The sequence below is a fragment of the Rhea pennata genome, chromosome 3, assembly GCF_028389875.1.
Source record: "Rhea pennata isolate bPtePen1 chromosome 3, bPtePen1.pri, whole genome shotgun sequence".
NCBI lineage: Eukaryota > Metazoa > Chordata > Aves > Rheiformes > Rheidae > Rhea > Rhea pennata.
In genome coordinates this window covers 49,850,543-50,094,335 of record NC_084665.1, presented here as the reverse complement: position 1 = coordinate 50,094,335, position 243,793 = coordinate 49,850,543, and the positions used below count along the sequence as shown (strand labels likewise).

General features: G+C 41.0%; 4 protein-coding genes and 1 non-coding gene across 17 annotated transcripts; 4 read left to right on the top strand and 1 right to left on the bottom strand.

Moving 5' to 3' along the window:
• Positions 1-850: 850 nt before the first annotated feature.
• Positions 851-22,162, bottom strand: GGPS1 (geranylgeranyl diphosphate synthase 1). 7 transcript variants are annotated; one of them, XM_062572287.1, is made up of 5 exons: positions 21,644-21,694; positions 18,442-18,733; positions 17,616-17,711; positions 6,397-6,467; positions 851-2,755 (listed from the first exon to the last, which is right to left on the bottom strand). In XM_062572287.1, the coding sequence occupies exons 3-5, from the start codon at positions 17,683-17,685 to the stop codon at positions 1,994-1,996; spliced, it is 903 nt and encodes a 300-aa protein (XP_062428271.1). In that variant the 5' UTR covers positions 17,686-17,711; positions 18,442-18,733; positions 21,644-21,694; the 3' UTR covers positions 851-1,993. The 7 variants fall into 7 exon arrangements, with proteins under 7 accessions (XP_062428271.1, XP_062428272.1, XP_062428270.1 ...); XM_062572288.1 differs by lacking the exon at positions 21,644-21,694 and adding an exon at positions 21,437-21,451; XM_062572286.1 differs by lacking the exons at positions 18,442-18,733; positions 21,644-21,694 and adding an exon at positions 22,025-22,109.
• A 394-nt stretch (positions 22,163-22,556) lies between these two features.
• On the top strand, positions 22,557-119,535 carry ARID4B (AT-rich interaction domain 4B). Of its 7 annotated transcripts, none has more exons than XM_062572278.1 (24): positions 22,557-22,824; positions 23,924-23,985; positions 54,955-55,065; positions 59,812-59,877; positions 60,475-60,565; positions 64,481-64,560; positions 66,930-67,021; positions 69,712-69,820; positions 73,335-73,414; positions 74,739-74,812; positions 75,630-75,775; positions 81,586-81,658; positions 82,718-82,812; positions 83,909-84,006; positions 85,346-85,613; positions 86,630-86,802; positions 96,867-97,118; positions 104,751-104,835; positions 105,669-105,861; positions 108,288-109,499; positions 111,679-111,792; positions 114,630-114,845; positions 116,634-116,780; positions 117,753-119,535. In XM_062572278.1, the coding sequence occupies exons 2-24, from the start codon at positions 23,980-23,982 to the stop codon at positions 117,881-117,883; spliced, it is 3,912 nt and encodes a 1,303-aa protein (XP_062428262.1). In that variant the 5' UTR covers positions 22,557-22,824; positions 23,924-23,979; the 3' UTR covers positions 117,884-119,535. The 7 variants fall into 7 exon arrangements, with proteins under 7 accessions (XP_062428262.1, XP_062428261.1, XP_062428263.1 ...); XM_062572277.1 differs by having other exon boundaries at positions 69,682-69,820; XM_062572279.1 differs by lacking the exon at positions 59,812-59,877 and having other exon boundaries at positions 69,682-69,820.
• Positions 119,536-123,542: 4,007 nt separating this feature from the next.
• On the top strand, positions 123,543-131,944 carry RBM34 (RNA binding motif protein 34). The gene is made up of 11 exons (XM_062573689.1): positions 123,543-123,626; positions 123,758-123,887; positions 125,399-125,541; positions 126,583-126,805; positions 127,462-127,521; positions 128,118-128,161; positions 128,679-128,762; positions 128,987-129,050; positions 129,143-129,185; positions 130,767-130,885; positions 131,607-131,944. Exons 1-11 carry the CDS (start codon positions 123,580-123,582, stop codon positions 131,874-131,876), a joined length of 1,227 nt encoding a protein of 408 aa, XP_062429673.1. The 5' UTR covers positions 123,543-123,579; the 3' UTR covers positions 131,877-131,944.
• Positions 131,945-133,996: 2,052 nt separating this feature from the next.
• On the top strand, positions 133,997-141,793 carry TOMM20 (translocase of outer mitochondrial membrane 20). Its single transcript, XM_062572276.1, has 5 exons — positions 133,997-134,248; positions 138,960-139,006; positions 139,723-139,804; positions 140,092-140,234; positions 141,287-141,793. Exons 1-5 carry the CDS (start codon positions 134,125-134,127, stop codon positions 141,329-141,331), a joined length of 441 nt encoding a protein of 146 aa, XP_062428260.1. The 5' UTR covers positions 133,997-134,124; the 3' UTR covers positions 141,332-141,793.
• On the top strand, positions 134,737-134,872 carry LOC134139359 (small nucleolar RNA SNORA14). The gene has a single exon (XR_009958137.1). It is a non-coding gene; the product is annotated as a small nucleolar RNA SNORA14 (small nucleolar RNA).
• Positions 141,794-243,793: the final 102,000 nt, after the last annotated feature.

Below are 243,793 nucleotides of genomic sequence, written 5' to 3'. Positions count from 1 at the left end.
AATAGGTGATTCCTGCAACAATACAGTTTATGCACTACTTTCCTCAATTCAACATCAGTTGCAACAGTGGTTAGAAACCCCCAAGACAGGTTATCAAATTGCACTTTGCTGCAGAGAGTTTTTCCAGACAAGCTTAAGAGCATATAGTGCTTAGTAATGAGCCTGTAAGTTGAGAAAAAGAAGATATAACTCGCTATCATTAACATTAAAGAAAATACAACTTCTGCCAACTGTAAGCCATTCAATACCAGCAACCAGGTACGTTCAGTGAAAAGGCTATTATTCTGTGCCTAATAAGAGTATTTCATTTTAGAGACAAAGATCCCTCTCATGCATGCATGCAGATAAAAGGGATAGTCTATCACCTATAACTATATAACATCTCTGACTAAAAGCAGTCATCCTGAATCCATGGTTGTTCAGTGCTTTCTGAAGAATGCTGAGGCTGCCCAGAGACAAACCTTTTCCAATTAGTCTCCCCACTGGGCTGCAAAAGTGACTATCCCCATTTTTTAGGTGAAGTAACTGAACACATGTAAAACTATCCTTCAACTGGCAGAAGCCAAGCACCTCTGGACAGTTTTTTGTAAGTGAGTATACTTCAGCAAAAACCATCACAAATAGCACCAATCCTACCTCTGTTCTAAACCATTACCTTTCTACACCAGAGCAAGATTTCAAGTGGCTAGGAAGATTAAGGGAACTGAACCTCATTAAAGCCAGCACAGCCAAGATGACAAATACCCTTTTGGCTTATGTTTTGTTCAGCTTCATATATAGACATCCACAGATAAGCAGAGATTTTTAATCAGGCCCACTCCAAAACCAGAAATCCAATCCTCAGTTTCAGTTCTATTTAAGAGTACTTCATTATTAACCAATAAGCAACAATACCAAAGTAGTAGTACTGCTTGTAAAACAAGGTACAATATCTTGTTTTAGACAAAAGTTAGAAAACTTCCCTCTGTAGAGAAACCAGAGCGCAGTTCAGAACAGGAACATAATATAAATTATGAATCAACTCCTGGAGAAAGATGCTCTCAATTGTAAGCTCAATTGTAAGCAGAGAGGGAAGAGACTTGCCTCAGTTACAGTACCCTAAAGTTACATAGCACAAATTCCAACTCATCCCTAGTGGCAGCTTACTGTATTATTAGGTGCAGTTATGTATACTGCATCATCTAATTTGTAGATTTAAATCCTATGCTATGTAAGTGATAACAACATATTTGACAGTTTAAAAATATAAAACCATAAAATCTAAGAGCAGAGCTAGAATCAGCAGCAAGTTTATGCTTTGTTGATGAAATAGATTCTTTTCCCTCAGGTACCTAGAAGTCTTTCAAAGAGTAGCTAGATAAACTAAAATTTAGTTTCATTTGGATATAAGTATTACTTTTTAAAATTTGTATTCCCTGAAAATAGCCTCAGAAGCTGGATGTGATATTCCCACTAGAACTTAGCAAGGCTGACCCATCTGCTCTTTACAATTCTAATTTATAACTATTAGGCAACATTTGTGCAGGCATTAAGATTACAAGTATCTCCTTTTGTTATTTAGTCCTGTAAATTACCTATATCTCATTGTTTAAAAACACACAAGCCACTCAGGTCAGACTTAATTTAATACTAAATTTCAGCCAGAAATCTGCAACAGCCTGACTAAAAAAAAATGCTATATAACCTGTGGGAGTTAAGACTGAAATAATGCCATTGAATCTAAATGTGGTCTCCGTTACACAATCAACACTTGATTCAGTGTGAGTAGATGTTTTAAAGCTATCTGCAAGCAGTTACAGTTAAGGCAGTACAGATAATAAGTTATATTTTAGCACTCAGTGAGCACACAAAGCATTTCCAAAAGCATTTCCAAAGGTAATTTCTGCAATCTAGCAATGAGAGAAATAAGATTTCATCCTTCCATCATCTAAGAACAATCTGATTAATTTTCTCATTTAAAAGAGTTTATTTGTTCCCAGGAGTTAAATAAATGCTAATTTTCATTTTCTTTGAACATTTTACTCAAGTGTTCAACTAGTGCTACAAGCTCAGGGTTTCCCCCAAGTGATTCAATTTGTTTATAGGCTTCAGATTCAAGCTCTTTCAGTGTATTCCGAGTGTATTCAAAGGAACCCACATTTTCAAGATAATGTACACAGTATTTTTTTATATCTATGTTTTCCGTCCTTTGACGTAAGATGTTTTGCACCTGAGTACTTTCAGGTCTTGACCAAATTGCATGAATAGTTGGGAATGAGAACTTGCCCTCAGTTAAGTCTTCACAAAAACTCTTGTTTTCGCTATATTCTTTGGAGTGCAAGTTGGCATAGTCATCCCTTATTTGGAAGAAGAGACCAAGGGTGTTAAGAAGTGGTTTTAAGTCTTTTTTATAGTTTGAAAAGAGCTGCATGAGGCCTACAGCTAATCCAAAGAGACCACCTGTCTTTTGCAGTACCATAGCTTTATATTCAGCTTCTGTAGGACATGTGTAGGTATCCCTCCAGTAAATATCCAAGCCTTGACCTTTATGGAGTTCCAGTAGCTGACGGGTAAAAACTTTAACAGCATCTGGGTGATCAAGGGTTAAAACCTTCTCTAAGCCAAGGAAATACACATAATTAGCACAGTTGATTACTGACGGAATTCCATAGATACTGTGTGCCACTGGAAAGCCTCGTCGTAGCTTTGAGTTATCTTCAATATCGTCCACAAGTAGGCTTGCATTGTGCAACATCTCTGTCACTTCAATGATAACCTATTACAAGAAGAGAAAATAATTAAGTCTCACACTAACTTAACCTCCAATTTTGCAAGACCGTATTTAAAAGGTGTAAGGTTTTGAAGTGCGGTATTCCCTGTCACTGGAGCTCCCATTTAGATCCATAGGTCTTCTTACTGTCAGTACAGATTTATGATTCTCTTCACCAGCCAACTTGCTGCAAGTCCTGGATAACTTTGCCTGTCTTTTGTAATGTTTTCTGATTCAAAGTGAACTTTCTCTTGTTTCTACTTATCTGTTCCTTTCCACTGCTGCTACAATTCTAAAAATGGGGCACTGTCTAGGAACTATGCAATAATTCTTGATATTAGAAACAAATTAGACAAGCAAAGAAAGGCAATATAATGTTGCAATGATAACCTTATCTTTAACACTGAGCTCTTAAGACACTGACTGTTCTCTGAAACACCTGGAAAATTCTTGGCAGAAAGGCAACAACTACAATTTCTTTTGGAAAGGTTCTTAAGTCCTTCCACTTGTTACTGATAGGCCAGTATCAAAGACAGATACTCAAAAAGGTCATCAGCCCTGGAACTGATGACATTTGACTAGAAGCAGTGAGCTTTTCTGAAGCAGTACATTTTAAGAAATGATTTTAACATATGGTTTAATTGCACAGTTCCTATCCAAGGAGCAGATACAGTCAACACCTGTTTAAATGGAAATAAAGTTACAGATGTAGAGCTGTATACTGCATTAGCTCTTTGCAAAACACATTTGATTAAGATACAACTTTGAAGCTAACATGCAATTATACTTGGTAGCTACAAGCTTTGCACTTAAATGAGTCATTCATCAAAACAACAGCTTCTGAAAAAAAATGCATCACGACTACTGTTTTAAGTAGTGGCAAGTAACTGGAATGGCCCATATTTGCTTGATGCTGTAGAAAGTGGTAGGGGGACTTGGTTGCTACAAGCATTCATTCTGAGCAGCAAGCCACAGTGTTAGGTGACCACTGCCTCAAAGGTTAAAAATCAAAATCTGACAATTGAATTGTCTGCTGGAGACGCACATGACTGCATAAAGAACAAACTAAAATGCACTAATGACTTTCTACCACTTAGAAATGATGCCTACTTTGACATGTAAAGAAATACTGTTGACTATTGACTTTATCATAGAGTACTTAAAAGCAGCTTCATATTATTTATCTGAATACTCATTAGTCTATTATCAGTACTATGATGAAAATTCCCATATTTTGCTTTTATTCATTCCACAAATTCCTTGTACAAATTTTGTTAACCTATTTCACTTTACTCTTGCAGTTTCACGAACTTTCACAGCTTAGACACTTAAGGCTTTGTTAAAGCAAGCAGTACTTCATGACTATGTTTAAATTACCCTCTGAATTTCCATTCAAAAGAAGACAGTGTCAAAAATACTTCAAAGATGAAAGCAAGAGAAGAGGTTCAGAAAGCAGAAAGAAAGTTTAGTCTCCAAAGGATATCAAGAAATAGTCTAAGGAAGTAGGAAAATTGGTCTTTATAACAAGAGCTGAAAAAACAGTGCAGTGTTATATTTATAACCCAACCCTATATAATCAGTGGTGGCTGCAGTCTCACCCCAAGACAGCTTTCTACCCTAACTGCAATAGCTATGAAATTTGCTTCACTGTACTGCTATCTCAGTGCATTAACTTGGTAGAAGAAAGTTAACCTGACAAATCTGATTTTCTCTAACTCAACAAGGTCTCAGTGCTGTCTCAGTGCAGCATAAGATGACCACTAGAGATGTTGCAAGTGGAAAAAAACACTTGGCTGGAAACAGTGAAGTGGTGGCAGCCAGTACTGAAACTGACTTGACTGCCAAGGCACAGTAGCCTCAATTATACTTCATCTAGGCAAGCTACATGAAGACAGTGATCAAAGGAAAAAAAAAACTCCCATGGAGGATTTAAGTATGCATCTTATTCTGACATAAATAAGGCATGGCAGAATTCAGAAGAATAGAAGAAAAGGTTTCCTAACCATGGAATCAAACAGTAAGAACATAGGGAAATCCTAAAGGTTAGGATATGACAAAGAGGGAACTAGAGGTAGTTTCCCAGATTCCAAAAACTTCAGGTTGTGGAAGTTAGCACAATTATGCACAAAAACAATAACAATAGTGGCAAGATTAGAAGATAGAGTTTTATTTTTGTCCTCTAATGACCTGAAGGATGAAAACACTGAGGTCCATCGCAAACACCATAAATGCTAAGGGAAACATTAAAGCAATTTGATTTGCAAAGATAACTAAAACAAGGTGTCTAAGTTCTCAAAAAAAAAATGTTACATGATCAGTTTAAAGAGACAGGCCAAACTGGTAAGCTTCCACTCAGGCAGAAGCACTGCAGTTTTAACTCTAGTGCATGACAAAATTGAGCTCAGTTCTCACAGGCACTCAGCAAAAGGGCTATAGACAATGGTCAGAAATTGCCATATAGAAAATTTCAGCTGGGCATAAGGAAGAAAAATTCTTCACCATGAAAAAGGTTTCAGCATTGGAAAAGGTGCCCAGAAAACCTGCAGAATCTCCAGATATTTTCAAAACAAAGCCCTGAGAAGCCTGATGCAGCTATGCAACAATTGCTGCTTGGAGTGGGAGGTTATCCTAGGAAACTTCCAAAGGCCCTGTGATATTACAATAAGCCCATACATAGAATTTTAAATACACAATTTAGCATATACTATCTGGGTATGTAACTAAGCAAAAAGGATAGCAGTGGCTAACAAGAAGCCAGATGAACACATCTGGCAAAAAATTTATACGGACTAGGTTAAAAAATACAAGTTATAAGGCAACAAATGCAACCTCTGTTTAAATAACTGGAACTCCTTTACTGCTTGAGAACTTGGAGTGCCACTCTTAAGTTACACGGGCTCCTTTATGACACACTGAAGGTACTTCTGCTTAACCATTAGTGAAATTAACACAAGATCAGCTGGATGAGACTGCCAAAAAATGTGGTTATTTTAATTCCTTACACTGTATTGGGTATGGAAAAATCTCCTGTACCCTAGTCACACAGTTTGAAAGAACTGTAGTCTGGATTAAGTGAGAATGTTTCATTTGACAAAGTCAATGATACACAAATACACTGCCACGTACCTTGCATAGGGACGTCCAAGAGTAAAGAGGAAAGGGGACATCTTGCTCTGAGATGCTTCTCATTAGGGAATAAGTTTAAACTGTATGATGGAATTCCAGTTTTAGGCTTAGAAGAATAATGGTCTATAAAGAATTTAACAGTTGGCTTTGACATTTTTGTATCAAGATGGTAAGAGATGATCTTCAACTACTGTATCTGGGCAGTTTATAAGAAAATATTTGGTTTATTTCATAAAGCATAACTCAGCATTAATAGTAGAAGTGGGTTACAATGGTAATTGCTTATCAACAGCTTAACAGGCTGAACACACTTTGAATGAAGTAACTATTCTGGATGAGAAATTATAGTAATCTTACTGTTACACTAGTCTAAGCTTTCAGGAAAAAAAATTTACTGGGAAGCTTTATGTATTCAACAATTAGTGCTTAAGATTTCTGATCATTTATGCTACATAAAAAGAATCCATTAGCTACAGTCTTTCAAGAAAGATAACAGCCCTTTAAAAATAATTGGTGAATACCTGTATTTTATCTTCTGGAACATTCAGCCAGTGATTAAAGGCCTGTGACAATTTCGTTCTCACTTGCTTACCTACAATAAAAATATTGTTATAGGCATTTATAAATATCAGATAAAGTGCATTATTAGAGACAGCAATTTCTCCATCTTAACACCTGCCACCAATCTGAGACCAATAAGCTGATCAGTATGATCTCTTCAACTGAGATTTCACTTGAAAAGAAAAATAAAGCATTATAGCAAGTACAGTTTGTTTCTTCATCATAAGCAAGCATTTCAGTTGTTAGCAGCTTCTATTTCAAACATTTCATGGCACTATGTAGAAACATTGCTAATGCATTTATTTTCATGTTACTGTATTTAGTTTTAGCATTTTCAGTAGAAATGTTTTCCAGCCTGTTGGTACCTGCACAAATAAGCTTATGTGCATTAAACTTTAGTTTGCCAGGCATGTTGACTTTATCTACTAACAGATAATGAAGTTTCAACATTATCCATTGTTAACTAAAGATATACTTGTTTGTTGAATAGTTCTCTTCATTTTTAGATCCTTCCCCCACCCATTGATATTTGTAAAACAGAAAAGTGATATTTGACATGCTTTTATTTTAGAGCTTTTTTTAAGAAAATCTTACTCTGAACAGCAAGAGAAAGCTTTCTAAGAATGCAGACATTTATCCTGCACCCCAGAAGTCTACCTATGAATAACAGGATTTGATCTATTTTGGCTTGATTCTCAGCCAAAGCAGGAATTATCCAATCACCTATTTTAGAAGCCCTCCCCCCCCCAAAAAAATCCAATTTTAGTGTTAGAATAACTGTTACTGTTCACTCCAGATTTGCTCTACCTGAAGGTGTTGATTTTAATACAAGTTAACCTATATGCCTATAAATTAATGACAACAATTTCTTTTAAGAAATTGCCATAGGCTACAGAGATTTTTTTCAGGACATCTTCACCCATGATCAATATGAAATCAAGTATTACACAATCAACCCCACCCACACTGAGATACTACACTGCCCAGAGCCTTAAGCAGCTCAGTTACCTTTAAGATCTGTGAATAACTGCAGGACAAGTTTAGACAAACACCCCCGCATATATAGCTCTCATCAACAAGGTCTGCAGAAACAGCCTTAAACCTTAAAGCAGTGCAACCTGGATAATGCGTTTTAAATTATTCCTCTCAAATTCTACAGAGAGATAACTTAAGAATGACTCTGCAAAAATAGTATTCACGCTAATGATAGCTTCCTGCCCCAAGCACTGAGGAATTTTCAATATTTGACCTTTTCCCTTTAGTTTCTCTATTGCTGGAGTGACCAGTATATGCAGGACTATGTAATAAACATAGGCAGATTCATTTGCAGTGCTATATCCCAGAGACACTAAACTGGATTTTTCCTTTTTTAATTAAACCATCACCAGGTGAGCTGCAGTTTTGTTGTTTAGGATTCTGTAGTAGGAACATTAACCTTTCTTCCTCCAAGTGCCTCAATGTTTCTTGTCTCAGTTCTCAGATTTCCACTGTTTCCTGTCATCACTACCTTTTTGTTAGTAAGACTGGTGAACTGTCTTCCTTTCCTAAGGTGTCTTGTGCTCTGGTTCTGTCCTGTCAGTCTTTTGCTTGAATTGTCAGCTACTTAGTTCTCATTTACTATACTCAGTTTTAAACACTAAGCAATAGCTTCTCACAGGAGGGAGGGATTGCTTTGTCTTCTTAACAGCACCATAGCTTCCTAGATTTCCCTGAGCAAGCTTGTGCTCTACTGGAACAGCACATACAGAGGTTAAAAAGAAGTTTCAAAATCAGATATTTAGGTGTTCGAGTTCCCACTTTAACACAGGTAGTCAGAGTTCAAAGTAGTTTTAAATACAAATTGGAGCACTACCTAAAAGTTAAAAAACTTCTTATGTTAATCAATTACCAATACTGATTCAAGTTTCAGACCTGTTTTTACAACAGCGGTTCCCCTAGATGCTAAGGATTTGAACCAACACTAACACTCAGGCTTTTCCTTCTTCCCACTCTGGTGTGGCAGGGTCAGATCAGGAAAGTGATCTGGCCCACAAACTTCTGACCACCAATACTGCACAAATGAGGGTTGAAATGCCCTGTTCAGCTGTATTAATGTTTTATTTAAAAAAAAAAAAAATATGAGCTATAACAGAATAAGAGACTGCTCCTGAGTACTGAATAGAGCTTTCAATTAGGAACATCTGCTAAACTGTATGGCTTACCAGGTTCAGTATTAACAATATATCAGTACCTCCATAAAGAAAGCTACTCCGATAATACCAGACTAAGGAAGTATACCTTATCTACAGTTTATTCCATTCTAAATTACATTGATACAGAGAACACCTACCTTTTAAATACACTAAGCAGCCACTTTTTTTGAATGCATTTCCTAGCAAGTAAGTTTGTGGAATGCTTGATATTTGTCAGCAAGCATTATTCCATTGTGAGGCAGGTAACTCTACTAGTACACAGTCTAAACGGACTACTAACATGCACAATAGATTTAGCATTTTAGTTCCTGAGTACAGACAGCATAGCAAGGCTGTCTAGACACTGACTACTCAAAGAAAAACCACCAACTGAATGGTGAAACATTCATCTTTCCTCTTGTAGGCACAAATTTTACTCCGTTTCTCCATTCATCACTATCACGTCACTACTCTGTTGGTCATTCTGAGCAGGCAATGATAGAACTGGAAAGGACAGCAGTCTAGCTTCCAAAGTTAGAAGTTCTACCTAGTCGCAGTGATATCTATCACTAGCTTTGTCCACAAGCTTTTATCAAAGACAAGCTAAACGCATGCCATTTTATCTGCTGAAAACTGCCCCTATTGTCTAAATCTAGCTATAGAAAGCTTATTTTCTCTTCAGTAAAGCTAAGCGGAAAAGAAAGTTAAGAAAAAAATATTCAAAACAAAGTATATTCTTATTCTTATAAGAAATTTGGTCAGAGTAGACCCTTTCCATTCAAAGATCCACTTAGCTTACAGCTGTTATACTGAGGACAATCCCTCCCACTTCTTCAGACAGATGAGACACGTTTCTCTAAAACTAGTCAAAATACGTAAGTGTTCTTCTGAAAGGGTACAGACCCAGAATCCAAAGATGTCTACTTTGGACAGGGAGAACAATAACTTTTCATTCATGCTGCATTAAATTGACTTCAAACTGCATCCTTAGGGCAGCACTCCACTTTGTAGGGATGCATAAAAGGGATAGCCCTTTCGCCCTTTGCCATGAGGGCTGGGTTAATGGAAAAGCATTAGAACTTCATTAAGCTAACTCAACTTACTATCCAGCAATAAACTGTCCACTTTCTTCTGGGTTAGTTCCTTGCCAACTTAATGCGTTGAGTCTGCTTATGAAATGAGTCTGCCAGAGTTAATATAGAGTAAGCAGCACGTGCTGAGAGCCAGAGGAAAGGGAACAGCCTCCTTTCAGCAAGGCAAACCACTGGAGTACCTCAGCTATGCTGTATACTTTCACATTTAGTTCTGTCCTCTGATGAGCTAGAGCTAAGTGGAACAATTCCCTGATCCAGTGTCTCCGCAAAGCTGCAGGAACACCACAGCCAGCATTTGTTAACTGTTGGAACATATATAAACCTGCTCTTTGCTTCTTCAAACCGGGCTGCTGCTTGCAACAGTTTAAGGTCACAGTAGGAAAATAACTCAACTTTCTTATTTCCTCAAACTCCTTTTAAAAATCTCAATTGAGTTATTGAACCCTTGGAGAAGGGTTAGACTGTAAGGACAAGAGATTTGGTAAAATTGTACCACTTAAATAGTTTAGAGAAAGCTGTTTGAAGCAGTATGCAAGATATCTATTCTGAAAGATTTCTTCCCAACACTCTGGCAATTCACAGAATTGCCAAGTTTGGAAGGAAATCTCTAGAAATTGTCAGTTCAACCCCTCTGTTCAGCTTAGGGCCAAGTAGAGCAGGTTGCTCAGAGCCATACCCACTCATGTTTTGTAGATCTTCAAGAATGTAAACTCTACAACCTCCCTGGGCAACTTGTGTTAAATCATCCTTACAGTGAGCGTTTTATGTTAAGTAGAACCTGACGTATTTCGGTTTGTGCCCATTGCCTTTCTTCCTGTGACTGGGCACCACTGACAAAGTTTGGCATATATATACACAGTAGGTGTGTGTATATGTACATATATATATATATATATATACACATACACACACACGGTAGGTATATATATATACACACACCTATCAGGTATTTATATGCTTTGATAAGATTCTCCTAGAGTCTTTTCTTCAAGGCTGTAAAGCCCCAGCTCTCTCAGCCTCTACTTGTAGAAGAAAGGCTCCAGTCACTTGATCTTCTTTGTGGTCCCTCATTGAACCCACTCCAGTACATCTATGACCTTGAACTGGGGAGTCCAGCACTGGACCCAGTACTCTAGCTGTGGCCTCACCACTGCTGAATGGTAAGTAAGGATCACCTCCCTTGACCTGCTGGCAAAGCTCTGCCTAATGTAGCCCAGGGTGCTGTTGGCCTCCTTCACCACAATTGCATATTGCTGGCTCATGTTTACCTTGTCTACCAGGACTCCCAGGGTCCTCTCTGAAAAACTGCTTTCCAGATGGTCAGCTGCCAGCCTGTACTGGTACATGGGGTTATTTCTCCCTGTAGGTGCAGGACTCTGCACTTTCTTTTGTTGCATTTCCTGAGGTTCCTGTTGGCCCATTTATCTAGCCTGTCGAAGTCTCTCTGAATGGCAGCACAACCATCTGGTGTATCAGCCACTCCTCACAGTTTTGCATTGTCTGCTGACTTCCTGAGGGTGCACTGTCCCTTCAGGCAACCCATTAATGAAAATGTTTAACAGCATTGGCTCTGTATTGACTCCTGAGGGACAACACTTATGACTAGCCTCCAGCTGGACTTCATGCTGCTAATCACAATGCTTTAAGCCCAGTAGTTCAGCCAGCTTTCAGTCCACCTCACTGCCCACTTACCTAGTCTGGGGCCTGGGACTCCTGTAAGCACATCTTACCAGTAAAGACTGAGGTAAAGATGACACTGAGTAACTTGTTCTTTTCTGTGTCCTCTATCACCAGGTCCCCTGCACAGCAGCAGGCCCTTATTTTCCTCTAGTTTTCCTTTTGCTGCCAATATACTTGTAGAAACCCTTCTTATTGTACTTCATGTCCCTCACCAGATTCAACTCTTTCTGCACGTCAGTATAGGCTGTTCTGAGCTTGGAGGTAAGCCTTGGGAAAAAAGTCACACAGGTCTCCTGATACTGTTCCCTCCATGACCATCTTCCACTGGATTCTTCAAGCAAGTGCCCAAACAGGCTGAAGTCTGCTCTTCTGAAGTCCAGGCTTTGTTTTTTCCCTCCTCACATGATCCTGACCACCTGACCCAAAGGATCTCATGGTCACTGCAGCCAAGGTTGTTCCCAGCCTTCATATGCCCAACCAGTTCTTCTCTAAGTATGAGGTCCAGCAGAGCACCTCCTCACATTGGTTTCTCAATCACCTGTATTACAAAGCCATCATCACTGCCTTCCAGAAATCTCCTGGATTCCAGGAATCTACCTGCTGAGTTACTTCCAGTGGTTGAAGTCTTCCATTAGGACCAGGGCCTGTGAAATTAAGGCTTCATCCTGTTTTCTGAAGGAGGCTTTATCTACTTCTTGATCAGGTTGTCTGTAGCAGAGACACTATTGTGTCAGCCACATTTATCTACCCTCTAATCCTAACCTATAAGCTTTTGTTATCTGACTCAAGGTAGAGCTCCATGTAGTCTAGCTGCCCCTCTGCTCAGCCCTGGGGAGGCCTCATCTCAAGTCCTGTGTCCAGTTCTGGGCTCCCCAGTATGAGAGAGACATGGAGCTACTGCAGAGAGCCCAGCGTAGGGCTACGAAGATCAGAGGGCTGGAGCACCTGCCCTATGAGGAACATCTCCAAGAGCTGGGCCTCTTCAGCCTGGAGAAGAGAAGACAGGTGGGGGGCAGCAAATCTTATCAATGTATGTAAGTACCTGAAGGGAGGGTGTCAAGGGGATTGGGCCAAACTCTTTCCAGTTGTCCCATGTGACAGGACAAGAGGCAGTGGGCAAAAACTGAAGCACAGGAAGTTCTGCCTGACCACGAGGGGGAATTTCTTCCCTGTGAGAGTGACGGAGCACTGGCACAGGTTGCACAGAGAGGTTGTGGAGTCTCCTTCTCTGGAGATCTTCAAGGCCCGCCTGGATGCAACCCTGCCTAACATGCTTTAGGTGACCCTGCTGAGTGGGGAGGTTGGACTAGACGATCTCCAGAGGTCTCTTCCAACCTTACTGATTTTACATAATGATTCTACATAAAGGAGAACTACCCTTCTTTGCTGTCCCAGCCTGCCTTCCAAAAGAGTCTCCATCCATCCATGCAGCACTCTATTCACATGAACTAACCCATATCTGATATCCCAATGAGATCATAGCCCCACAACTGCACAGACTTCTAAATCCCCGTTTGCTCCCCATGGTGCACACATTTTGTACAGGTACTTCAGAGAGTCACCTAGTCCTGTGGATTCTTCAGAAAAAGTGAGACAGCTTCCCCCATAACACCACCCTCCCTGGACCTTCCTTTGGGTGTACATATTGGGATGAGCTCCCTTCTCAGCCCTGTTTTGATGGTCTCTTGTCTACATCCACCTGCACCCTTTGCTTTCAAGCCCACCATTTCCTTAAGAGTGGGTAGTCATCTCCCTCCTGTCATTCCTACTTTAAAGCTCTCCTCACCAGGTTAGCCAGCTTGTTAGCAAAGATCCTTCTGTCCCACTTTGGCAAGTGGATTCCCATCTTCTTCCTAGTAGTCTTGGAAGGCAGGATCCAGCTACTTCACCTCAAGCCCTTTCCCCTCACTGGTAAGATCTGGAGAAAAACCAGCTGGTCTCCCATGCCCTTGGCCCTTGCTCCAAGAGGCATGTAGTCATGTTTGATAAGCTTCAGATCTCCCCAGCAGTATCCATCAGAACTTATGTGGAAGAACAGCAGGGTTAAGAAGACCAAGGACCAGACAACCCTCAGTGTAATACTCTAGATCCAATCTACAAGCAGCAGACCTCTGTGGATAGCAGGTCAGGTCAGTAGATGGGACTGTGTCCCCTGCAGAAGGGAGTACTCCACTACTTTTCACTTGCTGCTTTTTCCTGGTGCTCCTGTAGTGACACCAATCCAGGTACTTTGTCAGACAGAGCTTCCAGCAGCTTGCCTGCTTCCAGAGCACTGAATCCATTAGCATAGTTGCAGATCTGCAGGAAGAACACAACCCTTTCTCCTGGTGCCAGAAGGCATAAGCTTCCAGTCTCTCTGGTGAACCAGTATGGGAATCTGTTTTCCAGCCTATTAAGAACAGACTGTCTGCTCTTTCTTCACTACAGCAGTGGTTCAGACTCTTGTACCTGCAGGAGATCCTGTCAATCTCCTTTGTTATCTCTAACACTGTGCAGAGGGATCCGTAACACCCTCTTGCAGTTCCTTTGCTTAGTGACACTGATATCGCACGAGCAAACACTTCCTGCAGGCAGGGACCACCATTTCCCTCCAACCCAGTAAAGGGGCCAGGCATCCTAAGACCTGTGGAGCTGCAGCCTCCCTCTCAGGAGCTCTGCTTGAGTCAAGGCCTCTGATGTTCCAGGGGTAATTACTCCATTTGTAGTGATCATGCCCTGTGGTACATCACCAGCACTGCTAAGTAAACATACACTGTCCTGAGCAGTTGTGGCCTCCTTCGGTGCAAAACACACAGAAGTTGCTGGTTGTGCTCCCTTCTAGAAGATGCATCAGAAGGGTGAGCAAAAGAAAAAAGAAAAAAAAGGGAGTTACTGAAATAGTGTATTTTAGTAGGTTTAAGGGAGGCTACTGTTACTCAAAGAAGCATCAACTCGCTCTTGCTACTACTCTCAACTCCTTCAGTGAGCTTGTTCAGTTCAACATAGCAGGAAGAGCTGAAAAAAACCCAGTCTCTTCACTGTTTAGCAAGCTAAACAGGCCCAGCAAAGGGTGTAACCAAGATCAGAGCAGTGAATGGGGAAGGGCAGAGGCGGATTTGGATCAGGAACTACCCCCTTCAATAGCAAGCTGTTGATCACCTCAGTTTCACTGCAACTCTTCAAACTCCAGTACTGCTTAACCAGCTGCCATTGCTAATTCAACCACTCCAAGAGAAAAGATTCTTCATTCATTGTCTATATGAACGAGAAAGGCCAAAGTGGACCAAATTACTAGTGTTTGTGAAAGTTAGTCCTCTTTATTGAACTTTGATTAGTCCAAGGGATAATGCTGGACAAAACAGAACATTGTCATACTAGCTTATAGCAATGTTCCACCACAAATAGATTTTACAAGAAAATCTACTGTTTTGAAATCTATGTTCTCCTAAGCACTACACTGTTAGTTAAGGCATAAACAGCTACCCTACTAGTAGCTAACGTAGCAACATAATACAAAAACTTAAGCTATCAACCTATTCTATCCTAGTGTTACAGAAGTCAAAGAAAAACACAAGTTTAGAGTTTAAGTATCAGCATGAACTGTTACTGTTAAGTCTCATCCCATTTAATGAGAAGCAAAATAACTAGCTTCCTCTTGTACTAAGGCTTAAAGTTTTAATATTTTTATATTAAAGTTTGCGTTCTTACACTACAGAGCATTAGCAGACACTTGCTTTCCAGCTATGCTTATCAACTAACTAGTACACAGGCCCTTTTTTAAAATAAGGGAATTTGACATGCATCTCAATTCCTTCAAGTTCTTACAGGCTGCTGAGCCACTTGGAGAGTATGTTTCTAAAAAGCCTTACAAGACAAGCTACTGGACTATCCTTGGGCCACACATACACATATTTTTGACTCCCAGCCAAGCTTTCTCCAGAAGCCCCTCACAGCTTTGTTGTGTAGTAAGGGTGTAGAGAGACAAGATAGAAAGCTAATCTTAACAGAGAAACACCTCTGTCCCCACCCTTGTGCCAGCTAACTAACAGGACAGATTAACCTTTCAACTGCACTTAAAAAAAAAAAAGAAAAAACCAGGTTAGGTGATTGATACTACCTAATCATTTGGTTAGTGAGCTGAAAACTGGCACCTGTTAAGCAGGAGAATATTGCCAGGAACACAAGGAGGGAAGTGAAACTGCTTCTTTCAGCAAGACCTTGTTAGATTAGCTCAGGCATCTCATCTGGGCCCCACCCTAATTACAAATAGTTAGTATAATCCCTACTTTTTCCTTCAAACACTGGTGTACATACTGATGGTCAAGTCTGCATAAACAATTGACTCCTAACTCTGTAGCTGACACAGCTGATTTTTGGGCAAAGCCACAGTGTTTCAAAAACATCCAGCTATATGATTTCATAAACGCTCAGTGCAAGCTTCCTGCAAGCACACAACTTACATGATGAGCTTAGAAGTTCTCCCTTTTAGATTGTGCCATGAGTTTTCACACAAAGAAATCTATAGTCTCTTTCACCCCTTTCCAAAGCATTAACACATTGATCTTCACTGTTGATTTGATTAGAGTGGACAGTCAGTCTTACGACACTTCAGTAGAATAGGATAAAATGCTTTCATTGCCACTGAGAAAAGCACTGCATTGTATAATCATAAAAACATGCAGGCACTAGCCCAGCACAGATACAAGTTCTGATGGAAGTTAGTAAAACTATCAGATTGGGGTAATGAGGATTGAATCCACAAGTTATACAAATTTAGTACAGGAGTCAAGGTAGAAAGGCTAGACAAATATCCTAGATACATCATCTGAAATGAAGGCTATTTCAAGAGCTTTTAGTCAAGCACTTATGTCAGTCAAAGTTTTTTTGTCAGAATACTATTGCCTATTTTCTACGAGGAAGCTGAGCTTTTTCTCTCCTCCAATACCTTAAAAAAATAGGAGATAAATAATCAGAATGATATACTGTTATTATACAAAAACAAACAAACAAAAAACACTCAAAGATGGTATTGGAGAGAGGTATTAGCTTTTTTTTCAGGTCTCACTCTTCCAAAGCCATCTAGAACAGCTCAGATTCATTCTCAGGCAGTTATCCTAGCAAAATCACTATGCAGTTTAAAACACCAGTTTTAAATGGAAAATACTGCAAGGAAACAGGAAGCAAACTTCCTGGCATTCAAAAGCAGCATTACTACCAAACTCAGTGTGGACAAGCTCCTGCTGGGTTTGTAGGTGCAAATAATGAAATTCATTGTGAGCAAGTTAGACATCTGCCCTGCTAATATATATGTCTTGTAACAAGAGCCTCTTACTACTGTGACTGTTTCTTTATGCTACTTGTCCAGACAGAAGTGCTGGAAATTATTAGGGAAAGTAATTCTGACCAAAACACTATTTACCATATTTTCTACCTTCCTGAACTCCACCATTATAAGACAGAAATCAATAATGCAACAGCCTCAATGATGCAAGGTGATTCCACCATTATTTCTACAAAACTAGTCACTTTGATAGCTTGTGTAGTCTTTCCTGTTCAAGGGTACAAGTAAAAACCACAGCATACAATACGGTTGTTTGCTCAAAGAGACTTCCAAGATATGTACCTATGCAATAGCTCTCTATCAACCTGGCTCCTGAATTCTACCAAAATTGCTACTGTCCTTAGAGGGAAAGCTTCATTTGAATGTGTTGCTAATTGCCTGATTCCACACAAGGACTGGCTAATCCTCTCAAGTGAAGCAATCCAAGGAGAGTTGAAATTGGCCATAAGAAAACCTGACTCTACACATATCAGTGACAAGTTGCAGAAAAGAAGCAGGTTCTTAAAAAAAGAAAAAAAAACACATTCTTACACACACTATGAAGCACAGCAAGTAGATAATCTTGTGCTGACTGAAATCAGTGCTGACTGTTTCATTCTTCAAGAATGAAACACAAGTCTTCAGTACTCGCTCTTATTAGTTTTAAGAAGTAGCATGTCAGCTCCTCTAAATGAAGAGTTGAATAACTGAAGGAGGACCATCTGCTCTGGAATGGGCAGACCTGAGAGCCACTGTGTCAACCTCATTAGAAAGGCTAGTTTTCCAAGAGGAACAGAGAACAGAAAATGGAAAATGTTACTTTTATTTTTAAATCCACAAATTGAGAAAGGTTAAACTTTTTGGCTTATATTTAAGACAAAGATGCTATAAAACCAATTTTGATATTAAAGCCAATTCAGTAACAGAAAACTTGCCTGGAAGTTGAAGTAAATACCGGTATGGCTCTAGAAGGATTCTTTTAGATGTTTCATCCATTTCATCCATTTCTTTATTTCATAAGAGGTAGTTCACTGTCAAAAAAAGTGTTAATAACATCGTTGAGATCAAAGAATCAGAGGAGTAATAGAATAAATCAGCATAGAACTCAAACTAAGCTGACTTCCCTTCCAAATGCTATCCATAACCAGAAAGTTTAGGTTGCCTTAGGATGCCTGGTCTTAGGCATCCACATAGGCTGAATATTGGCTTGAGTTTTTTCAAATAATTTTTTGATCTTACTTTAAAATGCAGAACAGGAATATACTACTTCCTTGCCTTTAATAAGCATTCAGACATCTTTATACACCTTCCCATATTACATACATCATATACTCTTATGAGTCTTTAGGATTCATGCCCTTCATACTTCATCAATTATCTATTGTTTTTCAGTTCACACACTCTTTAGTCATTTATATTTGCATTTTTTCCAGGCTTTTTTCTATAATAGATTCTCTCCTTTCACCTCCAGCCTTCCTTGCTGCACTGCAGATGCAGCAGCTCAAAACAATTCTTCTAATGTCATTTTAAGACAGGAACTGCAGCAGTAGCATAAAGTCTCATGCTACTTCAGCATCATTTCTCAGCTGTTTAGTAAGCATCTTGGAATCCATGTACTTTTCCCCTGGAGCAACTGAATAGTATAAGTTATCAATAGAAGGACTGCTTTAAAGTGACATTTTAAACTATGGATGAATGCATTCTTAATATAGAACATAAAAGGGAATGGTTAGCATCAGTGAAATGAACTATATTCCATACCTGCTCAAGGTTATCCAGTAATGTAGCTTCCCCTCAACAATTACAAGAGATTAAGATCACTGCTTCTTCTTAAGTTACCTGGACCAGTTGGCATTCCTCAACATTTCATCAGCTTCACTTTTCAGTAGCAGCTTACTCAGTCCCTGCGTACTCCCATTCCCACTTTCCTACCTCATAGGTATTGGTAGCAGCCCAAACTGGGGAAGCAATCCACATGAATAATTTTCCAAGTTTAAGTCTAGATCAATTCCTTCATTTGGTTCACTACACACATTTGCATCACCTATCACAGCTTCAGAGAAAGAAAGAGATGCTATTTAAGCGAGCACAATTGCCAGAGAAACATTCAGAAGACTGCACCTTTTGGAAAAACTATGCAAAGCTTTTCCATCAGTAATGCCACAATAAGCAGTCCAGTCCTTCCATCTTATCTCATGGTGTGTCAACACAACTGGCCATCAGGCCAAACTAATCTAAGTCAGATTTATTTAACATAACTCCCCCCCTTCTTTTTTTGGTCAGCTTATAACTCAATGGATAGGAACTGCTTTTGAGCCAGCACTGCTACTAGGAGTCAGCTGTGAAACTGCACCTTCATACATCCAGGGTAAGTCTCAAAGGACTTTAGCGAGGAAGCACAGTCAACAAGATTATCGCAATTTATGGTCAGATGTTTTGAACAGAAAGAAAAACTTATAAAGAAAGATAAAGAGACACTACCAAGTTAACAACTCTCCTTTGACTCTCATCTGCCAAAAAGCTGCACTGCTGGTTTAGAAATGAAAGTGTTAGCTATCCACAGAGCTAGAGAACACGATGTTAGGGTTGCAATTTCTCTTCTGTAAAGGCTTCCCATACCTAGACAAGCAGTCTACAACGAGCTTGCATGGCAGTATCACCAAATATAGCACTCAAGATTGAAGTCTTTCTCAAGAAACTGCTTAAAAGTAAACCTTAATTCTTCCTCTCTAATCAGGGACTGAGAAGGTTTCTCTTGTCTGAAGGAAGAAAACAACATTCAGGATCCTGCAGTAACTGGAAATAGGCTGGTATTACACCACATTGCCAAACTAAATCCTCAATCTTTTAGTGCTAAACTGACAGGAATCTCCTGTGTTAGTCTCTGAAACACTTTTTTTCTTTTCAAAAAAGAGAAGCAGGAAGACTAACAGATAACTAATAGTTAGCGACTTAGCATAGCAGCCTAGAAAAGCTTAGCTATGGTGATTTAAGCTATCTCTATATGAAATGGTAGGTAACCTCTGCTAAGAAAGAGAGAAACAGTCTAATCATTCATAAGAAAGCTACATGTCTAACACAACAGAAAGAGAACAGTGACCAGAACCCCCCAAAATTATATAAGGGACACTTGTTAATTATGTAAATAAAGGTGCTTAAAGGTCAATCAGTAAAAATACCATGAAGTATGAGACAAAACCTGTAATATTACTACACTTTGCAGAAAATTCCTACACTGAACACACTGCAGGAAATTCTTGATATTAAGGGTTTCCTGCGTAGGCAGCTGATCAAGTTACTGCAAAAGTTATACTGTTAAAAAAAAAAAAAAAAGTCTTTCATTCAGGAAATTGAGACAAGATCTCAGTTAACACCTCTTGAAGTAAAACTGCAAAAACTTGAACAATAAATGAAAGGGAATGTAAAGGCTTTCATTAGTGGAAGTGCAATCCTGCATGTATGTTTACTCAGAAGATAAAGGCAGTAAAGGTGATTTTGCTTAGTTCAGTTTCTTTTCAAACTGTACACTTCCTGCATGTCAATTAGCACAAGGCTTAAATTTTTCAGCTGTTTCTCAGTAGCTCCATACAAGCATACTCTAGAACAACTGTTATTCACATAGTCCTCGCAATGACAATAGACAGCCCACAGAACTGACTTTTGAATTGCAACACACTAATGATCTCACTGAAAACACAAGATGCTAGAAGAGGACAGTAGTATGGGCCTCCAGAAGTTGGAACTAAGACAACTGAAGTAGTGATCCATAAACAGCTTTCCAAAGAGACAAGTAACATTAGATCTAGGTTACACTTCAACAAAAATCTTCGCTTTTCAACTTTATAAACAGCTTCTCACTCCACCCTTTCCATCCTGTAGATCTTTTTCTATAGATCTGTATCCTCTACCTCCAACTGAGGAAATAAGATTACCAAAGTGTTCCAGGTTACACATACACCTAACAGGGAAAAAAAGTACTTTAAAAATTGGCACCATCGCAATAGCTCCATTCACAGCACAACTACACAGAAAATAAAACAGTCATCAAAGGAGCAGTGAACTGCATTGTAAAGCCAACCACCCACAAAGCTCTTAAATCAGTCTCATCACAGAATGTAGTTCACAGAAACACTGGTTTCATTGTAACCAGGGAAAAAAAGAGCCCCAACACAGGGGGAAGCAGGAGTGAGAAGGTCTGTTTCAGAAGGAATACAGATATTGTTGTGAGCTCGTACTGTACCAAAGAGGCTATCGAGACTCTTAATCCAACTGGAATTTGGATAGGATGCTTGTCATCCTAGTTCACATTCTCATTGTAATTAGAAGAGTTCTTTTTATAGCCCATCCTAGACTGATAACACACAAAACCATATTGCACTTTAAGTAGGCAACATCCCACAGGTGGAACGATAGCAGTTAAGTCATCCCCAAAGAAGCAGCTAAATAACTCTTTCCACAGTTGCATTTCAACGGCTCAGCCCTGCAACACCAGGGCAGCGAGACACGTTACTGAAATTGTGCTTCCATTTCGACAAGATTTCTAAGTACAGCTAGGCAACAACGCTACAGAAAAGAGAGCAAAAGAAGCAGGCTCCCGAAGTCCCCACACTAAGTTGAGGCAGCATGCAGAGAGAGTCTAAGTTATTGGGCTGATCTGAACACAGAAAACGAACCAGCACAGACCACTGCCGTGCCCACTTCAGAATCGCTTCTCAGATTAAAATTCAAATTTCGCAAAGTACGCGAAGTTGTTAACCTGCTAACAGACACCTGGACTCCTTCTCCTCAAACCAGTGGGGATACGGTTCATTTTTCAGAGTTTGATGTGAGAGCTGCAAACGCAAAGGAGGCTGCGGAACCTCTCTTAAGTGCTCCCACAACCCCAAAAGGAGCAGCCCAGCCCCACCAGCGCCATTTTAGAGAAAACAAGCCCGCCAAGCACATCCCGCTCCCCCCGCCCGACCTCGGCCGCCGCAGAAGGGAAGCGCCGCCCGCCCCGGCCCCGCAGCCGCTCAGGCAGCCCGCGCCGCCGCCGCCGCCCAGCGCTAACGGCGGCCGCAACCGCCGGCTCCGGGCCCCCTCCCTGCTCTCGGCCCCTTCCAGGCAAGCCGCCAGCCCCTCCTGGGCGGGGCGGCCGCGGGGCCCGCCGCCCTCCCCGCGCCGAGCCCCGCTCGAGGGGAGGCGAGGGGAGGAGGGAGCACCGGCTCCTCTGACGAGCACTGCCCCTCCCCCCCGCACCCGCCGGCGGGCGCCTCCCACCACCAACGGTCGGCGAACGGGCAGGCGGCGCGAGACAGCCCCAGTCAGCCGCTCGCACCCGGCCTCACCAGCAACTGCCGCTCACCTCGTCTTCGCCTCCAGCCAGAGCCGCGCGCGCTCCGCTTCGCTCCCCCGAGCAGCCTCCACCAGGACTGGCGGCAGCGCCGCTCGAGAGCAGAAGCGCCGCCCCCTTCCGCTCCGCCGGGCGCCACCTTCCCCCCTCTTGGGGGAAAATGCGCCACCAGAGCCTCACTGCGCAGGCGCCAGCCCCGCCCCCCGCTCATTAGCATTCCGCTTGGGCGCCGTCCCCTCGCGGCGCCTGCCCGCGGGGCACCCTGGGATATGTAGTCCGCCTCGCGTGCCAAGCCGCTTCTCGAGCGCGGGCCAGCGGCGAGGGAAGGACAGCAGCGCCCATGAGCCTGCTCGGCGCCGAGCCTCAGTTTCCATAGAACTGGAGAAAAATGACGTCAGTATTTCCGACGCGGCAGCCAATGGGGGAGGGCGAAGGGTGGGCTTTGCGGGCCGGGGCCCAATAGAGGAGGCGGGGAGAGGGGCGTGCCCTCCTCCCCTCCTCCCTCCCTCCGCCCGTCAGTCAGTCAGTCAGTGCGGGAGGGGGAGGGGGACCGAGAGGCTCCGAGCCGAGCCGAGCCGAGCAGTCACCGCTGCCGCCGCCGGGTCCGGATCCGGGCCGCACGGATCGGCCCCGCCGCACGCAGCGCCGAGCAGCCGCCGCCAGAGCCGTTACCGGAGCGTTGAGCGGGGGCTGAGGCCGGGCGAGGGGGTCCGGAGCTGAGAGGAGGCTTCGCCCCGTCCCCCCCGTCCCCCACCCCCCCAGCGCGGGTCAGGGGGAGCAGCGGGCGGGCGGGCGGGCGCCGCGGAACAAAGGTAACAGCGGCGAGCCGCGGCGGGAGCCGCCGGGCCGCGGCGGGGGGCGGCGGCGGCGGCGGCGGCGGGGCGTGCGTGCGGGGGGGAGGGGGGCGGTTGTTTTTCTCCTCGGAGCGAGACTGCGGCGGGACTCGCCGATCCTCCTTCGCGCCCCCCTCCCCCCCGCCCCCTCCGCCCCGGCGGCGGGAGGGCGATCGGGAGCCGCCTGCGTGCGGGAGGCACCGGCGCCGCCGCCAGCCCGCTTCGCCCGCCGGCGGGGGCCGGAGCCCCCCTGCTGCACGCACCCGCTCCGTGTCCCCGCTGAGCAGGTCGGGCCCCTTTCTCCCCGCCCCCTCCCGCCCGCCCTCCCCGTTCCCACTCCCTTCTTTTCTTCTTCTTCTTCTTCCTTTTCTTCCCCTCCGTCGCCTCCCTCCCCCTCCCAGGCCCGCTGCGCCGAGCTGGGGAGTTGCGGCTGTTGCTGCTGAAACTCCTTGCCGCGGAGTCAGCGCTTTCCTTTATTTGGGGAGGGGGATGAGGCGGTGGGGGGGGAGGAGCCGCCGCCATCCGGAGCCGCAGCCCCTAAAAAGCGTGAGAGTGTCGGGGTGTGGGGGGGAGGCTGCCCTGGCCCCCCCCCCCCCCCTCCGGTGCCCCAGGGCGCACGCAGCCGCTCCTCTTCGTCGTACAATGGAGGAAGAGCCTCCCCCGGCGCCTGCCGCCCTCCCCGGCGCCCCGCCGCACGGCGGCGGGGGCCGCCCGGCGCCCGCGGAGGGGGCGCAGCGCCCCGGGGCGCCGCCGGCCGCCCCGGCGCCGGCCCTGGCGGCGGCGGCAGCCGGGGAGGCCGGCGGTGGGTTGTTGTTGTGGCAAGTTTCTCCTCCTCTGACAGAAATGGCGTCAATGGCAGCGAGCGCAGGGGAAGCGGCGGCGTGCGGCAGCCGGAGGGGAAGCGGCGGCGGCGGCCGGCGAGGGCGGGCGGGCGGGAGGGGAGCGGGCTCAGCGGGGGGCTCTGGGGGAGGCAGGGGGAGTTTCGGCAGGAGCCCGCCCCGATGCTGGCCTCCCCTCCCCTCCCCCGCCCAGTGCGAGCGGCTGGTGCGGTGCCTCAGTGCTTTGTTTTAAATTCCAGGTCCGGCCTCGGCCGCTCAGCCCCGACCGAGGCTTTTACCGCAGCCTGAGCTCATCATGAAGGTAAAATACTCGCTTGTGTGCCTGGCAGGGGAGGGGAGGGAGGCTGGCGCGAGGAAACGCTGTCCTGTCTGTCAGTCCATCCGTCCCGACCACCGGCGCTGGAGCAGGCCCAGACTGCGGGCTGCTTGGCCCCCGTGCTGCGTTAGTGCCGCGGCTCCTTGGCTGCTCGTGGAGCAGGTTTTGCTCCACCGCGTTTTGCTGGGGAAAGTGCAAGTTCGCTGTTCTCCTTCAGAAACATTGTTTGTAGGAGAATAAGGACATGGCTGCCTGGGCTGAGCTTGCTTCATGGAGGAACAGGGGACAGTCACCCTGCTCGAGAAAGTAATGTTGCAGGGGAAATGCTGGCCGCATAGCTGTGCCTCTCTGAATAGAGAGTAAATAGTAGATTTACTTTGTATGTGTTAGGAGGAGTTTTGCGGAATGAATAATCTTGGTCTGATCAGGAAGGGAGCATGTAAGAGATTCTGTTCTCTGCAGTGAAATGATTGCTGTAAGGTGCAAAAAGATTTTCAAACAGGTTTTAATTTCCTCAGTGCTGCATATTAGTCACGTACATGATTGTCACAAAGTGAGCGCGCTTTTCTTCTTTTAGGCCTTTTAAGACCATTGTTTTTTGATACATTGGGCAAGTTTTATAGAAAATAAAATCTCAGTGGAATAGAATGAATTCTTCTATGTGTGATGAAGAACTGTGCATCTCAAAGTAGTTTTAAAGAACTGGAATTAGAAGTTCTTTAATCCTTTTGCTGCTGATTTCTTGCTTGAGCTGCTTTTTTTGTTACCCTGACTCCTAGACTGTGTAATCCAATCCTAGATATGCTGGGCTGCAGGAAATCCTGTTTCAGAATGTTATAAACTTTATCAAAAATAATAGTTATAAACCTGTGATACATCAGTTCATTGATATTGATCAGTAAGAAGAGTAGTATGTATATGGGGTCTTGCACTATTACAGTTGTGCTACTGTGTATCTCTGTGTGTATTATGTAAAATATGTACCCAGTACTGTATTCACTGCTGGAAATGGTAGATGTGGACTGTTTTAACTTCTAGATTGTTTTGATATTACTAAAGCAACAAAATGAGTCTTTTTGTATAGCTGTGAAAGGTTCAGCATGTTTTGTGTACTTTGGTGACTTAAATGACATTATCTTAAAAACAATCCTGCTTTAATTGTCCTTCCTCTGCTTTTTCTAAGTGTTAAAGATCTAAAATGCTGCACACATCTTTCCCATTAGAAGTAAACTATTTATGAATTTACAAACAACAGACTGTCAGCGTAGTATGATACGGAGCTTCCCAGATGTGGCCCATTGCCTAGTAGGGATGCAGGAGATGGAAGCAAGGGAAATAAGAGCTTTTTTCCCCACAAGCAAAACCACTTATTTAAATGACAGCTAAATTTACATACATTTCTAATATTCTTTTTCCATGTAAACAAATCCTACGGTTACCATAGAGATTAGGTTCAGATACTCTGATTATAGAGATGTATAAATATGTAGATAGACAGTTGGGAGGATGAGGAGGTCGGATCACAAGTGGGAATACGAAGTGTTGTGTGAAATAGTGATAGAGTCCCTCTTCAGGCTGAACCGAATGTATAATAACTGCTTAAATTTTAAAGTAACAAAGGAAGAAGCCTATTAATACAGTCATACTTTAATGAAAGCTCCCAGCTTTATTTATTCTTTGGTAGGATTTGTGATACTGTTGCATTTCTATTTATTTATTTTTTAAAATCTAGATAAATTCTGTCAGTCTGTTATTTTTCCAGCATGTTTGTGTTGAGCATTAAGCTTGTATATGGTTAAGGTAGCTCCATGTAGTTTATTTGCCTTGCCTTCCAATGTTATGCGAGGTTAATCTGTGAGTCATTACGTTGAAAGTTTGTTTAGTTATTACAATGAAACTTTTAACAGAATTGTAACTCAACAGAAATTTCTGAGAATTAACTGTTTTAAAGATTTTAGGAGTAATACAGTGCATCATGTCTTTCTGCTTGGCTTAAATTTTGTAGTTTATTTTCTAAGCTTGCAAGGATACAAGTTAGTCTGATCGGAAAGAATGAAGGAGAGTGTTCAGGATAATTAATATCACTGCAAAGTAACATTGAATACAGCAGATCAAGATACTGTTTAAATATGACTGTATTTGTGCACATTTGTTGTGTAAGTTATTGGAAGAATATGCTCAAGGACATTTCAGCATTCAGAGAACTGAATGCTTTAAGGCCTGGTCTTACTTTGAGTCTGCTGACTGCTGACTTGGTGCTGACTGCAGGATTGAGGCTTCTGTCTCAATTTATGCCTTGATCGTGCTTTCAGAAGCAAGAGGGTTGCATATTCAAGTGCATATAGCATTAGAACTGGATTCCTTGCCTGTATCTTTGTCTCGCTGGGTGAACTTGAACTTGAACAACTCATTTAGCTTTACTGACTCATTTTCCCCATCTATGTAGTATGGATAGAATATTTTATCATCCTTTGTAAAACATTCTCAGATATATTTGGGAAAAGTGCCAAGTTTTACTGATAGACAGCTAAAAGTCACTCATGGTCTCATTTGCATTTTGGAACCCTCTGAGACTACAGGAGTGTGCTGTCCTCTAAAGTTCACTGCCTCCATAGCTGGTGGCATCATTGTTCTCCCAACCATAACCCAACTTAATTCAAGTAAATCAAGTCCCCCTTATGAACGAGTAATTTTAGCTTACTAAGTGGTCTCGCACGAAGAGCAAAGACTACAGTCTTGAAATATGTCTTAAAAGAAGTACGCAAGACTTGGAATAAATATAATTGTTACACTAAATCAGGCTTTTCCCCCCTGTTGAACTACCTCTGATAGTGGTCTGTACTGGAGAACTTCATATGCTGCAGTTAAGATATGTGTATATATATGTATGAATATATATATATATATATATATATATATTTAACTTAAGCATCTTCTGCATAAGGTCTTTCCATATTAAGTATAAGTTGGAAGCTTGTATAATCTGATATTTAGAAAGCAATTGTGTGTCATCAGATGAGTCTAGGTAATTAAATATATATGCACAAATACTATTACAATTTATTTTTTTCTAAGTCAGTGAATAAGCTCTGGAAAGAACAGAGTTTCTCCTTTTAAAGAAAGAAAGAAACCCAAACTCAGTTTCGCTGAGGATTTACTCTGTAAACTTATTGTAAATACTCCTTTTTTTAACATCTATCATGGTATTTGCTTGATATTTAAATATGTGAATGAGGGTAGTATATTCCCTGTAGTTTAAAAATTCACTTGCTGCCAAAGGAAGGTAAGAACAATGAATGACTCAGAAGCTAGAGCATTGCTCTACGAAGTAAGTGATTTGAGATGACTGTTTAAATGTTTTTATGCTTATTTACATGTTAATGCTTTTAGTTTATTAAGTACAAAATATTTAATGGTGTGTATATTTGAATTTGGTAGCTCTAGTTGTTGCTATGTCCTTACACAAAACTGCCATACTAACAAAGCAGTGTGTACAGTGTGGGGGGATTTTGTTTTTAATTCATCCTAAATTTACATTATGGTTTCAGTAGCTTTTCCTAGTGACCTTCCTAGCTCTTTACAGAGATCACTGGTACGCACTAATATTGTAACTGCTTTCCCTTGAAGCCAGACCAGTCTGCTGCTCTTGTTCTCTGCCAGTGTTCAGAGGACAAAAGTGAAATGTCTAGTAAATTCTTCAGTTGCTAATTTCCAACTTCCAGCGCAAGTCAGCTGAAAGTCCTATTGCTCTTATGCAGGCTGGAAACTAGTCGTGGAATGTAGTGACCTTTCACTTTCTGGTTAACTATTTGAACTACAGCAGTATGGAGATTTGTAGAGGATTTCTCCCCCTAAGGTAGTTTTTGTGTTAGAGACAGAACAAGTAAGTCTTAAGAGGTGGTTTTCCCCTATCATTTGTTTCTGTATTATGAAAAATGATTTTCTTAAATTCTGTCCTGATGTTCCAGTTTGAACAAGTGATCAGAGGCAGTTATTGACTTCCTCATGCTTGCATAATTTATGTAGAAAGGAAAGCAAACACCGCTTGCACCAAGCAATTACAAGTCATGTTAGAATAATCTAAGCTATTTTGAGGTGAATTATTTGCACTTTTGAAATGCCAATCTTAGTATATTTTAGAGAGCTAAACAATATGGAAGTATTGAACTCAAACTGCATTTTTAGTGTGAGACTATTCAGTAGGTGGGTGCATTGATAGGGACTCAAAGTTCATTTAGTTAAGTTAGATCACTTAGAGGAAAAAGCCACCTTAGGCTAAGAAGCGTAAAGTTGTAATAAACTATGAGAATTACAAAAGTGAATTGACTTGTGTAACTTCCAACTTGGTGAAGGATTTTTGATCAACATTCTCACAACAGTATAAATACTGTATTGGAATACTGTCTAAGAAAAATACTAGCAGAGTAATGAATATGAATATCTTCGTTAAAACACTTCAAGCTGGTTATTCAGTTACGTTTGTAATGTGACGCTGCAAATATTATATACATGCAGTGCAGAAGTATGCTGAGTGATACACACTGTATTTTTTTAAGAAACTTCTGCATTGTAGTTGAGAAGTCTTTTAAAGGAAAATGTAGGTTTTTGAGGTGTTGAGCTTTATAATGACTCTCAAATACACAGACTGACTGTTTCACTGGTATGTGAATTAAAAAACTTTGAGAAAGGCAGAAATGATACTCTGTTCACAACTAGCTGTAATTTTTTTTTGTTTAAATCTTACAGATACACACTATTCCATTAAAAATACATGCTTTTATAGTAGGCTGCAGAATGAAAGTACATAGAGTTTGAGATCTCCTCATTTGGAAAAGATAACAATTAAATTTTATAGGAAAATATAGAGCTTAAATTTACTTGGCACAGTTATGGGATACAGAACCTTCGAACTGTTAGATTATTTATCAGTTCAGTACTTACCTGAAAGTAGTTAACCTCTTGTGAAATGTAATATTAGGTGCTATACAGTTGTACTTACTATAATAAGCACTTCAGCTATTTTTACAGAAATGTGCAAGTCTGAATAAACATGGACTTTGAACTGTTCTTACCTTAAATATGATACAGGTCAGAGTTGAGAAATGTTGGTAAGTCAGGACTTGTTGTGCTGCTTGCTTTTTAATTGGTGTGCTTTGGTAATAAACACTTCTCTTCTGCCTTTCCCATTAGTACTTTCAGCATTGTCCAGTTACTGTGCATACAATTACTTACTGGATATTTGTTTCTGTATGTGTGGAATGGATTTTTAAAGACTTGTGGATAATTTATAAAGGCTTTCTGGGAACTAGGGAAGATTGTTAAGCCCTATCCATAAAGTAAATCTTAGTGATCTAATAAGTTTTAGAATCATTATTTTAAAAGGGTTTGTTGGAAAGTCATATATTTCCTCTTCTCAGTATTCGTTAACATGGGGTGACTAGATGAGAGGATATTTCAGGAGATTAAAGTATGGAAAAGGCTTCAAGCCACTATGATATTCTTTACGTGATGAGACTTACATTTTCCTTCCAAAGGAGAGTTTGAACCAGGAAAGAAATTCAATAAAGTACTTTTTTTTTTTTTTTTTTTTTTTTTTTTTTTTTTATATATATATATATATATCTTGGAGACTAGCATGTAAAGCAGTCATGACCTGTTTAGCAAGAAACGTTTGTATGTAAGCTCTGGAAAAGCAGCTGTGAGACTGCCAGAGCAGCGTGGTGGGGAGTGTTGCAGAGTTACCTGTAGAAAATTAGAACCGAGGTGATGACCAGTCTACCTTGTGTGGCTCCTCTATGCCAGAGACTTCCTGAGTGGTATGTGTTAACTGTACGTGTACATGGAGTTCTATTTTGGGGTTCCCCAGATCTGTGGGGGAGCATGCTTGAGGAGGTTTTTTCTTAAGAGCTGAGCAGAAGCACTGTAGTGCCCACCTGTGAGGATGCATTTTCCTTACTGTGAATGAAAGGAGTAGTCATCTCGAATTGACCTGCAGTTTACTCCCACTGCTTTTGTCTTTGAGGCAGTATTTGCTGTGTGGTATGAAGAGGCCAGTATGCCAAAGAGAAGAGAGAGACTGACATCCCCAAATTATGCAGAGTCTTTATGGAGACCTCTCCAGACCACTTTAAAGAGTACTCTGTTTAGAGAAGAGTGTTCATCACCTGTGATTCAAGCTACATGGGAATGCAAACATGTTAGTACTCTAGACCTCTCTGTTGTAGAGCAGATCACAGAGGTTAGACTAACCAGTGAATAAACCTGTTTTTGTCATTGTTTAATTTGTTAGCTTGTCCCCTAACAACCAAAAGGATTTGATTTCTTAAGTTGTTTGCCAAACTAAGCTTGTACAGTCATGGAATAAGGCAGTCTTATCTTCCTCTTCCACTCCTGGCGGTTTATTCCAGTAGCCTTCTATACTACCTGTCCATTTGTGTGGTCCCAGGATGGACTGATTAAAACTGAAAATAAACTCCACAACAGTTAAATAATATATACACTTTTCAATTACAGCAGATCCCAGATCTAGCTGGTCCCTAGCATGGGATCAGAGGAAGGAGATGAAAAGAAAAATGCACCTAGACTTATGTAGATTGGCTTAAACTGCTTCTGAACACTCCCTTGCTTCCATCCTCCCCTCAAGTTAGCAGTTGGCAGTCATTAGACAAAACCTTTTGTAAACTGTCTACACATGAAATGGCTATAGAAAATTTCCTAGGCTTACTTATTAGCTAGAACACTGCATTTTTATATAGGTTTGAAGACCATGTTTTCTAGAAGCTGTTGAGTGAAAGGACAATCGGTAATGTGCCTTGAAGGTAGGAATAAGACTGAGTTTTTGGTATGATAAACATTGACTTCAAGCTCAAAGATGGAGAGGTTTTGAAAGAATAGATATTTAAAGCATAGGTATGTAAATTTAAAGAATAGCTAGTTATTAGGCACAGAAAATGAAAGTACATTAAGTATTTTTTTGAGGAAGGGCACCTAAGTTTATTATATTTTTTTACTTAATTAAAAGTTCTTTTCCATGCTTGAAAAAAGATACTCCATTAATATTTTTTTCTTCAAACTAGAGGAAGAGTTGGTAGTATTTTTGCAGATCAAAAGATCTGTAGACACTAAATTCCTCTTCTGTAAAGGTAACAGTCTTCATGTAACTAATATTTATGTTAAAGCATTGTAACAGTAGGTATTTTTACCCATGAGTGGAAGAGTTAAGTGAATGTGCTAACCTTATTCCAAATGAAAACAGAGTGGTAAACTATAAATCGATGAGAAATTGTCATTCTTTCTTTGATGAGAAAAATCAAAGCAAATAGCAGCTAAGCTTTTGATTTTTTGTGTATTAAGGGGGCCCTTATTTATAGATATTATTTATATGTAGATTAGTGGGGATCCATTGACAGGCCAGTTGGAGAGCATAAAAGAAAAAGGTATATGACACTTCCTTTAATTACCAGAAACCTGATGCAAAAGTTTGGATGACATTTAGTATTCTTAATGAGCTTTTGCCCTGGATCCTTCCCCTTTGCCTTCTTAGACACCCTTCCAGCTTCCTATAGTTCATTGTTTACACCGGTCCTCCTAAGGGCAATGAAATGGAATTTGACCTCAGCAAAATTGACAACTAAACATATCAGTGTAAGTTTTCAGCTGATAATAAATAACACAGTAAGGAGTCATTTTTTTTCAGATGAGAAGAAAATGTATAAAAGTGGAAAAAGAAAAGTGTTTCAGTTTGTAGCTGGGCAATTTGATCCATGGTGATTTTTTTTCCCTTCAGATTTTCAGCTCTTGCTGAAAGGACTGAATCTCTCGTATGTGCATTTAAAATAGTCCATTTCCTATTTTTCTAAGGATAATTGTACAATGCATTCTTCTAAGATCACAAAGAATTCTTTGAATTAATTTATAATGGTGGAGGATAGGCCTTACAGTATATGAGTGTATCAGTGAAAGAGTGTTAGGTTAATCTTTTTGTTAATGTTGTGACACTTAGGTTAGTATAAACTTCTTATCTTGGAAGCAAAAATAAAGGGTTGAGACATGTTGGAAATTAGTGCATGTTACACTAGCATTTCAGAATTCAGGAATTTTCTAATGGGATATATGTCTTTACTTTGCAACTTACTTTGTTGCACTACTTATTCTAATATAGACAGATGTTGCTATAATATTAAGCTAATATTACCTCAAATCACTAAACTTAGAAATAATACATAATTGTTAATCTCTATGTTTGTAAAAATGTGAAAGTCTTTTTAAAAACATAGCTATATCTTTCTAAATCTCCACTTTAGTTTCTGTGAAATTTTGTCACAATAGGTGTGCATCAGTGGAGATTGTGGTGTACTTTAATGTCGCTAGGACTAATTTTATGGTTTAAAATTTTGGTGTGGTATGCACCAGTACATTGCTGCTTGGAACAGGAAAGAAAGAGAGTAAATAATTAAACTTTAGGCCATTCCCGTTTTGTGAATGCAGACTCAACATGGGGTATTCTTACAGAATTTTAAAATGACCATCCACATACATTTTGTGTCAGGAGAGGATCTGAGTAACTGGGCACTGATTTTGTATCCTTTGTGGAAATTTTGTGCCTATTTTCTTGCTGTTAGACAGATTAAGAGACATTTAAAATTGGATTAATTCATCACAGATTACTAATGCAGCTTTTATGTTTCCAAAAAAGAAGCAGTATGAAAGGTGATGTACCAATGATAGCCAGTATTGTATAGATGGGCTAGAACCTGAAAAGAGTCATACTGTTCAAATATATTCTACTATTCTTGGTCCATTTTGGGAATAAGGTTTCTGGGACTGGAATTCTAACTGTGTTCCCCAGAATAATTTAAGTTTCAGAAAGTATTAGTACATATATCAGATCTCTGTCTGCAGTAATTCATTTTTTCTTTGTTGATGATTGTTTGGCTGTGCAGCTGATACTCTTTATTTCAATTTACTTTGCCTAATGGTAGCTAAAATGTGTGGACTGACTAGTTAAAAGTATTTCACTGTATTAAAATAAAGCTCTTCTATACACTGATCTTGTCTAATAATACAGGGTATATATTTATACATAAACGTATTAATATAGGCTGATTTGGGTTTCACAGAGACAAGCAAACTGAATGACTTACATTCCATATAGCAAGAAAAGTTCTCTTTCGATGACAGCATAATAATAGTCTATTGATGATAGAGAAATATATGTATATTCCCCTGTTGACAGACTCTTTTTTTTCATTAGTGATGTATGCAGCCTTAGTAACATCTTGGTAACAACTCAAGTGGTAGCAGGTCAGGTTTAAACGAGATGAAGGATATTTTGGCTAGGGAATAATGTTTTCTGCATCTCTGTAGTACTACTGATTTCAGTTCAGCAAAATTATACTTATGCAATTTTGCTTTAAAATAGAGAACAGTCCTACCCATTTCTGACTGGAATAGTTTGTTGTGTAACAGCACTTAATTGAATATTTGAAATGGTATAATAAAATTTTAATTACGGTCTGACAATAAGTATATCAAACATAGCATCTATTTTGTGGTATAAAAATCATTCATGATACTTAAACTAGCCTAATTAAGTTTCTGTAGATAGGTATAGTATATTTAGTTATTTGGAATTCTGAGGAAACAAATTAGTTTATCTTCATAGAAATATCTTAAGGAGATGAACTTCAGATGCCTTATTCCATACCTATCCAGGTACACTTCCAGAACCTTGCTCTCTTATTGTTGTAGCCAAGTATCTTTACTATGCCTGCTCAAGAAAAAAATATGTTGAAATACTTCCGCAAGTGGGACTTCTCTGTGCTTTTAAGAAAACCCCTTAGTCCCAGAGAAATCGCAACATCTTTTCTTCTGCGTGGAAGTTTCTCTTGCAGCTTCTGTGCCTCCTAAGGTAGCATTCTAGCTGAGTACGAGAACCAGTTACGTGGGCATGTGTCAATTGGTTAAAAAGGCTGATGTGGATTGTTCAGCCAGATACTCTGCTTCAAGTAGTGATGATAAACAGTATTTCTAGGAAAGACGGTATTAGAGTGGGCTGATTAGTCATACAGCAGTCTTAGAAGATTAAGTTTATTCTCTGAGCTGTCCCTTTGAGAAGATAATGTCATCAATTACCTCCTTAGGCTTGAGAAAACTGATGTTGATTGTGAAAATAAGTAATTAAAATTCCAATGGCAAATGTAGTCGATACTGTAACCTGCCTCTGTGGTGGGAATATACTGGTATTTTAGTGATATGTGTTGTAAGAATGGCGTACTGTCTTGCTGTGGGAGGCCCCCTCCGGGAGGCCTCTTGCCAAACTCCACAGGACAGGATGAGATTTTATGTGAGAATAACAGTAGAACAGATGAGGTACAGACTAGCAGTAAAACTTAAACAGACTTTTTTTCTTTTGCTTTAATAATTCTCAGTGTTACTTTTTGAAAAGAGGCTAAAAATGAAGGCTTTAATATAGGAGGCTTAAAGATTTTTAGGAAGTAACTAGCCTTTACAGAATAGCTTCAGCACATTTGAAAGCAGTGTATAAAGTGTAATATCACCTGTGCAACTTCAAAAATTTTACTGTCTGTCCTTCAGTATCACAAAGAGTTTTACAGAATCATAGTAAGGATCCTTCCTTAAATAGCCCCTCCCTGGAAATGGCTGCCATTAGTCACAGGCTAAGCCAGCTGAAGATGTTTTGAAAACAGGTGCAGTGATCAGTAGCCAAAGAAACTAAAGCATTCTGGGTAGTTAAATTGGATAAAAGGTAGGAAACAATTAGTTTAAGTTATTTAATTCATTTAGTTTGGTTGGTTGGTTAGTTTTTTTTTTTTTTTTTTTTTTTTTTTTTTTTTTTTTTTTTGGAAAGGTAACCTAGCTGAATGCTAGCTGCTTGTTTATACAGTTTGTATTTTCTGTAATTGTAAGGTGAGACTTTTGTTTTTCCTGTAGCACTTCCACATTTAAAGTATGTTAAAGTATTCAGAGCTATGCAGTACTTGACAGTGCTCTTTTTCAACATCTTCAATTGATTATTTTTTTTTTACTATCCATATTGCTTCTAATGTATGCATTTTTTCAAATGAGTTTTTTTTTCTTGAGAATGAGAAAACTTTGAGAATTTTCAAAGATAGAGCTCAGTTGAACAGGAAAAGCTTATAGCTCTAACTTTGATGTTGGTATATTGGTTACGTTTAGTGTCTTTTTAAAAACCCAAACTTTTTTTCACAAACCTAAAACTTGAATACTGAACTCTTACATTTAGATGGAAAAGAACTTTTTCTAGTAGATGAATGTTTTTGTGGAGATAGATGAAAAGAGAAGTGCTCAACTATCGTGTAATATTCTTCTAAATACTAAGCAGGAATGCTTGTTCAGTGGTATTTCCAGAAATGTGTTGATGGGGAGAAGTTTGTGCATGTGCTTGCTTTGTTAGAGTCCTACAAATTGGGAATTATGGAAAGCTGGGAATAGTTTTCTATCTCATAATTTCACAAGGGATCATTAAAGCTTTTACAAAGGGGAAAAGAAAGACAAAATTTATGGACTTGAGATTTCAGTCAGTTCTTTCTTACCCATCTGAAATTGTAGCATCTACTGAGCTATATACATTTTCTTTCAGAAGATGTTGCCAGTGTAATCAAAAGAAATGCCTGCACTAAGTGGGATATGCAGATAACTTGCATGGCCTTTCACTTCCAGAAGTCTCATTGCAGAGCTTGGTAATCTGATTAGAAAGAACATCTTGTTTTTCTAAGTATGGATTCTACCAGCCTATATGCCAGTTTCCTTTGCAAGGAGAATAACAGCAGCTCTGATGCTGGTCAGAGCCGTGGTATATTATTAGGTGTTTACGGAAGAATTTAAGCTGATTTGGTTTTTGTCCAGAGCATCTGTGTTTTTATTCATTGGATTCCATTCATAAGGTGAAATACACATAGGACAGATTCAGTTTATTTAGCAACCTTGCCTAGATTTGAAGATGACTTTTACTTCACTGCATGCTCTCAACTGATGTAGATGCAGAAATAGACGCTGATTCCATTTTGGCATACTTGAGTAGCTGTAGAAAGTGTTAGTGCTGTATGCTAATCCACAAATTGTTTCCTGTGCTTTTGTTTTAACTTACAGCATTTGTACAATTGACCAATAGTAAAGCAAACATTATTGAGGGGTGCAAGAGAAGTTTTGTTTTGTTTGTTTTTGTTTTTTTTTCTCCCTCCTGGCTTGTCTGACTGTTACGATTTGCTGTGTTGAGTAGACCTGTACCCCAAGAATGTGCCAGGTATGAGGCAGGTCATTGGGGGCTTAATTGTGAAGTGGTGAGGTTGTGAAAACCTAGTAAAAAGCACAGTCTACAGCAGCTATTAAGAAGATATAAATTGGGGAGAGGCATGTGAAAGTTAAATTTGAGATTTTCTTGATTCTTTCATGAAAGTCACACAGGATGTGAAGCTTGAAATAAACTCAATTCTTCTGGAGAAATTTAACTATTGGAAACTATTCTTTTTTTTCCCCCTCCTCTCTCCCTCTTCTCTTCTTATTTTCTCCAGCATGCCATGGGGAGATTTGTCTTTCCCAGCCCTATAAGAAAAATGATTTGAGTTAAGACTTACTTAACAGTTTGAAGAACTGCCCTTTAGAAAGAAGAGTATGCTGCACAAAATAAGTGTCTAGATTCTTGCTGTCAGAAGACTACAGTAGTTCAATACAGTATGATCCCAAAGCAAAGCTTTTAAAATCAGGCTTACCTATAGTAGCATAGCAAGAAGTTTATCTGAGGTACAGGTTGCTTTGTGCTACAGTAACTGGGGAAAGAGGCAGGAAACTGAGATTACTTCTTTAAATTCACTTACTTGCTTCCATTCTTGGTGTGTTTACAGTGAATGTTGTGCCAATATGGAAGTAGCCTAGGTGTTAGAGTGCAAAGCTCAGCATAGGTTAATTTACTTTTATAAGTGAATTACTTTCTGTACTAATTTTGGTGCTGCCCTAGCTAGGCTACCTCCTAGTGTCCAGTTTAGTTAAGGCATCTATATTTCACATGATTGTGGACATTCTGATACAAAACACCAGTAGACTTAACAGAATTTTCCTTTTTTCCTCCTCTCTTATAGCATCAAAATATTGGTTATGTGGGGTATATAGGTGTGCTGTTAACTGACCAACTCTCTGCTCTTGTTTGGGAGCTTTCTCTAGTAGCAGCAGACTAAAATTAATTTGAATCTGTTTCACTGCTGCTGGGATGCTTCTGTATAATGCAGGTGGACTTCCTGATATGTGTATAGTCGTGCTAGTATTTTACTTCTCTGACTCTGCTTTAGTCTGTCTCCAGAAGCGATCTTCTGGGCATCTTAATGCAGTGCTTTTCAGCCTGTGGCCTGCAGGTGCTTTAGGTTCTGTAGCCTGCTTCTAAGTAGGTCTTCGGAAACGTAGCTAAGCAAAGCAAGCCTGTCATTGCTAGGTCTGTTCATTATCCAGGGGGCCTATACCTCTGCTAGAATTTCTTGGGATGTCCATACACTGCAAAGGTTGAAAATACTTTGTTCTAACACAACTGTCCTTACATAATCATGCCCTCCCTCCCCCCAAACTACACCACTACTTTTCTTTGTTTAAAAAATAGTAGATACCTTTTTTTTCCCCTCTCCCCTCTTCCCCTGGAAGTAACTGACCATTTGAAAGATAGTATCTTACCTTACAGATAGAGATGTTAATTTGATACTGCAGTCATGCTCACAGGCAATTGCTGACGGGTGGTAGACCATACTTATGACATAAAAAGATGCTGCACTAAGATGTATACATTAGGTACTACTGATGTTCTCTATGTATAGTTAGTATATGGTATTGTGTGTTAGTTTTTTTTTTTTTTTTTTTTTTTTTTATGAAGAGATAGTTTATTAGAGAAATAGCCCTCTTTGTAGGAAGCTTCGGGAGAAAAGAAATGAGTATTTTACACTTAGCAAGTGAAAATCTGAAGAAGACATTGAAGAGGACAGAAAAATACATTTAAAATGTATTATGCCAAAAATTTGGAATCATTAGTTGAAATAGTGAAGGAAAATTTCTGTAGCATACATTGCATCACTCTGAGATTTGTGGAAGCCTTTCTACTGAAGAGCATTTGTGAAACCAAAAGTGTCTTGTAACAATGTACTGAACCTGAAATAGAAATAACTACAGCAGTGTGAGTTTGGACAGCAGGAATATGCTATAGGCATGCAATTGTCTAGTGATGTGAATGTTTTTCTCCCTCCAGCTAGAACTGGGGGAAGAAGAGATAGACACTTTGTTTCTTGTGCAGTCTCTAACATCCTGTATGTGACAGATCACGGTTCCTGGGTGTCCATGGAATATAAAAATATTTTGGGAAACGATGGTGAAGTGTTCATTTTGGAATAAGGGAGAAGGAGGTCTATCTTGAGCTTGTAAAGAGAGCAGTAAAGAATCTCCACATTCTAATAGTTGCACTGTTTTTTTTTTTAATCACCAGAAGTGATCATTATGATTTTTGTGTGTGTGTTTCTGTGTGTGTTATATATATACACACACAACCAACCATTATTGGCAGTTCTTTACAAAAATTCTGTCTGACTAATTTATCTTTGATTTATCATTCCAGCTTCTTATTCTGGTATATTAGTTGTTTCAAGCATGTAATGGTGGCATAGGGAATTCCAGGAAAGCCAAATATAAAGACTAACTATTTCTAAGCCAGTGTTTTGAAGTCTTAGTGTATTAATTGTTTTATCCAGATTCGATCTGCTTTTTAGTATACGACTTTTCTTTTTTTTTTTTTTTCTTTTTTCTTTTTTTTTTTCCCTTTTAACTCTCTGGAGACTAAAAGAATCGCAGGTCACTGACTAGGAATAAAAGGCTAGTTTAGACCAGGAGTGAAAACTTGCCCAAGAGTTCCAAAAAAAGAATTCAATTGCATTGAAACCTAAGGAAAAGTTTCATTTAATATTATAGCATATGTCTAGTTGAATTCAGAGGTGTTGTAAAACCAAAAACAAACAAACAAAAAAAAAAAAGCTTGAGTTTGGCTGGTTTGTAAATTGAGACTCTCAAAACTTATTGCTGGCACTGTGACAGAAAGGAAGAAAGACTCCTGGTTTGTGTATGCTAAATCTGCTGAAGCCAGTGAAGAAATCTGAGGGCTGTTCTGCAGAGCGAGTCACTGGAAAGCAAAGGAGAGATTGATTTGAGTGTTCAAGTGCAGTATCAGATACTGCAGTGTGTAGTGTGGCTGAAGGATCTTAGTTAATCTGAGCCTTATACTTCATCTGAGATTCACCTATTTGGAAAAGCAGGAAAAAAGGAAGCAAAAAGCAGATTGTTGGAGAGAATGGTTACTTTGTGTAAGCAATGTATCTTTGTGCTTTTGATTTAATGTTGTCTGAAATGTCCAGGGTGTCTCCACCAAGTCTGAACCTTGCAGAAGAGACTGGATGCAGGAGGTGCAGTTGACTGAAATTATATCTGTAGTGGTATTTAGTCTTCCTTTCTCTTAGTTAACTTTTATTATAGCAGGGCCAGACATGTGGCCCTGCCTTGTGAATGGGAGGGAGGGTGTCTGCATAGCCATATCCCTGCAACCCCTATGTCTCTGCATACATGTGGTGTGTCAAACAGTGCTAATGGGATTCCCAGGTTAGATCCACACAAGATTCAGAAGACTATTAAAAGAACATGTCTTTTCATATTCTGAACACTCTGCCTTTATGGATGTAATTTGAAAGTCTTGCTTTCTGAATCCAGTACACTTCAGTGTCTGCCATTGCTGTTAAACTCAATGGAGTTAAGGTTCATCCTTCTCTGCAAAGCAATGACTTGTTCTGAGGAATTTTCTTTGCTCACTTGTATGGCTCTGGAGAGCTCTACAGTCCTGCTGTATATTTCTGCTCCTTGAATGCCTTTTCAAGATTGTCCCAACTTTGTTCATCTTCTTGGTACCAGTTCTCTGTAGTCCAGTCACTAATTAGTCTGGAATGTGAGACCACATACTGCTTTTTTTAAAGCTCTTGATCCCACTTGTAAATCAAATTTTGTGGGGAATTTTGAAATTCATTCTCAACTTTAGATGAAAAGTCTTATCTTGGACCCCTTATTTTGCAAAACGGATTTTTTTTTTTTTTTAAGTGTTTTGTTTGGTTCTCCAATACAGTGATAATGGTGCTTTGATTTCCTATCAAAATCAACAATCAATGTATTCCCACAGAATACCTAGCTGGATCAATATTTTTCTATCTGAAGAGTATTGCATTGGAAAAGCTATTACCTACTTTGTTTGCAAATAGTGTTGAATGGATATAAAACTTAAACTGTTTTTGAGTGCTATCCAAGTAGATTAGACTTTGAATACAAACTTGCATTTCACCTTGCATGTACTCTAATACTGGAGTGCTTTCAGACAGTTTAAAGCCACTTCAGGGATTTAGTTGAGATGATGGACTGAGCGCTGTTTGTTAGATGCTGAAGTCTTTGCCTTGCACTCAGGACTGAAACTCAGTTTAGGAATCATTTGAAGAAGAGGTAGTTAGCTTGGTTATCTAGTTATTAACAAAAACAAAGTAATGTGGTAAATGTAATTTTTTTCCCTCTTCTAGCTGTTGCTTTACACATTTACCCTTCTACCCTTGTAGGAGACCCCTACATCTTATTACTCCTGTAACCCTTGTTTTTAAACTCATGAAAGAATATGAAAAGACATATTATCTCTTTAACTCTTGGTGGTGCTCTTGTAACCTCTCAAAATGAGTCTTAAATCAGTCATAAAGAAGTGGGAACTATTATTGGCAGTGTCTGTTGCCTGCTTTGCTTGTTTAAAGCTATCTTATTTAATTTTGATGCCTGCTTTATTTATACACACACACACACACACACACACACACACACACACACATTTATATATATATATATATATGTATGTATGTATGTATGTGTATGTATATATATCTTCCACGGGCAGGTAGGCAGAGATCTTAAAATTCTTACCCTAGCATTCTTGGCTTTATTATTGCAGGACTAACTTGATCTAACCCTTATTACTAGGCTATTTTTCTAACTCTTCATAATGATCAGAACTGTCTCATGATGAATGTTGAAAGTTTACTGGGAACAACATGAAAATAAATATGACTTTCATTCAGAACAGTTTTGATGCACAGATTTCTGGAAAAGCAAGCCTTTTGTTTGTTTTTTTTTTAATTATTATTATTAGGGCTTAAAACATTTATATTACGCTTCTAAAAGTTTCGTATCAGTTGTATAATATTCAGGACTATTGTGGTGCTTTACTTGCTACTTGTTTTTTCATCTCATACAGTTCTACACAAGGCAATGCATATTTTGGTTCTTATATAGGTAGTTGTATATTTTAGGTTGCAAACACAGTAGTGTGTGTTAATCACGTCTCGCTTGAAATCAGATTTTTTTTTTTTAATAGCCCCCATTCTTTCCCCTGCCCCCTGTTATCCAGTGGGTTCATTTTAACAGATTAAATATAAATGTATATTACCATTTCATAAGTCTAATAAGATACTGTATTAAGTATAAGCTATGTTACTTTTTTTTGTAAGTACTAAGAAAAATGCATTATGAAGTTTAAGCCTTTATAATAGGATGCTTTTAAGGCTAAAAATCACAGCTTTAATAGCCACAAGATTGCAGGATTTCAGAGCTATGAATATGAGGAAAATACAGCTACTTTTGGCCTGGATAATTTTTGCACATCTATGATGAGAGGAAGTGGAGACTGACTGCAACAGTTCAGCTTTTAAAACTAAAGCAGCGAACAGATTGTTGCTGAGCAAAGCTGCTGCTGAGCAAAGTTGTGTATAGTGTATTTTTAAAATTAGCATTACGATAAATAAGTTCAGTTCTAAACAGAGATGAAACCACGTGTACACTTCCTGCCTGTCTGAGACATTGCACAAAACCCTGGGGGTGGAAGAATTAATTCTGACACACATGAGCACATGTGAGAAGTGATAAAGCTGGTATTTCTTGGTGGAAAAGGATAGAATGTTTTTTTCTGATTGTTCTGGTTATCTAGTAAGTAATTCACAGAATCTTTAACAGATAATTCTTCTGAAGTATTTCCTGTTCTGTAGTTACCTTTATCACAGTACTTTGTTCTAATTACGGGGTTTTCTTGTTGATTCAGGACTTGAGTGTGAATACCTATAACCAGATTATCACAGAATCCACAAGGTTGGAAGGGACCTCTGGAGATCATCTAGTCCAACCTCCCTGCTCAGCAGGGTCACCCAGAGCATGTTAGACAGGGTTGCATCCAGGCAGGCCTTGAAGATCTCCAGAGAAGGAGACTCCACAACCTCTCTGGGCAACCTGTGCCAGTGCTCTGTCACTCTCACAGGGAAGAAATTCCCCCTCACGGTCAGGCAGAACTTCCTGTGCTTCAGTTTTTGCCCACTGCCTCTTGTCCTGTCACACGGGACAACTGAAAAGAGTTTGTCCCCGTCCCCTTGACACCCTCCCTTCAGGTACTTACAGACATCGATAAGATTTGCCGCGCCCCCTCCCCCCCAGTCTTCTCTTCTCCAGGCTGAAGAGGCCCAGCTCTTGGAGATGTTCCTCATAGGGCAGGTGCTCCAGCCCTCTGATCATCTTTGTAGCCCTATGCTGGACTCTCTCCAGCAGCTCCATGTCTCTCTTGTACTGGGGAGTTCAGAACTGGACACAGGACTCGAGATGAGGCCTCACCAGGGCTGAGCAGAGGGGCAGGATCACCTCCCTCGACCTGCTGGCAACACTCTTCCCAGTGCACCCCAGGAGACCATTGGCCTTCTTGGTCACAAGGGCACATTGCTGGCTCATGGTCAACTTGTCATCCAACAGCACTCCCAGGTCCTTCTCTGCAGAGCTGCTCTCCACAAGGTCAGCCCCCAGCTTGTACTGGTGCCTGGGGTTATTCCTCCCTAGGTGCAGGACCTTGTACTTGCCCTTGTTGAACCTCAGGAGGTTCCTCTCTGCCCAGCTCTCCAGTCTGTCCAGGTCTCTGAATGGCAGCACAGCCCTCAGCTGTATCAGCCACTCCTCCCAGCTTGGTATCATCAGCAAGCTTGCTGAGGAGGCACTCTGTCCCCTCATCCAGGTCACTGATGAAGAAATTGAACAGGATGTGACCCAGTACTGAGCTCTGGGGGACGCCACTACCCACAGGCCTCCAACTAGACTCCATGCCAGTGATGACGACCCTCTGGGCTCTGCCTTGCAGCCCGTTCTCAATCCACCTCACTGTCCACTCATCTAACCCACACTTCCTGAGCTTGCCTAGGGGGATGTTATGGGAGACAGTGATAGTGTTATGGGAGATGACATCCAGAATGAGCTGTTCAATTATGCTTAGTCTGAACTACTGGTTAGAACATTACTTGATCATTCCTTTATCTAATTCAGTAAAAGGTAAGTTAATATGTATTTTCGTAAGACTGTTGATTTAAAACCTCAAAGAGATAGAGTATTTACTTCATCCTTGGAAGATCTGTTCAAATAACTAGTTACACACAATATTAACATCCTTTTTACAGCTTAAGATCTCTATTTATTCAGGAGCCATGGGATTTCTTTATGCCCCACACAGTGAAATTGAACAACATCCAGTATTGCTTTTTTTCCTAGTCAGTGAAAAAGCAGCTGGGCACTGCAGGCCAAATCCAGTGAAGGGCTGTAGCTGATCAAACTTCAGGTGTTTGTGATACTTTGCCGGAAGAGTGAGGGTGCTCCAGAAGCCTCCTCTGTACTGTGAGCATGCAGGCGCACGGCACTGGCTGTGCTCTCTGCTGGGCACTGTCAGGTAAGAATGACTTCAGGGAAAAGAGCAGAAGCTACCTGGCAGTTAAAACAAGGCTGTTAAGCACCTGTGACTCTTTCAGACATTCCATTTCCTTGAACGCATTGCTGTCCGGGATTTGCTATAGTCCAAATACTGTGGAGGAATGAGTTGGATGATTTAGTTGATAAACCAGGATTCCCATGGCATGGCATCCAGAACTTGGCATCAGGTGCTGCATAATCCAAGCTGTCTGGGGCTGGATACAGCCAGCAGGCTAAGCTGGGGAGCCATCAGCAGTCAGCACACGTGCTAGAGTTTCATGGCATGGTATGTGCCACATTAACAGTTTGCTGTTATTGAAAACAGAACGTGCTGCATCCTATTTCCTCCTCCCCTAGAGGGCAGTTCTGGAAAAAAAAGTTCTGAAAAATAAACAGAGTATGAGTCAATGTCATAGTCTTGCCAAAAAAGTAAATGTCATGTAAAAATATTGTATGTAAATTGTGTGAAATAATCTGCTTGCTTCTGGTGGTTTCAATTAGGTCTTACGTGGAATACAGTCATTTTGGGGCACTGGACTTCAGGAAAGCTGTGAGCTAATTTAAAGAGACGCCAGAGGAAAGCAATTAGAAATATTTGGAGGTGGGAGAGCGAGCTAAAAAATACAGTTTAAGAGTAACAGTCAAAAGGTGTGTTTTTTCTTTTTCTTTTTTCCTTGTAGAAATGAGATTACTGATCTTTTTAAATATGAAAGCTGCAAAGAAAATAGAAGCATACTGGTACAGTGGAATACAGTGCCTAGAGTATGGAATATTCACTCCTGAGTTTAAGAACAGATCTGACAGACATCTGTTAGGAATTAAAGTTAAAATGATACTACCAAGAGGAATGGCCTTGATAACCTCTTAAGTTACTAATTTTTTTTTTTCTTCCTCCCCTCCCTGAGATTCTCATCCATCCTAATTTAATCTTCAATAAACTGGTTAGATTAAGTTAGTTCACTGTCATTGTAGGAAGTGTTTTTTTTAATCTCATTTTCATTGTAATTTTTCTGAATGTCCTGTCCTTGGCCGGCAAGTTTGCATCAACTGAATAGGCAGCATTTTAGGGAGTTGTGGTAGCTTTAAAATCCTTTCTCTCCTCCTAAAATTTCTTACAATTTTTGATGTATTTTATATTTGCCATATTTTTGGTATGTTCTTGTGTTCAGTTGGCTAACTGCTATGAACACAGTTGCCTTTAGAATCACGTAAGAGTGAATGCATGTTAGTTCCCGAATGCTTGAATTTATGTGTAGCTTTAATGTGTTGATCAGTTGTGCTAAACTTACTAGATAATCAGTCTTTAGTATGTTTTTTTTTCCTTATCAGTAGGAAAGAAAATGCTATGTTTTGTACTTTACTTTGTGTGTACTTTTTAGTTTCATGTTGGTTGACAGTTGCATGAAGCTTTGACTTTACTTTTGGTACTCTCCTGTTGTTCTCCTAGTTAGCAACAATGGCAACAACAAAATCCAAATACTACATGTGACTTTTTGTCTGAGTAATTATGTAATTTAGTATGTGTGTTTTTTTTCTATTCTACAACTTTAGATTTAAAAAAGACTTTTAGATAGTGATTTACAGATCAGTTGCAGTCATGATTTTGGTACAAATATGCAAAATAGGATATTTTACATAGTTTAGATATCTGAGAATTTCAGAATATAGTTTTATTGAAATACCTTTAAATGAGGAAAATAATAGCTATGGTTAATCAATTAACTTAGCAGGTTTCAGAAGTCATGTTCTGTTGGATTTTCAAATTGGTACATGTTATCTCTTCAACTTCGTCCTTCTGTGCTAGTCTATCAATAAAAATAAATCCTTAAACCATCTTCCCCCCCACACGGTAATTAGTTTAGGAAGTGTTATACTAAGGATAGACATAAACCAAGAAAAGAAAACTTTTGTATTTGCAGAAAAGTCTATAGTTGTGTATAGCCCCCCTTTTCAATTTTTTTTTAATTTGGTATGAATTTGCTTCTAAAATTTTAAACATTATTTTTAAAAATAGATTACAATAAATAGATGCTTAATAAAATACACTTTCAAAGAGGAAAAACAACGTTCTTATATGGAAAGTGAGTTCAGATCCTGATCTACCATTCCTATTCTTGCTATCACTTTTGCATCTGAAAATACTGTTTTCTTATTTTTTCTTTCTACCAAAATGGTAACATTTTAATTATATTGTACAGCAAATCTGTTCTAGATAAATAATTCTTTTTACATTTATAGATTTTAGTATTTTGTATGCTGTTGTACTGAATTTTTATAGAGCTAACTTTTTAAAAAGAAAACTATCATTAAATTACTTTGACTGGAATTAAATGTGTTGCCAAAGAATTATCAAATTGTTTCCAAAATGCTATTTTTCGTGTTGACTTTTTTTTTTTTCCCCCAGTCTTCACATAGTTCTCTATTAGTTACTTCATTATTTTGCTCACTAACTGCCTGGACCAATTTGTTTGACAAAAATTATGAAATCTTTTTTTTTTTTTCCTAATCCTATTTGCAAGACAAGTATATCATTAATTTCTTTAGTCCTTTGAACCTCCCCAAATTTTCCAAAACTTGAGCAGCATTTCTAGAAAGAATTCTGGCAACTTCTTAAAAGTGAGAAGTTATTCAAACCTAGTAATTCAAATAATGCCAATAAGCATCTCTTGTAGCTTTTTACTCATAGTTGGAAAAAGTGTCAACAGAAAGATTTCACCCAACTTGGCATTTAAATAGAGAATGGATATTAATGACTTCTTCCATGATTTTTACCATCTAACGACAAACATATTATTGCCTTTTTTTTTTTTTTTTTTTAGATTTTAAAAATTCTTAATATTTGAATAAGAAATTGTCTCAGATTTTTTTTCTTGCACTAAAACACATGAAGTCTGGAAGTCAAATACATAATTTAAAGAAACTTTAATTGAGAAGCTACTTATTTCAAGTTTGTTATTACTATTTTAATCTCTAAATAAGAAAAACTTGATGCTTAGATTTTGCTTGGAACATACTGCCGGTAGATGCAGAAAACGTGTGATCAAAATTAATGAAGGTGTACCATTTTTAGAACTGAAAAGCTAAATAGCTTTAATACTTAGTTAAACCTTACATAAAAACGGCAATCTGGTAGCTATGGCAATGATAGATTTTAAACAAGATTTTAGATTCAGGAGGATACACTGCAGGAGCAAGCATTCAAGGTATCTTGCCTTTGTGTGGTCTTTCAGCAATAGGAAACAAGAGAAGAGACCTACAGAAGGTATTTTAAAGAAGTGGGATTATTTTTAGAGAAAACAGTCATCAGTTCTGGAGTGTGTGATTTTTTTTTAAAAAACATAGTTTTATAGAGTTGTATGCTGTATTGATTGAAAGGATACAGATCTGCATTCTTAGATCTCAAATTGCTGTATAAACATCAAATCTCTGCTCCCCTTTAAGTGTGGTTATCTGTTGGCCTCCATTCTGCAGTTTTGAACCTGCTGAGTTGTGTGTTTGTGCAGGAAGTCTGAGACCAAATTAGGAACAGAATCAAAAGCCAATGGTTTTCATTCTGTGTTGCTGGCGGGGGGTGGTAGGGTGGGTAGAAATAAAATATTGTTGTTTGCTTTTCCTAAGGGTAGTCACTGTTCTGGGTTTGCAGAGTTGGGGTAACTACAGTTTGGATGTTTGGAAATGATGCTAGCAAGTTCCTGTATGGAGAATCTAGTTGCTCTGTGCCCATGGCTAGGATAGACTGTCTTTTAACTTCTTTTTCCTTTAAGGGAATTTTATTTCAGATATTTCTTTAATTTCCCCAGTTCAAAAGCAAAATTAAAATATTTTTATCTTTCTGTATCTGTCACCTTAGTGTAGTCCTAAAAGAACACTGAAAAAATTGATGGGATTACAGCTTCCATACAAGTTCAACTTTAGATAGATAAATGCAAAACATGCTTTTGTTATTTTTAGTTAAAAGTTAAATTAAGTAAAGGAAGTATTACCTGTGGTTACCAAATTGAACCTCCTGATTTGGGTTATGAGATCCTTCACGATCTTAGAACCTGTAAATCCTATCCATATAGTTAAGAGATAAGCCTTGAAAAGGCACAAAAGTTTGTTTTTAAATCAGCTTAATGACTAGCTTCTTTGAAGTTCAGAAACTGACTAACCAAATAATTTATAATGAAGAAAATATCTGCCTTGCAGCTGTAGAGAATACTAAAATTTTCAGAAGTTGGTTTAGTACTTCCAGATGTCTTGCCAGTAGGTTCTATTAGCTTCCAACTTAAAAGGTAGGGGGAAGTCTTTTGCTTTTGCCATGATTATATGCTGATGTTTACTTACAAGATTGGAGAATCTTTGTTTTAAAGGCTTAAACTTCCTGTATTGAATTGAAACTTTAAATTTTTGTTACAAAAATTCAGCCCATTTTGTTTTACATTTAAAATTGTTCATTTTGATCATGATGTACCTACCCTAGCACTGATTGTGGGCAAAATACTGATAACATTGAACCATTATTATTTAGAAATTTCTAAATGATTAATTTTGCCTTTCTCTAATCTGTACAACAGTAACAAAAATAAAATCAAGCCACAATCTGATTATCAACCAGAAGAAAACCTGCCCAAAGCCCTTACTGTCCTGCTTTCAATAGCCTTTTCATATGAAAGTCACTTATGTTGTAGTTTCGTTGTAGCTTCCAAGTTTCCAGAAAAAAAAATCCTCCCATTTCCTGTTGCAGTATTTCCCATTTCTGGGATGCAGATGATGAGCTAATGGACTGATTTTTTTAATGAGTTTTTAAACTTCTGGCCTTCTATGTTCATTTCAGATGTTACACTTGCCTGTAAGGTCTTACATGCTTCAGTACCATTAAGTCTTTAGAAATCAGTTTCTCTTCCTTGTTGCTTTGAAAATATACAAGAAGTATATTTGAAATCAACTATATGTGTGTTATCTGCCAAATCGAGTATAGTACGTTCGCTATAGTAATACTGTTTTCTGAAGATGTGTTTTGCTTGTGTGAATTTAGTGATCATCTTAACCATGGGTTTCCCACAATTGGTTGAGCTGTAAGCAAAAACTTAACACTTCTATGAGTACTTTGTAATTTTATTTACTAAGAGACTGATTCTGCAGAGTGTTAGTGTATCTGTGCTTTTGAGTGGAACTGATTGCCATTTGAAAATATCGAAGGTAAGTATCTTAGTATTTGGGGAGAAAAAGTTTTAATGGTTTGTGTTGTGGTTTTTTTGTTCTTCCACCCTCCTCCCCACCCAGTTTTCATGAAGGTAATTCTTTAAAAATTGTCTACGATGTTGGATTTACTCTCCTTTTCTTGGAAAAGGCAATCAAAATTCTTATTTTGAGAATTTTCAACCCTCCCAAGATTTGATAATTTGTTGAAGGACTGCAGGATGGCTGCTTATTTTGCGGGATAAAATAGGGGAGTGAAAATAGAAATGATAAAGTATGTGATGGCTCTGCTTGCAAACTGGGTACTTCTATGTTAACTCACAGAAGATGTGCAAACCATGAGAAAACACTTGCTTCTGAAAGGTAACTTTAAAGTTCTGTAGTGGGGAAGAAAGAAGTTCTGACATTGTTTCTCCTACTTAATATATATTATGTGGAAAAACTGAGATGTTGAGCCCTATAATGTTTTTTTTAAACTAAAAATCTGATTTGGATGCCTAAGGGAAAAGGGGGATAGGGTCTTGAATCTTTAACAAGGTTTCTTTAAAACTTGGTTATTGAAATTAAACACGTGTTGAATTTCCACATAAAAGCTAAAACCAGTCTTTTCTTTTCAGTAGCTCAATTTTTTTGGCTTTAATGAGTATGTTTCACTTGTGTCAACATAGTCTTGTAGACTAGGTAGAGCCTGAATTTTGAATATTCAAAAGCTGAAATCTTGGCATCTTCAAACTTCGTACATACAAGGAGACAAAGGGAAGGTACAGACCTAGTTTTGTCTTTGCATGTTAATCTGAAAGCGGTCCTGCAGGCTCTCCAACTAAGCATGTCGCTATGTGTGTAGATTGAATGCTTAATCTTGTTTTCATGTAGTTTACTTGGAACATCCTGTACATAGTGCAGAGGAATACAGATTAGGAGATGGAAATAATATATTTGTACACACTGTATTAAAAGTGCTTATAGGCAAAGGACAATGTAAAGAAATTCTGTCAGCTGCTTCATGACATGACAGACTCTTACAAGGCAATTTGGATATAGTATTGCAGCACAGCTGAAAGAGGAGGTTTGAGGATAATTTCATCCCACAGATGAAGTGGTCAGTTCTCCAGTTTGTCTATATGTTGTTTTTCAACAGCATTAAAAATGAGATACCACTGTCATTTGAATTAAATATATATATATTCCAAAGTGTTCTGGAGGGTCTGTATTTCCTCCCTGACATTTGGAAGATCCAAACTATAAAATGGATGTAAATGTCCAAATTCAGAAGATGCAGGTTCCTTTATGATGTGGGCATCTGGCCATTTTATCAATTCTTCCAAGTATAATCAGCTCGAAGGCTGAAGGAGAGGCATCATTCCAGAAGTCTGTGTTGCCTGCCAAAGAAAATTCAGCCACTGAATTGGTGGAAATTGCTGACTGGTCACCTAGAGACTGCTCCTTATTTAAGTGGTAAACCAGCTTTTCAATTGTGGCAGCCAGGGTTGCATATAGAAAATCCTGTCTGTACAGAAATGTGCATAGCAGTTGTGAATTAAGGTATCAGAGAAGCTGTTCTTCCTACTTCCATTAATAAAATAAAATTTAGGCACTAGTGAAGTGGTTGTCCATTAGCCTGTATTTCCTAAAAAGAGCTGCAAACTGCAGAAAGTTAATTTCTTTTTATCCCTTCTTTCCCTTTCAAAAGAATGTCAGAAATAATAATTTAAAGCTGTTTTTTTGGCTATTGACTTAGGATATGCAGCATACTATGCTTTTTAATACTGTTCCTGAGGAATTAAACGCACTGTGACTGTATGCAGGATTTATAGTATTGGTTTTCAGCTTTCGCTGTCAGGAAAGCTACTTTAACCACAAAAACAGGATTTGCTCTGTCGAAGGCTCCTGCAGTCGCTCGCTTTTACCCAGTGCGTACGTGGTGGGATTCGTTCAGCCCATCCGTGGGTATTTAACGGCCTCCATTCGTGAGGGCTCTGGGGCGAGGCGGCGGGGGGCTGCGCTCCGCCGCGCAGGTGGCGGAGCCTCCCCGAGGCGGCAGGGTAACTGCCGCGCTTCACCTCAGACGCAGCCGCTGCCGCCGCTCCCGCAAAGTCCTGCCCGCAGTTTTCCCCGGCAATCGCCTTACGGGGACAAATTTAGTTTAACGGCAATCCGCCTTTAATCTACCGGAGGCCCCGGCGCCTCCAGGGAGCGCGGGCGGCGCTGGCGGGCGGATAGAAACTTCTGGCAGCTTCCAGGTCCGGGCCCGCCTCCCGGCGCCCGCCCGCCCGCCCGGCGGCGCCGCCCTCGCCTCCGCCCCTGCGGGCTGCCGCGAGTTAGACGCGCTTGTGGAGCCGAGCTCGCCCTGCTTCCCGCAGCTGGGCCGCGGGAGCCCTCGTCTGCTTGGAGAACTGTTGAAGTCCCTCGTAAAACACGCTCTGCAGCACCTTCGCAGAGCTGCGGGGAAGACCTGCCTCTCCCCACAGCCGCCCCGAGCCCCGCGGCGCCGGCCCAGCCGCGCCCCGGAGGGCGTTAGAAGCAATAGCCGCCCTCCGCCAGTGGGGAGAACCCGCTGGGGATCGCCGCGCCCTTCGCTCGCCCCCCAGCGCGGGGGAGGGCGAGGGGAAACCTGGGGCAGGCAGCCGGGCCGCCCTGCGCGGTGGAAGAGCCCGGTGGTGTTTTGGGGCTTTGCAGGCTCCCAGTTAGCAAAAGCTGACTGGGGAGGGGGCTGTGCCGGGCTCCTAAGAAGGTAGTTCTTACCCACAGATGAAGAGTCTTACGTTCAGGTGTAAAACGCAAAAGGAAATTCAGATTATCTTGTCTCCTTAGCGTAAAGCAAAGGCTGGGACTGCAGCCCAGAGATTGGGGGACAGCTACATACAGTGAGGCTAGTAGTGCTGTCTCAGGCTTGAGTCTTCTGCAACTTTTAAGAGTCTTCTACAACTTAAAAGAAACTTAAAACATTTGACTTGAAATGGTCCAGCGCTGCGTCTCCCCCTTTGCCTTGGAGAGTTGCAATGCTTCATATTGATATAATTCCAGAGTGCTTACAATGCCTCTTGAAAGAGTCCTGAATCATGTTCTCAGATTTTAGCTCATTTTTTTGACAGTACCATCTTTTGGTAACTTAGATTGAAAAGCAAAGAGAGAATAAAAGCAAACCCCACTAAAACATGTTAAGTAGGCAAAGCTGCATTCAGTCCGAGAGTAAGCACGTTTACTAAATGATCTAAACACAGAGCAGAGAAAGGATAACAGGTAAAAACAACTGTACACTTAATCTTTACAATTTTGATGGAATTGAATAAAATTTTCTGTTTGAGAACAGATGACTCATTTAGAGTTGGTGAAAATGACGGAAGTCACAATAAGAATTACCTGAAATTCATGCGAGACTTTGATCATTAATGTTTACTTTTCTAGTTTGCATTTTCTACAGCAGACCACGTGCTGCTTGTTGTCTGAACTTACCCTTTCAGCTGAAACAGTCAGAATGAGTGAAGTATATTGTAAACTTCAGTTAGGCGATTTGGGAAAAGACCACTTAATTTGTGTTTTCAGTGAAATGATAAAACTTCAGGAAAAGTTTATCCTAAACGTAGCTGTTGAAATCACATGGTTGTTAAATACTTTAAAAATGTATAAATGATTCATAGTGGTTAATAAATATATTCTATTGGTATAAATATTCCTAACAACAGTTGCTCCAGTTCTGTATGTTTGGCAAAAACATACCTACGGTGGTAATCATATAGTCCATGTGTTTGCTATTCTTTCCCTGGAATTAGTTAATATTTATTATTGCAATTACAGTAATTTTGAAGAAATTATCTGTTGTTAAAAAAAAAAAAAAAAAAGTTGAGATCTAGGTCAGGATTTGAAATCAAATTGCATGATAGTAAAATTATTCTTACAGATGTTCACTCCAAGAGTGGATATTCTTATGGAGGATTTTTTTAAGCCAAAAGTGATTATTTTATCACTATTTTTTGTTCGAATATTATTTGATAGTTACAGCTTCAATAAGAATTTAAAATTGTAATGTAAAGTTTGGAGATTGTACAATTGACTGCTCCTTCTTGTAGCATTTGAACTATGATAATATTGCTAGTATTGTTTGAAGCAGTAGACTCCCAAACAGACCTTCAGATTGTCTTCCTAGTACTATAGACTTTTCTCTCTCTCTCTTTTTTTTTTTTTTAGTAAGGTTCTGCAGTAGTGAAGGAAGTGTTCTTTAGTTTCTGTAAGTTAATTATGACTCCAGTTCTCAAGATCACATATTGGGCTATATAGAGAGATATAAACAGATACTAACACAACCGGGTCTTACAACGTGTATTCACAGGAGAGATCTAGCTATGTGCATCTGTGTTAACCCAGCTGGGATCTGTGTTTCTTTGTAAACTAATCTCAGTAATCCACACTAAGTTAAGAAAACCTAAGGACATGAAAGGCTGTCAACATTGTACTCTTTGCTACTGAAGAATTGAAGAAGGCAGGAGGATTCTCCCCTTCCAGAACCTGACTAACTTCATAAGAGTGTCTATTGCTGCTTTTCCCCTTTCAGATCTACGTTGCAGGAAGGGGACAGTTGACCTGCTGAGGGCACTAAGCAAAATCAAGTTTATCACCATTTGTGTTCCTATTTTACCATCCTTCCAACTGGAATAAGAGAAAAAGCCTTGCGGTATTTGTTGAAGACAAATACACTTGGACTCTTAAGGGAGCAAGAAGGAAGCGTGTATCAGCATACCAACACTGTTAACGAATCTTTTTAATCTCAGTTAAATTTTATTATTACAGAATCCATAATAGATATGGATGTGTGTTCATGAATATAGTATTGCTCCTTCCCCTCCCCCCCCCCCCCCCCGTACAGTCATATGGGCATGAAGGGGAGAGGTTCGTTAGCACGTTCATGTTGCTGGTTGTTGTAACAAGCATAGATTGATAACATTTTTCTAGCAGTGTGGAATGGGTTCTGTTACATGAAGATGACTGAGGTAAACTTGAGCAAAGTCAAGGTAAAACTTTATTAATACAGAATTGTCTATTAGCATCTCATGTCTCATTTTTTCGATTTTGCGAAACATAAATTTCTGAAAAACCATACATGGAAGAACTTGGGTATATAACTGGATACCTTTATCTCAGTCCCACTGGAGCTGGAAACAGCTAATGGGAAATCTCTGCTACTGAATGCAAACACTTCAGGGAGATGTACAGTCTCAAACAGTAACTCTTAAGACCTATAGAAGACTGTTACCTCTGTGTTCTTCCCAGGGAGAACAAGAGTGAATCAGAATTGCCTGTTGTGAGCTGTGTTTGAATCTCTAGAGGTACACAAACATAATATGGGTTTAGACAAGGGTTTAGATCTTTCTTTTCAGTTCTTGTTTGGGGCTGCATGGAGAGAGGCTTGCACCTCTTAGAAATGTAGCTTGCTCCTGTCACTTGCCACCAGTTGGCTTCCCTTCTGACCCATCTTGGGTGAAATAACAGGATGAGGTGGTTCAGATATTCAAAATCACCTATCCTGGATTATACCTCAGTTCTTCCCCTCTGGAAGAAGGGAGCCTTCATAAGTCTACCCTGTGTACTAATTGGACCCATTTCCCTATCCCCAGCTTCTGCGCATAACATTTCTTTCTCTCTGCTCCCATTTCCTGTTTCCCAGTTCAGGTGCCACCTCTTACTTTTTGCAGGACGTTTCCCTCCTCTGGCCCCTTCATCATCTTTGCCCATTCATCCTCCCGTTACAGCGGTGTTGCTACTGCTGTAATGCATGTGTGAATTGAGGGTAAGCTTTATGGGGCTGTTTTGTAATAACTTGTCTGCATTAAGGAAGACAGTAGTAGTTTTATTGCCAGTGGTCCTGTGTTTCTGAGGACTAGGCTGAAAATATTTGAGTAATTAAAAAACAGTTGTGTTCCTTTTTTCTTCCAGGCCATTGATGAGCCTCCTTATCTCACAGTGGGCACTGATGTAAGTGCTAAGTATAGAGGAGCCTTCTGTGAAGCCAAGATCAAGACAGCAAAAAGGCTTGTCAAAGTCAAGGTATGTGGTTTTCCTCCTAACCCTTCATGAAAAAACATCATTGGTGTTTGAAATAACGTAACATGAAACTTTCTAGTCTGAAGACAAATAAGAGGCTATCTGTTCCTTGAAGACTAGCAGTGCAGCCTGTGAAAGAACAGTATGCTTGTTGTGGAGGTGGGGGTTACGCACTTCCCTCCCCCTCCCTTGCAGTTGAATAAATACATTGTTTCTTTTACTGCTTTGCCATCTGCCTGAATCTGGTATCTGTGCCCTTCAATGCCATTAGGCTAACCTTAAAATGGCTTATTAAAGTATGACAAATGCAGGTTTATGTACAGGAGAATAAAAAGTTTTAGGTAATTCATGATAACAAAGTAGGTTTAAAATAGTTATTCAGGGAGCACAGGTCACTGCCATTTAGCAGTGGCAACTAGATAATGCTTCAGGAACAAGACGAAACCCTGCTGTCTTCCAAAAAAACTTGTCATATTAAATCCTATAGAATAGGAAGCAGGTTATCTTACCTAGTCTTTATGGTGACTCTACCAGTAAATACAAGCCATATACAGTATTAATAAAAATTGGAGAGAATGAATAGAAGATACATATTTTAACATCCCTTGGAAATTTACTGCATCATTAGTAGAAATAAAAAGAACAATTTGGAGGCTTGTTTACTTATCTACTTGTTTAAAGTAAGTATGTATGCTTACTTATATATATGCTTGTATATAGTAAGTCTACACTGTAAAATGGTTTTAAATTTCTGTTTGGATGGTGCTGCCCTAGGAACTTATAGTCTGGGAGCAGGCAGTATTTTTCTCTTCTGCCTCTTAAACTCATACAGAAATGTAACAGAGCAGGTTCAAAAGCCCTTCTGAAGAGGAAATTAGAGTGGTAATATACTGCTTAGATGCAACAGAGTTAAAATAGCAGAATATTTTTTATGTCTGCTGTAAAAAGAAATGAAAATGCTCCATTACAAACTATCTTGTGTTGCTTGGACCCACCATCGTGCTGTGTCTGACTTTTTTTTGCCTATAGCATGTGTAAGAGAGAATAAGTTATCCCCAAAAGCCCTGATGGGAAGGGCTGTCACTTGATCTGATGAGTAAGTACAATGTAAAGATGTTAGTCTTAAATCTGACATCTTTAAAAAGCCTTTAGAGCAAATTAGTGATCTTTTCATTTCATTAGTCTTAACTGTTAACTGCATCAGCTGGGTTATGTTTAACAGCACCATTGAGTTTAAGCTATTAAGTATCTGTATTTAAGCTGTGAAGTATTGGTATTAAAGTACAGGAATTGTGTTGTGCCTAAATTAAGTCTTAATTCCTTTCAGCTCCTTCAGAAGACTTGTAACCTTCCTTAGATGGCCCTTTGCACTTGGGCACACTTTCCATTGAGAAGTAGTTTCATATGGATCTATTGCAGCTAGGTCACTGCAGTATTTTGTAGAAGGATCTTGAAATGAAATAAAGTTTTTACTGTGGTTTGTGGAGGCTGTCTAAAGCGCTGTGGCTCTAAGTTTCTGGGGGGTGCATGTGTGCATATGTTTCTTTTCTGTTTGCTATTGCATAACCTAGAGCAGTAAAGTCTGCAATACTGTTACTCCTTTGTACAGTGATTTATTTATCTATCTAAGAGTGCGATAACAGAATCTGTTTACACTGTTTTTTCTCAACAAAGAGTGTATGTTCCCTAAACATGACTGACAGCTTGATTTTTCTCAAAAAAGCTTTTCAAAAAGAAAAGCACATATAGACTTTCTGAGTATTAGCTTTTGGCAGGATTTTTACTACCAGGTTCACATTGTCTGGAGTTTTGGTCACTTATACTCTGTTTATCTTCCACTTCTTTAACCCCATGTCTTTTATGCTCGAGTCATGTTTGAGGTAGTTATCTCTTCCTTATCAGGAAACTCAGTTGGCTTCATAATACCAACTTTAGCTTGAAGATTCCATTTAAGTTTCATAACTAGATGCACCCTCGAGAAAGGAAGAGGAAGGTGACTGTATTTTAATGGTATAGATTAAATTGTTTTCAGACAAGTAAAATACCTTCTATTGCTTCTCCTTTTATCCACTTTCTTCTGCTAAATTTTGCTTCTTAAGAGTATTTCGAGGGGCACCTTAATAAAAACTTCTTTTTCCATCACCAGCATAAATCAATAACTTTATTCAATTTAAATCAAGTGCAATGTATTTTTCATTTTGATATCAACAGATGCCTTATTTCAGACTTTACTAGGCTTTGGCAAGTTCTGTGTATGCTGCAGAATTCTACATTAACAGTGTAGGTACATTATGCACATTGTCATGGAAAGCAGTAGAATCTACAGAATTACCTGGTCTTTTGAAAGGTATAGAAGGCAGTATAGGTTTCACTAAAGAGCCAGGCTTTTGCCATAAGAACACTGGTAGTCCGCTCCATTTTCATAGGATCAATTATACTTCTGTTGTTATTATTTTTAAAGAGAGATATTTAAGCCAGTTTATTTTGATAGTGTCTGCAGGGACACAGCCATCTTCACCTTTTTGTGTCTGGATACTCCACAGAAGTTTCAGAAGAAACAGTTTTCAGTGCCTGGCTTCATTAAATGGAATCTACCGAAGCATCTACTTTATAGAGCCTGTCTTAGAGGACTGTCTTTTCAGGATGGTGATAAAAAAGGGAAATTGCAATTGAATCTAAACAAATTGACCTGCTAGATGTAGCAAACTTTTACCTGAGACAGAAAAGACTTTTAAAACCCACACTGACAAATACTGGCATCACTGCCATCAGCTTCAAGAAGGGCCAGTAGTACCACATTGTGTTTGTAGTTTGAATATTCCTATTAATATACATATAGTGCATACGCATTATCTCAAGAAGCTAAAATGGTTAGTATCAAATTTTCTCCTGAAAAAGCGGCAAAGCCACAAGGCATCTTTAAAAGAAAAAATCATTCTGGAATACAGAATAGCAAGTTACTATGTTCTCCCTTCTTCTTAGTACGTTGTGGCTAGCACATGGTTTTGGATAGAGTTCCTTTTTGCTGTAAAACGCATTTAAGATAATAACAAAAAAATCAATTAAAACAGATAAGTCAAAATTGATATACTGGATATTCCAGCTGAGTGAATAGTGACCGCTGTGTGGTTACTGTTGTCAGATATTGGGCATCCTAGCTATGAACTTCGGATTTCTGGATAAATCCCAAAGAAGAGAGGAGTAAATATCTGTATTTGTCAGGTTAAATTTCAAATGGTGGCTTAAGCTGTATTAATTCCAACACATAATCTTCTGTCTGGCTTCCAATTCATAAAATATGATCTGCCTCTATCCAGCAGACAGGAAGTATTTGCTGCCAGTTAGTGGGACGATGCAACTTTAAAAAGAACAGGCTTTCACTTTGTAATGCCATGATTTTGATGGAAGATGGACAAAATTACTGTTTCTAGAAGTAGCACCTCTAAGTCAGTGAAGCATATTAGTGCATTTATTTTCTAGTTGGTCAAGGTAGGCTCTCTTCAATTCTGGTTATAGGTGTTGTTCTTGCCTGTTAGCTAGTTTCAAGGTTTACAAAACCCCTTAAACTGTCCTCCTGAAGAGGCTCAGTAGGAAAATTGGTGGCAGAGAAAGAACACTGTTCTGAAGCAAATTCTGCTGTCACCGTGTTCTACAGGGAAACCAACTTTGGGCTCATTTGTGAACTAAGTCCTCATATTTAATGTAGGATTGCTGTAGCTTAGAGTAATCATTAGACAGCTAAATCTTGTGTATGTGACTGACTATTTTAAATACTAGATTAAAAACATCATAACCTTAAGCCAAACAAGTGTGTCCTGGTGCATCTTAGCATATTCCATGTGGTGTGAATGTGTAAAAATGTACAGATAGGTAATGCCAGATTGCTCAGTTTCCCTGAGTTTTTAAAACAAGAGTGGAATTAACTTTAGGCCCAACTGATAGGGTAATCCTGTGACTTTGGTCATGACCAAGTTAGTTTTCAGTAAAATAAGTGAAATTGGAACAGTGTCTGAAATAGTTGATCATAAATTTGAATTTCCAGGCCACTCTATATTAGGACAGAAGGTGTAGGACTAGAGATACAGTCAGCGACAAGAAAATACCCCAAAAATGCTTTAAAGATTTTACTTATTTTAAAAATATTTTACATCCAAAAGTATAACAATCTGGATGTTTATGTCCTATTACTAGCAATACTTAGGCTAGGCTGACATGAACTGAAAGGCTACAGAATTCTATTCTGGGTTTGTTACTGACAGCAGTGCCCTGTACTGTTTTGTGGGTCTTTCAGCTCAGAGTGAGGGAAATGCTGCTTAACCATCAGCAGCAACAGTGGGGAAAAAAAAAAAAAAAAAAAAAGTGTTAGATATAGATGTGAACACAATTTGATTTCAGAGTGTTGAAATAAAATATTTCTTAAATGTTCTTTATGCTCAGGACTCTCTAAACCTTCTCCTCTTTTTGTTTGGTACTAGAGCAAATCAAGATCGTTAAACTTCTTGATAAACAATAGTTTGTGACTTCCTTTAGTATTCTGCTTCAGAAGGTTAAAAGTATTTTAAAAGATTTCAGTAGCAACTAGGAAATTATTTCCCTGTATTTCTAAAATACCTGAATGAAAGACAGTTTCAGCTAGCTGATTATGGTGACTAATTGAAAGATGAGAGTAAGACACTGTCTACTGACATCTGCATGTGTTTATGCTGCTCAATTGTATCAAGTGATTGTCAGTTGAATTATATTTTTTAGGTAACATTTAGACATGATTCTTCAACAGTGGAAGTACAGGATGACCACATAAAAGGTCCCTTAAAGGTAATACCTTTGTTTCATTTTTGGCAACAATTTGAAAAGCATTCTTTTTCAGTGTTTTGCATAAATGTGTATATGCAGAGATGTGCATGAGCTGGAAGCGGAAGGGTGATTTTATTACATAGGCCAGATAGTATTGTGGAGTGTGAAAGATAATGTTGCAAAGCCAGAGTTAGTACACTCTTCCTTTTTGTATTATCCTTTTTCCTCTGTAGTTAAAGGGGATGCAGCAATGCAGACTGATGCAAGCCTCTCTGTTCTTTTCAGCCTTAAAGCTAAGAAGTTTGACTGGCTCTTTTTAAAGTCACTATTGCTTTGAAAACTCAGCTGGAGGATTTGATAGGCAAGCTCTTATACAAGAGGATGACATCACTCATACTGATTCTTGTTCTCCACCTGCTGGCAGGAAAGAATTGGTTCAGTTGGTTTATTTTAGAAGGAAAAAGTTTTAAGGGGTATAAACACTTTAAAGGGAAACTGCAAAAGTCTGGTGTATATTTAACAAAGTTTTTAGAAAAGCGCTCTGTTTGCTTAAATGCAGAAGTGTTAACTTTGCCTATTTCAGAAGCTCTCAAATGCTAAGTGGCTTTTGTATTTTAGGTAGGAACGGTTGTAGAAGTGAAGAATCCGGATGGAACTTACCAGGAAGCAGTAATCAACAAGTTAACAGATGCAAGCTGGTACACTGTCGGTAAGAGGATTAGTTATGTGTTTGGATAAAATCTCATTAAAAAAAAAAAAAAAAGGGCTACTGACTTGTGGGGTTTTTTTGCCTAAGTTTTAAACATGATGTGAGATTTTTTTTGAGCTGCATGTGTCTTCAAACTTTTTATTTATAAAATACATGCATATGCATCTCAGACAAATATAATGCATGCATGCATGCACACGCACACAGAACCAAAGCTTGCTGCAGAAATACTTTTCTTGAGGAGGCATTTTTTTTTAATCCTTGTGAAGAACAGTTTCTCACTTATTTTGTGGTCTGCAACTGTGTGTTGGTAAAATGAACCCTAGCACTTCATAATCCTTCTTTGAAATGATTAATTAATAACTTAAACTCTCTGCTTATCTGGAGTGAATGGGTAGCCTAGCAGAACCTTCAGTTCATGAATGTCAGACTGTAGGAAGCCCCCATGCTTTCCACCATAGTTGTCCCCTTCTCCATTGATAACACGTATACTTTTGCTCTTCCTTTACCTTGTTTTTAGCTTGCCTTCTGAAGAGAAGGCAGTATATGCTGTAGTTGCTCTGAAGCTCTTCAGATCACTCTTTAGCTAGGTAGTCATTCAGGAAGTACATGTATGCTTTCTTACTGACTAGCCTCGGGTCTCGTGTGTTCAGATTTGCTTTCTAGCAGCTCTCTATCACGTGGGCAAGACAGGCAAGCAAGTAGTTTCAGGGACCACGTTTGCAGTAGGCCACATTTGCACAGTAATGTCTAAGCTTCTGAGACTTTGGAGAAAAGTAACATTGCCAAGTGAAGGATAAGATTCTGCTTAATGTTTGAACATTTTAAAGAGTTAAGAGTAAACTAGCTTGGAGGACAAAGTTAGAGTTAGGAGAAATCTAATTCTGTCATAAAATGCTTAAAGAAATTAACTCTTAACTGTTGTATGTATACTGTGTGTTTGATGCACTTCATATGAAAAGTTTTCAGTTTGTTACCTTATTAACAAGAAATCATTGGGGCCGTACTCATCACAATGTAAAACTGGGACACCAGATAATTATGGAGGTCTTTGGCAACTGCTTCTTACCCATTCTTAGGTATTTAATATACTATTAGAAAATTCTGAATATTCTGAAGTTAGTGATTCAGCAGGAAGAGTAAGATACAAGTACATGCAGATGAGATTTTGAAGGCAGCTAGCATAAGGTTGCAATTGTGAATCAAAGAAGATGAGATTGTCATAAATCCTGAGCTTGAGAAACAGGAAGCAGAGATGTGAGAGTTGAGACTGAAAATCTTATTTAGTAGATAAAAGCATGTCCACCTTGCAGAATTAGTAAAAGTGTCACAGCTGATGACTGTGTAATGTACTTAAAGAAGTGACAGTAAGAGTGGATGATTAAAATAATCTTTGTCAGGAAGGTAAATGGAATGATATTGAAATTATTTTTACAGACAATGATGACTTTGCAGATCTGAATGCAAGTCTCCCTTCGAGGGATAGTTCTCATTACCAAATTTCAGAATTAGCACACTTAACCAGCAAACCTAATGTTGTCCTAGCACTTCTTGAAGTATCTAATTACTTATAGTATTAATGGTTTCCTGAACAAAATTACTTTGACTCAGTCAAAAACTTAGTGAAGGGATAGACAGCTCTGAAGTAGTACCATTCAACAAGTCATTGTCTATTACCATTCATTCCAGTTCAGAAGAAGCTTGTAACATTTAGAGGAATAACTGTTTTTGAACTCCTTGAAACTCTTTTAATGCTAAAGCTTGGAGTGCTTTAAGGAGCATCCCTGTATTTCTTATGTTTGTAAGATCATGTTTCATATAAAAACAAATTTCATGAGGTTGCTTACTTTCCTACTTAGGTAGAATTTTACATGTTCAAAAATCCTCCAACCCCCTTCTCCACTTTTGCCTCAGTGCATTGCTTCTTCCCTTTCAATTTTTGTGAGAAATGCTTTTATTTACTTTAATCTTTATTTTATTTAAATGTAAGTTCCCTTCTATTGTGCGTTTTTGCATGTTTGTTTTTTTTTTTAACCCCGCAATTTTAGGATAGGTATTTTAAATGAGTACTCTTCGGTGCTTCTGCTCAATAGATTATTTTGAGGATGTTTCCTTAGATTAAAACATCATATGTGTTAAAGCTGTATGTGCTATACTGACCATGCAAGTGACTCAGCCAGATGAAGCTGTACCTTTGAATATATTCGTGTTATGGAACATAATTAAGAAATCCTCTGACAGAGAGGAGACTGCAAGCAGCAGTATCCCAGCCCTGAATAGGTTTACCCTTGTTGCAGTCAGCTTATCCTTTGAAGAGGATAGATTCTTTTAAATCTCTCATTATATAAGGAGACTCCATTGAGTTAATTAACACAAGCTGAATTAGAAACCTGCTGCCTTCTACTTCACTTAGTGAAGGGAGGGCTTAATTGCATGTTGACCACTTGAGATGCAGCTCCAAAATCTATGTATTCCCTGTTACAGTGGTTGCCCTTGATACTTTTTCAACAAATTTTCAAGTGAGAGAAATGCATCTGTAATTGATACTTTATAGTATAATCACTGATTACTAGTTAGTGATAAAACATGCACTAGGGAATGGTGGTAAGAAAGGATAGCCTTTTCTTTTTTTTTCCCCCATTAATGCTGGTTTTTGTGTATGGATGAAATTCTCAAAATTGGGCAGAAGACACTTTGATATCAAATAAATACTAGTCAGGAACTTTCCTGGGCCTTTCTGCTTTTTGTATATTTCTTTAATTAGCAAATGTTAAAATAAAATTGTGAATGTTATGCTTTATAAGTCAGGTGACTGAAAATTAAACTCTCATCTTGCAAGCTATTTCTGCTGGTTGACATCCTTCCTTTTAACTCTGTTATTTTGGCCCTTGTTTGTCAAAGGGTTACATATCTTTAGTTTTCCTTCATGTACTTGAATTCTAACGAGACTAACTGAAGCAGGCTCAGCAGTACTGTTGCTTGATAGAAGAGAAGGCCTGAATTGAGATGGAAAAGATACAAAGAACTTGCTGAAACTTTTACGCTGGATCAGCTATGCTTGGTGTGTTGTTGTTTTTTAATCCCTGCTGCAAAAGAGGAGACTTTTAAAGCTCACTTAACTTTGAGGACAAGAGTGTGATTATTTTTACTGTTTGTTTGTTTTTGTCCTTGTATATAAAAGATAAAGCAAGTAGCTGGAGCCATCTGTGTTAGAACGTGTTTCCTATTGAATTGGTTCAGTTTCTAGGGACAGAAGAGCATAGTCATTAACAGAGGTAACAAAGTCCAGAAGCTCCCTGATTCTTCTCTCACCGTAGCTGGTCTTTATAATTGTTTGAACTTTGACCACTATTTAGTGCAATCTGCCTTAAGCTGACATTGCTATCATTTTATAGATCTGTTAAATGAAGTCAGCGGAGATGAAGGCTAAAATGTCAAATGGCATCAGACTGTCTTTTTTTTTTTTCCCCCTCTCTCTCTCCAGACATCCATCTGTGTTTCTCCATAGTAAGCATAGCTTCCATTTGAAGAGCATAGGAACTCTGGTTTTGAAATAGTTCTGTAAAAATTAAAAGGGCTTTTAAAACTTATTTTGCAGTTTTAGCTTATGTGCATTTCTCTTTTCCTGTCCTGATCCATGCGTTGTATGTACTCAACTGTTGATCAGTTAAGACTCCATTTTAGCATATATGCAAACATGGGGTAGCTCTGCAGGGAGGCAGGAACTTACGCATTCAGTGGTTCTGTGCAGCTGCTTGACTGGGTATGCAGTAGTATGGAGGTACAGCTTTAAGGACTGGCTCCTGGAAAGTATTATCTCATTTCTTTCTGAGACATAGAGCAATTGCTTACTGAATGTCCTGATTAAAAAAAAAAAATCTTTTTCTTCCTTCTCCTCTTATCTGGTGATGACAGTATTTGATGATGGTGATGAGAAGACTCTCAGACGCTCTTCCCTGTGTTTAAAAGGAGAAAGACATTTTGCTGAAAGTGAGGTAATGAACAATTTTAATACGGTTACTTCAGAATGAAACAAACAAACAAAAAAAAAAAAAACAGGACAGTGTTTTTAGAACCTCAATCTTCAGGATATTATTTATATCCCTGGTAGGAAAAATGGTGGTTATGTAAAATACAATCTACAGGGTCTAGTTTACCTTTTTTTATTTTTTTAACCAAGGAATGTGATTTAACTTCTCCAAACTGTGCAAGTTAAAGATTCATATTCATATTTTTCATTTTCGTATTATTTATGGTGTGTAGACTATATAGCATGTAGGTAATTATGTGATTGCTGTTTTTTTCATGCCGTACATAAGATCTAAGTATGGTATATGATAAAAGTTAATTTGTATCTTTGAAAATAATTAAGTTCTGTTGGATTTTAGGTAAAATGATCAAGTTTGACTTGTAAATATTTGTAATAACTGAAACTCAATACTTTTTAAAGGCAAGCTGTTAGTTACTCTTGTTAATTTGAACACATTTATAAGTATTTTGCAACTAATTTAGTGTCTTAAAAGATTTGCATATTAAAGTATGCAAATATTTGTAGCAAGTTGCAGTAGTTGAAATTTAGAATGAGGTTTATTTCTCATTTTGTAAGATAATCTGGACTGATGGAAGGACTTGCACGAACATATAAGCTTATTGGAAAGCTGCTGAGGAAAGTTTTTGCTTTCTTATTCTTCATGTATCGTAGTCAATGGAGCATGCTGTCTAGTTACTACGTTCTTAGAAAGGTTCAGATATCTTCTGAAATGGATGTATGCAAGTCTAGATTTAGATAAAACTAAAGAAGAGGGCCTGAATTATAAGCCTAAATCTGAATTGAAATAAAAAGATTCTAATTATAAAAGAATGCATTATCCCTCTGATTAGCTCTTTGTTGCTATTGATGTTCAACACTCTTGACAACTAGACTGCTTCTGTTCTTTAATATTTTAATGTGTTCATGAATGTTACTTCAGTAAGCAGGATTGAAAACTTTAATCAAAATCATTATGTATATTGATCTACTTCCCATTTGGCTGAACGAGAGTCAGTCCAGCTGATTTTGTCAGATTCAAAGAAACCTTATGTTCAGGTGACACCTACTTGTCATTGTGTCATTGTTCTTTTCATCTTACCTTTTGATGTCTGGCCAAAAGTCACAGATAGGCTATTCACTGTCACCCATACTCAAAGATGCAGATGTTCTGTATTTCTTGTAATTAGCTCATGCTGATATAGCTACTCAGCAGGGAAAACTGCATCTCCTGTTTCGTTTGTAATTGGAGCTATGCCCCATTGTAGTTGCCTTGTTCAAAAATTGCTTTAATTTCACTTCGGCCTCTTCATGTTTGTGGAATCTGTTATGGTGTCCAAAACACTCATAAATATTTATATATTTACTTCAAAATTTAAAAGGCTAGTTTTATTATCTGTATTGAATTTGGTTCTGCCTGACACAGAATGTTTTTGAGATTCTGATTGATGTTTCACACCACCTAAAAATTCCCAGAGTCCTGAAAATAGCAACTTCAGAGAATAGTATTTAGAATGAGCATGTTTATTTTAGAAGGCTGTGTGCCTTCTTTCAAAGAACAAGAGATGCTTATACAAAAACCTCTGTGTCCCTGCAGCCTTAAAATTTAGAATGATGGTCTTTTAAATATTACAGCAGTTTTGTAGAAAGAAGATACTGGAGGTCCACAAAGTCCTCCTGCTGATGTTTTAGCACTCTTGCTGATTGGAGAAAGTTTTCTTCCTCTACTTTTCCCTGTTCTGTTGCTAATATCCAATGAACTGCTCTCTTTAAAACTGTTTTAAAGTCTTTCCTCTCCCTCATTCTAATCATATTTTTCCTAATAATTCATGATTTGTCTTGTTTGCTGATTCTGGGTTGTCTTGCTGATCCATTTTGTAAGGAACCTTCCTTTATTTCCTGTAAATAGGTGATTGGATGTTAAGTCCAGTTGTGTAGAACAGAGGTAGAAAATTCATCCTGTAGAGACTAAATATCCCAGGACAGCAGAACACCTGATTCTTAGTTCTCTGCCATTGGATAGCCCCAAAGCAGCACTTCTGGGAGAGAGCTGTGTGTGTGTTTTGGATGAAAAGTAATTGTCTGGGGGAGGGAAGAAAGTGGTTGCTTTTTAAAATTAAAGCAGTCAGGTCTGTGCTGTAATTGTGATACAAAGAAAGTCTCACTATTGACAAAAAAAGCAAATTACACAACTTCTACATTTTTGTAAGTAACTTGCACCAAACATTTATATAAGTGTGTGTGTGTGCATATATATGTACAAACACAGACAGATATAGATATATATGTATGAAAAAATAAAATACTGAAATAAATGCATATGTTTTATTTCAACAGACATTAGATCAGCTTCCACTCACCAATCCTGAACATTTTGGGACTCCTGTTATAGGAAAGAAAACAAACAGAGGAAGGAGATCCAATCATATGTAAGTTGTACTTTCTATTAATTTCTAATTCTTTATGATTATTAAGTGTTGTATATTCAGCCTTCTACTATTAAGTGCAGCAAGTTAAATGAAAATTGTTGTGTAGTGCCTAGGCTGAAAGTCTGTTTTTCTCTGTATCATTACAAGCACGAATTGCAACAAGTCCTCACTTAATCTGTAGTTAGAACAGTAGCAGCTGTTGACAAGAGGTTTTTCTTGTTTGCATGTAGTTTTATCTTTTTAAGCAAAAAAAAAAATAAAATTAAAAAAAAAAAAAAGGCATGCCAAGAGGAAATATTTGCTGATACTCTACTACAGAGAAGTTTCTGAATATATCTACTATATTTGTGTTGGACTCTTACTAAACTAATATCTCTTTAGATGATGAGAAGTCTTTGTAGTAGGTACCAGAATCCTGAGGTAGACTTCTGTTTTTCCTTACAAGGTCTCTGAAGGGCTTTTAGAAAGAGATAAACAATATTATGGTTTGCGGCAAAGCTTATTGATTAGAAAAAAATGAACTTCAGGTGTAGTGACCTGATTTCTTATGTACCTGAATTCTTTATTATTGTAATCTGGAAAAATCTGTGTTAAAAAATAGAGAATTAATCAGAGTATTTAATGTCAGCAGCTATATGATGAACATAAACTATAATTTATCATAGTAAGCTGATTTTAACCAAGTTATTGCACATGTAGTATTATAAATATTATACAAAATCATCCAGGAAATGTTCATTACTGTGTTACGTCCTCTTTGTTGCCAATGCTAGTAATGTAACTCTGTACTAGGAATACTGGCTGAGGAAATTACAAGAACCGGGAAAGCAATATATGGCATAGTTTGGTGTTTTTGTTTTGTTTTTGTAGCCTTTCTTTTATATTAAACTTTTCTTTTAAAAAGAGGATAGGGTAAAAAGAGATAAGTGAGGAATGTTGGGTTGTTCTAAACTGCAGAATTGATGATGTGGTTCTGCTAAAACGTTGTCATGTTGGAAAGCAAATAAAGTCATTTCCATTGTATTGGAAGGTAATAAGTAAGCACAGTAGAAATAAGTTCATATGTGCAACTTCAAAAGATTTTATAATTCCCTCTTTATCATTCTTTTTGTTTGTTTTCCCAGTTAGTAAGACTGCTAATCACTGAAATTTTAAGAAATGAGTTCAGTTCTTCAGAAAGCAATAGTTCGTGGGAATGAAATAGAGATCATCTTCCTTATATATAAGGGGGCACTTAATAGTTAAAAAAATAAATAAATAGAAAGCAGTATATGTAATTGTTTTTCTCTCTCTCTCTTTAAGTTTTGAAGTAGGAAGCATCATGCCACACTCAGATTTACCCCTTCCTGCTCTGAATTTTTTGACAGCTTAAAATAAACATTGCCTGTATAATTCTGAATAAAATATAGAAATAGCATGAATTCACTTGAGTATTGGTCTGTTAACTTGTGATGTATTGAAGGAAAAAAATGGATGATACTGGCATATAGCACAGAGAATGTGATTGCAGCTTCCTTGGTGTCTCTGACTGCATTGTCTTCTCTGTTTCCCTAACCACACCAGACAGTATTATGGCAAACCAGCATACTATTATTTTCTTATTGTATGATTTGCATTGACTGAATTGTATAAGTGCGATTTGTCATTTTTATTCTGCAAAACTAAGCCAGGCTGTGGCCTTTCTTAGAAAAGCAGGATTCTTTCTCTCTTTTATCTGTGTGACTTCTTTCTCTTTCCATGGGAGATGCAGGATGCAGCCTGGGGTTTGAGAGACTTTCATACTATATTTTAAAAGGAATTGTTCTTTTAAAAAAGGACGTTAGGAAAAATAAAGTAATCTTTTTCAGAGCACGGTAAATCATCATGTAAAATTAGAGTAGGGAAAATGAAACACAGTAATTCACCTTAGACCATAAATGCTAACTGTGAGTCTTCAGTTAATATTGAGCTTTGTGCTCAGAAGTAGTTATGTGAAAAATGGAAGATTGCTTTTAAAACTCTGAATTATGTGCTCATTGAGCATATTGTGTACTTTCTAAGAACTAACCAGCAAATTCAATAGTTAAAAAAAAGCCAGGCGTGCTGAGCTTTATTAAAAAAAAAAAAAAAAAAAAAAAAATCTGTTGCAGGTGGTCTTAGTTGCTGCAGTATTGTACATTTAGACTCCTCATGTGGTTAAAACCAGATGTAACATGGTGCTAGACTGTAACAATCAAAACAATGAGATGAAACCTTTTTTAATTGACATATGTGTGCACCTTTACCTGTGTACTTATATTCCAGCCCTTTGTTCAATGTGAAATTAAAACAGTTTTAGAATGTTTCACTGGCCATTTTTGAAGAACAGTTTCAGGTTTAATAGACTCATGCCCCCCTCTCACCATCCTGTTCGTGACTGATGCTTCTCTTTCAGGGATATGTCTTCTCTCAAAATAGCTTTTTATTCTGTATGACAGAGGATGGCAGACTTGTAGAATATGACTGTAAGAATAACAGCATAGAGAGCCTGAGAGAAAAAACAAATGAGTTTAGCTTAATGTTGATCCAAAAGGTCCAGAGGCATGAAAATTTTACTATTAACAGTTAGCTTTGGATCACCTGTAATTCTAATAATTAATAGTTTTGAACAGCTGAGTTTTAAATCCTCTTCTGTTGTTTAGTCCTGAAGAAGAATCTTCATCCTCTTCCAGCGATGAAGATGAAGACGATAGGAAACAAAGTGATGAGTTATTAGGAAAAGTTGTGTGTGTGGACTGCTTCAGTGTGGATAAAAAGAAAGCCCTTTGGTTTCCAGCCTTGGTAAGAGTTTCTTATATATTTAATTTTGTAGAAAGTTCCTTCCTTCTTCTGGGCATCAAAGAAGTGTGAGGGTTTTTTTTTGTTTTCTTTTCCCCTTTTGGTATATTCATCACTAATAGACATAATGGTAGAATATAACAGTATTATAGTAAGTATGAATGTTTGTTTCTCAAAAATAATTGCTAACGTGGCTTTAACTTTTCCAGATGGTTAGACCTTATTGACCTAGCTCCAACTTGAAGTGCTAAGAAGTGTTATGCAATTGATGTTTGAGGGCTTTTTTCGCTATGCTATGCGTAATTTTTCTCAATTACCAACGTTTATTAAGGGAGAGAATACACGAAGTGCAAAGAGAAAGTTTAATCAAGTAATCTTATTTTTCTAGTCTGAATGTAAGCATATTTGATAATCAAATCAAATACTACTTTGCTACTATGGTAGGAGGCAGAGAATTGCCAATACGTTTCCTTTAGAATAATGCTGTAGTCCTTTAGAACGAGTCTTTTGCTTTTGTTTAAAGAAAATATTTTTTTAAACAATAAGCTTCTCTTAGTGAAACATTAATATTAGTCTAAGGATTGTATATATTTGGAAATGAAAGTATTTTCATATGTTGTACCTATCAGTACTATAGATATTTTCTTAAAATATTTGAATCATTTCTGCCTGGCAATGAAAGTTGCAGTACTTGAAAATATTTTCTAATTTTAGGAAGGCTGTTGTGCTCTGCTTTTGAAAAGATGCCATATTGTAACGGTTAACACTTCATGGTGTATGCAGTAGGCTCTTGGTCCTACGTTTCTGCTGGCTACCTCCTGTGGCAGTCCAGTGGCTTTCCAACAAAACCTTTTCTGGAAAAAAAATAGTGGGAAAAGATGAATCATTGATGTGTCTTTTGCAACAAAGGAGAGAACAAAATAATCAGCAAGGAGATATTCACACTAATGAAAGATACTGTTAGGAAAAGCTTTGATTAACAGGCAAGAGTATGAAGCTCTCTCTTTACTGAGAGCTGTCATCAAGGTTGATGCAATATGGTCTACCTGCTGGTTGGTAAGGGTAACACAGTGCTCCTGAGGTGGTCAGCTGTACTGGTTTGAGCTGTTTTGTGTAACTTGCGTTGGTTAGTCCTGCTGGACTTGGACGTAGGTGGTAAGCAGTTCCCATGGCAGCCTCTCTAGTCTGTATTTGACTTGCTGCTCAGGACAGCTGTGCGCAGGACCTTAAGGTTAACTGAGTTATTGCTTACTCTCCTCAGGTACAGTAAAAACACGCTTTTTCATTTGGAGGTTGGAATAGCTTGTTCCTCAAGGAAGGTGTTCTGCAAATGAGTGAGAAGCAATAGGGGGAAAAAATTACTTTGAGCATGGAACTTGTTAACTCTGAAAATAGCTTATCCTGAACTAAGCCTCAGTTATCAGACTTATAGCATTTGGTCTTGCATGCAGCTTGAGAGATTGTGCCAAAGAGTAGATTTGTACCCCAAATAGCTCTTTTCCTGTAGTTGTTGCCCTCCAAAGTAGCTTTATTTTGTTACTGAGAAATTCTGGGTTAACTTTATATTATGGCTAATTGTAATTCTATGAACGATAAAAATATGGGTTTAATATGCTGCAGAACATGTATCCCAGAACTACTTTCCTTTATGTTATTAATGACATGATAAAAAGGTGCACTTAGTGTATAAGCACATGGAGGACACGGTGCAAGTTTGAAGAGATTAGAGATTCAGAGATTAGACAAAACCTTTATAGTGAAGAACAGTCAAGACTAGAAGTGGGAGCTGAGTACTCAGTGTATCTGGTTATAGGACTGATATCCAAAGTCACATTAATTTAGAACTGTAGCGGCTTAAGTTTTGTAAAAATTGTGCTTAGGACTGACTGTGAGCACTTTGGTTCTGCGCTGAAAAATCATGTATGCAAGATTATAGATAGTTGTAATAATGCGAGTAAAGTCTGTCAGTTGTTCCTAATGTCAGAATGTGATTTGGTAAGCTTTATGGTAGTGCTTAATTTTAATGTGTACTTAAGGCTTTTGGAAGTTGCAATAAGGAAACAAGTTTGAAGCATTTTCAGAAAAATGAGCTTACATACCTCTCCTCCTGTGGTCTAACTGGCATTCCTATTTTGCACAATTCGTATTTGTGATGTTTTGGAGCATGGAGAGAATGGTTGCCTAGAGGAAACTTGATTCAGGCAAAATTGAGTTGATACTGCTTGATGCATTAAAAGAGATTGCGGAAAGCTGTTTTTCCAGCCTCTGAGTGGATTTACGATTGCCAAGATCTTGATGCTGCCAGTAGCTAAAGCCAAAAAGGCCTTTTTCCATCTTAGACAATTAGGAGATTGCACCTGTTTCAAATGAGGGCCATCATCCCTGTCTCTCACCTTGAAATTTAAGTACTGCAACAAACTGTACATCAGACTGCATTTTAATTAGGAAATTTTATCTTTGTAAGGTGATTTCTTAGAGGTTGTGGAATGCATGGAATTTGGAGACTTAGGCTGGTAAGGCTTATTTTTCTTGAAGCATATTTAGCCTGTGCTCCATGATACGCAACTCTCAAATCGACTAGAGCTTTTGACTTCAACCTCTAAAATTCGAAGTGGCTGCTGACTTCTTTGAGGAGAGAGCAAGCCTTCTGTTGCATGGTATCTTCTGTGTGCTCGAAAAAAAATTGATATAAGAAAGAAGAGCTACTTGGCAGGATGTTATTAGGAATGCAGTTGTGTGCAACTTTGGTGCCTTGGGAATTTATAACAGCCAGAAGTTTATTAGCTTTCAGGGATCTATGTAAGTCTTGAGTCAGGACAGATGAATGATAGAGAAGGCTGCTTTTCTGTACTAGAACTTTAGAAAATCTATTAAATGATGCATTTTTTATTAAATTCCTGAAGTTATTAATTAGACTTGTTTACTAGCTTTACAAAAATTTAATAGCTTTTAAAAATTCAACAAATTAATACTATATTGTCTTGGTGTTAGCCTTAATTATCTACTCCTTGAATTAAAGATCCTATTCTAATACATATTTTATGAATTCTAAATTCATTCATTATGAAGGCTTTTTTTTTTTTTTTTTTTTTTTTTTTAAGGCATTTTATAAATCCTGTATGGCATTGTTTCTGAAACTGTGGGTTATGAAATCCTTGCGGTTTCTGGAAGCTTTCAGAAGAAGTTCCTGTTAGGTGGCAACATTTGGAAGTTCAGTCTTTCTAGGATGAGGAGTAGAATAAGCTATAAGGACATGACAGGTACTTAATGTTTGTCAGGAGGCTGTTCTTATGTTGCTGGCAACAGCTCAGTTCATCCAAGACTGAGCATAAATTTCTGAATTAAATAATCCAAGAAGGCCCTGACTCCTGTATTTTGAAGGAACTCAAGTTGCTCTCATTTCAGAGTTGCCTAAGAAGAAATGAGCCCAGTAAGTTTTTGAGAAGCAGTGTTATATACTATTACTTTGTTGCTTTTTTTTTTCTCGCTAAACTTTGCATTTCTAATATTTTTGCAGGTTGTTTGTCCAGATTGTAGCGATGATATTGCAGTGAAAAAAGACAATATTCTTGTTCGCTCTTTCAAGGATGGCAAATTGTGAGTAGGAATGTAGAGGCTGCTAATTAAAGTGTATACCAGTCAAGCAGAAGGTAGTAAGAAATGTGGTGGATTAAGTACTTGTAATGTCAGTTAGTCCAACAAGCTTCTGTCAAGGCTTTTCTAATGTTTAGAAACCTGTGAAAAGACTACACTGTGACAATCACGCTTGACCTTTGTCTGCCTTAATAATGGGGTGTATTGATTTTAGCGGATTTCTTAAGGAGATGCCTTGGTTTTAATTTCATTGTTACAACTGTAGCAAAGATGCTTTGACTTTGAGAACGACTTGATTTCCCTCCCTCTTCTTTGGTTGGAGAGCACCACTTTTCTGAGATGTTGCAATGGGTTTATCCAGCCACAGAAAGGTGTGTTTGTGTGTATATGTAATACAGACAAATAGACCGTTTTTTTTAAAAGTAAGGCATATGCCTAGACTACAGCTGCCTTCTGAAAAGTGCTGTAATACTACCACTTAGAAAAGGAAAGAAAATAAAGAAATCTAGGAACTCCAGACTGAGATTCACAGTAGAATAAGGAACTTCATGTTCTTAAACTCATGTCAGAAAGGAAGAGGAAGAAGGCTGATGGATGACAATAGATTATTATTATTATTTTGTCTAGATTATAATTCTTATTTTAAAAGCTGCAACTATGTATTCCGCTTGGTGCGGTTTTGCAGAATGCTTTTGCTGAAAGGATATTAAAATATGTAACAATTCCATTGTAGTTTAGTTCCTTACTAACTCTAGGATATCACTTACTAAATTGACAGCTGTTCACACTGATGGATGTCAGTGGAAAACTATGCTCACTCTAGCATAGCTGTAGTTCAGATTGGTTTCTTTGAGCATACTCACAATAGAGAGAGGAGTAAGTGATTTTTTTTTTTTTTTTTTTTTTTTTTTTAACATATAACTAATACTCTACTTCCCCGCCCAAGATAGACTTTTGTTGGTTTTGGGGGGTGAGTTGTTACTTGCTACATTAACATGAGGTTTTTATTAAGGAGTATGTGTTTGAGAGATTTCAAAAACTACCAGTTAGTGGAAGGAGAATGTTAGTGGAAGCCAGTTAATGAGTGGATGTGTATTGTCTTCCCAAACTTTTTAAAAAGCTTTGTTTTTAATCCATTAACTGACTAATGCTGTACTGGACTATAACATCAAAAAAGTGTCAGAGTATTCTTCATGGGCTTTGTCTGTGTGTTTAGTACTTCTGTCACATTCTTAATGGTCAGCCCTGTATTGTACTATTAATTTAGTTCTAAAATCTTTTAAGATAGTATTTTAAAATATTTTTCATTGTTTTCTAAATTATCTAGTGTTTCTGTGCCAAGAAAAGATGTTCGGGAAATTAGTGAAACTTCACCAAAGCCTGATGCTTTGTTAAAGCAAGGTAAAAATAACTTTTTTGGGGAAAACGCTAACATGGGTGCATATGTGGATTTGGACTTTGTTACATAGACTATACCAAGTATTTGGTACATTGGTTCGTGTCTTAATACTAAAATATAGGAGTTTTCCTGTAGTGTAACATCTTGAAAGTAAAAATTTCTGAAAATCTAGAGGCCGATTTTTTTTTTTTTTTAATAACAAGTTAAATGCATTTGTTTTAAATTTAGACATGCCAAGCTTGGATGTAATCACACAGTGCACACTGGCTGTCTAGATTACTATTCAACCTTCTGCCTTAGACCTGCATAAAGTAGTTCGCGTATCCCTAATAGCTCTGAGAAGGTTGCCTTTCTGCACTCTCAGCAAACTGGAATTGTGGAGTCACTTGAAATTTTGAGTTTGTGTGGTCATGCTCTAATATGTACTTGTGCTTATTTCTTCCTTCTTGCCCAGTTGTGATTTACATAAACCACAACAGAAATCCCTTGGATTAGGGATTCTCTTAATTAAATATTCATACATGGCCTACTGCAGAAGGTGCTTATTTTTATTGGTAGACACTAACATAGTAATAATCCTAATAATAGCTCTGAATAATTCTATATGCAGTGCAGAGAAGACCAGGCTCATTTGGCTTGGTAAGACAAATAAGTAAGGGCAATGCAGATGTTGCTGAAGTTCTTTAAATTTGGGATAAACACTTAATTGGCAATCTTTCCTTTTCTTTCCCCAATGCCCCCAGCTACTTTTTTGATGAGAAGATTTGGTCAAACTGATTCTTCCTGTGATGTTAATAAATGCTGGTGGTCCTTTTACAGCTTTTGACCAAGCCCTTGAATTCCGTAAAAACAGAACTGTTCCTAATAACTGGAAAACAGAATTGAAAGAAGACAGCTCCAGCAGTGAAGCCGAAGAGGAGGAAGAAGACGAAAAAGAAAAGGAGGATAACAGCAGTGAAGAAGAGGCAAGTTTGCTAACTGCACAGATGCACAGCTTATCGTAAATTAGCAAGACTAATGTCTAATTAGGTCTCAGTAGAAACAATTGTCTCTTAGATTTTAAAATTTTTGTTGAATAAAGATACTGTATGTTAATGTGTGAATATCAATATGAAAATCTAAAATATTTTTGAGTGCACTAAGCAAAAAATAATACACAGTCAAAAGGCTGAATCAGAGGGAACTAATGGAAAATAGGTAGAAATTAAAACTCAAACATAGATCCCATTTGAAAATCTTACCTATATTCATAATACAGCAGCAGAAGGTGTTGCAGTACCTGCTGTGTGCTGAGCAGGTTGTAAAAGGGTAGAGAATGGTGTGTGTGTGTGTGCACGTTACTGCATGCATACTTTTCTTTCTGAAAGAATAGAAAGAGCCCTTTACTTGTATGTACTTCTGACTGGAACTTGCCTGCTAGCCATTAGGGGACTTGAGTGTCTTCTAATTGAAGATCTATATGGTTGAAAAATACATAAGCTGTCCCTCATAAAGGATATACAGTGCTTAAAGCAATTTTGGCAGATTTAAAACAAAGCACTCTATCTTTAAAAACTCCAGACAATTGTGTCTTGCACCTTTATGCAAGCCTTGAAAGGGCATTTCTTGCATGCATTGTTTCAGTATTGGAGTGCAAGGGGATTTTCATTGATGTAGAACATCAGGTTTGTTGTGGAGATGCTTATTCCTTGGCTATTATGTCAGTCATGACCTAGATGACATTTCCAGTGTGCAGGTCACCCTCCCTCAAAATAAACAGTTGACTCGCTTTCTGTAGTAATGGCTGCTGCTGGTCAGTGCTTTGTAGTGTGCAGAAGAGTGTAATTTCCCTTCCTGGTTTATCTTACCTGCTCTGTTGCATGGTATAAGTGTTGATATAGTTTCCCCTTCATGGCCATGGAGTGAGTTTTGTACATGCTAAACTCATGCTGCCATAAGTTAATGCTCATATAGATGATGATCAATTTTACTTTTCTCCTGGCTATAGAGCTGTTACCTCACTATGTACCTGTGACTTATCACAGACTCCAAGCCACAGGGAAGTTTCCTGCCTTTTGCATGGGAGCTCCATGTGAGGAAGCAGCTCTAAGCTGCCACTGGCCTGTGTTCTTGACATCGCTGAGAAACAGAATGAGGCTGGCATGGCCCTGCTGCTCTCTTCCTCTCTCATGCCTCTGTTGCAGCCCTGTCCTCCTTCCCTTTCTTCCCCACCCTTTCCCACTCCCAAGTTGCTATGACAGGCCTGTGATTATAGGTCCCCTTGTAAAGTAGAAATCGCAGGTAGCTTATGCTACTTTCCCCCCCCCCACACACACTCCCTGTTTTTAACTGCAGAAAATTAAGTTTACTGGCTTTGTAGTGGTGAAAAGGGAAAGGTGAGAACCTTTGAAACCTTTAAGTAATTACCAAGAAGTCTGAGTTGTTGCACCTCTTTTATCCTGCTCTATTTAAGAATTGTTTCATCACATGCTATTTCTGCCTGTCCTGATGTAAAGAAGCAGAAGAGCTTTCAATCAAGGCATGAGCTCATGCACTCCTCTTCCACACTTTTTCTTTTGTATTGGAAGTATGGAGTGCTACCTCATGTGTGGTTTTCTAATTATCTGTTCTTTCCTCCCAGCCTCCTGTCCAGAAAAAAACGAAGAAAAGAGGAAAGAAGAAAATTAGTGGAAAGAACTTTATTTCGCAGCTGGCTATGAGGCTGGAAGAAGGGCTTTTGAATCTTTTGCTTCCTTTGTACCTTCTGGTGGTACTCAGATTCTCTCTGTCCATGATTACCTTTTCTTTCAGTAGGGTTTGAGAGCTCTTTCTCTAATTTGTAATGTGACTGACCATCATGCAGTTGACTAAAACTCCCTTCTGTAGTGGAACTATAAAAGAGAGGCTGAACTGGTTCGGGCCTTAAATGGTGGTTATGATCTTTCTCTGAACCCATCCTCCCTAGGGGCTGTAGTTCCCAGGCATTCAAGAAGATAATGTGCCATCTTTTAGTTTCTATATTTATTTTAAGGTTTGGAAGACTGCCCAGGTGTAAGGCAACAACTTTGCCACCTCTCTGTGCTCATGATTTTTTTTTCCTCTATTCTTTAAGCTCTGAGGACCATAGGCAGCTCTGATCAAAAGCTGCGTAGCGAAGTTTGCAAGGGGCTATGCTCTGTCCAATATTTTGGAAGCAAGGGTATTTCCTTTGGTTCAACACAGTTCTTGAACTTCTAAATCAGGTCATGTCCAGCCATGGGCATGATGAGTATGGGTAGGTTTGTACTTACGCAGATGGACACACAATCTTTGGTCATTCCTCCACTGCTTTTCTTAGGTGAAAAATTTACAGCCGTCAGCAATAAGGTTTGTAAATACTTGGCCTTGTACCCTTTGTCCTTAAAGAGGGAGTTTCAGCACCTTCTCTCTTTAACTTCTCCCAGCTGTCTGTGATGTTGTATGAGCTACTGTCTTCCTGTGTGCTAAACACGAAGATCTCATCTCAGTCAAATCTTTTGGGATTTACTGTGACATCTCTTGTAATAATTACCCCTCCAGTATCCAACATTCTGTCACTTGCTGAGCAAGGAAACTTCTAAAACAGAGGCAAAATCCCCCCCCCCCCCTTTTTTTTTCCTCCCCTGAATGATCAGCATAATGTGTGCCTTCTCTCCCCTCACCTTGTTTGGTGGGCATTCTGTTCCTGGCGTGCCCTTTCCTTTTTAGTAGATTGTGTCTGTAACCTCCTCCTGGCTATCAAGCACCATCTCTTAAACAGGACCTGTAGGCCTGGTCTTGGGACCTCACTATCCACCTGCAGATTGTCCTGGCTCTTTCCAGGATATGAGCAAATCTCACTCATTGCCCTAAGGTGGTCCATGGGACCCTAGTGCCTGTGAACTAGGACAGAAAATGAAAGCTTACATGCATCAACTCAGGTTTCATATATAGGTGCTCTCACAGACATTGACGTGTAAATCCTCTGTATAAGTCCTCTGTACTTACCTTCTAAGAAGGAGGTCTGCTTTTCCTATTTTTTCAAATGGAAAATAAAGGAAAGCAAACCTCTCTCCTGTCTTTTTCATGCTAAACCTGATGATGGCTAAACATAGAAGGACAAAGACTTTTTTATTAATGGGTTATACTGTGTGAATTTTCATGGCATAGTGCTTATTTTCTAGGTTTCATTATCAGGCAGATTTGCCTATTTCTTTTACTTCTGTGACATGGACAGATATATTAGTGGCTGCAGAACACTGTGGTTGATTAACTTAGAAATAAGCCAAGATGGCAGAGTATGACATGCTTCCTTCAAACCATCACCTAGGAAACCTTATCATCCAACTGCTTTGAATATTTAGGAGATTCTTTAAAGAACTGGGGATTAGTAAGGGATGTTATCGTAGTATAGCTTGCACTAGTTCTGCAGAGATTCTGAGAAAGCAACAATGTTTTTCAGTGGCACACACAGTCTTAAAAATCTGCTTTTAGTACAGTTTCTTAGAAGGCTGATGTGGTTTCTGTTGGAAATTAATAAGGAGCATCCAGTAGCCATTCTCACACCTCTGTGGATTATCACATTTGAGATTCTTTCACACTTGCTTTTCAGGCATTGCATCCTTCAGTGAGCAAAGAGCAGCAATCCAGTCTCTTTGTTACCTTTATTTTAATCTCTTACATTTAAACAAACAAACAAAACGTATGCTGCTTCTTGGATTTCCTGAGATTCAGCTGAATGCTGTCTTTCCCATCCCCTAAATGCTGTGTTGGGACTGCTTTGTTATGGCAAGTGTTTTCTTGTTTGTGAGCAACATGAAAAACCTGAGTTAGGTGTTCTTTAGCTGCCCAGCATGAGCCAGAGTATGTTTGGAAGAGTTCTTTCCAACTACCTGTCATGTGAAATATTAGAAGAAACATTTTTTTTTCTAAATTCTGGACCTTTGCACTATGTATTGCAAAATCTTACCCCTTTTTTCAGCATGATGATGAAATATCTTTTGTTAATTTAATTTTTCTGTATATGTGTCATTTTAGTCAAGCCATATGGTCTGTGTGGCCTTACTCAAAATTTATAACAAGCTGAATCCTCTGCTTACTGACAGTGTTTACTTTACCACCTTTGCCTGGTAAATGTGAAGTTTCTTAACCAGGTATTTTTCTGCACTATATGCAGTGCTGCAGCATTGTTTCCTCAACACCAGTGAAGAATTTCCCCCACCTTCCTCTTCCATGATAGGGATCTGTTCAGTACAAAGAACTGCAGTTTTCTCCTCAGCTTGTTGTTCTTACCTGCTGAAGTAGGTTGCTCCATAGTTTATTGCAGCTATACTTAAGTATCAGGTAGATGCTCATCGTTAATCCCCCTCAGAGACCTTCCTCTTGCATTGCATTTGCAATGGCTCTGATTATGGAGTATTTTCATTGTATTTTTTTATTAATTACAGCTAAATGAGAATTGTTTCAGCATACTGCAAACACTTGCTCTTGTATTTTTTTTTTCTGCCTGCTTGCTCTGATGTGCATTTAATGGATGAAGTCTAGACTAAGAAAAAACTACTTACTGGTAATAGTTATAGCCTTCCTTGATTTTATTTTCAGCCATGTATGTCTTCATTAAGCACATTCAACAGATAATGGTTTTTTCTATTGTGTTTAATAATTATATTCAATTTCTATTGGTTTTTTTTTTGTTTGTTTTTATTTTTTCCCCAACTGTCTTGGTATAACTTCAGCAATATGTTGTCTCCTTGCTTCTGGGTAGGTGAAACTTCAGTGTTTAGTATAAGGAGACTGTCACAGGGATAGAAAAGATAAGTACTGTATGACAATACAGCAGAGTGTTTCCTACAGATTTACTGAAGAACTTGTTACTGATATTTTTAGCAACTTTATAGGTAGGTAGTATTAAAACAGCATGCAGAAAATTAATCAACTTGTAGGCAGCATTTTGTTTTGAAATAGCTTTGTTGTTGGAATTTTTAGAAATTCTGATTATACTGGAAATAAAATGATAGTATCAAAATTATAATATTAATTGCTATCGGTTGTGGCAATTGGCATTTCCTAAAGAAAACTATGAGGTATTATAAAATAACCATAGTGTTTTGCCATGAAATTCCGCTGTTGTTTATTCTAAGTAAATCTCATAAAAGGCTTATTACTGTAACGAACTGAACATACAAAATATTTGTTGTTATTTCAGTTCTGGGATTGATCCTGCTCACCTGACATTCAGCTGGTACCTCATGGCAGGATGCATGCAGTGTCAGGCTGTGGTTTGTCAGTACTGTGGATTAGAACTCCTACCCCCCTCCCCCTCCCCCCCCCCCCAAAAAAAGTACAAGCACAATTTTATCTTCCACTTCATCCCTGAAAGTGACATAGTACATGCAGGCATTAAAGAATTAATTACAGGAGAATTAGATTTGATTTGATGTAATCTCTTGACCATTAAAATGGATGCCTCCTAGACTACTTTATGCCTAAATAAATAAAATTGAGAATGCATCTTGATTTATGACATTCCTTATGATATTTCAATGATCTGCAAATCCAGTTCAGATGTGTCTTTACACTTACTGTTTTATATACCAAGAAAGACTTCATGGGTTTTAAAACTTACTTCCATGTGGCATAACACCAAGACCATGTGTCTTAGTATAGCGTCCTGTCAGTATCTATAGTAAAACAAATTTCAACATTTGAACGTAGATGAATCACGGCAATGCTTTGCTTAATGAAACCATATAACTCATAATGGTAAGTGATTTTTTCTTGTGTGCATTATTTAAAACAGGAGGAAATAGAACCTTTTCCAGAAGAGAGAGAGAGCTTTCTTCAGCAATTATACAAGTTTATGGAAGACAGAGGTAGGTATTGTGATCTTTGACTTGTAGTAGTTGAAGATAAATGAAAATAAATGCATTATATAACAATACTTTAAGATTTGAGTCTGTAATTTATTAGTGCTTTGCAGTTCATTTCTGGAAACATTGAGCTTCTGGCTTCCCTGTTATTTAGAAGATGACAGTCTGTCACTTGTCTCTTCCTCTTCATGCTGTTCCCAGGCAGTATTTGGTACAGATAAAATACAGTCACTTATTTCTGATTTCAGGAACATATGGATAGCACCTTGTGTATCCTATTATATTTTCTACTGTATACTTGTATAATAAAGCATTTAATATCCTCAATCAATATTAATGTATGTACTCAATTTAATAACTTTGAGCTACCTATAGAAATGCTTTTTAGGATCATGTAAAAATGCATTTATTTCACACTAGTTTTATTTTGTGAATCCTAATAATTTAAATGCTTGCATCTTATGGATAAGGTAGGTGAAATGTTTTGAAAAGAAAAAAAACATTTAATGCAGTAAATCTTTACCAAGTTTTTATATATTGCAAGAAAAATACTTTTTTTTTGGGGGGGGGGGAGGCATAATGCGGTATTGTTATGCATTAATACCTTAGTTACATGTGAAGTTGCGTTGAGGAACTCTGCTTTGCTTATGAGAGATGATAATGTGGTAGCTACTACTAGTCTACCACGTAGGAAGTTGCAGCTCTTTGAAGCATGGGATTTATTCTTTGGGAGATATTTTTTGACTGTAGTGAAAGGACTACACTGGTGCTATCATGTGTAGTTCCATCGGGTAAAATTAAGTTATGTATTATATATGCACAAATGATTCAGCTTTTCTTGCCACATCCAGTAATACAAGGAAGAATGCATTTATATGAATAAAATTACATTACTGAACTGTAGGAGAAAGAGCGTAAGACTGAGTTTGTTTCCATTTGTGGAGAGAAAAAAGTATCAGAGGCATGAGGTGATCAGCAGATAGGTTTTACAGTACATTTAATAGTGTAGAGTAATATATGATGTGGATTTCAGAATATTTCAATAACTGTCTTTATTCACAGGGACTCCTATTAATAAACGACCTGTACTAGGATACAGAAATTTGAATCTCTTCAAATTATTTAGACTTGTACACAAGCTTGGAGGATTTGATAATGTAAGTATTAGTGTGTAAAGTATTCCAGATCCATGGAATCTGAGGATGCTGGGTTTTTTTGGTTTAAGGAATGATAAACAAGACGTATACTGGAGTGTTAGACATCTTTAAAATTTAGTCTTACAGCTGCCTAGGACTCCCTGTGGCTCTCAAACATTAACATTTAACAGAAATCAGAAACTAGTTGTAACTACATGTCTACTCAGTGTGCTTAATTATTGCTGCATAAAATCAGCCAGCATTTGTGTTTTTGAGATTTCATGTCTGTCTGATAAAGCTGTTATCTCAGACAGTGAGAAAACTCACTACTTAGATTTCTTACCTTTGAGATTTTATAAAGTTAAGGCTTCTGTGAGGCCTGTCTGTTCTGTGCAGTACATAGGGGAGTGTGCTGGCTGGGATTAGTGGAATTGTTTTTGGAGCAGTAATTTAAGTGTTTTGGAATTTTTGGCCAAACAGATTCCATTTACTGCTTTGGACTTTTTCCCATAAAGTCAGCCTGTCATTTGAGAGGTATACTCGTATAGTGTCATCTTTCTACGATACAGGGAGAGGATGTTGTGTTTGGATAGTGTGGTGGATCCACTCTACCTTCACAGGTAGTTGGAAATGAGAATATCATACTGCCTACAAAACTTTGACACCAAGAGGCGTATTAAAGATGTAATGGAAGGACAATATATTTGCTGTATCTGGTGCAATACTGCCAGGCTTAAGTGTTGCTAATGCTTGAATCAATTTTTACTTTTTAATTACTAGAGTTGGAATTCTAATTTAATTTAAGATTATTTTATACTTAAAACAAAAATGATATACTGATTTTTCTATTCTTTGTGTGTGTTTTATTTTGCTTTATTGCCACCTGGAGAGGAAGGCCTGCTGTGGCTTACTGAAATGCAACATGCTAACTTGCTTAAGAGTTACAGTGGACTGCTATTTGCATTAAAGTAAAATACTATGTGATAGATAATTCTTTTCTCTGATCTATAAAATTACTATAATTATTTTCAAAAGTTATGAATGTTGTTGACTTAACCTCGCTGATGCACAAAAAGCTAATTTGGCAAAAATACTGTAACTTTTTTTTCTTTAATAGATTGAAAGTGGAGCAGTGTGGAAGCAAGTTTACCAAGATCTCGGAATCCCTGTGTTGAATTCAGCTGCAGGGTACAATGTTAAATGTGCATACAAAAAGTAAGTAAAAAAGCTATGAAATTTGTGCTAAAACAACCCTAGTTTCACTGGTTCTGTCCACTAGATTTTTTTTTTTTTTTTTGGTGATGACAGTATACATAACAGTCCATACTTTCTAGTAAGTTTTTCTTTCTTTGGTGAACTTTAAGCATATTGTTCATGTCTTCTGTTAATGTGTTCTTTCTTGAAAGAAATCTGGTAATCACTGTAAGAGATTTGGTATCTTTGGGTAGTATTGCTTGATTTAGTTTCTTTAAAATATCTATGCATTTTATGTATTTTTTTTCCCTCTCCTTTTTATTGAGAAAGAAAGGGAAAAGAAGTGCAAAGTATGGGCACCTAGCAATAAAATGAAGTATTATGGGGCAGGTTTAGCTCAGTTGGTTAGACTGTGGTGCTATTAATGCCAAGGTCACGGGTTCAGTCCCTGCTGTGCTGAGGGTTGGACTAGATGATCTCCAGAGGTCCCTTCCAACCTTACCATTCTATGATATCTATGATTTCTATGATAGTATTTTATTAGACGTTTGGTAGAGGCAGGCATCAAATGCTAGTCCATGAAGTCCAGAAACAAATAAAAAAAATCAGCATTTTGTTTCAATCACTGTTCTCCTTTGCTAGGTATTTAGGCTTGGTGTTGATGAAGTTTTAAAAGCTTTCAGAAATCAAATAGGAATTGAAAGCTTTCCTGATTTTGTTCATTGCTAGAATGATTTGATTTGTTAGTCTGTTGTGCCAATGTTATCAGTAGAGTAAAGGACAGAGGATTATGCCATCCACACTTCAACCAAGCAAGAAGTGCTCTATGCGGTAAAGTCTCTGTATTACAGATTGGATTTCAAATTCACTGGATCCATTGAATAGTACTGATTTTTGAAATTGTTCTTTGGCTGATTTCAAGGCAAACCACCATCCTTTATTATGATTTTTGACTGAAGTAAGTTATACAAGCATTATCAAATGAATCCTGTGTCAAATTTAGTAATAAATGTAAAATCTGATAGGTGGCTTTTTTTTTGGAAGCTCAGACAAATGCCAGTTGTCATTACAAACACGTACTTAAGTTAATTTGATAGTTTATTCAGAGTTGGAGGCACTTAAGATTTATTTATTCATTGGCCACATAAATTGAATTTCTTTTGTGCTTTCTTTCATAAATTTTTTAATTTTTCTTGTTTTCAAGAAAAATCTTTTGCTTTTTTTTGCATTTATGTAACACTATTTAATGACAGGTTTTTTTCACATCTTCGTATGGAAAAATAAAAACAAAAACCTATGAATAGCGAAGTCTTTTTGTTGAAGAAGTCAAAATTACTTCAGAGTGCAATTTTTCTTTCAGGTATCTCTATGGCTTTGAAGAATATTGTACATCAGCTAATATTGAATTTCAGATGGCATTGCCAGAGAAAGTGACAAGCAAGCCTTGTAAAGACTGTGAAAAAGAAAAAGAAGTGAAGATGCGTGAAGATTCAGAGCAGGATGTAAAAGAAATAAAAGTGGATAAGGAGGAGCGCAAACAGGAAGAAGTAGCGATAGTACAAGAAAAAGAAAAAAAGCTGTCTGAGAATGATAATGACTGTAAAGAAAATGATAAGCCCACCAGTCTGGTAAAATATTTTAACTTTCATATTATATCCCTTTGATTAAATTCAGGTAGTGTGTTGATAATACTGGTACTGTGTTGAGATTGAAATCTCTTTAGCAGTTTTAAAACTGCTCAAAACCTGCTGTAATACTAATTTAGAACAACACATTTGAGCTAGACTTATCTCTAGGTGCCTATTTTAGAGGATCATGATGTCAAAATGTCTGACTTGCGAGGAAACAGCTGCAATGTTCCAGCTGTTTGGGGGCTCCCAGGTCAAATGGAGACCAGTTAGTGTGCTGCTTTATTCTGATATGGGTAACACATGCTCACAGCTACCTGCACTGCTGATGCTTTTATTTTGCATTTCACCTTACTTTTAAACCCTTGTAAATCCTACTTTTACTTCTCCACTCCTGCTGAAACTGGTGAGGTACCACACGTATCTGGGTCATATACTGTAGAGTGGACTAACTTACTTCATAGTAACCCAGAGAGCCAAACGGTCATATCTTTTCCTTTGCCTAAACCACTGAGTCAACACTAGATTTTGAGATCCAAGCTGGTAAGCCAAAATGCAGTGCTGTGCAGGCTTAGCCGCTTGGTCTGGAAGCAGCTGTTCAGGTCAGCATGCAACACTACTGTAGTGCTTCCATGTGGAAGAGCAACCAGCCCTGGCCTGTCTGCTGGTACTAACTCTGGGATGAATAACAGCCGGTTCACTCCTGCATCCTAGGAGCAAATGTGCTCTGTGAAGTGTTCATTTTAGAGATTGCTTTGCAGGTGAGGTCTGAGAGTTGCATGCCTCTATCGTCTTGACAAACTACATAGGAGAGTGGCTGAGGCTTTGTTTGAAGTCTGTTTATGTTTCGATTGAGATTTTCAGAAGAAAAACAGTAAAGAGAGGGGCTGTCATTTTAGGAAGAGCTCTAAATTTTTTTATTTCTGCTGATAATAAGTTCAGTGTGTTTGCATTTTCTTAAATTCCTTGTATTTGTATTTGATCTTGTCAGTTAAAAGAATGCTTTCTTATCCTAGGGAAACAAAAAAAATTTGTCAGATTCTGTGCATATTTCACCTGAACAAGAAAATGACTTAAACGTAGTCAAAACTGAAGATGAAACCAAACTGGAAGATAAGGAGGAGGAAAAGGTTAAAGAAATGGAGAATCCTACCAGAAATGCAGAGGCTGAAGAAAAAGAAAAATCGGGGTAAGATACTCTCTTTATAATCAGTTAAGGCATTTGATGTGTGTTCATTAAGTTTTACTCTTGTAATTTGAACTTCAAATCAGACATCCCTGTGATGGATTAGATCCAAGCTGAGGGACAGACCGACCTGGAGAGCAGCTCTGCAGAGAAAGACCTGGGAGTGCTGGTGGATGACAGGTTGACCATGAGCCAGCAATGTGCCCTTGTGGCCAGGAAGGCCAATGGTCTCCTGGGGTGCATTAGGAAGAGTGTTGCCAGCAGGTCGAGGGAGGTGATCCTGCCCCTCTACTCAGCCCTGGTGAGGCCTCATCTCGAGTCCTGTGTCCAGTTCTGGACTCCCCAGTACGAGAGAGACATGGAGCTACTGGAGAGAGTCCAGCATAGGGCTTAAAAGATGATCAGAGGGCTGGAGCACCTGCCGTAGGAGGAACATCTGCGAGAGCTGGGCCTCTTCAGTCTGGGGAAGAGAAGACTGAGTAGGGATCTTATCGATCTGGATAAGTACCTGAAGGGAGGGTGTCAAGGGGACGGGGACAAACTCTTTTCAGTTGTCCCACGTGACAGGACAAGAGGCAATGGGCAGAAATAGAAGCACAGGAAGTTCCACCTGACCGTGAGGGGGAATTTCTTCCCTGTGGGAGTGACAGAGCACTGGACCAGGTTGCCCAGAGAGGTGGTGGAGTCTCCTTCTCTGGAGATCTTCAAGGCCTGCCTGGATGCAGCCCTGTCTAACATGCTCTAGGTGACCCTGCTGAGCGGGAGGTTGGACTAGATGATCTCCAGAGGTCCCTTCCAACCTTACTGATTTTATGATTCTATGGTTTGTATCTTCTGGAGACCTGTGTCTATTCCTAACTTGATATGTCATGGTTAGTCCCATTGAAGTTAGCAGGTCTAGTTTAAAAAAATAACAAAAAAACTTAATTTCTTACAGGATCCAAGCTTAAATGTTTATCCTCTCTTGCTCATACAGTTTATAAAAAGCAGCGGTGACTTCATCTGACGCAAGGGTGGGGAGGGAAGAGGAGATGCAGCCATTACTGTCTAATAGATAGACCTAATTAAATCTATCTGCTTAATTTTGCTACAAGCATATCCCAAACTTGTGGTCTTCAGCTTCTGCTGTTGGACAGAGATGTGTTACAAACAACACGGGGAGGGACAAAACCAATAACAGCTTTGCCATTGAGTGAGAATAATATTTACAGGAGAGTCCTGTGTAGTCCTTTAAATAGGAAGCTTTAGGAAAAAAAAGAGATTGAGGTAATAGGGATGTTCAGGGGCTGTGTAATCCATGGATGAAGACAGTGCAAGCGATCCCTTATTTCATTTGTGAAATGAGCTGGTTTTCATGTTCCAGCACAAAAAAAATCAGTTTTGTCAGACAGAAAAAATGCCAAGTTTAAATAGGAATTGAAAATTTGCAGTAATTGCCAACATGTTAACAGCTTATCGTGCTGCACAAGTCTCCTAGTTATAAGAATATTTCAAGTGGATAAATGAAGAACACAAAAACGGCCATTATAGGTCAGATCAAAAGGCTATCTCTTTAACCCAGTATGTTGTCTCCAAAGGAAGATTGTAGCAGATACTTAATAGAGACGCTATTATAATAGGGATAGCAGAAGTGATACTTCTGCATACTTTCACAGAAATCTGTCTTGGGGATTTCCTTTTGTATTTAATACCAGCTGTTGCCTGACCACTAATTCCCTTGTCCATTGCACCAGTCTTTGCTACTTAGATCAGTGATTTTAATCCTATGCCTGAATATCATTAACTTTTATTGATTATTCTGTCCTCATTAAAAAAACAAAACTGTAATCAAATATCTTAATTCAATATATTGATTTCTGACTTCATTTATAAAAACTTTCTTTTGTTGTTATTTTTTTTAAGGCTTTGATTTGAATATAATAAATTTTCAAGGGTCCTTATGTAAATATTTCCATCTTCCAATAAATTTCCAGTGAGCTCTAGCTGGAAATTTCTAGAACTTAGAAATGTAGAATACAGGAAAAAATCAGGTTTTTTTTCTGTATATGTTTGTTCTTACTTGTATCCTATGTGAATATTTCATATTTAAAAAAGCAGGTGCCAAAATTTGTTGTACCTGCTATTTTTTAAATTATCTGGATAATTTGGGCTATAAAAAGTTTGAATCTTCAAAATTATTAAAGAGTAGATTTAAATGTGATGTTTTGGAGGTAGCACTATAAGGTGGCAATCTTTGAGCTGCTTAGAAAATAGCAGTTTTCTAATTATTGCATATTTATATGTGTCTACACTAGTGATGTTATTTTCTGTATCTATTAATGTACTTGGAAAGTAGGGCAGCTTAAAACTGGCCATGCTACAACAAAAAAAGTACTTAAAATTATAAGCTGCATTTGCTTTTCAGCAGTCTTTTTTCTTAATCCTGATTCATGTCTATTTAGGTTATGTATGACATTACAATACTTTGAGTTTTCTTATTTTCACCCTTTATAAAAACAAAAAATTCCAGGAAAAGTGATTTTCTTTCCTTTAAATTTTCCCAAATTCACCTGATTACATTTCAGTAAATTTTCTTCATCCTTCTCTTTACTCACCCAGTAAAATCACCTCTAACAAGTATTTTGCTATAGTGATTCATGAAAGATTATAACATACTGCCTTAGAAAGGGGAGCATAGTTACAGATTTAGATGTTCTTGTTATGGTGATTGTTGGGTATATGCTTTCACTTTCAAAGGTTAAAATTATTCATTGAAAGGCTTTTGTAATAACTAACACTCTCAGCATTTCTGAGCAATAATACTGCAACATACTAGCATGATTTCTTCTGCTCTGTTTTTCCTAGATTGATAGAAGTGTATTTTTTACTTCCTGTGCCTCAAAAGTGTTTTTTTTTTTTTTTTTTTTTTTTTTTTTTTTTTTTTTTAATGTATGGTTTTGCCCAAGGCATCCCAAATGCTAAACCATGTTTTCAGCATTTATACCCTAGATGGATTTTATGAGCCTGCTATGCTAGTGAGGTGTTCTATTAGATAGACTTATGGTGGTGTGGACTTTGTCCTTTCTTTTTTCTTTTCTTTCGATTTTACAGAATAGAAAGGTCAAATGATATACAAAAGGGAAAAAAATCTGAGCCCTCTGAACTAAAATAAAAAATGAAAAATGCTGTTTTCTGTGAAGTGGAAACCTAACCACTAAAAAAGAAAAGGTGATCAAAATAGATTACTTGGACTGAATTTTTGTGTGTATATTTACAATGTATTTCTGAATCTTATAAGGCAAACTAGCAGAGTTTGCTATTTACAGTTGTACTTTTGGGACTTAGAGTTTCTTCATGCAGCAGACACAGGGAGCCAAGAGGACAGGAAACCTTCTGGTTTTCTTCTTGCTGAATTTGTGTTGAATATACTGGATCTATTTCCTAGCTTTCAGGTCTCTAAATTCTGCAGGAAGCCAGATTGTTGGGTGTGTTTTGTTGCTTTCTTGCTTTTATTCTGGAGGTTTTGTTTCCTTGTGTGATCTGATGTGTGTCAACCCTTTCAGAAAGTGCATCACTGCAACTTTATTCTTATGATCCTTTCTGCAGAGTATTTAACAATGTGATGAAGAGGAAGAAGAGGCTGAATATGGTTCTCTCCGTTCCTTGTCCAGAGTATGTTTCTTACCTGCTTGTGTATCTGTGAGTTGATATGCAAGCATTGAGAATAGAGCTGCGAAGACAGTTTACTCTTATTTTTGTGTGGCTATTGGAAGATACTTATGCTATGTGCTGTTTGCTGCACTTTCTAGTCAGAAAAATAGTGAGAAAGGGCCATTTTACTGGTCAGCTGCTTATTTGGAGGGATTTGAGAGAGATCTTTTGGTAATATATTATAAAAAGAATTTATTAAAAGAATGTATTTCCCACTGGTCTGTTTCAGGAAGACATTTGCAAAAATAGGTTTGGAAGCTTGTCCTTTTCTCTATAAAACACTCTTTCTTAATCAATTAATAAATAAGGTTTACAAAGGACCTTTACAAATGTCCTCCTTATTCTGAAGTTCCTGGTAAACTTATGCGTTGAGAGTAGTGTTCTTTAAACTGTGCAATGCTATATTTGAGCAGTCTTCCTCTGTAGCTTTTGACATTAACTATTGTTGTAACTATTCAAAGACTTGAGTCAAAAGCAGCATACTTAAAACTAACAGAGGTGCTTTTCTATGTAATGAGCAGGTTAGGCAGCTGCAACAGATTCCCAAGAGACTGAGGCCAGGAGCTTAATGGAGTGGGGTTTTTTGGTTGTTTTCTGTTTGTTATATATATATATTTTTTAATACAAGTTAAGAAAATCAAGAGCAAAAGAGCCTTTGAAAATTTTGTAACAGATAGTTTTTGAACTGAAGTACATGTTAATTGATAGTTAACCAATATTAGTAAGAAATTTTCAGCTGGTTAATTTAACTTGAGAGATTTTTATGCTTTCTCTAAAACATCTGGAAGAGGCCTCTGTCAGGAACCTGAAAGGTTCAGTGACCAGAATCAGGATGATTTAAAAAAAAAAATTGCTTCAGACTTGTGTTGATGTAGTACTTATTTTTGAGGTGACCAGGCAAGATCTTAAGAGTACAGGAAGACTGCAGGAGACTTTGTTCTTGCCTTTGCCTTCTTTTGGCGGAGGTTCTGCCTTCAAACCTTAATGTCAGGGAGGGCTGTCATCTCTGAGTCTTTACTTTGCTCTTTCTCACCTTGCTGTCATTTCCCATACTCAACAAATGCAATTCTTACTTGGTCTTATGAAACTTTTTCATTTTTTTTTCTGAAGTCTGTCTACTTTGAGCTCATCCAAAAATACATGAATGAATGTTTTAATACGGTCTTTTAGAAACCTAAATGCTTCTGGTTGTCCCATATTGCCACGTTTAAGTCTTGACTGATTGATTTTCTGGGTATCTGATAGGTAGTATCTTATTATAACAGTATGAAAAGGAGAAAATACTAAATCTCTTTGACTAATAGTCCTCAACAGAGATGCACAAAGGAAAAATCTTAATGTTTAATCTGTTCTATGCATTACTGTGTGTAGTAAAAATATTTCTCCCCCTGTAAGCAGAGGGGAGGAGCTGCGAGTACTAGAAGCGGGAGCTAAGAAAGGAGTTAGGATGGGCACTGTTCCCTGCTGTGCCGGTGCTACTGACAGCTTTTGTTTATACAAAAATCACAAGTTTTCTGAAAATGCTTGATAGGTATTTTCTGAAATTAACTTACAGCAAGGTTATATAACAGTCGAAAGCTCTGTTTTGCATGTGGCAGGTAACAGATTGTCAGAGGCAGTGTTTTCTTTAGTTCCTTATCTGTCAGATTGGTGCAGAGCTGGGCAGTGGTGAATCTAAAATGGTAGCAGGAAGGTTTAAATGCTCTGAAGAGAGGGAGATTTGAGACAGATAGCATGTCTTTTAGCTTTTGGATCTGTGTTGACACACAGCTTTCTGCAGTCTGATTTAGGTTTGTGTAGCACTGATTGTTTAGCTTGGGAGAAGGGAGAGAAGTGCATCGTGTTCATTGCACAGTTCGCGTGGACATCTGTTTTGAGGCTTAGACTGCTGGTATGTGTGCAAGGATGCATTTGTAAGAAGTGTACTTATGTAGTTTCATTCATAGCACATATCTCTATGCTTTTCTAGTTGAGACACCTGTTGTGTTTGTGCATTTCTGCTGCCTTTGTGTTGAAAAGAAGTTTTTGTATAGTCTCGTTTTCAGATACTATCTCTAATTGCCTTAACACCCCTCCCCCCAACAAAAGATTATGTATGGGAAATGTATCAATCGCTTTTGATGCGGCAATAAAGTGCTAATGAAATGGTAACAACATGGCAGTGTAAATGTACTAGTGCTTCGCCTTGAATGGAAGGGGGACATCTTTTGTTGTGGAAAAAATGGTTTGGTCATCACATTTCACCATAGCCTATGGTCACTACAGAGTTATTAACCATGGTAGCTGTCGTTGCGACTTGCATGCCTGAGCAAGCTCCTAAACATTCGTCAGATAGTAGATGTTTTAAAGCTGAAAGTTAATGCCATAGAAATGAAAAGCTTCGTATTCCTCAGCCGAACTTCTTAACCACTCAATACCCATTTGAAGAGTGTTTTAAAATATTTTTAAAATATGACTGAATAATTAGGAGCAATAACATGAGGTCCTTTCATTTTGTCTTGTTCATAGTAGTAGAGGAAACTTTTTTTTTTTTTTACAGTTCATATGCTTGTATGATTAATACGTGTTGTACTACTTGCCATTCTCAGTTGTGACTCAGAAGTTAGTGCCTTCCTCTTTCCTCAGAATGCTGGACTGCAACTGTGTGTTCAGCCTGATTTTCTGTGGATGTAGGCAGAAGTGCTTGGACCAGTAACATGAAGCTTTTTGTTTTGGGCTTTCCTTTGCAACTTTTTGGGGGAAATAAATATTGATGAGGGGTGTGAAATAGGGGTATGTGAAATAGGGGTTAAATATACTTTTAGGATGAGAGGAAGGGAAAAAAGAGGGAAAACAAAAATAGAAGCTAATTGCTGAACTTGAAGTGTCAATTACATTGGAATTTATTCTGCTAGTGGTTCAATTAACTGTAATGACTTAATTGAAGCAATAATTGAAATAATCTTGCCTCCTCAAGTTTTAGAATAACCCTTGAAAAATTATCTTGCATTTGCCAACTCACCTGCTGTGTGTATGTCAGCATGGCTTGTCAGGGGAAATATATTAGAGTAGGTATAGGTTGGCTGCAAGACAGGGATTCTATGAGCCGATTTAATGACCTGAATCGCACCCCGTCTTGTAGGCTGCACCTGGGCTTTGTGACAACACTGCGGCTGGTACCAGAGATTGTGGATTGAAATAAGTTTGCATGATGTTGCAGTTCCTTTAGTGTTGTAATAGCATGCACTACTTAGTTTATTAATGTTTATTTGGTGGTATACTTAACTGTGTTACGGGTTTGTTGGTCATCTACCATATGTACTTTTTGAACACTTTAAGCGTTTTAAACCTTTCAACTCTTACAGTGATCTTTGAATTCAATGATATGCAATGTTTGTATGATGTAAACACTCTAATAGTTTTGCTGTACTATTAACAAATAATTTTTGAGTTCTAACTCATTCATTTCCTGCTTCTAAAGATGTATGCTTTCATTCTGTTGGGTATACATTAGAGGGATGCTGTTTAGCTTGTGGCTGTAGTTGAAAATGCTATCTAGTCTTAAGCTTTATGGTCATTTTTGGTTTCTGGAAGATGATTACACCTCTGTTTCTGTGTCTTTTACACAATACATATGCACATTTGTTGCTATCTTGTTTCATCAGCTGCTGCCTGCGTCGTTCAAGTTGTTGCAGCTTTGTGACAAATACTGCTTGGGGTGGTGATTTTTTGGTTTTTGTTTTGTTTCTTAGTTGACAGTGACTGCTGCCAAGATGCTCGTTTCTTTCTTTTTTCATGGGTTTTTGACTAAGGATTACAAGAAGTATAATGTTTATGTGCATATGTACATGGTCAAATGAGATTATTACTGTGCATGCTAGATGGCTGCAGTCACAGTTTTCTCTTACCAACTTCTGCTTTGTAGCAGTCATGACTTCATCTGCATGGCCAAGTTTGAGCTTTTTATGGCCTTGTAAAACAGATATCCTCTATTCTTTGCAATCATTGGAATGTGTTTTTCTGTTCCAGGAGCTACGTGAATGCAACAGGTTTTTCTGCTCCCCAAATCACGAATGTTCTTTGCTTTTTGTTTGGTTTCTTAGAACCTCCAGCTTATGATTGCTAACCAAGTCACTCCTCAGAAAAGTCTCTCTTCGATTGCAATCATCTCTGCTTCCATTTTGCTTTTGCTTCCCAACACTTCCCACAGTCTGCTCTCTACATATCTACTTGATAGTCCAAGTTACTGAAGTTCACAATGAGAATTTCACATATCTTTTTCCAGAGAGGTCCTGATACTCTGGAAAGGAGTTATGGAGTCTTTGTAGAAATTCTGTTGAGGCACCAAGAAAGTTGTAGTGTGTGCATGGTGAGAGGGGCCAAAGTTGCTGAACCTCCAAATAGTTGCTGGCTCTACAATTGGCAGACTTTGGATAATCCCATATCTCCTTTATAGCCAGGCATTTCTTCTTTACAGATATCATTCAAGAATTCTGCCACTAATTCAATGATTTTTTTTTCCCCCTAACAGTTTGGTCTGTTACATTTTTGAAAATCTTCAAAGTAATGGGAAATCACAAGCTCATCTTTTCTCAGAGCAGTGGTGGCTCTGCTCCTGTCTCATTTCTTTTTAGCTTTGGAATGACGATGACTGCAGAGTTGAAGTTAGTTAGGGTTTTTGATTTGGTGCAGCAGAGTATGTAACTTAGGAGTGCTTAAATTACTGAATGATGCATTTTGTTTGTTATGGACTTCTATTCAGGAACTTTTCAGCTCAGTTTTGGGGGAGTTTTATTAGTAATTTCTCTGGGAAGTAGATTCTGCCATATAGTGTGTAGTGGAGATGCAGTGAGATTTGCAGAGCTTGTTCATTTATATTTCAGTTTAACTCTGGTGGTCTGAACTTTGATAGTGAAGTAGCACATTGAAAGTATATTGTATAATCCATTTAAGATCTTGGCCTTACAAAACCGAAGTGTCTGGTCTGTGCAAAATAGAACTTAAGAGATATTTTCTATTATTTGGTTTAATTAAGACATCAATACTGGGAATTTCAGTATTTGTCTCATGCTGTATGCATTTGAAGGGCAACATTCATTCCTGAAGTAATTTCGTTAAGTTAGATTGGTTGTGTTAGGGTTGAGTTTAGCTCATTGTTTTGAATTATCTTTTAGCAGCTAATTAGATGATAATATTGCAATTCTATTTCTGCTAAGAAGCATTTGAAGAACTAAAGTGCTTGATCGCTTTTCAGAGAGAAAGTAGCTTGATCTGAATGAGACTTTTCTATGGATAATTTCATGGAAAAATTTAGGTTATTAAGTAAAACTCAAACAAAAGTTCATATTTAAATATGGGTGTGAATTGGACCTGGAGCAGCAGTTATCTGTTCTTACGCAGCTTGTAATGCATCCAAGTGTATCTGATCCAAGTCTCAGATTTTAAATTATTAGTGGCCTGTGGCTATTGTGAGTTTAGTAAGCAGTCCTAATCTGTTCTGTGTTGCATACAGTGGATTTAGAATACTGTGAGGGTCCATAGTAATGTACTGTAAAGCTATTTAAGGTTAAAAGGTATTTTTCCCTGCACCCATAACTTCTGCCATTTTGTCTGCCTCTAAGCTGGTTGGAGATAATTTTAAGAACTGCTCAGCAGCCCATAGCTGCCACTGAGGTCAGCAAGACTTGTGGGTGCTTAGTGCTTCTGAAAATCGTTCCAAATGTCAGAAGATGCATTTAATTATTGTATAAATAAACAAGCAAGTGGTGACTATTTTCAAAATAAGTTAACTTTGAATGCAACTTTGATTTATATTTAGAAGACTCTTAGCGTAATTGGCAAGGAATGGCAAGGTCATAATCTAGTACTGGTTGGTTGATTTGTTAAACAATCTTGTATAGGTTATTTTTGCCTAAAATCTGCTTTTAGTTGCAGTCACTTCGAAGCGTTGAGATAGAGACTGTTGGTTATAAAAGAACATGGATCTTTTGGGGAAGCAAGTTTCAAGAAGCATTTGTAGAACTTGTATGCAAAAAATGGAATATAGGAAACTTTCTATATTGAGAAGGATAAATTTGAACTGCAAAAATGATACTTAAGCAAAGGGACTGCATGAAGGATCATATAAAGATTGAGTTTGAACAACTTCTGCTCATAAAGATTCTGATGGAGTATTTTTCTTTAAGCCAAGGCACTTTTGCACCTTACAGTCACCAGATTTTGTGTATATTACTATATCCTATTTTGCTGATATTAGTCGCACATGGGGCATTTTCTCATTTGGAGCCTGCTTTCCCAGTCTCTAATGCATCCACAATATTTATCAATATATGTGGTTTGGAACTGAAAAGCTTATGAAGTATCTCATATTAACTCTACAATTTTTTAAACCTTTCAAGAGATGACACGAATAAGGAAGAAGATGAAGATGAAGAAGAAGCAGAGGAGGAGGAAGAGGAGGAGGAGGAGGAGGAAGATGACAACAATAACAATGAGGAAGAAGAGTTTGAATGCTATCCACCAGGCATGAAAGTCCAAGTGCGGTATGGAAGAGGGAAAAATCAAAAAATGTATGAAGCTAGTATTAAAGATTCTGACATCGAAGGTGGAGAAGTCCTTTACTTGGTGCACTACTGTGGATGGAATGTGAGGTAACTTGAGTTTTAGCTAGTGATTACTTCTTGAATTACTTCTAAAATACACTTGTGTATTTTAAAAGCTAAATGAATATAGAGTTCTGGAGTCATAAGCTTTCAGTATTAATGTTCTATGAAGGTCATTGTACTATATAAAAACTATTTAGATTTTTAACATATATAAATGCAGTACTTTAGTTACATAGAAAATCATCTTAAAATGACTTGTTCAAAGAAGTCTTCCTCTGTTGCCTGTCTTATTTTTTAGATCTCTCCCTACAACAAATGATAAATCCTCCTTTGGCTCTCTTAAGCCAATTTTATCTTGTACAATATTTGAATAGTGTACTGAACTGAATCTGTGTGCACACTCTTCTCAGGACAACAGGGAGTATACTTGCAGTTTTGCATTCACCAAGAGAAATATGAGAGAAACATCGGTTTTTGGGGGATGCAGGGGAAAGAGTTTTTTTTTTGTTTGTTTGTTTTTTGTTTGTGTGTTTGTTTTTTTTTTCTTGTTGGGCATCCGCACTTAAAAACAAGCAAACAAAATCTTAATTCACTTCCGCCTTGACTTCTTAATGGCAAATTAGCGTGCAGCAAATACTTGCCTTTCATTCATTCGGATCTAATTATTTTTATTTTTTTCCTCTCCCTCCCCCTGGCTGCCTCAGACTTCCAAAGAAAACTCTTCTTAGTCCAGTATCTTCTTATTCTTAATATTTTTAGGAATATATGCTTTGTCTTCAACATGTTTCTATTAATGCTATATTAAAGTATTAATATATTTTTGCTACTTATAACCTATAGAAAACTTGAAGAAACTTGGAAAACAGGAAAGGAAACTAAAGCTTCTGAGTGACTTTTAAGCCAATTACTAATTCTATTACACCTCTCCTTTTTTCTTTCTTTTTTTTTCTCCCCTCAGTTTCAACATCTCCCTGCTCATTATTCTCTGTTTTGAGCTTTGTTATATTACTGAGTTTGCAGATCTAAAAAAAAAAAAAAAAAAAAAAAAAAAAAAAAAAAGTGCCTGAGGCAAATCATCTTTTTTTCCTGGAAAATCTGAGGCTCTTAAGATCATCTTCTTATGATCTGGACTTTGATTCCCATCCTACCTCTGACAAGGAGGGCAGGACAAATCCTTATGCAGTGCTAGCAGGATCAACTGCGAGAGATCACAGTAGCAAAAACATGATGCTTCTCCCTGCCTTGAATACACCGCTTTGCATCTAGGTCTACTGATTTCCAGGACCACCTAAGCCACTCCTGAGGAATAACATCTCTATACTGATGGCTTTGATAGTGGTTTTGTACAGAATTTTGAATATATTGATCTACAGAAATATAATCTATCATGTAAACTGTGTGTCTTCAGGCAACATTTGTAAGCATAGTGGGCTGGGAAGTCTGGGCCTTAAAATATCAGAGTACTAGGGGGGGAGGACACCCAGTCCAAGTAGGATTCAGAATATGACCAGCATTTTGGTCATTGTTGGGGAAGGCCTGCCTTAGGAGTGTGGACTGGTGAAACTGGCACCCTGCTTGTGGATGGTCACTGTGTATAAATCAAAGAAGTTTCTTGATTTTAATCTCCCTGTTTGGGAATTCATGTGCAAACATAGTGATTTTCAGTAAACATATTTAATAGCATTAACTTGAAAATAACTATATGCTATGACACGAGAGGATCAGAGTTTTATCTGTGGAGTACCACTTCTCAGAAGAATTGAGAAGTCAAAAATGAGCCTTCTGTCTTGGAGATCCAAACACCCTCATTGTTAATTTTTCAATTTGTTTTGGTTTTTGTTGTTCAATTGTTTCAAATAAGTATGCAGACTGATATCAGAAACGTTGTTTTCTGTGACTATGATATATATATATATTTATATAAAGCATTTTTAGTAAACATGTGCTCATTTGAGAGGTAGGAGTTGTTTGATCTTTCTGGCAACAGGACTTGCATTTTATATTCTTACCTATGGTGCAGAAGGAGCCCTCTGGAGCGTGCTGACAGACAAGGATTTTTTTTTTCCACACGCACACACAAAAAAAGATATCAGTGGTTGAGATCAAGCTTTGGAAATCATGTGGAATCTGCTAAATGTGGCCAATTTATTTAATTCAGATTAAATGATTTAAAGTTTTGGATCGAGAGGAAGTGTGAACAAGTCTAAGGTAGCATCTGAACACTTTGATGTTTTAGCATAGTGAAGATGAATCTTGTATGAGGTATGCTGTCAGATGGTTTGACTTTGAGTTGGTCACAACCGGGAGAAGTAGCTACTTTACTTGGTGCAGCTAGTAATTCCTTCCTCTCCCCCTCACTTTTACTTTCTGTTTAGCAGGGGCAAGTGCTGCATCATCAGGTTGTGGTGTGTGCTGGGCTCAGACTCCAGGGTTTTCTTAACTCTGTCATTTCCCACACTTTAAAGTCAATTTTTATGTCTCGTGTAGGTCAGTATACCATGTAATGACCTGTTCTTTAAGCCCCCATAAGCCTGAGCAGGAATCCTAAATAACTACCAAAGTTTTCTTGTCACGAGTTAACTTAAATATTGGTATTGGATTCAGAAGAGTAAGTGTGCATTGAGGTGTTTGGAATTATTTAGCTTTGCTCTTTTTTTTTTCTTTTTTTCTTCACTCTCTAGAACTAGTGACACTGACCACTGTGAAATGTCTTATTTTTAGAGTAACTATAAAACACAGAAATGGATTGGAATTTAACAGCATTGTGTATTTGCTCTACTTTATGCTGAAAAACCTCATTAGCTCCTGCAAATCAAGTGATTGCATTTCTTGGCCTCTATCAGAAATGCTTATGTGGAGTGGAATCTGCCTTGTAATGAAAGGGAATGGTAAAAATGTCTCCGTTGCTAGAGAAAACTTCGTTATCACATATTAACAAGAAACCTCTCTAGAGAAGAATTGCATTTCTTCTTCCTTCTGACTGGCTCAAACTGCATTCTGAATTTTGTATGCTTTATCTGGAACTAAAACTTCTGAGAGCTACAATGCCAGTTCCTTCTGTAATAATTTTGCTTTTCAGTTGCCAGTGCTTTAAGGAAAAGTGTACTATGTAGGTTTTTTGAGGTGAATTTCTTCTGCAGTACATTCCCAGTACTAGAATCACAGGGTGAATATTCAGAACAAGTTTAGGTTGTTTCAACTCTGCGTCTATCATATGGCATGTATCACAAGACATGTTTTTTCTAACATGTTTTGTCTATTTAAGAATGTGATTTATTCTTTAAGTGTGTTTTCTTCAGAAATCTAAATGAGGAAAAAGTATTAGTTTCTGTCTCAAAGTGTTGAAGCATTAACAATTTACAAGTTCTGTACTTAACAGTCAGCCTCTGCAATTAAAGGAACTTAGGTAGTCGAATTTCAGATGCCTTGAGTAATGGAGGAAGAATTATGAAAAATCAGTGTCATCTGCTATTCTAGTACTTTAATTAAACTGCTTGGTTTGATCGCAGCCAGCAAGAACACTTAATTCCTTGCTAGCAGATGCAGACAGTGTGATGGAACTGCTCAGTGAATTTGCCAAAGTTTGCTAGTTCCTTGAGGTAAACTGTCTTCCCATGGAAGTGGAGAAAATAGAACCTTTGCTAGTACAAACCTAGCAGCTGGAAAATATACTTTTCTTCCATGTTTCTCCTGAAATACTCCTGTGAAGGATTGACCGTTCTGTCTCTGAGCATGTTGTGCTTTAACATGTACTATGTACAGGCGAATATAATAGGATTAGTGCGTATTCCTATATCAGTTGCCAATTACTTGTTTCCACTCTGTAACTGAGCATCCAGCCTTCCTTCGTTCGTTCCTTCCTTCCTTCCATCCTTCTCATTGCAACCCACCTCTCTGTCAGACTTTCATGTTGACTGGTAAAACAAAAAGGCTTCGCTCCTTCCTACCTCACCTTGGTTTTTATCTTGGTACGGCAAAGGTAATGTTCTTTCTCAAGGTATTCCAGTTTTTATGAAAACTCCCCCCCGCCCTGGTATTTAACCAATTTTGTACAAATGCATTTAGGAACATGTCCTTTCCCCCTTTGCCCAGTTGTTTGTTTTAAGAAGTCAGATTACAGAAGAAATTGTACTACTACGTTCTGCAAAATACCTGTGCTGTCTTACTCTGATATGTGCTTGTAACCTGTACATGCTCAGGGAGCCCTCTTGGCTTTTGAAGTGCTATATTCCGTCTGTCTAAAAGTGAGTGGTATCACATTAACATTAATTGTGTGTGCCTATACTTTCTTTTTTGTTGGAGGAGGGAGGAAATCATAACATCTTCCTTTCAGAAATCCCAAGTTCGGAACTTCCCACAAATCCTCACCGGTGCGGAAAATTCCTAACACGAAAAACTAGCGCTACTTCCCAAAACCGGAATTTTTCTTGTGTGTCATGTGTTGGGCGTATTTATTCTTACATACCTGCTAGTTTCCAATACAGTGTCTGATACTGATCCAAGAAGCAGATATATGTGTCTGTGTATGTGTGTATGTGTATACATATGCGCCTTTGGCAGGGGGTTGAGAAATAATTCATGTTCATGAGGTGAGCAAGTGTGGAAACTAAGGGCTTGGCAGAAGATGGTACTGTAGTAGAAACAAGCCAAGTCTTTTGGAAGCAAGTGTTTCTTGTAATGAGACCTGAAGAACTTTACTGTTCTTCTGCTTTTCTTTTGCTTTGAACAGATTGTCTGAAGCACCATTAGTTACAAAGCGAGGAAGATTTTTGTTTTGCTGTTCTAATCAGATGCAGTCCTAAAAAGGAGGCCAGTAATCAAGTCTCACATGTGATTCCCATGCAGGCTGGCGCCTGGTGCACCCTCCAAATTTCAAGGCGTTTTTCTGCTATGCAGTAGAGCAAACTTGCTTTTTGGTCAGGTTGTCAGCTGTGGCTTGGGATGCATCTCTTGCAGGATCTGTTTGGGCATGGGGCTCTGCTGTCACAGATTAGGCAACTGTATGCATTTGGCATGTGAGTGATGAAAGGAAGCTGTGCCATGCAAAGATATCTTCAAGGTTTCCGTGGTGCTGGAGCTGCTGGCAAGATCTGAGTGCTGTTCTAGGTACAGCAGGAGAGGAGCTGGACATGCTGGGGGCCAAGAACTGTGACTCTTAGACACATAGGTTTTCAATTTATGCTCCTTAAGAAGAGTTGTGAATGCTGCTTCATGTGTGTAGCATTTAAGACCCTCTATTTAGATGAAGAGGTTTATGCTTCTGTTTTTGCTTCTCTCCTTCACTTAAGTATGCCCTGTGGTCAGCTATGAGCTATTATCCTAACTGGCAGTACAATTACCTTGAATCATTGATGGCATGTGCAATGCACAGACTTTGTTTGCTTGTGTTTGCTTTGTTTTGCTGTTAGAAATGCATAGAATTAGTGAGTACAAATTCTCTATTATGGCAGCATAATTGAGACAGAAAGAATACTTAAGATAATTGCTTTTCCATGTGAATATGTCTAATCCTATTGCTATTCTCTTGCAAATATTTAGGTCTAAGGAAATCCTCTTGCATTTATCTAAACTGCAAAATCCATTTGGCATTCTACTTAGCAGTATTCCTTTTTGAAAACATGTCTGTGATTTGAAGAAAGATTACCTGAAATAGGGTTGTCAAAAGTCCCTGAATATGGGAATTTTCCCTACCAAATCTGTTGCTTTCTTAAGATAACATGGAGCATTCAGTCCATCTAGATATTTTTTATGCTTTAAACAATGGACACAAGACTTGCTGTCCAAGTTTCTAAAATGTTAAGGTGCTGCATCATCCTTTCACTATCTGCTCATATCATAGGAATCTGAGGACACCCAGATCTTCAGGAAATGGCTGTGGTATGGGAGGAAACATAGCTTGCTAGCCTTATTCCAGTGGCAGAGCATAAAGCAGGCCGGCTATTTCATGGTTTTTGTTCCAATTGCACAAAGGTAACAGGAATTGCAGTGGGAATCTTGCAGATCTCCACTACTTCTCTAGTAATGGGCATCATCTGCAGCCCAGTGAGGGTGCTGGTCTCAGAGCATGTTCCAATGGTATGTTCCCTTGCTTGTCTCTTTTGCAACAAGCTTGCAACTGCTGGCTGCTATTTATGTGTGTCAAGCTGGTTGTTGGGAGGCCCTGTGCTGTAGGATGTGTGAGGCTACCTGTTTCCTAAAGGCAGCCCTGCGTAAAGGGGGCAGGAGGAGGCTGTTGTAGACTACACAGAGTATGAGTGGGTAAGTCTGACTTGAAACCACTGTGTTTATGAATCTTTTCTAGCACTGAAGAGTTCTATTTAAGTTTTAGAGAGAAATCTGAGCCTATCTGCTTACCAGTATCCTGGTAAGAGTACAATTAAAACCATCTGCAGCAATGCAGTTACTTTTCAGGGTGTTGCAGTCTGCAACCAACCCCAACGGTTGTAAGGTTTTGTGCTTGGTTTGCTGCAACATGGGATGAGGGGGAAATTATTTTGGAAAACTGAATTTCAGAGACTACTGCTAGACTGAATGGATAACTTTGACTCGTCTATGTTGTGTTCTGAGGTGTCTGTTTTTTCACTGTATTATGTGGAATGTAAGTTAGTAAAAAAGCAGTGTTTAGCTGCTGGAATACTGTGCTCAGAACTTGTCTTAGAGAGTAAAAGAAAACAAGTTGGAAGCTTACAATTTTTCCTGAATAATCCTTTTAAAGTATCAGTTACTATTGTAGGTACAATTGGCAGTGGTGGCGAAGAAACAGAATTGGGGCTATATCAGCAGTCACTGTGTATTAAAATCATGGTACTTTAAGTCCACTTGGAAGGTGATCATGAGGGCATAATTCAATTCTCTTTTGTACTAGCTCTCTTTTTTATTTTTCTTTTTTTTTTCTTCATGATCACTTAGTGAGCTCACAATATCAGTGTGGTTGCACACTGAAGCACAAGTTAATGTATGCTGACTTTTAACAGATTTGTTTCTTATTCAGACAGTTACTTGAATTTGCAGTTGAAACAGGACAGGAAGTTATGCTTATAAAAAAGTTGATGCTTGAGTTTTTCAAAAACGCATAGTGAAATTAGTTAAGTACAGTTTCATTGCTAAAGGATATTCTTACAAAGAACATATCTATCTCTGGCGGATAAGACAAGTGATATGTCCCCTGATGTAAGTTGAAAAACTAATTGAAAATGAATTGGAAAATGACATTTCTCAAAGTATTAGTGACTTAAAAGATCACTTTACAGATAGTTGGACAGGAAATAATTTCTTTCTGGTTGACTAGTTGCTTTTTATGCAGTTGTAAAAGTTTATTAATCAAATTTTGAAGTGGGTGTACAAAATATACCCCTTAGAGATCCTTACAGAATTAACTTTCTGATAATCTGTTTTATCTATGTACATAAATTTCATGTTGTGTGATCTAGAGTAGTACAAGTCAAAGCTGGTATTTTGTAACAATCAGTAAAGAAAACTGTCCTATGTATCTAAACATATGAAGAGCTGAACGTTAGCTGTAACTGTACATGCTGAAAAGTATATGAATGACTATTTAATTTCCAATCTTGTTTTTTTTGTATGTTTAATACTTTTGAATTCACTGATAATTTTCTTCCATGATACATCAAATGTTTACTTAAAAACATTAAAAGTGTGCAAATTTTTTGCTTTTAGGTATGATGAATGGATAAAGGCAGACAAGATAGTGAGACCAGCTGATAAAAATGTGCCAAAAATTAAGCATCGAAAGAAAATAAAGGTAGTTTCTCATTTTTTTTCCCTTTCCTTCACCCCTAGTCAACTTTAGTTTAATTTATTCTTACATACTTTCCCCACTTTCCCCTTTTCTTAGCCTTTTAAAACCGAATAAGCTGTTTTTTAGCACAGTTTTGTTCTTTCATTTTTTTAGGGAAAAGCTTTTCATTTATTTATTTGTTTATTTCCTCCTGCCTATAGCTCTTATGGGAGTTAAGAAGGAAACAAACTAGATGGCTCCACTTCTGCAGCAGTGGTGGCAGCCAACTCCCAGCAGCAGCATTTGTTGAGCTTCCTCTGCTGATTCTGTGGAACGAACCAATGACTAATCCATGTATATGTGATATATATTTATTCCCTTCATCTCCTTTCTTTAAAAAGTAATTAAAAAAAAAACACTCTGATATTTAGGGTGAGATTGATGCATGCTTTGGGCAGCAGGCTTCAGGGAGACTTCTTCCGCTCCTGCCCGCGATGCAGGGCTCTTCCCCCACGTGCTGTGGAGCCTCCCACCGGTGCCGGGCAGCGTTCCGGAGCCCTGGCCAGCCCCTGGAACAGGGTGTCACAGAGCTCGTCCTGCCCGTTGCCACTCGGCCTTCGCTCCTGAGGCGCGGGCAGTCTCCCCTTTCAGATCTGTTGTAGTGTTGAGGTAATTCCCATTTTTGGTGCAAGAACCTCGGCGTAGACCTGGAAAGACATTCGCAGACTCCTGAGTAGAGAGGAAAGCTTTTCTTTTCAGATTTGATGATGAGGGTAACTATCACCATTGCTTAATTGTAATCCATGTTGATTTGTATACTCAAATAACAAGAGCTTTTGATCTTTTCTTTAATGTAGAATAAAACTGACAAAGAGAAGGAAGAGAAGTATTCCCCTAAAAACTGTAAATTGCGACGTTTGTCAAAACCGCCCTTTCACACCAGCACATCGCCAGAGACTGGGTCCAAGCTTGATAGCGCTGAAGCCAAAAATTCTGAACAAGCTCCTGTTAAATCTATAGAAATTACTTCTATCCTTAATGGGCTACCAGGTACTGTTCATAAACTTTTTCTGACTGTGAATAGCTTTCATCAGTAGTAAATGTCAGCGTAGAGCAACTGACGCAATTGCACAATTGTAAGCTTTTGAGGCTGGCTATGCATGTGTTTCATTGTATTACATCACTTTCAGAAACCTTTTTGTATACTCTTACCTACATATATATACACTGATACTTACATTTTCTGAAAATAGGTATTATAGATTCAGAGTATGCTCTTAAAAATACATGTTTTTATAGTTACATTTTCTTTTGCTGCCATGTAAGGCATATTTGCTTCTTATGTTATTTTGATTTTTTTTTTTTTTTTTTTTTTTTTTGTAATCTGATAGTTATCCTTGTCATAAATAATGGCACTTAATAAAGCTGGATTTCCTATCTTGTTCCTAATATTGTTTTCCCTTTCCCACACTTTGTTATCAGTACTATAATAACTAGTTGCCTTTCTTCTTCCTTAGTTTCCTACAGGGCTCCAGAAAAAGAAACTGTATTTGATCTAAGTAGTCTGGGTAATTTTTGTGAAAGTTGTGTGAACTTAGTAGTCTTTTAGACACTTGTTTAAACATGGCCAGTGGGTTCTAAACTTCTAGGTGAAAGAACAGTCCACATAATCTCTTAAGCTTCAATTTCTTAGGAAAACAGAAACGAAAAAAAATACTTAGTGGTGATAGCAGTAAAAATAGTGTCATTACTATAATTAATCTGTCATTAACTTCTGATTACAAAAGCAATTTGACTTATACTCTAATGTTTTGGAAATCTAAATGTTTTCCATGTTACATAATTAGTTTCCAGAAATGCTTTTAATTGTGTGCCATTCTTATATCATTTAAGTCCGTATGCATTCATGCTGTTGATTTAAAACTATGTTTTCTCTTCCCCTCTTTTTTTTTTTTAATTTTATATATGGAAGACTACCATTTTTTGTGTCTCATCCCCCCTGTCCTCCAATTTTAGAGCTGTTTGCTCAAAGCATTTTAAAGGTCTTTTCCTACACTGGAATGATTAATGCTGTTGTATGTTATAAACCTTCTTTTTAAAGGTCACAGGAAAATAAATAGTTTGTGAGGGAAAACTAGTGGACCTGAGTTTTGGTTACAGTTTTTTAACGTGGAGTTCTTGGTTTTCATTTCAAATGGCAAACTCCGATTACCTTCTTTGTTATATAGTAATGTAGCTACAACACCCTGAGCTTCTGAGAAGACAAGTGTTGAAAGCCTTTTTTAAGTGATAGACTTCTTGGAACTTTAGGCCATAGTATGTACCATGATTCTTTAATTAAAAAAAAAAAAAAAAAAAAAAAAAAAAAAAAAGAGGAATGCAAAACTTGCTCTCTGATTGAGTCAGAGTAGAAGTTTAGATCCTGCCTTATAAATAAATAAAGAACACCTGAGGCAGCATTTTCCAAGTTGTTCTGTCCTGTACCTCTCACTTACTTGTTATCATGCTCTTCTCTAAGTTTGACTTAGCAGACTTTTTCTAAAAAGTTAAGTTAACTTTGATCATCTCAGTTGAAAGTTTTCTTTCCTCTCTCCCTTTAGTTATATTGCCATCTTTAAGGAGGTGGTAAGTTCAGTAAGGAACTGAGAATGAGAGCTACGAAGTGGCATGAGGGGTGTTAAACTGGCTGTGTCACTAAAAATGGCGTATAAAGGAGCTACCAATATATTTAAGCCACTTCTTACTGCTCCTTGTATCCGTTTCTTTTCCCGTTGGATGGGCTTGCTGTTGATTCTTTCCTGTCTCTGTTCTTTTCTCAGTTTCTTCATTCCTGACCTTGAAATTTCTTACTCTAATCTACTCTTTTATTATTTATATTTCTTAAAGTGCCTTTGTTCATTACTTCATTTTTTTGAAGGATGGTGACCAGATGAGTTTTTCTGATGCACTATCATGTCTCTTTTTTTTTTTTCTTTTTGCTCCCCTGTCTTTTACCATTGTGGATTCTTTAGGGTGATTTTTGTCTTAGTCTATGTTTTGAGTGTTGGAGGAAGGGCAGTTATGTTGTAACTCAAACATTAAGAGTTTTTATATTAAACACTTTTTACATTTCTGTTCTGGTTTCTGTTATGAAGAAAGTTCTTATTTGTATGGATTAATAACAAGTGTCACTCAGATAAAAGCTGTTACTTTGTGTTGTCTGCTTGGGAAACTCCATGGAAAGAATTTCCTAGAGATGTGCTTTATAATACTGCGTTTCCAAACTGAGTGACACTGCTCGTAATCTAGCTATTATACCTTTTCCATAGAATGGAAAATAATCTTTTGAAGCCTTTATAGGATACAATTTAAAAATACATATCCTCCTAGAAAGCCCAATAGCATTGATTCATATCATTGCAGTTTTCTTCAGCTGTTCTTGATACAGAATCAAAACAAACTTTTTTATGAATGGCTTTTTATTTTTTTTTAACTAGCTTCTGAAAGTTCTGATGATAGTGAGCAGGAAGATGACCAAAGTGCCCAGAATGTACATACTGATGGCAAAGAGGAATATCAAGATGAAGCTATGAGCCAAGATAAAAATGAACTCTGTCTGAAAGAAGAGCAGAGCAATTCATCCCTCCCAGAGGAAACTAAAGCTCTGACAGATGTAGCAGTGCCCAAGTCAGGATCCAAGTCTCCTGAAAGACTGCGAAAAGAGCTAGAAGAATTATCTGAAGATACTGACTCTGATGGAGAAGATGAAACCACAAAGAAGAGAAAGGAGGCAAAAAAGGAAATAGTTGATAAAACAGCAAAACCACAAGTAAAACGTGGTAAACGAAGATTCTGTGTTGCCGAGGAATCTTTAAAGACTGCGTCACCTAACAGAAAGGATGAGAAATCCAAAAGCAAAGACTCCCTTAGTTTAGAAAACAGCAGTAACAGCTCCTCAGATGAAGATGAGGAGGACAAATCTAAACTGAAAATCACTCCGACTAAAAAGTACAATGGATTAGAGGAGAAAAGGAAGTCTTTGCGGACAAGTACTTTCTACTCGGGATTTTCTGAAGTAGCAGAGAAAAGGATAAAGCTTCTAAATAATACTGATGAAAGACTTCAGAATACTAGAGCTAAGGATCGAAAAGATGTTTGGTCAAGTATTCAGGGACAATGGCCGAAGAAAACGCTGAAGGAACTGTTCTCGGACTCTGACACTGAAGCTGCTGCTTCCCCTCCACATGCTGCTCCTGAGGATGCTGCAGCAGAGGAGCAGCTCCAGACTCTTGCAGAAGAGGATGCATCTTTGACTAGCTCTGAGCTTGAAAAACCTTTGCCAGCTAGCATAGACATTAAACCTGTTGAGGAGAAACCAACTGAAACGGGTGAAAAGAAAGTTGAATTTCCAAGCAGTGGGAGTAATTCAGTGCTAAATACTCCTCCTACAACACCTGAATCACCTTCATCTGTAACTGTAACAGAATCCAGTAGACATCAATCCAGTGTCACTGTCTCTGAGATGTTGCCACCAAATCAAGAAGAGATACGAAGCATTAAAAGTGAAACCGATAGCACAATAGAGGTGGATAGTGTTGCAGGGGAGCTGCAAGAGCTGCAGTCTGAGGGAAATATTTCTCCAACAGGTTTTGATGCCAGCGTGAGCTCCAGTAGTAGTAATCAGCCAGAGCCAGAGCATACTGAAAAAGGTAAAGGACATGGGGAAACAGCTGTGTTCAACCTAGACCTAGCTCTGTCTACTGTGTTGCTGATGTGTTTGCATTCTGTTATCATTACATTGCTGACACGTTAGTTAATAAGGTTGGAGGAAGCAGTAGTCTGCTGTCTACTTTAGATCTGTGGAAATAGCATAATCATCAATTGAATAAAAGATAATCTTCTAGGAAATTTTCTGTAGCCTTTTGCTAAGAATTCTAGTGGTTTTAATGAGAAATAAAGCATATAAGAATAAAGTTTATATCGGAAATGACAGTGACAAAAGACCAGAGCAAGCTGTAATGCATATGTGTTGTAGTAAGCTGCATTCACTTTAAAATACCTTGCTTGCAAGTGGAAGATGCTGTTTCTTAGTAACATTTTGAATCTCTCTATGCTGATGATTTGGAGCAACAATTTCAAACTGCTTTCTAGATCCAACTATCTTGTATCAATTTTAAGAATTTGGGTTTTTTTATTTAAAAACTTGCCTTTTTTAGGACTCTTCCTACTAATTTTGAAGGAAGAGTTTGCCGTTTACATTCATAATTCATAATAATTTGATCACAAGTTTTATGACTAAACTAAATAGTCGAAGAAACTCTGTTTCACAACTTAATATCTAAATCTTTAGATAGAAATAGTACTGTCTTTTGAATTTCTGAGTCTGTTGATATTTGTCAGTGTTTGCCATTATAGATTACCATCTTTAAGATTTCACTGAATTTTTTTTTTTAAGTATTTCCCATAGGTCATGCTTATAATTCAATATATGCTGTGGAAATCAAAGTTGAAACCATTTTAAGTCTGAAAAAAAGATATGGTTAGAGGCTGGGAGTGTCTTGGCCCCTTCCTCCCCACCCCACTCAACTCACAAATGGGTTTTTACCTTCAGATATGTCTTTGTAGGTTATTTTTTGAAGATCCCATCTTGGGACCAGTAGAGTAGAGGGAATGATAAGGGCTCAGTCCTGACAGCATTTATGTATGTGACATCAATGGACTGGCTGCTTTTTAGCAATTTTCAAGGGTGTGTCAGAAAAACTTCTAAGAGATTCTCTGGCTGTTGCATAGTCCTGTTAAAAGCACAGCTACTTTTACAATGTTGATCTGCCTAAAAAAATTAATAATCCAAAAGAAGAAAGTGTATGTCTGAATGTAATCCGAAGATGACAAAATGATTTCTTCATCTCAACAGATTTCAGGTCTCTTGAGGACAAAAAATAGTTAACTGAATTTTCTCAATCAAAGTACCCTTAAGGTGTGTTACCCTCATCATTCTGTTTTTGTTGCATTCTTTCAAAATAGCAGTTCAATGTTTTTACTTAAAAAGACAAGAGAGTTTGCAAGAGAGGTGGAAGTTCTAGTCCTCAATAAATAAACCTGTAGTGCTTTCTCCAGTTCATAGATGGGTAGGTGTAGAACTTCCTTTCAGACATAAAACAAAGAAATTAAGTTACTGCCACATGAAATCAAGAAGGTTGGGTTTTTTTTTCCTTGTTTTAAGTTGTTTTTATGATATTGATAGAACAATATGTATTCGGCTTTTAACTTCCTCTCATTTTGTCAGTATTCTGCCTCTTAGAAAACTGGATGACCTCACTGTTTCTTAATTTACATGGTTTTATTAGTCATTTGCATCTGTAGATCAGGAGGGACTTCCTTTTTTTTTTTTTTTTTTTTTTTTTTGTAACAGATCATTGACTTATTTTTTTAATCATTTTCTTTGTTCTAGACTTTTTTGACGTTCAATTAATGTAACCACTGATAACATGATAATTCAGGGGGGTTCTTTTTCCACAGCTTCCAAGTGTGGCAAAAGCTTTATTTCTAAAATTCAGTTTAATAATTCCTTAAGTTTTTCAAATACATTTATTTCAATTTAATTTGCAGTATAAAATATATTTTAAAAGAAATCTGTGTGGTCCGAGAAATTCTGATGATGCATATGAGAAAGTTATTTGCGGTTATGTTATATATGCACTTCAAGCAACAAATTGCTTTCTATTCTCCACCTCTTCTTGCCAATATAAATAGAAATCTGAACCCTGTTAAGGATAGATAGGGACAGTTGCGTTGCTGTCTGCAAACAATGGTTGAGAAAGATGCACAAAAAAAGACACACAGAAGTGCAAATATTTATTCTTGTTTGTTTCTTTCTTTCAATTATAGTCTGTACAGGCCAAAAAAGACTGAAAGATGCTCAGGGAGGAGGCAGCTCTGCAAAAAAGCAGAAAAGAAGCCATAAAGCTTCTTCTGTGAACAACAAAAAGAAGAGTAAAACTAGTAAGTACAGCAGCTTAATGTGAAATAACATGTATGAAAGCATTGTTTCAGCTCTTGAATGACTGTAGAGATGAAGTCTGGAAATAAATATATTAGGACAAATTATTATGAGCAGGGAGTATAAGTGCTGTATAAATGAATAATCTATTTTTAATGAATGCTAAAGTATTTTTAAATGTCTTATTTTGTTAATTCTGGGCCTGTTTTGAAGAAATGCTTTATTTTTGTAATTCAGGAAGACTAAGAGGCATGCACGTTTCATGCTTAGTAGGATAGGAACTTTGTTATCACCAGGGAAAAAGACAGGAATCTGATATCATGGTCATGTGTTTAAAAGGGAGACTGGAATTTAGCTCAAACTACACTTGGTGTTTTCTGCAACGTGAGTTTTTTAGAGAATATATATCTAATATATATAATATATATCTTCCAATGGCAAATACATAAATAATTCCAGAAGACCACCAGCTCTGTCTTTCGCTATCATTTTTTTTACATCTAGAGTAAATAATGCATGCTTTAGCAGCTTTTTTTTTTTTTTTTTGTTGAATTAACTTAAGCTAATTGGAAAAGCAACTATGGTACTAGGAGAGAGAGGCTTAGTAAAAGCAGAGATATAAGATAAGAGGTATAAGATAAGAGAGACACATGCACACATATTCAGGAGACAGCAGGATCAATTACTGCCTCTTCTCACTGTTCATATTAACAAAAAATATCCAGGGACAGTCAGCAAGGATAGCTATAAAAAGCAATTGAAGTAAGGATTGAAAATATATACTGGCTCTCTCTTTGTTAGTTTTAGTAAAATTCTGCCCCTTCTGATCTGGTATTTGCTTTCACTGCACCTGTACTTCATGTTCAACAAACCCCTCTTCATTCTCTCCTCCTTTTCTCATTCCGTTTCACTGATCATCTTCTAACAAAATCCTTCCTCTTTCACTCACTCTAGGAATTAAAGTAGCAAAACAAACTGGCTAAGCAGAACTAATGCACCAATTTTAGCTTTATCATTACTCCCTTTTGATTTTTGTGAATTTATCTCTCAGCCTATACCTTTGTCAGGACTAAGATTTTTTTCTTGTACTGTATACAGTGTTCTGTGTGTATGGACTTTTTTTTTTAAAAAAAAAAAGCTTTAAGCACTACTGTAACAAAGGCAATAAATAGATTAAAAAAAAGGTGGAGTCAGTTGTGATCAAAAAATGTTTTTTTGCAAAATTCAAATGTATCAATTAAAGTTGTTGATGTCGCAGCTTCAGCTTTTTTCTTTGCATTAAGATAGCAGACAACTGCAGCTCTGCAGCCAGCAGGGTTCCTTTCTACAACATGTATTTTGGTGTTCTTCCTCACTGAAGAACTTGTTTAGCAGCTTCTATCATGTAGATAACTGGATCATAAAAAACAGAACCAAAAGGGACTGTGAGGGTCCATCTTGTCAGTACCTAGAGCATGTACAACTAAGGCACAAGTTTCTCATAATAAATGCTTGTCAAACACACTTTAAAAAAAAAAATAATAATCTAATGATGGAGCTCTTGTAACTTATCTAGGCATTTTCTTCCAATGCTTCGCTAGACCCGTGCTGAATTACTACCTCTCCCTCCACCCTAGTTCTACTTTTGTAAGGCTGAACAACTTTGATCCTTTTGATCATTCATTATAAATCATGTCTTTTAGAGTGATTATTTTGTTACTTTCCTTTGGACAGTTTAATTAGAAACCCATATTCAGTTCAGCCCGGTACTTTATTATAAAAGTGATTTAGTGTGGTATGGGGTAAGCTGGAGATGTTCTTCTGCAGATAAAAGCAGAATGTAAAAATTGCATTTAAGGGTTTTTTGTAGATGATATCATATAAACTTCCCCTCATTATTAGTGACCTTAGTACTGAAAACCTAAAGTAATTAGTTGACATAAGGCTAAAAAAAGTGAGTTGCTTACTCTCACTTCTTTCTTATGCATGGCCTTAAGAGATTACAAGGAAAAGCTCCTCTGTAACAGTAACCTTTAAAATTGCAGCACTGGTAGAAGTTTGTGTATCTGTACAGCGTATCTTTCTCTTGTTTATCTTTATATTGATTTATAATAGAGCAATCAGACTTCCTAGCTGTTTTAGGAGGAAAAAAAAAAAGTATAGCTTCATAAGCAAAAACTATCCATAAATGCATGAATAAATGTCACCTACCATTATCAACATTTGTACCTACATTGTTAGATTAAATGGCCTTTTGTGTGTTACTTTCAAACATAGAAAGCATATTCATTAATATTTCAGTAGTGCCACATCTGATTTTTTAGAATCAGTTTTGAGTGTAGGATGCATCTTTCCTATACAGACCTTGGGTAGTCAGATTTTATTCAGGAATCTTCATAAAATTATTTTTCTCTCCTCTTACATACGTTCATTCGGACTTTCAGCAGTATACCTGCCAATATTCAGGATAAGTTATAGAGCCACTGACAGGTAATGGAGCCACAGTATGGTCCTTTTACCCACTTTCTAGCTCTAGGATTTTGATTCCCATGAGCCCAGTTTGTAGCTATGAATCTACCTGCACAGCAACCAACTAAACAGTGTTATCAGTGCAAGATTTCCCTTTCACAGCATGCTGGAATTAGAGAAACCTCATTGTATGGCTGCCTGTTTTGTGGTTCTGTCTGAGCTTTGGAGAGGCAGGTTTCTATGCCAGGGTAAATTGTATCAATTTAGGGTAAAAGGGATTTCAGTCAAACTCCTTCTATTTGAAAATCAGTGCAGGGGCAACTTCTGAAAAACTTTGGTTTGGGGAAGGTGGTTATTTGTTTTATAGTAAAGCATTTTCTTATTTCTTCAGCAAATAGCAGTGATAGTGAAGAACTATCTGCTGGTGAAAGTGTGTCCAAGACTCAGCCAGCAAAGTCGGTTTCAGCTGGCATGAAATCTCACCAAACCAAATCACCTGCAAGAACACAATCTCCAGCAAAATGTGGGAAAAATGGAGAGAAGGAGTCTGATCTCAAAGAACAGAATAATCGTTTGCCCAAAGTTTACAAATGGAGTTTTCAAATGTGTAAGTATCATATTCAGAACAAGCCCAGGGTGGTCCTAGAGTAACATATAAGGGCTTCTTTTTTTTTTGAATTTTTAGTTAGTTCTTTTTCCTCCCTAGAATTATTCCATCATGAGCTTGCTTAGTGTTGTGATAAATTCAGGGGCAGTAGTATGTGGGCGGTTGTGGTGTTTTTCTTTCTTTCTTTCTTTTTTTTTTTTTTCTTTTTTTTTTTTTTTTTTTTTTTTTTTTTTTTTTTTTTTTTTTCCCCTTCTCCCTTCAGTTCTGTGGGGGTTGCTTGGTTGGTTTGTTTGTTGCAATTGCAGTGCAGGTAACTGCCTATATTCCACTCCTTTAATTCTGGTTTTCAGTTAAGCTCCTGTGTGGACTTGCTATTCTGGCCATTCTGTGGTGACTTGCCATTCTGGCATGAATGTTATCCACTAAGACACCTTTCTTGTGTTGATGTTCTCTTGCTATTTTACTTTTCTATACTAAGCATAATAAACATGTACTGGTTCAATAAGAACGTTTACTATTTATAGTAATAAAATCTTTCAGTGTATGGGTGTCAGTCAGCTACAGGTACACATTTGTTTAGCTATGAGCATAGTATGGAAAGGATCATGAATTTATCTATCTGAGAAGCAGTTCAATAGCTTATTAGTGCCGCAGTGATACCAGTGTAACTTCTTCCTTGCCTTTATATGTGTCTGTGTCTATGTGCTATTGCATGGTTATATATAGTGGAGAAAAGAGAGGAATATGACAAGATATTAGATGAATATGACTCCTCAGTATAACAGTAAGCAAACAGTTGAAAATAACTATTTAAAAAGAAAAATTGCTGGGTTTTGTCCCTGTCTTTCTTCTGGCTTCCAGGAGGTTCTCTTTCTTCCTGTGATGAAAGAATATGATCCTACATTTTTTCTATAGTTGTGAATCTGCTTGTTATTCCACATGAGAATTATTTTTCTCCTAGTCCTTCCTCACAATCAAAATACATTCTGCTTTTTTTCAGGACTGTGTAATGTAATGGATCTTTATTGTAATACCTGCTTGGCAGAAAACAAATTGAACTTGAGAGTGTTATTTAACATACTTCCTGCTTTTGCAGAGAGCTAGGAAGTTTGTAATGTCTTTGAGCTCTCATCTTCCCATGCTCTTAGTATAGTGGTTGGTGTTTGGGCCTATGTTTTGGTTTCATTTATAGGCTGGTGAAGGGCATTCTGTGGTCCCCAGAGAAGGGGTGTGTGGGGAATGGGCAGGGGAGAATTGTGTTAAGCTGCTTGTTCTTATCTAGTTATACCACGTGGCCCATATGCCATTTGATTTAGATTAGAACCAGCCCACAACTATCCAAATTCCTGTTGTAACTTGCTCATTTTGTACTAAAGAATTATTAAAACAAGACTGAACTTTCTGGTGTATTTGGCCAAATCAAGATACAGCAAGTAGTTAAACACTAACAAGCTTGAGAAATTTTTGGGCCACTGCATTCCCACCAGTTGTCTTGGTTTTTCCTCCAGTGGGGAGGGGAATGCACACATCCTTCTTCCTTTCCTCACTGCCTTAAAAAAACAAACAAAAAAATGTCTCTGGAGGTATCATTTGAAGAAAAAAGTTTCTGGTAATAAACAGATTTTGTGAGAATAAACAGCAGTTGATGTTGCTGCATTTCTTGGCTTTGTTTACTACTTTGAAATTTATCACTAGAATTTGAGTGCTTTCTACATCATTAAAACTCGAAGTTTTTTTTTTTTAGAAATGCTGCAATACAACAATTAACAGACATTCTTTAATTTGCAGCTGACTTGGAAAATTTAACAAGTGCAGAGCGCATAACAGTTCTTCAAGAAAAATTGCAGGAAATCAGAAAACACTATCTGTCCTTAAAATCTGAAGTAGCTTCCATTGATCGAAGAAGAAAGCGCTTAAAGAAAAAGGAACGGGAAAGTAAGTGCTGGGTGCTGCATTTTACTTTTAGAAGGCTAAATCACGTGCCGTCATGGCTGGTGTTAATCAGGTTTGGATAATTTTGAGGAAGATGTGTGCCATTACGAGTCCTTTTAAAAACAAAGTTGTATACGAATATTTTAAAAACTTTAAAAGGTGCAGTTCAGGTATCTAGTGACTTTTAATTAGTCCTATTTAAGGAAAAAAAAATAAAGACAAGCAGTGTTTTTCTCTTTTGTTTTATTTTCTTAGGCAGAGCTAATTTATATAGAAAAGTTTATTAAATTTCTCTAAGAAGTGAATGATGCATCAGATTATGAATAGCTTATTTCTTTTTTTTCAAGTTATAATTTAATGCTCTTGCATTAACTAAGTGCTTTATTTCATGAATCTTAAGGGAAACTATGAAACCATTTTCCTGAGGTTGCTTTACATAATGCTGCAGGCACTGTTCTAGTGTGCATGCCTTTAATGGTATTGAAAGGATTATTCTTGCATATCTTGATTTATGTGCACATTTAACAGCATACTGATTCTAAGAAGAAAGACTGAAATAGGCCATGCATAGTAAGGTTCTGTGGCTGTGGTTGTTACGTGGGAACTGCAGTTCCTTCACAGTTCCCAGAGCAGGTCATATGCATTGATTCAATGCTGAGGCAGGATCTACCTATGCTTCTTTCTCTTGGAAAGAAAGAGAACTATTGGCAATGTTGCTGGCTTGGAAATGAGCCCTGCCATGCTTTGGCAAGATTCAGCAAACCGGGGCTGCAAGGTGCAACATCATAATGTTTTGGATATAGCCCAGATGGTCTTTCAAGGTATTTCCCATGAAAGCTAGGGAAGGGAGGTTTCCTTTTCTTTTCTTTTTGGTTATCAGGTGTTAGTTACTGGGGTCACTCTATACTTGTTCTTAGCTAGGAAAACATTTTTTTGCTTTATCCTGTTTAAAACGTGTATTTTCTTCCAATGCAGGTGCTGCTACTACATCATCGTCATCTTCATCACCTTCGTCTAGTTCCATTACAGCTGCGGTTATGTTAACTTTAGCAGAACCATCTATGTCAAGTTCATCACAAAATGGAATGTCAGTTGAGTGCAGGTGACAGCAGGACTTGCCAAAGCACTTTGCACTTAATGGCTGCTGAGGGCCACTTTTTTTTTTCTTTCTTTTTTTTTTTATACTGCACAGTGGCACAAAATTCAGACAAGCACTATTTTGTATTTAAAGTTGTTTCTTGACAAGCTAACTTTGCACTTAAGTGCACTTTTATGAAGAAAAAGTACAACAAACTGCTTTTCCTCAAGCAATAATTGTTTCCAACTTGTCTGGGAATTGTAAGTCTAGTGACTCGAAGGCCTTCCACTGTGGCAAATGGAGGCTGTTCACTGCCTGTAGAGACAGTACAGTAAGCATACAGTTGTTGGGTTGGTCTAATTAAATGTGGTAAGGCTTACTGTACATGTATTCCCTGGTATTTTGTTAAAGCTGGAACATTTGATATTTTTCCATTTATTTATGACAAATATTGAACCTATTTTCATTTGTACAAGCTAATTGTTTTTTAACTGCTAAGTCACCTGATGGTGGCTTTAATTGTATAAGTCAAGCACATGTATTCAATTCAAAACCTGCAGTTAGTAGGATGTTTGACATCAGTCCTGATAACCAAATATGAGGATTCCTTAAAAAAAAAAAAAAAAAAAAGACTGACTAATGTTTACAGGTTTGAATTAGGCTTAAATAGGTTACTCTGGGTTTTAATAACCCAATAATTGGAATGAAACTACTGTACTTTGCCATTTTTCTATAAATCAGTATTTTTTTTTTAATTTTGATAAAATACATTATGAAAAAGGAAGAAAATGGCTAACAAACTGTATTAAATCTTAAACAATGTATAAAGATTGTATTTAGCCAGTTTAAAGTGTATATTTATTCATAATGGATTATAACAGTTATATTTTTGTGTTTTATTGTAAATGTTTCTTTTCCCTTAAAGCAACAAATACTTCATTTGTAATGCTTATTTTATTATGAGCTTCAACTGAGAGGTCTTCAAGGAGGAGTAAGGTGTGTGGTTATAATTTGTGGTTGCTGATACGAACACTGCCACAAAAGGATAGTTGTTTTTAAATAAATAGCTAGCTGAGTGGTAGACATTTAATTTTTTTAAATGCCTTGTACAAATTCCAAAACCAACTCCAAACTGTTTTCACTTGTATTGATTTTATGTTGTATGAATCCCAAGCTCTCTCCTGTTAATTATATACCTTTGTAAGACATTTGTATATTGCGGAAGTGTTCATTCAAGCTATTTAATACCTGGCACTGTTAATACACAGTACTTTACTGTACAGATTGTTTTACTGTTTTAATTGTAGTTCTGTGTACTTCTTTTGGCTGGGGAAATAGGGGCTGGCATGTTTTTTGTTTTCTGGCAATACAACATGTAAGAATTCAAAGCATTTTGTTTGTAGATGCTAGAGTGTCAGAATCCTTTACATTTGACTTTTCTAAGAAAAGCATTTTCAGTCTTCGTAGTGTGTGCTTAAGGTTAACTGATTTTATTGAAAATGGTTTCAAAGTATTCAGAAATGTACAGGACTGTAAAAATTTGTTGACAAACATTGAAGGAAAAGCTTATAGAAAAAAGCTATAAAATATATATTAGGTTCTGCAGAAAATGGAGAATTATGTAATATATTGTACAAATGTAAGCAAAGGCCTCTGAAATAAAATGCCATAGTTTGTGAATCCCTGATTTTGTTTCTAACAGTTTAATTAAAGTAACCTTAGTGTATTCATTTAAATTACACCAAGCTATAGAATCAATTTAGTAAATGATAATGGGTATGGTGTAATAAGCACATAAAAGTAAGTTAGACCAAATACATTGGGCCAATTTTCCTCTTAGCAGTTGATGCAAATTCATCCTTTGTTTCAGCAGAATGGGAAAACTTGGCCCATTACTTATTTGTACCATTACTAAGCCTGCAGCAGTTGAAATAAAGGTGGATTATGATTTGTGTGAATTCAGGAAGTTTGAAAATGTAAAAGAAAGCTGCTAAAGATGTTTGCTGACTTCTGGTATCACCTGACTAAGTTCAGATTTGGTAGAAGGTATAGCCTTTGGTTATAGCTGCTTATGCTATGTCTGGCTTTAGTCCAGCTGACCAAAATCCTGTTGCTCATTCAAAATGATAAATCTATTATTGATGAGACTGTTTTGTTTTTTGTTCTTGCTTCAATTTGACTCTGTTAGTTTCAGATTACTGCTAATTATTATCAGGAGTAATCTTAATTATGTCAGTGGGGCTACTCAAGAGGATAATATTTACATATGTTTAAATTCAGCAGGATTAGATCCCTAAAGAGTTCAATTTTGTCTTCAGTCGGTGGATGTAACTAGCATTGATACATGGGAACTGAACAAAGAGTAAATTCAGCCTTTCACTGAGTACTAGTCCTTGATCAGCTCCTACTTCTAGTAGCGGCATTTTTGCTTGGAATGGGCATGTATTGACCTTATTCTTGTTTGTTTACTCATTTAAAACAAGGAATAATGGAGAGCTGAATAATTCCTCATTAGCCACCTCCCCAGTCCTCCAGAATTAAGGTGAAATTTTTCATGTAAATGGTGATTTTTGCTGTTCTTTAATATAAAGACTAGTTTCATTTTTGCTGCACTTCCCATGTGATTTAATGACTGTTAAAGTCTGTTCTGGATGTCTTCTGCTGCACTTCTCTGAAGTGTGACTGGAAATGGTATTGTCCAGTGTTCATGTCCACTGTGAAAGGGACAAATGGACATCTTTGGCAAACTGGTAGCCAGGTAGATTTATCCCAAGTTGCAGTAAGTCAAATTTGATGATTTTTCCAGGTTACATATTGTAATGCAGCTTTAAGCATGAGACTGCTTCCTGCTTGACATGCAGACTGGGAAGGGTGTGGGGTGTGGGGTGTGATTTTTAACAGCAGTGATTGCTGGGCTGTGTCCATAACTCTTGAGTATCTGCTCAAGGCAACTGCCTATAAAGTGAGACCCACTACCTCTTGTTTGTGCTTTATGCTTTGGCTGAGTGACAGGATTCTGTGTGTCCCCCATGTGAGATGCCTTTTAGCTGTGAGTGTAGACTACCAGCAAATGGCTTTTTTAAAAGAATCCTATGAGAAGGCAAACCTCACTTGGAGCCTGTCTGCACCGCCCTTGACTCCCTTTATTTACAGTTGCCGCTAATGCTTCCATTTGCTACTGTGTGGTTTCCGTCATGCCAGGAAATCTTCCTCCTCTGCTTCCTTAGAGCTCAAGCTCACTCCCTGGTAGAGTCCCTAGATGCAGTAAGCCTTTTCTTGAGCACCATTATGAGTCTCTGAAAATCATCAGTCAGCTGAACTTTTGCCTGAAGTGCCTAACATTTGTGAAAGAAGAGTTGTTCCCCTTTGCTTCAGCCTTTGAGTTATTGGTAATTTTACACCCCTTGCCAATTGTTACCACAATAACCAGCGTTTAAAATTACATTCTGGCCAGGCAGACCAAGGAAGAGAGAGAGGGCTTAATTTCAGAGTTGGTTAGTAACAGATGAAACATAAGTATCAGTTGCAAAGTGAACTGGGTTGGACAATGATCTACTTGAGAACTAACCTAACAAAAAGAAGAGTCCTTCAGCTGGATCAGTTGCCCAGTCCCATTCATGTAGCTGCATAAACAGGGTGATCGAGAGCGTTTAACCTCCACTGGTTACAGAGAGAAGCTGGGGAAAAGAGGTCTGGCTGCTTCCTGCTTTCCCTGTCTACCAGGTTACAATCTTCTTGAATCCTCTGAGGAGTACTGAGTTTCATGGATTTTTTTTTTTTTTTTTCCATCAGAATGATGTTTGCCATATATACTTCAAAGACCTACTTTTCAGATCTCAGGTACACATGGTACACATCCAGGAGCCTGACTGCCTAAACAATATTTTGAGATCATCTGTTTTGATGGCCTTCAGCCCATGGCTCTATGCTCTTTGTATAACTCAGTTTTGCTTGTGACATTTACTGAGTATTACTGCAGACCATCAGTTCCTGGAAGCTATCCACTTCAGGTGTACTTTGGCTCCCCTTCACATTACACTACCAAATCCTTTCTCAAGTTCTTCCTAAACTGAACTGTAAAAGGGAATGCATGAGCAGCAGCAGGATACTTTCTGCCCAACAGCTTGTGTGATGGGTCACCCTGGCAATCATGCACCTTAAGGAAATAATCTTGGTAAGCCCTTCTCCATAAATTTTCATTTGGTCTTTCAGCAGTGGTGCTGCCTGACTTGTTGCTCAGCACGGACTTGGGGGTGGGGTGGGGGGGGGAAGAGGGGAGAAGCTTCAGCCTGGGACACTACTACTATTATGAGCAGAGTAACTGTCAGGGTGGTGCTGCACGCAAATCAATTTATCCCTGTTGTGAGATGGGGCTAGTTAGTGCAGAGGTACAGCATCAGCTGATGGACAATGCTGAGGCTGAGCTATCAGCTAGCATTTTGGTTTACCAGCGTCCTATGCTGCTCTCTGCTGAGTGGCATTAACATGCCTGTTTTGCCTTAGTTTTGAGGAGCAAAAGGCTTGTTATGCTACTTCATGCCATTTCTAATAAAAATGGGATTCAAAGCAGATGATGTTTTTCCTAGCATCAGCTTGACACAGCTATGTCTACTAGCCAGGCTTTCTTTTTTTCTTTCTTTCTTTTTTTTTTTTTAAGAAAACAAAACAAAAAACTGTTTTTGGTTTGTTGGAAATGTCATCCTGGGTGCTAGCTGGATAACAACAATAAAGAGAAAATAGAATGGATGCCGTAAGAATAATTTCACAGCATTGGGGGCAAAAAAGTTACTCTTTTTATAAACTGAAGCAACACTTTCAACAATTTCTGACATCCTGAATCACTTATAAAGCTATTTTAGGTAGAAGCAGCATGAGAAGACAGGAAAAAAAAATATGGAATAAGTTTTGTATCCTTTCTCAAACTGTGCTGACCACAGCAAACTTGGAGCTCAGCCTGTTAGGAGGATAAATGAAATAATGTATTACTTCTTATTGTGTGCAACTGCCAGAGCTAATATTTTGCATGTTTTTAGATTATCAGAACTATAGCAAAACATGTTAAACAGGTATATGAATTGGAATATAACATCCGGTTTCAGAAAAGCTTTTATCTACATGAAACTGGTTACTGTGATGATATGTAATTTCCAGGAAATGCAGTTTTCCATTTGGTGAGGTTTTTGACGAAGAGAGTTTATAATGAAAGATAGAACTTGATATTCATTATCTGCATAGTTCTATCTGCTAATACATCAGAAGAATTTCCTAGCTGGTAGCAGGCTAATGTAAATGCCTCCATATCTGAAACCACCTCTAACTGTTCATTTTGTGTTTGCACTTTGAGAAATGACTTTGTCAAACATACTGCCCCACACGATTTTTTAAGTTCACTACCCTGAACTCTGCCATCCCTACTTTATATCCAGTGCTACGAATGGACCGCGTTCTTATTTCTCATTAATACTTCAGTCTGATGAGCAGTTACAAAGCCCTACGCTACAGAACGTTACGCCATGCGCTGCGAAGCTGGTAACGCTACGGGGCAAACTCCCTGCGGCGCACCGGCCGCGCCGCGCCGCGCCGGTCAGCCCGGCTGTACCACCATCAGCGCAGCGGCTGCCGTTAACGGCCCAACCGCCACTCGTCGGGTAGGCCCCGCCCCGCGCGCGCGCCGGAAGTGACGGAGGGCGGCAGCCTCCTCCGTCTCCCTGTCGGCGGGCCGGCATGAGGGCGCGACGGGGCGCCGCTGCCCCGCGAGACCCGCCGCCGGGGTGCGTCGGCGCGCGCCCTCCCGCTCCCCCCACCCCCCTCGCTCCGCGCGCGCGCTGCGGTAACGGCGGCCGCGCGCGGCGTTTCCCCCCCTCCCCTGTGGCCGTTGCACTAACGCTGTTCTCCCGTGCAGGGGCCCGAGCGCGGAGTACGTGGTCGGGCAGGTGGTCAACAGCCTGTTCCCCGGCGAGGCAGCGGCGCGGCCGCTCGCGCGGCTCTTCAGCGGCGCCGCGGCGCCGCCGGTGCTGGTGGCCGTGCCCAGGGTAAGTGCCGCCGCCGCGCCCGCGGGCTGCGGCTGGGTCGGAGGAGACGAGCCCCCCGCTGGCCTGCGGCGGGGGGAAAACGGGCAGCAACGCGGTCCCCCGCTCGTCCTTACATACGTGCGCGTACGCGCGTGAGCCTCAAGGCGAGACTGGCGAAGTAATTTCTTACCCGAGTTCACTGCTTCTGTGGACTGGGTCAGTTCTGATATTTGGTGTAGAAGGCATGCTGTTCTTGTGTGTGGGTAGCGTCTGTAAGCAAAGTTTAAGTTTCATAGCTTTTTGTGCTTTGTTACCGTTTTTGCAATGCAGCAGTTTTCTTTTGCCCTGCTACTCAGGTATGGAAAAGACCAAATAATAATGTATTAAAAACACCAAATAATAATAGTTGGTGATTCTGTTTTTATTTGAAAGAGAAATAATATTTTTATTGATGATGTTAGGGTATAGTATCCTTAAACCAGTGATTTTCCTGGCTAACATGTAGATGCATACTGCTTCTCTTACGTGATTACTAGTTTTGTCTGTTATTTGCAGTGTATGCAAATTTTAAAGGAAATCTGTTTACATAAATGGAGCCATTCAGAGGCAGCAGCTGTACCCATTACGCATAACCTTTATGTGTCTAAAAACATTTGATGCTTGTTACATCACAAATTTGTTAGACAAAAAGTATTGCTCTGTGATCAAACATTTTTCAATGGGTTTTGGATAACGCAGAAAGTCTTCCCTCTTATCTGGAAAAAGCGTTGGGCTCAAAGACGTCAACGCTGTTTTCTGCAGCATCCTTTTATGAATCAGCCCTGACTTATATCCACAATATGTGAAATAAGGCAGAATTTGGTCCTAAAAGAAGTACGTGCTCATCATACCATGTTTAGAAGAGAATAGTATCTTTCTGAAAATAACTGTTGCCTTTTTTTCAGGCTATGGAAACCAGGGACATGGCTAAAGAAGGCCATTGGTTCCTGTCAGAAAACTTACATGCTGGCATGGTGGATGGTTGTTCTGAGGATATCTGTTTCATGTAGCACAGATATTTTACAGACCTTTTAAACTGTTTAAAGCATATCCAGAATGAGCAGTTCTAATCTGTGTCATTTTTCTTCATGCTATGAAAGTATAAATAAACCGCTTTTACTGGAAGGAGCAGGAGGGGCAGATGATTTTCCAAAGATAGAGTTAGTTTATATTACCATCTTGTAGTAAGACTATAGTCATTTTTATACATCGACTCTTTTTATAGCTTTCTGGAATATAAGTTACTTAGCACTGATTGATTTTTCATAAACCGCTCTTATGGTGATTCTGTTAAGAGTAGAAATGATATGACAAGGGTAGGTGGTGGGATGGCTACACCAATGATCAGAGAGATCTGGGTTTAGGAAACATCTCTTCTTGCAGAGTTAGTGGCTTCTATCAGTGGCATTCCAAATATAACATAATATATAAAATAACTGTAGAATGTTTGGGGAGTTTTATTTTCCAAGCTAATGTCTTTTAAAATTTTTAAGGAAAATAAGAAGAGAAAGCATACAGAAGATGCGGAGAAAGTGTCAGAGGATCACAGCTCATCTATCAGACAAGAACTTCCTGTAAGTGTGAAGAAGGCTAAAAAGAAGGAACTTTCAAAAGCAGAGAAAAAATTGGCAAACAGGTGAGTAGATAATACTTTTGTGGTAAGATTTTTTTTTAAAAAAATACAATCCCAATTAGGTTAATCATAAGATTATGAGCTTAGTGAAGCAACAAAGTTCTGTTCTACTATTCACTCTAACTTTTTGTTTTAAGAGGTTTGCTGTTGCATGGGTAACTTCCTATAATTTGTCTCAAGGGATAATATCTCTCTCAGTAAGTTGAGATATTTAGGTCCTAGCTCTGCGAAATAATAAAAACTCTGTTAAAGAGTTGCCTAGAGGGCATGTAGATTTAGATTTAGATGTGTTCTGTTCTGGAGTGTGTTCCAGTAGGAACAAGGTGCTTGAGTGAGTTAGTGATCCTTATCATGCCTGCCTCTAGGCTAGTAGCTGTACTGTGACAAAAACTATTTTGTGTCATAGAGGCTTACATGAACAGTGCCCATTCTCTTAAAAATGCAGGGTGAACTGAAGATACTGTCGAAAGATGGACAAAGTTATTTTCTGTATAGCTCATGAGTAATTAAATTCACTTGATTATAGCTCTTGATAAGGCTAATAAAGTGTGCTCTTTGTGATATTATATATTGTTGCATCTTCTGTGCTGTTGAAACATTATCATTTGTTTGCTATTCCAGTGCTTGTTGCATTTCAGAGGCTTCCTCAAATCTACTTATTGTTTGTGAATCTCAAAGAATTTTCTGTTGCAAGAGCCCTGGATATTGGAAATAATTATTTTTTTTCCTTTTTTTCTTAGTGTACAATTATGAAAATGCTTTTCTTTTTCCTCTTTAAATTCTAGACAATATAAAATATGATTTACTTCTGAGTTCTTTCTTTATACCTACTAAAAATGAATGCAAGGTCACTAGGACAGCAAATAATTGTTTTTTCTATTGTGGAATGATCAGATTTGTTTGTTTAATGCATAATAAATAGGGAAAAATAATGTTTGAAAATCTTAATATCTTCATTTAAAATACAAATTAAAATCTTGGAGGCTTCACTTCTTTGACCTCAAAAGCCTGTCAGTTTTAATTTGTATATATTTTTCTGAAAAGGGAGAGTGCTTTGGAACAGGCAGATGAAGAAGAGGAACGAAAAGAGTTTGAAAGCAAAAAGAAGCAAAAAACACGAACTTCTCATGCTGTCACCAAATGTGTGGTTAATTCAGATACAGATATTACAGTAAAACAACAAAAGAAAAGAAATGAAGCTGAGGAAATGATAAAAAACAGAAGAACAGTCTTTGTTGGAAATCTGCCTGTCAACTGTACTGCTCAGGTATGAGAGTAGATGCTGTCAGTTAAAGAAATGAAAAGAATTATGTCAGCCCTTTGTTTAAGGGGATGTCTCCAGTTGAAAAATAACAAAATAACGTATCTGTGAATAAAATTGCTTTCTGTGAAAGCAGGAAATAATGCTCATTTTCTCTCTCTCTCTCTCTCTCTCTCTCTCTCTCTCTCTCTCTCTCTCTCTCTCTCTCTCTCTCTCTTTTTAGTTGAAGTAGGCTGTTTACAGCACTGGATGCAATTGCTCTTCAGTATAATTGGTTAATTCCTTTTTCAGTGACAAGACTTATTAAATGATAACTAGGAGTACAAAGCTAGAATCTTCATCTGATTTTGAATCCAAATAATGTTTTAAATTGTTGCATGAAATATTTTAAATTTATTATACCTTTTTATAGTAAGGTGTACGAATTCAGTTGTAGCAATCAGTAGGATAAGCAGCACAGAAATCGTTATAAATTGCTTGTGTGCGTTAATAATCCTTTCAACATTATAAATTATTGTCATAGATATGTAAAAGTCAGCTAATATTTCCCACCTCGTGTGAGTGAAATGAAAATAATTAAAAACCTACAAGTAGTTCAACAATATAATTCTTGTTTCCAGGATGAAAAAATGTTTTGAATATCTAATATGTCTTTTGTTTAGATGCTGAAGTCTCTTTTTAAAGAATATGGCCAAATAGAATCCATTCGATTCCGTTCTGTGGTATGTTCTTTCCTTTAATAAAATCAAATTTCTGACCTTGAAGCCTAGTATTCATAAGGCTTGTAGCTTCATTTGTTCAGAAACAGATGTGTTTGATTGTTTATTCCTCTGTTCCTTCCTCATCCCCCTTTAGAACTGTAGCCTTGGAGAATTTACCCGAGATGCCACATACCTCTTTCCTTTCATTACGTTTTACTTTTCCTATAATAGCAGTTAATATCATCACAGTTGTATTTTCTCTGTGAGAAGAATGCCTTTATTACTGCTTTTTTTTTTTTTGTTAAGGTATTATTCAGCTGGTTTTAAGTTACTGTAGCAAGGACATACTATTTGCAAATCAATGTAATGTGTTAAATAGCTGAAGATAACTATCTTAGCACTCAGGAAATGTAACAGACTAAGTCAAAGCAACCTATAAAGTTTTGAGGTCTTCCTAGGTCATCTGTATGAATAGCCACTTACAATTGCTCTGTGTATTGGCTATGTTACTATGAGTAGGAACAGTGCCTGTTTGACTTCCTCTGTGTCCTCAAGAACAAAATGTTGAGCTAGATGGATGTAAAAGCCACTTATCTAAAGCTCTGTTTATCTTACAGGTTCCAGCAGAAGATACTTTATCCAAAAAATTAGCAGCCATAAAGTAGGTTCTACTTGCAACTTTCATGCTTTTATTTTCAAGACAAAAAAGTAATTTTTAAGTGTGTGTTTTTACATGTTTGGCTACATTCATTTATTTTCTTCTGCATATCTTTGACTTTTTAGTTATCTTTGTGTGTAGGTAAGTTGTTTTTTTTGTTTTTGTTTTTGTTTTTCCATGACAGGAAAAAAAGAATCTTATCTGTTATAGTAGTAAGTAATCAGTTATGTAGGTTACATCTCATACCTTTTAGAAAAGAGAAGGATGAAGTGCTAAAAATCTTTAATTTTTTTGGTTGTATTTATGAGCTGAGGAAACTTAATGTGGGTGTGTATATAGACAGTATAAGATGTACAGTGGAACTCTGTTGGACATGATAGGCTAATTAAGCCTTTAGGGGAAGTGAAGCTGTTACTGTGTGTGAAACAGGAGACATAAATGTGTTTAACAAGTAATGCGTGTGCGCTGGGCATGCTTTGAGAATTATTTAAGCAGTATGCATCTCCTCCCTCTATTTCAGGCGTAAGGTACACCCTAACATGAAGTACATCAATGCTTATGTTGTTTTTAAGGAAGAATGTGATGCCGTTAAGGCTCTAAAAAAGTAAGTTTCAGTTTTATTCCTTATCCTCTGTTGAACAGGTGGATTTACAAAGATATTAAAAGATAAATTGCCTCCTCTCTTTGGCTTTAATCAAAAAACCCCCATTTCTTTGAACTTAAAAATGAATTTGCTTATGGACTAATGCTACATAGTGAGTTTGTTAATTAAGTACTACTTACTCATTTTCTTTTTAAAATCTTTTTTTTTTCTTTTGGCTACAACAGAAATGGAACACAAATTGCAAGTGGATTTCATATCAGAGTTGACCTTGCATCGAAAAACAGTTCAGTAAGTAATATACATGACTTGAAAAGGACTTTTCTGTTTTTTTGTTGTAACAAATAACTTACTGTCTTGTATTTCTTCTTTATTTTGTTTAGCATGACAATAAACGATCTATATTCTTGGGAAATCTCTCATATGGTAAGTCTAAAATGGATTGTCATATGCACCATTATTTCACTTTGAATATTTTGACATTAGGATTTTTTTTATCTGTTATTTATGGAGCATGTTTAGGTAGCTAAGCATCCTTTACTGGAATTAAATTTTAAAATAACTCATCTAATTTTTCTCTGAAACACCTGAAGGAGTTGTAAGTTTCTGGCAAATTCTGCAAGTGAATTGTTTTCTTGTGTTGTTATTGCTAGAAATACATTTTTTTTAATTTTTCTTTTTTACTTGACAATTTTTTAAAATAAATATGATTGAACTGCTTAGGCCATTGATTTCCTAAACTGTTAGACATATACTACTACTTGTGTGTGAACCACTTCCAAGCGATGCACAGTGGCAGCTTCTGTTTTTGATGCTGAGAACCACAGAGTGAGCAATTCTGTACAGGCAGTTATTGGCAATTGGTTGTTACTGTGTAGAGGCACTTCATACTGTATGGTTCAAGTCAGTGCTTAATAAACATTCAGCTGCTTCTGAGTAGAGTGGAGAGTAGATGTCAGATGGGGTCCATGTGAAGGATGTTAATAGAGTCAGGTTGCTGGGAAAAACATTCAACTTTGTAGTGATGTGGATGTGTAAATACACAGGATGAATGCATGTCCTGTGCCTGTGACCTGACACAGAGCTGTGTCATGTACTGCTAACAGTAATGCTAAATAAACAGATTTTCGCAGCCTAATACTTGACCTGTCTGAAAAGCTGGATAGGTGACAAATTGGGTTTTGGTGACACTTCTTAAGCCCATTGTGTAGATGTTGTACCAGGTCTGTGTATCCTGCAGAAGAAACAGTTCAGACATTGACAGGGCTCTGGAAATGACTGCGGCAGCTTGAACCCTTGTCAGCCTATCTAAGTCCTATTGTTTTAATGAAACCTGTACTATTCAGACCTTCTCCAGTGGTGCAGATATGATTACACTTGGGTAAAGGAATCTACCAATAGTATAAGGTATACTTATACAGAAAAGAGACTAACCTATATTTTGGTATTGGTATGTCATGCTTGTCTTTCTGATAGCATAGGTGTGGGAAAGCCTAACAGATGTGCCCATTATTAGGATAGAGTTATAGCACCTGTGAGTAAAAGCTCTAAATCTGTTCTCTCCTATTCAGCTAAAATTCACATTTTGGTTAATGAGCTAACTGATTAATGAGTTAATGACCTTAAGAACTGCCAGCTCAAGCTTGGTGTCATTGCTATTAATGTTCGGAAATAGGTTTGGGCATAAGGAGGAGCTATAAAAATGCAGCACAAATCTTAATTTCTTCCATGTTCAAATGATAAATTATTTGAAAGATTAATTTCAGTCTGTGCCTTCTTTGTGATTTGATTTTATCTTACTCTTCAAAACTAGAGAATTAGTTACTATCAAAATAAATAGAACTAAAGTCTGCATTAGTAACTTGCTGGTATTTTTCCTGAATGACTAGGTATATTTCTTTGTCTATAATGGGCAAATATAAAATATTTGGTAAGGCAAAAGATTTTGGTCAGGCTCCTGTATCTGTCTTTCTGAAAAGTCATCTGTCTTATTGCACTTGCCTGCAGACATCAGTGATGATGCTGTGCGAGAACACTTTTCTGACTGTGGAGATGTAGTAGCAGTGCGAATTGTGAGAGACAGACAGACTGGCATGGGCAAAGGCTTTGGCTATATTCTCTTTGAGGTATGTATGAATGGCATGCTTCAGGACACTGGTAGCTTTCCTCAAACTGCATTGGGATTTGCCTTTATGTCCTGTTTGTTTTTTACCTTTATATACGGCACTATAAAGTAGCATTTTTTTGTATGTTAGACGTAACTTGGAAGACTAGTCCTGTGGAAGCAGATACGAAGCAAACTATTTTAAACTGTGTATGACAAAAAGTTGCAAAATGTTGGAGGTGAAATAAATGAAATTTTTGTTAGAAATTTAAAGGAGGAAAAGATGAATTCACTTGGCATAAATGGGATTTTCACCCATTTCTGAATAAGTGGAATTCTTTTCAATAGGCACTTAAAATAAGCTCACCCTGCGTCAGATTCATTACAGTTTGCTTTCTCTCAGTAGCCTCCCAGTGTGGTCTGCCTTAGTGTTTCCTGCAGCCCAATACCATTCTCTCTGCTCCTGTTTTTTCTCTTTCATCTCGCCACCTCTGTCTTTGACATCTTGTGTAGGTTGACTGAGAACTTGTTTCCAAGTATCTGCTTTGAAATGCCTGAGGTGTGGACTATATAGGTTTGCTCATGTTTCAGAGCACAGCAGAGATGTGTCATTCAATAAAACAAGCAATCTGGCACTGTCTGTTGTAAAATTGTGCTTACAAGAGGAGAAAAAAAAAAGACAACTATTTGAAAGTCAACAATTGGAAGAATGCTACTTTTAAACTGAATATCTGCTTTTGTAGAGTACGGATGCTGTACACCTTGCTCTGAAACTCAACAACTCTGATCTAATGGGAAGAAAGCTGCGAGTGAAGCATTGTGTTGAGAAGGGGAAAGCACAGCAGAAAAATTCAAATCAGTCTCGTCCTAAGGACAGAGTTGATGCCTCATTAAAAAACAAAAGATACTCCAATGATTCATTTATTGGTGAAAAAGCAACTCCACTAAAAAAGAGCACTAAAACAAAAAGACTAAAAAGTATTACTAAAAAGAAAGTTGGGAAAAACAAATAGTTTTTTGACAGAGCTAACTGAAATATGTAAAAATGTTGATATTTTTAATAAAATCTTTGAATACAACAGTGTTCTGTCATAAATTTTGCTTGCTAATACAGTTGTAATCATGCTTGATATTCACCTTGGCTGTTGTCTTTTGGGTGGTATTTTTTTGGGGGGGGGGGATGTTTCTTACTCAGAAAGCAGTACAACCCTTACAAGGTGTGAATGCATATCCCAATCATAGTATAGAAATTAGATGATTTTAATACTGTGTTCCAGAAATACATTTCCATCTGGTGTCTCACAGCAGAGGTTAATAGGATTCTTTCCTTTGGGATTGTTTGTATAGAATTACTTGTGTAGACAATTAATACTGGAATAGTCCTAATATTAATAAGATTAACTTTGCATCACAAAAAGATGTAAAAAGAAATTGTCTAATTACAATTGGAAATACAAAGCTACTAAATGTATTGAAAATAGAAGTCCAGTATTTATCTGGTTACTCATTTGTAACTATGTTTAAAAAGTGGTATATGGTATTTTTCTTACCTGTTGTCCTGTTCTGAGTTGTACTTCTTTTCATAGTTGAAAAATTTAGAATAGCAGAACTGGTTTTATTCAATTACACATAGTGTAGTTTTAATATCTGATTGCATTTCCGTAGCAGACCAGTCACTGGGAATTAAGAAAGATCTTTAAGGAATTAATATCCATGCTTTAAGTACTAGTGTAATTTAGCTCAGGTTCTGTCCCTCTGCAGCATAAATCAACCTTGATCATGTTAAATCTTTACTAATGCCTGCCATCTGAAGTGTGAGATGGGGGAATTAGCCTAACCACACAAACACTACAGGGCTGGACCCATAACATGCAGCTAAATTAGATGGGATTAACAGAGGGGTCACAGCTTTCCCTGGGCTGTACCTGTTGCAACAAAGTAAAAGATGTGGAACAACCTTTATTAAAAAGATTTATATTGTATCAGACTTTCTCCAGTGTAGGGTTGGAAGCCCACTTTTGGGGAGTTTATACTGAGCTAAACCGTCAATATTACAGAAAATAGTTACATAGTGTTGATTTGATAGAGAAAAAAAAATCACATTGTTCTCTTATCTTAAAGCTCTAAAGCTTTGTTCTGACATTTCTATAAAATTAAGTTTGCGTCATCTTTTGTTTTAAGCATGTTCTTTTGTTAATACTTCTGATACTCTGTATTGGCCGTGTCTGAATTTTAAAATGCGTTGCTTATACATTCTCTTGGTCAGGGTCCATCTCAGGTGGTATCTTGACTGGAATTACAGTGCTATGGGAGCGAACTGATCTGAAGTATATATTTAAATAGTAAAATTGAACTGCTGTAGATGTATCTGGGCTGTGAAAAGCCCCCTCTCAATCTGGTATAGTGAACTAAAAAACATTTTAAGTCCATCTAAAAAAAAGATGTCAGAAGAAGTGTGTGGAGTTAGGCAAATCATTACCTATATAGTTTTTAACTGTTAAGCTTCAGTTCATAAGATGGGTCTCAAGGTAATGCTGAGTTCGGTCATGTGCTGACATGATGACTGCCACAAATACTACTGCGGAAAAGCATTTACATTTGCATTCCTGCTCATCTTTCTTGACCTTGCAGCAGAAAAATCTCTCCTTAATCAGATTACTATAAATGCTTTAAATTTTAGGATTGGTAGGGCTAAAGGCAAAAGACCAGCACTGAAACTGTGCTATAGCGCGATGCAGGTAGCAGTGGATCTCCTTTCTGTGTGCGCACTGTATTCAGGCGTTGTCGCCCTCACCGTTCAGGTTCTTCTATCCATGAGTTTATTCAACTTACTTTAATGGAAAAGATAGTGTGAGATTGTTTTCTCTATTGGTTTAACTTGGAAGTTAAAGTCAGGAAGCCAACTTTTTTTAAAAAAAAAAAAAAAAAGCTCAAGCCGCTTTTCGACGGCTCCCCGCGCCGCGGCCGGTAACAAAATGGCGGCGGCAGGACGCCTTTCGCGGGAACGCACACCCGCCGCAGCGCCCGCGCATGCGCGGAGTGTGGCGGGAGGGGTGGGGGATGGCGTTCCCTTCGCAGGCACCGGCGCGGGCGGCCTCGCCGGTCGCTGCCCGATGACGCCGCCGGAAGGGGCGCGGGGTCCTTCCTCGCGCGCCGCTCGCCCCAAGGTGCCTGCGAGCTGGGCGCCGGGCCGTGCGGAGCGGGCGGCGGGGACGCGTGGGCGAGCCGCGACCGGAGCTGCCGCTCTCGGCGCCGGGCACGATGATGGTGGGCAAGACCAGCGCCATCGCCGCGGGCCTCTGCGGCGCCCTTTTCATCGGCTACTGCATCTACTTCGACCGCAAGAGGCGGAGCGACCCCAATTTCAAGAACCGGCTGCGGGAGCGTGAGTGTCCCGGTCGCCCTTCCCCCGCCACGTCCCCAGCGGCCGTCCCGTCCCGCCGTGGCGTAGCGCAGAGCTCGGCCCGCGGGGCCTCCGCAGCACCCTCCCGCCCCCGGCGCTGGCCGGGGCGCCCCGCCATCCCTCGGCGTCCGGGAGCGGCCTTTAGCCCTCGGCCTGAGCCCGCGCGGCCGCGTGCGGCAGCGGCGCCGCAGGCCGGCCCGAGCCGAGCCGAGCCGCAGGGCTGCGCTCGGGGCGCCAGACCGGGCCTTGCAGGCCTGGAGTCGTCGTGGTTCGTCTGCGAGCAAGGGTCGCAGACCCTGCTTTTGTTGCCTCTCGTGATCTCTTTCGGTAGATCAGAGCACGCCGCTGTATTTTACGTGATGGTATTTGCCCCTTGCTTTTGGAAGACAATCGGGTAAAACAACCGGTTATGGTGGAGTTGCTGCTGCGGTAGGGCGATGAAAAAAAGCAGCACTCAAACGTTTTATCTACCGCATTCTTAACCCTCCTGGCAGCTTCGTTGTTAGTTTCCAGGATAAGAATGAATGCCAGAGAAAACTGTTGATTTATCCAAAATGTTGAGCCCCTTCTCCTATGGCTCCTCATTATTTCACGTCTTCAACATTACTTTAAATGTTTCAGTAATTGGTGGAGATTTTAAATGTAGCAAAGATCTTTCAGGGCAAGTAAACATTAAGGGGTCAATAACTTGATTGATGGAAAAGTCAAAACTAATGTCTCGAATACAAATGATGATGTTAAAGTATAGTTTAAATATTTTGATTCTGTGTTGATAAATTGAATTTGAATGACCAGGCATATTCTTTCCATTTTCTATAAGCTATTCCATAGCAAATTATGTCCTTCAAATACTCTATTTTCAATCTGTTGCTTTTATATGTAGGATTACAGAAGCATATCTGTGTATGTCTTCTAAGTCTTTTTACCCCACAGTGCAAGTCATTCAATGACAATTTTTAATAAAGTGGCGGATTTTGTTTTTTGCAGGAAAAATTGATCTTGGCAGTTTAATCAACAGTGTTTTTATTATGATGTTGTTGAATGTAGGAGAAGTCTTTGATAGGGAAAATACTGGATTGCATGTGATTTTCTTGTAGAAAAACTGAAAGCAATTTTGACATCCTGTTATTATCTGAGCTTCTACCAAGTAATCCTTTGATCAAACTTTAGACTTGCACTACAAACCTTGCAGAGGAACTAGCTGGGATTAACCATTTACAATTTCTTTACAAAGCAATAAAATCCAATGTGGTTTTATGGGGAGTAACCATTGTCCTTTTGAAGACATCACTGTAGACTTACAATTCTTGGACATGTTATGTTGGGCTGCTTTTAATTTTAAGGCTTTAGATAAGACAAAGCTTTTTTTAAATTCTTTCTTTTAAATTTTTATCTTTAGTTTAAATGCCTCTGTGGTATTGTCAGTGACCTGATTATGACATCGTTTTTGCTGTTGGATGATATCATCTGCAAAATATTTGTCAAAAATGGGGTCAAATGCAGCAGCCAGTTGAGCTAGACTAAATCTACGAGCAATTCCTTAGATGAAGATGCATTGTTTATCAGAAAATAGTAAGAGTGTTTTGTAGACTTCCTCTTTACAGCAGATCTTTGCAATTAGCATTCTTAGGATAAGGTGATGATGTAATTCAACCAAAATTTGTGAAGGACAGTGGATCTTACACGTCAATGTATTGCTGATTTTATGAGGTCAAGCAGAGACTGACAAATGAAAAAACAATACCATTTAGCTGTCCAAATTATATTATGCATCCTTTTTAGGGGGCTATATTAGGACAAGAATTTAAGTTGCAAAAACCCATACTAAAAGTGGATTGACCAGACTCAGATTTCAGGGGAGAAAAGGAAATTATTTCTTGGGGATCTTAGAAAAGCTTTTTGGCTTTGATTTTCTGGATGGCTTTATTTATTTAGCATATTTGGTATTCTTTGAGTCTTTTGACATTCTTAGTATTGGTACTTAGCCATTATTTAATCTTGGAAACAAAAGATAACAAAGCTCTAAACGCTGGAAGTGGCTTAGTCTCAAAAGCTTTATTTTATGATGATTAGATTTTAGATGTATTTAATATTTTTGTTCTTAAATGTGTATAACAGAACTGTTAAGTATGCAAAGTACGGACAACGTGGTCTCTTCATTCAAGGATAGCCAAAATGTCAAACTCTTCACTTGTCCTCAAAGCATATTCTGTGTGCTTTGGACTGGTGAGTAAGAGGAGAGCACTGGGTGGACTTCACAGTTGGAGAAGATGCAAAAGGCTTTTTGGTTGTTCTGCTGCTTTGTGGGACTGAGTGTGAAGCTGCTGGGGCATCCAAGGGCATACAATCAATGTCAGTTCACATTTGAAACTTCTTCCTCACTGACAAGAGCTGGGCCTTAAAAACCTGCGAGTCAAGTGCAGTTTGAGCACTGCAGTTCAGCTGTTTGTTTTGGGTAGGTGCATGCAGGTTTCTATATTAACCAAAATTTCTCCTGTGAAAGGTTACTTTTATTCACTCCTTCTTTAGTTTGATGATTTCTTTAGAAAAAATAGAAGTTTTTTATTTTCTTGCAGATCCTAGAGGGAAAACTTTTTTTTTTGTTTTCGAAAGCCATCACTTCTTGCTGTTGTGTTTTAAGTGTAACTCCTAATTGTTCCAAAAACATTTTAAATTTAGTGCTATAAACCAGTATAGGAGGAACTCCTGAATGTCCATTACAGCTATTGTTTTTTTTTTTTTTGATAATTCTTTTAGTTAGTGATCTTACAAAGAGATCTGTAAAAATCCCATTAAAAAAAAAAAAAAAAAAAGAGAGAGAGAGAGGAAAATTTGGATTGTAGTCAGCCTTTAAAGACTCTCTAGATCAGTATTCAATCTTAAAATGTCAGTGCTACTTTGCATTCTTTCATCAGGCTTAGTTTAAAACATATGATTTCATCCATGTGTGATCAGTGGTCAAAAGCTTTTGGTATAAAGGCTATAGTTACCTGCATATGTCATTTCTTCTTATTATTATTAATCTCTGAGCGCATAGGTTGGTGACTAGTACCTGGTCTAAAGTTTTAGAAGATATCATAGTACATGCCAAGGAAGCACCACTTTCTCTTGAGACTGATGTGCAAAAGTTAAGCTGTAAAACATTGTACTTTTCATTGATGTTTTCACTGGATGTAATGCAGCTGCAATGTGACTTATTTATGACTGTGAGACATTTCAGATAGATGTTTTGTTTTCATTTTTTATTTCATCTTTAAGAAGTAGTGCTTAGTGGAAATAGGCTTGTGTAATAATGCAGTTTAAAGTTTTGTGCAAATTAAAGCTTCGGAAAAAGCACCAACTTACAGAAGATGAATTTGTCTTCAATACTGAAAATAAAAAATAACCAAAATGAAAGTATACTCAGCTACAATTCTATATGATATATCAATTTTTTCTCTGTATGATGTTGCAAAATATTGCACACAGGTCAATAAGTTGTAGAAATTTGAGCATTAAGGATTATTAAAGTCTCTAGAAGGTAAAAAGGTGAACACAGTTACAGTGTGAACTCCTTTTTATATAAGAACATTAGATCTTATCTACAAATTTCACATGTTAGATTATCAAAACTAGAATATAGTATTCTTGAATGTCGTCTTCATGTGGACAATCTCTAATTCTTAACTTGTTTTCATTAAAATTGCGAGTTATGTTATTTGGAAGTATATCCAGCTGGTAAAATTGCTTCAGAAGAAAAATCAGGACTATGTGGCAGTTTTTCTTTGTCATCATGGATGTTTACTGAGCAGATTTTGAGGACAGATAATAAGAGTACAGTTATCAAACTGTAGGCTGTAATTAAGAGTTATTTGGTGTAACTATTTCAGTTAGTGAGCTGATAACTTAGAAAAATGATTGTTTTAAGAAAATCACTAGTATTACTACAATTATAGTAGAATAATTATTTTTTCTTGTGTGAATAACTGTGCTACTATAAAATATCTTTATACCTCCCTAATGACATTAAAGCAGAGCTTTATATCATTTTAATTACAGTGATATTGCTGAAGGGGTACAACTTTCTATTGCAGATAGACTTTATGTCTGTGTATGGGATGACTAAATCTGTAAATGTTTGTTCCATTCTTTACTATTTAGTTTTCATATTTTATTTCAAAAAGCGTGTGATCTAATGTAACTTTATTCTCAAGGCTTTGTTATGGAGCAGCTAGAAAAGCACACTTGATGCACTGTGGCTTGCTGGATTTTCTGCTGGTTTTGCACCACGTGTTCCAAAATGACTGTGGCTGAAGGTTACATAGCCTTCTACTGTTAGTTATCAGTGTTAGAAATTAGTGTAAAGAGATCTTGTGCTACTTGCTCTGGTTCTCTTCCTTTTACTTGCCTCTGTATTGCATGAAAGAATGATACCCTTTGGGCTCTGCACAGTTGGTATTTACCATAGCCAGCAGGAGAATTGCCAGTTTGAGTCAATATGCCACTGCCAGCCCTCATTAGACCCTCTAAATGGTATTCGCCTGCAGAGAGTGGGTTGCAATCTTGTGCTCAGTTCTCAATATTTAGAATATATTACCCGTTTCTTATTTTGAAAATAACTCTGACTTGTTCACATTTTTTAACTGAAATCTAAAGACTGTTTTTTCATTGCAGAATTGCAGATTAAAAACATACAATGTTTTTATCCTTACAGGAAGGAAGAAACAGAAGCTTGCCAAAGAGAGAGCCGGGCTTTCCAAGGTAATACTGTCTTCAATAATGCAATGCTATTTTTAAAGGCATCTTGTTTGTACCAGGATTATTTGAGAGATTTATTTAAAGTGTGAGTTCTCTGTTGTTGCTTCCAACATTACAAGCCCTTCTGCAGACATGCAGTCTTTATTTTTAATTTTCACAAATAACCGTGTGAAAGGATTGTTCCTCCTTCATGTCAGAGAAGGGCGTTGTACTAGAAAGTATGGCATTTCTGATGTGACTTAATGGTGTTTTCCTCCTTGTAGTTGTCCATAAGGACTTTTCAGATTTAAAAATCATTAGAGGGGTACTTCTGTGACAGAATGTAAGAGTTTTTTGCTAGAAGTATTTGATTTGCTTGTTTTTCCTTACCACCAATGGATCATGTAAGAGGGGCTAAATCCCTCTGAACCAAACATAAGAAATACAGATGTGATAAACGTAACAAACCGTTGAATTTACATTTGCTACAGTAGTATACTTGATTGGATTTCAAATGCTGTCTCTGTACAGATGTGCGATGCAATGATTTGACTTGAGTCTGATTTTCAAAGAACTTGTGCATATTTAATTTAGTGATTTTTTTTTTTGCTAGTTTCAGTACAGATATATAGTTGTGTTGTGTGGTTTTGGTTCAAGTTGAGGATGTTTTCTGCTAACTTGTTTCTTAACTGATTTTTATGGGCCAATTTAAGTTTTCTTGTGTGTGTGTGTGTGTATAGCTGCCTGATCTGAAAGATGCTGAAGCAGTTCAGAAGTTTTTTCTTGAGGAGATTCAGCTTGGAGAGGAACTACTAGCTCAAGGTAATTGCATAAATCCTTTTAAAGGGTAAGCTGTAAAATGGTTACTCTTCACCTTTGCTAGGAGACAATTTCTGAGTGCTAAGATGTTTAGGAGACTTAAATTTGCCTAAGAAAATTCAGTTGCTTGTTTTTTTTAAGTTTCTCTGTTCAAAAGATTCAACAGGGGAGGAGTAATGAAATGTGTGGATTGATTCTCAGTGTTTTAATCCATTGTTGATGGATGACTTAAGTAAATACTTCACACTACTAAGAAGTTTGATTTCAAAATACTACCTTTTGTCATGTAGGTGAATATGAGAAAGGCGTTGATCATTTGACCAATGCTATTGCTGTGTGTGGACAGCCGCAGCAGCTATTACAAGTTCTGCAACAGACTCTTCCTCCACCAGTGTTTCAAATGCTTCTAACTAAGCTCCCTACAATAAGCCAGGTATGTGAAACTTTCCCTGATGTTGAAGTTTGAAAGTAATTGAACTCTTTGTGTTATCCATTACATCAGTCTCGAGTATTCTATTAGTTTTTGTAATTTAAACCTTTTTTTTTAAATATGATATGAAAAATACCATGCAGCCTTAATAGTAAACAATGTTCAATAGAAATAAAAAATTTCTCTCATGCTTGGGTGTTTACTAAGCTCTTCTAAAGTAGAGTCATTTGATTCCAGCTCTGCTGTCTGTAAGCAGGTCCACTGTTTTCCAGACGCAAGTTGCGGGTTAAAACAGGAATAACTTTCTGGTATTGGGTCTTGGTTTTTATTTTTGTAGTTAACTATCTATACTGCTATGAAGCTCCATCAGAATTAGCCTGTTGCTTTTGCTAGCCTAGTGCTTCTGGGCCAGCTATAAACAGTGTTAACTAACAGTAGAACACATCACTATTTTGAAAGCTTGAGGGTATTCCTGTTAATAAAAGTGCTGGTAGCTCCATATAAAATACCCTTCCTTTTTACACCAAGTACAGTGCCGGTAATTTGGTAATGTGCTAACAGATGAGTCTACCCTAAATAAATAATAAAAGTTTTACTTTCTTGGAACTGTAAGGTAATACCATTACAACATAGCCTTACAAAGAATAGAGGGTCAGTAATGTCTTTTCAGTGCAGGCTTGGTTACATTTCAGTTTGTGGTCCATTTAGTGATTGAAAACACTGAGAAGCACCAGATATGCAAGAGGTAATGGTCTGGGGAAGCAATGGAGCAAAAATGTTTCATTAGAGAGCAGTGTCCAAAACAACACAGAGGTCATCGCTAAGGCTGTCAGGATATTATTTATCTGTCTTTGACTTCGTTAGGTATTGCACAGTATATAGTTTTTGCAGACTTCAAAAATTTATGTCAAATAGATCACAATTTTTAACACTTTAATCAGAGTTAATTCATTGACTACACTGCTTGACGTTCAGTGTAAAATTACATTGCTTGATAATCAGTTGCCTCCTGTCAATTTTATGTAATTGTGAATGAGTTTTTCTCCTTCTTACAGAGAATTGTAAGTGCACAGTGCTTGGCTGAAGATGATGTTGAATGAGGTCACACCACAACAGGGGGAAAAAGTGTTTTCTTACCCCAGAAGATGAGCATCAGTAGGGGGGATAAAGGGGCAAACATAGTAGTTAAATGGACTGTGTACCACACTGGGTTCTACCAGAGTTAAAATTAACTTTGTGTAGGTGGGTTTCACAGGATTTTATTTATTATCCCAGTGAAAAGTGTATTTTGATAAGAATTCATTTTATAAATACACTGTGTTATCAAAGTATCACTAATTTCATTATTATTAAAATATGCAGTTGTAATGTTGTACATATAAAGACATAAAACTACGACCTATTAAAAACCCAGTGCTCATTTTTGAAAAAACAAAGTTATGGCAATAAAGATTTATCTGCACTTGTGTGTCCCTATAGTACTACTTTAAATTTCCAAACCTTTGGGTGTCAGAGCAAACAATCTAAAAATGAGTTAACATTAAAATTTATTTTTAATGTTATGGCTGGTCTTCCAGTGCTTTTAATAATTAAGTTTAAAACCTTGTGTAATTTTCTGACAGAACAGACATGATCATTTAAACAGTAACTGTTCATTCTAAAAAGATGCAAAACAGAACGGTGATAGGTGACTGGCTGCAGAGAGAATGACAAATCTATTTCTGTCAGGATCAGTGACATCTGTAGTGTTGCAAGTCAAAATTATACCTGTCAAACATGAAAGCTCTATTAATGTAGATATTTTTGAAATAAAGAGATGTGGAATAGAACCTTGGACAGATTTTAAAAGTACAGAGGTTTTTACATGAAGCTTGAAACCTTTTGTAAGGTCGGCAGATAACATTTTGGTCTCTAGTCTTCAAAGCCATAGAAAATAGTTGTTATCAATTTTGGCATTTGCCTTAAAAATTTCTGTGCTGATGCAAGTAACAAAGGTAAGATAATTATATATCCAGGCTAAGCTTGCTAAAGATAATAGATTTAGAAAGATGTCATAAAATTTCAGTACAGAGTGATACTGTACTTGAATTTAGGTAAGTTTTCCTTTGCCAGTGAAGAGGGGGCAAGTTACATAGGAATTCAGGTTTCTTGTGGAAGAAGCATTCTTTTAAAAGCAAGTTTTCCATGGATAGGATGTCCTGAATTTCCCAAATGAAAGCAGACTGGCTTCTATTGCTTTCTGGTTATGTGCTGTTGCTTTACAAGTGGCAGAGGAAGCAATTAAAAATGCAGCTTTGTGTTTTTGGCATGATCACTTCTATTAACTTTAGGAGAAGGAAGAAGGAGAATGCTTCAAGATAGCTCTCCCTGACAAGCAGGTATTTTGTGATAATGATTCCAATACATTAGTAGTAAGGTGCTGTATGGACTTCTTAGTCCAAATGGAAGTGAGATCCTCTGAGATAACATTAGCCAACATTCACATCTCTGTCTCACTTCAGCCTAGTAAAAGTTTCTTCAAAGGCAGAGTCTTTCAAACCATAGGTATCAGTATTTCAGAAATTGCCTTGCACAGAATGTTTGAGAGGTTAATTGGCACTTCATGTCACCTGGCAATTAAACACTTTAATTTGGGATTACAAGTGGCTATTACTGAGGCAATCTGTGTAGACCATTAGATTTGCTCTAGAATGGTTATTTCCCCCTTAAGCTCTTGAAAATAAAATTTCTCAAGATTTGAGGTGTTATTGAATCTTCATATAGTGGGACAAATGCAGAAGTTAATGGTTGATATGAACAAAAATTTCTTGAAGAGCTGGCTGTAGTTTAGTGTTTCTGTTGTGTTTGGATTGCTCAGGTAGTGTAGGACAAAAGTAAAATTTGGTAGCCATAATCTTTACGTGGCAATGGCTGGTTTGCTCTTTTGCTTTTAACTTGCTTTAGAAAGATGAAGTTATTCTGCACCTAGAATTGTGAATTAAAAATACGCTGAAGTTGCAGAAGGCTGTTTAGGTGGTGCACTTGGGTCTTTTTGCAGGAGTTTGCCTTTTACTTTTTAAGGGTTCGTGTGGAAGAATTTTACAGTTTATGCTGATAGAACTGTTCCTGTATTTACCTGCTGTCCTTTGTGCTATTATTCATTTCAGTTAATATCTCTTTAGTTCAACTTCAAGCACCTTTTCAAGCATAAGGTAAATCAAACCCTCTTTCTCCCTCTGTGCTTAAACCCTGCCCCCAACAAGCAAACAGAAAAACCACCCAAAACAACACAAGACAGACAATGACACCCTTCTGTTATACTGGAGTTTTTAAGTTTTCCTTTGTATAATGGTGCTGGTTTGAATTCAAAATTTACCTTACAGCAAAGATCCCCTGAGTGAAGTATTTTTTTGAAAACCAAAATTCTTAAATTCTGATTTTGTTGGAGGTCTTGGTAATAGTCTGATCATGTCTACAAATATCCTTGTAGACATACTATGTTAGTCTAAACTTAGTTACTTTTCTTGATCTCACAAAGCTAGATGCAAGCTTTTAGATGCAAATTTTTAGATAGCATAGGCTTAAATGAAACCTTAAGAAGCACATTTTTTTTCTCATATTTGATAATCTAAATACTCCCTAGTTAGTATGCTAGTACAAGCACTAATACCTGTTTTAGCTTCAGCTAATAGAACGGGAATGTTGAATCTTCTTAAAGGCTTGGATTTTTTTTTTCCCAAAAATCTCCTGATGAAGTTAATACTTTACAAATTCTGAATCTTGAAGATTTAAATGGGAATTTGCTGCTGCTCCAACAATGGCAGCCTGCCACCAGTATAGCTAGTGTGCGCAGTCCGTAGATGTGCAAAGCTATAATTTGGGGCTAATTTTAGACATAAGCAAAGTGCGAGTGATCAGAAGTTCAGTGATAATGATTGATACTGTTGCGTCAGTAGGCCTTAGCTGTGTTAATTCCTTATTCTACTTGTGCAAATTAAAAAATGGTGAAAATGAGCCATACCAGTTGGGGGTTTAGCTGCTTGTGAGTTCTCAGCTACTGGTCAATTATATCTGTAATCTTACTTCACTGCAGGTAAAACTGCTCTTCCTTCCCCCAGAAGGAACCGTTCTGCATTCTGTGGCACTGCATACCCCTTCCAAGAAAGGGGCTCTTGTTTGCAGTGCGTATGACCACTGAGAGGATTTCTCATAAAGGGAATCAGAAGTCTATTGACTCATCAGTTGTGAGCTTCTCGGGCAGCTTTTTAAATTAAGCAGCAGGTAATTTCATGATCATGCAGGACTACCTTTGTTTAACTTCTCATCACTAAGTTTTCTAGATAATGGAGTCTAATCCAAAACCAGAGGGTGATCAGGCAGTTAAGGAATTGGCTGGCATTTATTTCCTTACACTGGGGGAAGACAGAACATTATTGTTGCCTTTAACTTGAAAAATGGAGGAGTCCTAGGCCACCTGTGTAGGAGGCAAGCCATCATGAAAGTGTAGCTCAAGAAATTTGTGCACCTGGGAAACTCTGTAAGTTTGATGTGTACATGTGTGGATGGCACGTTGAAAGGCCCCTAGGTTGAGAAGTGGCCTTACATGACCATTGTGTTAAAAATAATGGGAGTTTAAAACTTCAGGTAGATCTTTGAAGTGGGTCCTAAGTGGTTTCAGTGAGTGTTTAAAGGTGTGTCCTTTGCACCCATTCTTCTGATTTTTATTTATTAATTTATTTATTTATTTATTTTAAGGAACAGATATAAAGGGACTGATGTGAAGATCAATTTCTGAAGGCTTTTATTGTACCCAAATCTTGCTTTGATTTTAAGATTGTGTGTTTACACTGACTGGTATGGTGGTCTTAAACAGTGAACAAAGAGATCTGCACACAGCAGTAAGATCTGGCCGTAAGTCTTTCCTCCAAAAAGCTAAAACTTGTACTTAATTCATAAGGATTGGGGTGGCTTTCATTGTAGGCACTCGGAAACTTCTGTTCTCAGGAGACAGAATTTGCCGTATCTCAACTGTGTAAGTGTGTGTGAAGTCACAAAAAACAGCTGGCTCTTGTATGATATTTCTGTACCACACCAGAACTAGATGATGATTAGTTTTTTTCCAAAGTTGTTCTTAAGTACATATGGAAAACAATGGAAATTGGGTTTCTCGCTTCCCTGCAGTAGGGGCTTGACTTTGTTATAGAGCTTATAGGTGCTAGTTTTCACAGAACTATTTACTGGTCATCTTTCAATAAGGTCACTACTTTCTGTGTTTTCTGATCCCTGCTGCAACATAATAGTCATGAAATATTAAAGCCGTGTCCTCTATGAGCTTTTGATTTGAGGTGTATAGTTCCAATTCCTCTTGTGTAGAGGCCTGGCCTCGATAGATGCATGTCCTCTTGCAGCCCTCCTCACTCACAAATACCATCATTTCCTTTGTACCTGGAGGTTGGTTTTGGCTGTTTCTCTTTGTGGGAGGTTATGACATCTGCCCACCTTCTATCTGGTAGTTGCTGAATGGAGGAGTGTTGCTGGGGCTGGTACAGTGTTGTTAGAGCCTGTAAATCTATCCAGATGCTGCAGTGCAGTTATGAGTGGCTTTCAAGTGTGAAATTTCCACTCTGCGTGGTGGCGGAAAACAGCTGAAGTCAGATAATTCTGCTTCTTTCCACAACTTGGACCTTTGCAATTGTGAAAAACTGATTTGGTCACCCTAGCAAGTATCATTTGTTTGAGCAGGTTTTAATCTGAACAGCAGAGGGCAGTTTTGCCCATACATTGTGCAAGCTCATCCTGCAGAATCCTAAATTTTAGAACATTGTCTAGGGGGGAGATGTAATGCAGCATTTTGTCCACACAGATTTGGTACAGTACATGAGACAGGATAGACAGCAGGAGCAGTGTAGCAGCAGCATGGCATGTGGCTCTACTGATACCTAAATTCAGCTCTTGAAATCCTGCATGTTTGATTTACTGTGATGATATGATTTAAAAGACTTCTCTTTTCTTCCCCTCCATCTTCAGCAGAAAATCCTCAACCTAAACCAGATATACACATAAGCATTGTACAGCTTTAAAATTGCTGAAAAAACAACTAAAATCTCATTCCCAGATCGAATAAGGGGAGAGGAGTTCCCTATGCCCAGATTAAGTTTTTCTGAAGGAGCTTTCCTAGCCTGAGTGAGGGGAGAGATGGTTTTATCTGCAGAGGGGTGGAGGAGAAGTCTGCACCTTAAGCTCTCCCTGGAGTTGAACTCTAGCTTTGATGGTTTGTCTGTGTGAGGAAAACCGGCCCCCCCAATAGGGAAGGATGTTGTTATAGATTGGTAATAGGATACAGGTGCAGTTTAGTTGCTGGTTTAAATGCAGCTTAAGATGGCTAGATCTATTCACCCAATTGCAGTCTCGTAGCTGACATGAAGTGAGCTGGTAAAGTGTCTGTGATGCTTAGGAGGCAGAGGTCTATGGAGGCACTCTGGCTTGGGACCAAATCTTGATTATGCCCACACTTGCTTCTTGGGATCTGTTTGCTGGGGGAAAGCATATGTTGATGTTGTACATGTAAATGGAAATTTTCAGCCCCTAAAGCTGTCAGTCAGCGTTTTTCCAAGTATTAAACATGTTATTCAAAAATACTTGGGAGTGTGCTTGAAACATGGGAAGTATCTAGAGAAAGAGAGCTGTTTAATAAAAGATACTGTCTCTGCAAACCATGCTTTATCGTCCTTTCTTAGGTCACTCTGGATACACACCCTGTAAGATGGCATGGAAGATACAGAAGTTTGCTGTAACAAACTAATCTTTGCCTGTTTTGGCATATATGTAAAAGAGCATTTCCCAGAGCTCTGAAACAACCTGGTTAGCATATTTTACTGTATTTAATATTGTTTAATTAGAAGGATTGTACTTTCAGCTGTGATTAAAATGACAATGATTATTGCATGGATTTGTTACTTATAATGCAATGACTAATTAAATGGAGAAATGGAGAAAAGGGATTCATGAGCAAGCTTGTTTTTTGAGCAACTCTCCTCTGGTGTTTTTAAATCAATGGTTCATGCCTAATCAGTTTGTAACAATATCTCATTATTGGTGGAAACAGTATTTGATTTTGCTGGAAATTTACTTTCACCACACATCATGTTATCTAATTACTTGGTTCTGTAAGTTACTGCAGCGAAGAATACAAACTCCTGGAATTAAGAAGATGAAAGTTTTTGCATATATAAAGAAAAGAAGCCCCATCTGTCCCCAGGTTACAGCCCTCATGTTTATTGATTTCTTCCAGTTGGGTCTTTGCTGTAATGACACTCTAAGATCAGAATTTGTGTAACCATGAGGGAGTTGATATTTGATTTAATTTCTTTGCTTTTATCTCTCCCTCCTGAGTTTTCAGCTTTACCACCAGTCCCCTTTGTTTATATTAAAATTGTCTGCCAAAACTAAGGGCCCTTTTTTACTTCTCTGTAGGGATGTCATCTACTGGCCATTGGCACTGGCAGAATTCTTAGCATCAAAATATTATTATTACTTCTGTATCAGCAGAGATGTGTGTGGCACTCTGAAGAACCTGCCAAGATGAAGTCCATGCTTCTGCAAGCTCACAGTCTGCAGTCGTGATCCTGTAACTTACTCTGCATGGCCTCTTTCTCATGGAAACCTAAGCAGTCAAGAACAGGACATTGGGACAGTGACACGGGAAGGGAGAAGGTAAGGTTTAGGACAGTCTGATTGCTTTGGTAGTTACTGGGTGGGTGTTTTGTTTATGTGAACTGTGTGTAAAACTCTAAAGCTTACTCCTTTTTTACATCATGTTATTTTTAGACTGGTTAACCAATCAATACTAGACACTAATACCATCAGAAAAAGTCAAATCTCAGGCATCAACCTAGTTGTAAATGATGAAACTTACCAAAGAAAAAAAAAGAAAAGAAAAGAAAGAAAAAAAGAAAAGAAAAAAAAGAAGATGCTCTTTATGATTAAAAAGTTTTGGAAACCTTCAAAACTGAAATGAAATAATATGAATTGTCACTTCTGGGTTAATTACTCTGCTGGCAGTCCTGCAGTTCACAAGTGGCTTCTGCATTGCAAATGTAAGGAGTAAGCCTTCAAAAATCTGTCTTGCTGTTTGGTAGCAACTTTAAAAGGAACTCTGACTGATCTGTTAAAACTTAACGATCAGACCATACCATTGTGTCTTAAATTCAGTGAGCCCGTCATGCAAATAGAAAAGTAGGGATACAGGTATAAATAAGGCAATCAGAAAACAATACAGTAAGTCAGCATCCATCCGGTGTGTTGGATTGCAAACTGCGAAGATATGAGGACCTGATACATTGTTTAAAAACTGGAGAGGGTACTTTACTGTGAGAAAGTTATAGCTCAATCTTGGCCTGTTGACCCATTCTTAAAAATCATGCAGCCTTCTAAAGCTTTTTTCTGACACCGAAGGTCTTAGTGGTTAGAGCAGAGGTTACCTGTTGAGCAGGATGGCTGCTTTTGAGATGATGTCTGGAAACGAGAAGAGGGTGTGCCTGAATGTTGGCTATATAGTAGTGATATATATAGAAGTTCAGATGAGCAGACTGTTGTGGCCTACCACCCTCACGAACCAACAAACAGGTTCTCAAGGAGAGCTTGGGCGAACCATTTGAGTGCCTTGGCTTCTCTGGGCAAGTAAGTGTTCATAATTTAAAGTGTTTTTCTAAAGTACGTAGAGACCCTGGGATGGAATATTTTGATATTAGAGTAGTTTTCTTCCCATACTACCATTGGGTTCTGTTTAGTCAATCTCTCCCTTTGTTTTGTTTGTGAGATGGTGTTTCTTAGGAGACTGCAAAGGTCAGTGGTAGTGTTTTCTCCACTGGGTTGCCATCAGAATTTTTCATCAGACCTGATAATATCTATGATTAGACTGTAGAGGGGGCACCTTTTCGCAAGTCTATGTCCCCTGCCTTGAGCAGTGCATTTTCAGTAAAACCAGTGACAGCAGCTCTTGTTTGGACCTTATTAGTGTTCCTGTGTTTGCTGTTGTGGCTGCTCTGAGTTCTCAGAACTCAGGGTCTTGGAGACTTTAGCTTTTCTTTAGGAAAAACTAAAGGCAAGATGTTAGAGTCTGACAGAACCAGCAGCCACTTGGACTCAGCGTTTTTCATGGACTTCCTCATTTCTCAACTTGCTATTCAAATTCTGCCTTCCCAGTGCCTGGAAATGTTCCAGGTGTTGTGTACTTGGTCTCAGGGGATGACTCTACAAACTTTATTGTTGACTGATGCAGCAGCAATTTTGAAAATCATTGACAAAGACACACCTTGGTCTGGGCTTTGGGCTTTCAAAGACAGACTACTCTAAGACTGACACATTGGAGCAGCATAGATCATTTTCACATTTGGTAACTTAACTGTTTCTTCATTTCTTCTTGGAGGACTGAGTTATTTTTGCTGCTAGCAAAGAATATCACCCTCGTTGGCACGGTGTATGCAGAACAGTTGTGCTCTTGCGAAGCCTCACAGGACCCAGGACCAAAGATGAGGGGAGGCTGGGATGAGACTAATGATTATTTAGACACAGAATCCTTTGCCATTCTTTGCACCAGAGCCAAATGCAGTCTACTGCTAGTCATCCTTATTGCCCATAAACTGGTGAGTGTGGTCATATATTTCCACTGCAAGAACAAGTGCAAGAACAAATAGCACTTTGCCATGAGGCAGAGTTTTGGAGGCAGTCTGGAAGGATGCCAGATGCAAGCCTACTTCCTTTGCTTCCCAATGGTGGTCTCTCCTGGCAGATTTCAGGCACTAGGACTGTTTTTTTTTTTTTTTTTTTTTTTTTGGCTAAACTCGAATCTGCTATGGGCAGAACCTTCCAAGTTTAACATCTTTCTATAAGCATCAGAATTCACATACACTCAGTTCTTTCCTTCTTTTTAACTTTTCATATGAAGGTCATACAAAAGGATCAGTTCACTGTCCTTTGCTTGATGTTTTCCAGAGCATACTGCCTGAAGTGCTTAGTATTTTGACTTTTATTTTTTTCAGTGTTGAAAGATTAACATTTGTAATCTTTTCAGAATACAAAGGAAATGTGTCATCACAGAGGCACATAATGGAGTTAAATTTTAAAGGGATGGTACTGCAGAGAGAAGCAAGGGCACCTGAGTACTGATGCATTTGGTCGGACATGACTTGGAACAGGGCATCAGCTCCAGATTCATGCCTGTCACCTTCGAACAAAGTAATGCTTGCTGTTCCTGCCAACCCATTATTTTGCTTTAGACATCTGGATGATGCTCATAGAACATGATAGGGCTCTTGTAGCTCTCTGTGGAGCAGCAATGAAAGAAAACAGTCCTCAGGCCTTAGTGTGATTACTAACTCTTCACAGTGCAAAGCCAAATTTGGATATAAGAGCAGATTTTAAAGTTTTTCAATAGAATTTTTCCCGTTTTCCTTTGCCTTCCTACACCTATCATTTATAGACCAAGTGGTTTTGCATTTAGCAAGGCTGGTTGTAAAGCACAAAAGGAAAACTCAACCCTGTTTTCAGGTTGAACGCCTGCTTCATATAGCAGGTACAAGCCTTGTAAGGCATGAAAAAGTTGCAGGGCGCTGTTTAGTCTGTCTTCTCAGAACCTGTGCCGCTAGATGGCAATGTGGTACTCTGGGAGTTGAGAGTCTCTTTCTCTTTCCTGTAAAATTCTTGCTCTTTCTGTGTTTATCTCTGCTAAGCTGATGATTGCACCCACCACTCCAGCAAGAGAACAGAACAAAATCATTTCATAGAACATTACAGCTGTTGTGCCTTTTCCTTTCTTTTTTCCTTTTTTCCCCCCAAGTTCTTTGTCCCACAGCAGGGTGCAGAGGTTTAAAAACCTTCTTTCTTAATCGCTCTCCTTCAAAAAACAGAGAAAACACAGTCTCTTGGGAGCAATTAGCTGTGAGAAAAGCTTTTCTCAAACAATTGCCAGGAAATATTGTCTTGACCGATATTCCTGATGTAACACTGTCATTCTCAGTACTGTTATTCTAAGACATTTGACTGCAAAAAACAGCAGGGTACAGAATTGTAATGTATGATCTGCAGTTTACCACCTACCTTACCTTTTTATATCCATTTACTTTCAGTTTGTCTTCCCACCATGTTTCCTGTAGCTATTCTGTTTAGGAGGATGAAGAGTTATTTGTGACTCTACTCTTGCAATTCTAGTGTACCAGGCTAAGGCTCTGACAAGACAGGACTGAAAATTAAGGCCATGCCTCTGCTGTCCAGGTTCCTAATTGAAATTCTATGTCTGTGTGCTATGGAGGAGGTCAGACTATGTGATTATAATGATCCCTTCCAGCCTTAAAATCTGGCAGTCTTAAGAGTACGTGAGATTGGTGAAGCTTGAATTTTGCTGAAAGCAAAAAAGCAGTGTGAGAGCATCTATCTGTGAAGCAGGCTGCAGAGGTATGCTAAAACCAGGGGCTTGGCCCTGAAAGTCCTCTCCCCATCGTTGTATTCATGGAAGATGGACGGGGTGAAGGGTGGGGAGAGGTCAGAGGAATGGGTGGTAAACTTCTAGCACTAAAAGCCAAAATTAGCAGTGGCCAGGACTGATACTGATAGATAGATTACATACCTAAATGCCCGTTCACATGCACAGCCATATTTGTTCATGCTGTGAGGTTTGAATTTTATCCCTCTTTACATAAATTCATGGAGGTTTGAGAAATAAGCCTTACTCTGTGGGACAGGGTGTGAACTGAAGCACCTTCTGGAAGACAGACAGCAGTGTAATCCTTTCATTCAACCCTGTCTGCAGCTGCTTTTTATAAACTTGGCATAAATATGTGCTCAGTGAAGCCAGACCTGTGTAGCTGGAAAATATTTTCCACCATCCAAAAAAACAGAAGACTGGAAAAAGAGCCCAGAAACTGTGCATAACATGGAATGGCCTCGATTGTGGTTTTTTTCCATGACTTCCTCAGCTCATTTTTCTACTGCCAATTTTAGAAGCCCATAAGTCATACTTGTTAAACTTTCTCAGTTAAAATGTAACTCTAAGAACAAAGTCATATGATATGTTGCAGCCAAATAATCCTTGCAGAGCCTCTGACTTGGGAAAAGCTGCACTGATTTGGCCGACTTGCAGACCTACATGGACTCCCATCCCAGGACAGACAGCGCCGGGGGTAGGTTAGCAGTGTGGGGCCTGGCTATGCAGCCCTCCCAGATGAAGAGTTCCCCATTGACTTCAGCAAGAATTTCTCCCTGCTCCTGCTAGGATAATCAGATCCTTGGTGGATTATATCACAGAATAGTCATTTTAAAAGGGCAGAAATTCCAGCTTCTCCTCTAGAAGCATTTTAAATAATAAAGGAGAAAAGGAAACAAGAAGAGGCAGCACAGAGACTAGTTGGGCCCAGCAGCGAAGTACTGAGAAGCTGTTTTAGGTAGGTGCTGTTGCCATCAGAGTGAACTAGCTGAGGAGTGAGGAGAGAGCAAGTTGCCAAGAGTGAAAGTGAGTTTGCTGGAGGGTTTGAAGAAAGGGCATCCTCACTTCAGTGCATTTTTAAGTGTTGAATCAATATAGAAGTGCTCACATGCCAGGAACAACATTTTTTTCCCACCAATTTTACTCTCTTTTATAAGGTGATTGTGCTTACACCTGAGCTGTGAACGGTTCTCTCAAAGCATCGTCTCTTTGTCCAGATTCTTTTCTCTTCCCTCCCACAGAGTAAATCCTGGGTGACTGCTGCAGAGGGGGGTTACTCTAAATTTACATTTGGGCAATAGCTGAGAGAGGAATTTGGCTGTCAGCTCTGCCAATAGTAGTGCTCCAGCCAGTGTTGTCCTAGGTACAGCACATGCATCTCTGGTGTTGTCAGTCCCAGCCTGTGCCCCTGAGAGCGGGTGGCTTGGGAAGGCAGGAAATACTGGTCTCCAATCAGAGCTTCTGCAGGTTCTGCCACTTGTGCCAAGCGAGTGCAAGTCTGGCAGTTAACAAGAGAACAGAGCAGGCAGAAAAGAGGCAGAGAGACGATGTGTGAGTGAAGTCATGAGGGGCTGCTTAGTCAACTCACTTCCTCCACCCCTGCCTCCCAGTTGTACTGGAGAAGGAATAGCATGGGGAATCACTCTTTGGAAAAAGAATATATGTGTAGCTCTGGAGTTTTTTCTCTGAACATCAGCTTATGAGATTGATTCTGCCCCATGGTGTAAATTGGGGGAAAAATGGAGAAAGTCAGTGGAATCACTCCACTGCAAAGCAACTGCCAGAAGAGAGCTGGGCCCCAAAGACTTCCTTGCTGTAGCAAGGTTAAATGCTCTTTCAAAATCTGTGTGGTCTTTATGGGAAGGGAGGAACTGAACAAACCCATTGGAAATCAGCAAGGGTGTTGTAATGTTTTTTTGGAAAGCCAATTTCAAAAACCAGTTACTGCCTCTCTCTACTGGCAGCTCTTCCTGTGCCCTGACATTCTGGGAGGTGGTGGTGGTGACTGGCTGATGTAACCATGGCTGGGGAGAGTCACTTGCCCAAGGTGCTGAGGCTGGCAGGCAGCCAGAGAAATTTGCCAAGGCCGGGTTTTCTCACAGTGGTTTCACTGTCCCTGTGCACATACCTATAACTAGGTCAGGTGTTTGGCACAGCCATGTTCCAAGCTGCTTAGATGAGGTGGTGGAATTACTGAAGCCAAAAAAAGAAGGGAAGGGGGAAAAGGAAGAAGATTTTGTTCTTGTCCCACATGAATGCAGATCTGATATGTCTCTTGGCATGTTTTGTTTTTATAACAATATTATAACTAATAATGATATTGGTTTGTTGAAGCCATCTGTTCTTTGTGTTAATGGGGGGAAGCATTGGGAAGAGGGTCAGGAGAGACCTAGCAGAGTTTTTTTTTTTTTTTTTTTTTTTTTTTTTTTTTTTTGCTAGATCACCACCTTTAAGTTATTGTGGCAGACTTCTAAAAGGATTTCTTTGTATGAACTAGAATATAATGCTCAGCTGAGCTTTTAAATGCTGGCTCTGTTGAGGAGAGATTCTTTCATATTGATTGTCATTTTGTATGCAGTTCAGGCACCGACTTGTAGAAAATCTGGGCCAGAAGAGATATCATTAGGTATTTATGGGGGTTTGGTTGGCTCAGCAGTCAGTTTTTCCATTGTCATGCCGTGACAGTAGTACATTACATACACCCTCAGGAGACATCCTTCTGCTTCCACAACAATAAAGGACTTTTTTCTTTTCCTGACTCATCTTCAGTTAAAAAAAAAAAAAACAGTAAATATAACTAGCAACAGGCAGATATACCGTACTTAGTTTTCAGAGCCCACTGGGATAGTTCTTGTTAAGATATATGGTGATGGCTGCTCACCCCGTGCTTAAATGTCCTAAAGTTTTCCTCCAGTTGCGTTCCTGATTATACTTAGATATTTTAACATAGTCTACTGATGTTGTAGGCTGTTTCTAGTTTGAGCTATTTCTAGTTTAGATTAAGAGAAGAAATACATTTAATGCTGAGATTGTCTTTCATACACACAGTGGAGCCCTGGCCAAGCTTAGAGCGCACAAGACAGTGCAATAGGAGTGGCTCTGCTGTGCCAGCTCCAACGTCTACTTAGCTCTTTATCCTGCTTCTGACAGTGGCCAGCAGCAGATGCTGGGGGAAGGAGCATGAGAAACAGAGCAAGTCCAGACTGATCCTGCCCCAGTGTGCCCTCTTGGCTCCCAGCACAGCTATCCTCATTCAGCAAAAGATGGGTAAAGAAGGGACTGTTATCTTAGTCCTTCCCTTTCCCAGCCTCCCAAACTCCCCTGCTGCGCAGTGGCCCTTGTTTCTTTTGCTTCCCTTGGCTCTGCATGGGAACAAGAGCAGACCCAGGCCTGCTCTACTTCCCCTCAATTACACATGGTCACATGAAGGTTAAATGTGTCCTGGGCCCCCTCAGTAGTTCCCTTATGTAAGTGTGATGGAGCTGGGAGCAGGTGGTGTGCATCTGGGCTCTGCTATCTGCCAGATATCACCCAGGGGCCGGTGTTCCCTTACGCTGCAAGGGATAGTCCATGCCATCCTAGTTAGGATGCATCCTAACTAGTTTTGCATCTTGCGTGTGCTATTGGAGCAATGCAAAGCCAGGACCCAGCCTTTGGGTCCATATTTCACCTCAGGGCAAAAGCTGACACCAGTCACATGGCTATGAGCAAGCCAACTGCAAGATTATTATGGGCTTGTTTATTTATTTATTTTAACCTGTGACTAAGATGGAGGAGTATTTGGATGCGAGCTGCTCCTCCCAGAAAAGTACTGTTTATATTTCAGTCTCCTGAGCAGAGTCAGTTAGATCTGAAGTGCTCATAACCCTGCAATGGCATGTGAGCGCTGTTGGTGTGCCCTCACATAACCCAGTATTCACGCTGCCGGACAGAGTGTGGGCTGGTTGTTTGCTCGTCCCAAGCTTTAACAGTCTGAAGTTTTCCTCTGTATTCCTGATTGCTGAGCTCAGAGGGGTGGAGGAGAGGATGAGCAAGCTTTCATCTGAAAGTGGCAAGGCATTGCATAGGGCTATACCTGGGGTTGTACTTAAGAAAAACGTGACAGTGTGGGTGGAGAGATGGCTCTTTATCCATAGAGAGTGTTACAGGGCTCACCTGTGCAGCATGTGTTTAGCACGCTCACTAGTAACGTAAGTGTGTGTAAGCAAGTCTGTACTTGCTGCCATGTGACCAAAGGGAGAGATGCTTTTAGAAACATGTGAGGGTGGCATGAAAAAGCAAGTCATCTGGAGTATTCTTAGCTTGTAGGGCATCTGTGAGCTAGCAGGCATGAGCAATGTAGTGCATAGAAACAGCTCAGATACCGGGCAGGAATATGTTTCCATTACCTCTACCTAATTTCACCCGGGTAAGCTGCTCATTTCTTTAAGATATGTAACTCAGGACCCTGGCTGCGTACACACACAACCTTTGGGCAGAACCAGCTCAGCCAGCTTTAACAGAAAGTTATCATTTCCCAAAGTGAGTGTCTTGTGCCCCATGGGAGGACAGAGGGCAGGGGACAATGCAGTGAACTAGCAGAGAAAGAAATATAGAAAGCCTAGGGATTTAAATAGTGCTTGCCTAGGTTGAGGAGTGGTGGCTGGAGAACTAATGACGTATGAGGACATATGATTTCATATTCTTGAGGAAATTTGGAGAATCCTGTCCCCATACGTCATCAGTTGCTAAAATAAGTCTCCTGGAAATGTAAAAGGTGTCAGTCTATCCTCCTTGCACTACAACAGTATAAGTAGCACAACCTCATCTGGATTTTGTGATAAATAAGTAAGTAATCCTGCCTTCAAGGCTATCTGGGACTTCTGCAGTACATCCTTGCTCCAGGCTTGTACCACAGGACAGTATCATACAATGGCTGGGATGGCAATTGCCTCTGTGTAGCATGGTGTGGCATGTTCAGTGATCACAGAGTTTTCTGTGGGATGAGGAAGGGGGGGAGACTCCTCTCCAGTCTTCGGTCCTGGGCATTCTCGTTCTTAGCACTTTCTAAATCTTCAGTGAATGGCCTGGCCAGGTAATGATCAGGATCAGTCTTGTTGGCCTTCCATCAGCAAACTAAAAGCTGTGTATTTTTCCGAGCTGATTTGTCAAGAACACATGGGCCGAAACAGTTCAGTTTTGCTTTTAGTTGTGGCATGGACTTAGAAAATAGGAAGACACCAATGCTAGCTCAAGTGCAGCATGTGCTGAGAGTGGTGCTTATGGAATTCTCTCATTTCCAGTGGCGGTGTGCAGGCTCCAAGCCGTCTATGCCCTCCTGCCTTGCACTTCTTAAACTGTATCTTCAGTGGAAAGTAACTAGGGGAGAGGAAAAACAGCTTTCTAACTGTGTTGAGATTGACATTTTGTTGGGGAAGAAAGACCTAGACACTGGTAGCGCTCAGGTGGTGAGTCAAGTTTGATCTCAGGTACACCAGTGGGGGTATCTCCAAAGGAGGCAGTGAAAGCTGTGTAAAACCAGCGTAAGTGAGATTAGGCTCAGGGGGTTCTGTTCTGTAAATAACCAATTGTGTTTTGTACTGAGTTCAGTGGGAGGCAAAGGTGTGTCACTCTTTGGGTGAAAGGCTTGCTGCTTCTTTAACACAATAGGGAAGCTTTCCCAAAGGAGTTGAATGTCTGCACCTTGTCTGATTTACCTCCTTCTGGCTTGTGCTGACATAAAGCCTGGAGTCAGCAAGCTTTCTTCATGTCTAGATTGCTGTTTTTATTTGGTTAAAACATGCAAAGTATCCTTCAGAGAGAAGGACTGGGGTTAGGAAGAGGAAACTGTGCTTGGCTTAGTTTGCATTTTTGAATTCTAACTGGCTGGGCTGGGTGATTTGCTCTCTCAAGGCCCACAGTTACAGTGGTTTCAGATTTCAGCCCAGTGCAGTATCAATAAATTCATTCTTCCAGAATTGCTTTCACTCCATCCCTCCCTGTCTCTCCAGGAAAGTAAGGTTGTTTAATGGCAACATGAGTCAAGGGTGCAGTCATACCAGGCAAGAGAGAACCTTTACTTTTTCTTGTCCTTCTCTGCAAGCACAGAGGAACAGCTGTTTTCTTTCCCCAATAGGCACTTTGAGTTGGTTAGAGACCCACTGTTTGGAAGTGTCCAGCCTGCGCTTATGGGGGTTTGGCTGCCTGTACTTCAAAGTGGAGTCAAAGGCAGTTGTAAGTGCTCGGTATGTCACAGGACTGGCTCTTACTTTAGTTCTCCCTCTGGCCCCACCAGCTTGGGAGGAGCCCTGTTTGGTTGTGATAAATTTGAAGGACGTGCTTTTACTGACAATGCCAAAGGAAAATTTGAAATGTCTGATGAGTGTTTGTGTCTTAAAGCTGCTCTGTGGTACCAAAGAACAATTGTTAAAATGAACTAATGAATGGCCTGAAATAAAATCCAAGAAAGAAAACAGTTCAACGGGGCAAGCTATGAACATAGCTGACATCCTAGTTTGGTTCATTTTGGGTGAGTATGACAAAGTCAGAATTCAGTGACATTCAAAGCCATTTTCTAAGGGTAAAGGGACATAAAACGAGATCTAATTTGTTCTTCATGGGACACTACTTTCTGTCATTCCTTATTTTTTGGCAAGAAACTATGGGTAATTTATGTCAATGTCATCAAAGACACATTCATGTTACTCTCACAACTGTGACCTTGTATCGAGCTAAAAGTGTTATAGTGGGTGACTAGTAAGGTGCTCAGCTTATGTCCACAGGACAGATTTTCCAAGCAGCAGCTATGTTGGCAGGGCTATCTGCCATGCTGTCTGGCTATGTCTGTGCCAAGTAATTCTGGGAAGATCTGGGCAGTGATGTGACAGAGCGGTAACAACGGAGGTGAATTCCTGGAAGACACGTACCAAGAGCACCAGCCCATAGTGCAGTGCGCTGTGGGATGTGCTGCTGTAGGGACAACTAGGACGTGGGAGGATGGGTCAGACCGGTCACACCAGCACACTACAGTGTCCTGTCCACACAGCAAGCAACTCCCTCACTGATCCAGTCTCAGAAAATTGGCTGCCTTGGTCTGGGAGGAAACAGCTTAGCTGTGACAGCTTTCACTCAGAATTAGCAGTGAGCTGACCAGGCATGAATTGCATTTAAAGCTAGTCCTGCCAGCTGTGTTACCAACAAAGCGAGAATTGTCTCAAGAACAAGGCTCAGGTTCACCCACTTGAGCCCTACCTGACATATGGATGCTAAACTTTTCCCTAGGGCTGTTACTACAATATTTACTCTATTGGCATGTTGTCTTTTCTGTTTAACTGCTGCATGATCATATCATAATATGGTCTTGTCTTGCTACTGTTGACAGGACTAAACTTGGATCAAACTTTGTAAAGAGATAACTGTGGCCTTGGTCACTCTAGGGTGAAACCAAAGTAAATTACCGGATGCCAAATAAATTAATCCATATTTATTTCAGAGTAACAAGATTAGAATTTGGCATTCAAATTATATTATTTCTCTAATCAACTGGCTCATATTTATAAATTCATACCTTGGTCAAAATGATCTAATTTATGCCAGAACACAATCCCAGCACTTTGAAAACATTGAATATATGTATTGGCACTTTTCATATTTGCTAACTGCAAGACAAATAAGTTTCATATTGGGACATCAAAATCAGTTTCAGCAGCTGGATGCATGTCAAAGCCATGTGATAATCTGGATGCTGATTACTACATTGAAACATGTTGATTCAGCATGTGGCAGATTTGGACATGTAGTTAGATAAACTTTTTAGTGTCCGATGGCCTGATTTCAGCATGGAGGTTTCAGTATTTTGGTGTTACATAAGGAAATAACACTGGGAACTCCTTTACACTGTAGATACAGCAAGAGCTCAGGGAATATCATGCTTCTCAGTACTTTTGGTAATAGCTAGTTTATCCTGAAGTAGAGATACAACTTTGTGTCTTAACTGTATCTCTAAATGGCTGAAGCTTGTTTGGATCTAGTCCAAAACTTGTGTTTTTACCTGTTGCTGGAGGATGGATTGAGCAGATTTAGGTCACAAATACATTAGCATTTTATCTGTTTTAGGGAATGGCAGCACAGGGTTAGATTATCTGACTTGATTGTATTTATTTGTAGTGTCAACAGGAACTGGACACCAACAAATAAACAGAAGTCTGTGCTCATGCTTGGCAAGAAGAACTTTCATGGTATTCAAAATAACACTTTTGTCCAACAGTAACACATCTTTATTCAGGCAATATTTTGGATACGTAATGCTGCTTTTAACATATTTCCATATTCAGGTTCCTGAGAAGGTTGAAATACTCAACTAACTCTATTGAGTATTTCCTGTTATGCTGAGCCAGCTGTAGTGATTTTACCTTTACTTTTGGTCAAAGCCTGGTATTCCATCGTTTCTGTATTACTTATAATCATAGAATCATAGAACTGGTAAGGTTGGAAGGGACATCTGGAGATCATCTAGTCCAACCCCAAATGGGTGGCCCGTACGGGGACTGAACCTGTGACCTTGGCATTATTAGCACCATGCTTTAACCAACTGAGCTATTACATTGTTATCTTTTTGTTCCTTTTTTGAACATAAGAAATTGCAAAACAAGTGTTTCTTCTGTCTGCTTACATTTCTTCCTGCTTTAATGACAAAAAGGACACATTATTATTAATGACACAGATATACCTTGAAGCCCTTGAGGTTCTCCAAAGGGATTCACAGCCCAAACGTAAGTGACAAACAAAAATGGGAGAAATTAAGTGCCTTTATTTGCATGGATGTTGAGGTACCCACAATTAAATAGGTAATTAATTCTTTCTTACATAAAAGCCATACAAAGAAGTCTTCAGCAAAGCTAAAAATAGACCCAGGATCAGCAGCACTCTATTCTCCAGTCAGCTCAGGACATGATTCTGCTCACTAGCCCCAGCAGTGCCGAGTCCAGGGCAGCCTTACATCTACATGCATGCCACCTCCCCTCCCACCTCTCTTCACTCAGACCAGCAGCCCAGGACTTTACCAGCACCTTGACTAGGCCACCTCTGTGAGGTGCTCCCCAGAGCAGCTGGCCTTCGCCGCTTCCCCTTTGCTAAAAGGAGAAAGAATTCCTGCTAAATTGACGTCTGCAGGGGGGAACTTGTGGTGGTTGCTTCCTTTGGCTAGTAAAAAGCGGGGGCTCTACTGACCAGAATAAGGGCTGCTGAGAAACAACTACCATGTGTAGGAGATCCTTGCAGACTTTCCCCAGGCCATGGGAATAGTCTTGCAGCTCTTACAGGTTTTAGGTGGAGTCAGTTATAACCTGACTTACCTTCCTTAGCATTTTGAAGTCTGGTAAAACATGATACATAATGACACTGATTCTGCCTTTGCAAGTAGGAGACGGCCTTTATGTAGAAGTGTCTCATCTGTGAGCCTCACCTCAATGCGTGGTGCTTATTCAGATTTAACCATGAAAATGAGGGCTAGCTAAGTAATGCCTCCAGTTGAGAGGATCTACTGAAGCTCATTATAATGACCTTAATGTCTTCCAATTTAGCTGTGTCTGTGATACCAGAGTGGTGCAGAGTTAATTATGGAAGTGCTAAATACTATTATTATTTGATCATTTGCAACAGGATGGGGGTGAGACCTGGCAAGTCCTTTCTGTATCTGGCCTAGACAAGAATTAGGGTGGTCCCCCTTCCCTCCACCTCTCTCAGAGGCTCAGTAAAGAAAGACTGTGGGCAGGGTGGAGCTAGGACTCTGTTCCATCTTCCAGCTGTGGCAACCTTGGTTGCTCCTTTGCTTCAGCTGTGTCAGGAGATGGCTGCTATGTGCAACAGGAGCTTTCGTGCACGTGCAGCAGACTGAGGGAAAGGAGAACTGTCCACAATCCACTCTTCCAGCCTCTATCCTATCGACAGAGGAAGCAAACATGCTCTCCCTCCCTCTTGATTTACTATTCTTTCCCTCAGCTTATTCTGTCTCTCTTGCCCTTTTTATTTCTTTTGATTGTTTTTCCCCTCTATGGTTTCTCTTCACCTATTTGATCTCAGCTGGGCTCCACAAGTGAAAGTGCTCCCTTTGCTTGTACAGGATTTCCTGTTCCTCTGTGTTGGCAGCTCTGACTCTGAGGACAAGGTGTGGGGCATTCAAAGCCTTGCTTTCAGTGGGGTCTTGGACCAGATGATCTGAGGTCCCTTCCAGTCTCAAGTAGTCTATGATTTGGGGAGCCAGGCTCACAAGCAACATTTTTCTAACTAGGAGAAGTATTAACCCTTTTACCCATGAGGAGTTTTGGAGGGAACAGTGATAACTTATAAAGTCAGCAATTTGCTGCCCGACTTTTATCTGGGGACTAGCGTACCACATTGTCTGCTGGAACTCTCTGTGCTGCCAGCGTCTGTATGGCAAAGCTGCAACTACCAACCCTTGCAGGTCCCCTGAATCATGGATAAAATGGAGCACATTCTATTAATCTGACTGACACCGACCCTGCAAACAGCTCTGCTCAGAGAATGCTAAGAGAAACCTGTGCAGCAGTGATTCATACTCAAATGATTACTTGACCCGAAGGAGGGTTTGATGATGCACTGAGGCTGGGACACACCAGCAGTGATTATAGAATGATTCACTGCCTGGGCTCTGCCATTCAAAACATCCTCTGTATTGAATAGGCAAGACCATTCACAGAGACTGCAATGAAGAAGTGGTATCTGCACCTTTATCTGCCATGTTCCTGCCCTACATTTCAGCTGCTGCCTCTGGCATGGTATTTATCTCCCATGTTGACATTAGAAAAGTTTGCTGGCAGAGGGCAGTTCCCTAACACTGCCATGTGACTAGAACCAGGCACCTCCTGCTGATAATGTCCATCTTCATCCAAGGGGGCTTGGCCAAAAGCGGAGAACAACCAGGCATCCTAGTGTCGCCACACCACCATCCAATGCAGCGTATGTATCATCAAACATGAACGCTAAACTGAGGGACAGCTGGGAACTCAAGGTCAAAGTCCTTTAATTCTCTGTGTTCCAGCCTGTAATTTGCACATCATTTTTCAAAGTCCTCATAAATTCCTTGCACTAATGTTGCCACTTCCATTTATCCTACTGTCAGAAACCTGAATCTCACACAGCCTGAGTACTTTTGTGTTTCCTTTAGGGAGGAGAACATGAGCCTGCTGTCTGTCTTCATTCTCCTTGCTGCTGTCTGTACTTCCTATTCTTCCCTCCTCTTTGTCCTTCACCCTTCCTCTCCTCTCCTGCAGATTTTCCCCTGCTAGATATGTGCACTTATATGGTTTCACCCAAGTGGTCTGAGTGCACTGACTACACTTATCTTCTGCCAAATGCTTCCCAAAGTGCTAATGTTGCTGCACCCAGAAAGCAGGGAAGTCCTCAACACCTAGGAAGTACCATTCCTCCTGATCCAGGGTTTGATATACTGTTTGCAGCAGTTTGCTGGAGGCACTGGTAAGATCTGAGACATGGAAAGTTTACTGATGTTGGCTGGGACTTCACAAACACGTTGGGGCTAGTAACGCACATGGTTTGTGTTGTGCTTTCCATGGAGCTAAGTTGAGCAACATGTTAGTTAACAAATTAGTCATTACTTGCAGCTCCTAAGCCTCATGTTTTGCCAGTGACAAAGTTGCAAACTTGTAGTACAACACTCCTGACATTTTCTATGTAGTGTCATGGCCAAGTTCCAACAGAGGGGAATTGTGTGCCATTCAGTGATGCTTCTCTTCAAGTTTCTACCTGTATTTTTCTTAAATTTAAGTCTCCAACTGTCATGCACTGTTACTGGCTCTCCTATATGTCTAAATAACTGGGTGAACTATCTCTGAAAAGCAGGCTATGCAATGAATTTAGCCCTTTTTTCCTGTGCGTGAACTATCTTCAAACTGTCATTCAAATATATTTTATGTGCAGTATTATTATTTGTGCTTTGTCTAAACATGTGTTAGCCTATGGATTCTGTGTGCTCTTGGATATGACTGTGGTTTTAAGTACCCACCACTGGTTATTCATAGTGCTCATTTAGTCATTTAACAAACATGGTATTAGTTCTGCTCTCTAAGTGGATGACTAATACTCTTATAAATAGGAGGAATGTGATCTGAAAGGTCACGTGAATGTTCCCAGTGTGAACATATCCACAAACTATGAGACTTTTCATTCCAGGAGCATGCTTGCAAAAAAATAAAAAGCTCATTATTAGGAAAAAGAAAAGGAGTCTAAAACCTATTCAAGCAATTTCTTTGCTGTAATTCAAACAAATATTGGAAACAGATTTTTGCAATGTTTGCTTTTGTCTGCAATCTCTCCTGACCTATTTGGGAACATAGAAATTGCCTTTTTGGAACAGTGCTGATACATCTCCCATAGCAGTACTCTCCCCTGGAACATAACAGGACCTAAATGTTTCACATGTAGATATAAGAGATATTTGTTAAATTTCTTTCTAATCACTTATACGACCCAGTGGAAAGCAGGACAATTCCTAGCACTAGAATCCGAAGAAATTAAGAAGGCGGCACGGTGCAGGTTTCTGCACTGTCTGTAAACTTCTGGCTTTCCATAGCTTAGTGCTGCAAAGAGAAGATGCTGCGGTGTCTAGGCTATTGAGGAGGAGTGGGGTGTGTTCCCTTTTAGACGGGATCACCCTGCAGAACAGCAGCCGTGACACCATGTCACACTAATGGGCTCTCACACAGGAGAGGTTTCTGCAGCTGCTCCACAGGCAGCATTGCTAGCACAGCTTTCCAAAAGGTCAGATTTCTCCAACAGAGAATACAGGCGATAAGCTGTGCAGGCACCCTTGTCTTTTCTTTTTTATCAAGTGAAAACAAAATGACTGAATGTCGCTGCTGTCCCGCCATCAAAAGGTTTGGTTTATATTCACAGAAGAAAGGAAGGGTGGACTGGTGGTTAAGATTCTGGCCTGGGTTTCAGGAAATCTAGCTTCATTTCCTGGCTATGCCACAGACTCTCTTGGGGTATGTCTGTATTACATGTTTAGTCTGGGTTTGAGCCCAGCCTGTCTTCATGTGCTGCCCACTCGGGCAATTGAAGTCCTCAGCTGGCCTATGGCATCCTCTCGGTAGTGTTAGAAACCTTCCTTAGTCTCTGAAGAGTGGGCTGGCATGCTGGGGCTGGGGGAATGAGGCCTTGTGTGGTGTCTGCATGATGAAAGGTTGGGCTGTTTGATGTTGACGCTGAAATGCCAGCCCTGTGAGACACCTCTTCTGCTTTCTGTGGTGTGAAGTCAAAATAAATCACTCCAGCTGGGGAAACAGGCAAGTATAGCACCATTTCCTCTACTTTCTAAGACTCAGGAATGCCCAGAGGACACCAGAGGGTTAAGCTAGCCTGATGGGCTTTCTGCTAGTGGAGCAAAGCAGAGGTGGAACACTCCTGTGGACCGGTACAGTTCTCAACTGGGAGGTGGTGCTGACTGCATGAACTCTTCTCCTCTGGTCCTGTTCAAAGTCAGATATATTAGTTTAGGTCAGCTTCAGCCATCTGTAGCTGAAGTTAACTTGTTTGACTTTACACTGAAGCGAAGTGGAGGAGAGGCCTTATGTGGTTGGCTCAGGTTCCAGCAGAAATGTGTCCTGATTTGATCAAAACAGAAGCGGGTTGGTTGGGTCACCAGGCCAAAGCCCAAGGCACAAGCCTAGGTCACATATGGATATAATGGCTACATTTGTGCTAATAAACTAGGCAGGAACTGCTCTCTGGCTCTGTGGCTGAGTAACGCTGCCTGGCCGTGATGATACAGGTAAAGTCTCTTGCCTCTACACAGCCACGTACAAACTACCTAGTGGGAACGATTCCTGAACTGTGCCTGGGAACTGTTTAGGAGAGGGCTAGTTAGCCTGGACCAAAACTGTTTGGGACTGTGCTAACAGTTGAATGTACGCATGGTAGAGTTGCTCTGTTTGCGCCCTGATTTACTGGTTTGATCTGCTAGTCTATGTGCAGCCAGTCTGTCAGGTATTGGACAAGTTACCTGGGGTCTGATACAAGGAAGAGAAGACTCCTCCAGCTTCATTTCTAGCCTTTGTCCCTCCAAGCTCTCTGTAGTATGGGGATAATACTATCTTTGTATCTGCATAGGAGTGAGACACCAACAGAATAGGATAGATTGAAAAAGTGGAGAGTGGCACTGGTGGAAGTCCACATTCACTTGGGTGATTTATAGAAATTTGACTTAGTGAAGAGTTGGGCCTATTATATACACATGCCATAAAGATGGTATTCCCAGTCTTACAGAGAGATCATAATTTTGTCCATGTCTATTATACAGTTATAGAAATGCATTAGCATTAAAATACATGGATGATAAGCAGTCAGGTGTATTTCATATCTCCTCCTGCCAACCTTTATCTCGACATTGGGCTGCAGATTATTCTTCATATAATTAGAAAGGACAGTTAAGGATATGGGTCTCCCCAAGCGGTCTACACACAGTCAGGGAGTCCCAGAGATCTGATGACTATACATGTTGTTTGTTTCTGAACACACGGCGTGTTTCTTAAATTCAGCATTCTTTGGGGATTTGATTTCAGTGGAAGAGGGCATGTGCAAATGATACTTGGCTGAGAAGTGCATATGCAGGGCTTGTAAAATAGTGTGCATGTTTGTGTATGAGTGCGTAAATTAAACAGGGTAAAGATAACTACAGCGTATTATAAACTCACTAGCTGAGAGTTATCTGCCTGCCTTGGCAACTGCTCACTCTTGTCTCCCTGAATTTGTTCATGGGGAAAAAATCAGAGTGAAGAATTTTGTCTGAAGGTGCTCTCCTATGGTTAGGACTGGGGGACTGAGTGGTGAATTATTTTGGGCGCGCTGAGATTCATTTGTGGGTGCGTCTGGATTTCTTTGCTTCCTCGTTTGGTTGCAGGAATATTTTTCTTATTAACGGTAAGCAGGTGGTAGTGGCAGGGTCTGGTCTGTTTGTGGCTACTGGCCAGCTGACAGTGGACAGTGATTTAAACACAGAAAAAGAGATGGGAAGAAGGGCATGCATGGTGCAATTATGTCTGATAAAGATCAGCATGACTCTGCATTATGCATTTGAAGTCTATACACATGCGCGCCTAAAAAATAGGCAAGATGTGGAATCAGGTTCTTCCACAGAGCAACCACAATTACATAAAGAAGTGAAATAAGATTTTGTATACTCTGGTGCTGGGAGTCAGAGCCTCCTCTGTGGCTGCACATGGGAGAAGAGTGTGTTAAGTGTGAGCAGCATAAATGCTCTGTTCATACCTCGCGCGGCAGACACTTGTGTAGCACCTCACTGCAGCACCTTCCCACACCAGCTGGGTGTGAGAACCAGGCGGCACGACCAGGCAAAGGCAAATGGAGTCACAATAGATTCTGAGCGTGATCCTCAGAGCCGATGGCTAGGAAAGTGTATCAAAGCGTTCCAGCCAGACCCGTTTTCAGTGCTGTTCAAATCTAACGCGGCACTTGGACAAACACAGGCCTGGTCCGCCTGTTGCAGGGCAGCTGCGTTTCTAAGGCAGGAGCCGTTTTGCAAAGGAGGAAGAGCAGCATCTACCATGCTCCTGGGCTGCCACCTCTCTCCTGGAGCAGGAGAAGAGTGGAAAGAAAGGCCAAAGAGCTTTCTCCTTTTCCAAAGAACAAAACAGGATTTTCTTCAAAGCAGAAATAGGACAAACTTTGCAGCATTCTTACAATGGTGAATTTAAATGCCAGAGAGTAGTATTTCCAGGTGCGTTTCCCTTCCTAAACCTTTCTTTTTCATCTTCTTCATACGTCTGTGTCAATTTTTAAAGAACTTGCTTTTGGGGGAGGGACAGGTGATAGAATGAGTGATGAGCTAGAAGAAGATATTCGTACGGGCAGAGATAAGACTGTAGCAGAATGTGTCAGTATAGCAGGTGATAGTTGTGCTCTCTGAATGCCTCTCATGAAGCACCAAGGTGTATGTGTTTCTCCAAGGCACTGTAGATACCACAAGGACTCTGTGGACTGCATGTTGCCATGGCAATGACTGAGCCCACCTTAGAAAGCCTGATTAGCCAGAGTTGGCCTGAATAGCTGAAGGGAAGGGGAAAAAAAAGACAGAAAAAGGGCCAAGGAGACTCTGTTACCATTTCTAATACAGAGCCATGAGCAGCAGCAGGAGGAAGCTGCACTGAGGGACTTGCAGGAGTGTGCTCTGCCCCCTGCTCCCACGTAGGGTAGGGTTGGTTTTGAGTGCCTGGGGACGTTGCTTGGCTTTTGGTGACGTAGAGGGAGTGTTCGCATTAATTGTGCTCACTTTTTTTTTTTTTTAAAAGCACTTTATATCTAATTTAAATGTGTCTGGTGTTAGCTTTCAGCCTCTTGCATGCTGTAATGTTCTCAGCTATGTTTAAAAAAACTTTTAAATCAGCTTTTGAGATGATGTGAGTTTTCTGCTGCAAAGGTTTCTTATGCACTAGAATCACTCTTGAGCTTGTTTTTAAAGAACTGAAGAAGCAGAACTCTTTCTGTCTAAGGGTTTTCTTTTAGCTCTTAGGGTAAAGTAGGAAACTAAGGTGAAGATTTCTCAGTACCAGTTAGGATGGAAAAACATCCTTTCTAGGAGCTGTAGAATGCTACATTAGGGGTCAGATCTTCAACCAGTGTAAAACTCAATAGGAGAGATCTAGGCAAGCTGAGAATATGCAAGCAGGTGTTTGCAGGATCAGAACCTGTTAGCCCAATTCTCTTCTCTTGTAGATCTGTAAAACAGAGAAATTTGATTTACATTAGCCTTGAGTGAGAGTAGAAATTAATCTAGGCAGGCCAATCCAGAACATTAGGTCACTAATAAGGATGTTTTTCTCTTTTCATGTCCTAAGGGATGGTAGGTTTGTTCTTTATAAGGAGTACAAACCAATATTGCTTATTGTGGCTAATGGGAGTCTGTTTTGGCTGGCGGAGGTGGAGTGCGAGAGATCATATGGCCTGCACATTAGGAGGAGAAGGGAAAAAATCCCACACAAGATGCCTACTGGGCTACAGATCAGATTGTTTTCTTGCTGTTGTTTGAAGGAGTCTCTTCCATTTTTTGCACCTCCTAAATCCTTTCCAGGTTTGAGAACTGAGACTATCTTCTTTGGTACCAAGCCAACAATAGGTTTTTTAGCGCTAGCAGCCATTCATATTTTACATTGGTGTTCTGCTCTGTTCCTTTTAAGCAATAATCATAAATATTAGCTTTCATTCCTAGAGCACCTGTCATCCCAGGGGCTCCCAAGCACGTTCCAAGCTTGGCAGGCTTTTTGTAGAGTACTCCTTTAGAAAGGGTGAAACTTGTTTTCCATTAAAGCCTGGTATGGGGAAGAAAGCCCTCAAATTATAATGTCCTCAATATAGTAGGGAGTCCTTATAGCTATTTACTGTACATGTTACCTTATGAAAAAGGATTGCCTCTTGCTCCTCATTGCCCTCCTCCCTGAGTTAAACCCCGGGACAGAGGAGCCTGAGTAAGGAGAGATGTCCCTCCTCTTTGAGCTGAGCAAGTTCTTTTCTTGCTAGAATTCTATTGCTGCCCTCAACAGTTTTTTTCTGACAACTCCATTTCCATCCAGTATATTTTCTCTTTATTAGATGCAAATATCCAAGTGGACAGTTGAACATCCTCTTGTGACTTTAACCAAAACAGTCACCATCTACAGCTAGGCCATGCTAAGGATCATGTGAGAAACATTAATCCTCTTCAGCACAAAGTCAGAAAGCCTAATTTAAATCACGTTCCTCTGCAATCAAAGCAAGGCTGCCTGCTTTACATTGAAATGAGTAATGACCTTTCAAATGGTCTTTTATTTGGATCATCTGTGGGAGCAGTAAGCCCAGAAGAGAAGATTGTTACTGGTAATTTTTGAACTGAAGAACTTGTTTCCTAATGAATCATATGATTAATTTTAGGGCAACTTGGATCTGGGCAGTGTCGATTTGTATTCATCGGTTTCAGGAGGACTCATTGTGAGACCTGTCCATGTCAAAATGAATAGAGGGTCTTTTCATGCCACTCATGCAGGGAAGTTGCATGGTGGCACTTTGTTTACAAGCAGCCAGGTGAGGCACAGGAATTCCAGTTGTTCGTCCAAGGACACACTGAGACATCTGTGGTAGAACGGAGAACAAAAGCCCTATCGCTAGTTCAGTGCTTTAACCACAAGAACATAATTTATCAATATGGTATTTAGATAGCCTTAGATAAAAGATACTGTGTTGCTTCAAAGCATATTTTTGACATGGCTGCTTTCAGAGATAGTACTAAATCTCTTGGGGGTATGCAAGCAGCCAGATATGATCCGGATATCAAAATGCCCTGTCTTCTTACTTTCCTCAGTCCGATCCACAGAGGAGCCTTTTTTGGGGGCTGGTACCTCATCTATTACCATCAGCAGATTTTGGTTCTTCAGTTTGCAGAAACTCGTCATTCTCTTCCAATAAAACACTGCCTGGTTCAACACTAATTCTGAAGCTCTGTAAATTGGCAAAGAATCCAAAAAGAATTATGAGCTAGTACTTGCTGTTTACATTGGTCACCTTTATAAGTGCTGATATTAGGATTTCTGAAGGGATTCATTCATCACCGAATAAGGGTTTGTACCTGGGAATAAGAGCTTGCTTAGTTTTCTTTGTGTGCCTTCTTTCCTCCATCAACAAAGATTACAAATGTTGAGAGATGATTTTGCAATGGAAGTTAATGCCTGTATCTATAATTTCAAAATAAGAATAAGCCACTGAAAATATCCCCTGCCAATTTCTGGTAGTGTAACAAAAGCAACTGTAAATTTAAAGAAAACCTTTATTTATTTTCATGTTTTATTTATTTTTATTTTAAGACATGTATATATACTAAGAGTGGCTCTGGCTTTTCTTTTTTCCTTTTTCTTTTTTTTTTAAGCTAAAATTCTGTGATTCAAACTCAAGCCCAGCAATTAGTTCTCATGTCATGTAAAAGCAAGTAGCACCAGAGAGAACAATAGGTATTGAAAACATTCTGCTTTTTCCAAACTGTGATCTCTTTTGAGGATGTCAGGGAAATAAATGTGCTTTTATAAAGTATACTTAAGTCTTCCTTCCCTCCTCCTGTTTGTCACACTAGTTGCAATTTGCCTTAAACTACATGCCTTCGTTCCATGGTAAATGATGCACTTTTGCTTAGAAAAAGAAGTTTGTATGTTCTGCCGTGGCACAATGAGAGCCGTGGATCAGGAATGGAACAGGTCCTCTGCACAGCCAGCTACCTTTGTTTGTCCCCATCTTCATACTGCAGGTTACAAGTCTATCAGCAATGAAGAACACATGACAACAGTATTTATTTGGGAGACAAAAAGATTGGTGTGAATAAAATGTTTGGTTTCTTTGAGAGGCCTAGATTTTGACTAGAACTCCTTGGGATTCTGTTGGATGAAGATTAAGCTCTTTTTAGACATTTTTTTGTATTATAGCCTCTAATGAAACCATTTTTCTTTTAACATTTTGACTGCTTCACTTTTAGGCTAGAAGCACGTAAGGGCTAAGGCTTTTCCTGGGTATTTACACAGCTTCTGAGGCAGTGTGGCTTCAAATCTGATAGGAACCTTTGACCATTGCCACAAACCTAGTGCACATCTGAAAGACCCCTAAATGTCTGGGAGCTAACCTCCTCGAAAGTGCCCCTTTCATGTAACAAGGTGATGGCTTTGTGAGCGCTGTCATTCAGCCATCATTTCTAAAGCAGAAGAAAGAAAGTAGGTATGAATGAAATGTAAGAACAAGGAGCGGCTTAGTCTCTTCTGTGGGAAGTCCCTTCCAAGAGGCATTAATGGGAGGGAGATTCTGTGAGATTTCCCTAGCAGAGTTTCTTCTGAATCCTTCAAACTGTTGAAAGGATGGAGCTGGGCTGATGGCTGATGGAGAACCGTGAGGGTTTTCTGCCAAACCAAGCAATAACGCTCTCTGTTTCTCAGTGGCCTGGATTTCAGCATGCAGTTCTGTTGGTCGAAGGAACAGGCACAATACCAGAAAGCTCTAAATGAGTGAGGGGAAGATAATACATAAAAATCCGGTGGCGTGCATAAGGGATTTCATCTTAAGTGGTCAGAGAAGGGACAAACATTTCTCTGCACGGAATCAGGATAATTTCTCTTCAATCTGGGGCAGTTTGCCAACAGGCTAAGATGTAATCCTCACAGCATTACTTCCAGAGATGAAATGGGTACTACGGGCACTGCCACTGAGGCAAGTAATCTTTAAATGTAGCCACAAATTGCCAGTTTTAATGCTAACAAACCCTAATGGTGAGAAAGAGAAGACAGATAGCAGCACTGATACAGCATAATATAATGTGGTAGCTGATATAAATGTGACTCATTCTAGCCAGAGGCTTTAGTATAGGAAGTTGAATAAAAGATTCAAAAACAAATCAGATTTTTTTTTCCTGGTGAAGGTCAGTGCCAGGAATAGCATGGGAAATAATTAATGGAGGAAGAAATGTTTCTCCTCAAATTAGAAGTATCGTCTTGCCTCACAGTTTTATTCTCCTATTTGGGTTCCTGTAACAAACACCGGCAAATGTACAGGGCCTTTCTCCCTTCAGCTGCTGACAGATATCCCACCCGAGCTGGTAGCAAATGTGAGGGACTGGCTATGTGATACTCACAGTGCCTGTTAATGGGCGTCCCGGTTGCTGGCAATCCACCCACCAGCAACGCGCTGAATGGACCTGAGAAACTGAATGGTGCTCTATGCAACTACGGCCAATTTTTCCTGGTCAACACCGAGGCACAGTGCCAAGGCTATGTGTGAGAGCTTGTGTAGCCTGCTGGTGAGGGGATTTCACTGGTTTTCCTCCGTTCCTGGGCCCCAGGGAGGTGAGTCATCTCTGCAGCCCCAGCTAGAGAGCACATTTCATGCTCTGTCCCTCCCTGCTCTTAGCTCAGGAGATCTTTGAGTTTGACAACATAGCAGCCATTGCACTTGTGATGGCACTGCCTGTTCTGTACTTGTACTGCGGAGGTCTCGAAGGCTCGGGACTGTTCATTTGCTCTCGGTGACTAGCACTGCATTTACACACGGGAAATGGGCAAAGGCAAGGGAAAGCCATGTGGCTGTGATTGCAATGGACTGTGCATATAACACTACCTGGAGCAGGAGTGGTCCCTGACGTGACCTATACACTGTGCAGGAACATAGTGCTGTAATTTGATTTCCTTCCCTTTGGAGTGTTCTTTGAGTGGAGATGGACATGGAGAGAAGCAAGTCCCTCTGCCTCATGCCACATCCCTCCAGGTTTCAGACTGGGGCTGCAGTAGGGGCTGCTGTTCTCCCCTGAGGACTGCTTTGTTTTTCTCAGGCAATTGCAGTCTAAAGGAGTTCTAGGTGGGGAGGTCTGAACTTCGCACTCCCTTCTAAACTCTTCTGTGTATAGCTCTGTCTCTCCATCCATGAAGGACTGGGCACTTTTTCCATGCTTGAAGCCATTTGGCAGCTGAGTCTTCTGAACACCCCAGGTTGTCTGTGCCTGAAACATCCACCTTCCCAACCTCTCAGCCGTTGATGGATCACTGGGCCTTTATTGCTGCTGAACACAAATGTGCAGGAGCCAGAAGGCAACTGGCAGAGTGTTGGGTCTTTTCCTCTGGGAGCCAAGGAGGAGAGAATTCAGATTCTCCTTCCCTTAACATGTTCGTGACTCTGCAGTGGACTGTCAGAGAGGGCCCGAGTGGGAGAACTTCCTGAGTACCTAAGTGCTCCCATATAGCACGGAAAAACCTATTAAGGGAAAGCTACTAATAACAGAGGTAAGTAGGTTCTTACCTGCATTTTCCATGGGTGTTACAATCTCTGGAGAATCAGTCTGTTTTGGCCAGGTTCCCAAACTGCTTTTTAGTGTCTATCCAAGACAAGCCTATGCATTGAACTTTCCTACCCCAAAACTTGCTATCTGAATGAGAGGAATAGCCTCAATTGCATAGATATGGAGCGGGGCTAAAACACAACCCCAGATGCCTCCTTTCCCCTGAAGGAGTCATTGAGGAGGTTTGAATCTTAGTCCAGATTTGACTTCCACAGCTGGCGCCTGTCTGTACAGCAGTTAAAATCCTAATGCAGGAAGCTTTAAGGCATTTCAGAATTGTGACCATATCCCGTGTTGTGGGTATGACTGGTAGTCCTCATCATGCTGTTTAGTTTAGGGTGTTTGGAAATGAAGACCAGCCCTGTAAGGGTGGTCTGTCAGTCACATATTTTCATTTTGACATAAAGTTTAGTCCTTCAATTCTATTGCTTTCTCATTTTTCCAGGCATGTGTGGTGTTCTTCTAACCTTCTTTGGGGTGACACATTGTCTTATCTGAGGGACTTTCCCAGATGTTGCTTCCTGAACTGGCTACAAGGGATGCTGAGTTGTATGAGATGACCAGTTGCCCCCAGATTTATTTATTTGTAGTATCTTTGTCCAGAAAGGCCAAAAGACATAGGTCATTCAAATACTTTTAGATCACCAAAGTCTTGTCAAACTCAAATGTCTTCACTCCTTGTAAACATGAAGTTTATGAGCTCTTTTATTACAGCTTGTCTTCTCTCTCTGGTGAAAAATGAAATTGCCTGTTTAATTTAAGCTTCTCCTTTTTTTGCATGTACATTTTAATGTATTTGCAGATGGACTGTGTCTTTGTTAGCAAGTGGTGTGATGCACTGGGAGCAGATCTATAGAGGTACACATTTGGTGCTGAGGACTTGGTATTTCAGAAGATTTGCATCAAGCTAACTCTAGTCTGGTACCTAGGGACTGGGTGCTCGTTAGTGGTTGGAGTGCAGTACGTGCACTTCTGGAGTATATCTCTTGGCTTAGTTTCATCTGAAAGGAAACCAGTTCACAGGATTGCTCCCTGATGTAAGCCAAAACATGGCACGTGGGGACAGCTGAGAGATTTGCTTCATAAATGCACTCCTGATTCAAATAAAAATGCACATGTAGAGGCACCAACGCGAAACCAAGGTCAAGTAACAGTGCACAGACGTCTCTACCTTGAGGTTCCACGTATTTTGAATGTGCGGCAAAAAAGAGCAGTGACTGGGCTACTGAGGCAGCTGTTTGGCTGGCTGAGCAGCGCTCTTATTCTTTCTTGCATATAGTTGCTGATATAGTCTTCCACTCTGTTACACTTCCTCAGCCTTCCCACTTACCAAACCCTTATTAAATATATATGTATGTATGTATATGTGCGTAGGCAGTCCTGTCTGCTGCAGGGATTTCCTCCCAAACAATACCTGTTGTGCTAGCCACAGCGGTTCTCTTGGTTCCCATGCTCAGAGCAGTTTGAGTTTCCTGCTGGCTCAGCAGCAAGACTTTCAGTGCTTTTTATACTTATTCTTCTCTGGGAGCCAAATGGAGGAGCGCAGTTTGCCTATGAATAGAGAGCTGACTGGGCAAGAGGCAGGAAGCTTGCATACTAAACCGTGTGAACTTTGAGGGGGGAGAAAAGGGGCCGCTGGCTGGGGTTGGCAAGGCATTTGCTGCAATCCTCTGCCTTGTAAACTCATCGTCTATAAAAATACCAAAGTGCTGCTGATCTTCCCTGCTTCCCCCCTCCCGAGAATGAATAAAAACATATGTAAAATGAGAGGTGAAATGAAGCAAGAGAGTTTAAAATTGCAATTATAGAAGAAAGAAGGAGAGGGGTTAGAGAACAGAAATGAGTGAGGAGACTTGATTTGCAGTTATTCACGTGAAAACTTACGTGTGAGCTCCCTGGGTGAGCGCTGCCACAGCACCTCATGCTGCATTGCTGGGCTTGTGGGCCCCCTTACTTATCACCTGGCTGCTCTGGGAGTGACTGCAGTCTTCTGTGGCGAGGGGCAGCTTTTCTGGATTTCCCAGGCAAAATTAAAAGCACAGAAATGAAAACACTCTTTTTTCCTCCCTGCTCTCTCCCCCCTACTCCCTTCTATCAGCTGTCAGCAAAAATAAATAAATAAGCAGGTTCCTGTTTGCAAGGACGAGGCATGAAGGCGCTGTTGTGTAAGAGGGGTTTGACGAGAGCGGCACTGTGAAAAGCTGGGCTGATCAGTCCCGGGGAAAGGTGCCCTCGGTGCGCTGCCCGCGCGGCCCACGCTGCGGGGAGGAGGGCGACCTGGCGGGTGCTGGCGTGGCTCTCCTCGGGTACCCGAGGTGACGCAGGGGCTGCCCTGCTCTGCGACGCCTTCTAGATGGAAGGAAGGAAGGAAGGGAGGGAGGGAGGGAGGGAGGGAGGGAGAAGGACGGGCTGAGCCCGTCTGCCCGCTGAGTAGCTACCTGCCTCTCATTCGTGTCTAAACAAACAAGCAGAAAGAGTCGTCGCCCATGCTTTGAAAATGAGGTGGCAGAGGATCACCCGTACTGCTCGAACAGTTAAAGGCGCTTCCTGAGCGAGACTGGCCCGACATACGCAAGGCGCTGCAGCCCGTATTTCCCAGGAAAGCCCTGTAAATAGAGCGCTCCTACGCTGACCTGGCAGGCTGTGGCTGCAGGGCTGCTTTCCTTGAGCAAGTGCGGAGTGCTGGGTGCCAGAGAGTGACGGCGGGGGGGAAGGCGGGTGCCACGGGGCAGGCACAAGCGTCGTGCGGGCAGGATCTATTTTTAGGGTAGTGACATGACGGAGATTGCCTGTGGGAGGTGGAAATGCTTCAGCAGAGTGACAGACTGGGAGATGGGGTGCAGTGTGGTGCGGTTAGTCATGCCGTAGTATCATTACAAAGTAATGAGAGCTTCCCAGTCTGTTTCAAAATACCAACAACTCAGTGCTTTCTCTCTGCTTAATAGCACCGATCTCTTAGGATTTTCTAAGCTGCCCATTACTCTAGGCTCTAAATAATCCACAAGCACTTAATAAATCCGAAAAGCTAGGTCCCTTGCTTCTCTGAGGTGCGCAGCTCAGCGGCCTGAGCTCCCAAGCGAGTGCTGAGCAAGGTGGTATGTCTACCTGGCACCGCGTGGCTCTGCAGCCGGCTCTGCCCCGGGGGCGGCGCAAGCCTCTCTGTGGGCTCTGCCCAGGCCAGGTCTCCTTGCTTCTCAGCTAGGCAAAGCAAGGAGATACTGCCTGGTGCCCCAGAGCAGGGTCACCTGGAGCCAGCAGAGGTATCTCTGCCTTGCCTGGCCTGGCTCACCCAACCAGGTGTTAGCTATGGCCACAGATTTGATCATGTAGACCCTAAATCAACTGTTTCTGTGAAAACAGCTTATGGCAGAAAATAATCACTTTAGAAGGGACATGTTGCATTCACCATTATTTTCTTACAGAATACGAAGACACTCCCAAATTTGGGGAATTTACCACTGGATGCATTCATTTTCTGTTCTCCACTCCTGGGTTAGCAGAAGCTCAGTTTAAATTACGTATGAGAGATGATATTGCTGGCCTTACCTTTTTTTTTTTTTTTTTTTTTGAGACCGTCCAATGCTTCTTATTACAAGACCAAAAGTTTAGCTGCTTATAACCCTTGCAAACTTCAACCATTTATCACTTAGCTGAAATTTTCCATACTGTGTATCTGTCTCAGGCTGAATGAATTTGGGAAGTTTCAATAAAAATGCTTTTGCTTGCTTACTTACAAGAAAGAGATGCATACATTTTTCTCTCATATTCAAACATGTTCTCAAAATTGTCTGTTGAGAAACTCTTAACACCTTCTGCCTTTGGAGCAGAGTCTTGACATTTGGCAGTTATCAGGAATGTGCCTTTGGTTGTTCTTCATGAGAAAAAAAAATAGTTGAACTCAGAAACCTTAGGAACAAAAAAGCTTCAGATCTCAGGCACTCAACAGAAACTTCTTAGAGATAGAAGCTGAATTCTCTGAAGGCACATGCTCAGTAGAGACTTGTTCAAGTCTGGCGGCTAAAGCACGGATGAGCATGTAGTAGGCATATTCCAGCCTTGGGTTGCAGGTGCAGAGCAGCAATTCTTTGAAATTGTTTTTTCATGCTGACAGGGACGCTGTGGTGCTGGGCACCAGAAATAAGAGCCTGGAGGCTCCCTCCACTGATGCTTAGGCAGCGTGTGGGAAGGCTGATGCTGACTGGGGGTAGGAACTGGCTAAGGGAAGCAGGCAGCTCTAAGCAGTCAGAGACTGGGGACTCCCAGCCTGGGAAAGGGGACTGATGTCCAAAGTAGAGCTGGGCAGTGGGAGCAGGACTAAGGCAGAAGACAAGTTGGCAGGAGCAGGAAGAATCAGGTTTGAGAATCTCCCTTCCGGCAGGATCATACTTCCCTTCAAAACCTGGGGTACAACAGATTTGAGTATTTTTGCCTCACAGTTTTCTATTGTCAGCAGCCATTTGGGAAGCCCATTGGCAAAGCCTGTGACTCACTCCAGGCTGCTCCCTCAGCAGAGACTGATGGTCTGTTAATGCTCCCAGTTATTCTGCTTTTCAAGCACTACGGAATTAACATTTTAAAATAATGTCCAGTCCTACTGATGAATCATATGGTTGCCAGTATGATGCCACATGATGGAATTCCTACATTTTTGTTTCAGTTTGTCTTCTGCAAATCAAGGAAATGACATATACCCAGCATAGATTAAAAGTATGTGATGTTTGCAGAGTCAAGCTCCTAGAAGTTAGAAAATACTTGATTTAACATTGCCCTTCCATCTCAGCAGTTCAGCTCCCATCTGTGTAAGAATTATGACAGCATAGCTTTTAGCTACAGAATCAAATATATATGTAATTATTTTCTTCCACAACAACACAACCTCTTTTAATACCCAGGACGGACAGTTTTCTGGAGGTGAATGAAGGCCGTGTGTTGAAGTGTTCTAGTCCTGCCTCATTTTTTAATGAAGCTGTGCTTGACAAGAGAGGACTCAGCTCTAAATTTGTGTGTCTGCTGCCACAACAGATTCCAGCAATTGGGCAACCCCAATGAAGGTTTTTCTCTGTTCTGCATCCATGGGCTGGAGCAAGACTAAAACAGATGGAGTCCTCAGATAAACTATCTGCCACACGTGCACAGGTCTCCAATGGACATGTGCAGACTGAAGTTTTGTTGAGGACTTAAAACTTGACCGCAGGTTGGAAAAATTTTATGAGAACGCCAAAGGCATGTTCTCCTTCCTTAGATAAGTATCAGTGCCAATCTGAAAAGACAGAAACACTCAATCTCTTTATTTGAACAGAGCAAGCTAATATATATCTTGCTAATCTTACTCTGGGAGACAGTTGAATTACTTTCGCTAAAAAATACCCAAAAATCCAGCCTGAGGCAGACATCCAGCTCACAGTATTTTAGCCCAAGCAGCTGAACTTTGGCAAAGCTGTAAGTAACGGAAAACAGTCATTAATGGGAAGCAATAGGCAACTTTAACTACAGACAGTGCTCACAGTGATGAAATGACAAACTTCAGCTCTGTGGATGGCTCCAACAGAAAAGATGTTTGTATTCATAAAACCCTGCCTCTATGATTTCACTAGTGGATTCGTACAGCTAATACCAACCTGTTGTGTAAATACAGCATTTGAATGCTCCATGGGTGAACTTACAGACTTATCAGTTACTTTATGGTTTGTTCTTGAATCAAATGCTAAGAAGAAATGTCATTTAACAAGGGTAAGACATGACGGGAAACACTTAGGGCTTGTCTTTCCCTCTCTGTCAAGAGAGAAATAAAGGGTAAGACTTGAAATGTGTATCCCAAACTATTGCTGTGAGTTTGGCCGGTGTCTGACTGCATATGCATGTGTTGTGTGTAGAATAAATAACAAGCACAGCTGTGAATTATGCAGTTGCAGCATTCTGTCGACAATTATGTTGATGTCAGAAACCATAAGAGGGAAGGCAGCATCGCTGGAGCTAAAGCTGGAGCTGTAGGCACATAATGGGCAGCACGCTTAAAATGCTAATCAGACTGATCCTCTTCCGTAGAGATCTGACATGGAGCATCTGGTGGCTTCTTCTAGAAAACTGAGCAGGCGGCTGATATCAAAGAAGAAACCCTCGGACATCCACTCACTGCTGCCTGACCCCTTTGGTAAGCCGTTCTCACAGATATAACTCATTTCCACTCACCGGAGCATCCAGATGTTTGCAATAGAGAGAGTGCTGTGGCCTTTGCTCCTCTTTGCTGCTTCTCCAGTGAGGCACAGTCTTCATTCATGAAAGGATATTTGCAAATGCTTTTTAGCTTTAAATTACCGGATGGAGCTGGAGCCAAGCGTAGGAGCCCACGTAGCTCTCACAGAGCCGAGGGCAGCTCCCTGCACAGGTGATAGCAGGGCTGCTGGGTGACCTGACTTTCAGCCTGTGGAAGGAAGAAATGCAGCAGGGGTGGCCGAGCTGGCCGCGACCCTGCTGTATGCTTGGCCCTGGCCTGCTCCACCACGCAGCACGACGCTTTCTGCTGTGAGCCGTTCTGGAAACGTCTCTTGGCTTTTCTTACAACTTCTATGCAGATGAAGGTTTTGGCGTGAGGTTCAGAGGGCTGCGAAGGTTGACAGCTGCTGGGCTAACAGCTCTTACTGCCAGTCTGCATTTTCTTTTTCTGCTGGAAGAACTATTTTCCTTTCTTGTTTCTCTTCATTTAGAGCTGTATAAACAACATTCTCCCCTTGATGTTGACACCTTCAAATGATTTTTGTCTTCCCCTTAGTGATTTATTTACCCAAACTATAGGATTTAGTTATTTAATCTTTCCTTCAGCTATTCAAGTCTTGTTCTTTACTGACTTCTTTCCAATATGGCAACGTTTCTTTGGTATGCAAGTGCCTGTAATTGCTTTCTCTATTCAGCAGCATGCTAGAAAGAAGGACCATCTTACTTCTGCTTTATCATATGATACTCTTTGTGTCATTGTCATTAAAGTCAGGCTGTCTCATTTTATGAACTAGCATCTAGTTTGCTATCCACTCTTATCTCTGTTTAACGCCTTTTCCAACATCAGCTGCTGCAGATTATGTTTCCAAATATGTTTCCATGTATTACCCATGTTCCAGGCAGGAGTTGGTAGGTGCTGTTTTCCTTCCCACTCCCCTCATCTCAGAAAGACTTTTTTATGAGATTGAAAACATGACAAGAAACCAAAGTGTATAGACTCTTCGCTTCCATATTTCTAAATCCAAAATGATCCTTTCAAAAGGTAAAAAGATTTTAAAAAAGCTTTACAGCTTCATAGTTCTGCAACCTGGGAACCAACTTCTTCCCATTTGTGGCCATACTGTGCATTTGCTGTGGAATGCAGTCAGCATGGGACAGGGGCGCTCCGGCTGTACGGAGAGGAAGCAGCGTTAAAATGGTGATCAAGGCTCTCTGAGGAAAGATTGGCAAAGGGTGTCTCAGTCCAGCCCTTAGTTATGCTGGGCGCTAGAGCGTTCTTCTGGAAGCTGGGTGGAGGTTTTAAGAGCTGATTGTTTGGACAGGTTAAAAGCTTTGAATGATGTGTGTACCCTGTGTGTGCACACGATGTTTCATTTTTATATTTCAAGTGCATTAGGACATGAAGGAAGCCAATTTCAAGTTGGTCTGCAAATGACACTTAAGCCTGTAGAACATACACTACTTAAGAGCTTTTACAAAGATATTCATGCAGATTTTCTTTTCCTTAAGAAACCTTTTTGACTATTTCTTATCTGCAGGTATTAAAGGTAGAAATAGTTTAGGTTTTGGACCTAACTCAGAGTCAGAGAAAGGAAAGAGGCAATGGAGTTTGTCTGAGTATATCCCCAGTACCATTGCATTAAAAAGTCAGTGAATTGGAAGTTTCTCCAAGGTTGTGGAAGCCAAATGTTCCACCCCATTTGCCTGTGGCTGCCGTCTTAATCTTTCTCCATTTGAGGTCTGAATTCTTTAAAGCTTTGTTTTGTATAGGCAAAGAAAAGCTAGCTAGAGCCTATGGAAAGACCTGGAAACCAGTTCGTGTAGAAAGATCACAGAAATCTGAGAAAGAAGGGAAACTTCTTTTTAACTGAAAAAAAAAGTACATTTAAAGAGCAGAACATGCAAATGCATTCATAATAGCCACTATCTGGAGCTGCTGGCAGTTTCTATGAGTATTAAAACCCTCATCTTGCAGATTTCTGCTACTGTTCAGGCATCTGTCCATTTCTATGTTACTTGCAGTATTCAAGCCCCATTAAGTTTAAGGACATAAATTTTCTTTAGCTATTTAATCTCAGCCACTTTTGAAAGAAACTGTCCAGAATCCCTGAACCTAAAATAATAAAATTTCTGTCTCTCCATTAAAAAGGATACCATTTATCTGATAAGTAGTGCAAAATAGAGTAGGTAGCTCACTACAAGCGTTCTCTGAGAAACCTGTTGTTGCAAAAGTGAGTGGCTTGCTCATAGATAGATAAGGTACCTTTACCAATACTCAGGTTGTTGCATTGCATGTCAGTATATTGGATTTCATAACGTTACTTTTATTATCATCCTCTTGGTTTCTACCACTCTCTTTAGAAATATACCAGTCACAACTTGTAACCTTAACAGGCTTGTCCAAGGAGCATGGACTTCCGGACACTCCTTTCACCAATATTTGCGTGTTCCAAGAGAGGATGTCTTTGTTTCAGGATTATTCTGGGCAGGAGAATTAAAAATTAAAATGAAGAAGGTGGCCAGTACAAAGAACCAACCAAAGTTATTTTAATTAATTTCTTTGCATACTTGCCAATCCACCCTCCCCTGCAGGAAAAACAACTCTCAAATGAATAAAGCATATGGCATGGAAGATAGAGGGTCAATGCCAAATTTGTCTTTGCCTTAGCAGAACTCACTGTAAGATGCTGCATCTGCAGATCTTCTCCTGGAACACGCCTTTAGACTAAGAGAAAAGGGAAAGGCATGTTCTCATTGCCTTTTTAGTTTTGCTTGTGCAGTCTCACTGTTTAAATCCTCTAAGTGTATGACATTATTGTGGCTGCAGTGCTGGGCAGACACATGGTACTAAGTTCAAATTAGCCACCTTGGGTATCACTGCATCCAGCCGCATCAAAGAAAACTCATCGGTGAAGTGGGCTAAATATTTGAGAAGGCTACAAAGCCCCATGCTAACCTCCCTTCTGTGTACATGTGAGCTGACTACTGTGGTAAGTGCGGTGTAGGCAAAGAGGCATGCCTGCTGCTGTGTAGTTGACACCCTCTTCCTAGACGTGGTTTGTTATCCATTTGGTGTCTGTGTCACTGGGAATATTTGGGATTGTAGCACTCTTTGGGAAAGAGGACTGAATCATATTTTAGCTAGTTGGAAGTGAACTGTTCAGTCTAAGTCCCTTCATCATGACTTGCTTTCCAGTCACTAGAGACAGCCACCTTTGCAGGGTTATTTGTCCTGTCCTAAAATAGGTTGCGTGAACTGCTGTGAGACAGCACCTCTCCCTCCATCAGCTCAGAGAAAACCCTAAATGCCAGCTTAGTCTTTGGCCAGTCCTGATAGGTCCAGTCCTGATAGGTCTGTCTGTCTGTGTGTTATTGACTGTCTTAATGTACATGAAGACTCAGCTGAAAATCCCCAAAGACCATCAGGCAAAATAATTATGTAAAAGTAAATCAGTTTACCAAGCCAGAGTTACTGTGAAGTGGTGAAACCCATATTTCAGTTGAGCACATCTTTAACACAGGTACTTCTACAAAGGGATCTGAGGCCAGCATCCCCCAGCAGACTATGGCATTACACAGCATTGCAAGCTTGGAGCTCAGCTCCGACAGGTGAGGTGCCTGCGGCTGATGTTGTTTGTGGGTCCTGACATGGCACAGGTATGCTGAGACTTTGCCACCAACCTGCTCAGTTCTGTTGTTGATGGAGGTGTTCTGAAAGACATAAGATGTTGGAGGAATTGTAGTTTAATTGTCCCTCAGTAGTATTCATCTCCAGGGTTAGGTGACAGCTAAAGAGGAGGTTTGACTATCTAAACTTAGAACTTAGGCATCTAAGATCTTTATTGGACCTAACTGTGATGACTGAAGCTGAGCAGATTTATACAAAACGAACAAATCCCTTGCAGTTACTTTAATTTTCTAGACAGTTATGAATGTGTTTCATCATGTGCCCCTTGAGAAATGTTTCTTCTATAAATGCTCTCAGACCTGAGAGATCAGCCCATCCTTTTACCTAGTTACATGTCTCTGGGAGACACCATGGATTAGGCAAGGGTTTCTGCCGTTCTGGGACCTTTTGTAGCACTTTGGCCCAGGGTTGTTTTCTGAGGCAGGAGATAAAATCTCCACCTTTGGAAACACACGTTGGGAAAACCTTTCACAGTGGGTAAGTGATGTCTCTTGTTTCCAGAAAGCAGAAGATACCTGGCAGGGTAATGAAATTAATGGGCTGAGAGTTCCTTTGTTTAAATGAACACTGGGAGAAGCAGAGGTAAGAGGGCTGATTTTTCACACAGTTAATGTTCTCAGTCCTCTTTTTAGTCCTCTCATGGCAACCTGTGTACTTTGCAATTCAAAGTCACATGAATCTCTGCTCAGCAGAAATGTAAATGTTTTGATAAAACTGTTCTTAACAAGTTTGAGTCATTTAGTCAGCTTGATTAACTGCAGAGCGTTATAGTCTTTAATCAGGAAGGATTTACTATAAATTACTGTTTTTTTTTTTGTTTTGTTTTTTTTTTTTTTTGTAATTTTATGAAGAACATCATGGTGTACAGGATCTTGCTGCTTTCCTACCATGGGAGGTAACTGCCTCAAGTACCTAGCCATTCCGATGCCACTTCACATATTTCAGATCCCTCTGGACCTTCAAGTACTAAGCAGACTGCCTGCTAGGCCCAGCAGATGCTGAACTAGAAGCAGAATGGATATTCAAGTGGAAGCTTCTCTACCTATATAGGGTCTACCTAGACCCTATTCCTCTTCTTTTGTGTTTGCATTTCCTGATGGTTGATCTCATCTTTCAGTAGAAATGCTGCATGCCTCTTCTTCCAATGAGTCCCGCAAGGAAGGCAGCATGATCTTCCAGAACAGCTCCCACTTGTATTTTATGACTAGCTTCAGCCTACATAGGATTTTCGAAGGCTGACTGAGCAAAACAAACTCCTAGGTTTATCAATAGAAAGGGGAAAAGAGGTTTGATCAGAAAATCTCAGCTTGAGTCTACCTCATAACTGGTTTTTGCTCTCTTCCGTTTAGTATGGGCTGACAGGTTGTAAAATAAGTCCAGCTGGAAAGAGGATCATTTCATTTTATTCTGCCCAGACTCATTTTTCAGAGCTGAATGTCCAGCTGTATACCTGTATTAAACCTCCAAGCCCCTGGAGGCTTCATGCAGTGATAAGTTTGTTACTTTTTAAATAGGCAATTTGTTTTCCACATTATTTTTCTGAGATAGATTTAGTCAATATCCCAGAGTGAAGAAACGAATAAGAAATTTAAAACAAATGAACTCTCTCCTTAAATTTAGAATCTTCTCAAAGTACCAGAGAAACTGGAGTTCTTACAAAGTTTCTGCAGCAGTAGATTTGGTCTTCACTCAGTGAACACTGCTTTCTCACCTCATAACCATACTGCAGAGCTTTGTCTCCATAGTTTCACATGGGTTTCATGATCAAAATGCATGGGCTGATCAACATAGTTTTGCAGCTTATTTAGATAGTTTTACACTTTAAATTCACCCAGCTCTAAACTGGTATTGCCCCTGAGAAAAATGATCTATTTTGTAGGAACAGAACTTTTTCATTCTTTCCTAACATTTCCATGGAGAAGCCACACCTGTTATCCATAAGATTTTGCGCCCCTACAATCTGACCAGTCCTTTCTAAAGAGGAATTCCCCTTGTCTAGTTTCCCCTTGGACTCTTTGCTTAGAGGATGATTAGGTGGCTGACTTCCTATGTCTTGGCTTCTTCAAAAGCACATCAGTTAGATCCAAAAGCATTTTGGTGTAAAAAAAGAAGATGCCCTTTGCTCAGCTGGCCCCACTGTGTCCTGCTGCAATGCTGTTACTTTGGGCAACTTCCCATGGATGGGATCCAGATCCTGGGGCAGACTATCAAGGAGTGGGTTAACTTGGAGAAGGTATGTGAGATCCTTCATCTGCTTTACAGGCTCTGTCATTGCACAGGGACACTAACTGGTAGCCTGGTACTGGCCAGACCGAGTGTCACGCACATGTTCAGCAGAAGTGTGTGGATTCCTTTGGCACCTCTGTTTATATGTGTTCCTTGGTGGGGGCTTGTGTGCGAGCTTAAGGCTAGCTGAGTCCCCTGACCTGTTACCACTGTGTCCCCCAAGCGTGAGCCTCCAGCTGGAAGAAGGCAGCTCCCAGCTGAGGTGTGTCAAGGAGTAACTTGTGAAACTGCCCTTCCAATGTAAGTGCCCACGTGAAGCTCTGCACTGGTGCAAAATCAGTTTGGTTTGACTCTTGACTGTGCCCTTAGACACACTCATACAATTATTTACAGCTAACGCAGTGTTTAAGAGCCTATTCCTTCTCTCCTCGCAGCTGTCAGTTCCCGTCGCAGCTGGAGTTTATGCCTGGCTCCCAGCTATCCGCACCGCGTTGCCGACGGAGGGCCCTCCAGCGTGTTGGGGCAGGCCGCAGGAGCTGTGCCAGGGGCTGACGCGGTGCGGGCACCTAAGAGGCTGGCCGTCCGGTGTGCTGGGACACCGGCTTGGCCTCTGCTGAGCGCTCGTCTGGCTGCGCGGATGCCGCTGCCGTTGTTCAGCTGGGAGCGCAGAGAGCTTTGCAGTCCGGATTGCTTCCTCATATACTTCTTTCACAAACCAGAGTGATTCACAAGGAGATATTTCTAACAGAAAAAAAGCCTGTTCCTCTTTCACCTTTGACATTTCTACATGATAGGAAAAGCTCTCAGCCATTCACCAAAAGTTAGGATATGACTCTTTGGGGCTTTTTTTTTTTTTTTTTTTTTTTGCACAGACTAAACATTCCCTTGTCATATCCTGTCCAAGTAGATTTTTTTAATAGATGCCCTGCTTATGAAGACATTTAAGTTTAAGTGGTTGATCCTTTGCAACTGTAACTGGTTTTAATAAAAAATTATGTCTTCGTAGCGCCAAAATGTTCTTTATCCAGCTTTGGCTTTTGAAAGAAACACTGCAAATGTTTTTGCATTGCATATGAAATGTTGTGCAGTTTACATAACAGCAAGGTGGAAAATCTGTCCATACCTTATTAATACACAAAATAAGAAAATGGGGTTTAGAGCCTAAATGGTTTCATATAATATGAATTCATCAGAGTTTTACATCTCCAGCAAGAGGAATATTTAAATATTTAAAAACAGAGGAAATTTGTAAAAATAAGCTAAATACAAAACTGAGGAAATTTTTATGTATTTTTTTAAAAAATGAGAATTAGCTTTTCTTTTGAATTCCTCTTCATTTAATTTGTTGGCATATCGGGGCTTTGCGTTCTGTCTTCCTGAGTTGATCTGACATGAGCAGGCCAAGACACCAAAGACATAGGTGAGATCACTGGATCCTTCACGAAACCTGAGATTCAGAGCTTTCCTTCAAAACGTTTGCCGTTTACGCCACAGCTGCTGCCACATGCGTTAGAGGTTGAGGAGGCCACAGCTTACTGTGCAGTCAGAGGAAACAGTGAAATGCTCGATCAGTGCTCAGGATGCAGGATGGGGTGTTCAGGCATCTTCAAAAAGGAAATTGTCTTATCTCTGCTTACCGGATCCAAGGAGAAAGCAGTTACATACTGCTGATTACCTCCTGGGAGAAGTAACAGATGACTGATTACTTTTAAATTGCTCTTTCATCATGCTGTGTGAACTGCATGTGGGCACTGTATCTGCACTAATCTGTTGTTGCATCACAGATGATACTTTCAGCAGAGCTTTGGAGAAAAAAAATGAAAGTAAATTGTGTTATTTTCACCCTGAACAGTGAGCAAATTCTCAGTATCTAAATGAGAGTCCTTCAAGTAAGCTCCAGGTGTTGCAGGAAGTGGTGGAGGTGACTCAGAAATGTCGCACTTCCCTCCAAGTCAATTCTGAAGTAGTGTCCAAAAATAACATTTAATGGGCATCTGGCTGTTGGAAATGGCCCTACTTTATTCATGAAACTCAAAACTAGCATTGCCTGGTATCTTCCTTATTTTACAACATATGTCTTGCCACAAGTGATTGCTTTTATCTTTCTATCTTTCTGTTTTCCTATAAAGCCAAATGTATGTCTAGTTAAGTCCTGTAGATCTCTAAAAACAAGCATTAACCCTTTTTGTCTTCAGTCCATTGCTCTGATGCATTTTCTTAAATGTTTATAATGCAACTACTCCTTGACTGACTAGTATTTCCTCCACTGTTTTAGTCCAACATGATTTTCTTTGCAACTGCCCTATTCAGGCGTTGCTGGGGGTCACTAAGCAGACACCAGGTTTAAGCAGGCAGAGAGAGCTGTGCAGTGGAAAAGAAAACCCTTTCATGTCTAACAGTCTGGTCCTTCGCATGCCAGTGTGTATAATCCTGTCTATGGGTGTATCTTATAAGCTTATGTAACTGCTATCTATTTTGGGTTTTGTAAATTAACACTTTTGCTGTTTTTATCTGAGCCTCACTTGAGAATGCTTTTAATGTAGATGTCTAGCCACAGAGAATCCATTTCTGCAACTACAGCAACACTTTAGACCAGGATACCAGTACCTCCTTAAAGTAAACCACAACACACTACTACAAGGAGGTGTCTAAACCCCAACCCAAAGGGGTTAACCTGCAGCAGTGTGGCAGGCTGCCGTACTGTGAGAATGGTCCAGCTGGGTTGCTTAGCTGCCCTGGCTTGGTGGAGAATGGGAACTGCGTCTGGAGTCTTCCAGTGGCTGGTGATCCCCAGGAGAGCTCTCCCTGAAGGTGCCGTAGAGCAGGCAAGCTGGGCACCTAGACTCTTCCCATCCTGGAGGAGCATGCAGCAAGTTGTGTCTTGTGCTGGCCGTGCAATCACAGCAGAACCCCCTGCCTTAGCATGTGCCATTACCCCCAGCTTTCGTAATGACAAGGTTTCATATCCCTATAATAGCTCATTTCTAGAGTTGCTCAGACTGCACGCTAGCCTGCACAGCTAGCTGCTCCTTGCGGAGGACAGGGCTCAAGTGCATCTCCCTGTCTCATCTCATAGCTGTGTCTTGCAGGAAGATGAAGTTAGCCCTGCACTGCACTGTGTGCTCTCTGTTGTCTTGTTTTATCTAAAACAGCTGAAGGAAGTGAATTAGTCACACTGTTGTGCACTGAGCACTATGGCTTGAGACACACCTTCCTCCTCCATCGCTGAGGCCTGAAGGAATGCAGTGTGGGCAGGGAATGGAGGGCTGGTAGGGCTAAACCCTGTCCTGTTGCTTGGGATCACAGTCTACACAAACAGATGCATTTATATCCATCTTCCTCTGCATCATTGGCAAGCACATTGTCTTGGACATACTGTGCCACTGTTGGCCTCCATCCGTGACATCCGGGGCTGTTCATCCCAGCGGAGGAGGAGGGTGGATGGTTAGTTTTATTTCAGGGCACCATATACTGACTAGATGTTGCTTGGCTTCTGCCACTAGCCAAGCACCCTTTTCTCCCTGTGGTGCTTGTGGATATATCTGCTATATCCACGATCCCTCTCCTTCCTTTCCTCAGTCGGTGCCCTCTGTGCTTGTGTCGTGTCAGAGAGCTTGGATCCACCTGGTCCTGCCGTAAAAGCTAAACAGCAGCCAGTCAGCAGTGGTGCCCGGGGCTCTGCCTAGCGCTTGCCACTTCTCTTCCAGTTCTGCGCCCAGGGCAGAACGAGGTTGGGTGCGCCCGTGCTATCATCTCAGTTCAGACTGGGAAGGCTCTTTGGAGCAAACCTCCTGATTGTTCCCACTGACTCTGCTTTGGTTCACCTTGGGGGTGGCCTCAGAGTGCATAAACTGGGTTTGTTTTGGAGGAAACTGAGCCACACGATGCTCTCCAGGATCACACCGTATGCTTCCCAGCTCCTATGGATGTTCAGTCCGTAGGACAAGGCTACAACTAGTCCAAAGCAATCCTCCAAAATGTGTGTGGTGTGGATGTCACGTCCTCAGCCCCAAGTGCCTTGCCTTAAGTCTGCTCCTATTCAAGTGCATGTCTTGCTATTGTGAACATAGCCCTTGTGCCTACAACAGGGATAAGTGAGCAAACCTGGGCTCTCCTGTTAGCGCCCACAGTCCAGCCTTCTGAGATGTTATGATAAGTTGAAACTGGTACCAGGTTACTTTGACACATCAATGTGTGAACTACGTGTAACAAACAGTATTGCAGAAGCCCAAAGCATAGGGGCAAGGCAGATAGTTGGGATGGGAGCCACTGCAGTTGTCCCTAGGTGAGCCTTTAGGGTCTTTGTCCTCATTCTTCTGCTGTAAATGGAGGATCATAATATTTCTGTACCTGATGGGGATGTGATGGAGATCAGAAGGATCTTTCAGTCCTTAAACTGCAGAAATTCTTAGACAACAGTAAAAAAGCCCTCCAGCCTTGTACCAATCCTATGCCTGCAGTTTCCAGACAGGATACAAGTGGCTGTGGGTGCCTTAGGAAGGAGGAGAGCTGGAGGACAGAGAAAAGGCACAGAGACCAAGGAATAGACTTCTCTCTCTCTCTCTCTCTCTTTTTTTTTTTTTTTTTTTTTTCCTGAAAACTAATACCTCACAGGCTGTGGAGTTTTTGACTGTGGTTCAGACAGGGTTATTCTAACCCTTAAGTATAGAAAACTGAGGGTGTTTTGCTTCTCACTCATACTGAGGGCATTGTGGGGATCTCCATTTTGCATTGTGTTTCCTCACACACAGAGTGAGTTTTCAGGACTTCTGTTATGCTTTAAAAATACTTACCTTTCGGTTAATACAAGTGAAGGAACTTTTTGGAGATGATGTCATCTATGTCTCAACTAATCAGGAGTATTTGATCTTGGGTTTTGGATGACTTTAGGGTCAGATTTGCTGCTTCACAAAGCTTGTATGCATGCTTTTCAAAACTTGTAAAATACGGAAGCAGTTTGTGTATGGTTGGGAGAGGTGCTCACATGCTTTAAGTTTTGTTTTTTGCTATGTCTCTACAACTTCCGAGTCTCTAGGATTTTTCTTTACTCTTTCTTTCAACCAGACCCAACTGGCTTACAAGGAACATAAGAATTTGGCCCTATGAATGCAGGAATAATTAGCTTTGAGAGGCAGTCAGCCTTAAAAGTCAGCTTCTCGTGGATCCTTCTTAGCGCGCCTTGGAGAGGAGACTGCCCAGAGTATTCTGTGTGCCTTTCAGAGCGGCATCTGGGACCACAGCATTACAATCTGAAAATTGTTATATTAATAGGATTACATTTGTACCATTTTCAAGTAGTAATTGCAGCCATTGTCATGGGAAGACGATCACCGAGTTTCCATGTCTGGCAGCCCTCTGAAAGACAGTAGCACACTGTGCCTCCCTGACCTTTAAAGTGGAGTCTATTTTGATGAGCTGGTCAGCCCCGCTCGCTCTCGTTGCTGAGGCTATAGAGAGCCGAGACGTCCAGGCACATCTCAGTGAAAAGGTCAAAGCAGTACAGCTCGGCGCTGCCGGCGAGAGACCGCAGCGGAGGGGATTAAAGGATCATTCTTGGGATGGCAGTAGCGAGGCCAGGGTGCACGGCTCATCACGGGACCCTGTCCCCGGGGTCCCGGGCACTGCTGGGAGGGACCCCGGCTACCGCCTGCCCTGGGGTGGTATCTTAGGGTCTGGAGAGAAAGGCCACTGCGCTGAGCCGCTTGCTCGAGGTCTAGCACCCTGCGGTTTCCTGCGAGGCAGATGGCTGTTGCACACGATGATTCAGTGCCTTTGCAAAGGGCAACAGCTCTCTTACAGGGAAGTGCAAAAGGCCCAGCAGAGGCCAAGCAAAGATGGATGGGAGAAAGGGCAGGGAAGAAGTGTAACGGGATTCAAACTGACATCACGGTACAAGTGAAAAAACGCACCTCACTGCTATTTATGTCATTTCTCGACACGGTGTCCAGAAGGTGCAGTAGGAAACGGCGCTGGTGCCGCAGGGGTGCTTCTCTTTTTGCTGAGTCAGGATTTAAATTGAGCTCCAGAAAACGTGTTTTCTGCCTGGTTGATGTGATCTTACTTCTCAAGGTTATTAAAGATCCTAGAGCATTTCTACTAGCAGTGGTACTAGAGTGGTGGAGCATTTGGTTTTGTCCTCCTTTATGTACATCCTGCGCACTCCATTGGCAGAACAAAGGTTTGCGCCATCCTGTGAACCGTTGTGAAGTTTTCCAGTTGCTATTTAACCTCAGCGTGCATGCAACTCACAGAACGTGATGATGCCTGAGTTTGCTGTGCAACTTGGAGACCTGCCCAGTGCCCAGTGTTACTGTTTGTGCATGCTGTGCTTGCTGCAGGTATGATGTTACTTACAGAACTATGCAAAGTCCTTCAAGGGGAGGATTTGGCAAGACAGAAAAGGTGGAAATGCACATGTCTTCCTTCTCTATTTTTATATTTTTTTGGAAGGGAAGCCACTCATATTTATGAAGTCAGCATTCGTTCTAGCAGCAAACACAGCTGCTTATAGAAGATTCAGTGACCGGAAGTTGTGGTCCAGTTGGTGTGTAGTCAATGCAAAACTTGGAAGATAATAAACACAAGCATACTAGAGCAGGGTACGTCCGTTATTGCATGCACTCTGTAATTCAGGAACTAACAGATGTCTGAGCTTTCAGATAGCCTGAAAGAGGTACAAGAAGGGAACTAATTCAGGGTTTGTGCACAGCTGCACAGATCAGATGACTCCGTCAGCTGAACCTGCCCTCTAACCAGCTCTGATTTATCATAGCAGGAACTCTGACCTTTATTTAGTCACAAAAATACCATCTTGGAAAGCTCTTTGAAGGCTTTGTAAAGAAAGAGAGCAATAATAATAATTCAGTGATGTCTCTGTAAAGGGACATCTTGATTACATGTTGAGGTATGCAGCCCTCTGCCTAGCTGGAGCAATCACAAAAGACATTTTCAAGTGGCCAGCTCATGGGATGCGTAACATTTTCACTTGCATTTAGCCAGGTGGTGAAGGAGCCATTGCTCTCGTTCCTACCAACGATTCAAACTCTCACCAGCAGGTAAGCAGTCCAATCTTGCCCAGACTGCTGGTGACTCAGACCCATGACGACCAGCTGGTGGCTGTTTGGTGGCCAGCACAAAATGAGTTGGCAGCTTTCATCTGAGTCTATGTCACAAAACCCCTGTATGTTGGCAACTTCAGCCCAAACTGAGCAAGCGGGGCTATTTTACTCATCTTTAGGCCCTCCTTGCTTGGACTTAAAACCTGGGCTTGAGCTCTGCTTTCACATAGTCTGGTGGCCAAACACTGTCTGAAGATAGCTTTACAGAGTGTGGCCAGGACTTCACCATATTTCCAAACATAGCTGTAAAAGAGAACTGGAGAGCCCCTGTGCATTTCCTTTCAACCTCTCTACTGTGGCTGGGCAAATCACGTCGCAGACCGTTATAGCCACAGCTGAGTTTTTTTAAAAATGTTCAATTAGAATAACTTAAACAATGTAGACAGGCCTCTGATTTGCCTTTCATACACTTTGCAGAGATAGTAGAAGAAAGCAGGTGATAGTCGGGGCTGTGCCTATTTTATATGAAAATGGAAGCATTTTGTTTAAATGAAAATACTGCTTAGCAGAGTTACATGTTCACAAACTCTCCTTTTCTTTCAGCATCTGCCGGGTAATTTTCTTTGCCTTCTGTGTGAAGCAATAGGTACTTTCCATTGGCAGGAAGAAGAGAACATAGATTAATGGCTAAAATTCAGGAGCGGCAGCTTGGAGATACGGGCTCTATTAACCTGCTTGCACGGCTGTGCTGATTCATAATTATGGGTAGATCTCAATTCCCTGTAATTTTTTCCCCTAAACATGCTGGTAAAAGCTGAAAATGAATACAGAAAGACAATGTTGTCAAAGGGACCTCAGCAGAAGAGGGACCTCTGCAGAAAACAGTCATATTGTGCAACATTTCTCTGTGACAACCTGTGACTAGTTCCCCGAAGGCAGAACCACGAGGAGGTGCAGACAGTAACAGTGGCCCCAAGGGAATCATGGTTTCTCCTGCCAAATATGCCTTGGTTCAAGACTTTTTCTTCAACCTTTATAGCAGCATCCCAACCCTCAAATTTCAGTTTCGTAGTTTAATTTAAAAAAGCAACACAAAATGTCCATCAAAATAGAAGGCAGAGTGCCACTAAGTTGCACAGATGACCATAAGCAAATCAGTAGATAAGGATATGGAAGAACAAGAGTAATGTGCCAAAGTCAGAGATCATAAAATTTACTTGTGTTCAGTCATGATCTCCCACTTTCCCACATTTCCCTCATCCTTCTGTGTATCGATCTGCTGTCTTTCTTTGTGGTGTTTTGTGAAATGAATATGTATCTCTGTTTTTTCTTGGACAGTTCTCTTTTCCCTTGCTTGTCTTGGTGATCCTGGGACTCAACAAGGCCTGCAATAGCGTTTCATTAACACATCTAATTTTTAATAACTCAAAGGGATTTACTCAAGTGCTGTGGCCACACTGAGGAAAAAATTGCTCCTTTTACTAAGAAAAGCCTAGTGGAAAGGATATTTCATGAAGGGAACAAAGGTCTGGAGCAAGGAAAATGTCAAGTGAGTGCAAACACCAATCAAGGCTGTTCTCTTGCTCAGAATGAGTATTAAGAAAACTCGCTCAGTGGGTCAAGATGAGCTCATTCAGTCCACTAGATTACTGGAAAAATCTTCCACTTTGAGAAGCATGCATGTGTCTCTGTTGAGTCAGAACCTGGCATAGCAGCTTCAGCGCACATTTTTTGTTATAAAAAAGTCCCCTTTGTCTTCTGCAACTCTAAAAAAACATTTGGCTTCAATATTCTCTGTGTTTTATATTTTTTTGCATAGAAAGTGTGGGCACTGCAAGATGGCATTTTGTTTGGAATGTGGTATCTTTGGGCCTGGGATGGGTCCATTTTCCTACCTACAACACTTTGGCTTGGTAATGTGCATCATTCTATTTGCTGCCCAGCTCTTTTTTATTTAGTACACAGATAATAGTGTATGAAAATGTTGGAGGTGCACACCTGCAAATACTCATACAGAGAGATCACATTTTGAAAAGCCTGCTGTAAACATAACAAACTTTCCTGCTGAACTTCTTGGTGTATTTTCCATGCAGAGCTACTGTATAATGAATCCAACCTGCAGTATGGAGGCCTCAGAGAAAATAACAAAATTCTGTGAAACAGAGAAAACACAGGCACAGACACCACAAAGCAATGCTGGGATGGACACAGTAGCTGTGGAGAGAGGTCATGGTCAAATATGCTATTTCAAGCAAAACCTGAGATGAGGATGTGTTTGTAGCCACCGGAAGAGTGTTGTCTTAGTCAGAACTGTTAATCATGCAACATGAAGAGAAACATGTACAGTAAGTCCTCCTGATTTCTGTTTCCAACAGATTTTTTTCCTCCTGTGAAATGACTTGCATATATTTTTGTATTGCTGATTTACAGAATGGTAGTGTCTGTGCTCTGGCTTTGTTGATGGAAACCTGGAGGTTCTCTGAACTGTATGAGACATACCTCTGTCACAAAGTTAACCTCCATGTGCCTCTTTCAGAGACAGAGACAGAGAGAAAGAGAGAAAAAAATGTCCTGCTGACGTCAATAAAGACCACACACTACTGGATAATATTACTGTGTACCTCCACCACCCACTCCCTTTAATTTATTAGAAACTAAGCAAGCTGTTTTGAAACCCATAGCTTCCAGCGTGTTTGCACTGTTCTCCCTCAACCAAAGGCTATTAATTGTCAGGAGCTTGAAAGCTACCTGATTCCTTGTTCAAAGAACTGAAACAGAGGGGATTTCCATGAGTAATAATTTCAGTCTGTGCCTGTGCAGTGCACCGTAGGCAAGAGTAAATTGATCCAGCTGCTTGCAAGACTAGATGGAAAAGTGCCCGGGGGGGCCGGGAACAAATCCGCAGATGGGGCTGGATTCTGTTGTCATCACGTGGTGCCTCCGTCTGCCGGGCAGGCTCGAGCTCGATTTCCACCCTGAGCAGGGAGCGCTCAGCCTTCCTGTCTGTGCTGACTTGCAGTATGAGGCAAATTCTCCAGCACATGTTGCAACGTCTTCTCTTGTAATAAAAAGGATAATTTTAGCCTAGCCAGAAGCGCCTTGTTCTTTTCTTTTTTCTTGTTTTTTTTTCCTCCCTCCCCAATGTCCTCACCAAGCTGGCCTGAGCACTTTGTGCATTTGCTTTGCTCTGCAGCAGTCTTCTCTGTGACAGAGGCTATAAAAGCTTCTGAGAGCCCAGCTACCTCTACAAATAATCAAAATTGGCAGGATTAACCTGTAACCCGAGGCGGCGAAAATACAGATTCCACCAGCCAGATGGCAGAGTTCAAAGATCCAGTCACTTCCTGGCTGAGGTTGCACAAGTTAATTTTTATCCTTGTTAAAAAGAAATAAGAAGTGAAAACACAGCAATAAAATGTATGTTGGTTGTTATCTTGGATTTTAATCACATTAATTTTATTCCTTTGTGTTTTGTTATTAAATAAATGTTGGCAATGTTATGAAAATACAGTCTCTTCTGGAGATGTTTAAATCCTACTTGGTTTCTTTGTTATTTTGCTGGGATATTTATATGATCAATTCAATTTAGTCCTTTGGAAGAGGAGCACCAAATAGAAGGAATTAAATAAAATGGCCATAAGGCAGTGCATTTATTTGTTTAATAATTCAACTGAAATCACCGAAGAACCGCGCACAGAGCGACGGCGCTCTGGATTCAGAGGCCGGTTTCTTGAGGGGGACCCAGTGGCTGGTGGTACGGCCGGGGCCTCCCCGTTCAAATCCAGCGGCTTGCTGGGCACCAGTAGTGCTCAGAGGCTTCTCCCATTTTGCGAACCCTGCGAGCGGCAGCTCTCGGCCAGCGCGCAGAGCGGAGCAAAGCCGCTGCGGAGGTTGTCGGTGCGGGGACTGCGTTGCTTCTTCCCCGGAGGGCGCAGAGGCGAGGCACGGGGGACACGCCGGCTCCGCGAGCCGGCCCCCTGTGGCCGTGCTGTGGGTAAGCGGCAACGCGTAGAGGCTTTTGCTTGCCGTTGAAAAGCAGCTTGCCGTGGTAGAGAAAGTCATTTTACAGAGGGGGACACGGAAGCCGAGGGCCAGGAGGGGACCAGAACTGAGATGTCCCCACGCAGGACCCCGCGCACTGCAGGACCCCACGCACCGCAGCTCCCGCTGCAGGGCTGGCGGGCGAGCGCTTTTTGCAAACTTCTCATCCCTTTGGCCTCTTTACCTTTTATATTAATTCTAACAAAACCCATGTATTTGGACAGTGTTGCAGCACAGGACATTATCACATCTTTAGTGAATCAGTGCTACTAAGTTCATTGGAGCAAGAGGACCAGGATACGTCAAACTGAAGGCAATTCTCGCTTGGTCTTTCTTTGGCCCCCAGCGTCTGTTTTTCTTCATGAGCTATGTGTTAATTGTGAGGAGAAAGGCTGTAAAGCGCGAGGTTTAGATAAGTGCCTGTGAGCATTATTATCGTGCGGGTGTCATGAAGTGTATGTGGAGGTTTAGCTAAGAGATTACAGAAGCAGGAGCCGAAGAATAAAGTTCATGGGTTGTTTTTGTGACGGTTTGTCCTCGCAGGCTGGGCCATTAATGAAAACAGAAGTCGAGCTGTTGGCAGTGTTTCCGAGCAGACTGCAGGTACACTTCAGGAGAGCAGCTCTGGGACTTCCAAGCAGGGAGTTTATGATTAATTTTGCAGGCATTTATTGTGCAATATGAAATGGCCACTGGCCAGCTCAGAAGTTAAGCCAGAAGATGACTGTCAAATGAAACTGTTACGTTTGGCAGATCTTCCCAAAGCTGCTGTGCAAAACAGACATACTGAAGCAAATTTCTGGATTTTCCAGGTCCTCTCTACAGCACAGCCTTGTGCTATTGCAGTCTTCTTTGTTTTCCCCTTCTCAGGAGAAGAATTAGTTTTGACTTGCACGCTGTACAAGTTTTAGGTCAAATTTTTACTACAGGCAGGCCACTCCATGCCTTGCATTTACTAGCAAATCTCTTTTTCTGGTAATTCCTTCGTTGACAGTCTTACAAGGAACTAGCTCTGCTTCATTTTGTTTTCTGAAAACAAAACTGTGTCTTCTGTGAAAAGCCCTTTTTAGCCTCGATAAAGGTGAGGAGATTTAGACGGTGGCGATGAGAAAGTAGTCCTGCCTCTGCAAGGAGGTTGCGATGTGCAGTTTCCCTCTTGGGCGGCTTACCCTGAGTTAAGGTCAGTCAGTTAACGCTGTTTGGACACTGTCTGGCACGAATACTTCAACGATAAAGCTGAATGTGTAACCAAGGCTTTTTTTCTTCTGTGTCAGCAGTTGGCAAGAAGATACTGTAAATAAGGATCCCTGTGAGTAAATAGATATGTGTGGAGAGGGGAGGGGAGCGCTGGAGTAAGCAGTTTTGAAATTCGTGCCAGTGTTGCTTCAAGCGATAAGGTTATTTGAGTAACCTGCAAACCATACGGACGCGCAGGTTTCAAAAACAGGAAAGCGCCTTGTTTAACAACCTTCTAAGGCAACACGAGGGCTCAGAAAAGAAACTGGCTTTGTGGTTAAGCGATTGTACTTCCTTATTGATAGGATGAGTGAGCCGATGCAAAGCCTCACGGGATCGTGATGCTGCGAACCGCAAACCCAGCAGTTACGATGACAAAGTTCTGCAACCGGGCCCGGGGCTTTCTGGAGAGATGAGAAATCTCAAAGTTTCCCTTTTCATTTCCTCTTGTGTGAGTCTGAACTTTTTTTTTTTTCCTCCCTCCCTCCCTCTCTCTCTTTTTCAGTAATGCAGTAAAAAATAAGTAAATAATACAAGCGGGCTGGCAGCCTCTGAGGAAGTGCTGTTTGCAGAGGGTGCCCGAGCCGAGCCGAGGCGAGCAGAGCGGGTGCTGCTCTGGGTGCTGCTTTGGGAGGGCAGGGTGCAGCACACTCTGCAAATTACACTTTTGCAAGAGGTTTAAGCTTGGACCCTCCTCATTCTCTCCACCCCCCCCCCCAAATTCGGAAATCCCAGGGCTATGTTTCTGCACAGATAAAACACGGACTGTCTGTTCGCCCCTTGCTCTGGATGAGGCAAAACGGCACGCGAGAGCCGAAGGGCAGTTTCCACGGGAGGGGACAGGCGCGTGCACGTGGCCGGGCGCACGTGCACGTGCGCTGCTGAACGCGGCGTGACCCCGGCTCGCGCTGGCACCCGGCCCCCGGGGGATTTACAGAGCAGGCGCCTAGAAAACAAAAGCCTCCGTTACCTGAAATGATGTAGCTGAAAACGGCTCCAAAAACACCGCAGCCCAGGTTATTAGACGTGGGCAAAAAAGCGCGAAGCTGGGAGCCGGGCTTTGCCCTTCTCGGCGCTGGGGCTGAGCTCGCCCCTCGCCGCCGGCTTGGCCGCGTCCGTCCCAGAGCCGGCGGCGCTGGACGGGGCCTGCGAGGCCCTCAAGCACGGCCGGCCTCCCGACTGCTGCTCGGCCATGTCGACGGCCTCTCGGTCAGCTTACCGAAAGAAAATATTTTTAAAAGCTTTAGGAAATTAGCTCAACTAGAGGTGGAGCAGGGCTTTTTGGCTAGAGGTCCGGGCTCCAGCCCACGGGGCAGACTTCGGCCAGCTCGTCGCTGTGGCCCTAGAAGCCAGCGATGAAAAGAGAGCACGGAAAAAAAAAGAAAGAAAGTTGCCTCCATCGCCCATTAGATTTAATTGTGCTTTTTTGTAAGCCTCATAAATCCTGCCTAGATCACATCACCAGGCCGCAGGGAAACCGAAACCTTGCCCGCGGCGGGAGCCAGCGGAGCCTAGAGGGGTTACGCTGAGGGTCGAGGAGCTCGGTGCGCTGCAGCGCTGTGTGGAGCGGGGGTTGTCGGCCGGTGCCCGGGCGATGGACGGCGTCGCGGGGCGGGAGACGGGAAGGAGCGGGGCGCGGGGAAGCGTAGGTGGGCTTCACCAGCCCGGCCGAGCGCGAGATGTGCTTTTTCCCCTCTTGGAGTATCAGGAAAGTGGAAAGCAGAGGACTGGCGGGAGTATAGGCAAAGCAGGGGTGCTCCCCTCCGCCCCAGGGGGAGCCCATCAGAGGGCTTTTCCTCTCAGGCTCCTCCGGAGAAGGAGAGCAGGAAGGGAGGAACATGGATTTGCACCAGAAAGGGCCCTTTTAAGCATTTTGGTTTTTTTTTCCTTCGGGCATCAGATAGGCGGAGGGAGGAGGATTACAAAAGACATCTAAGCTGAACTCTGGAGGGTTTTTTTTCCCCTCCCCTTCTCTATGGCGGTGATTTATTACAAAATTTTTGCGTTTAATTAGCAGCCAGGAAAGGAAAGAAGACCTTCAGCTGGGAGGAAGAGCCTCCTTCCTGTCGCCTACCACTCGCGAGGCGCCTCCGTGCACCCGGCTCCCCAGGGCCGCGGGCAGCAGTGCCTGGCCAGCGGGGCGCCGCTGCGGGGGAGGCCAGGTCATCCCGCGCCCCGGCTCGGCCACCGAAAGCACCCCCGGCGCTCGAGGTGGGGGGAGAAGCTGGGCGCGCGGCTGCTGGCCGCCCAGAAATGTCTGCGGCTGTGTTCGCCGGGCGAGAGGGAAGCGCACAGGAAGGGCAGAGGGTCACCCGCTGGCTCGCGGAGGCGGGCGTTGCCAGCGGCGCGTGCCGCGCGCGCGCGCTCCTTTCCCTGAGCCCTCCGCGAGGACCTCCGCGGGCCCCGCCGCAGGGCAAAGCAGGCAGGGCTGGCGGCAAGCTTTGCCCCTCGTTTTCAGCCTGGCCTTGTGGGTGGCTTCGCCCGAGCTGGGGCTTTAGAAAAGCTTGGGCAACATGTGCTCGAAAGGTGGATTTGGACCCGTTTGAGCAACCCCCCACTGTCAGGTAGGGTTTCAGTAAGCACAGACTCATTTCGCACGCGGAGGCAAGCTTCGCCCTCGGTAACATTAGCGTGAAGCTGGGCTATTTCTGCAAGCGCCTTTTCCTGGCTTTCCGGCGGGGCGCCGGGGAGTAGCGCTGGGCCCGAAGCGGTGGTTGGCAGCGTGCAAAGGCACGTTCGTGGTGCAGTGAGCGGTCGGAGTCGCTGCATGCCCCGCGGGGCACCCCGCTTCGCCTCCGCGAGGGGCAGGCTGCAGCGTTCCCCGCAGCTGCTTCACCTCTCCGGGCCTGCAGGAAAAGATACAGCAACAACGGGAGGTTTTCACGGCCACTGAGCTAAAACGAGCACTGTTTATTCCCGCATTTTAGGGCAGTAGCAGAAGCTGATAATGTTTACTTATTTTCACTTGGCTCTTTTTCACCCTGTGCACTAAAATAGATATAAAACCCTAAGGGAATAAGGTTCCCTTCTGGCAAGTGCCCGTGGAGCCTCCTCAGCCTGGCAAAGTCCTGGCGCTCTGACTGACCTTTGCATTTGGTGGGGGTTTTTTTGGAGCCATCATTGCGATGGCTGCCTTGCTGCTGCAGAGGAATGCAGGTGTTTCCTCTGCTCCCACCAGCGTGGCCGTACGCTGCTTTCTGAAACGCTGGGGAGGTTGCTCGTGCGTGTCGTGTTGTGTTCAGGGAGGCATTTGAGGAAAATGTGGATGCAGTTCAGGCAAATGACCATGGAAACGGCGAATTTGCATGCTCTTGCACATAAGTGCAATTTAGGCAAGCAACGTGCTGAGTTTGCTTGAAAATCTGGCCCATGTTTCTCCATTTGTGTGTGTGTGTGTGTGTGTGTGTGTGTTTAAGTTAAGAAAAGGCAAACAACTTGTTCCTTCATTTGATTTGTAATAACCTGAACTGGTTCTCCTGGAAAACTTACTTATTCTCCCTGGCTGCTGAAGTGGATGCAGAATCTTGAGCATCCTGAGAAGAGCCGGTGTGCATACGGGATTCTTTGTTGCCGAAGCTATTGTTGGACAATTATGAGACTCACTTATATGGCTGTTTATATATTAAAATTCTTGGGTTGCCTGGAGCTATGGATAAGCACTCCTTCTTTGACATATCTCTAAATAAATATAGAGACACATTATTAATGGGTACAGCTTTAAAAGCAAACAACCAGAAATGCACTTACAATCAGGAGAGGAAAAACCACAGTTACGTCATCCTGTTAGAAGCCAGTTGCTTGCCTTTTTTTTTTTTTTTTCCTAAAATGTTTCTCTGTAGGACACAGATGAGTTTTTCACTCATTGAGTATTTGAGTATCCAAAAAGTCCCATGCTTGTTCCAAAATTCTTTCAACAGCATCCCAAATGGCATAAACAGGCAGTTACAGTCTTTTACTGTCCAGCATATCCTTTTCCCCAGATGGACTCATGTTTGATAGGAAGATTTGGGAAGGAGTATTTTTGTGGTTTTGGACAGCTGTGTCCCTGGTGAGGGAGGAGTCAGCCTTTTAGGGGCTTTTCAGTCCACATTGCTTTGCAATCTCAAGGAGGGTGGTAGGTCCTCATCTTGTCCTCTTGTCTGAATGCAAGTGTTTGTGTGGGTGAGTGCTATGTGTCTGCAGGAGGAGACTGAAACCTGCTGCTCCCGCTGCCATACTGTTAATCCTTTAGGTCACCAAGCAGATACGAAGCTACGCAGAGCCTGGCGCAGAGCATCTCTTAAATTCAGAGCTGCTTCCCAAACTGGCAGCTGCCAACTGGCTTGTGTGTGCTCCACTGCACCTGCTGCACCCCTTTTCTGGAGAGTGGTATTTTCTTTACTGTAACTCCTCCTCCCCCTTCTCCCCCAGTCTGCTCAGCTTGGAGCCAAAAGTCCCCACCACAGTCTTGTTCACAGCATGCTCTTCCCTTCAGTTAACCTCTGCCCTATCAGGAACTGGTTATTATTTATTTTCAACCTGCAGGCCCCAGATTCAAGCAGGACAGTGGTCTAGGAGAGGTTGTCCTACATGTTGTCTTGCCTCTGCACGGTAGCTGAACCAGGTGTTCGCCCCTCGCAGTTCAACAACTTAGATTGAGACTGGGCAGTTCAGACCCATCTGCTCTTGATGCAGAAAGGATGATGCTTTGCCACTGATCATCCCCTAAGCCAACAACCTGCAGTTTCCGATAAGAATCACTGCCAGCTGCCTCTTTTAGGAAGCCAGTGACCTCTGTGCTCTGATTAGTATGCTCAACAAAAATAGTGTGATGACATTTGGGATATGGGTCTGAAAAGTTCCTGTCCATCTTCCTTGCCGAGTCGTAGCTTTGAAACCTGACCGTTCTCTCCCAGGGCTGCCGATGGGAGGCTGCCAAACCTGTGGTTGGGGGAGCCCCAACAAGGAGCCGAGAGCTGTGTTGGAGGAGGAGCTGTGGAGCAGCCATCTTCACATGATTTTTGCAGGGTGCGTTGGAGATGCTTGCAGCAGTTTTGTGCTTTCCCTTCTGTTACTGTACTTAATGCAATTGCCATAACCCACTGCCCTAGCCAGGGAGAACATCACCGTCTCCAAACAACTCTGCCTTTTCTAGCACATCCAGTGACCAATTTGATTCCTATGCTAGATGCTTGTGTCAAAGGAAGGGGGAAGTGAAAATAACAGAAACCTGCTGGGAACGAAGTTTCTTCTTGCTTTCAAGCCTTTCTGGCAGATTACTGTAAGGATTGCCTTTTGCAGGGGTGGAAATGTGAATCTTCCCTAGGCTCAAAGTGGGTGGAAAACTGTGTAGTGCAGGGTTACTAACTGGCCAGCAGCCCTTGCTTTTTCAAATTAGATGATTGCATCCCTACATACACCTGAGTGACACTGTTGTGTCAGCAAAAGTCAGTAATGCATGTGTGTCTCGAAGCTGTAGTTTTTGTGGGCATAGACCAGTGAGTGCCTACTACATTTCAGCATGCTGGGGCCCTTATCTATCTGCAGGCACTTGCAGTGATGCACAAAATCAGTCCTTAAGGCCTGTTGCGGTACCCATGTTCAAGAGGCAATGGATAAAATTCATCTGTCTGCTCTCCACTGCAGCTGGGCCCAGCTCTCTGGGTCCTGAATGGAGGGAAGCAGCAGGCCTGTGATTTCTTGATCTACTGGAGCTGAAGTCCACAACTTTGCTGCAAAGGCCAGTTTCACCGTGATGCTCCCTATCCTCCCTGCTCTGCCTCCTCCTTGACTGGCACACAGTTTCATGGTCAACAAGGCCAAACTTCACTGAAAACAAAGGTTATTTGATTTTATTTTTGTCAGGTTGGTTTTCAGCTGATTCCAGCCCCTGGTGCAGCTTATTGCATGGGTGTTAGTGCTGGCACAGCCACCTACAGGCGGGCAGAATCCGGCAATATTGGCCTCAGTCACTTGTCTCTTGAACAGGATGCTGTAGTAGATCTGTTGCAGACCCCATGGAGGCTGTCTGAATATTGCCTTGTCAGTGCAGGGCACGAGCAGGAGTTACTTGTTTACAAAATGCCCTCTAGGACCTGGTCCTTGTAGCTGCAGGTAGCTGCTGTAAAGCAGAGTCAAAGGCAGGCTGATGGAAGAGGAGCATACTCCATCCATGTTGTCTCATGGGGGTTTTAATTTTGTTCTTATAATCTACAGTAACTTACTTGAGTAGAGCTTCCTACTTGCTCAAAGTTTATAGAAAATGTAAGAACCTCCTGAATTTCTTGTTGCAATTAATAATACTTGTGACAGAAATTATTATTTTTACAATAAGAGCAAGAGAAAATACTTCCAGAGATTGCTCTTGCATTTAGAAAACTTGAAATGGAAACATTACTTTCAGAAGAAATGCAGAACTCTGAAGATTTTTTTTCCAGTGAAGTACTAAAGAAAAAAAAAAGCTTTCTGCTTAGAAAACAATTGCAAAAGCAGTTTGGACCTGTGACGCAGTGAGACCTTTTGGAGCAGACACATTAGAAGGAGTCCTAGCTATTTAAACTGGATTAAACAGGGAGACTCTTCGTGACTCTTCTGGCTCCCTCCTCAGATTCATGAGCCCACACACAGGAGTGCTGGCTGGTCTCCTGAGGGTGGAAGTCAGGCAGGCCTCATTATTTCTTGCTTAACTCGTCCCTTCAAGTGGCTAGCCTTTTTCCTATGTGGTTGTTTTTATAGGGATCTCATCTGTAGGTGGATGAATTGTTCTCTTCCTAGCTTGGCTTTTCTTCTTTAGGTTAGGAGTGTTTTGACTGTGGTATTTCTGTTTGTTTGCTTTAGAAAAGTGGTGTGAACCTACCATAGCAAGGATGGAGGCGAGGCAACAGACATACCTTTGACCCATGAAGCAGACACTTTTGGAGCCAGATGTTTTTAAGAGCTTCTCAAATTGCTGCTGTGTTCTGAAAAACGTAGCCCTCAGCATTGCCAGGGAGCTGCTGAGCAGGGACCGTTTCTGAGCATGGCCCTTTTCTCTGTACATAAACACACATCTTCCAGAGAGACACCCTCCAACATGTAACCCCGCGCTGTGTTTAACCATGGGATGGAGGTTGTTTTGGTGGTACCTTGAGCTCACCAGCTGGAGGGGAACCCCCCGGGGTGGCCCAGTGCCTGCTGGAACCAGGCTGCAGTGGAGGCCATGCCAAGTAGTGTTGGCTAAGGGCAGTTTTGTTCCTGGAGGCCGTTGGGCAGGTGAGATATCAGACAGGGATATTAGGTGTTGGCCTGGGGAATCTCAGACAGGGATGGTAGGTGGTGGCCAGGGGACAGCCAACGACCCAACCAGGCACAGGTCTCCCCCAAGAAGTATCCTGGCTGCCTGGTGTCCCTGTTGCCCTGCAGTGCTCTCCATCCCTCTCCTACCAAAAGCAGAGAGAGGGTGTCTGGGCAGTGACTTCTTCCTGGTGGGCACCATGACAGGGACGAAGCTGGAACAGCAGCTTGGGGCCAGCGTGCCAGCCTGGCTGGATGCCTGTGACTGAAGGGCAAACACCTTTACAAGGTGCTGGTGCCCGTGGTTCAGACTTACCTGCCCAGCACAGCAAGGGGAGGCTGTGTGTGTCCTTGGTGGTCTGATGAGGACAGCCCTTCCCAGAGGCTGCAAATGGTTCCAGGACTGTTTCAGCTTCCCTGGTTGGGAGGTCTACGAACCCTCTGCCAGCAGCTCCCTAAATACCACTGAGAACCACATGGAGAGCCTGGCTTGACTGTCTTTGCTTGTGGCTGCTGTTGAACAAGAAGAGGAAACACAAGCTGTCTTTAGTGGCCCCGGGGCAACTTGAGAGAGGGACACTCACAGAGGCTGGGGATGTGCCATGGGGAGAGGAAGAGGACTGAGGAGGAAGGGAGAGAGTTAGTAATTGGAAACATATGTTGGAAAACAGAAGAGTGCCTTGCAGGGAGGAAACCGTGTGCAGAGGGGCAACATGTGGGAGAAAGGAAAGCAGTAAAGAGTAAAGGAAGACAGAAAGTTTAGTGAAAAGTGCAGCCCAGTTATAGTGCTAAATGTGGCAATGTCACCCCAAATCGCTCCCTCATTTCACTTTCCTGTGCTCTAACATTGGCACAGGGATTTTTAAGATTGCAAATAGGAGTAGTGCAGGCACTTATGCTCTGGACAGGAAGTGTGTGGGGGTGTATCTTTGCTCAGAGGTAGCTCAGACCAGAAAAAAATAAGAGAATGGTAGCAGTGTATGAAATCTCCAGCAGCACTCTAATATCATGATGAAAGCTCCCCTGGCACCTCTAATGCACTTCATTGAGGCATTATCTCCAGTGTCCTGGGCAGGCTCCCTGGGTATTACGTTCCCCCACCTTCAACCATCTGGAATTCAGTTGTCCCAATTACTCCTGCCTTCCTCCTGTGGACAGTCCTGTGACAGCCAGCGGGACTATTCTCCTGAGTAGAGGGAACAGACCTCACATTTATGTGCCTGCTGTTAAACGTTAGCTGCATCCCTCTCGGCACATAGCCACTTTCTGCCTTCTTCACTGCATGGGTTGCTGCACTCTCTGGGGTGCTTTGCAACAAGAGATGCTCACCTGGGATGTTCTCCAAACAGACATGCAAGCTGAATATATGTAACTTTGGTTACTTTGGTAACTTACACACTCCCCCTGCATGGAGAGGCTTTGGGAAGGGATGAAGGAGACAGAAGTGTTGGAAAATGTTGAGACAGAGGATAAAAGGGCAGGCAGGGCTGATGAAATTTGAGCCCAAAAAATCTCCAAAGCAGCAAAACAGAGATGGGTAAAGAATTGCCAGTGAGTCAGGGGGAAGGAATGGCGGCATTGTCTCTTGTTTAAGCAAAGAATCTGTAATGGAAGAAGATTAAGTGCCAGGGAACTAATATTCTTCTGCAGCAATTGTTTGATCCTTCCCTTTCCCTCCAAAAAAGCAAGTTGCTGCTGGCTCACTAGCAAGTCAAAAATCCAGTCCAAATCCTGTCCAAAAAAATAATCTAGTCTCTTGTGCCAATAAGCGCATCTGTCGGTGTGTCAGTGTTGATCCTCCCTCAGTACATGCCACATGCTCGTTTCTTTACACAAGATGGGCTGGAAGGGCCATTAACTAGATTAAAGATTCTAAGGCACAATTAAAAAACATGCTTCTTCTCTGCTTTAATCTTCCCTCCTTTAGCTCCTAGGCTTGTTTTTCTTTGCTGGCCTGATGCAGTCCTAAGTTGTTTGGTGGTGGTAGGGTATCATTACACAATCGTGGCTGACTTCTAGACTGTTTAACATCATGCATTACCTTGGCAGCAACATGCAAGTCCACGAGGCTCTCTAAAAAAGGAGTAACACCACCAACTGGCAAAACAATAGCTGCGTTTACCACCTGTGGGTGGTAGCACTGAAACTCTGTAACTGAGAGGCAAAATGATGACTTTCTGTGCAGTTTACCCAGGGGCACTTTTAAAGTAGATACTTGGGAAAGAGGCATGTTGTTAGCTGGAGTGAATGTGTAACAAGCCAGACAGCCAGAGAATATTATCCCCAGATATTTTCCATTATCTCTAGAGTTATCCAGAAAAAAAAAGACAGAAAGAAAATATTTTTGTATATTTGTTCATAATGCGGCTATACATCTATAGACCTGTGGTGCATTTGGACAAGGTTGACCGAAACATTACAACCATGGATAGCACTCAGAAGGGGCTCAGTGGCATAGATCAGAGGCCAAACACCAGCAGCTGTGATAGCTGGGCTTCCCCTTTCACGTACAGACTGCGTGTTTCGGGAAAGTGGCAATACTGCAAGGAATGCTGTGGTGCACATACATGCAAGAGAGGTTGTGCTTGAACCCCGCGTACCCTGCCTAGGCGCTCACCACCCTGCATCCGCAGGGGAAGGAGGGCGGCTCTCGCAGACCTGGTGTGCGGACCCTGTGGGCAAGGACAGCCCAGGAGATATGTTATTTGGAGCACTCTTGATGCCCTAAGCCACATTTGATCACATAGGATGGATGCCAGTGTGTTGTCTGAGAGTGGGTCATTAAATGCCACATTGAACAAATGCAGTGGGAATTTTATATAAGGCACAATGTACTCTGAAATGGCTTTTTTATTCCTTGGGTGAGTGTTCTCATGCAGAACAGTATTTGCTGCTATTATTCATGTCCTCATAAGTCCTTGTGCCACCTGTGGGTCTTCATACTTACTGTCATTACCAAATTCTAAATGTACAAACCAAATCCTAGGCTAGTATTAAAATTAGTGGTATAAGGACTGGATATTTCTCAGGTTTGGGTGTCAAGAGGTTTTTGCACTCTCTTCCATGTTTTCTTTGCTGAAAAGCCCTCATCATCACTGCCTATAAGATAGAGCGGGAAAGCATTTCCCTGATGTAGAATATCAAAGGCATTATAATCCCCTATTAATTCCAGTGGGATTTTAGAAATGAATTCTATAGTATCATAGTATTTCTGTAGAACCCTATTTGCTTATCCTTTTTACACGCTACAGCATTTTTCCATATGGTTATGTTTAGGATGTAGTATGGAGGCCTTTCATCTTCCTCTGAAGCACAGGATGAAATATAGGTCACTGCTAGAATAAAGGAGTAAGACTTTGTGATCCTACAGTCTGCTGCATCTGATATGGCAAATCCTATGTTGCTGTGAAAGTCATTGTCCTTTTTTGAACTAAATGACTTGGCAAGATTCCTTTAAAATTGGAGCTGCACCTATTTGATACTTTTTTTGGATGAAAGAAAAGATCTTTCACCCCCTTTATGGTGGAGAGCCAGCAAGGTTTAAAATTAGGATCAACCAGTGTTAAAGAGGGAAGGAAATGAAAGAAACATTTCTCCCCCAGAAACAGCCTTGCTTTCCTTTCCTTTTCATAAGTGTATAGATGTCTGTCGTATTTGGCACCATAAATATTAAAAATTAAAAAAATTGAAATACCAGGCATTCTTCTGTATCTTTAAATGTAGACCAACAGGAATCCATAGGCTGTAAAATGGGCAAAAGAGCATTGACCAAATCAGTTGATTTGATTCTGTACAGAGCACTTACCCCTGCTTAATAAAACATATAAAATATCACATGTGCTGTTGGAAAAGACCAGTACAATGTAAAAGGCATTGAGTCTTGCAGACTGCCTCTTGGAACTGGAGGAGCCTGCCGCTGAGGAACACGGGTTCAGTTTCCAACTTTCCCGAATTCACCCCAAATCATTAGCAGATTCCAGTAGTGTGGGATAGCTGATTTGAGATGCCTGTGGTCTTATTTGCTAGAAGTGCTGAGTACCTATCACATTCACCGCTTTTAAGCACAATAAATTGTGGTAAATCAGGCTCTTGGCACTCAGAATACAGGCATCTGAAATGAGCAGAGACTCTCTCAAGAGATATTTTTCCCAGCTATAAAACGAGGGAATAGCTTCATTACAGAAGGGGCGTGAAGGTTAAATCATTGGAGTTTTTTTTTTTTTGTGAACTGCTTTGAAGCTTTGGAAAGGGAGCCATTATAGGAGTACAAATTAGTCTTTATTTTTTATTTTATTTTATTTATTGCCTCATTTTCAAATAATGAAATTCTGAACATACCTCCTTACTAGTTGCTGAAAAATAAGGAAATGTGAGAGGATTCTTAATGACACTAATAAACCTCCTCGAACACTTTGCCAAAGAATGTTTCATCATTGTAAAAATACCATTTTATTAATACAAACAGTCTTTATGGGATTGCATTCGTTGTGATACAGATTTGCTTATAAAAATATATGAACCAAATTATTTTGTTTGAAATGTTCCCTTTTTATCTGGTTGGAATGGAGCACTTCATTTCCGCATTTCATTTTGCAATGACTTTTTGTTTTGGACTTTTTAATTCATACTATACAATAAAAATGTGAAGAGTTCAAGTGATGTGATTTTAATCAAATGGGAATGTACTGACATAGAATACGATTTTATGTGAGTGGAAACTTCAATTAGTGGGAAATAGGAAAATATTTTGGTGGTCCAGCTCCACAGCCTTGCTGCCCTGCTCTTTTAAGGAAGAAATTGAAAACTTGCTGAAGTGTCCAGGAGAGCTGCCTTTGTTTCTTCCATTCAGTCCTACTCATTCTTAATTTCTTTCTCGGCTATAAGGTAGCATGATCTGAACCTCAGTTATTTTCTTCAGGCTGGAGTGGAATAAATTGGACCTCTGAGCAGTGCATGGATTTTTTTACTCATCACGAACATTTGGAGATTAGGGCTGTGTGTGACGAGGGAGATCATTCATTCATCCAGCCAGTGTTGGTGCGTTGGTGATAATCTCTTTCCCTTCACTCTGTTGGTTGCCTCCATCTGTCTTGCAGTGTTGAGTCTGCCGCCTTCGTTTCCTCACCACGGCTGCTCCGGTGCAATTGTGGCTCCTGGCCGCATGCGGTGGGAAGGAGCTGACGTGGAGCCTTGGGTTCCTCATCGGCCCTTGCTGCTCTTCCTTGGTGCTGGGCACGCAGTTGAGCTGAAAATTCACTGCTGTGTTTGGTGCTATGGATTTTGATTTCCATGTACTGTTGGGTCTGGGGGGTGCTATGGGTGCCTGCCTGTCACGTCCTTCCTGGTCCCATCCCATGGTAGTATGACACTGGCCAGATAAATTAATTGCTGCCCTCCTTGGAGATTTTTGCGTGCCAATGTGATGTTGCCATTGTGATTTAGCTAATTTCTGTCCCGCTGATGAAGGATGCTAATCGTGATGTGCAGCAAGTCCCACAAAGTGCATGGAATGTCCCTGCCTTATTTTTGGGAAGAGGGATGTGGCAACATCTGTAGTTTTCAGCCACAAGGATCAGAGTGGGAAAAGAGATGAGATAAGATGGAACCTAAATTCTGTTAATCTACAAACTTTGGAGGCCACGAGAAGCTCTTATGTGGGCCAGAGCCCAGGCAAAGCCCCACGCAGTGTACAGGACACACAGTGTCCTCACTGCTGAAATGATTGCAGCTCCGCTGCTTTTCCTGGAAAAAACAGAATATATGAGTCTCCTCAAAGTATGCATTCAATTGGCAATCATCTGGTTTGGAGTGACTTTCCAGGGGAGCGAGGGAGCTCTCTGTGCATCAGCTGAAGCAACTCCTCCGCTGAACGGACGCCGCGCTCCCTTGCGCCACAGCAGAAATTCCTCCAAACCACTCCCTCCTATGTAATCCTTAACACTTTGAGCCTTCATAACATTTATATAACTTAGCAAGCTTATCCTCACAGGACCTCTGTGGGATGGATGGAAGGACGGATAAATCCTTAGCTTACTGAAAAATAATCCACCATCACTAAGGAAGCTGGTATCTGCAGCGAGGGCTCTGGTGTATCAGGGAGCGTACCAGCGTATGGGACCACCCTGCAATCACATGCACGCACACATATCTAAATGTCTGTACGCTTAAAGCCGTATATTTATACCTTCGTCAAGCTACTTGGGTACTGCAGATTCAAACACAACTTGTTTCTGGTTTTCCTCACTTAATGCGCCACTAGCTTACGCTGCTAGTACCGCAGAATCACAGAGTCTGGCAGAAGCGGTTTGTAAAAGTTTGGTCAGCGAGATGGAGGGCCGTGCAACATGCAGTGACGTCTATAAAAGCCCATACACGGACACAGCAAATGGAAACCACTGATCGTACCAGCCAGGAGTGTCGACATGTGAACCTAACCGCTGGTGCACACCGCAGCGCGCGCGCAGAGCCAATAGCGCTGCGTGCTCAGAGCACGCGGAGCTGCATCTGCTTTATCTGAGCTGTTTATTTGCTTTTCCTGGAATTGAAATAGAACCCCCAAAGGATGTTGCATAAAACTTGAAAACCAAAGTAAGGCCTTTTTGCCTTGCGATGCTTGTTTTAGTTTTGCTATGGGTTGTCATGAAAATAATTTGTGTTTAAAATTGAAAGCTCCCTTGCAGCAGCTGTCAGACTTGGGGCTGTTGGTGGGGATTCCTGTGGGGTTAGTTAACTCCAGGTCCTTGGTGCTTAGTGTTTTCCCATTCAGATCCATGTGGAAGACCTAGTCCCTGATCTAACCAGAGTAGACTCCCTTGGCTTGCAAGGAGGCGACCGCTGGAGCTGTGATCGGCTTGGAGAGCCTGCGAGGAGAATTCAGCCCCTGTGTGAGGCACCTGCACGCTGCTGCAAGCATCTGACACTTTTTAGGGAAGGTAAATCTGTTTTAACAAATTGCCAGACTTTTCAGGTTTGCAGTGGAAAGACAGCACAACAGCTCCTTGCGAGCTGAGGTTTTGCAAAGTTAGCATGCTAACTGTAGCAGGTATTAGGGGTAACTAGCCAACTCTTAAAAAGAAAAGACCTTGCAGGGTGTTTCGTTTGGGTTATTTCACACGTGCTTGTGTGAAATATGTTTATAGATCCTCTGCCTCCCTTCCCCACAAGTGTAACAGTGAGAACCATGACAAGCATTAAATGTAGGCTAACCCGCACTTCCTCCCCAGCGTGCTGCGCCGCAGCGGCCCGAGAATCATGGAGCGGGGAGAGAGAAAATGCCTTTTGGCGGTGCCAGAGCCCTCGTGTCAGCCTCGTTCTGCAATCTCTGCGCTGAGTGGAAACAGTTCCCCTTCCACGAACCCGGCGCTCGCAGCCTGGGTTTCCTGCCTGCCTGCTCGTGCCTGCACCTACCCCGGCGCTTCTGACGATTCAGACTTGCAGAGCAGCTATTTTCTAGCACAGCTCTTTGAGCGGAGGTTTTGCACGCCGATGTAAGAGCTGACTAAGCACTGAGCCTGCAAGTGAAAGGAGTGGATGCCGGGCTTCTGAATTTGGCTAACTGACAGGGCTCCTCTCGAAGGGGCGAGGTATTTACCGTAGCGCTACCAGCCCCGCAGGTGGATGGGCTGGCGTTCGGCTGTGCTCTCGGCGCGGGGAGGCGAAGCCGTGCCGTGGCCCCCGGGTGACGTGAAAATGCATGCGGACGTTTCAAATACGGCACCTCAAAGAGACGTGCCAGGGAAGGTTGCATATGGAAGCAACTGCAGGAATATACGCTGAACGTGCGACTCGGGGAGCTTTGAAAGCGGTGTCATATGCAAAAGCATTTAATAAAGTGGAGAAATTTTGCAGAGAAAGATGCTGTGGACCAGAAGTATTGGTCCACAGAACTGCGAAGTGATTTTCGTATCAGAAAGCCTGTCATTTCAGAAAGTCAGGTGACATTCAGCAGCTGACCTGGACCAAGCTAGCCAACTATGAGCTGACTTATATATATATATATGTGTATATATATATATATGTATATATATGTATATGTACATGTATGTATGTATATGTGTGTGTGTGTGCCTGTGTATACATACATATCTATACACATACATAGATTTTTTATGTAGAGATTTTATATGTATACGGAGAGATTTTTGTATATACACACCTACATATACATGCATATATATGTATATATGTATATACATGCACAGAGTATATGTGTATATATACATATGTATTCCTGTGCTGAATTTCCTCCACAGCCTGGTTAGTGCAGCCATTCAGAGCACATTTCCATGGTGCTTTCAGTTTTCTTGCTTACTTTTGCAAGTTACTTCTAATTAAGCTCAAAGAACAGTCCAGCCCTGTTTCCAGCTAGTGATGGATATACCTTAAAATATTCAAAGTACTTGAACTGTTCCAATAATCCTGAGGTTTGATTCTTAGCCAAATTATGTTTAGCTTTATTTGACTCTTTTTGTTTTATTTAGACCCTAGCAGCAAAAACAACTGTAGATTTCTATTTTATCATTGTTACTCTACATTGATCTACCATAAACAGGTCTTCAATCTTACCAAGCTGAGCAGGTGGGGAAAAGGGCTGGAACATACTTTTGTGCAGGTATTATAATCTGGGGAAATTTATGTAGATTATGCAAAACATGTATTCCATAGCTGTGCAATCCAGTGGCCACTGTGGAGATTTTCTCCTGACCTGCACCTTTGCCTAGGCTGGCTCATTCCTCTGGCAGCAGACAGGTCGGGCACCAGCAGAGCTTATCCCCTGCCTGCTGGCAGCAATGCATTACTGGGCAGAGGCTGCTAAAGCTGGGAGACCCTGTTCCCTTCTCAAGTCAAAAGAAAAGTGAGAAAGATAAGAGGAATGGACCCCCCCCCAAAAAAAAAAAAAAAAAAAAAAAAAAAAAAGAAAGAAAGAAAAGAAAAAGAAAAAGAAAAAGTGCTAAATGAGTCTAGTGTAAGGGTTGTGAGGAGGAAAATTGAGGAGATGCTCTCTGACGAGTTGATGATGATAAGAGGAGATGAGGTAGACAAGCTTTGGAGTGGGATGAAGGCTGGTTCAGCAGCAGGGCTAAGCAGGATTTAAAAAGGCTGCATGCCTGAAAAAAGATGGACCTGAAGGGAAAGATATTTTAGTGTGAGGGTTGTTCATTTAGGAAGGGGGTTGTTTTTAAGTGCTTATGCTTTGTCTTTTTAGCATAGCTGTGGCAAGTTCCACGTGTATCTGCATCTATCTTCACACTTGCATGTATCCCATCGGTGCTGAACAGCTAAACGATAGAACAACAAGTTTTAAATGTCCCTTAAGCCAGGGAAGGGGTGGTGTTCATATTCTTTGGGAGGAACCTCAGTGGTGAGTATTATGCCTACAAGAAGTGTTGGGAAGACAACACTGGAAAATCAAAACATTTGTTCTTTATACTAGATGTCACACACACAGCAGGGTGGAATATTCGCCTTCAGAGTGTGGGGAAATGAGACGGATGCTCAGTCCCAGAGCTTCTTCATATCTGGTCTGTCTGAATTTGTCAATAAGCCCACTGACTGTGATGGTGCCTTTCCAGGCAGGCCCAGAAATCACAGTTGAATTTAACGTAACATTGACACTTCAGTGAATTGATTTCTCTAAATGCCATGCAGAGCAGATGAAAAGTCTTGTCAGCCAGTTTGGGTCAAGTCAGTCATCTGATCCCCGGCTTACAGCTTGTGGGAGTGGAGTATGATAAATGAAGTCATCAGAACAGCACAAAGGTCTCGTGTCCTTGCAGGGAGTGGTGGAGGTGTAAGAAGAGCAGTGTATTCAAAATCAATTAATAAGTCAAAGATTTCGGTCCTGGGCCAATATGTTTCTCTGCTGATTCTGATGCTTGTGCGAGAACGCAGCAGAGCGAGGTTGGGCTCAGTGCCCATGGGGCTTTTATATCCTAGGTCTGATATGTCCAGTCGCTGCTGGAGCATCAGAGCAGAATCAGCATGCAGTGCTGCATGCCTTTGCTCCCCTAACCCAGAGGACAGAAGCCTGAAGATGAGAAGGCTTTCAGTAAGGCAGGCAAGCAGGAAAAAAAAAGAAGTGGCTGTTTGCTGTGTACAAACTTCTCTTTTGCTGTGTTCAGAGTCCATTTTGCCTTCCTCAGATTTCTTCATCTCAGCATATGAATATTGTGCTCATTTTTATGCTCAAGGGGAAGGTGTCTGTGACATGCATCCGAATGCAGTCAGACAGGACAGCCTGCCCACTCCAGTAAGAGGCAATCACTGCTTCTAGAAAAGTGAGGAGAGCCTTGGTCCTAATGATGGTTTTGCTAGGCTGCGTGTTGGTTTTTCCGCTTTCCATCTCTCCATCTCCACATAGGTTTCAGGATTTGTGAGACATTGGAGAGGATAATGGTTCTTGTCTCTGCAGTTTGGACAAGAGAAGGAACAGGACTTACCAGGCTCAGAAACTCAGTACAAACTTACATGCTGATAGACTCCCCCAGTGGGGCATGCAGACTGCTGCATGTACCAAAAAACCTTTGGTTGCTTTTTCTGGCATGACATTTTATCTCTGTGCCTTAACATGTTTGCATGGTAAGTGAGACTGGGCAGCATTTTGAAAAATGAGAATGCAGAGGTATGCAGAGATCATTAGTGTGAGAGCTCACTTGAAGAGCTGCAGAATTAAAAGGAGGGGAGTGTGCTGAAAATAAGAAGAGTGATTTAGGAGTGTAAAGGCAGCAAGATGCCAAGGCTATGGATAGATAAATGGAGCACCAGCTTGGAGTAAATTGCACAGTAACAGTTCTGTGCACATATATATTATTGCATTTGAAAGCCAAGCAAGTTTAGCCCTTATTCCTCGGGGCTAAATGAGTCACTGTTGTGGCAGGACTGAATAGTTTTTACAGGTTGCAGTGCATTTTGTGGCTTTTTAAAGATGGGACAGTTTTAAGTCTTGCCACAGGTTAATCCATTTATGGCTCCTTGATCCTTGTATGGGAAGAGAAGTAATGAAGTGAGGAGCCCAAAAAGAGTCTAGGAAGAAAGAGACCATCTAGAGAGTGGTGAGTAGGCCCAGGAGGTGTGTGTGGGGGGGTCTGTGGGCCTTGGTGGGTGGTGGATGGTGGAGAGTGGTTCAGGTGTAGTAAGAGAGGAGTTGTAAGGACATGGAAAGATGAGGTCATGTCGGGGCTGGATTAGAAAAGCCATGGCTGAGCCCATTGCCTGCCCCAGTATCAGCTCATGGTGCCCGCTGGAAGCTGCGTTGTGGAGGTAGTGTTGGCCTGGACCATGCCATACCAACTGTGGCACGGTCTGTCTGTGGCTGGTCTGACCAGCCATCCCACGGCTTTCCCTACCTGGGCCAGATCTCCATGGGTCACTGTCCTCTCAGATGGGGCTGCAGCCTGCTCTGCTCACAGGGATGCTTTCTGCATTTGGACTTCTCCTTGATAGCTGCCAGATTTCCCAAGTTTGGGCTGCCTGCCATAGCAATCCCAGTTCTTCTGGTGTACCTGCCTCACCCAGGATGTTTTCTGGATAAGGCCTTTTTCACCTTTAATCTCAATGGCCTTAAGTCAGCTGCTTCATTCGACAGCTAGGTGACATGGCAGAGGCCTAGGGCTCTTTGTCAGCTGCTTCCCTTTGGTGCTCCATGCGATCCCCTAAAGCACTGCCAGCCTGCTGTGGAAACCCAGGAACGTCCATTGGTGAGAACAAAACCTTGCACCTCCCGACATTTCCTGGAGAGCAGGCTGCATGGCTGTCTCATGTGAGAGCTGCCTCTGGAGGAGATCAGCCTGGCCAGTTGCTAAATCAGGAGAACATGCAGGTGAGTGACCGGGTCTATGAAATTCTTTTGGGCCAGTTTTGTATTGTCAAATGACTTGGCAGTGATCAGGTCTGATACTAACACACCTTGCTACCAAATGAGTAGCTCTTGCAATAATTAGCTGTGAGAGCTGAGAGCAGGGCTCACTAGCCTCTCCAAAAACAGGTCCCCTCATTGTACCTACAGGGAACAAAAGATTATTGCCAACAAAGCTCAGTTTCTGGAAGCTTTCTCCAGCCCAGTGCAATAGGAGAAGCAGCTTCTTTGCAGTGACTCAAATTCAGTTACTTCACGGAAATAAACCCACAATGTGTCTTCCCTTTTCCACAGACTATGAGAACATGACTTCCTCTGTGAAGCCTCGGTGAGACAATAATCTTCTCGGTGAGACTGTGAATAGGCAGCAGCGCTCTTTGGCCTGAAGACTATTCTCCATCTTCCGTACTCTCAAGGAATATGTCTTTCCTTGGAGAAGGGAATTTGGCCTGTATTGTGTGTGGTCTGGGATGTGCTGGCCGCAGAAGTTGACCTTCCCCCTTCCTGCGTTGCAAAGCCTTCTCGAAGTTGGGAAAGGGATGCGACCTGGAGTCCTCTTGTGCATGGAGAGGGAGCTACTGGTTTGGGATTCACTTCCCCATGGCCTTCAGCAGCCTGGGTTTGTTACTTTTCTGGCCATGCATTGGGGCCCATTTCCCTATAAGGGAGGATGCCTGAGGGATTTGTTGGGGAAAGATCTTAATTTCGATTGTCATTGGGAGCACTGTGGGAGCAAGGGAGTTGTAGTGGAATAAGCCGTTGCTATTTCTTGCTGTTAGTAGCAATGACACTGTAGTTTTAATTGCTGTAAAGATGCTCGGAGCACACAGTGGGCCCCTTTGGAATTAGTGGCAATTTTTTAAAGACTGAAATAAACAAAATGGGATTTCTAGCAAGTGACCTTTGCTGCTGTCACCATGCTCTGTCCTGCTGCCTGGGAAGAACTTGCCTCAGAAAGACTCAGCAGCCCTGCAGAGTGGGAAGGGCTGCTCACAAAGGAGACCAAAAAAAAAAAAAAAAAAAAAAAAAAGCAAGCAGCTGCTAGAAGCAAGAGCTAGACTAATGTGGAGATGAAAGCATTTATGCAGAGCAGAGGTGGAGAATATTGGATCTGTGGAGTGGGTGGAAGCGTCCTAATGAATGAACAGAATGATGCTGGGCTGTCTAGAATAACAAAAAGGAAAGGAGGGCGTTAGGATTTGATAGTACAGACTTAGGAAAAAATGAGAAGCTGAGATGAGAAGGAAATCATGGCTAATTTAAAACTGCCTTGGAGAAGCAGGTGGGAGGAAGACCTTGAACATTCGCTGTACTATGATCTGAAAGTAAGGAAATGGAAAAACGAGGGTTAGACGACAGAAGGAGGGAGGGCTCCTCTCTCGCTCGCTCGCTTTCTTGTCTTTAATATGAACAATACCAGTTCTTACAGAGACTGTTAGTGATTTTCTGAGAAAGTGCAGAGCTCCTGGAGTGAACTGTCCTAAGGGCAGGGCAGAGGAAACAGAATGAAGCCAATGGCTCCCAGAAAAATCATGATGATATGATGAGTCAGAGGCATTTTCCATTGCACTGTCTGCCTGTCTTCTAAAAGCCCACATTGAGAAACGAAGGAGGGAAACCCCTCTTTAACAGGCTTCAGTTGTGTTATCAGGTGGTAGGTTAGGGAGATAAATAACAGCAGCAAAAGGAGCTTTGTCAGCTCTTCCTGCTGTTACTTATTTTGGACCAAATTCTTATTGACTTGGTTGGGTGTGCTCTGGGGTAACGGCGTGTGGACACCTCTCCCCAGTCTGCCTCTATTTCCGTTTATTGCCGGCTTCACACGACAGAGGTGACAACTCCATTATGTAAGCTGCATGTGACGGTGGCATCGTGCCCCTCTTGAAGAGCTGCCCGGGTCCATATCTGACATTTTATACAAAGACAAAGAAGGCCATCCAGAAAAAATAGGCACAAGCAGCCAATACAATCAGTTTCGATATATTCTCCTCTTCTCAAAAAAATGAACATCTTTCCAAAGTAATCAGAGCTGCCTGTTAAATAACACTTACTCTGCTCAGGGGAAGTACGGCATGATGGGACCGCTGGCCGATTCCAACGAAAACAGTTGGGCTTGTTTGGCTCCTGACAGCGAACTGAAGCAGAGGAAATAGGGCAATGCAGTTCCTACACGTGGCGCTGTCGGGGGGCTGGAGCGAAGGGGGGTACCGTGGTGTGGGGGGGGCGCGCCGCTTGCTGCCTTGCGGCAGAGGTGTGGGGCAGTGGGGGGCACGCGCGGCCCTGGAGCTGGGAGTGTCGATGCTCGCGGAGTCACTTTGCTGTGGACTTTGGGCAAGCGTCTCCCAATGGTCAATTCCAGGCCAGGTCTAGTAAGTGGAGCTCCATGACTATGAACCATATTCAGCCTAGGCCAGTGATAATCCATCAAGTTCAAGTGATTTCACTGAGGGGAGAATTTTGATTCCATTTGCAAGAAAAAATACATCTCTCTCTTGTTTTTTTTTTCCTCTTCCCCCATGCCCCAAATATGCTGGTATGGGACAACTAGTCAGTATTTCCGAAACACCATTCTTGATCCCAACCCCAGCACTGAGGAAAGCACTACGTGAGTAAGGCTTCAAAGCCGGGAGTACAGGGATGAACTCCAAAGTCCCCTTAAGGACTGTATCATCTGCTCCATCCCATGTTCAGCCTCCATCTTCCCCAGTGCAATACTGGTATAACCAAGCTCTCGTTGTCCCTGCTCCCAGCTATTCAGCCACATCCCACTCCTATGGCTGGGTGCCTACATCCTCAGGCATCCTGTGATGTCTGCTCAATAGCCGTAGTATTTAGCAGCCTTGACTAGAGGCTGGCTTGGCCCAAGGTGGGCAGGCAGGAGGACATGCTGCCTGCTTACCGCAGGCTGCTGGAAGGGCAGTGGTGATTATGTAGGGCCAGATTATATTCTCGGCTGCAATGATGCAGCTTTGTGGAAGTCATACAGAGAGCCATAAAAATATGTAGCCCATGGAACAGCATCTGCCACTGCCATGAAGTGGAGTCAGTTTAAAAGAGAGCAGTATTTGGCCTATATACTTTATACTAGCTGTGCAAGCCTGGTGGCAGGAGGGAGGGCTTCAACTGTGTCGGAAATTTTATATGTGAAGAGAGATTTAGTGAAACTCTGGAAGCTCATAGTCATTTTCTTGTGCTTTTCTCAGAGTAGTAGGCAAAAAATGTACATTGCATTAGCACTGCTGGATCTGTTTCGGGAAAAGACATCTTTGCTATGTCTTCCCATCCCCAAACTAGCGGACATTTCACTCCTGTCTTCCCTCCATCTCTGCACGTGCAACAGATCTTTCTGTCCTACGGGTCCGTCTGCTGAGGTGCTTCCAGCCGATCATGAGGCGTCCTCGGTCGGCCCCTGTGACCCGAGCAGCCGCCCCCTTCCCCGCTGAGCCCCGGGGCGTCCCCTCCGGCACCTCGCCGCGTGTGGGGCGAGGACGAGGGGCGTGGGGGCGATCCCGGGTACGAGCGCGGCTCCGGCCTCCGGGGCAAGCGCCGACGGCCCGGTTTCGGTGAGGATCCCGCTGCAGCGACGCCGAGGGGGTGTCGCTCCCGGAGAGGCTGGAAGGGGGGGTGGGGGGAGGGGATTTGGCGGCTGTTTGTTCCCTGCCTGGAGCCGGAATCTGCTGTTTGTGACGTCATAATGGTTTCCAGAGGGCGCCTGGGTGACGTCGTGCCCGTGCCGGGGGGGGGGGGGGGGGGGGGGCCTCTGGCTTCAGGTGGGAAATAACAGCAGGCGCAGATGAAGCCGTCGATAAACAAAGTTCCTGTTTTCATGCAAATGTCCTCGGAAGTAAGGAAAGTGGGGAGTGGGAAATGCAGAGATTTATGGTATAGAAGCAACGCTGTTTGGAAACAGACTTTTTATGAGTTTTCCAAGAGGCGCCAGCTGCTCTTTAATGTTTTCATTTAAGAGTTTTATGTATGAAAGCTCTAGCTTGTGTAAACAGAGAGGCTGAGAAAGTTGCGGGGACGGTTGTTAATGGCGAACCTAGCAGGCTGCGGATTTGTCTCAGGGAAGACCACGAGTGCTATCGCTTATTTGGAGCTGAGGCTTTTCAGCCCCGCCGGACGCGCGGGCGGACGTGCCCGCGGCGCCCGGGCGCAGCCACCAGCCCCTTCGCTCCCCGCTTGGCGGGGGCAGCCCTTTCCTCGAGGCGCCGCGGCTGCCTGACGGCTGGGGACGCCTCCCTGCTCGCTCCTTTGGAGGAAGGAGCTGTGGGTCCAGGGGAGCCCCACATCGCCCATCCTTCCCTTGCCGCCTCGTACGCAGGCAGAGCTGGGGCACAGCTGCCCGGCCGTTGACCAGCCCGCGTCTCCATCCATCTCTTCGCCATACGCTGTGGCGCTCCCTGCCTTCCCCGGCGTCCATCGCTGAGCCACGTTCATCAATCTTCTGCTGCACTATTTTGCTGGAGAGCGTTTTGGAGCCCCCGCCACAAGCAGGTTTACGCGCCGTCTCCATGTGCTTGCCTTTGTCTGACAGTCGGCTCCCTACGGCTGCAGTGCATGGCACCACATTGAAACGAAAAAGAAAATAAGAGTCACTTAAGCGAGGCCAGCAGGGACAGGGCAGGCAGCTGCGCACAGGACTTTCCTCAGCATGGACCTGAGCAACGATCCTCGGTGCTTGCTGGTCCCCGTTTTGCTCTTGTGTTTTTATGCAAAGATGAGCCCCTTTGCTCATCTACAGGAACACTCTGCATCTAGCCTGTCTGTTTTTGAGAAGGTGACTGTTGATGACAGCTAAGATAACAAGAAGGGTTTTTTCTTTTTCTTCTCTCTTCATGAGAACGCCTCCGGTTCTATTAATAAAATCCTGAATCTGACTAGTCCTTCTGAGAACTCCTGGCCTCCCTTCACCCATTCAAAACTGTATTTTTAAGCTGCTGTAGGTGGCTTGGCGACAATGGTTGTTATGCAAACTCTGAGTGCTGGCTTCAGGAGGTTCTTGGAAACCTGCAATGAGTAATTTTATGTTTCTGACAGGTCTGCTAGGAGGAAGGGGGGGTTGCAGTTTTACTGAAGATAGGTCGACAAAATAAGTGTCAATTCATGACAAACTAACTGCCAAAAATACTCATGTCAAGTATTGGAAACAATTAGAGAACATTATGACAGAACATCTCTGAGACTGGAGATTCACACTGAGCACAGAGCCCCGCACAAGTAAACTGATATTTTAAACCTTTTTTTTTTTTTTTTTTTTTTTTTTTAATTTTGGGTCAGGAGAAACAATTGGGCTTTTGTTCTCTAGTGTTACTTGTGTGTTTGTTTGGGTTTTTTTTACTCATAGCCTGTGGTTGTGCTTGAAATACAGGAAAGCTAGGTCTCTTTCCTCAGCTTGTTGTGCAAAGGGGGCACTGACCCCAGGCAAACTTGATTAAGATCACAGGGTCTGGCAGGTTACGAGGTGGCCATCAAAATTTGAGGAACTCTGGCCAGTGTTAACCTGGGTGGCAGAGGCTTCTAAATTTGAAGTGAAAAAAAGAATAATCTTGTGATCAGTTTCCTTATATTGCCACTCTTCCTTCTTCCTACAAATCAGAAGACTCCTGGACATGCAGCACGTTTCTCGGCAGATGCAGGCGGGACAGCTCCTTGGTGGCATCGTGAGGCTGTGAGGGACAGCCCGGCCCGGAGATGTGCCTCCTGCCCTTCTTGTCCTGCCTGGTTGGAGCTCACACAAGAGCGTTTTTCCCACAAGGGTTCACCTGCACTGGCAGGGTGAGCAGAGGGTGGAGCTGAGCCCGGTATAGTGTGTTTTGCTTTGACTTTGTGCGAAGAAAGATTTTAAGATGATGCTTAAGATAGCCTAAATCACCACCCGAACCACACCAGGGGTGGTCAAGATTAGTTCTGGAATAGTATGGGTGGCTGTACAGTTGTCAGGCTAGCATTAAAGTAGGCTAAAAACTGGCTACTAATTTCTGAGGCTAGGTCCTCTGCTGATGTGCCAGTAGGTTGATACTTCAGAAAAAATTCTGTGAAGAAAGATCTCCCTGAGTTAGAGACTCAGCTGGTAATAGACGGTAGCTTCTTTTGCATATGATCCACGTCAAAAATCTTTCTCCAACTCGCAAGGCTTCAGACAGTGAGCTGAGCAAAGCAGGGCTAAAAGGCGTTCGTTGGGGAGGGACCCACAGCAGCATGATGAACCCTCTTCCCGGGTTGCTGGGTGTCTGGGTGGATCGCCATATGGTGCAGTTTGCTGTTTGACCCAGAGCTGTCACCTCCTATACGTGCTGGAATTAGGAAGTTCGGCTTTGCGATACCTGTTTCCTGACTGTGCCAAGCAGTCGCTATGACTGGGTAACACGCTTGCAGCAGATGAGTCAGAGGAGGTAGTGCAGCCCAGCGCGCTCAGCTCTGGGAGCCAGCACAGCTGATTTCTGGTTTTGCTTCTGAAGCATGTGGCACAATTTGGGGCTAGTCATGTAGGAGTTCATAGCAACATAAACCAAAGTGCCAGAGGCTCGTTTCAGTTGCCTTTCTAAGGCACATAGATTTTGAGGCATGTAGGGTCATATTCAGGCAGTCTGCTGCAGGTATCTAGCCCAGGAACGGCAAACATGCCAGGAGTTTTGTTCGAGTCAGCGCAAAGCCACTCGAGCCACCAGGATCCAGGGCTGGAGACGGGCCCATAGAGGAGAGGTGAGAAGCAGCAGCAGAGCTGCAGTGGGCCGCCTGGCCCCAGGGCAGCTCGCACAAGGTCTCACAACCTCTTCTCCCTAATGGCTCTGGAGGGAGGCAGCCAGCATTGAAATTACTCTTTGGCCTCCAGTACAGTGCAGCTCTGGTGCCTAAGATGAGCACTTTGTGTGGGCAGCCTGACTACAGCCCTTAGTCACTTTGACATGCTTTGCTTTTCATACCTCATGCCTATTTCTGTACCTGTAGTAGATGGCATTTTTCCTCCAATGTAAGCTTCTTTGAGATTCACAAAGGAAAAGTGTTACAGAATTACACTTGACTCTCACAGTGCTCTCAAGCTGTGCTTTTTAACAGGGAGCGCCTCTCGTGCAAATCCAGCGTAGTTTTAACTTGCTCGGTTCATACTTTGTAGACAAGGAAACAAGTTTATCCTAACTCTTCAGTCCAGCAGCAGACAGTTAGCAACACCTCGTTCCTCTCTTCCAAAGGAGAGGTAAGACCATTTTGGTCTGACATTTGGCCTGAGAGATTGTTTGCAGAAGCAGCGCGGTGTGCCTTGGTATGTGCCTCGCAGGCTAGGACACCTGCAGCTCAGCACTCCTGCGGCACTGCCCTGGGCCATGCACAATGTGACGGGGACGCCACACTCCCGCACCCTGCTGCAGTGGCAGCTGCGCCCTGCATGGTGGCTCGGCCTAGAGGTTGTGTCTCAGGATGAGTTGCAAGCATGAGAGTGGGTAAGCTCCACCATACTCCTTCCAGTATTTAGCAAATGGCTTTGCCCTGCAGCGTGCAATGTAGATGTGGGGAAGGACACCAGCTGTGGCCGGAGGTGGATGAGCGAAACTTACCCTCACCCTGACGGGGCTGCCAGCGAGGCTAACATAAAGCAGAGGGAGGAGGCCTGGAGCAGCGCGGGCTGGTTCTGCGTCACCCAGAGCTCCTCGTCCTTGCTCCTTCCTGACCCTCCCAAAGCAACCTTGCATTTGGGGGATGTCTTGAGGTGTCTGCATTGAGACAACTTTGTAGCATACTGTGCAAGCCTTTCAAGGGTGCTATGTGCTGTGTCAAATAGTGCCTTATACTGTTGTTTTCTGTAAAGCAACCCCATGTCATCGTCAGGTGTTACACTCAAGTACCCATAAAAAGCCACATCTGTGCATCACATCAGTAGTCACAAGTAGGTAATACCCAAGAGTCCACCAGCTGGAAAGCCCCATCTATGTGCACAGTATTGCTTAGTATTATACTGTAGCTCATAGATCTTTATCAGGCAATCCACTGAATCTGTATTTTCTAATACTAAAAGTCTTTATGCTCTTGCCAGTCTGGTAGTTCCATCTTTCCTGTCTCAAGTGAGTCAACAGCCATCTGTGCATGCTGCAAATCAAACAACTTGTGGTTTAAGAGGTTTTTTTTTGTCATTTATAATGAATCCCTCTGCGTCACTCTATGTGGTACCTAGTGATGTCCAAGATTAAATCAGGAAAAAGAGTATGATCTGAAGCCACCCAGAGCAGTCTGGTATCACCTTTCTATCTCAGTTGCACTTCAGCCAGCCAATCAAAACAATGCAGTTTTCTCTGTGCTTGGTGCCAAACATTATTCTCGCTGAAGCAGAGGGAAGTTTTGTTTTTCCCTAAATAGGAATAATTTGGCCTCTGGTGGTGCTCCACTGGAAAGGATCCAGCGCTTTTCTGATCTTGTCAGAATGGCTGAGATGGTCATAAATTGGAAGGGCTGCTCCAGAAATATTTTCCCTGGGTCTGATTCTCCATCCTACCATGCTGGTATAATGAGAAGAAAAACTGGGCCCACCTCTCGTTTAATTTCACAGCTTTCTGATAACCACTCTCTTTCTAGGCAAGACTTGTGATTAATCTTTCTCATGGCCTGTCTTTGTTTGTTTGTTTTTTTCACAGGGCTATTCAGTATTTTTCCCCTCCTCTCCCCTTCCACATGGGGAAGAAGAAAATGAAGAAACAAAATTTTCAGAGAAGAAAGACTTGGAAAGAGTTACTGTTTTCTGGGAGTCTGCTACAGCTGTTAATTTGTGGAAAACCTCAGTGGAAAGTAAGCAATATGGCAGCATCACTTTACACGAGAATTCAGAAATGGCCTTATTCCAAACCATGGCTGATTTAGGTCTTGGCTTGGACAGCCAAAGCTTCATGTAGTGTCATGCTTTTTTATAGATAATGTTGATGCAGCTGTGGAAGGCTCTGATGTTCATTTTTTCAATGTGGAATTGTCGTCATTCAATCAAGCTTAAGTGTTGTGGTGCTGTGATGTTGTTTGTCTTTGCTTGTTAGATGTTGGCGGGTGAGTTTGAGATGGGCTGAGATGTTGTTTGGAAAAGAAGAAAAGGCACCCTCCCTTCCTCCTTGCCTTCTTTAGAGTGATGCATACGGACCAAAACTCCCATCCAAGCAGTCAGGAACTCTGAGAAAATTTGGAGCTGGCCTTAAACTCTGTGGGCTGGGACTGCTCTGCCTCTCCAAAGCACGCACACTCTTCTGTTCCTGCAAACTTTGTTCCTCTCCAGCATTTGTCATGCATACTTGATGGCATATCAAGATTTTTAAATACTGTACTGAGTGCTGTAACCTCTTTTTCTTGGATGGACATTTTGTTTGCAGAGAATGCAGCTTGGTGCTCAGTTGTTTGAGCAGAAATGAACATTGAGCAAAATTTTAACTATGTGACATCCATTAGATCAGAGATTAGCTTTCCAGTAGAAATGTCCAATTATTTAAACCTCTGCAGTAGAGGAAAGAGCTTTTGACAACCTGTTTTGCTGAAAAAAACTGCTGCAATTCATTTGGGATAGATTAGATGACCTACTAGAGATTAGAAAAGGGGGAAAGGGTTTCAATTTAGTGTTAGTCTGGCAGTTATCTTGGGGAACATCAGTGAGTGCTAGCACAAGAAAACTCCTTCAGGTATTTCTGTGATTGCGATTAACATTTATGTTGCAATGTGTACCTGTGGCCTTCTGTCAATCAGGAAGCCGTGGTGCAGAGTGTTGTGTAAATACTGAGTCGCACTTGGTTTTTGGGATGAGAAACTCAAGCTCCTAATTCCTAGGGCATGCGTTGATGCATGCTGGACTTGCTGCTTCTTCTAGGCTTTTTTTGTGATTTGTAAGTCCCATTTTTTTCCAGTGCTATCATGTCAGTCACATAATGACTGATTTATTCACCTCCTTATCTCTGGGCCATACAACTTTCTTTGATTGCATTTCCTTCGCCAACTTGGCTACGTATCTTGCTTCTTTTCCCAAGGGTGGATTAGGGCAGAATCTTTGAATCCTTGGAGTTTCCTTTAGCATCTGGAAAGAAGAGAAAAAATGGAGATGGGCCAGAAGAAGGTAGACAGAGAAAGATGAAAGAATTTGGAGGTGGGAAGAATTCGCTTTTGGAATGAAGCTTCCTCCTACTTGGCCTAAGGCAGAGCAATTTACACTTTTCTGCAACACACAGAATGGCCCAGCCCATGTTCTTAGGAGAAAAAAATTCAGAGGTGCCTGAGAGCCCCCACTATTTATATTTTTATAAGCTACTTAGTCTCCTTTGAATCTCAAGCGATACCCCCATTACCTGAGCTGGCTTGAAGTGAGATAGTGTCTTGTGGCAAGACCTGAGCTAGCTTCAGAAAGTTCAGCTGCTATAAGAAGTTTACCCACAGCAGTGCATATGTCAGAGTACCTGCTTGCCACAGTACGTTAGCCTCTGCCAAGTGCTGTTTAAAGCTGTCTCGGTAGTTGCTCATCAACACTCAGCAGTGTCTGTGCAGCAGCCTGTGATGCAGACACACCACAGGCTGCACTAAAGACCTTTGCTGAAATCCAGGTCTCTCCACAGTCACCCACTGTGGCTTGAGAACATGAATGCCAGATGTCACTGCAGAGCATGGGGTTTAGGAGCTGAAGTCACTTAGGCACTTTTGAAAACCTTATATGGCTTAAACTCACATTCCCTGTTAGCACTGTTAAATGCTTTCCTGTTTTTCTCTTTCCCCTTGAACTCACACTGCAGTCCTAACCAACTATCGTGTTTTGTTTTTAATGACAGAGTGAAGGTGCCAAAATATTTCAGTAGCTCCCCTAGGAACATCTGCAACTTCTTTAGCTAATATTTTCACAGCTGGCCGTAACTTTTTTTTTATTTTTTGAATGTTAATAGTACAAAATCTGGGATCCTGAAGGAGAACAATGGCTTATTTCCCTTGTATTGGAATTTGAAAGTTACAAAAAAGCTACACCAGCTCCTTTGAATAAATGCCTAGGAACAGAGCCATGGAGGAGATTGTCATTTGAAAGACAATGTTGCTCAAGTCAAGAGGGACTGTGTTAGTTTTTCACTTTATTTTCTTATATAGAGGGTGACTGACAGAGGAAAAGCTTGATCTGGATCCAGGCAGAGCTTAGATCAACCTTCAGATTAAGGATAAAGTTTGTGTCTGTAGCCACTGGGAGCAAAACACATACACAACTGCAATGATAGAGCTGATGGTGATGAGATTCACACTACCAGTGTTGCAGAACACTGCTTCCAGCACATTTTTTATCATCTTTGATGAAGTCAAAAGGATAAAATGTCATAGATCTAATCTACTACCAAATTCTTGGAATAAGAATTAAGTTCAGGAATTTGAACTTCAACCCAGAAAAAATTCAGAGAACCTTTAATTACAGTTCTGATTTATAACCTGCTAGCTATGTTCCGTTGGTCAAAAAGTGAAAATAAACTGAAGGTATTTAGCCAATCAACTGATTGACTGATATGAGCCAACTGATCATTCGTTCACATTCTTTGTACTACATCTCTCCCTTCCCTATACTTAGTGAAGTATCCACAAAAAAGGGAAATAACTGTGTGATGGAAATATCTGATTTTAGTTAACTCACAGCAAATCTACTAAAATCATGGCTAAATAAGTTTTAGATTGAATTCTTTACACAATTATTTGTTCCTATAGTGACATAATCTTCAAATTATACTAGTATGGAGTCCTTACGTCATCTCATACTCAGAACCGTCATACCAGATACCATGTCTCTGAGTAGCACCCACCTACCCATAACAGCAGCACCTTGTGACTAGTAGCCTCTCTGAACAGAGGCTGTATCCTGCTTTTCTGAGGGCAAAATGAGGTGTGGGAGGCAGATCTGCAGCCATGATTTGAACAAATGAGATAGTGAGCAACACTTACTAGCAGCACTTGTGGGCTGAGGAACAAAGAAACACCTCAAACTGTACCTTCTCTCAGGATGTCTCATCTCATCAGTGGTGTCTTCTGCTGAAGACAGGGCAGGTTGTGAAGTGACATTTTGGATGAGTCCTTAACTTTCTATATTTTGGAGGAGAAGTGGGCAGGCTGGACAGATCTGTGATGTGAAGGGTATAGGTAATGGGGGATGGTGTTACATGCTGCTTCCTGAAAGCGGAAGTCACTGTTTCCCAAAGACATTGCTTCCCAAATGCAATCTCTGCAAATGGCCCCATGCCAGCATATTTGAGGACTGATTAGATCTGAATGTGAGATTTCCCACAATTCGAGGGAAATGGTGAGGTGGAGCAGGTTTTGGGGGTTCCTGTTCAGGCTCATTCCCAACATATGCAGGTATATCAAGTGGGCTATTTCTATGCTCTTCTGATGGCAAATACCCAATATGCCTTGCTTGCACTGGGTCCATGACGACTTAACTCCTTCTCATGCAGTGGAGTTTCTCTCGATATACCTGTAAGTGAGACGAGAATATGACTTGTCACCTTTTCCATGTTCTTAAGCCAATTTCAGTGCAGTATAAGGGACCTGCTCCAACAAACTCAGTGGGAACTTTGCCATTAATTACAACTCAAGGAGGCACATTGCTGAGTGTGATAAAATTCAACAGAAATCCCGAGATTACCTCCATCGCCGCAGTTAATATTTTGTCCATGACTTCTGTATGAAACCAGATACAACTAAAACATGCAATTCAATAAGCCTACATGCCTTGACCTAAGTGCTAAGATATTGTATGAGCCGACTGCCAGATATCACAGCCCCTGCCGTTAGAGACAGGTAATTAGGTCACCACTTGTGAACTGTTGACGCATAAATTATGGCCTGATAACACAGATGCCCTCAAGCAAGTCAGGGCAATTCGCCTATCATGATGAATCTGAAGAGCATGGCACTTTAAATATTCATTTAGAATAAAATGACTGCGGTCCTCTATTTTGATGCTACCTGAAGGCACATGGATGTCTTGCTAGAGATGCCCTAAAAAGCTGAGTGAGCTGATCTGCCTGTGTGGCATCGTGCAGAGACACTAGTGTGGGTCCTGTGGGAACATCTGTGCTGTGTCTACTTTGGGAGTAGACACACACACAGAGTAGTATGATGTGCTTTAGCACTTTAATATCACAGCAGGACGTATTGGTATCTGTCCCTGTGGCAACAAGCCCTCTGAGGTGATGCAGATTCGTTACAGAAGAGCATGGCTAAAGACCAGGCCTTGTGGTGTGGGCTTTCCAGGTGTGTGAGAGTGTCTGTGGGACAGAGGGGGATCCTAAAAAAGCCTTTCTTCAAATTTCATGAGTGGAAAATGCAGGACTTGGTCAACTCACCTCCCTCTCTCCTTGCTTTATTTGTGCATTTTGCATTTTTTCCTTATACTCCATCTCAAGATATTTTCCCATCGGCTCATGCTGTTATGTCACTCTCCAGTGGGTGAACTCAGTACAACCAGGAAACACTGAATTAAAATCAGACGCAGATGTGGTAAATGCATTAATATTCTCTTTGGATTCAGATGTTGTTGGAGAGCTCGGACTGTTACTTTGACTTTGTTCCTCAGTAGAGCATGCTTACATCAAAGTGTCAATCTTATCTGCATTTCAATTTAGTATGCCTGCCCCTATGGAACAGATTGTTCAATGCACTTATATCCTTTCCAATCGTCCTCCAAGGGAATGACTCAGTCTGTAATGTAACACATCTGGTTGTGACTACAGAGGACACTGGAACCTAATAAGGACTTGGATCTGGCATTCAGTTATGTCATGTCTGAGTATTGCTTGTTTATGTATTTTTGAAAATCCAGATGAAAGAATATTAAAAGAGAAGAGTAAAAAAGGTTTTTCTCCATAAATTAGTAGTGACCTCAAAGCTCTCATGGTGGAGAAACTGCTTTGTGATGCAATGCCAGTAAAATAGAAGCAACTGTAACTTTACAGAAAAAAAGCAGTGATATTTCTGATTAATTACTATGTTTTTTGAGGTTTCAGTAAAAATGGCTGCTGATTATTTCTGAAAGTTATGATGACTGTCTTAGTGCATAACCCCTTCTTAACATCAATTTGGCAAACAGAAAAGGAAATATATCATACGATATTCCAGTGGTAGGGCCAAGTTCTGTCATCTCTCTGCTTGCAAAGCCTCTGTTGACTGCCTTGGGATTTCTCCTTGCAGAATGATGGCAGGACATGATCCAGACCCAATATAAATGTAACATGTGCACCAATGTATCTTTAGATGGAAAAAACGTGTGTGGAATTTCCCTGTGCTGTCATGTGCATACTTTATAGGGCATCTACATCCACAGTTATTGAAAAGAAGCACAGACGTCTGTGGTTAGACATCAACGACTGTTGTGGGAGGGAAAAGAGGGAAACTGGAAGACTTAGAATTTGTGCTTGATTGTTTTACTTAGAAATAGAAGGCGAGAGAAATGAAAACATTTTTGAGTAGAACTGTAAGGAGGGGAAATTGGCACTGCTGGCAAAACTGATGAAATATAATGTCCTTGCCAGATGAGTATAAACTATGGGTTTCCTGATAGAAAATGATGAGGCCAGTAGGTGGGAGAGTCTGAGGAAAATGTACGCATGTGGAAACTGATTTCTATTTTGGTGATGACTGAAAATAACCATGAAGCCTGGAGCCTGTAAACCTGGGAATCCTGAAATTAATAATTGTAAGAGTTAACTTTTGGAGAGTGACAGCCCCAAGAGGACCATGCGCTTTTTAGATCTTGCTAATCCTTGCTTGTTTTAAGCCCACAGACTCACTGCTGGCCATGCAACGTCTTGTGAAGTAGTGTTTATCTGATAGCAGGTTTCGTTTAAAAGCAATCAGGGAGGCTGCAGGAAGTGCTGGTGGCAACAGGAGGTTTGGTTATTGGCTCTGCTCTGTATATATTTTGTATTGTGCCCCTCTCTGCTCTGTCTGATGCTTTCCTGTGTTATGTGCCACCACTCTCCATCCTGTGCTGTTTGTCTGTGGTCCTCTTTCTGCATGGAAAAATATGTATCATATAGTACTGTGTTTCAGTAGAATTTCTTGCGTAAGTCCACATTATGGAACACACTGAAAATAACAATTATACCCAAGTTTTCCTTTCTTTTCTGTGAAGGAGAATCGCAGAATCATAGATTAACGTAGGCTTGATGAGACCTCTGGAGAGGTCTTTTGTCCAAAAGAGACCTCCAGAGCATGGCTAGCTTCAAAGTGAGATCAGGTTGCTCAGGACCTTGTCCGGTCACATTTTTGGTATCTCCAAGGATGGAGATTTCACAGTCTCCCTGGACTGTTGGCCTGCCTCATCAAGTAGGATGATCCTTCTTTATAACATTTGATGCTTGATGCTGATCCAGATTTTAGGCCTTTACAATGGAGGATACTATTTATCACCTTTGAGGCAGGCTTCAGCTGCTGGAGTGGAAGAAGATGAAGGAAGGTTTTCTTGGCCTAACAACAAACCTCAGTATCAGCTCTCAGGTACTCAGTCTAAAGAGGTTTCTACAGAGGCAAGCTCCAGGCTGGCTGATGGAGAGAAAGAGGCTTCTGCAGGGTATGCTGCAGAGTGCCTCAGTTAAGCTTTGAAATGTCCTCAAGAAGTGCTAGTCTCTCTTCACTGATAATAGAAAATGTCTAGGAAGATTATTTTCTTCTCTGTTTCCTAGGTGCATCCTCTGTGCATGAACCTTTATAACATTCAGCCTTAAATTTCCACCCTTTTTTCCTCATCTGGGCAGAAAACTTACAGGCCATCTGTAAAGAGCATGGGGAGAGCGGCGCTGTTAAAGGGCAGCGATTCGATAGCTTAGATTTGCATACAGTGATGATAACGCTAATAATTCACCAGCCCTTCAGTTCCTTGTCTTGTGTACAGAGTGTGACTATCCTTTAATAAACTTTGGAATTGCTGAGATCTAGCGATGGTTGTGATCAGATCAAAACCACTGTTTTTCATTTGCCCAGGAGCAGGAAAGTCACTATATTATAAAGGCTGTGCTTAGTTTTTTGGCAGATATGGTGGGACCTCCTACCTATTCATTTTGGACGAGAAAATAATTTGAGCACGATGGCAAGGCGTGCCACAGAGTGCCTTATTCTGTGTGTGACTCTGGCTTTGGCTCTTTGCTCTGTGTTGTGATTTGACGTCGCGATGAAACATCACAAGGTGCTGTCACTTTCCTGGGAAATGTGGCATGTCAAAGGAAGCTGCTGTGTATCGAATCATCCCTAAAAAACTGTGCATGCCCACAAGTTATGGGGTGGCTTGTGAGCCTCTTCCAGACTGCCCAGGCGACACTGCCCTGCTTGCTATAGCTTTTCACTTCCAGTTCCTACTTTTTGCCTGGCTTCTTAGGAAAGCAAGGCTTGTTGGGTCTTGCTCTGCATGCGAGTTGGAGAAAGTCCCTGACAAGCACCTTTCAGCTGTTGGAGATTTCAGTCAAATTTGTCAGCAGAGCAACTTTATGTTCTTACAACTTTTGTGAAAATAAACAGCACCGTCAAGGGGAAATGGATCTTCGCTGGTATTCCTACTGTGGGAAAAGCTGAAGTAGGAGCTTGTATCTCATTACAGCATCTGGACAGGAGACGCAAAGCTCCCGGGGTTTCCCTGGCTATGGCTCCGTTTGCTCAGTCCCCCAGACGTGGGGCCGGGGCGGATTTCACATCTGAATTAAAGATAGCTGTGCTGTAAATGCTGTACAGGGAGCTCAGTCAACAGCCTGCCTTCTTATAAGGCACCTTTGGATTTCTTTGCTGTCCGCTGTGGCAAAGGCCTGTTCTTGCAGCCTGTGCGTCTCTGCTCTGGCTTCTGGCAAACAAGGGTTTTTTAAAAATGAAACACAAATGATTACCCAGAGTCAACTATCTCTGGCCTCCTGTCTGCAGAATCTCTTTTATGAAGTAAATGTTTATGCTTTCAGACTCCCTCTAGGCCTGTATAATCATTCAGCACATGGCTGCAGGATAAATCTGTTCTTGCAGTTAGCAAAGGAGTAAATGCGTTCTCCAAAATCCTCAACGAAACCACGAGAATTGGAGGGACACCAAACCAAAACATTCTTTTCATTTAGACTGTTAAAGCTGCTGAGAAACTGGATATTTTGCAGAGAAATGGGCTTTTTTTCCCCTTCACTGCTTTTTTTTCCTTAAAGTCTGCAGCAAAGGAATGAGTGAATTATTTCCTGGGGCAGCTGCTATGTAACATCCAATACTTTATTCTCTGAGCTCATAAAAATAAGCACATTCAAAAGAAGAAAGTGGCAAATTGCTCACTGTTCCAGAGAATCCGGCAGCTCTGGAGACTTCGTGTTTATTTTCTTGGCATGTGCTAGATATGTCCATCTTTTCGTTCAGCTTCTGCGGGCACCACCTGCCCTTTGTTCTTCGTCAAAAGTAGATGAAGGAAGGCTGAGACACGGGGCCCCAAGGGAACGCCTGGGGAAGGAGTGGAATAGAAAACAGGAGGAAGAGAGAGAGTTTTATATCGCTTCAAGGGACGCTTTGAAAAATTGCTTTGCCTATCCTGCAGGATCCCAGATGCAGGCTGTTAGCGATGGAAAATCCACTGTTCCTCTCCACTGAAAATGGAGTTTGAGCAGCCACTAGCTAGAGGTCTTTGCTGCAGTACCTGAGACGTCTAGGTTCACCGTGAAGCAGAAATCTCACTCTCATTTTCACAAGCAACGCAAGCTGGTGTGAGGGGAAGGTAGACTCACGCTGGGGAGACTAGTGCTAAAATGCAGAGCAAATGAAACACTAAAAGTTGTGAATTGTGCCTCACCAGCTCCTCAGCATGCCAAATCGAGCATGAAATAAATTAGGGCTTCCTTTTCTTTGAGGCACGGTTCACACAGTTTGCCTACCACAAATTGCATCATAGCATGCCTATCACAACAAGTAGCAGTGGAAAGAGCAAAGCACGGCTTGTGGAGGTGCAGGCAAATTCAGATTTGAGCAGAAACCATGGGGCACAGGGCCAAGGGCAGCACTGGCACCCTGCGGGAGGCGAGGGGAAGCAGCCAGCCCTGCGCCGAAATGCTGCCGCGGGCAGACGCAGCAGCCGAGGTGTGGGGTCTGCCTGCTCAGCACTGGGTGTTCGAAGCAGCGGCTGCCGCACGTCCCCTCTCCAGCGCACGCCCGAGAAGCCAGTGGGGCGCAAGGCGGCCCAGGATGGCGGGGCAGAGGCCTGCCACGGCAGAAATAGAGGAGTCCTCTCTTATTTTTCAAGGGGTGCCGGTAGGGGTGCAGTGGTGCAGCGCGACGGGTGTCTCCGGCGCTCACCACCACTCCTCCCTGGTCTCCGGCAGTCGCAGCACCGGCAGAGGCAAATCTGTGCAACTTGTTAAAGCCCGCGTGGCCGTGCTGTTCACTCTCCCGAGGATGTGGCCTGTTTGCTCTGCCTTTCTAGCTGGTCTCCGAAATAATGGTATTTTAGGGACTTTGGGCATCCGTGAAAGAGAAGCAGCTACGTGCTGCCTCTAATTGCTCTTCAAAGGAGCCTTTGCAGTTCATACCTTTCCACCCTGCAAAAAATTGGAGAGGGCTCCTCTATTTCACCCATATAATGCATATAATACCTCCCTCCTGTGGTGTATGATTTACAGCCCGCCACTTAATCTTCCTACTCCTCATCTTCCCCACCTGTGAAATGAGACATATCTTTGTCTTTGGAGGAGGCGTAGAGATACTTGGAGGAGTAATGCTTTCTTCATCAGTAAACATTTCTGTTTCTGGCTGATTTATGGGTTTTGGGGTGGTATTTGTCAAATGGTATTTAGTATTTAATATTTTTCCAGTTATCTGTGAAGGTTAGGAAGAGTGAGAAGAATATTATTTTCTCCAAAACCAATCCTTCATATGGCCTTCTAGAGTCATCTCTCAGACTATGTTAGGAAAATGTACAGACAGAAACTTCCTGGCCAGTATATTTACTTCCTTATAACAATATAAAAGTGAAGCTTTTTGAATAAGGAATCAAATACAGAAATGAAAAAATGATGAAATCAATTAATTAATATCATGTTAATAAGTAATCTCTTCCTCTACAGAATGAAGGTTTAGAAAGAAAACTAAGTGGAAAAAAAAGTTGCCTAGGAGGGAAAGCAATGCTGGAATTAACTGTAACCAGATGAAAAGACCAATCATCTCACTGAACAATGTGCATATATCTTTAGCAATAGTCCGAAGCACTGTCACTTACTGTAATGCTAGCACAATTGCAGGATACTCTGCTTTGGCAAACTACAGGCTTTTTCAATTATAAAAGGGCAAATTATTATATTATGGAAAGAGTATGCAATGAGACATACACATTTCTTAAATTAAGAAAGGCCTTTTTTCTCCTGATGTGGGTGGAACCGAGAAGAGCTCAAAAAGACAAATAAGGAAACTGGAGGTTCCTATGCAAATTCCCGACAAGCCATGTAGAAGAATTCAAAATGACCTGGTGCTTTGCCACATATCTGCCAGTTTTGTGTATGACCTTGGAGAAGCCACCTACTGTTGCAGTCCTTTTATCTCCTCTGTACAAACGGGATAAACTATTCAATGATGTTAGAAAATGTGCTAAAAGCAGGATCCAGAACTGACTATGGCAATGAAAGTACCATATTATTACAAGCAGGTGACCTCCTCAAGGACAGAAGCATTATGGTGATGGTCCTTGTGATGAAGAAGAGGTTAAATAATAAAAAGGAGTCTGCAGGGCAAGAGAGTGAGAGGCAGACCAAAACCTTACCAAGAGCTCTGTCAGGGGAGTTAGTGTAGTGAGCTGTCTACGAAGGCTGGTTTGGGGATTAAGTCTCCTGGCTGAGCATCCTGACCTGAGTGGACTTCCTATCTGCAGGTCCAAGTCTCCTTGTGCTGTTCAAGCATCCTCCACAAGCAGTCCCAGGGAAACCACTTCTGCTCCTGGAGTACAGCACTGCTCCAGATGAGCGAGGCTCAGATATAGAAAATTCCAGATTTATGAATCTCATCCTAAATCAATCTTCAAAACAGAGATAATATGCCTGAGACCCCAATGCATTCACCGAAAATAATAGTTTTCAAATGCTTCCATGAAGTGCCACAGCTGGAGTTCAAAAAGACATTTTATGGCTTTGTGTTTTGCTTTGTGAGTACAAAGCAGGAATGAATATATGCTATGTATGGATGTGTTCGTAAGAGTGGAGAGATCTGGACCAGTAGTCAGCAAGCTGTGTGGAAGTGTGTGAAGCAAACGAAATATGTCCTTAAAATAAAAACAACCCATGACCTTTCCCCAGTGAAGTGTGTGAAAAGTTGGAAGTGGTGGCCAGTAGACTGCAGTTGTCGTAACAGCATCTCGTATGCCATTTCACAGCAGGGTTCACAGCAGGAGTTCACTAGTCCTGATTTTGCCATCCCTTTCCCACAGAGCATTCATGCTTTTCTAGCCGAGTCCTTTAACCACACCTATCATCATGGCTACAAATTGCTTTTTGTGATATGTGAGGGCTCATGGCCTTCCCCAGCACATCTTCTCTTTGTATATAGTGTATCCTATCTGATATGCACTTTTTTTCCCCTGTACTTCACATGATAAGCCTGAGATTTGCAGTTTTAGGGTTACATACAAAGGTTCACGTGCTATTGTGAGTTTTCTGTGCGCACAGCACTGTGCACTGCCAGAGGGTCTGCAGGTTGGAGCTTTAGGAGATGTTGTGTGGTCGTCCAGTAACCGAGACCCGTAACAATAAATGAACACTGCAAACCTTCTTTTGCAAGGATAGCTGCATTCAGCTAGTGTGAATAATACAGGTTAGAGATGAGTATTTGACCCACTTGTATGCGTTAGGCAAATCATCTCCAACATTTCAGAGCAATGTGAGTAAAATCCATGCAGTCCTTTTGAGGCTAATATACTGGCACACTGTCATTAATAACAAAGTTCCTACCTGAACTGCCAATCTACCTGAATCTACTTGATTTTCATTCTTGGTAATCACTTTTTCTCTCCTCTTCTCTCAACAGTGGCAGTATTTCATAACGATGAGAACTGTAATAACTGTCAGGCCTCTGTCTCGAAAGGAAATGCTTTCCTCAGTGGGGAAATGCCCTCCAGTTCCACGAAGAGTATGTACACTAAATTGAAAAGCAAAACAAATACTCATCAAAGCTTCCTGCAAAAATTTGGGAACTTGGGTTCTTTTTTTTTCTGTTGTTTGTTTCTTTTTAAAAACTGAGGAGGTTTAGTACAGAGAAAATAGCCGGAGCAAGGGGTTTTTGTTGTTTGCTCAATGTGCATGTGGGAGCATGTGAGAAGAGGAAGGAACAGCTGGTCTGGCATCAGCACAGAGCATGAACTTGACTTGATCCATTGGAGGTGGATCTTGTGCTTGTGATCAGAAGAGAACAGGATGGCAATTGCAGCATCTCCAGTGACAAGACTTCTGCTGATGGTACTAGCAATCAGCTATTTTTAAACGACCTTAGCAAGTCCGCTTGTCAGAGGAGAAGCATCTCTTCTGCTATATAAGGGGCTGTGGTCCACTCTTGTGTCTCTTCACTGTTCTCATGAATGCTTATTTAGTGTATTTGCATGGATGTTGTCCAAAACTCTGCTGGTCTTGCTGCGAGCTGAGGGGCTGCACCACCAAGAGAGCATCAGGTCAGAAAAATCACTTTTTGTGAGGCTCTGTCAGGTGCACCAGAGACAAGGTGCTGCCCCATGGAGGTCATACATTCATCCTTGGGGCTGTGTCCTTTCCCCTAGCCTCTCTTACCACCTTACCGAAAATGTGTTGTCCCTCCATGGGTCTTAGGGGCTGGTGAGGAGTGAGCTGCACCCCAAGAGCTCATCTGGGGCTGGCTCCAGCTGACCTCTTCGGATGCTACTGGCCTGTATGCCTCTCTGCCAGTCAGACACAAAAATATATCTAATAAAACAGAGTTTGTTGCTGAGAATCAAAGCTAGACCATACAGAAAATGAAGCTTGCCCTATGTTTTCTGAAACCATGTCCAAGCCTTGGAACAGGGAGGCTGCCTGGTGCCCCAGAAGAGTCTCAAGCCTCGAGTGTTTCAGTTTGGTGTCCACAGCTCAGTCCCTGGTGCCCAGAGACCCACCTCCTTTGCATCTGTGCATCCCTGTCCATGTAGGCTTGCCAGTTTGAGCTCTGACATAATGTCCATAAACTAGCTATGTTTAACCAACCTGACCAATGTGTTCCTACTCAGGCAAATCATAGGATTTCAGTGTTCGAGCATGGGCCATGTCTAGACAGCCAATTACTCTTTACTCTCCTGTCTCTTAGGAAACTTCAGGGCAAATGTCTTCTTTGACCTTGCATGTATAATTGCTTATCTTCCCTATAAATAATGCATTTCTTTTTTGCTGATGCTGATTCCAGTGTGTTACCTCTTTAAGTTTCAAACAAACTTACCGTCTTCCCAGTCTACTATTGTACCAAAATGTTATTCTTGCATGTTTGCTAGCCCTTTTCCCTCAACTGGTATTTCCAAATTTTCAGTAATCCCGTTCAGCTTAACTGTAGATCCTCAGCTGATATCGATGCTGTCATGTCACCCAAGCTTAGTTTTTATTCATGAAGGATCTTTTGCAGAGTTTTCCACTTCTCATTTATGCAGACTTGGAGAATCTCCTTTTCACGCTGATCTCCTTATCTCAAACCCAGAAATCATGGTTATGTAAGGAAGAAGGAAAAACACCATGGGGAACTGGTGAGTGGGATCAAACCTTGGGAATGTGCAGCTCACATAATACAGAGTATTTTCTCAAGGCTTTTAGTAGCAAAGGCCCTGGAAAGCAAAAAGTGAATGAATCTGATGAGTATATGGAGGTTAAATTCCTAGAAGGGTTACAATAACACTGGCTTTGCTTTCCAGCTGATAGCTGGCAGTCATGGTTCTTTAATTTACCCCTATGAAAACTAACCTGAGTCACATTAATACTAAAGTCTCTCATAACCTCTTGGAGTACACATACACTTCTAGGGGCAGAAGCAGCATCACATGAAGCTTGACACAACTAACTCCAGCTTCGTTAAGACCCCCTCGGGCAGGCCTCTAATTGAGACATTTAGCACGGATAATTAGTAAGGGCACTAATTGTCCGTTTTTAAGATCTCATCTTTCTTACACTGCAGATTGGCTGGCGCGGAGAAGAAAAGGTGTAGGAACTGTCAGGATTTCGTGGCAGGCAGCTCGCTGCACTTAAGGAAACAGCGCTGGAGAAGTGCAGTAAATTTACTGTGATCTGCCCAAAGGCACTATAGCATAGTCAGCACATTGTGAAAATGATAGCAACCTGTAACTATGAATTCATAGCGTGTTTGCAGAGAGGAGCTACAAACCTGGTAGGGCCCTGCCTTTCAAACAGGGTCAAAAGGGTACAGTAAGGGCTGCCCAGAAAGAGGGGTGGCAAGCAGGGCACTTCGCTCTCAGCTCCCTATTTTGAGAGTTTAGAAAGAGAGTTTACAATGCATCTCCCTAGTTAGGGGAGCTAGACCCTAGTCTCAACTTTTGCCTTGGGCCCTCAGCTGCATCCCACTCCCTATGTCCACAAAGAGCTATGTGAGTACCTGGATGGTGGAAATGAAAGCACCGAAGTGCCTGGGCTGCCATTTGGTGGTGAACCAGCATGAGAGGAGCTCCTGTTGGCATGTGTCAGCTGCAGCTACTTTTTAAACTGTACCTGAGGCTGTGCTTTTCGATGGACTGTCGGCTGTTCTCCTGTCAATGGAGCACTGCAAAACCACAGAGCGCCATGCTGCTTTGCTCCCTTGGAGCTTAAAAGGGGCTAATTTTTTTCTTGGCTTCACGGGGATCAGCAGGAGACCCATATGCCCAGCATTAGGGCTGTCTCCCCTGTGATGCCAACGAGGTCAGGCCATCCTGAGCTGCTTCCCGCCTGACAGGTGTTTCAGCGGCAGGCAACCCTCCCGGCTTCGTCCCGCAGCGCTCCTCCCGCAGGCAGCCTGCCTCTCGTGTCTTCAGCCACCTGGTCTGAGTAGCTCAAGCGGTGATTGATGAGCGGGACACAGTAAACGAGCTGCTAAAGTCCACCAAGTCCTTAATCCTAACTGTTGAGTTAAAAATGATTTTTTTTACATTTAAATACTTTTAAAACGTGCTCTATTTTTATCATCCTCTTTACCCGCTTATCACATACATCCTAAAATCCACCTCTCTGCAAGCCCTGCCTACCCTTTATATACCTGTAGTGTATCGTCAGTAGTGTATCGTCAGCTTTTCCCTCCTTTTGCACCCTTCTGCCTCTTCTGGGAAGCAAGAGAAAGACATGGTGGAAAGGCTCAGGGGGGACATGGCACCAGCACTGCCCTACCAGGGAGCCAAGAGGTGCCCAAGGCCATTCTCTGCTCGAGCTTGCTCCAGTTGGGGTTATGCCATGGGGCCTCCTCATGCTTCAGGTGGCTGTGGTAGAGCAGCAAGAAGCAACCATTTCCAAGTCCCCAGCTCCATCTTACTTTTAGTCTTCTTCCATGATACTGCCATATTACCTCAGCTCTCATCTACCCTCCCATCGCCTCAGACCCAGCATCCCTGTCACTCCCGTGACCTTTCCCTCAGGAAACCTGGCTGAAGAGTACAGCCAAAGCTAAACATTTTAATTAAATCAAAATTATATTTTTACTTTATTTTGAGAATTTGAAAATCATTTTGAAAATCTGATTTGAAACTGAGCACACTTCAAGGATTTTTGCAAGGTAGAGCTGTGCCTAGCCCCAGGGCTATGCCACCAGCGTGGGCAGAACATCGCCTGCTGTGTATGGAGGCTGCTGTGTCGTGCTTCTGCCAAGCTCATCTCAAATGATTCTGCTATCACAGGAGGCTTTCCCTGCCTTTTCTCCAGTCCATGTGCCCCTATGATGTGCTGCATGAGTCTTCCTGTGGCTGCACAGTGTGTTGAATCAACTTGCTGGAAATACATAATCTTGGGTGGCAACACTAGCTTTCAGGAGGTTTCATCACCTGGGACAGGTCCCCCTAAAGCTTCCTGAGCCCCTTCTCTGACCTGAGAGGTGGTGGCAGGAGGGTATGAGGAGGGATGAAAAGCTGGGTAAGACCGCAGTGTTCAGCCACAATGTGGTCTTAGGTTCATGTAAGGCTGACCATGATGCAATGTCCCAGCACAGCCTTCATCTCAGTGGATCGGAAATGACAAGCATTGGGTGCACCAGGCTAACATGTGCTCCGACCCTCGGGAGGAGGAGTGGAAGTACATCCCTTCGGGGCCCAGTACAGGGGTGATATTCAGGCAGAAAAAACTTCCTCCCCAGAGCAGCTGGGGAGGCAACCCCACACTCTAAATAAGCTACCGTATCCTACATGTGCCTCAGATCCATGCAGTGCCAGGAGATATCAGCCCTTCTTTGTTAATACTTAGTTTGCTCCAGAGCAGTTTTTATCAGTGCCACTGGATGCCTCTTTTCTCTTTCAGCCGATGACACTCAAGCTAGCCCAGGCCTCCATGATTTCCGTGAAGCAATGCTATCATATGAAAAAAAAAATCCCAGTTGTGGCAGTTTGTATCAAGACATGAAAACAGATTTTGAGACAGTTGTGTGCACAGGGGCTGGGGAGTAATTTGCTGTGCAAGCCAGTGCTGTCAAAGTAGGAAGCAATAGCACTGATGATGGGAGCTGTGTTCACACGATGGAGCAAATCCTTCCTTGGTGCAAATCCAGGTATCTCAGAAATGGTCTCAGCTTGTATCTCTTTCATTCTCCTTTGGACCAACTTGCTTTTTCCATTCTGCTTTATGAAGAGCTTCTATAAGCCACTGCAGGCTCTTCCAAAAAGCTGTCATCCGTTTTAACAGAAGGGTGAAATAAACATCCCAGCATCACCCTCGGCAGCCTGCCACAAAGAAACTGCTGCAAGATACGACAAGACAAATACTGTCTTTAAATGTTACAGTAAGAGGAAGTGAATGATACCCATTTGGAGCATGCAAACACCATGGCCTTGCAGAGCTGGTCTGCAGATATCTTCTGACCTTGGCTTGCTGTGGTCACACCATGAAGGAGCAGCAGAAGACAGAGGAGGACTGGGTGGTCTTGACCTTCCCTGGACAGCTGTGGCAGCTGTTCGCAGCAGTGTGCAGCTGTTTCTTTCTCTCTGTTCTCCCTGGCAAGCAATGCGTGACCCCAACGGGCACTCTGCCAGTCACACTGATGGCCCCATTTCAGCCACCCTTACCAAGCTAGGCTGCCTTTCTGTCTGCGTGGGCAGATAACGCACCAAGGGGCTTTTCCAGGTGCCGTGGAGACAGCATCAGGGCAGCTGCACCCTAGTTTTGAAACTGTCTATAAAAAGGGCAATGTCAAAGACTTGCTAGCTCTTTTGTTAGGTGGCGATTTCTTTCTGTGCTTGCAAGTATGGGTGGTGATTTGTTTTTCACTGTTTAAATAAGCAGCCTTAAGATCAAAGGTCCTTTAATAAAGGAGGGACTCTGAGACAGCTCTCTAGAGTATGTGAGTGAGGGTTTCCCTTGGAGGTGAGGATTTCTGGTGGGTTGTGAGGCAGATGCTGGATCCATGGCAGATTGTGTACCATAGTGTCCTAAAACCAAGAGGCATCAACAACTGCTCCATTTGTAGTTTCCCTGAAGGAGGCAGTTGCTGAGAGGTTTTCTGCTCCTGAGCAGAACAGTGACCAGGAAAGTGCCAGGAGC

What these genes read in the sequence shown, in the direction of transcription:
- TOMM20 (XM_062572276.1), top strand. Translation starts at nt 134,125, where the DNA reads ATGATGGTGGGCAAGACCAGCGCCATCGCCGCGGGCCTCTGCGGCGCC. An exon ending in CAAGAACCGGCTGCGGGAGC is followed by an intron (nt 134,249 to 138,959) that starts GTGAGTGTCCCG and finishes TTATCCTTACAG; the next exon opens with GAAGGAAGAAACAGAAGCTT. An exon ending in AGAGGAACTACTAGCTCAAG is followed by an intron (nt 139,805 to 140,091) that starts GTAATTGCATAA and finishes TTTGTCATGTAG; the next exon opens with GTGAATATGAGAAAGGCGTT.
- RBM34 (XM_062573689.1), top strand. Translation starts at nt 123,580, where the DNA reads ATGAGGGCGCGACGGGGCGCCGCTGCCCCGCGAGACCCGCCGCCGGG. An exon ending in CCGCGAGACCCGCCGCCGGG is followed by an intron (nt 123,627 to 123,757) that starts GTGCGTCGGCGC and finishes TCTCCCGTGCAG; the next exon opens with GGGCCCGAGCGCGGAGTACG. An exon ending in GAGAAAAAATTGGCAAACAG is followed by an intron (nt 125,542 to 126,582) that starts GTGAGTAGATAA and finishes TTTTCTGAAAAG; the next exon opens with GGAGAGTGCTTTGGAACAGG.
- GGPS1 (XM_062572286.1), bottom strand. Translation starts at nt 17,685, where the DNA reads ATGGATGAAATGGATGAAACATCTAAAAGAATCCTTCTAGAGCCATAC. An exon ending in GTATTTACTTCAACTTCCAG is followed by an intron (nt 6,468 to 17,615) that starts GCAAGTTTTCTG and finishes TTTTTATTGTAG; the next exon opens with GTAAGCAAGTGAGAACGAAA. An exon ending in TTCCAGAAGATAAAATACAG is followed by an intron (nt 2,756 to 6,396) that starts GTATTCACCAAT and finishes TTCTTGTAATAG; the next exon opens with GTTATCATTGAAGTGACAGA.
- ARID4B (XM_062572277.1), top strand. An exon ending in ATAACAGCAGTGAAGAAGAG is followed by an intron (nt 75,776 to 81,585) that starts GCAAGTTTGCTA and finishes TATTTAAAACAG; the next exon opens with GAGGAAATAGAACCTTTTCC. An exon ending in AAAGAAAAAGGAACGGGAAA is followed by an intron (nt 116,781 to 117,752) that starts GTAAGTGCTGGG and finishes CTTCCAATGCAG; the next exon opens with GTGCTGCTACTACATCATCG.